Source organism: Lynx rufus, unplaced genomic scaffold, assembly GCF_022079265.1.
Source record: "Lynx rufus isolate CCGP_SWC_20201006 ecotype Redwood Valley unplaced genomic scaffold, mLynRuf1.p SCAF_2, whole genome shotgun sequence".
Lineage (NCBI taxonomy): Eukaryota > Metazoa > Chordata > Mammalia > Carnivora > Felidae > Lynx > Lynx rufus.
This window is the reverse complement of record NW_025814834.1, coordinates 8673552-8960986: the sequence shown is the minus strand read 5'-3', so window position 1 is coordinate 8960986 and position 287435 is coordinate 8673552. Positions and strand designations below refer to the sequence as shown.

The 287435-nt window shown below is 47.3% G+C and overlaps 3 protein-coding genes and 1 long non-coding RNA gene across 12 annotated transcripts; 2 read left to right on the top strand and 2 right to left on the bottom strand.

Annotated features, from left to right (window-relative positions):
- Positions 1-44279: 44279 nt before the first annotated feature.
- LOC124516220 (uncharacterized) lies at positions 44280-50922 on the bottom strand. 6 transcript variants are annotated; one of them, XR_006963002.1, is made up of 5 exons: positions 48884-49658; positions 47599-47905; positions 46880-47292; positions 45534-45722; positions 44281-45225 (listed from the first exon to the last, which is right to left on the bottom strand). It is a non-coding gene; the product is annotated as an uncharacterized LOC124516220 (long non-coding RNA). The 6 variants fall into 6 exon arrangements; XR_006962999.1 differs by having other exon boundaries at positions 44280-45722; XR_006963000.1 differs by lacking the exons at positions 44281-45225; positions 45534-45722 and adding an exon at positions 50736-50922 and having other exon boundaries at positions 46578-47292; positions 48884-49444.
- Positions 50923-72906: 21984 nt separating this feature from the next.
- CAB39 (calcium binding protein 39) lies at positions 72907-160545 on the top strand. Of its 2 annotated transcripts, none has more exons than XM_047084608.1 (9): positions 72907-73034; positions 109869-110024; positions 135730-135894; positions 138034-138152; positions 143051-143219; positions 150319-150378; positions 153197-153262; positions 157208-157351; positions 157960-160545. In XM_047084608.1, the coding sequence occupies exons 2-9, from the start codon at positions 109911-109913 to the stop codon at positions 158146-158148; spliced, it is 1026 nt and encodes a 341-aa protein (XP_046940564.1). In that variant the 5' UTR covers positions 72907-73034; positions 109869-109910; the 3' UTR covers positions 158149-160545. The 2 variants fall into 2 exon arrangements, with proteins under 2 accessions (XP_046940564.1, XP_046940565.1); XM_047084609.1 differs by lacking the exon at positions 72907-73034 and adding an exon at positions 73746-73874.
- Positions 160546-188812: 28267 nt separating this feature from the next.
- On the top strand, positions 188813-202447 carry ITM2C (integral membrane protein 2C). Its single transcript, XM_047085157.1, has 6 exons — positions 188813-189016; positions 196636-196776; positions 198751-198939; positions 199925-200035; positions 200567-200717; positions 201225-202447. Exons 1-6 carry the CDS (start codon positions 188891-188893, stop codon positions 201314-201316), a joined length of 810 nt encoding a protein of 269 aa, XP_046941113.1. The 5' UTR covers positions 188813-188890; the 3' UTR covers positions 201317-202447.
- A 24153-nt stretch (positions 202448-226600) lies between these two features.
- GPR55 (G protein-coupled receptor 55) lies at positions 226601-242266 on the bottom strand. 3 transcript variants are annotated; one of them, XM_047085187.1, is made up of 3 exons: positions 242188-242266; positions 230362-230491; positions 226601-230200 (listed from the first exon to the last, which is right to left on the bottom strand). In XM_047085187.1, the coding sequence occupies exon 3, from the start codon at positions 230190-230192 to the stop codon at positions 229230-229232; it is 963 nt and encodes a 320-aa protein (XP_046941143.1). In that variant the 5' UTR covers positions 230193-230200; positions 230362-230491; positions 242188-242266; the 3' UTR covers positions 226601-229229. The 3 variants fall into 3 exon arrangements, with proteins under 3 accessions (XP_046941143.1, XP_046941145.1, XP_046941142.1); XM_047085189.1 differs by lacking the exon at positions 230362-230491 and having other exon boundaries at positions 242188-242261; XM_047085186.1 differs by lacking the exon at positions 242188-242266 and having other exon boundaries at positions 230362-230564.
- Between the last annotated feature and the right edge of the window lie 45169 nt (positions 242267-287435).

The following is a 287435-nucleotide window of genomic DNA, read 5'->3' as shown; positions in this document are numbered from 1 at the left end:
AATATGAGAGATTTGGTGGGACTGTGGCTCCAATTTGGTGGTCCATAGACCCCGCATCGAGAAACACACACCTCTTTGGTCTTCGGGCTATTCAAGCTGGGGATGGGTGGACATTCAATATAAACTATCTCAACTTCTGTTGGTCTTTAAATTCTTTGGAACTCCAACCAGGTTCAAAGAGTGAAGGTGGAGGTTATCTCAACCCCCATCTTCCCTCCTCCGTTGGAGGAACCATGTGCCCCCATTGGAGAGGGCTGACTATGGTGTGAACTACAGAGAACTGATTGCTTGTTTCAGTCCTGGCAATGTGGTGGCTGTATTAGCAGACAGATAAAAAGCAACGAGGATCCATATGCTATAGGAGATACATCAGATTCTTGGCTGAGGTAGAGGAAATCTCAGTAGAATCAACACAAAACACAAACTACATGCTAAGGAGATTGAAATATCTATGTTGGGAGTACTCAGCTCAGGGAAAGGGAGCATTCTCATTGGCTCCCCAAAACTCCTCTGCCCCAGACCCTCCCTCCATTCCAGTGGCAGGAATCCATTCCTCTGCCTTTCTAGTCACTGGTTCATGGATGGCCAGGACTAAGCCAGTTTGGACCAATGAGTTGCTAGAAGTTTTCCTACTGCTTCTGTGTAAAACCAGCCAGTCTTTCATTCCATGTGACTCTAAACAAGGGAGCATGTTACCCAGTTGCTGCTGGTAGCCATCTTACACCCCCCCACCCCCAGAGGAACCAACAACCCTAGGTGGAAGTTGGTGCTGAGGCATCAGAGCAGAAAGATGAAAAATACCCAGATGATGGATGACATCATTGGGCCACTGAATCAACCAACCCTGAAACCTGGGTCTTGCCGCTAGATTTTCCATTGTGAAAGTTAAAATGTCTTCTCAATTTGAGCCAAGGTATTTGTTAACTTGTAACAGAGAGTGCCCTAACTTTTAAAATCCTCAAAATGCAATATGTGAAGAAAAAAGGGTTATGAAATAAAAAGAGCTCTGTTTAAGAACCAGGTTTTGGCCCTGTGGTCAAGACATGAAGGATAGGAAAGAAAAAAGATGTCCTGCTCTCAGAAACAGCATCAGACCCACACATAGAAGACAAGGACAGAACATAAGAAGCAGGTTGAACTTTGAAGACTCTGGTGGAACTTGAAGGAAGTGTGTCATACGGGAGGCCTTTTCATGGCTTGTCACATTTCTGCCCCCACAGGGAGAGCCCAGATTATTCAAAGCCTGGAACATTCAGAAACAGAGGAAGATTTGAGGCTGGTGTAAAGCCTGGGCCAGCAGCTATGTTGGTCCTTACTGGACCACTGAAGTAACCATCTTGGTAGGCTTTGCCAAGAGCAGCTTCAGCTCAGGGTTCTGTATTTAGGGATGGGTCCAAGCTGAGACAAGGGCTTTATTATCTAGAGCAGGGGGCTCCCTGGGCCTGCAGATTTCAAGGTGGGAGGCAAGAGCAGGAGCAGTGGCCACTATAGCTACAGAATAAAGGGTCCAGGCTTCCTCTTATGAATGAGAATTGGAAGCCCAGAGTAGGAAGTAGCCTGGGGAATTTGGCTGGGGGCATTCATTTCCAGCTCCCCATGCCTCCTCTTTCCAGGAGAGGGACATCAGTCAGCATGATACTCCTTATCCTTCCCTGCACCCTCTTCCTTCCCCTGAGCGGTAAGTGGTAAGGAGGAAAAGCACTGGCTATAAAGTGTGGTCTCTTCCTGCCTGTCTCTCTGGAGCCAGCCTGGGAGCATAGAGAAGGCCTCTAGTCTGGTGTCCCAGGTGTAGGCATTGTGAGAGTAGGCCCTGCCCGGCTACAGTGAGGTCCCTAATCATGGAACCCAGTATGAGGAAACTCATTGCTGTGACATATCTAAGCCATGTCGTCCAACCTAGTTTTGATTCATAATAAACTGATGTTATGATCTCCAACTACCTGACTTCTTCTCTCTCAAGTGGCTTTGAACTGTAGCATATAGAAGGTATTATTGTAAGATCCCCTCAAATCCCCACAAAAAACAAGGAAGATACATAGCAATAGCCTCTGCTTGGAGATGTGCCTTGTATACATGAAACTGCCTCCCTGGACAGGTCAAACACTGACTCATCATTGTGTGCCAGAACACAGGGCTCATAGGGCAAATAGAAATCAAGAGGTTTTAAATAACCAATGTGGATTCTGCATGGGAAAAGGGAATCACAAGAAGCCTTGGGAACAGGGCTGAACACTGAAAATTTACAAAACTGGCAAGAGGGCAAATGTCACTTTCTGAAAAAGGAAGTCGTTCAAATAGGCAGATTTCCCCCAGGATCTGGGAAACTTATGTGCCACAATTGGCCTTCAAGTAGAAGCTATCCCCAGTTAAAATTAAGTTCTGCAATGGACCCTCGACACTGGTAACTTTCCTTCCCTCTATAGTTTGACCTGTCTGTTCCCCACACCTCAGATAAGAGGAAGTCTTTGCTAGAGTCTGTGGCTGTAAGGGACCTGGGATCAGGGAATTCTCACGTTGTTAGCTTGACTACAAATTAACTTCTGTGGGGTTTTTTTTCTTTTGTGGGTTGGAACCAGGCTTGTAATATTCTCCTTAGTTCTGGTAACCCTCTTGCCTCTTGGAATTAGGAAATGCGGGACACGTAAGAGACCACGGGTTGATGCACCTGGATTAGTAGCGCTAAGAACCACATTTCCCAAAGAGCACAGGCTGCTGTAGCCAGAGCGGCGAGAATCTGGACTGCACCCAGTCCTCTGCAGCTAAGTCTGAGCAGAACCAGGATATCAGCCAGAGGGACCTTTGGGGTTATAATTTCCTTGAGAGACTAACCTAAAAATGAGGGGAGATTTCATTCTGGTTCCTCAATTTTCCTATGGGACTTGACAATGGGAGGGGATGTCAGGAAAGATAGCAAAATAGGAAGTGCCAGAAATCTGTCTCTCCACTCAGACAACTGTCCTAGCAGAAACTGTCTGAAGTCACTACTTTGGAACTTTGCAGTCTATTTGAATGTTTGCAGCTTCCAGCAGAAAGCTTGACCAAGAAAGTGTGGCTAACTTTGGTCAATATCAGCCTGTAGCCTATATATTTAGCTTATATATTTCAGCCTACAGCAGCGGCCTATCCCTGAGCCCCAAGCCCAGTAGCAGGCAGCTGTGCTCACATTCCTAGGGTAGCTTGTTGCAGCCAGGGTGGCCGATAAGGAACTGGTCCTCCAAATATTAGGGTTCTGTGTTCTGATTGTTGATGACAGCTTCTCATTGCTGAGGTATCAGCACAGAAGCAGCCATTATTGCAGCCCCACTGGTTGGGGTGGCTTCCTGGGGACTTAAGGAGCTGCATCTGGTTTTTTGTTTGGGTTTTTTCTCCCTTACTTCCCTTTTGGAAGCCAGACATTTAAGATTCAGACATTCAAAAGCAACCATATACAGGGGAGTTTAGAAGGCCACTGCACATCTGCCCATGGACAGATGCAGGCTCAGAGAAGACCTGAAAAGACCTTAAGCTTTTTCTTCAGGCTGACCCACAGCTGAGAGTTATCCTTCAACAGTTAAAAAAAAAGTTAAGGAAGCAAAATCATCTAAAAGAAGTAAGTACTTAAACATAACTCTAAGGAAGTGAAAGACTTCCTGAAAACTATAAAACATTGCTGAAAGAAATTAATGAAGACTTAAATAAATGGAAAGAAATCCCATGTTCATGGATTGGGAGACTTAACATTTTATGATGTCAACACTACCCAAAGCAGTTTATAGATTTATCACAATTCTTATAAAAATCCCAAAAGCCTTTTTCATAGCTTTGAATAGCTAAAACAGTCTTGAAAAAGAATGAAGTTCAAAGCTAGCAATGCAAAGCTACAGTAATTGAAACAGTATGGCACTGGCATAAGTATAGACACATGGACAAGTAAAATAGACTAGAGAGACCAGAAATAAACCCTCATACATATGGTCAGTTGATTTTCAACAAGGGTGCCATGACCATTCAATAACAAAAAGATAGGGGCTCCTGGGCGGCTCAGTTGGTTGAGCATCTGACTTTGGCTCAGGTCGTGATCTCATGTTTGTGGGTTCGAGCCCTGCGTTGGGCTCTGAGCTGACAGCTCAGAGCCTGGAGCCTGCTTTGGATTCTGTGTCTCCCCCTGTCTCTCAACCCCTCCCCCATTAATGCTCTGTCTCTCTCTGTCTCTCAAAAAATAAAACATTAAAAAAAATTTGAAAAAAAATAATGAAAAGATAGCCTTTTCAACAAAAAATGCCAGGAAAACTGGATATCCACATGCACAAAATCCCCACATACAAAAATTAACTCAAAATAGATCAAAGGCCCAACATTAAAACTCTTAGAAGAAAAAATTGGGGAACGTCTTCCAAACACTGGGTTTGGCAATTATTTCATGGATGTGACACCAAAAGCATGGGCAAGAATAGAAAAAATAGATAAATTGGACTTCATCAAAATTAAGAACTTTTGTTCATGAAAGTAAATTATCAAGAAAGTGAAAATACAAACCCACAGCTAACATCATACTCAACAGTACAAAACTAAAAGTATTTCCTCTAAGATCAGGACCGAGACAAGGATGTCACTCTCACCACTTTTATCCAACATAGTACTGGAAGTCCTAGCCAAAGCAACAATACAAGAAAAATAAATAAAATGCATTCAAATTGGTACAGAAGTAAAACTGTCACTATTTGCAGAAGACATGCTATATATATATTAAACCCCATCAAAAACTATTAGCACTAATGAATTCAGTAAAGTTGCCGGATACAAAGTGAATATAGAGAAATCTGTTGTGTTTCTATATACTATAACAAACACAAGGAGAATATAAGAAAACAATCCCATTTAAAATTACATCAAAAAAGAATAAAATAACTAGGAATAAATTTAACCAAGGTGAAAGACCTATACTCTGAAAACTATAAAACACTGAAGAAAGAAATTGAAGATGATACAAATAAATGGAAATATATGCTATGATCATGGATTGGAAGAATTATTATTGTTAAAATGTCCATACTACTCAATGCAATCTACAGACACTTGTAATCCTTATCAAAATACCAACAACATTTTTCACATAACTAGAACAAATAATATTAAAATTTATATGGAACTGCAAAAGACCCCAAATAGCTAAAGCAATCTTGAAAAAGAAGAAAACTAGAAGAATCACACCGCCAGATTTCAAACTATCCTACAAAGCTAGAGTAACCAAAGCAGCATGGTACTGGCACAAAAAGAGACACATAGATCAGTGGAACAGAACAGAGACCTCAGAAACAAACCCACACATATATGATCAGTTAACCTATGGCAAAAGAGGCAAGAATATACAATGGGAAAAGGGAATCTCTTCAATAAATGGTGTTGGGAAAACTGGATAGCTACATGGAAAAGAATGAAACTGGACCACTTTCTTACACCATATACAAAAATAAACCCAAAATGAATTAACAACCTAAATGTAAGACCTAAAACCATAAAACTCCTAAAAAAGAACATAGGCAGTAAACTCTTGGACATCAGCCTTAGCAATATATTTTTTTGGATTTGTCGCCTCAGGTAGGGGCAACAAAAGCAAAAATAAACAATCAGGACTACATCAAACTAAAAAGCTTTAGCACAGTGAGGGAAACCATCAATAAAACGAAAAGGCAACCTGCTGAATGGGAGACGGTATTTGCAAATTATATATCCAATAAGAGGTTAATGTCCAAAATATATAAAGAGCTCATACAACTCAACACCAAAAAAAAAATCCAATTTAAAAATGGGCAGAGGACCTGAATAGACCTTTTCCCAAAGAAAACATATAGATGGTCAGTAGACACATGAAAAGATGCTCAAAATCACTAATCATCAAGGAAAAGCAAATCAAAATCACAACAAGATATCACCTCACACCTGTTAGAATGGTCAGCATCAAAAAGACAAGAAATAACAAGTGTTGGTAAGGTTGTGGAGAAAAAGGAGCCCTCTTGCACTGTTGGTGGGAATGCAAACTGGAGCAGCCACTCTAGAATATAGAGGTTCCTCAAAGAATTAAAAATAGAACTACCATATGAACCAGCAATTCCACTTCTGGGTATTTACATGAGAAAACAAAAGCATTAGTTCAAGAAGATATATGCACCATTATGTCACTGCGGCCTTATTTGCAACAGCCAAGATATGGAAGCAACCTAAGTGTCCACCAATAGATGAACGGATAAAGAAGATGTGGTGTATATACAATGGAATATATTCAATGGTATATTACTCAACCATAAAAAAGAAGGAAATCAAGGGGCACCTGGGTGGCTCAGTCCATTAAGCATCTGACTTTGGCTCAGGTCATGATCTCATGGTTCATGGGTTTAAGCCCCATGTCAGGCTGTATGCTGACAGCTCAGAGCCTGGAATCTGCTTCGGATTCTGTGTCTCCCTCTCTCTCTGCTCCTCTGCCACTCACTTTCTGTCTGTCCGTCTCTCTCTCAAAATAAATAGAAAAAATTATCACAAAAAAGAAGGAAATCTTGCCATTTGCAACAACATGGATGGACCTGGAGAGTATTACATTGATTAAAATAAGTCAGACAGAGAAAGACAAGTATAAGATGATTTCACTTACATGTGGAACCTAAGAAACAAAACAAATGAACAAGCAAAACAAAATATAAACAGACTCATAAATACAGAAAACAAACTGGTGGTTGCCAGAGGGGAGTGAGGGTGGGGACGAGCTAAACAGATGAAGGGAATTAAGAAACACAAACTTCCCATTATAGAATAAATAAGTCATGAAGATATAAAGTACAGCATAGAGAATATAGCCAATAACATTATAATAACTTTGTAAAGTGACAGATAGTAACTACTCTTACCATGGTGAGCATTTCATCATGTATAAAGATGTCAAATCGCTATGTTGCACTCCTGAAACTAATTTACTACTGTATGTCAAGTATACTTTAATTTAAAAAAGAATACTTTTAAAGAATAAAAAAGAAAAAAAGAAAATGAAGAGACGACCTGCAAAATGGAGGGAAAATACTTGCAAATCACATATCTGGTAAGGGATTAGTATTCAAAATATATAAAGAACTTCTAAAGCTTCACAACAACAACAAAGCACAAAGAACTCAAAACAGGCAAATGAGTAAACATTTCTCCAGAGAAGATATGCAAATGATCAACAAACACATGAAAAGATGCTCAACATCATTAATAATTATGCAAATGTAAACCAAAACCATAATGAGATGTCACTTCATACCTACTAGGATGGCTATACTAAAAAAATTTTTTAAAGAGCCACACACAGAAAATAACAAGTATTGGTGAGGATGTGGAGAAAATGGAACCCTCACTTGTTGATAGAAACGCAAAGTGGGATTTTAGAGGTAGAAGGAAGATGGTGGCGTAGGAGGACGCTGGGCTCACCGCGTCCTGCGGATCACTTAGATTCCACCCACACCTGCCTAAATAACCCAGAAAACCACCAGAAGACTAGCAGAACGGAGTCTCTGGAGCCAAGCGCAGACGAGAGGCCCACGGAAGAGGGTAGGAAGGGCGGCGAGGCGGTGCGCGCTCCACGGACTGGCGGGAGGGAGTCGGGGTGGAGGCGCGGCCTGCCGGCCAAGCAGAGCCCCCGAGTCTGGCTGGCAAAAGCGGAGGGGCCGGGCAGAGTTTGTTCCGACAGCAAGCGGGACTTGACATCTGGAAGGTTATAAGCTAACAGCTCTGGTCGGAGAACAGGAGGGCTGGAGGACAACGGGAGGGAGAGTGGTTGAGCCCCGGGACGACAGAGCGCAGCTTGGCAGGGAACAAAGGTGCTCTCCAGTGCCATCTCCCTCGCCCATCCCCCAGCCAAAATCCCAAAGGGAACCGGTTCCTGCCAGGGAGCTTGCCTGCACCACGGCAAACACCCAATGCTGGGCTTCTGCGGAGCCACACCTCTGGCAGTGGCGGGTCTGACTCCCTCCAGGTGCCACAGGGCCCCTCCCAGAGTGGATCTCCGAAGAAAAAGCGAGCTGAGCCTACCCCTCCCGCCCCCGTGCACCTTGCCGATCCACCCCAGCTAATACGCCAGATCCCCAGCACCACAAGCCTGGCAGTGTGCAAGTAGCCCAGATGGGCCATGCCACCCCACAGTGAATCCTGTCCCTAGGAGAGGGGAAGAGAAGGCACACACCAGTCTGACTGTGGCCCCAGCGGTGGGCTGGGGGCAGACATCAGGGCTGACTGCGGCCCGCACACCAACTCCAGTTATACACCACAGCACAGGGGAAGTGCCCTGCAGGTCTGCACCACTCCAGGGACTATCCAAAATGACGAAACGGAAGAATTCCCCTCAAAAGAATTTCCAGGAAATAACAAGAGCTAATGAACTGATCAAAAAGGATTTAAATGATATAACAGAAAGTGAATTTAGAATAATAATTATAAAATTAATCGCTGGGCTTGAAAACAGTATAGAGGACAGCAGAGAATCTCTTGCTACAGAGATCAAGGGACTAAGGAACAGCCAGGAGGAGCTAAAAAAATGCTATAAATGAGCTGCAAAATAAAATGGAGACAACCACGGCTTGGATTGAAGAGGCAGAGGAGAGAATAGGTGAACTAGAAGATAAAATTATGGAAAAAGAGGAAGCTGAGAAAAAGAGAGATAAAAAAATCCAGGAGTATGAGGGGAAAATTAGAGAACTAAATGATGCACTAAAGAGAAATAATCTACGCATAATTGGTATTCCAGAGGAGGAAGAGAGAGGGAAAGGTGCTGAAGGTGTACTTGAAGAAATCATAGCTGAGAACTTCCCTGATCTGGGGAAGGAAAAAGGCATTGAAATCCAAGAGGCACAGAGAACTCCCTTCAGACGTAACTTGAATCGATCTTCTGCACGACATATCATAGTGAAACTGGCAAAATACAAGGATAAAGAGAAAATTCTGAAAGCAGCTAAGGATAAACATGCTCTAACATATAAAGGGAGACCAATAAGACTCGTGATGGATCTCTCTACTGAAACTTGGCAGGCCAGAAAGGAATGGCAGGAAATCTTCAGTGTGATGAACAGAAAAAATATGCAGCCGAGAATCCTTTATCCAGCAAGTCCGTCATTTAGAATAGAAGGTGAGATAAAGGTCTTCCCAAACAAACAAAAACTGAAGGAATTCGTCACCACTAAACCAGCCCTACAAGAGATCCTAAGGGGGACCCTGTGAGACAAAGTACCAGAGACATCGCTACAAGCATGAAACCTACGGACATCACAATGACTCTAAACTCATATCTTTCTATAATAACACTGAACGTAAATGGACTCAATGCGCCAACCAAAAGACATAGGGTATCGGAATGGATAAAAAAACAAGACCCATCTATTTGCTGTCTATAAGAGACTCATTTTAGACCTGAGGACACTTTCAGATTGAAAGTGAGGGGATGGAGAACTATTTATCATGCCACTGGAAGTCAAAAGAAAGCTGGAGTAGCCATACTTATATCAGACAAACTAGACATTAAATTAAAGGCTGTAACAAGAGATGAAGAAGGGCATTATATAGTAATTACAGGGTCTATCCATCAGGAAGAGCTAACAATTATAAATGTCTATGTGCCGAATACGGGAGTCCCCAAATATATAAAACAATTACTCACAAACATAAGCAACCTTATTGATAAGAATGTGGTAATCGCAGGGGACTTTAACACTCTATTTACAGAAATGGATAGACCATCTAGACACACGGTCAATAAAGAAACAAGGGCCCTGAATGATACATTGGATCAGATGGACTTGACAGATATATTTAGAACTCTGCATCCCTAAGCAACAGAATATACTTTCTTCTCGAGTGCACACGGAACATTCTCCAAGATAGATCACATACTGGGTCACAAAACAGTCCTTCATAAGTATACAAGAATTGAGATCATACCATGCATACTTTCAGACCACAATGCTATGAAGCTTGAAATCAACCACAGGAAAAAGTCTGGAAAACCTCCAAAAGCATGGAGGTTAAACAACACCTTACTAAAGAATGAATGGGTCAACCAGGCAATTAGAAAAGAAATTAAAAAATATATGGACACAAACGAAAATGAAAATACAATAATCCAAACATTTTGGGATGCAGCACAGGCAGTCCTGAGAGGAAATGCATTGCAATCCAGGCCTATCTCAAGAAACAAGAAAAATCCCAAATAGAAAATCTAACAGATCACCTAAAGGAAATAGAAGCAGAACAGCAAAGACACCCTAAACCCAGCAGAAGAAGAGAAATAATAAAGATTAGAGCAGAAATAAACAATATAGAATCTAAAAAAACTGTAGAGCAGATCAATGAAACCAAGAGTTGGTTTTTTTTTAATTTTATTTTTTTTAATGTTTATTTATTTTTGAGACAGAGAGACAGAGCATGAATGGGGGAGGGTCAGAGAGAGAGGGAGACACAGAATCTGAAGCAGGCTCCAGGCTCTGAGCTGTCAGCACAGAGCCTGATGCGGGGCTCCAACTCATGGACCGTGAGATCATGACCTCAGCCGAAATCGGACGCTTAACTGACTGAGCCACCCAGGCGCCCCAAGAGTTGGTTTTTTGAAAAAAATAAACAAAATTGATAAACCTCTAGCTAGGCTTCTCAAAAAGAAAAGGGAGATGACCCAAATAGATAAAATTATGAATGAAAATGGAATTATTACAACCAATCCCTCCGAAATACAAGCAATTATCAGGGAATACTATGAAAAACTATATGCCAACAAACTGGACAACCTGGAAGAAATGGACAAATTCCTAAACACCCACACACTTCCAAAACTTGATCAGGAGGAAATAGAAAGCTTGAACAGACCCATAACCAGAGAAGAAATTGAATCAGTTATCAAAAATCTCCCAACAAATAAGAGTCCAGGACCAGATGACTTCCCAGGGGAGTTCTACCAGACGTTTAAAGCAGAGATAATACCTATCCTTCTCAAACTGTTCCAAAAAATAGAAAGGGAAGGAAAACTTCCAGACTCATTCTATGAAGCCAGTATTACTTTGATTCCTAAACCAGACAGAGACTCAGTAAAAAAAAAAAAAGAGAACTACAGGCCAATATCCCTGATGAATATGGATGCAAAAATTCTCAATAAGATACTAGCAAATCGAATTCAACAGCATATAAAAAGAATTATTCACCATGATCAAGTGGGATTCATTCCTGGGATTCAGGGCTGGTTCAACATTCGCAAATCAATCAACGTGATACATCACATTAATAAAACAAAAAAGATAAGAACCGTATGATCCTGTCAATCGATGCAGAAAAAGCATTTGACAAAATTCAGCATCCTTTCTTAATAAAAACCCTCGAGAAAGTCGGGATAGAAGGAACATACTTAAACATAATAAAAGCCACTTATTAAAAGCCCACAGCTAACATCATCCTCAATGGGGAAAAACTGAGAGCTTTTTCCCTGAGATCAGGAACACAACAGGGATGTCCACTCTCACCACTGTTGTTTAACATAGTGTTGGAAGTTCTACCATCAGCAATCAGACAACAAAAGGAAATCAAAGGCATCAAAATTGGCAAAGATGAAGTTAAGCTTTCACTTTTTGCAGGTGACATGATATTATACATGGAAAATCCGATAGACTCCACCAAAAGTCTGCTAAAACTGATACATGAATTCAGCAAAGTTGCAGCATACAAAATCAATATACAGAAATCAGTTGCATTCTTATACACTAATAATGAAGCAACAGAAAGACAAAGAAACTGATCCCATTCACAATTGCACCAAGAAGCATAAAATACCTAGGAATAAATCTGACCAAAGATGTAAAAGATCTGTATGCTGAAAACTATAGAAAGCTTATGAAGGAAATTGAAGAAGATATAAAGAAATGGAGAAACATTCCGTGCTCATGGGTTGGAAGAATAAATATTGTCAAAATGTCAATAGTACCCAAAGCTATCTACACATTCAATGCAATCCCAATCAAAATTGCACCAGCATTCTTCTTGAAGCTAGAATAAGCAATCCTAAAATTCATATGGAACCACAAAAGGCCCCGAATAGCCAAAGTAATTTTGAAGAAGACCAAAGCAGGAGGCATCACAATCCCAGACTTTAGCCTCTACTACAAAGCTGTCATCATCAAGACAGCATGGTATTGGCACAAAAACAGACACATAGACCAATGGAATAGAATAGAAACCCCAGAACTAGACCCACAAAAGTATGGCCAACTAATCTTTGACAAAGCAGGAAAGAATATCCAATGGAAAAAAGACAGCCTTTTTAACAAATGGTGCTGGGAGAACTGGACAGCAACATGCAGAAGGTTGAAACTAGACCACTTTCTCACACCATTCACAAAAATAAACTCAAAATGGATAAAGGACCTGAATGTGAGACAGGAAACCATCAAAACCCTAGAGGAGAAAACAGGAAAAGACCTCTCTGACCTCAGCCACAGCAATTTCTTACTTGACACATCCCCAAAGGCAAGGGAATTAAAAGCAAAAATGAACTATTGGGACCTCATGATGATAAAAAGCTACACAGCAAAGGAAACAATCAACAAAACTAAAAGGCAACCAATGGAATGGGAAAAGATATTTGCAAATGACATATCAGACAAAGGGCTCATATCCAAAATCTATGAAGAGCTCACCAAACTCCACACCCGAAAAACAAATAATCCAGTGAAGAAATGGGCAGAAAACATGAATCGACACTTCTCTAAAGAAGACCTCCGATGGCCAACAGGCACATGAAAAGATGCTCAACGTCGCTCCTCATCAGGGAAATACAAATCAAAACCACACTCAGATATCACCTCATGCCAGTTAGAGTGGCCAAAATAAACAAATCAGGAGACTATAGATGCTGGTGAGGATGTGGAGAAACGGGAACCCTCTTGCACTGTTGGTGGGAATGCAAACTGGTGCAGCCGCTCTGGAAAACAGTGTGGAGGTTCCTCAAAAAATTAAAAATAGACCTACCCTATGACCCAGCAATAGCACTGCTAGGAATTTACCCAAGGGATACAGGAGTGCTGATGCATAGGGGCACTTGTACCCCAATGTTTAGAGCAGCACTTTCAACAATAGCCAAATGATGGAAAGAGCCTAAATGTCCATCAACTGATGAATGGATAAAGAAATTGTGGTTTATATACACAATGGAATACTACGTGGCACTGAGAAAGAATGAAATATGGACTTTTGTAGCAATGTGGATGGAACTGGAGAGTGTTATGCTAAGTGAAATAAGCCATACAGAGAAAGACAGAAACCATGTTTTTACTCTTATGTGGATCCTGAGAAACTTAACAGGAACCCATGGGGGAGGGGAAGGAAAAAAAAAGAGAGAGAGAGAGAGAGGTTAGAGTGGGAGAGAGCCAAAGCATAAGAGACTCTTAAAAACTGAGAACAAACTGAGGGCTGATGGGGGGTGGGAGGGAAGGGAGGGTGGCTGATGGGTATTGAAGAGGGCACCTGTTGGGATGAGCACTGGGTGTTGTATGGAAACCAATTTGACAATAAATTTCATATATTAAAAAAAAAAAAGAAAGAAACGCAAAGTGGTACGGCCGTTGTGGAAAACATCTTAGTGGCTCAAAAAATTATACTAGAATAGTACGTGACCAAGCAGTTCCACTCCTGAAGCGAGGCCCCACAGAAGACTCAAGTGGTGGGGTGGGATATCGGAAGTTACAGATACTAGTTCTTTCTTTTGACCTAGTTGGTCCACCGTCTGTTGCCCTTGGCCACCTCCCCTCCCCCTAACCTCCCACCCCACAAGACCTCACAAATCAGGGACCTGATGTCAAGGGGTCGTTCAGGAACCCGCTCCAGACTTCGGGGGCAACTGTTCTTATCAGGAGGTACAGAGAAGAATGAAAGGGAAGAGAGTCTACACTGGGGGGGGGGGTTATTCTAATTTTGGGCAGGGGAAACTTAATTTTCAATTTGCATGCCACCTCTCCTCGGTATTCTTATGGTTCCCTTTTCCTCTCTCCGGAGTCTCTAGAAAGTCTACACTTCCCTCTGGTGGCAGAACCTTGCCATTGCACAGTCCCCTTAACTGTTGTACTTTTTACTCTGAATTCGCGATGTAGGCGATCAGGGAAAAATAGAACTCTCTTCTCAAGCCTCTAACCGAATAGCTCAAAATCAAGGTTAGAAGGTCCACGCTGTCTTTGTGGATAAGAGTGAAATATATAAGGAAATGGTGCATGAGATGGTTTTCCTGACCTCAACAAAAATCTTAGTTCAAATTGTGAGGGAGGCCCTGTGTCTTTGACTCTTTCCCACCCTTTTGTAAGCTGTCCATTTTTCTAGGTTTTTGGAATCTTCAGTGGGCTTAGAGATCCCTGGCCTCTGGATTTCCCACCTAGGTTGGAATGCTCTGAAATGAGCTGCCCTCGGAGGACTCACACAGTGAGCAAGGAGGTATCTGAAGTTTCAGGGCAGTGAGATGGTTTCCGGAAACCTATCTGGACAGCCTCCACCAAAGCACAGAGCCTGTTAGCTGCTCCCCCTGGCAAGCTCCCCCCGGCTTGCCCTACAGATTCTCTGAGTGCTTCCTGCAGGGAGAATCTCGATGGTTGCTTGAACAGAGAAGAAAGGGCGGAGTAGTAAGGTGAGCATAACCACACCGGACAGCTGTCTTCTGAGGGGAGACGCGAAGCCGGTTGTATGAAGTGGACACCATCACGGGTGGGGGGGCTTCATCCTTGCAGCGTCTCACGTATTTTCTAGCAAGACCTAATGCACAGCATCTGACCACTGCCCTAGAGATGATGTATGGTGGAGAAGTGGCTCCACATCAGAGGCGACGTAATGAGGGCCCTCCTTACCAGTGGGAGCTCTCTCTGTGAAACACGCAGCGAGTGGAGGAAGCAAACGCTTTGTATATTCATGAGGGGTCCCATGCAGAGGACAGGGCGGGTCTTCTCAGACTGACAGCCATGACTAAGACAGCATCGAAGCCCTGGACCCAGGAAATAATATTCATGTAGACCATCTGCCAGGGACAAGCAAGTATCTAGAGCAGGTGCAACAGCACCCGGAGCAACCTGTTTTCCCTGCCTTACGAAGAAGAAAGCAACCTCCCTAAACTGCAAACGAATTTCAGGCCACAAATCCTGAAAGTTAAACTCCCAAGTGACTAAGAAATCTTTAACCCACTTCTCCCCAGCACAAATATTAAGAATGCTTTATAAATCCTAAACGTTTTACTGGACAAATGCCATCACTTCTTCCAAATGTTTGTTATCGGTATTCTTTCCTTATGGCCTTTTGGAAGAGGGTTAACTTGAACCACAGTGTTCCATCGTCCTGTCCCCTGCTAAGTGCCACTGGGTCTCACCTTCCTTACCTGCATGGCTTGAGGCTTTTCCTAAACAGCTAACCTCAGAGGAATCCATGGAGGGGAGAATCGGTTGTACTTATGTTAGAATTGTCAACATATCAGAAACAACTTCATGCAAATATAAAATGAACATGTACCAATGGTTTTATTAAATTCATTAATTAATGAATAGATATGAAAACTAGTTCCGAGGAGATTTCAAAGAACTGAGATTTATGTCAGTCAAGTCGAAGGAATGCTGGAAAGAATTGACTAATATCTGTGACACTGGTTACTATCCTTCTGGGCGAGAAAGTATCTGAGGCCATCTTTTCTACTAGAGGGCAATCAACTCCACTGTCCCAGACGGAAGCCATTTGCATTACAATGGCCAAGACTCATTTACAAAACTTTCCGGCAAGAATCATTTATGTTATTATTGGCTCTCTGCCGGTTAACCTCTACTTCTTACAGTTATAAAATACCTGGGGGGATAAAAGTTGAATCAAAGGTGCATAACCAGCACTCCACTGAAAGAATAACCAGTGATGTCTTCATTTTTCTTGACAATGTAGGAAATAGAATGTGTACATTAACCGGGGCCTCTGGCTGTGAGCATTTCCCTCCTCCTTTGTTCATACAAATGCCAAAGCTTGTTTATATAAATTCTGAGCTAAGCCCATAGGTGGCTTTTTCCCCTGTACCATTGTCTTTGTCTCAGGGATGTTTATGCCAGCTGTGGGACCATGTGAAGTCCCACTGGGCAAGGCTGGCATCCCAGAGGGCTCAGTGTGCATCCCAGATGCAGAAGAGTGTCTGCCTGGCCTTTGTAGAGACACATTAGGGTCGGCCTGGAGCAAACATGTTCTATAAAGGACTAGATAGTAAATATTTCAGATTTCACAGGACCGGAAGCTCTCTGCAGAAACTACTCAGTCACTGTAGGACAAAAGCAGTTACAGACAACACAAAATGAATCATGTGGCTGTGTTTCGATAAAACTTTCAAAGTAGGCAGTGGGCTGGATTTGGTACATGGGCCATAGTTTGTCAATCCCTGGTGTGTTAGACTCCTCAGACTGCCGTAACAAAATACCATCAACTAGGTGGCTTAGACAACAGATATTTATTTTCTCACAGTCTCGGAAGCTGGAAGTCCATGATCAAGGTGCCAGCAAATTTGGTTCTGGTGAGAGCTCTTTTCCTGGCATTACAGATGGCCACCTTCTCACTGTGTCCTTACATGGCCTTTTGTGTGTACAGGTGTGGAGATAAAGAGAGAGGGAGATCTCTAGTATCTCTTCCTATTCTTAAAAGGCCACCAGCCCTATCAAATTTAGGCCCCCCTTTATGACTTCATTTAACCTTTATTGCCTCCTTTGCACCCTGTCTCCAAACACAGTCATATTGGGGGCTAGGGCTTCAATGTCCTACCAATGTCCTTCAATTCAGTCCATAACCCTGGTACAGAGTATACAAGAACCTTCATTCATTCATTCATTCAACAAATATTCGCTGTGTTCACAACTGAGCCATCTCTAGACAGATCCAATCCCTGCCCTCGTCAAACTCTGGTGTGGCAGAGGAGGCACAGTTTAAACAAGGAATTGTAATAAAGTGCAGGAGTTATCAGTCCAAAACAAACAAAGTCCAATGAGAAGATGACATTTAAGGTGAAACATAAATGTTTATGAAGATGCTGAGTTTGAGGTGTTGGTGATATATCCAAGTAGAGATGTCATTTGGGAAGGTAGATATACTGGGTTGAGAACTCAGAAAGCAGGTCTGGGCTACAGACATTTGACAGTCATTGAAGCCATGGCAGTGGTTGAGAGCTCCTAGGAGAGCAGGGGTGGGACCAAAAATTTGTATTTCTACCAAGTTCCCAAAGAAGAAGATGCATCTGGAATATGGTTTGATTTTAGAAAAAGATCTTTCAATTATAAACTGAATGTAACCAGGAAAGATAGCTCTTTGTACCTTCCAGAGGAACTAGAACATCTAAGAAAATCCAAGATCTGACACTTTGGTAATGGAGTCAAGAAATAAACCTAGACCAAAAAAATCACCACCACCACCATCATTATCATCATCATCATGGTGGATCCAACGTCCATTTCTCTAACATTAGTCATCTTGGGCCACCTAATGGAGGACAACAAATACCTTCCATATTGCTGGGTATTTCTTGACTTTCATGTAAGTAACTTAATTTTTTGTTAAGGTTTATTTCTGAGAGACAGAGAGAGATAGAGCATGAGTGGGAGAGGAGCAGAGAGAGAGGGAGACATAGAGTCTAAAGCAGGCTCCAGGCTCTGAGCTGTCAGCACAGACCCCAACACAGGGCTCGAACTCACGGACCGCAAGATCATGACCTGAGCCGAAGTTGGACGCTCAGCCAACTGAGCCACCCAGGCGCCCTTCTTGTAAGTAATTTTTAAAGAAGCAACCTCAATAGGCACTGATCAACGAAATACAAGTTGTTATAGCACAAAAGATATAAAGGTAGATGTCCTCCATCCATTGAGCAGGGCTTAGTCCTTGAGTTAATTTCTTTTTTTTTTATTGTTTATTTTTGAGAGAGAGAGAGAGCACGGGGGGAGGAGGAGAGAGAGAGGGAGACAGAGGATCCAAAGCAGGCCCTGCGCTGACAGCAGAGAGCCCAATGTGGGGTTCAAACTCACGAACTGTGAGATCATGACCTGAGCTGAAGTTGGATGCTTAACCAACTAAGCCACCCAAGGGCCGCAGCCCTTGAGTTAATTTCATCACCACGAAGGTGACTGTGGCTTTTGTCATTGTTGCTTCAGCCCAGAAAACTATTTGGTTCCAACTGACCTTAGAAGAGACAGATCTCAAAATTTAGTGGAAAGGTTACCAGCAAGGACTTTGGAGTCAGCCAGCCCTGGATTTGATTTCTAGAATTGTCATTTACTTTCAGTGACCTAGGACACATTCTTTTCTATGTTTGTTTCCTTATATTAAAATACGAATAAGTCTAGGGTTTTTCTAAGAATTAAATTAAAAAAAAAAAACCATGGAAAGAGCAGAATTCTTGGCCTGTGGTAAGTACTCAATAAATAGTAACTATTTTTTGTCACTATTTTTATTTTAATTGTTGTTTGGAGTAGAAATGAAAAGTTGAAGAATGTTTAATCAGCTCACAAAGTTGTCAGAGGGTTTTAATAACTTGCTATAACGTGATAAAACAGAAATTCTGCTAACCTTAGAGAAGAGGCTTAAGAGTCATGTAGGAAGTTGAATGACCTTACTATTGTTGTATAATGAAAACTCGTCACAAGAAAGGAACACACTTATAAATCCCTTCACACCGCAGCCCCGGTGAACAATGAACAAAATGGGAAAATGCAAAGGCAGCTAGCAAAGAATGCTAAAGAGAGGTAGAGAACCATGCAACAAGGAAAGAAAAGAATCATTCCCAAATTTATAAATAATGGGCAACAGGTCATTTTGCAGAGAGACTTGGAGCAAAACACTCTTCATCACAGTTGAAAAACAGTTTGATTTCATTTTGAGCCTCAAACCGAGTCTCAAGCACTCCTGCCAACGAGTGACAGAGTCTCCAGTATCAGGAAGCAGCTACACAGGGCAGAACAGGGCAGGACAGTATCTGCATAGGACCCACGAAGAGAATTCGCTAAACCGGGACACAACCAAAGGGAAATCCTGGTGGGACCAGAGAAATGACCATTTCACAGCCCTGCTCAGGTGAGTTTTCACTCAAGACGAGGAATCAAAAGTTCATCTTTGGGGGTGCTTGGTGTGGGGGCGCCTGGGTGTCTCAGTTGGTTAAGCATCCAACTCTTAATTTTGGCCAAGGTCATGATCTCGTGGTCGTGAGATCAAGCACCAAGTTGGGCTCCATGCTGAGAGGGGAGACTGCTTGGGATTCTCTCTCTCCCTCTCTCTCTGCCCCTCCCCAGAGACACCATCAGACAGTGCAGTCAAGGCTGTAGAACCAGTTCAGTGTGATTCCCCAGGGACAGCTTTTACGAGTGTCTCTCCCCATTTAGACTGTTTCTTCATGTAAGAAAAGACTTTCACAGTGAAGAAGAAAATGCCCTCATTGAAGTCATCTTTGCCTTCTGAGATGGGTCAGGTTGTTGAGGACGGGGGAGGAGGAGCGAGAGCAGTCCTGCTGACAAATTTAACCCCACCCATTATAAAAAAAGAACTGCAGAGTTTCTCTTGCTGCAACACAATGCTCGAAGATGCTGGAAAGTGCCAAATAGAGAGATGTCCTTTGTGGTGAAGGGACACATCAGTGAATTTGGGGCTACAGAAAGATGGTCTCCAAGCTTAAGTTTGGTGGAACCAAAAAGAGATGGCTTGGAGGCAAACACTTAGTTTCTACAGAAGCAGCTGATAGAGAGGAAAATGAAGGAATATGGCATTGACCCTGCAAGCTGGAGCCCTGGGCAGAGAGACAAATAGGAAGATGCTCCCAGGGTTGGGACCTGACAGACCTCGCCCTCCACTGCCTTAAACCCTCAGTAAAAGTTTGGTATGAGCAGCATCATGGAAGGTTTTCAGCAAGGCAGTTAGGGAGACATACAGAATGCCTAGGGAAGAAAAAGAGCAGAGACAAAGAACTAAAAGACAACAGGAAAAGTATAAACCTTCTGGGAACATCGAGAGGCTTACCTTTAATGGAATAATGGCTCACGCTAATGATAATTCATTTATTCTTTCACTCAAGCATTATTTACTGAGCACGGCTCTTGTGCCAAGTATCGCGCAGCTGGCTTGAACCGGTTCATGAGAGCCCGTCCTGCTTCTGTCTTTCCAGCTCTTCATTCACTGACGTCATGTCGGGAGCTTGAAAGTGGCCATGTGAGGAATGTTGACACACAGGAATCAGCAAATGCTACAAATCAGGGTTTTGTTGTTTTGGGGTGTTTGGAATTTTTTTCTGGAGAGTTGGTCTGCCTGTATACCATTGGCCAGCCACTATGTTTTGGAATACAGCAGCAAACTAAACAGTCAAGGTCATAACCCTTGCAGAGCACATGTTCTAGGAGGAGGAGATCAAAGAATTAATTGATTGGTTGATCGACTAGTCGATCGATTAACAAGCTATTTTCAGCAGGTGAGCAAGGCTCTGAGGAAAATAAGACAGGGTGATTTGATAGGCTGTGGGGGTTGGGAAGGCTTCCTTAAGGAGGCAATACTTGAGTCTCTTATGGTTTGCCTCCCTCCCTCTCGAGGCTCTTAAAAACTGAGAATAAACTGAGGGTTGATGGAGGGGGGTGGGAGGGAGGGGAAAGTGGGTGATGGGCATTGAGGAGCGCACCTGTTGGGATGAGCACTGTGTGTTGTATAGAAACCAATTTGACAATAAATTTCATCTTTTTAAAAAAAGGAGGCAATACATGAGCCGTGACGTAAATTTGCATGTGCAAAATCATCCCAACAGAGCGGAGTCATCTGTAGAGGGAGGTACTCTGATCTATACTTTTTGTTTCTTTTTGACATGTTGTTATAGTGTTTACAACGGGGCTGTCATTTGTAATATTCTATTACGTTGCCTATAAAGTTACCACCAATAATTCGATAATTATGTCCTTGGCTAAGTCACACCTCCTACTTGCGCGGTGAAGCCCATTCCTTCTTACTCAATCCAGCAATTCTACCCTCCACCTATAGTATCATCAGGTCTTTTACTTGAGAGGTCTCTTCCAGCAGCATGAAAACATAACTGTTTCTCCCCTTCTAAAAATGCCTTTTTTCTGTCCCATCACCCCTCCAACTGCTGCTCCATTTCTCGTCATGCCTTTACAGCAAAATGCTCCAAAGAAAGGTTTCTATTCACTCTAAGTCCTGTCCTCCCTTCTCTCTTGAGCCAGTGCAGGAAGGCTCCCACCTCACCACTCACCAGCACTGCACTTTTCAAGGTCAGGAGCAAACTGTGTTGCTGATTTTTTTTTTTTTTTTGAAAGAGACAGAGAGTGAGTGAGAGAGAGGGCATGAGTTGGGGAGGGGCTGAGAGAGAGACTGAGAATCTCAAGCAGACTCCATGCTGTCAGCACAGAGTTCCATGCAGCACTCGATCCCATAACCCTGGGATCATGACCTGAGCCAAAATCAAGAGTCAGACATTCAACCTACTGAGCCACGCAGGCTCCCCATGTTGCTGAATTTTTACTCTAACTCAAACTCCTGGCACTGTTGAACAAAATCAGTCCCTGGCCATAGCCTACATGAGTTTTGTGCCTGACTTCTAGGAATTGACCCTTTCCTGGATTTTCTCCTACCTCACCAGGTGCTTTTCCCCAGTCTCTTGCTGGTTCCTCCCCATAAATGAGAACATGCCCCAGGGTTCAATCCCTGGACTTCATCCTTTTCCTAATTATGCTCATTTCTCCAAGATCTTACCTGGCCTCACAGCTTCAGATACCATCTCAGAGCTGAGGATTCTCAAAGCCTATCACCTAGCAGGCTCTCCCAGCTGAGCCTTTTTGAATGTGTGCTGCCTAGTTAACATCTCTGCCTGGAGCTAGAACGGTCCTGTAAGGTGGGAGTCTTTACCACCCCTTTGTTGAAAACACTCCAAGGGCTCCTACCTTGCTCAGAGTAAAAGTCGAAGTCATAGAAATGGTCTATAGGACCCCCTCCCTGGACTTCTGTGACCTGCTCTGGATTGATTCTAAGATCCGCTTACAGTGCAAGAGGTTTTTGGGGGGAGTAGGAGACCCATGGCCCCGGTGCTAGTTCAGGTTCCCCCAGAAGCAGGTGAAAGAAACCAGCTACGTCACCCCAATAGACCTCTTTAACATAAAATTTATTTTAAGCCGAAGACAATTAAGAAGTTGCAACCACAAAAAGCTTTTCCCACCCTCCCCTTTTTGGCCTAAAGGCCAGGTATGAATTCTGCTTATACTGGAGGTAGACTTATCCGCACTAGAGGAATCTGCAAACAAACCTTTCCCCATCCGTGACCTCCATATATTTCCCTTCCCACAGAAAGTCCCCTTGGGAGCCTAAAACTGCTTTCCTTTGTCTAGTTATTTCTCTGCAGATTTTTGTTCTTTGTTGAAGATGCTAATAAAGCAGGTTCTAGACACAGCTTTGGGTTATTTTGTATAGAGGTTTTCCCCACATGGTGTGCGCTACACAAGTTAATCAACTGTTTTCCTCTTGTCAATCTCTTTGTTAAAGAGCCCCAACCAAACAACCTAACATAGGGAGAGGTGAGGGTTTGACTCCCCCACACAGGACAAGGGCAAGGACCTGGGGACAGGTGATTTACTTATGACACGGACTAAGACACAAATGTGATGGAGAGAGTGAGGTGGAGGAGGGAGAGACTCCAGCAAGTGGCCTGGTCCGGAGGGAGAGGACATCTGGGGCTCCTTCCTGCAGGGAACTCTGAGAAATTGTCACCCATGATTCAGCACTGGCCCCAGAGAGCTGGTGGGGGTGTTCCTGGGGACAGTAACTGCTGGGAACTCCCAAGTCCTCTGCCTACAGACCAGCCAGAGTGCAGAGACATCTGTCCAGCAGCGAAGGGAGAGGCCAGGCATGTGGGGAAGAAGCTGTAAGAAGCTGGAAACTTCCACAGCCTCTGCTGGGGAAAGCAAGGTTGCGTTGCAGGTCTGCTCTGAGCCCTCACCCGCCTCTGATGGCTGGAGGCTACTGATATTGCCAAAACATCTGAAAACTTGACTTAAAGAATATTCATAGCAATTTCCTTTAGAATTGGAATATTCCTCTTGCCTCATGGTTTTCTGTCCTTATGCTTCTGTCTCCTACATCGTTGACTCTGTGTCCACCACTTTCTTCCCTTCATTCTCCTTCTCGGCTGTCTCATTACTGTATCCTACCTGACCCTTGCTTCCCTGAATGGAAGACCCTGGGACCTCTTCTTCTGCCTCCTCCAAGTCTTCCTTCAAGCCAGATCTCCACGCAGCTCCTCATGGGAGCTTCCTCCTGCAGCTTTCTTAGAGTGTACACCATTTCCTGCACTTTGTCTCAGTTAATTTTTTATTTGAAATCCTGTTGTGATGTCTTGATAGTAGGTTGAGACATACCGTAACCCTGTCCCAATGGTATCTTGGAGTCCTCGTATAATTGTCATAGGTTTGCTCAGTTATGCCCCCATGATGGGTGCTTCCCCTGCTGTATTCTCTGCTGTATCCCCACTGCCTGATAAATAGTGCCTGGGTAACGGTGATAACTACCATCCTTGATCCCTCCAAGTGGGAAAAACTGGACATTGAAAGCAATTTTCTGTCTCCCAAGAAATGAGATCTGAACATACTTTTGAACCAGGCTGATCCTTTAGTCTGGGAAAACCAATCTCTATGGTCCTTGCAGTAATTTTGGCTTCCGTGACCTTCTCCCTCCGGTGTTGTATCTATGGTTATGTTATTTTACAGAGTAAAAGAGAGACTTTGAAGATGTAATTAAGGCTACTAATTAGCTGCCCTTAAAATAGGGAGGTTATCTTGCATTATCCAGGAGGACCCAACACAATCACGCAAGCCCTTAAAGTCAGAAGAGGAAGGCAGAGAGAAGCAGGAAAACCTGCTACACCATTGTTGGCTTTGAAGATGGAGGGATGAGGTACAAGTCCAGAAATGGCAGGTGGGCTCTGGAAGCTGAGAAGCACCTCCAGCTGACAGCCAATGGGAACGTGAGACCCTCAGTCCTGCAAGCACAAGGATCTGCGTTCTGCCTACACACTGAATGAGCTTAGAGCGGATTCTTTACAGAGCCTCCCAATATGAATGCAGCTAGGTGAGGGGGCACCTGTGTGGCTCAGTCCGTTGAGCATCCAACTCTTGATTTTGGCTCAGGACATAATCCCAGGGTCATGGGATCAAGCCCAGTGACAGACTCCATGCTGAGCGTGGAGCCTGCTTAAGATTCTCTCTCTCTCTCTCTCTCTCTCTCTCTCTCCCTCTGCTGCTTTCCCCACTTGCACTCTCTCTCTCTCTCTTTCCCTAAAATAAAAATTTTTTAAAGAATGCAGCTAGCTGACACTTTAATTTTGGTCTTGTGAGACCCTAAACTGAGCCCAGCTAGGACTTCTGACCAAAAGATTATACAGTAACTTGGGGTTGGTAAAAACTGCTAAATGTGTGGTAATTTGTTACAGCAGCAATGGGAGACTAACACAGTGCCTCTAATTAGACAGTTATAAGGATAAGATATTTGTGAAACTGTGGCTCTGTGGATGTGATGGTGAAAAATGTCGCTGAAAGTGTGGCAGGAGCCTTGTCTCTGTGACATGGTGCTTCTAGAGAGGCCTTTTTTTTGCTGACTATAGACTGGATACACCCTGTGCCAAGCACTATTTGGTCAATAGGAGAAGCGTCTCCTACTCACTCTTAAAGGCTTGACACCTCCCCTTGGTGTCACACCTGCTTCACACCTGCTTCACACCTCCCCTTGGTGAAGGGAGAGCTCTTCCTTAAAATACAATATTGAGGCCACAGAGGGAAGAGAATAGAATTTAAACTTTCCATCAGTTCTTCGTGCTGCCAAGGCCAGGGACCTGATATATTGGGGTTCTCCAGAGAAACAGAGCCAATAGAATCAAGAAAGACAGAGAGAGAGGGAGAGATTTTAAGGCATTCCTATGCAACTATGGAGGCTGGGAAGTCCAAACTCTGCAAGGTGCATTGGCAGTCTGAAGACCCAGAGAAGAGCCATGCTGCCATTCAAGTTCAAAGCCTGTCTGTCAGAAGAAGGCCTTTCTTGCTTCGGGTTAAGTCAGTCTCAAGTTCTATTCAGGCCTTCACATGACTGGATGAGGCCCACCTATGTTGCAGAGGGCAGTCTCCTTTCCTCAAAGTCTACCAACTTAACTGTTAATCTCATCCAAATATATCCTCACAGAAACATCCAGAATCATGTTTGACCAAACATCTAGGCACCCTGGCCCAGCCAAATTGACACGTAAGATTAATCATCACACCAGGGTAGACTAGTTGACTAGTTGGTTTGTTTAGGAATGTGCATATTTTCTAAAACAAATAAGCACATTTAAAACATGAATTACAATACTGCATATAATTACAGGGATAAATAGAGAGAGAAGTTAAAAGTATTATAAGCTTATGGAATGCTAAATAAACACTAGAGTCTGAATATTTAATACTACTGGAAGAGAGGAAAGTGATCCAGGGACTTTCAATTTACTAGCAACATTTAATTTTTTTTAACTGAGTGTCATTATATTTTTCTTCATACATTTTCATACAGCTGAGTTATTACATAATTATGTTTTTAAAATAAATATGTAAATTATTCAGGACATTTCTTTAAAAGAATAATGGAGAAATCAGACTTACTGTATCTAAAAACATTATAAAGCATCAGTAATTAAAACAGTTTGACATCAGTACAGAAGTGGACTGATCTCTGAAACAGAACAGAAAGTCCAGAAGGAGCCCCCAAATGCCTAAGGAATAGAGATTATGGTGAGGGTGCATGTCAAATTAGGTGAAATAGATGATTTGATGAATGGTCTCAGGGTGAGTAGCTACCTTTTGTCCTTACCCCTAAAATAAATTTAAGACAGATTTTTGTTTTGTTTTGTTTTTTCTTTTTTTTATGTTTTTGTTTTTTTAACTTTATTTTTTTATTTTTTAAAATTTACACCCAAATTAGTTAGTATATAGTGAAGCAACGATTTCAGTAGATTCCTTAATGTCCCTTACCCATTTAGCCCATCCCCCCTCCCACAACCCCTCCAGTAACCCTCAGTTTGTTCTCCGTATTTATGAGTCTCTTTTGTTTTGTCTCCCTCCCTGTTTTTATGTTATTTTTGTTTCCCTTCCCTTATGTTCATCTGTTTTGTCTCTTAAAGTCTTCATATGAGTGAAGTCATATGATTTTTGTCTTTCTCTAATTTCGCTTAGCATAATACCCTCCAGTTCCATCCACATAGTTGCCAATGGCAAGATTTCATTCTTTTTGATTGCCGAGTAATACTCCATTGTATATATATATATACCACATCTTCCTTATCCATTCATCCATCGATGGACATGTGGGCTCTTTCCACACTTTGGCTATTGTTGATAGTGCTGCTATAAACATGGGGGTGCATGTGTCCCTTCAAAACAGCACACCTGTATCCCGTGGATAAATGCCTAGTAGTGCAATTGCTGGGTCAAAGGGTAGTTCCATTTTAGTTTTTTGAGAAACCTCCGTACTGTTTTCCAGAGTGGCTGCACCAGCTTGCATTCCCACCAACAATGCAAAAGAGATCCTCTTTCTCCGCATCCTCACCAACATCTGTTGTTGCCTGAGTTGTTAATGTTAGCCATTCCGACAGGTGTAAGGTGGTATCTCATTGTGGTTAAGACAGATTTTTTTAATAAAAAAATTAGACCATAAAATAAGGAAACATGAATGAATCTGGTTATGCCCTTGGCATGAAAAAAGCCTTTGTTATGGGGAGCCAGCTGTTATCTGGCTGGCTCAGTCAGAAGAGCATGTGACGTTGATCTCAGGGTTGTGAGTTCAAGCCCCACGCTAGGTGTAGAGGTTACTTAAAAATATAATCAGAAAGAAAGAAAGGAGAAAGAAAGGAATGCCTCTGTAGTATAGTGTATCCAGACACCATAAACAGAAAATTTTTTTTAATTTTTGTGTAAATAAACAAATGTGAATTTCTGCATGGGAATAGACCAACCAGGAGAAAGTACTTATGGATATATGGCTACTTTCCTTAAATCCCCTGAGGTCACAATAGTCAACAACATAAAAATAGACCCAATAGAGAAAAAAATGGGTACAGGAAATGAACAGTTGATAGGAAAAAAGAAAAACAACCACTTAAGCATTAAAAAATGTACTTTATTTTAGCCACTCTGACCGGCATGAGGTGGTATCTCAATGTAGCTTTGATTTGTGTTTCCCAGATGATGAGTGACATTGAGCATCATTTCATGTGTCTGTTGGCCACTTAACAGAAGACCATGGAGGAGGGGAAGGGGGAAAAAGTTACAAACAGAGAGGGAGGGAGGCAAAGCATAAAAGACTCTTAAATACAGAGAACAAACTGAGGGTTGGTGGGGGTTGGGGGAGAGGGGAAGTGGGTGATGGGCATGGAGGAGGGCACTTGTTGGGATGAGCACTGGTGTTGTATGGAAGCCAATCTGACAATAAATTATATTTGAAAAATAAAACATAAAATGAAAAAATAAGAGCTGTACTTTATTAATAACTAAAGAAATGCAGGGCGCCTGGGTGGCTCAGTCAGTTGAGCGTCTGACTTTGGCTCAGGTCATCATCTCACAGCTCGTGGGTTCAAGCCCTGCATGGGGATCTGTGCCGATAGCTCAGGGCCTGGAGCCTGCTTCGAGTTCTGTGTCTCCCTCTCTCTCTACCCCTCCCCTGCTCATGCTCCATTTCTCTCTCTCTTTCTCTCTCTGTCAAAAATAAATAAACATTTAAAAAAATTAATAATTAAAGAAATACAAATGAAAACAACTAGATACCATTTTTATTAAATCAGATGTGCAAAATTTAAGTATTTTTTGGGTGAGACTATGGGGAGGAAGACAGTGGGAAACGTAAACGAGACAAGCTCTTTGTAGAGTAATTTTGCAATAGCTGCCAAAAATGTCAGGGCAGACCTTTTGATTCAGTTCCAATTCTTGGGGTGTACTCCCCAGAGTCTACTCAGAGGTGGTATAGAAGTATTGCTGCATCACTGATTGGAACAGCCAAAATATGCAAAGAGCTAAGGATCCATCAAGAGGGCAGTAGGTAATGCCATGCACCAGAGTAAAGACTGGGGTGGATCTCTGTGTGTCGATATAGAAATTGCCCTAAGATAGATTATTAAGTCATGAAAGCAAAGTATATGGAATTTTATTGCATAATCAAATTTGTGGCTTTTTAAAGAATCTACATTCACTCAGGTATACATAACCACTTATGAAAGAACATGTTTTTCTTGTGTGCCCTTTTGCAGTTCTCATTTTTAACCACATGAATGTAACACTTTTGTTTTTAAAAAACTCATTTTTCAATGAGAAAAAGTTACTGACATGGATCAATATTTTTAAGTGAAAAAAGCCAGGTTATAAAGAGCATGTATATTTATAATCACATTTTTCTCTATACATCTGTAATTATTCCCATATAGATCTATTTGCGTGTGTAAAAAACATCTGGAAGAATTTGGCCAAAATGTTAATTAGGAAAATGCCCAGAGGTAATGATTTTCCTTGAATTTTCTATGATTCTGCAGGAGGATTTCTCAATCTTAGCTCCAGTGACACTGGTTCCATCTGGGGCCAGATTATTCTTTATTGTAGGGGCCGTCCAGTGTCTTTTAGGATGTTTGGCAACATCATTGGCCTCTACCCACTAGAAGCCAGTAACATCCCCCAATTGTGACAAATAAGGTATCTCTAGACATTGCCCAATATCTCCTGGGGAGCAAAATCATGACCCCTACACCCAACCACTAACTTGACAGTAAACATGATTTGTGTAATCAAAAAGTTAAATATGTATAGATTAGGTAGAAATATATATGCCATAGGTAGATCATAGATAAATCATGATAGAGATAGATGATATATAGATAGATGTGAGAAAAACCATGGGATATACACAAAACACACAGTGTAGGCTCACTTGAGTGGTTCAGTCAGTTAAGCTTCCGACTCTTGGTTTTGGCTCAGGTCATGACCTCACGATTCATGGGTTCAAGCCTCACATCAGGCTCTGGGCTGGCAGCGTGGAGCCTGCTTGGAATTCTCTCTCTCTGCCCCTTCCCTGCTCGTGTGCTCTCTCTCTCTCAATAAATACATAAACATCAAAAGAAACCTCACATACCGTGTAACCATTGGGAGGCAGATCAGTTATGAAGCTAATACCAACTTATAGCAGCTAAAGAGGCCACTCCACTGAGATTTTCTTCTGACCTTTTTCTAGGTTCCTCTAAGAGGGGTATAACATGAGTAACTGTTCCCCAAACTCACCAGAAGGTATTCACTTGAATGAGTGAGTGTCCACAACACTATCCTTTGGAGGTTTCACCTATATTCACAATGATGCAACCAGGATAAAAATATTTTTGATACTTCTCTTTGGAATTTATCTTCAAAATATAGATAACATATACCTTTTAATAATTTCAGAGAGACTCAATATTTTTTAAGTGAAGCTTCTTATAAGAACTAGACAAATTTAATTTGGGATTTAAGAGTGATGAATAAGTTATATAATGGAATTAAGTAATTTTGTGCAAAAGTAAGCTGTGAGAAGTTTTAAGTAGATATTTATTGTTGTTTCCCCCAAAAGATATGTTGAAGTCTTAATCCCTAGTGTCTCAGAACGCAACCTTATTTGGAAATAGAGTCATTGCAGAGTCATTAAAATGAGGTCATACTCTAGTAGAGTGGGCCCATACTCTAGTAGAGTAGAAGAAGCCAATGACTGGCATCTTCGTAAAGGAAAGGGACATCTTCTGGACACAGACACACACACAGAGAAAACAGTGTGGAAACACACAGGATACAGACAGCCATGTCTCTGGAGTGATGCATCTCCAAGCCAAGGAACACCAAGGATCATGGGCAAATACCGGAAGCTAGAAGACCCAGGGGAAGATTCCCCCTTAGAGATGTCAGAGAGAACAGCACCCTGCCACCATCTTGATTTTGGACATCTTGTTTCTAGAATAGTCAGACAATACATTTCTGCTGTTTGAAGCCACCTGGTCTGGGGTACTTTGTTACAACTGCCCCTGGAACTAATCTAGTTGTCCACTCAGCATCCATTCCTCTCTCCCTAACAACACCCAGATTTTCCTTTCTGCCACTAACCACATACCACATAGGAAGGGACCTACTCCAATGCCAAGTCAAAACTCTGGTCAGCTTAGCTGATCAGCATCTTCCATTCCCTCACCTGTGAGTCACTGGGTTAAGGGGTGGCTGTATATCTTAAATTGGGCCAGAGTGACTTTCAGGACTCTCCCTTAAAATGGTGGGACAGAGGGATCTCCGGAGAAGGATGTGAGCCACCAGATGTGAACAAAAACCATGCAACGTGGACCACATCTGGTAACAGCCACCTTCCTTGGCAACCAACAGGGTGAGCAACAGAACAGAGAAATGCAAACACCCTAGTTCCTTGGAGATATCTCTAAAGCCCTGGATCAGTCTGCCCTGAAACACACCAATCTTAATACTAAAGGCTTTATAGTTTAAGACTTGAATTTTGCATTCCTCTCAACCCAACACTTCCTAGATGTCAAGCTGGCTTCACAAGGCATATCCACCACTTCCAGTCAGTGCCAGAGGCTTTTAAAGGGCCTCTTGGAGAGCTAGACATGAAGGATACAGGGATGGAACCACACCTGCAGAGTCTGAAGGCTGGAGGCTGTGGCTTGAACTCACCCTGTGAGTTGTAGGAAGCCAGCAGCTGGAGGAAGAGAGGTGGAAATGCCTGCACTGAAGAGCCTGATGGACAAAGACGGATGTGCCTCTCCCAAAGGCCAGAAGAGGGCTTGCTGAAGGGAGCCCAAATAGGTCTTCTTGAGGGAGGCTCTGCCCAAAAGAACTGCATGGAAGTATAGCAGGGGAATGAATTCGAAAGCAGAAGGGAATCTTGTGCTAGTAATCACTTGGCCAGCAAGAGGAGACATCAACCACTTCAAGGGAACTGTGGGTGCAAGACATCCAGAAATGGTAGAATCCCCCCCCCCGAGCCTCCCCAAAATGCTCCCTGAGAAAATAATGTAGTGCCGGGGCATCTGCTCCATGCATGCAGAGAACCCCATGACAAAACTACAATGGAACAGGTCAAGCAAAGCCTTTCCTGTCCCTTCCTCTCTCCCCCTAACACTACAGCCCTGCAGAAACTGAAAAGAGCAGGTGGTAAAAGAGGAAAATGAGTGATTAGGAAAGAAACGCAATCAGATCACTTTCCTGTTGGTCCCCAGACTAAGTCCGGCTCCAGCTAATGTCTGGGAGAGGATTAGAGTGCAATATCAAATATTAGAGCAGATGAGACTTTTTTGATTATTAAAAAATAGTCTTGTGACTAAAGGGCCTGGAAAAAATATGGGCCCTCCCCAGATTGTAAGCAGTTTTAGCAGACATGGTCATACCCATATGCCATGGCATTAACCCTAGGCAGGAAGGCTGTGTATTGCCAATTCCTGCGACTCTGGCTGAGGGTTTTAATCTGGCTGGGGAGGGCGCCCAACTCTCAAGAAAGGCAGACCAGAAGCACTGCAGAGCTCAAGGGCCAGGTAGCAGTCCTCAACCAATGAGGACCAGGAGGTTGCAGGGTAAGGGCACAGCTTCCTGCCCTTCCCTCCCCACCTGCCCCCAGTTGGGATAGCTCTGTGCTCTCTGGCCTGAAAACTTCCTCTTCATTGGCCGGTTCACTCTCCTATCTCACTTCTACACTCCACCTACCCGTGGGTCCTGGGATTGCCTCCATATAACTACTTGCTCTCAAATTCGTGTCTCAGGGTCTGCTTCTGGGGACACCCAACTGAGACCCCAGGAAAAGATAAGATGATTTCAAAAATCAAGTTGGAGTTGGCATTAGGAGAAAAAAAGAATGGTTTCTTGCTGCTTTTCCAGTCAACACATCAACCACACTGGTAATTCAGGTTTTACTCATAATGAAGTTTCCTGATTAGAACCTGGGGACAGGAGGTAGTGGGGTTTTCCATTTTCTTCTGCATACTCATCACATCTTGAAACTGAATCTGCATAGAGTCAGATGCTAATCACACAACTCTTCTGACTTCTTCCTGCCTAGTGAATTTTCCACTTCCCCCCATGGTGCCCTCAAAGTGAGATGAATTGTTCATGGGGGCAGAGCTTGCATGATGCACAGTTCATAAAGTTGGGGTCGGTGGCTAGTCTATGTCAGGGTAGCTAGCTCCCAACAGCCCTACTTACTTTGTTCGTCCATTTTCTCTTTAAAGCATAATTTACATGCAGTGAAATTTTCATCTATAGCTTTGACACTTCTGTTTTGCTTTTTATTTATTGTTTTAATGTTTTTATTTATTTTCGAGACAGAGAGAGACAGAGCATGAGCAGGGGAGGTGCAGAGAGAGAAGGAGACACAGAATCCGAAGCAGGCTCCAGGCTCCGAGCTGTCAGCACACAGCCCGACGCGGGGCTCAAACTCACGGACTGTGAGATCATGACCTGAGCTGAAGTCAGACACTTAACCAACTGAGCCACCCAGGTGCCCCACTTCTTTTTTGCTTTTTAAATAAATTTTATTGTGAAGTGTAATCCATAGATTAAAAGAGCATAAAACATACGCATACAGCTGGATGAGCTGCCACAAAGTAGACAAACTTTTAACAAGTTCGTATAACTACCACCAAAATCAAGATCTTCCATCACACTCACTGTTTTAACTTTCAAGCGCAGGACTACAATTTATCTCAAAGTAATTATTGTGTGTGTGGTAGGGGTCAAGATTCGTTTGTTCCGTATGAATTTTTAACTGACCCGTATCATTTATTGAAAAACACAGGATTTCCTTACCGACTTACCATGGAGCAAGTAAGTCCAGGTACTACATACATGAGGGCAGTTTCTTAACTGTCTTTGTTATTGCCTCAGTGTATTTGTCCATTCTCACACCACCACCACACTATCGGAATGACTGTAGCTTTCATAGTAAGTCTCAAAATCAGGTAGTATGAACCCTCCAGCTTGGTGTGTATTCAGAATTGCTTTGGCTATTCTAAATCATTTGAATTTCCGTATAAATTTCAGAATCACAAAGTAAGCAGCTAGGATTTTTACTGGGATTGCTCTGAATTTGTAAGCGAATTTAAGAACTGACAAAGGTTCTGTTAAGGTCTTAACAGCACTTAATCTTCCGATCCATAAACAAGGTAGAGATCTTTACTTATTTTGTCCTTCTTTAAATTCTCAGTAAAGTTCAGAGAGTATTTGCAGCAAAATATTGGACATTTTTCATTAGATTTTTTCCTGGCTACTTGATATTTTCCTTATTTTCTTAGGGCCAGGACGAAAGTAAGGCAAGAGAAGAAAATGAAAGGGAATACCTCCTTAAATCTTGCACCCCAGATGCTACCCTAGCCTCCCCCTCATCCTAGCCTTGGCTATTCTATGTGATATTTCTTTAAAATTTTTATTTCTACTAATTTGTTTCCAATACGTAAGAATTCAGTTGATTCTTGTATACAGACTTTGTATCCAGCAACTTTTGTAGCCCTGACTCTTAGATCCCAGAGAGGAGTGTGGGCCATCCATGGCATGATTCCTGCCTATCAAAGCTCAGTGACATGAAGATTGAGAAGGAGCTGCCCCGTAGACAAAAAAAAGAAAAAAAGGAATGGAGTCTCTATGTTTTCAGAGATCTGTAGGCTGTCCCCCCAAAGTTCTTGATTGTATCCCTCCACTTATGAGTCACTTACCAGGCTCCCAGGGCATCATGGGAAACTGGGAATCCAGAAAGTGGAACCAGAAATCAGAGCCAGATAAATAGCTGTGGAAGGGCAAGTGCCAGGAGGAGCCTAGCTTCCGTAAGTCCGTGGAAGCCAGGAGTCCATCTTCCTATCTACCCATTTTCCTATTTACCGCCGCTTTATCTTTATATTCTCATGTTTTGTACCCATTGCAAAGGGGATATGAGGTGATTCACAGAACTGCCTACTATTTGGCAAGATGTGAAGAAATGGAAGGGAAAACGGGGACATGGACATAAAATGAAATCAGGCAGAGGCAAGCAAAACTATAGGCAAAAAAAAGAAAAAAAAGAAAGAAAAATAGGTCAGAGCCAGGGAGAGTCAAAGACAATGCCAGGGCCAGGGCCAGACAGAGATTTTAGAGCAGACACAAGGATCTGCCTTACAACTCAGGGAGTCCGACTTCATTTTGACCATCATCTTCTCTTGCTGGATGACTGCGTTAGCCTCATATCTGTTCTCCCAGTTTCCAACTCTTCCCCCTCCCCAGAGCCTACTGTCCAAATAGTAACACAGAGTGATCTTTTGAAAACACAAGCCAGCCCAGAACAGGAGAAAATATCTGCAAAGCATGTATGCAATAAGAGTCTAGTATCCAGAATACTTAAACAACTCTTACAACTCACCTCTCAAAAAGACAAATAACCCAGTTTTAAACTTGGCAAAGAATTTGAATAGATTTTCCTCCAAAGATGATATACAAATGCCCAATAAGCACGTGAAAACTTGCTCCACATCATTAGCCATCAGGGAAATGCACAGAAAAGCCATAATGGAATACCACTTCACATCCCCTAGGATGGCTATAATCGAAACAAACAAACAAGCAAACAAACAAACAGAAAATAACAAATATATGTGTGGATGTAGAGAAGTTGGAACCCTCATACTTTCAGTGAGAACTTAAAATGGTGTGAGTGCTTTGGGAAACTATTTGACAGTTCCTCAAAAAGTTGGCATGGAGGGGCGCCTGCGTGGCTCAATCAGTTAAGCAGCCAACTCCGGCTCAGGTCATGATCCTGTGGTCCGTGAGTTCGAGCCCTGCATTGGGCTCTGTGCTGACAGCTTGGAGTCTAGAGCCTGCTTTAGACTCTATGTCTCCCTCTCTCTCTGCTCCTCCCCTGCTCATGCTCTGTCTCTGTCTCTGTCTCTCTCTCTCTCTCTCAAAAATAATAATAATAACAATAAGTTAGCATGGAGTTATCACATAGCCCAGCAATCTTTTTCATGGGTATGCACTCAAGAGCATTGGAATACTATAAATCAGTTAAAGTGAAAAGCTACTGCTATATGAAATAACATGGATGAGTCTCACTAATGTACTGTTGTGTCGAAGAAACCAGGACAAATAAGCACAAATTGTACAATTCCATTTATACAACAGTCAAAACCAGGCAAAACTAATCTTTCAGCCCATATCAGAAGTATGGGAAGACACTGGAAGCCCTTGGGCCTTGGGGATGACAAGAATCAGGGCCTCACTCAACACTTGGGCTCTGGGGCTTTCTTTGCCCTTGACTGAGTTTCTATTTAGAAGTCAACTTCAGTCTCTCCAAATATCTGTCTCTGCAGGGCAGAAACCATAGCCCCTGCCCCCCTCTGAACACATGTATCCCCAATCTCTTACATGAAACAAGACCTCTCCTCCCTTACTCCCCATCCAAAAAATTCTAGGGAAGGCTTCTAATTAGCCAGAGATTCTATTTACTGACCCTGCCGAGGCTGGTAAACAATAACCTAGGCAGATCCTACTGGAACCCAATTTCTGGAGTTGGGCATTGGAAAGAGGTCTCTCTCAAAGGGATGCGCTGTTTCCAAAAGACACAATGGGTGCCAGACGGACAATTTCATAAATGTCCTTGTCATTCAGGGGAACATCTCTGTACTTGCTATCTGGGACATAATAATAAACCCAATCACATCTTCAAAAAAAAATATCTGTGTCATTCAGGCTTCACCTTTCCTGGAATTCACTCAACTGATGATTTCTGTACTTTCCAGACCGATAGTTTATGCCTCTGACCTCTCCTGAGTCAGTCTTCACACTCAAAAGATGTCCCAGATGGGTCTCGTGACCGCACCCAAATGAACGGCCATTTCTTTTTTTTCAACGTTTTATTTTTATTTTTTTTATTTTTGGGACAGAGAGAGACAGAGCATGAACGGGCGAGGGGCAGAGAGAGAGGGAGACACAGAATCGGAAACAGGCTCCAGGCTCTGAGCCATCAGCCCAGAGCCTGACGCGGGGCTCGAACTCACGGACCGCGAGATCGTGACCTGGCTGAAGTCAGACGCTTAACCGACTGCGCCACCCAGGCGCCCCTGAACGGCCATTTCTTATTACTGGCACTGACTCCTCTCGGTGCCCGGTGACATTTTCCACCTTCAAGAAATCGACAAACTGAACAACAACGCTTGCTTTGTCAGTTTGGCAATGCCTACTAAATTTTAGGTGTTTACACCTTTGACCCAGCATTTCTGCTTCCTATGCTCATAGAAACATCTTCATGACTCTAGAAACACATATACGCAGTGTTGTTTATATAGAGGAAAAACTGCATTAGAAAGGGTTGAATTTCAAGTACCTGTCAGTAAGAAACTTATGAAATAGATGATTTTTCATAGACACAGTTGTAGACAAACTCTATAATTGTTAAATTAGAGAGATCCTAACACCGAAAGACGTTTAAGATGTGTTAAGTCAAAAAGCAAGTTGGAACACAATATCTATGGTACAGTGTTAGAAAGGATGGTGATAATAATAATACTATCTATGTTAGTAGGTGCAGAGGAAAAAAAATCTTAGCAACATACACCAAAGTATTAACAATAGTTTTCTGGCATTAGGGGAGGAGGAAAGGGAGGCACAAATTTATGAGGGATTTCTCATGTTTTAAAGTATATATTTCTATAATATTTGAATTTTTAAAAGAAATTGTAGTTCGGGGTGCCTGGGTGGCTCAGTCAGTATAGCGTCTGACTCTTGGTTTTGGCCAGTTCCTGGGTTCGAGCCCGGGTCGGGTTCTGTGCTGCCCATACAGAGCCTACTTGGGATTACCTCTCTCCTTCTCTCTCTCTCTCTCTCTCTCTCTGTCTGCCTCTCCCCTGCTCGCACCCTCTCTCTCTCAAAATAAATAAATAACCTTAAAAAAGAAAAAAGAAAAGGAAGATTTGAGCTTCAAATGAAATAAATAAATCAATGAAATGTATTTCTCTAAGAACAAAGACATAAAATAATGATTTGCTTTTTTGAGTGTCTTGAAAGCTAGGGACAGCGTGACAGATGTTGTTTGACTGCCTTTCAGACAGATGTCTTGCGTTCACAAGGTTGTTTAAGAATTCAGACTTATCTCCTTGCTCACTGACCCATAACACAACAGACTAAATGTTTGACATGGGAAAATTCTCTGGGACAAAAGAGCTTATTCAGGCAGACCTAACAGCCATGAGCTATCTCATAATCAGCAAAGAGGCAGACCTCGCCGGGCCTGGGCTAGGGGTGGGCAGAAGCTGGGCAGGGGCCGCTGTGGGCTGGGAAGGTGAGTAGCCCTGTTCTCCCAACACCGGCTCGGGTGGCCTTGGCTTTGCTGAAAACAAGCAGCGGGGGCCTGCTGGGGAGCGGCTGGGCCGGTCTGAGTGTTGGGGAGCCTGCGTGGGAGGCCTCAGAAGAGAGTCAGGAAGCTGTCGCAGGGAGGAAGGAAGCCATGCACTTCAGAGGCTTCGAGGCTGGAGCAAGCAAAGAGAAAATGCACGGGGCGAGGGTGGGTGGTTGGGGAATTGCACGCCGCCGAAAAGAAGGCCTATTTTAGGAAGAACAGCATAGAACCTGCATCTTGAACTTCACTGGCTGAGGCAGATTATCTCTGAATCAGATGGTAATCATAATAAATCCCTGATTTACGAGCTGCCTTCCACTTTTCCAGGTATGTCCCCACCTAATCCTTGGGGATTATTCGATCATCCCAGCCTTCAAGGAACGGAGGCGGGGCCACGACCCTCCTCTGGACAAAGAAACAGAGGATCCCATTCATGATGCACAGCTCCGTCATCCCCCAGTGGGCGGTGCTCCCACCCAAGACCCATCTCGGCACACAGTGGCCGTGGGCCTGTTTCTGTCTGAGTCCATTCAGACTCCAGGGGACATTCTACCGCATATTTTATTGTTATTTTAGGGTATTTGTTTGTGTGACAGCCTCTCTTCGGGGGAGGAGCTGGGAAAGAGCTATTTCCATGTCTCTGTTATATGCAGGCATATCCGCTGCCCCCTTCCTTCTTCAAGGCAACTGGGTGGGCAGGGCACTGGTTTCGTTCCATTGAAGTTCATCAGAAATCTGCTCGTGCATTTCATCAGGAAAGCTGAGTTCTTCCCAGAAGAAAATTGCTAACTTCATCACACGCAAAAAAGTTCTGTCCCCTTGCAGTTTGGGGACAATTTTTCTTTTACAGACCATTGGCATGAAGATCGCCAAATGTGTTCATAGAGGAGGGTCGGAGATTGATTCCTCCACGCCCCAAGTCTGTCCAAGAGACCCTACTGCCAAAAGGTGACCCTTTTCAAAACTGTCTGCCATGCCGGGCACTGAACTCCTTGCTGCTGGGCACATCAAGATGGCAGGCTCTGGGTAAATATGGTTGCCTCCCCCGGGGGCCTCTCCAAGGGCAAGTGGGTGGAAGGGAGTTTGAACATGGGATGGGAAGAACCTCCTTTCCTTTGCAAAGGTGAACCCCTCAGTTTGTGCAGCCTACTTTATGAAAGTTTGGGGAGACAGATGGGGCCCATCCCACGGAAGTGACAAAGAATGGTCCCTTGACCATTCTGCCAGCAGTCACTCTACTCACCCCACTCACCCCCTTTGCTGATGCCCAGAACCCCACCCTCAACTCCAGCTCCAAAGATATTCCTCCCTCCTTCGTTATGCAAAGCAATGTGCTTAGGACTTCCTACCACCAACCTGGACCCCACAGGGTTTTTTGACTTGTAAGTGTGCTCTACCAGATAAAGGGGCACCTTCTCCACATCTGTCCTCTCTTCGGGTCCCTCCCCACTTTTGAGGAAGGAGGTGGGTGAGCAGGTGGACACCTGCTCACCCACCTCCTTCTCTAAGGTGCTGTTTTCTCAGGGTAGGGTCTTGAGGTTTGGGATTTGCAGGACGAAAGGGCTCTTTGAAACGAATGAAGCCACCAGACCCTGCACTCAATGGTTGTCCCCTTCCGTCTTCTGTAACGTGCTGAGAATTCAGCTCAGCAGAGGCTGAGGGACAGATGCCAACTGCAAACAGAGAACGGGGCTGATGCCAGCAAGGCTTCAGAATGCCTCCCAATGACCCACCTCTTCGCCCCCACGTCTGGACATGTCACAGACGCAACCCCACACGGATCCTGCTACAGAAGTGAAGAGGGGGAAATGAAATAAATCGAGCATAATTGGACTGTGAGGGAGGAGAGTCACAGAAGTGGTGGGTTTCTGGAATTGGCTAACGTCTCTGCCATGAACCAGAAAGGGGGCTGAAGACAGAGTTGAATGGTGGGATAATTAAACTCAGCTTTAAATTCATACCCTTGGATCTACAGCTTTGAAATAGAATTTGCCGCTCTATAAGTTAGATGTTTTAATCAATGTCTTTATTCGGCGCCTAATACAACTCAGGAACTGCTGGGGGAGGATAAAACAGGAGAAACTGGAGAACGAAAAATGTCACGCATGCTACCTGTGTGTTCTTCACGGCACCAGGGCACCCACGTGAAGAGCACCCAGGTGGGGAGTAAAGAATGTCAAGGCGGTGACCCCTGAGCAGAGCGATCCTGGGTCACACTGATAGCCAGCAAACGATAGACATTTCCGGTTTAAAAGAAAATAAACAAAAGTAAACCAGAGATGTAAATATTGAGTAGGAGTTAGCTTGCGATGCATAGGTGTTCCGGGCAGAGGGAGCAGGTACAAAGCTATGGGAGTTCCGAGAAAGCAAGGGCCAGGGGCTTCAGGTGGAGACCTCAATGGGCCTGGACCCAAAAGTCCAAGAGGTAGGCAGGTGGGAAAAAGAGGGACCCTGTCACAGAGAGCCTGGTTTGCTGAGGAACTGGGGTTTTATCTAGAAGGTTATTGAGTGTCATTAAGGGGAACTCTGGCGTGGGGTTTGGTCTTTGGAGAATGGCCCGGAAAGGGAGGGTCTGGAGGGGAGCCAGACATTGAGAGGCTAATGTAATAATAGGCAGGAGAAGACAGGGCCTCGGGGAGGAGAGGAGGGAAGATTTGAGAGAGTCTGAGAGGGTTGGACGAGACAGTCAGAGTCAGTGGGGTACATGTGGGAGAGGAGTCAGAGAGGGGGTAGAAAGATCAGAACCTGGGTAGGTGACAGGGCCGCATCTCGGAACAGGGAGCAGGTTCTGAGGCACAGACAGTCATCCAAATGATGCCCTGGCTTCTGTGGGTGGGGTTGGGGTGGGCTTTCCTCATCTGCGTTCTGGAACACACCCCAAAGTGCCTCAGAACCGCAGTTGGGCCCTCGGAGTCACGCAAGGACACCCAGATCCCGCTCCGGGGCAGTGAAGGCATCTCCCCGAGTTGCAAGGGACCTTGACCCTGCTATTCCCCCCAGTGGAAATGGCCAGGCCAAGGTGAAAGGACATCTTAATCCGCTGTGGAGGGGCCCACACGGTGCTGTCCCAAGCAGTGCGGGCAGCATGTGTAAGGCATGGGGCTGTCCTGCCATCCCCCAGGCTCTCAGCTCCGGAGGGCCGCGCTCCAGAGGGCTGGGTCCACCAGGGGCCCAGCCCCGCCCGTGGGGGCAAAGAAGGGGTGGCTCGTACTCACACCTCTGCCTTTCAGTTTGCTGGGAGCCAACTTCTGTAGGATTAACAGCTACCATTTCCCAGGCCCGGAGCCAATGCTTTTGCACATCTGGTTTACGCCCATAGCGACCGGGGCTACGATTACGAATCCCTAGTCACTACTGGCGGTTGTCGTTTCCACCGCGACTCCTCAGGCCATCCCGTGCCCCTCCCACCATCCTTGCCCCGCCGTCCTTCTGTCTGTGGCCCATACAGCCCTCAGGGCCGAGTGCAGTGTCACTTGCTCTGCACCCCAGACCACCGCGACAGTCTCACTCCGGAGCCCACGTTCTGAGTCTTAAAAATAAAAAAAGATTTAAAAAAAGACTTCTTTGGGCACATGGGCCTTTTTGCTTCTCCTCAGGGCTGGAAACAGGGCTCTGCCTCGTTCACCTCTCTCTCTCACGGCGCCCTGCACACGTCAGGTTCTTCGTGGGCACCTGGAAGGACCTACTGCATGAAGGGAAGAAACTAGTCCTTTGGCTGAGTAGGGGGTCCCCAAAAGGGAGCTGTGGTAGCCTCTGCTCCCCAAACTGGGGCAGGTGACCCCTCAGTGGCTATCGTGTCCCAACCGCAGGTCTCTGCCACAGCCCCAAAGGGACCGGATGGCACATGCTGGTCATCCCTCCTCTGGCCACCAGCCCCCTCCTGGGTGGAGATGCCACCATAGCCTCAGGCCCCCTGCAGCAGCAATGCACTCTTCCAGAAGAAAGTTCCTCGTCCTCCTGTCTCTGACCCCATCCTGACCTGAACACCTACCCACAGAGAGGGCCTCACGTGCCTCCTCCTAGGCCCCCGGTGACCCCAACAGCCTTGCCGTGGAGCAGACAGCACCTGGGCTGAGCAGGCCTTACCCAGCCGTCTCAGGTAGGCCCCGGGGACCCTCTTCCACAGCCCCGGTGACCACGGCCCCTGGGATAGATAGTCCCTGCCTTGGGAAACTGCCTGGCCCTCCGCTCCCACTGACAATGGCTCTACCCTGCCCAGTGTATCCCCAGCATCTTTAGCCAGGCCTCCGCTGCCTCCCACCTGCTCCTGCTCCCTACCCTCAACCAGGAAGACACCAGCGCTCCCTCCCTGACCCCTCCCGCTCCCCCGTGAGGCCTGCCGGCCCAGCTGTCCCTGCGAAGCGCCTGCGGCCACGTCAAGAACTTGGCCTGTTGCGCCAGCCCTAGCCCAGGCCCCGGGGCCTCTCCTCCCACCATTTCTGCTGTAAGCAGCCAAGAGCGTCCCTTGGAGTCACGAAGCCCGTGTTGCCCGCTTCCCAGGGGCGACAGAAAGCACCTTCTCAGAACGCAGTGGCCCTGAAATTCTAGAACCACAGAGTCATCCAGGAAATGAGAAGCAGGGTGCTGGGCGTCTGATAGTGAAGATAAGGGTTTGGAGGGGTTGCAGGTTATGGGGAGGGGAGGGTCGGAAAGGATGACAGTTATGCTACTTCTTCTAAAGAAGAGCCCAGAAGCCAGCCTGCAGGGCAGGATAAGTGCGGTCGGGAGGGGGGAGCCTTGCCAAGAGAGCCCCCCCAGGACATACAGGAATACCCCCTCCCTCGAGGCTCTCCTCCATCAGCTCGTGCCCAGCCCAGCCCCTCCCTGCAGCCGGCAGCTTGAGAGGCCCCGGATGTGCAAGCCCTTGGCCTTTGCCCTGCTGTGGCTTTCGGGCACCTGGAGCTGGGGCCTTGCCACTTCCTCAGACTCGGGCAAGGAGGTGTGGCCCTATGCAGCCTTGTCATGCACTTTGGCTTCCCACCAAGGCCATCCAGTCCTCCTGCCTCTTGCCCTGGGCCCATGGACATCACTGCCCTCTTCCCATGCCAAACACCTTCCTGTAGGCCGCCTGGGGTCTGGTGACTGGGGAGGGCCCACGAGCAGGCAAGGGTCATGCTCCTGGGCACACGCACCCGAGACCCAAACCGCTAACAGAGAGGCACATCCGACGTGGGGGGCACACCACCCCCACCAGACTGGGCCACACCCACTCTTGGGGGAGACGGCTAGGTCACCGGCAGCCGCCCTCCGGAAGGAGTGGAGAAGAGACTGCCCTGTTTCACCTGCACCGAGGTTCCGACCCACAGTGTCCCAGGCTGTGAAGTCCAAAGCCAAGCTTACACGGCAGACGGTCAAAGCCCCAGATGGCCCCTCCTCAGGTCTCTTTTAGCACAAAGGGAATCAGCCCCACACTGTCACAGAGCACAGGCGGTTCACCACCGGGTACTCACTTCAGACTGTCCCCAGGCTGTCCCTGTACCCCTAGGAAGGGGCCGGAATTATCCAGGGAACTATCCAAGGGAATTCCTTCCCCCTTTGCTGCCATGGACTGGCCAGGGTGTTTCGCAACCAGCCACCGATGACAACGAGCGGGTGGCAGGGGCCACCTCTGCCTTCCCCATGACCCTGGCTGAGATGAGCACAGGGTGGCCTTGAAGGGGGATTCACACAGAGAGGATGGCCTCAGCTCCCCGATGGAGGTCGTTGGCGGGGGAGGCGGGAGCGAGCAGGAGAGGTTACCAGCCACACGCTCAGCAGCTCGGATCTGTGTCACATGGGTTGGCAGAGTTTCTGTCCTCTCCCCCCACACACTTCCTTCCTAATTCTCTGCCCAGTGCAAGGGGTTCGGGGGAACATTTCCAACCAACTACAGCCTGAGAAAGCACACGGCTTTTCAGAAAGCTGATGTGAGTTGCTGGTGAAGAGAACCAGCACTGGAGTGCTGAGTGCTGACCCCTCCTAGCTGAGGGGTCAATTTACTTGAGCTCTCTGAGCCTCAGTTTCCCGAGCTGTCAAATGGTGATAATATCAGTGACCATCTTGCAGTGCTGCTCAGAGGACTGAATGAGAAACTCTGTATCATGCACTTAACACGGGGCTTGGCAGCTGCCAGGACCTCAATTATTTTTTTTTTTAATTTTTTTTTCAACGTTTATTTATTTTTGGGACAGAGAGAGACAGAGCATGAACGGGGGAGGGGCAGAGAGAGAGGGAGACACAGAATCGGAAACAGGCTCCAGGCTCTGAGCCATCAGCCCAGAGCCTGACGCGGGGCTCGAACTCCCGGACCGCGAGATCGTGACCTGGCTGAAGTCGGACGCTTAACCGACTGCGCCACCCAGGCGCCCCGCCAGGACCTCAATTAACGTGAGCCACTGCTGTTGTCCCGGCTAAGAGTGGCAGCTAAAGAGTCGTGGGCTCCCCACACCCTCCTCATGGAGAACCTGGCTCTCTGCGCAGACCTGCAGGTCAGCACATCAGCAATAACTGCTTTGAGGGTCACTGTCCCCAAAGCTGTCTTATTTCTCCTCCCTCCGTTGGCCTCAGCGTTGAAACTGCCCCATAGAGCGTCAGGCAGCGTCTCAGATCGCAGGACTCTGCACACAGCTGCTGGGAGCAGGGCGCCTGGGTGGCTCAGTGGGTTGAGCGACTGGCTTCGGCTCAGGTCATGATCTCACGGTTCATGGATTCAAGCCCCATGTCGGGATCTATGCTGGCAGCGTGAAGCCTGGAAACTGCTTTGGATTTTGTGTCTCCCTCGCTCTCAGCCCCTCCCCTGCTCACGCTCTGTCTCTGTCTCTGTCTTTCAAAACTAAAAAAATAAATATTAAAAAAATTAAAAAAATTATTTTAAAAAAGTAAATATTAAAAAAAACCTGTAGAGCAGGTTGGGGTGTGAGGGGCTAGCACGGGCCTGTTTCGAGGTGTGTTTGGGAGTGGGGCAGAGGGACGACCGGCCTGATTGCCCACAGAACTCCAGATAAGGAGGGGCCCTTGTTGGGTCAGCAACCCGGGCTCCCCCACCCCAGCCCCATGAGGCCCAGCACCCCAACACGTAGGCCTCCTCAGGCCCCCGCATCAACATTTCCTGGCCTTAGTTTCTGCATCTGCAAAGTAGGTACTATCTCTTCAGATCGTGGTTAAGATCAAATGAGACAACACGTACAAACCCCTCCAAACTGTGTCAGGTATGGCTGCTGTATCTGTGTGCTAGGGCCACCATAGCAAAGGACCACGGACGTGGTGGGTGGCCTAAACTACAGAGATTTATGTCTCATGATTCTGAGGCTGGGAGTCCGAGATCAGGATGTCAGCACGGATGGTTTCTTCTAAGGCTTCTCTCCTGGGCTCGTGGTTGGGCATCTTCCTGTTGTGTCTTCACATCGTCTTCCTTCTCTGCATTCTGGGTCCCTAATCAGTTCTTCTTACGAGGACACCAGTCATATTGGATCCGGGCCCACACTACTGACCTCCTTTTAACTTAACTACCTCTCCAAAGACCCCTATCAAAATACGGTTCACATTCGGAGGTCCTGGGGTTAGGACTTCAACATGCAAACTGGGGGGGACACAAGTCAGCCCAGAACAGCTGGTGCTTAGGACACATAGCTATTAATTCCAGTCAGCAAATGCTTTCTCTATGCCAGAAATGCTTCCAGGCTTTTAGAAAGGCATTAAAGAACAAAGCAGACCCAGACCCTTATCTGTGTGGGGCTTCGTCCTGGGGGTGGGGAGAAAGGCGTAGACATCACACAGCCAACACAACGAAAGTAAACCGTATGGTGTCCTGGAAGGTGATCAATTCTATGAAATTTAAAAAAAAGAGAGAGCAAGGTGAGAGGACTCCGGAAATAAGGGTTGAAATTTTGAACAGTCAAGGTAGGCCTTGTTCAGGCAACATTTGACAAAACCTTCAGTGAGGATTTGATCTGTTATTCCTAGGAAATCATAGCAGATTCATTGGGCTGTGAACCCCCTCATCTCTGCTCGCCAGCCCCCCACACCCACAGCTCTAGTATCAGAGAAGAAAAGGTGCCCCTGCGACAAAAGATCTGACTTTGGCCCTTGACTCTGTTCCTTGTTAGCTGTGCGATACAAGGCAAGTCACTCACCTTCTCTACACCTGCGATCCCATACCTTCGGGCCATCACCTCCGTGCGGTGGGGTCAGGGAAGAGGCCCAACCATCCATGGGCCAGGCTGCTCTGGGGCTGGGGTAGGTGCTGAGATTTCAGAAGGAGCTACCAGACTTTGCATAGGAAGAGCTGTGTCTCAGTGAGGACTGTGTTCAGCTGCAGAGAACTGAAAACCAGAGAGTAACAAGGCCTTAAACAAAGAAGAGATTTTTTTTTCCAGCACACTTTAGCACCTGACTTCTCTCCTCATGGGTGAAAGATGGCTGCTGTGCCTCTAGGCATCCAATCTGTCTTCTAGGAAGGCAAAAAGGGATAGGGTGAAGTCAGCAGTCAGAGGCCAAGGGCTGACAAACATGCCAGATGAGTCATTTCTTTTTTTAATATCTCCCCGCCGACTTCCTTCTTATTCCATTGGGCAGAACTGGGTCAACGTGGCCACCACTAGCTACAAAGGATCCAAGGAAGCATTTTACCTGGGCACATGGCTACCCCCCAACCCCAGTCAGGGTCCCGCTGGTAGGAAGAAGGGGAAACTAGACATTGGGTAGATGTCTGGCACACTGCTCTCAGCAGAGCTTGGTACGGTGAGGATGGGTGATGCACCAGACCCCTGCCGAGGCCAGGACTGGAGCCAACAGGCTGGCCCGGGACCACCCCCACCAGCAGCAGTGGCCCCAGAACTGGCAGGAGAGTCCAGAGTTGGGAGGGCAGAGCCTGGGGCCGCGGGTCTAGAGAGCCTGCCTGGCATGAGCAGGCCAGGGGTAGGTAGATTTTTTTCCCTTCTCCAACAATGTGCCCTCTCCTCCCATTTACACAGGGGGCCCCTGTGGGCCAGCGTCCACGGCTCCCATCCTACAGACTGGCGTCCTCTTATCGCTCACACGTACTCGTCACGGGGGCTCCCTGATGCTGTGAGCATGGGACTAATGGGTGAGGGGTGGAGATCACCCCGGATCGCTGCTTCTCAAAGGTCTTCCCTCTCCATTCTGCCCAAGAAGGAATGCGAAGCTGGGAGACGGGGTCTGTGTGCTAGTTTTATTGTTATTCCTTGGGAATCGGGGCCAGCTTGCACTTGCTGAGGCCTTTCGCGGACAGGCCATTCTATGTTCCACCGATTCCCAAGGCTGGGACGTACAAGCAAGGCGTTGCGCTGGAAAGGGGATGAAGGCAGTTATGTAGGGAGAGGAACCCCAAAGTCATATATCAATGGATGCTGCTGCTGGGCATGTGGGCCGCCTAGCAGGGTGCAGGGAAGGTTCTTGCTGCCGTTAGCTTATGCTGAGCCATTTATGAAAGGGCACGGGGAGCTCACCCTCACCACACCTTCTCAGGAAGCGCTCCGGAGCCCCCCTGCTCATGCTCATTGTGCTCCATTCCCCAGAAGGTTCCAGCACACCCGCAGTTCGAGAAACGTCCTGACCAGGCTTGCATTCGCAACTGTCTCAGAGACTGTGAAAGCCGGGGCTGGTGGCCCGGGAGGGAAGACCCCAGAGTGGAGAGAGATGAGAAGATGGGGCACCAGACAGGACATTCCGGGGACAGGGACTGTGTTAGTGGGCTAAGGCCACCATGACAGGCATCACAGACTGGGAGGCTGGAACAACTGCAATTTGTGTCGCCGCCGTCCTGGAGGTTTACAAGTTCAAGATCGTGTCTGCAGGGTTGGTTGCTTCAGAAGCCTCTCTCCTTGGCTTGTAGCTGGCCATCTTCTCCCGTGTCCCTAGATGATCTTCTGTCTGCGGGTGTCCAAGGACTCCTGTCATAATGGATTAGGGCCCACCCTCCTTTTAACAGAATTACCTCTTTAAAAATCCTGTCTCCAAATACACTCACATTGTGAGGTGCTCTAACACGAAACTGGGGGGGGGGGGGACACAGCTCAGCCCATAAGAAAAACCATCCGATGTGAGTGGGGTGGACACTGTGTGGGAGAGAGTAGGGGACACTGAGGAGGCTGCCCAGCTCCCCGGCCCCCGCTAGTGCCGCCACCTGGGTCCTCCCCGCTCCACCCACAACTCCCAAGGTGCCACTTTGCTCCTTACCTCTCACACCAGCCCCGGCGCCTTCTAAGGCAAGATTAGCTTTTCAAACAACCTCCAAGGCTTAATGTCAGCACCCGCTCTTTGCTTGCGGTGACTGATGGAGGGACCTTCAGGCAAGGTCAGCAAGGAGGCTGGCACGGGGTGCAGTGGGTGAAGATAGGGCTTTCTGCTTGCTCCTGCCCCAATACCCCAGGAAGGTGCCTGCCCAGGCCTCCGTCCCAGTTGGGTTTGCCCCGTGGCGGTCACAGCTTGCTGGCCCGGGGAATGTTCTGACCTGCCTCTGGCCACGCTGCCAGAGCCCACGGATCTGGAAGGGGAATGAGGAAGCAGAAGAGGAAGCAGTGTCAGGAAGGAGAGGGAGGGGAAGGGCAGGGGCTCCCCCTTCCCTCATGCCTGGCCCCTGCGGGACTGGGGAGCCCATACGAGAGACGGTATCTCTGCTGGGAGCCATACCCCCTGCCCAGCTTAGCCCTGGGTGACCTGCTCTGCCTCTGGTGACCCGGGCAAAGCACACTGTTCCTGCACACACTCGTGCTTTCTGAAATTTGAGGAGGCCAGGGGGGTAAGGGGGGGTGGGTCCTCCACAGCCCAGGCCCAGCTGGTCGGGCTAATTTTAGGTTTTTCCCCAGCCTGACAGAGGCCCACTAATCTCCGTCCGCCTAGAGAATGCACATTGATCAGATGCTGCCTTCACTCATGGTGTCCCGCACACCCAGCCTGCAAGAAAGCACCTTCCTCTATCTAATTTCGATCCCTCTTTTACCTGCCCCGACTCCACCCCTCCAAAGAACGTTGCCTTGACCACCACCTCCCAAAGAGTGCTCTCCTCTCCCAGTGCCTGGGGTAACTGCAGATTTGAAGGCACAGTGGAGCCCTGTGTTCGCAGCACTGGCACGTACCGGGCCCCAAACAAGCACTAGGTAGTGTGGGTGGAATGAATGAATGAATGAATGACCACCTTATTACACAGTGGCATCGTGTGCTATGTAGAGGTTAGGTCTAAAGTGAGAGAATAAGTTGTGAAGAGCTCAAAGTTTAAATCACCCTTGAAACTCCAACAGGAAGGCATAAATCTCTCGGTAAGTCCAATGGGACCATATTGCCTCCACAAGACCTGTCTCCTCAGACAAGCCCCCCCCCCACTCCCCATAAAACCTAAGGATAGGGACCTAGTACTCCCCCGACTCCCCCACGGACCCCAAGATGTCTTCCCAAGGCTTTGGGGCTGACAGGTGCTTTACAGGGATTCTCAGGGTTTATGCGACATGTCCCCCAAAGAACTCACGTCTAGGAATCTTAAAAATAAGAGGCTCTCCATTCTCTTTCATGTTCCTCCAGGGGCTGCTCCTCCGTTGCCATGGCAGCCAGGGCAGGGTCTGGTAGCTCCTCAGAAGGTCCAACCGGCCGAGGATGAAGCCAGTGAGAGGCACAGAGGTGGCCCCAGGGCAGACAGCAGAAAATGGAAACCTGTCGTGAACAGCCACTATGCCCAAGTTTTAAAGAGCCCCGAGGTATAGGGGAAACACTGCACCTTGAGGCACAAGAAGGGAAGTCCTCGGCTAGAGCCCAAAACTGCCAGCCACGAGAGGACAGCTGTTCCTCTTACCTTACCCAGATAGTATTTTCCCCACCTTTTTACTCGACAATTTCCAAACATAGAGAACAACGGAAAGAACATACATACAACCACTTGTGAAGCCTCCATCCAGATGCAACAACTGCTGACCTTTTGCCCTCGTCTCCATCCACCCACCTGTATTTGAAACGTCCGATGACATGTTGTAGACATGGTGACCCAGCAGCCCTCATTGCCTTACGTGGCATCTCCGAAGAATTGTCCGTTCTCCTGCAGAATCGCAAAACCAAGTGTAATGGGTATTTGAATCACAACAACAACAACAGCAGCTTGTAACTAATGCTTTTTCTAAGTCAACAAGCTTGGCATGGCTAGGAAAATAAGGGAGGGTCAGTGATTGCGGAGTAAAATCATGCCAACCCAAGCCTGGGTTTGTCCTCAAAAACTTCTCAATCGGGTGCTCATCACAGAAGAACAAGCGAGCTTTTCAGCTCTGCCGGACGTCTACCCAGGAAGCCTCTAGGTATATAGTTAACAACAAGCCTGAAAGTCACGTATTTTACACTTCCCGGAATAATGTTTCATGAAACTGGGGCTATTCAACAAATGTATGCTGATCACATAGCAGGTGCTTAATAAGTCCAAGTGCAAATCGCCTTGGGGAAGTGTCAAATCTTTGGAGCCCACCATCTGGGTCTGCAGGAGGCTGGCCCAGCCTCAGCCAGCCCCAACTGGGCCTCGGAAGAATGGCCTCTACGTACTCAAAGAGGGTCCTTTTGGTCCCATTGGACACCAGCTCTAGTGGCTCTAAGACCTCCTTAGCCATCCCCAATCCTTTCTTTTCTTCGTATCTCCTCCCTAATTTATTTGTGGCCAGTATCTACTTTCTCACCATGGGTTAGTCTTACTTCCCCAACCGGAGTCTAACACCTTCCCCTCTTCCCGCTGCAGCTCAGAGCTCTTTAGCCAGGGTTCCTTATGGACTCCAGGCGGGCAAAGACCAGAATCACCGCAGAGTCCCTGACTCCTGGCATGCCACGTACTATGCTTAACCCCTTCCAAACTCAATCTCATTTAATCCTCACAAAACCCTATGGCCGAGTCCTAGCATGATCCCCGGTTTACAGATGAGGAAACTGAGGCTCAGAGAGATGAACAGAAGTCACACAACCAGTAAGGAGCAGAGGCAGAATCTGAACCGGCCACTCAGGAGCCAAGTCCCAGATTTTTAGCCACTAGGTGCCCGAGATGGGACGTAGGGCAAAGGGGACTGCGTGGGTTCCCATGCCGATGGGTGTGGCTTGGGGTGAGGGAGCAGCCGGTTGAGGCTCAGGTGGACAGAGCCGCTTTGTCACCGTCGCCATGGTTCTCTGTTCCGAGCGTGAGTCGTGCATCCTACAGAAAGAGTCCCACAGAGTAAGGGACTCAGTTTCCTCTGCTAGCTTTCCCTCTATAAATACTCAGGACACACGGTCAGTTGTGAGAAGTGCAACTTGCTTCTCCCTTATCATCGCCCCTCCACCCCACCGAGCAAATGTCCCAGGGGAGGGCCTCAACCCACCCATTTGTGTCCCCTGTACAACTTCAGGGATCACAGTCAGGTTGTGTCCTGAGATCCTGGCATCGTCTCCAGCAGGAAGGGCTTCTCCACAGCAGAGGACCGCAGGTAGAGACCCCACATTCTTCCACAATCTGTAGGACAGCTGTGTGGGTCACAAGGGAGGCCAGAAAAGGAGCAGAGCTGGTGGCACCTGAGAGGAGAGAATAAGAGGCTGCCCCAACAGACTCCTTCATTGTTTGACTCATTCGTTACTCAGAAAATGCGAAGAAGGAAACAAAGAGATCTCAGCCCTTTTCCTCAGACAGCCAAACCAAATCTCTTTTTTTTGTTTTTTTTTCTTTTGAGCAAGAACTTTGTATTTGTACACGAGGAATGGATGCGTAGCAAAGTATGCCATTAGCTTAAAAAACATTAATAAGAACTTGAACTTCCACCTTGGTCTGTGCTCCATCTGCCTGGGGACCCTTTAAGATTTCTTGTGGAAGTTAAATCAAGAAAAACATCTAGGTGCCATTCAGCTTCTATAGAGGAAAAAAATCGCCTTGCAAGTCAAGCTATTGCCTTGAAAAAGAGGTTCTAAATTACTTGATCTCTCCCTGCCCTCCCTCCAACTTAGCTTTTAACAAAACGTGCTCTCCCCATCCTGTGTAGAAACCCCCTCCAGCCCAGGAAAAAGCAGAACAAAGCCTGAGCAAAGCAGGTGGGGGTGGGAGGGAGGGTACAAAGCAACCTCATGTATGTCCCAGTCAGTGGGAGGTGTATAGGGTCTAACAAGAGCCAGGTGATAGTAGAGGGGAACCCTTCTCCGCCACCAGCCCTACCCCACCCCTGCTCACTACTCCCTGGTCAAGTCTCTGGGGAGACGATACTCATAGCTGCCTGGGATGCGGCCACATCTATGTCACCCTGAGGGTTAGGAGAACCTCAGCTCCGGTTTCAGCTCTGAAAGCCACGCTTGGATCCTGGGCTGCACGTGGGCTGGACTTCGAAGGAACTACAGTGTAGACGGGGAGCTTCTCAGCGGGGGACAATGCAACAGGGGAGTTCGGGTGCGAGCAGACGCCTAACGGAACCAAGTGCAAGCTCCAGGCTGACCACACAGGGGCCCGTGGCCCTGGCAGGAGCGAGGTACGACGAGCCAGAGGTGCACAGATGGTCTCTGAGGACGCAGCAGCTGGTGTTCAAGGTCATCGCCCCTGACCCTGCAGAGCTGGCCTGGGGATGGGTGGGCATCTTTGCATAAGGGCCAAGAGGCTCCCAGAACAAAAGCAGCCCAGATCTTGGCCCCGGGGCTCTCGGGCTTCAGCGTCACATGAGCACCTCTGATGAGCTGAGGCTGTCCCAAATGAAGATCTGTGCGGGAAGGCGCTCAGAGGGAAAGTCACCGTGAGGACGGTGGGGACAGGTCTCAGGGCCCAGGTTCAACACAAGGGCTTTCAACAACCCGGCTTCCCCCCTGGAGTGGCTTTCAGAGACAGTGGCTGAGTATGAGGCTGTAAACTGAACATTCAGGAAGCTGAGGGTGGGGCTCTTCTGCCGTCTGAGCTCAAAGCGGAGTAAGGGCATCATCCCAGGCGAGAACAAGGAGGCCTTCTTCCACGCAGCGCCTTTTCCCAGCAGCAACTCCCCATGGAAGGGGCAGGAGCGGCGGCAGCCAAAGTGAGCGGTCGGACTGACGTCTCCATCCGCTTTCCCCTGACACTGGGGATCCTGTGCCGTCTGGAGTGCGTGTATCCAGGTCCTGGCCCCCTCTGTCCCTCTGCCGACCAAGATCCCGAGCCCCTCTCCCGTCACAGACCGGAATCCCAAAGTGCCACAGTTCTGCGGTCCAGTGTGGGTGCCCGCAGAGGGGCCTGGCTGTCCAGCTGCTGGGAGAGGGGGCCACATCCCCCCTTCTGGTCCTGCACTGAGGCCCCACACGAGAGTGAGCACCTGTGTGTCACCCTGCGGTGCCCACCCCCGAAGAGGGACACCTGTGGCTTCAGGCCCTTCATTCACCCGATCAGTACCCGCCAGCCTGGGCCCGTGACCCACAGCCACTGCAGCACACCCACATCCAGAAGCCTGCCCCCCCTGCGGGCAGGTGAGCCAAGCACACACCGGGCTGTTCTTCCCTTCCATCCTTTGCTTGCGATCCCCTCTCTGCTCTTCCTACCCAGATTTGCCTGGCTGATGCTCAGAGATGTAGCTTAAGCACATCTGGACTGGCTCCAGAGAGCCGTCTCTGAATCCCTAGTGTGGGTTCAACTTCCGCACTTGCTACGACCTTGCTTCTAGTATGTCATTCGTTCCTCTAAGGGATACTTAAGTACCTACTACGCACCTGCCCCAGGTCCCGGGGATGCGGCGGTGAACAAAAGAACCGAAAGCTACCTTCTAGTGTGTGTGAGGGAGACAAAACAATAAGTAAGGAAGTAAGCTACGTGGCATGTCAGAGTTGAAGTTCTATAAAGATAAACAAAGTAGCAAAGGGGATGAGGCCGGAGAGATCAGTTAGGGGCGCGTCTCTCTCACCGTGTGCTCCCAGAGGAAAGGCATTTGGTTGTGTTTCCCTTCTGCCTTGCCAGGCACCCTACTGAGTGGTCCTCTCTCCCAGCGTTGCCATACGCGTGGCCATTTGCCCCTTGAGACCCCAGAGATCCCTGGGTGTCTGAACCTGTGCCTCTCCCTCCCCAGACGACCCAACGAGTCTCCCAGGAGCAAGGGCCCAAGAAAGTCAAAGCAAGGCTTCTCCCCGGATCCCAGGACCACCCGAGGAAACTCTGCCAATTCAGGCCTTCTTGAAACCAACTCTGAGGATTGGGCCAATGTCATTGCTGTGAGCCCTCAAAGAAGAGGAGTTCAGGCAAAGAATCAATCCAAATTCTGACAGCCCTGCCCAGATAACTTCAGAGGAAACATAATCCACTCAGAGACCCTGGCTCTGGTCATGGGGAAAAGAAGCCAACTTTAGTGCTGTTTTCTAGAAGTTTCTTTTTCATGGTTTATTTTTTTTTAATCAGTTAGGCTAGAAATGGGTATCATTTCCTTCCAGGCCACAGCTCACATAGGCAGCTTGTGTTTCAGGAGATCCCTCTCCAGTTTTCCCATGGATTGTCCCTGGCCCAACGTGACCTAATCATCTTCTCCTGGGGATGTGGAAGTGAGTCCCGAGTTCCAGAGGTGCTGCGGCTTTTCGGAAGCTAGCTCGTGGGCAGTGCAGCTGGGAGGTGACATGTGTCAGTGCCGCACGTGAGGCAAAGCTCCACAAGCCGTCAAGGGGACCGTGGCACAAGTGTGTAGAGAGGTGGGGGCTGTGAGAGAACGACAGACACAGAGAGATGGAGAGGTGGAGAGAGACAGAGAGAGGGAGAGAGAGACAGAGACAGACTGGGTCTGGTATGTGCTGGGATACGTGCAGTGGTAAAGGCACACCCAGAAGGGGGGCACGTGGCTCTGCCTCAGGACGCCAGACAGGTAAAGCTTCCTGGCAGAGAGGTGACGCCCGAGGTGAGCACTGAAGGTGAGTAAGAATAAGGCAGGGACGGAAGCGGAAAAGGGAGTTTCAGGCTGTGTGTATCAAAATGCAGAGGCATGAGGCATCACGCCATGGGCTGGGAAGCCCAGAGGGTCTGGAATGACTAGGCAGGGAGTAAGACAAAAGAAAGAGCAGGAACTGAGACCCGAGGGCACATATGTCATCCCGAGGAACTTGGCTTTGGTGGCCAGCCATGCGGCCATGTTCATGGGGCAGCTAGAGATATAATCTACAGGTGATAGAATAATTTTTTAAACCTTAGAAGCAGTATCAGGGCTGAAGGTATATATCAAAGCACTGACACCATAGAGGTCATAGAAATTCTAACGTGGATGAGAAAGGAGGCAGGGTGTGAAAGAAAAGAGGACCACACTGAGCACAGGACCCTGAGGAGTCAAGACTCAGGTCTCAAGACCCTGAGCCTCCATCAGGGAGTCTCAGAAGCACTGGTTAGTGAGTAGAAGGACTGCCAAACAAGACAGAGGCTATCTTGGAAGCCAAGGAAGCGGGAAGCCCCAAGAATGAGATCATGGTCACCATGTCGAATCAACAAAGCAGTCCAGAGAGAGAGGGAATGAAATGTGTCCAGTGGGCTTGATAATCTGGAACTCATTGGAGAGCTCTGTGAACAGTCATAGAGGCAGAGTGGATGGGGAGTGACTGAGTGGTGAGGGACTTCTACCCAGTGGAGATGGCTGTTCTATTAAGCTCAGGGCAAAAGGAGAGGAAAGAGGAAGTACAAGGTCAAAGGAAGGTGCTTGTGGGGAGTGGGCGGGGGCTTGGGCCTGTTTCCAGGTGGAGGGTAAGTGGGGAGAGGTTGAAGACATCAGAGGGCAATAAGAGTGGATGGGGTAAATTCTGGAGGCACCAGAGGAAACGGGATCGAGTGTGTTGGTAGAAGGGCTGGACTTGACCAGAGACAAGGGAGGGTGGGGGGGCCTGTGTGACACACAGGGGAAACACATAGTTCATAGCAGGGTGAACACTGGAGAGAAACATTAATAAGAACTGGCCTGAAGAACCTGACCCTTTCCACAAGGAGTCCAAAATAACTGCCCAATTCCAAATCAATGGCTCCCTCTTACCATCACCCCAGGAATGAGGAAGGATCAGGGTTGGGCTCAGAATATGAGCAGTTTGTAACAGACATTTCAGGCATGGAATAGTTCTAGGTGACGACCAGATATTTTGGGCGTGGATAGTTCTAGGCCCAAGCTTTGGAGATGGTATGGTGCTGAAACGGAGCAGAGGTAAGAGTCATTGGAATTGAGGAGATCAAAGAAATCTGAGGCTAGGCTCCTGAATAGGCGTACCGGGTAGGAATGATATTCAGCTGCAAGCAATAGAAAATGACTACAGAGGGGCGCCTGGGTGGCGCAGTCGGTTAAGCGTCCGACTTCAGCCAGGTCACGATCTCGCGGTCCAGGAGTTCGAGCCCCGCGTCAGGCTCTGGGCTGATGGCTCAGAGCCTGGAGCCTGTTTCCGATTCTGTGTCTCCCTCTCTCTCTGCTCCTCTCCCATTCATGCTCTGTCTCTCTCTGTCCCAAAAATAAATAAAAACGTTGAAAAAAATTAAAAAAAAGAAAATGACTACAGAGGCTTACGTGAACACAGGATATACATAACAGGAAGTCCAGAAATGGACAGTTGTTAATGATGACAGGGTGATCTCGGTCATTTATTTCCTCATGGTTCAAAGGTGGCTGCCCCTGCCCCAGCCTTCACATGTGCAGTCAAGAAGAGAAGAAAGAGAAAAGGTGGTACCAGTCATAACAATGATAGGTGTTCCCTGTTATTAGGAAAGCAAAAGCATTTCCAGAAGACATTGCTTCACTGCCCCCGCCCCCCCCCACCCGGAGATCCCTGCCTAGCTCTCCTTGAGAAAACAGTCACATGGTCTTCCCTGGCTACAAGAGAACTGGGCCAACTGGGAATGAGACTGCCACGATAGATTTAAATCCTGGGGGCTGGGCACACGGCTGCATGGAACTAAATTCAAGGAAGAAGCAGGGACTGGATATTGGTTAGGCAAGGGTGAGCTCCGTTGCAACGGGCCTTGTCCTGCTCCAGAGGGGTAGGACTCAGGCCAGTGAGGGGCAGGATCAGAAGGAGAGTAACAGGAAGGTAGTCAGAGGCCAGAGCTTCAGGGTCCTTGGACTCCATGCCCAAGTTTACTTTGTGCTCGAGGGGGGGCTCTCAGCAGGTGCACTCAGGGAGGTGGACGAGCCAGCCTCGGTAGATGTAGTGGGGTGGGGGGGGGTGGGAACGATCATGGCACCCGTTTGGGTGCCAAACTGCCCTGTCCCCCGTACTCTCTTTAGGCCTCTGGGCCCCCCAGAGATGGGCAACCCAGGATGCGTGTTATACTGCTCTGTGCGCGAGCAAAGTCAAGACCCTGTGGCATACCATGGGAGGGGGCTCGGGTCAGGTCAGTCCTCCGCAGGCTTCAGTGTCCCATCCCTCCAGCCCCTTCTGCATGCCTTGTGGTCCTCACCATGGTCCTCTCATTGGATGCTGGGCTTCTTGCCCAGCTACCCTGAGGCTCCTGTAACAGTATTCAGGTTCCATGCCCCAGCAATGCTGAGTAAGAGCTTCCCAGGACTCCTGCCTCCACCCCGTCCCTGGGGCCCTCGGGTCCCACTAGAAGAATAGACACAGCAACAGAGGGAAAGACCATGGGCGAGACACTGGCCGTGAGGGGCCAAGGAGGGTGGGAGGGCAAAGCTGACCCCGTTTCCAGCCTGGGTGACCCGTCCTGCAGGCCATGGCAGTCCAGGGGAGTTGGGAAGCGTTGGCATCCCAGTGTGTGGCCTGGACACGAGGCTTTGTCTCAGATCAGCCTGACAGCGAGTAGATGAGCCCCTCTTACTGAGCTCCTCCTGCCCCTCTGCCCTGTATCCATTTCACCAAATGTGTCCTGCACCCTCTAGCCACAGGGCCTTTGTACAAGCTGTCTGTCAGTCTTCCTGGAACACTCCTCCCCACACTGTTTTCCAAGTTAACTCCCACTCTTCCTTTTGACCCTGCTTAAATATCTCTTCCTAAGAATGTCTCTCCTGACCCTTTGATCAGTTCTTTCTCTGTTTTCCCTCATAGGAACATGTGATTCTATATTGGTTAAGGGAATTACCATCAGCTACTGAGTCAAATCTGAGGTCTCAGTGAGCAAGCACAACAGAGGTTTATTTCTCCTAACCATAAAGTTCCATGTGGGGCGGGTAGCCCTCCTTGATCCTGTAGCTATGCCGTTTGGAACACCCAGTGCCCCAGGTCATCAAGCAGAGCAAAGAGAGTTGAAACTGACATCCCAGCTCTCAAAGTCTTTCCACGGAGGCCCCACACAGCACATCTATTGAAGGTTCTTGACCAGCATTAATCACATGGCCCCAACCTAAACTGTAAAGGGGCTGGGAAAAGGAGGGGAAAACAGAATATTTGGGGAACACTGTCTCTGTGCAGCTTTTTCTAAGAAGCATTTTTTTAATGTTTATTTATTTTTGAGAGAGAGAGAGAGAGAGAGAGAGAGAGACGGAGCATGAGTGGGGGAGGGGCAGAGAGAGAGGAAAACACAATCCAAAGCAGGATCCAGGCTCTGAGCTGTCTGCACAGAGCCCGACGCGGGGCTCGAACCCACAAACCATGAAATCATGAACTGAGCCAAAGTCAGATGCTTAACGGAATGAACTACCCAGGTGCTCCTTCCTGAGAAATTTTTATTTATTATTTTTATTTTTTTTAATGCTTATTTATTTGACAGAGAGAAAGAGAGCAAGCACGTAGGGGAGGGGCAGAGAGAGAGAGGGAGAGAGAGAATCCCAAGCAAGCGCTGCACTTCAAGCCCAACACGGGGCTCGAACTCACGAACTGTGAGATCATGACCCGAGCCGACTTCAAGAGTCGGACGCTTACCTGACTGAGCCATCCCCCCAAATTCCTGAGAATCTTTTGTTGCCGTTGTCATTTCACATCTGGCTGCAAGCTTCTGAGATGCCATCGGTGGCCCTTGCTAGGCTATGAACCCCACGAAGGCAGGAACTGTGTGTGTTGATTGCCGTTCGTCTTCAGAGCACCTGTACAGAGTAGCTGTTCACTAAATACGAATGAACAAATGGGCGAATAAAGCCAGACAAGCAGACGACGTGCGCCGCAGATGGGCGTTCGCATCTGGAGACACCGAGCCTCGGCTCGCAGGGGTGAAGTTGAGGTAGGGAGCGGAGCAGCGGCTCATTGAGACAGAGAGGAGCAGGGAGATCTGATAAGCGGAGGCGTGAGTGGATTATCCCGGCAGCTTCCAGCTCCCTAAATCCGATTTGGTTAATCTCCTTGCTGTGCTGTGGCCCCTGGCTGCCTGGGAGCTGGGGAAGTTTGCGTGGCCTTTGCCGACACCCACTCCTTCCCCTCCGACGCAATGCCACCAAAAATAATGTAGCCACGGCCGCGGAATGGTCTCTATAATTAGGCGCCGTGCAGAGGGGAAGCGGTCACCGAAAGTCAGTTGTTTCAGCTCAGTTAGCTGTCAGGCCAACTTAAAGGGGAGACTCTGTTTTCCAGGACAGGTGGCTTAGACCCTGGTCCCTGACTACTGGCAGGCAGGGGTGGTGGGGGGAGGAAACTGCTCAGGGAAACAAAGCCTGCAAACCTCTGGAGAGGCAGTGAACCCTAGAACAATCTGAACTCAGCTCTGCCTCTTGTTAGCTCTGTGGTTCTGGCCACCTTACCCATCGTCTCCGAAAAAATCTTTGTCATCAGTTTGAACATGTACTCCCCCCCCTCCCCCCGCCCCGCACTTTAACACCTCTGAAATTCAGATGCAATTTGCAATCAGTGACAGGTTACCCTATAGATGATTGTGGGTTGTTGTTGTTGTGTTTTTTTTTTAACGTTACATAAAGTAATGGTGAGTCTAACGCCAAGGTGTGCTGGATTTAATGAAATATGGTATTTCCGTTTTATTTTTGGATCAACAAGCACATGGGCAAAGCCTGTGGCACGGGACCTGAACATACTAGACACTCAAGAAAAATTTGCTATTTTAACCCTATTACTTCAACATATGTAAAACGTCTTCGGGGGCACCTGCGTAGCTCAGTCGGTTAACTCTTTATTTTGGCTCAGGTCGTGATCTTGCGGTTCATGAGATCAAGTCCCACATCGGGTTCTGTGCTGACAGTGCAGAACCTGCTTGGGATTCTCTCTCTCCCTCTCTCTGCCCTTCCCTCACTCTATCTCTCTCTCTCTCTCAAAATAAATTAACTTAAAAAAAAAAAAAAGTCTTCCAAGTCTCTGTGAATTGTTTGACTCCTAGCCTCAGGCTCTGTATGAGCCTTAGGAGGTATCCTTGCAAGACTTGGGTGATGTGCCCTGACTTTGCAGGTGAGACTAGAGTAAAGGCTGGAAGATTGAGGGAGGGGAAGGGCAGAGAGAATTTAGCAAGAGGAAATACTAAAGGTGAAATATTAATCAATCACCTCGTTGAAACCCTACAATGGCAATTTAAATGTAAAAGATGCTGGTTCCAAGCCCGGGAATGGCAAAGAATGAAGCCTGGTGACTGACTCAGCCAGGGGCAAAGAACATCTAGAACAATACTCCTCAGCCTCAGAGAGCCAGTCCTGAAAGAATCAAGAAACCATGAACTTTGATTATTGTAAAGTTGGCAGCTGAAAACATACGACCTTTTCTTTTCTTTTTTCCTTTTAATGGGAAAGCTAGAGCCCATTGCTTGGTACAAAGCTCCTGACTGATTCTCAAAGAAATGAAAAAACACTATTAGGTTTATGGAAATAGATCTGGAAAGAATGCCTGAATTTACCTCAGCTTAGAATCCAGCCGGTTCCCCCACTTACTGCCACCCCACCCCCCTCCACAAGTGATTTGTTCAATTTGGGTTGTATCAATTTTATTTTTTTAATGTTTATTTATTTTTGCCAGAGAGTGAGAGAGAGGGCGCACGTGGGTTAGGGGCAGAGAGGGAGACACAGAATCCGAAGCAGGCTCCAGGTTCTGAACTGTCAGCACAGAGCCCGACGCGGGGCTTGAACCCACGAACGTGAGATCGTGACCTGAGCCGAAGTCCCGACGCTCAACCGAGCCACTCAGGTGCCCCTGTATCAATTTTGTTAAAATTTTGTTAGTGTGTGAATAGCTGGGTATTTGTACTTGAGTTTAACGTTTGAACGTTTCATTTGGTTTTTGAAATGCTTTTTACAAAAAGATTTCATTTCTTAATGGGGTGGGGTAATATTTAGAGTTAAAATCAAGGTCTGATCTGTATGGATCTGGAGAAGTTCTCTGCAGGATGCAAAGCGTTTACGGTTTTGCAGGTCTCAGTTACAAGAATCAGGGGAGGACGTTAGACTATCGAGATAAATAAGCTTACCAAGAAATTCGTGTAAGTAGTGACTCAGGATACTCATTATTTGGAGGAAAGGGAATTATTAATGAATCACTCTAGGGGTAGAACTGCCAATTGTTACGTTACCTCTGTGGCTGAACAGAGCCCAGTGAAAATGCTCGGTTTTGTACCTAATTCACCATACGGTTATGTAAGTGGGGCCAATTCTGCTCAAGGAAAGTATAAAGTTGTATGAGAGGATGATACTCAGAGAAGACAGATCACACAAAAACGCAGAACTGAGTTTCTGATCATAAGATAGCTTGGCAAGTAACAACATGTTTGTAAATATTTTCTATGAGGTAACATGTGCTTTAATTGAATCAAGATGCCTTTTCTTTGGAGATAATTTGTGTTAAAACAGTCAGTCATGGAACTTACGTTTGAAATGCTGAGATGGAAAATGGGCTGTTTTAATGTAATTTTAATAGAAAACATTCCATGTTAGGGTTAATCTCCTTGGTAACTTTGATGGGCACACGCAATGATTATTGGTGAACTCAATGGGATTTTACGTATTTAGCTGTATCTCATCTACCCACAACCTGGCCTGTCTTCTGGGGTGGTTTGTGGTGAAACCACCATAAAATAGGCCTGGCCATCTGAACCCTTGGGATCGACCCAAGCTTACAAACAGACAACAGACACTTTTTAAAAACATTTTTTAACGTTTATTTATTTTTTGAGCGAGAGACAGAGTGTGAGCGGGGGAGGGGCAGAGAGAGAGGGAGACACAGAATCCGAAGCAGGCTCCAGGCTCTGAGCGGTCAGTACAGAGCCCGACGCGGGGTTCGAACTCATGAACCGCAAGATCATGACCTGAGCCAAAGTCTGCTGCTTAACCGACTGAACCACCCAGACGCCCCGACAATAGACACTTTTAATGAACATGTTACATTGTTGACACTTTATATATTTTGAAAGTAATTGTTTATCTCCTTTAATTTGAAACTTGCTTACTGCTTAGTCAGTAGCTCTCCCTCAGCTCGTTCCTGTAACGGCTGGAAATGTACTGGCGGGATCCTGGGGGTGGCTGGGAAAGCGCGCAGAGAATTTGGAATTGCTCGGGCTGGAGGCGCCGGGGTGTGCAGAAGCCGCGTGGGGACTGTGACTATATACATGGATCCTCAGCATGGAAGAAATCAAGCTCCAGTTTGATCAATTCGATCTGGGCCATCTCCAGTGCATTTTACGCACCTTATATACTGTTACGTCCTGTTCCTCAGCCGCTGTGGCGATCCAAATAACATCTCCTGCATGATCTTAAAATAGCTGAAGAGATTCCGCTCCCTCTTGGGGGTCCTGCTGGCAGGCGGGGGCCGGACGCCAAGTCTGTGAGCTGCGTCCTCACTGCACCAACCCGGGCACGTGCCATGGTGTACTGTCATCCAGACTGTGCCTGAATGGGGAAGAGCCTGTCTTCTGCACCGTTCTAGGTCTGAACAATCCTTTCTGGAAGAAGTGAGCCTAACCCACAGTGGCTGGCAGCTTCCCCGAGCTCTCTCCCTGAGAAGGCTGAACTCCAGCCAAGGCTTCTGCTTGAGTGTGGGCCTGGATGGCCCTGATCCCTGATGCTTCTTCTCCTTCCAGAAGGTAAGCCAGGGCTCACACTGGGAGAGGCCACTGATCGCCCTTCCATGGGAGGTCGGGTACGCCTCCACTGGGGCTTGCCTCACCTGACACACTCAACTCATTGTTTTTGGTAGGGGATGGACGAGGCAGAAGACGGCAGGTTGATGGAGAGCTACATCTCCTTGCATTCCTGACCAGCCCAGCGTGAACTGGCTGGGGAAGGGGCAGTGGTTTCTTACGGAAGTATTATAGGCCACCTCCTGCTGTACCTTGCTCACATTTCCACACATTCATGCTTACTCTCACACATGCTCATTCACCTGTATGTGCTTCACACTCACACGTCCTCACCACCGAATGGGCAAGCCACCCAAGGGAACCACGCATGGCACATTCCTCAGCTTAATAGAGGCTCCTTTGCATCTATCCCCTGTTAGCCCCCAAGGATAATATCATTCGTCAGGCATTAAGACCCATCCCTCTAACCCTAAAACCCAGGGCAGAAAGGATCTGGCTACCTCTGGAATTGCAGGTAACTATAATCTTTGTGGTGACGGATGGCAGGGTGTCCAAGAGACTTCTGAACTCTGGTCCACACCAATACGGGCAGACAGCACAGATGAGTCCTTGCGACTGGAGGCCCCACTGCTCCTGGCCCCATCTAACCATGAACCCCTGGCCAGTGCCCTCTCCCCCACATATATATTCAAAATACTTGAGGTCACCACAACCAGGTTTCTTCAGTCAAACAGCAAACCCAGGAATAATAAAAATTCTCTGTTTACTATAGGTATCCAAAAACTCACTTTTCCATTACCACCTTGTCAACGGACCTTCTCAAAATAAAAGGTAAATTATTTGGACCCCAAAGTGAGCCAAAATTCCTCAGGAAACCATGGGCCTGCTCTCCTCTGTCCTCAAGACTGCCCCAACTCAGGGGTGCCTGGGTGGCTCAGTCGGTTAAGCATCCGACTTTGGCTCAGGTCATGACCTCATGGTTTATGGGTTCGAGCCCCCGCGTGGGGCTCTGTGCTGACAGCTCAGAGCCTGGAACATGCTTGGGATTCTGTATCTCCCTCTCTCTCTGCCCCTCCCCTGCTTGTGCTCTGTCTTTCTCTCTCTCCTTCTCTCTCTCTCTCTCTCTCTCAAAAATAAATAACCATTAAAAAAATTAAAAAAGACGGTCCTAACTCAGCCCACCCACGTCTGCCTGACTTAGAAGCTTCCCAACCATGTATTTGGGCCACCATGTTGCTAGAGAACTTTTGCTCTCAAGCCTGTTTTTCGAAGACTCTAGTTCTACGTGCCGCCAATTTGTGTCCTGGGGCTTTACGGCTTGGAGAGATGAACTCAGTGGAAACTGGCATTGGTGGGCCTTGAAGGCTGACCACTGTGGCTTGAAACAACTCTAAGAGGCAGGCAAACTTAGCCCCGGCCACTTGGAGTGGGCACTTGACTTTCAGTGATGGGCATTTTCAAACAGCTAGCCTGGGCCATCACTCAACGAAAACCTTGTGGTACCATCCCAAACAACAGGAACCAGCTGAGGGCACCCTAACTTGAAAAGATCCTAACTTGTGGAAAAAAAGGTGTGGCTAAGCACTCTTAGAACATGATCAGGCACCAGCAACAGAGTGTTGCCTGCAGCAGCCCCTGGACAAGGTCCTGCAGTACAGAATTCCAAGGTGCAGGGGATATGGGAAGTTTCCTCTGCCATTGCTACCCTTCCAGCATGTTCCTTGGGGAACAGAGCACAAGTATGTGTTGCTGCCAGGACCCCAACCCAGAAGGACCCAGATGTCAGGTCTTTCTTCTGGCAGAATATACTCAGGTCAAGGTGAGGCCCAGAAAGCCCCTAGAGCCTCCTCTATCCATCTCAGATGCCCCAGGCCCCAAAAACCTGAACCCCCATCATGTCTTAGGCTCTTGAATCGCTGGTGTTATGGGTGACATCATCAAGATAATGAGCACGATCTCCAGGACCAGAGCCCCATTTCCAGCCATCATAGCCCTGCTCATCAAGGTTGAGTTCCAGTCCACGGGGCCTCAGTTGGCACCTCAATTCTGGAGGCATCGGTCAAAGCCTAATATGTGCCAATCCATTCCTCTGTCCCTCACTTTTGGTAAAAGAATAAGTGAGCCAGACCCCAGAGAGGTCCTACCATTGTTCTATGCAGGCCTGATTTTCAGCCAGATTCCATTCTGCTCAGTGTGTGTTTGTGTGGTTCTAGTCATTAAATAGCTTTAATATGACCACTGGCTACATGTCATATGGTCAAGCATGACCCATTCTCTTACCCTGCCTCTGGTGAGTTTTCTGGCTCTGCCTGTCTCTATATAATACAGAACACACTCTGCCCAGTGAGTATAGATTCTCTAGCACTGTGAGATGCCTCCTGAGCACAGAGAATATGCAAGGGCCCCGAGAATTCTCAGGGGCTCCCTGGATATCACTGGCCCCGGGACCTCACTCCAGACATGCTCCCTTCACTGAGGGGAGTCCGATATCTGACACGTCAAAGAAAAAACTACCACACATGTCTAGAGCCTTCAGGCTACTAGAGAGATGATTCCAGAACGGTGGTTTCTAACCCTTCTCTGCGACATGCCCCTGCTGAAATTGGGAAGGCCACTTTCTGATTCCTGTAAAGTTGCAGAGGTGGCGAATCCTGTCGCATGCTGCCTTCAAACACCCCTGACTATGCACATTCTACCCAGGGAAGTGGAGCCTTCCCCGCCTGCCCCCATCCCCCAACAAGAAGAGGAATGGGAGGGGTTGGGGCTTGGTAAAGGCTTGCATTTTATTAACTTTTTTGGCCGGTCTTATCCCCTGGACTTTCCCTCTTTGGGGCTTCCGCTCCCCCCAGCTTATAGAGCTGCCCCCTGGCATTTGTGTGTTTCAGGGTCACCCCTGACCTTCATACTGGCCACCATGACAGCTTCCCAGACTCGAGTGGCTCTGCGCTCTGTCCGGCACCTGTCTGGACTGCGACTTCAGCTGCCTCAATGTCATTTCCTCTTTCCTTTAAAGGTGTAACTGGGTGTGTCTGCCCCTGGCTCAGCTCAGAAGCATGTCAAGCTGATTTCTTTCTGTCTCCCTTCTACAACTCCACCAGGACCCAAAGTATCTAGGGCCACGCGTCCTTCTCTCAGCTTACTCACATCTTGAACTGTTGAAAGCGTGGTTGTCAACAGGGTTAAGTCACAGTGGGGCTGAGTAGAGTCTCGGGGGTAGTCGCAGTAGTTGCTTCAGTGGGACAGTCAGGGGTGAGGCGCAGGCTGGCACCAAAGGGAGGTCTTCCCGGGGCTGCAACAGAGAGAAGTCACCTGATAATTAAGAAGATGTTTTTTATTCTGGCCATTGCAGTAAAAAGCACATTAACGAGGAACATCTCAAAGAAAAGGAAGGAGGCCTGGAATTTTATAGAGACAGGTAAACGAGGGGTCATCTTGGAATGTTATGGGAATCACAAGGAAGGATGGAGATGAGACCCCTTTTGGAAATTCTGAGGGGAGCGTGGCCCTTTGTGGTCAGCTGGTTCGCCATTTCCAAAACACAAAAGGTTGGGGGGTGGGGTGGGGGCGGGGATCTCTTAACCATCGTGGCTGAGGGCACACCGGGCTCAGATAAAGTTCAACCTTGTCAGAACCACCTTTTGATCAAGATGAAAGTCATTTGGCACTGAATAACTCAGTAATCATACACCTCCCAAGCGGGATGAAGCAAGGCCTAAGAAAGAGTTCCTCCGAGACTCCTGCCGGGGTTGTTCCTGTAAAATCGGTGAGCCGTCTCTTGAGAGGTGGGGCAAATTGGGTCAATGGCTTTAGAGTCCTAGAGATCAGACATCTTCAAAGAGGGATGCCCCAAATAGAGAAATAATACTATAGTAGTCCTATTAGAGTTAGGAGCCAGGAGTTAAATCTTGAGAATTAACCAGCTCAGTGGACTCCGGGGGTCAACAGAAGAAAATCTAGCAATATCCCTTCTTGAGTTTCTCAAAGCTAAGATGTCCATAGTCTTCAAAAGCACATGGGACCCAAGCGTTTTGTCAGACTTCCCTCGCGGCTCGGCAGCAGCTTGTCAAGGGACAATTCCAGCCCACGCATGGTCTGCTGCGGTGTGCTGGACCCCTTGAGGTTGATGCCAAGTTATGGGGCTTTAGCTCACGGGCCTTCTTCAGATTCTGGAGGAAAGGCCAGCTACAAGGCAACCTAACGTGCCTCGAGGACATTCGCCCTACAATGCAGCTGATTGCAAGTACTTTCGGGGAAGCGTCAGGGAAAACAAATAACAAGAAACTATCTGCGATGACAAAATAAAATGTCTGTAGTTAACCTATTACTGACAATTTTCAAAAGTGTACTATCCCTTGGGAGTCCATAACAAGAACGGTACAACAGACAAGGACATTGGCTGTCGATGTGGCACGCAAACCAAAATAATAAACTCAATCCAGACAAACTTGTAGACAAAATATATCAATGAACATAATGCCTTACTGTATTCTCCAAAAGGAGCAGATGTTGTATGTAATTCATAAAAATGGAAGAACATCATCTTCACAGAGAAAATAAATCTGCAGATATAACACTGAATAATCCTGACATAATATTCCATGAATTTACTCAACATACAGAGAGAATACACTAAGAACATATAAAGAATGTCAAGTAGAGATACTCTGGAAATCTGGAATAAGTTCTAAACATTGGCCTGCGAATATAACGCCACAGTTAAGTGATGTGAGTTCCTGTTGGAAACCACCACCAGAAGAGATGCTAGATTCAAATTAAGCAAGTTGTAAGCAAATCACCATTTGGAGAAATATCTGAAATTCTAACTGACCACATCGACCTTGGTCGTCTACTATTAGCTACAGCAGCACCAAAAATGTCAGGGCCAGCAAGGCCATTGGTAAAGCTCTGGGAATCCCCCGCACAACATACGGTTCTAGAAACCTGACCATACCGATTTAACCCAGGACAGGCTAAGCAGCATCTCTTCCTATACAACTCATCAAGAACAAGCATCAAGTAAACCCAACTCTCCCTAGCATTTCTCTTCTTTTTTTTTTTTTATTTTTTTTAACGTTTATTTATTTATTTTTGAGACAGAGAGAGACGGAGCATGAATGGGGGAGGGTTAGAGAGAGGGAGACACAGAATCTGAAACAGGCTACAGGCTCTGAGCCGTCAGCACAGAGCCCGACGCGGGGCTCCAACTCACGGACCGTGAGATCGTGACCTGAGCCGAAGTTGGCCGCTTAACCGACTGAGCCACCCCGGCGCCCTAGCATTTCTCTTCTTAAGAACAAATGGAAGAACAAATCATTTGTGGTTTTTCCCTTGGGAAAGCTCAAGAGACCGTTTTAGGTGCAAAAGGTATCACTTAGATTCAACTTGGGCAAGGCAAAATATTAAACGTCGTCAGGAGATTTGAACACCTGAATAAGGTAGGATCATGCATTCCTAAGAAATAAGACGGTGGTGATCATTTTGCAACATACACATGTATCTAATCGCATTGTGCCCCTTAAACTTATGTGTATGTCAATAATATCTTAATAAAGCTGAGGAAAAATCGCAGTGAAAAAAATTCTCTTCTAACCCTCTAAGCTCTTGCTAAGTGAAATTAGTCAGAGAAAGACAAATATCATATGACTTCACTCATATGAGGACTTGAAGATACAAAACAGATGAACATAAGGGAAGGGAAGCAAAACTAATATAAAAACAGGGAGGGGGACAAAACAGAAGAGACTCTTAAATATAGAGAACAAACAGAGGGTTGCTGGAGGGGTTGTAGGAGGGGGGATGGGCTAAATGGATAAGGGGCATTAAGGAAGGAATCTACCCCTGAAATCATTGTTGCACCATATGCTAACTAACCTGGATGTAAATTTTTTAAAAAGCATAAAAAAAGAAAACTCTAAGCTCTGTATACTGAGCTATTCATATGCACTACCCCAAATTCACTGTGCTTTCCTGCTTTCATGGTATTCGCATGATTTTCCTGGAACATTCACCCCCATCTTCAACTGCCTAGATCTTATTTATGCTTCAGGTCTCAGCCTACTGTAATTGCCAGTTTTCTTGTGTGTCTCTCCTGGACTATAAGCTCATTGAGAGCAGAGACCGTGGATGGTTCAGTGTTTCATTCCCATTGCTTATGCTCAGTAATTATATGCTTCCAAAAAGCCTTTGTTGAATAACTAAGGTTTCATTGAGATTTAGAGCAGGTTTGCTGGGTATGAGGGTGTGGAGAGGGTGGGTGGATGGGAGGAGCAGTTACCCAGGAAAGTCACAGAGTTCAAGTCTCAAAGGGAGAGTCTGGCCACTGCAGAGACTATGGTAGGGCCAATCAAGCAGTTGTTGAAGTGGAAGGGAAGTGAAGGTCACTGGGGCGGACCATACGAGGAGACTATGATCCAACATATTTAGATGAGTGGCACTTATGTTGCCCAGGAGAAGAAGTCAGGCATGGGGTGGGGTGGAGAGGAAGCTGTGAGTCAGGCTCCAAAGTCCTTTCACAGATGATATGATGAAGGCTAGGGAGGTGCCTTCATCTGATGGCCCAGCTTCAACAGAGGAGAGGAAGAGAAATGAAAGTGACAAGACATTTACACAGGACCGTCACTGACTGATTTTCCTTGAACATGATGACCCTGCCTTATGATCCTGAGATCTGTAGACACTGCACAGGAAGGTGGGGGTGGGGAGGGGGAGGGGAGGGGGTGCTGTGAACGGGGTTTCAAGATGAAGACATAGAAGAATTTCCCAGAAAGAGGTTGTGCCTACAAAGAAATATATTCATAGAAAGGGCTTTCCAGAAGGCTCTATGGAAGGATTGAGAAGGTGTCTCCCAGCTAAATTCAAGCAGTCAAATGACATGACTCCTTCCACTTGGGCTTCGGAATTTGTTACAAACCCCTGCTCCAGAAATATCTGCCATCTTGCCACTGCAGTGGGTTTACTCCAGTTAAGAGATTAATCCGGAACCCTGCTCTGACCCTTGAAACAAAGGAATCAAACCCCTTCATATGGGATTATCCACCCCCCTACGTTCTTTTATTCTGTGGGAAGTTGGGTCTTGAGTTGGTTTTGCAGAATGTGAGGACACCAAAGGCCTTCCTTTGGGACTCCAGTTAAAAATGCAAACAAACAAACAAACAAAAATGCTATGGGGGTAAAGTCCTCATGCAACAAAGTTTCAAAATTAGATAAAACTTGAGACTGCTGGACACCTCCCTCCCACTGTTACCAGGGCAAAGCAAAGAGAGAGCTCCCGGAACCAGCCACTCCCCAGGTCCAGGGCTTGCTCTGGACTGCTTGTCAGCTTACTTCTCTGTGAGCAGAGACAGTCCCTAGACAGCTATGGCCTTTCTAAGGGCTTCTTAATTGTCTTTGGTTAGGGTGGACTTTGCTTTTAACATACTGTCATTGTACTTCTATTTCATACCTCTTTGTTTAGATTTTTCATATATATTCACTAGCAAGATTAGTATAGTTTTCGTGTGTGTGTGTGTGTGTGTGTGTGTGTGTGTGTTGCATTAACGGAGGTTTGGGTATCAAGACGATGAACAAGAGTAAAAATAATCGGCATCTTCACCCACTCTACCCCCAGCTTGTTTGAAATGTAGGCTCATGGTCCCCACCCTAGACCAATGGAATCAGTGTGCATTTTGCCAAGATCTCCTGAGAATGCGCGTGGACGTTACCGTTTGAGAAGCTGCCCCAGGCCTTTTGCATGTACTCAAAATTGTCCCTCACGCGATCTCAGTGCAAGCAATCTGGCTTTTCAACCAGTACCTCCTTCTTTCCGGTTCACTCCCCTTACTGTGCTGATTCCAACAATCCTTTCATCCATCATTCCATTGATCTGACCACTTTTACAGGGTCCCTCCCCTACCACTGCCCCTGCCACCCCCACCCCAGTTTTCTCACTCCCCTCTTATCTGGTTTGGATTCAACGGCTGGCCATTGTCACTATTACTTCTTTGCATATATCCTCTCCTTTCTTTCCCTTTCTCTCTCCATGGAGTTAGCTGACGAAAACAGAAAAGAACCCCGGTTGAATCCTACTCCCCACCTTCCTGTGCCTGCACCTTCCCAGCACAACGTGCCTGGTGAAACACACAGAATAACCCTGCCGTCTGATCCTTGTTTACACCTTCTCCTCTTCCCTCCAGTTTCCAACACCTCCTCCCTCTCCACACTCCAAGCTGATGACCTTGCTTCCTGTTTCCCTGAGAAAAGAGAAGCTCTTAGAAGGACAAGTCCACATGTTCTGGCCCTTTGTCCAACTGGCTCCCTGCCCCTGGGCCCACACTCTGCCTGCCCTCTGTTACTGCCAGTGAACACCTGTCTCGCTGGGATCCAAGGCCAGAACTTCTCTTCTTGCTCGCTCAAGAAAGCTCTCCAGAAAATGCCCCCGGTCCCACATACTTGCATTACCAAGTTTTCCCTCACTACCAAATCATTCCCATCAGCACGCAAACAGGTTAAATGAATTATGCAAAATGCAATAAAACAACAACAAAATCTGCTTCGATCCTATATTCCCTTCCAACTATCACCCTAATTCTCTGCTCATCCTCGGGGGAAAAACTTCATGGAAAAGTTGCCTATACGCGTGATCCCTTTCTACAGTCCCATTCTTTCCAGAGATCTTCCTAGATCTCATTCTTCCTAGAAACCACTCCAGTCAGACTTTCCCACCCATCTCTGCTTCAAGAGCGCTTACCAAGGCCACTAGTTACCTCTGTGGTGCTGATGCCCATGTCCAAATCACCAACACTAACCTTACTTGAACCATTAGCTGCTATGGCGGCATCAGTCCATCCTCTATCCTTGGGCTTCTAGCACATGATGCTTTCCTCAGTCTCCCATGGCACCCTTGCTCCTTTCTTCAGAATCCTTTGCTGGTTCCTTGTTATCTCCCCGACTGACCTCTCAGCGTTGGGGGCCTCAGGCTCATCCCTGACCTTACGCTTCATTAACACTTCCCAAATGTTCTCATTGAGTCCTCAGATTTTACCTATTCTGAGGACTCCCAAAATTCTATTTCCAGCCTGGACCTCTCCCCCAAGCCCCAGACTTCTATATCCGGTTCCAACTTGGGTGTCTAACAGGCAGCTCAAAGTTAACATGCCCCCAAATGGATTCCCAAGTTCCTCCCTTCCCGTCTGCTTTTATTTAAGTCTTCCTCACTTTACCAATTGCATCTTCCAGTTGCTTGAGAAAAGAAAAACTTTAGGAATCAGCAAAAATCTGTCAGTGCTCCCTTCTAAATGTGTCTAGAACTTGACTACTTCTTTATTTTTTCAGTGCTACCACCCTGGACTGAGCCTGCCTTCTCTCTCTCTCTTAATATTTATTAATTTTGAGAGAGAGAGAGAGAGAGAGAGAGAGAGAAGGTCCCAAGCAGGCTCTGTGCTGTCAGCACAGAGACCGGACGCAGGGCTCCAACCCACAAACCGTGAGATCATGACCTGAGCCAAAATCAAGAGTCGGATGCTTAACCGACCCAGCCACCCAGGTGCCCCCTGTCTTCTTTTGACTAGATTATTTCAAAAGCCTTCTAACCAGTCTCTTGAAGTGCGCAAAATGAAATAAAACTTAAAAAAAAAAAATCTGCTTTGGCCCTATCAACTATCGCCCCAGTTCAGTCTCTTGGCTGAAACCCTCGGGCCCTTTAGGCTAGTCTCTACAGCCGTCTGAAATGTCAGATCATGACTTTCTCTGCGGAAAACCCTTCAAATAGTTTCACATCTCTAGTAGAGTAAAAACCGAAGTCCTCACTGTGTTCTATTTGGCCCCCATTCTCTCCTTCTCTCTCCCCTCTCCCCTCCCTCAGTGCGTTTGCCTTGCTGGACTCCCTGTTGTCCCACCTCAGGGCCTTCATCCTTGCTGTTCCCTCTGCCTTTCCATAACACGAAGCCCACAGCATGCCCTTTCTTCAAGCAGCTTCTCCTTGCAGGAGTGCTGTAACAATATCTTCCGTTCTCTCCCCTCCTTAGCTTCTCCATAGCACTGGAAACATCCAATGACATATATGTGCTGGTTTATTTGTTTATTGGATGTCTCAGGAGCAGGGACTGTTTCGTTCACTGGCCACCACCGAGAATAGCGAATAACAAAGCTTTTAGCAGAAACAAGGCTTTGTGAAGAGTTGAGGAAGTGGTCGTAGAAAGCGGACGTAGGATTCCTCCGGGAAGAGAGCCGAGACCGACAAGAAGGGCTGAGCACCAACATTTAAAGTGGCAGGGGAAAGACCTCCGGTCCTCCGCTGCTGCTGTTTGTTCTCGGCGTCCCCCTCTGCTTCGGCCTAGGGGCCGACTCCGGTGGCTCGAGTCCGCCCGGCCGCCCGGGGGCGCCCGAGGCTGGAGGGGGCGTTGCGGCACCGCCCGACGTCGCGCCCTCGGCGGCTGCGCAGTGCGTACGTCAAAGCCGGGCTCGGGCCGGGAGCGGGGAGCGGCGCGGCCTGGGAGAGACTGAGCTTCCAGAAGCCGGCTAAAAGGCGAAGGCGAAGGCGGCGCCGGGCCCCGCAGCAGCAGCCGCAGCCGCAGCCCGAGCGAGCGAGCGCAGCAGTGCGGCGGCCGCCGCGGGAGCCCCTGGGCCGCCGTCCGCCCGCTCAGCCGCCGCCGCCGCTGCCGCGGGAGCCCGTCGCCGGGAGCAGGAGCAGGCGGAAGACAACGGAGGGGCCGAGCGCCCGTGCCGCCCCGCGGGGACCGAGCGAGCAGCCCGAGGCGGCGGCGGCCGAGGACGGGGACGGCGACGACGCGGAGGCGGAGAGGGAGCCGCCCGGCGCAGCCCCGTGAGTGACCCCCGGCCCGGCCCTGCTCGCGGCGCGGACGCCCGCCCGGCTTCCGCCTGCCCCGGCCCGTCACCGGCCCCGGGCTGCCTCCATTTTCTCGGGTGGCGGAGGCGGCGGGCCCGGCTCGGCCCGCCCTCCCGGCTGGGCTGGGCTGGGCTCGGCCCGGCCCGGCCCGGGCCCCTCGCGGAGCCTTCCCTCCCTTGCTCTCGCCGTCGCCGGCGCGGCGCCCAGAGGCCTGCGGCCGGAGCTCTGGGAGCCCGGTGCTCTCCTGCCACCCCTCCGCGGTTCTCTGGCAGGGATGGCGGGTGGGGGCGGCCGCGGCCGGAGCCGGGAGGGCAGGGAGGTGCGGGCCGGGCCAGCTGTCACTCCCACCGCGCACGGGCTCCTGGCCCCTGGTAAACTTCCTGTTATGGGGCGGCAGGCAGCATCTTTGTGATCTTCATTTCGGGAAAATGCCTAACTGACTTCTGGTTAGGAATTGTGCGGCCAGAGCCTTCCCGAGTTCGGTTGAACCAGGCTGAGCGCTGCACTGCGTGCAGGTGCCGTAGTCGGTCCGCGCCGGAGGGATTCAAAGGTGAACAGGGGCCCACGGTCCCCTCCCCCGAGGAGCTCACTTTCTGGTGTGGGAGATAAGACCAGTACACAAATAACCTCGGTACCAGGAAGGAGGTGATAAGTCCTGTGAAAGAACTACAAAGTGTTAGGAAGGCACCCAGGGATGACCGAACCGATCGATCACTTCCGCCTAGCAGAAATCTGGAAGGCTTCCTGGGCGAGGTGGTGCTAAGCGGAGTCTTGAAGGCTTATGGGGTTTAGGAGAGGACGGCTGGGCAAGAGACGGTACGTGGAGGGGCAGCAAACTAGAGGACAAAGATAAAAAGGCATAGTCTAGAAGTAGTGGATAATTCAGTTGCCTATGACCATGTTGGGGAGTTAAGGATAGGCTAAAGAGGTATTTGGGGGCCAGATCCGTGAATACTGTAGACGAGCTGTTTGAACGGCATTCTAAGGTAAACCTGGAGTTCATTTCTCAGTGACTCATGAGCCCGGACATGTAAGCTAGGAGATACTAAAGGCGTTCTTGTGAAAGAAAGAGGAGGCCCAGTAAAGAGTTGACATTCTGTGCCTTGAATATAACGCAGTTTGAGATCGATTTTGACAGCTACAAATAAATTCATGTTCAAGCTAAGAGCAGTACCTTTTGCAAAAAGCTTCACTAGATATCAGGTGCTTAAGAGGTATTGGAAAGATGTGTATAAAATAAGGTTGTCTGCACCTAGGCATTTCTGTAGGCAGTTCACTAAGATGCATCAAAACTTCTTCCACTGTGTATTATGAGGTGGCTACGCTTTGGAATTACTGAGCTGATCATGACGTCTTTGAAGTGGCATTTGTGTAAAGCAATCTAAATTGATATTTAAAAAAAAATCAGATTGTTACTAATATTCTGGGATGGCAAGTTGGACATAGAACCTATTTAGAAAAAGGTAAACATTCCTTTATTAGTTTTTAGTTATGAAAATGTAGGAGAGTGAGACGTGAAAATCTAGTGTGATTGTGTACATTTTTTCCCCAAATTACTGGCAAATAGCTGTATTTGAAGTCTGGAATAGGATCTGTTGAAGAAGCTTAGGACCCGTGTTGGTTTTGTAAACACTTACTTGTTGTTTGCTTATAGGACAATTGAATGTCAACTTTTTCAGTTAAAAAAACTTGTAAAATGCAGTTAAGTACTAGAAAATTTTTAAAAATTATCTTCTGTAACCTTAACCACTTAGATTTGGTTACTGTTAACATTTTTGCATATTTTTTCAGTCTTTTTGTGCTTGTTTTTTCTTTGTGATGAAATAAAAACTGCATATATATATATAGAGAGAGAGATTTTATTAAAATTTTTTGTCATTAAATATCTTTATGTAAAAATATTTTTACCCAAGTAAGGGAAGTCTTAAATGTATTATTATTATTTTTTTTTCTGACAAGTTGCACTATTTATCTCAGATCAAATGCAGTAGTCATGCTTAATAACTGCTACTGTGGGCAGAACTTTTTCTAAAGGCGTTTTGTTTGGAGTATATTTATTAACTTCTTTGTAGGATTTGGATCCTATTGTTGAATAAAGAAAGATTTTATTATTTGGGGTGTGTGTTGTCGTCAGATATGGAAGAGATCACACATCTCTGCTGTATGAGTGTATGGATTTTTTTTAAAGGCACTATAAAAAGATTATTTTCTTAGCTGGTATAATATCTCCCTTACACAGTGATACACTCCCCATCCCAGCACCGCCTCCCCCCCCCCCCAAATAGTCTTTATGCTGGGTCTGTCCATATAAGTTAACTACTTTTTGATCATGATATCACAGAGACTTAGTCTGTATATATTTAGTTCTTCTGTTGGTGTTCTTCAGTAAAGTACAGAATTTGGTGAAATAATTTGCTGCTATAACAAAAGGGACTTTTTTCTTTTTTTTAATTTCAAGACCCTTCAAGTTAGTTCCTTTGCGTTTCAGACTGCAGGTTCTCGTTTAAAACAGTTTTTTTTTTCCCTTTTGCTTTACATTCTAAAATGTATTAATGAGGTCTCTGCTTCTGTTTCATATAAAGTGAGATGTTCGAGTTGGGTTTTATAAATTTTCATAAAGTTAATATAAAAATAGTTAAGAAAGTCTAATGTAAATATGGGGTTTTGTTTTATAACTTGGTTTTATTTGAATCTTTATTTTTATATTCCAAATGTATATACCACAAAGCACCCTTTATTACTTTTGAATATTTACTAAAGTTTTTTTCTTTTGATCAACTTTGGTAGGTTGCAGATTTCTGTAATTACTGCCACGCTTACCAAAGAGTCTTTTTTCCAGGAGGGATTGATTTCTGATCATTCCCGGTTTTGCCATCTGCCGTAAAAATACAGACAAATCCAAATCCACACCCAGCACACAGAATATAAAATCCAGTATAGGGTAAAATTTCACTTCAGGAAGTGTCTTCTGGTTACTTTTCTGGTGGTATTTCTGTTTTAAAAATCCATTTTCTTTTTTTCCATGGCTCCTTTTGATTTGGAATTTCATGGATGTTGTCTGGTGTTACAGAAATAGGAATGTGTTAGGTGGATTAGTATGGATCATAGCAAAATGGTAAAACTTTGTTGTGTTACCAGATTGTGGGAAAGAGCAAATCTCTGAACCTCCAGGTTAGGTTGCTTGTGACTTGTTTTATTATTACTGAGGTGTGAAGATCTTGTATTTGTGTGAATGCAGATCAAGCCGAGTAGCCTAAAAACGGCATAAAGATTTAGTCATCAGTCTATAGTTTGGTTGTTACTGGAGAGAAGCCTGGTGTTGGGGCTGTCCTTAATTAAAGGAGGAACTGAGCTGTATGAGCGCTCTTCCTTTGTGTGTCTCACCCTTCGATGCTATCTGACTGGACCCTCGTCACTGCCTTTATCAGTCCAGAGTATGGCGGCAGAGCAAAGTGAGACAAGCGTTTCCACCGCCAGCGTTTGTGGAGTAGACCCGTCCGGCGGTAAGCGTGAAATGTTTGTTCTGCTTCTGTTTCTCAGGCCTTCCAAGGATGGGGAGCAGAGTTACTATAGAATGGGTGACAGATGCTAGACTGATAGTGATAAAATGAAGCTTAACAGGTGGTTGCCATTAGCATTTTGTTTTGGGATTTGTGTGTGTGTGTGCGCGTGTGTATGCGTCCTTCTCTACCTTCCTGAGCTTCCTGGCTCCACTGTGCTTTTAACATCTCTCTTGAGATAGAAGGGGTGAGGGGATGGAGGAGTTGTGCCTTATTAGCATCTGTGATGTTAAGCTGGCAGAGGAAGGAAGAATGGCATGCGGAGAATTGCAAGAGGTCAGTCAGGTGTAAAGTGGCCCCAGAGGAGGGAGGTAGACGCTCTGGCCATTTAATTGGCGGCGTCCGGCACGTACCTCTTCGCATGATTCTTAATACACTGTGTCTAACTTCACACTTTGATACTGAAAGTATAGTGTTGTATATTTGGGTTTGCTTGTTTGTATGTATATATGCATTTCCATGTGCGGTAGTTACAAAGACTGAGAAAATCTAGTTAACCAATGTTTAGTGGCAGTCTCATTTTTTTTTTAGAATTGTTCCCTGTGAACATTACTCAGAAGATCAATTGTTGATGACTAAGGAAGTATGATCATGTTAAAACATCACATTACTTTGACTATTTTGATGAAATGTTTGAGAAACAAAATATACATTTTGTTGCTTGATCTTAATTAAGTTGCTACTTTATAACTTTGTCTAATAGCTTGGTCTTCTAGTACCGTTAACGTGTTACTCATGGTTCTCTCCCTCCACAGTGGGTTCCGTATCAGCTGTATCTGGGCACGAGGAAGAAATAGCATGAGCACATTTCTTGTTACATGCCTATAGTTAAAGCCCACTCTGGGATTTATGGAATTCTGAGAGGCAGTATTACTAGTGGTTAAAAGCACTGACAAACTCCCTGCAACCAGACTCCCTGGGTTGTTGAACCCTCGCCCATCCTGCGGGCTCTGTAACTTTAGGCAAGTTCCTTGACTTCTCTGTAGCTTAGATTTCTTGGACAGGTGTAATATAGCCCATACGTGAGAAAACCATAGGGGAATTAAATTAGGTACCGCATCTCAAGTGCTCAGAACAGGGCCTGGCGAATAAAAAGCACTGGACACAATAAGTTTTGTGATGATGCTGATGCCAAACTTGTTGCAGGGGGAAGAAACCTGAGCATTTTAGAGACCCTGCGGTCAGAATAGTTCTTTCTGCAGACGGGAACACAGGCCCACTATAACTAGAGTCGTGTGTGGCTGACTTTGAGCAGTAACCCGTGGGGCTTTCTGCAAAGTGGAGTCACTTGCTCAGGGTCCTGTGACTTACTAGACACAGGGCTGATCCTGGAGCCTGGCTCTGTTCATTCTTTATCCAGTTTGCTTGAAAGAAACTAAGTTCTATACTTTATGCAGCACTGTCTTCTTTAAACCTTTTCACTAACATTTACAAAGATTGTATTCACGTATTACATGCTCTTTGGCGAATAATCCCTTTGTAAAGGTGTGTGTTCATGTTTAAAATTGTGATGCAGCTGGCAAGTCTTTAGGGGGTGGTTGTATGAAGTTAAAAGTTGGAATAGACAAAGAATCAAGGGAGATGGACAAGATAGATCGGGGGAGAAAATTACCATTTGCGTACCATTGAGTGTTGCACAAACCTCTGAGGTAGGTAGTGTTGTCCCCTAGCATCATTACAGATGGGAAGTGAAAGTTGAGGGCCTTGTCCAAGGTCGCACAGGCACTGCACAGTTGAGCTAGCATTCAAACCTAGATTTGCCTCACTTCAAAATGTGTGCTCCTTGGAATGCGGTATGACTCTCCGTTTTATTTTCTTCTACAGAGTCTTAGTTTTTTTGCTGACCATTCTTGATTTAGTACTTTAGAATTAAGTTTGTAAATATAGCCTAATGAGGCTTTTAATAGGTTTCCAGACAGTAGCCACCTGTTATAATACAAAATGAGATGGTTTGTTCTACATGCTCTGGTTGTATGGAGTTGTGAGTTGATTAGTGGTTTATAGTTTTAGTTAGGCCAGTAGGTGGTGTTTATTTTTCATGGTAGCCTTGTAGAGAGATGGGAGGCCCTTGTTACAGCGGGCAACACAGAAGCCTGGGCATTGGAAGGCCTGGGCTGGGTCCTGACTCAGTGTCTAATCAGTTCACTCTGGGCAAGCTATTCCACCTCTCGGCCTTTCCAGTCATGCCATTGTTACGCTGAGAGGATCAGACTGAGAACCCTTGTCTCTTTTGCTCTTTTTTTTTTTTTTTTCCCCTCTTCATTTTAGTGAGAGGGTGGTAGGGAGAGGGGCAGAGGGACAGGGACAGGGAGAGAGAGAGACAGGGAGAGAATGAGAATGTTAAGCAGGCTCCACACTGAGCGTGGAGCTTGATCCCGCGAAATCAGGAGATGGATACTCAACCGACTGAGACACCCAGGTGCCCCTCTTTGGCCCTTATTTTCAGTGATCCTGTGTGTAAACTTTCTGACTTGCCTTTTTTTCCTGTACCAGGTACCTCTCCTTTTGCCTTTGGTCTTGAAGTCAGTTTCTTTATGAGGGCTTTATGGCATGTACCCACGCTTTAACATTTTTCTCTTCTGGTTGGTCAGGTGCCTAGTGTTATTTCACAGTACGGTAGTTCTCTGCTTCAGGTAATGTAACATCACAATATGTTTTTAAATTTTCTACTTTTGTACTTACAAATAAATGGCTAAGAACTAATGTTATCTGGTGGTAAAATACAAGCTTAGTAAGTCTAACTAATGATTAACAAATTCTCAAGTGCTTCACATCAGATTTTATAGTCAACTTTTTTTTTTTTTTTTTTTTTTTTTTTTTTTTTGGGACAGAGAGAGACAGAACATGAACGGGGGAGGGGCAGAGAGAGAGGGAGACACAGAATCGGAAACAGGCTCCAGGCTCCGAGCCATCAGCCCAGAGCCTGACGCGGGGCTCGAACTCACGGACCGCGAGATCGTGACCTGGCTGAAGTCGGACGCTTAACCGACGGAGCCACCCAGGCGCCCCTATAGTCAACTTTTAAATATATATGCTGTGGAGTTCTAGGAGCTCTTTGCTTTGGGAAAAAGAAAAATATTAATCAGAGACGATGGAGGTGGAAAAGAAAGGACCAAAATGTAGAATCAAATTTGAAGATGTGAAGAACAGGCTTAAGATAGTATTCTTTGGCTATAATCGATACTAAAGATAATATTCTTTGGCTATAATTGATACTAATCCTCTAAGAAAGGTGGTGTGCCGGTTTAGATCGAGGGATTACTTCCAGCCCAGGGTTCTATCATTGGCAGGAGATGGCAGACATATTTGCCACCCCTGAGCATTCATAACTCCTGAACATCTGTTATGAACTAATTTGTTCCACAAGAAGTTTCTGTAGCCCATTATGCTGGGTCCTGTTCTGTATACCAGTCTCAAAGTGTTCCTAGTCTAGGTAAACAACTCTTCCCCTCTTTGCCGGCATGTTATCATCAGCCAGTTCGTTCACTTCTAGATTCTCTAAGTCGTGAGACAGAAACTCAGGTCACTGTCAAGACTTTTGCAGATCTGGACTGTCTCTTCACAGTGTGGTTTTATTCTCTATTCGGTGTTCGTGTGTGAGTTTTAAGTTTTTCCTATGTATGTAAGTTTTGTACAATAGATTGTAATTTATTTGAATTGCAGATTTTTAAAATCTCTTTTCATATCTCTTCTCTTCCTTCTTCCCCCACCCTGTGTTTTCATAGTGTAACACATTATTTGGTAATGTTTATTAAGTGATACAGCCGTGTGATATTCTGATAAAACTGTTCAGAGATGAAAGATTAACCAAAACACAATTTTCTGTGTATTTTATTTATCTCTGCTATGTTTGTGCTTATTTTTGAAGGTTTACGTACTGTAACAACTGAACTTTCTTAGAGATCGATCTCCCTTTTCCAGATCAGCTCACTTAAAACAGCGTTTCCCAAATTCTGTTTTGTAGAACACTAGTCTTATGAGAGAGTAGTAGTTGGGAGAAGTTTCAGAATGAAGTTTAAGTTTGGGAAAACACTAGGTTAAAAACAGTTAATCGGATTTTAATTTTTGGTAGTAATTGTGTTACTGTTTTTCTGCAGAGCTTGTCACAGTTTTTAGTAATGTGCATTGTGGCTGTCCACAAAGGAAATATAATGTGCAGTATTTCCCAATTTGCCAAATTGTTTACAAGACCCCCCCCCCCCAACCTCCTAGGAAATACTCCCCTCAAAGTCTTGAAGGAGGGTTCTTTTGGAACACAATTTGAGAAAGCTTCTTATATACATACTTTTTACATATCCATACATAGTATGGAATTCAAAGCATTTACTTTTTGATTGGGATGATTACTTATATGAGGTTTGGAATCCAACTAAGATTGGAATAATTTGATTTTCAGTTTTGTTAAGTAAAAGAATAAACACTCTAGATAAGTTTTTTTTTTTTTAAACCTCAACCCATGTGAGAAATTACATTTTCAATCAGTGACCCAGTACCATACATGAATACACTGTCAAAACTGAGAAGGAAGTTTCATGAAACAATACTTAGGCCTTCCTGTGTATGATGTGTTCAAATATTTTTCATTCTGCTTTATTTTTTAATGTATGCTATGAGCTACTAAAATAATGCACCATGTAATTTGAGAAACACTGTGAAATTACATGAGTTTATAAATGCCTCAGATGCTATTGTGAGAAGGCAGTGGAGAGACTTAAAAAACTAAAGCTCGGCATAGAGATAAGAAGAGGGGCTCTAGCCTTGGAATTCCTGGATTTAGATTCTGGTTGTGTTTTCTTGGGCGGGGTGTTTAATCCCCATGCTGCTTCAGCTTTCTCATCTGTAAAGTAGCAAGAATAGAACCTATGCATTAAGTAGTTGTGAAGATTCAGGGAGAAATGCTCTGCATCATGTGTTTGATGTGCTCCGAGTGCCCAGTCCATTTAGCTTTTCTGATAACTGAAGCTCTGAGACTCTGCTACAACATACACGTTCTCACAGATATTTTAAGCCTTTGAACGTGTTAAAGCGGACTCTATGTGAACATCGACTCTTTTGATCTGTAGCTAGATGTATCATTCATTGTGATATCAACCTTCTGGAATAGTTTTAAAGTAGTCAAAAGGACCCACTTAGAGTTGTTTTGTCTCATAGTTGCAAATGGACTCATAATTGCTGAACTTTATGCTATATTACTGTTATTTTTTAAACCATTCTTTTTAAACAATATCTTAAAGGTAGAATACGTTCTCTTTATAACAGGTCATTAAATACAAATATGAACATACCCACATCAATGATTAATTTAGCATTCATATAATTTTGGTCACTAACGGAAGAACAAGGCAAGGCAAAAGTTGCCTTTTCTTGTTTTATGCCAGTTTTTAAAATTCTCCATCCTTAATATTTTACATTGCTATTGGGAGTTTAATTTTGTGTCCTGACCTAAGAAAAGGGGCATTTATAGGAGATTAACAATGGTGGGTGCCAGATCTGGTTTGTAGACTGTTCACTGTTCTGAACATAGCTGGCTGCCTCCTACATTTATGTAACCTGCTGAGACATCTGCATTGTCTGTCCCTGTTTCTTTTATTGCCTATTTGTCCTGAGTAGGGAAATGTCCTGGAGTTGCTGAAATGAGAGGTTCTGATTGGCGTCGTTGAGGTGTACCACCAGTTCAGTGTTAGGCAGCATAAAGATTATCTACTTGTGTAAGCAAAAACGAAGTAAAAAGAATAAATAATTGCTAACATAACACACCTATGTTACCTGCTGGTATCACGTTGACCTCTCTGTTAACCTAATTTAATCCCATAATAACCCTGTTTTCATCCCCATATTTTCAGGTGAGTAAATGGAGAAAAAAGAAGCTAGATAATTGACCTGAAGTCCTACATCTAGGTTTGAAACCCTGGTCCCAGAGTGTGCCCTTGTAACCCACCACTGTGTTGCCTCCACCACAAGGTACTGGAATGTAGAATTATCCTGGAACACAGGAAATTTCTGTAACAGAAACATGAGGTCAAGTCTTCTGGTCAGGATGTGTGAGATCCTAGGACGCTGAGAGAATGTTCACATCACTGATTGGCTGTCAGTTGTCTTTTTTTTTTTTTTTTAATGTTTTATTTATTGAGAGAGAGAAAGAGAGAGGCAGAGGCAGAGAGAATCCCAAGCTGGCTCCAGGCTGTCAGCACAGAGCCTGACACAGGGCTCAATGACCTGAGCCGAAGTCAAGAGTCGGATGCTTAAGTGACTGAACCACGCAGGTGCCCCTGCCTGTCAGTGACCTTTGAGGACTTGTGAAGACAGGGAGATTAGAGAGAGGAAGATTAGAGACACTAATGTACTGTTTTTCCAAAAAAGGGAAAGGTGGAATCCACAAATCATAGAGACCGAAATTGATGTTGATTGCTGACATATTCCAGAAGGGAGTGAGTCATTAGCAAAGTGTTGATTTCTAGAAGCTACAAAACAGAGTTTATTAACTATTTCCTTTTGTAATAGAATTCTAAGTGTCTTGGATAAGGATGTAGGCAGGATACAGATGTCTGTAAAGATAGTTTCATTCATATTTGAGATTATCTGAAAAATGTACAAGTGTATAAGTTGGAATATTTTCTAGGATTTGAAGTCATTTTGATGTTTTTCCAAGATCATTTTACTTATGTTCGTTGCATTAGAATATAAGCTGTATATTATGCTCTTCTGAAGTACTGTAGAGCACATTAGGCACAAATTCAGTGGCCCACATCCTCTGTGCCTTGCCTTCTCAAGTAGACACAAAGGAGCTAGAACTGGTAACAGCTTCCTGGGATGTACACACAGCAAAGTAAATACTTTCTAGCTTTATATTGTTAAGATTATTCATCCCTGTTCTTTACAGTTGCTCATAACCCATTTGTTTACTCAAGAGCTAGTCTTGCCCTTATTCCTGAACACTAACTACATGGTGTGTGATTAGAAGCTGCCTCCTTGGGAAGAGGGCTGGACAATAGAGCATTCCTCCTCCACACAAGGTAAAACCTTATGGGGGATGGTGGTGAGGGTGAGGCATGTTAGTTTTTCCTTGTTTATGTTATTTTACACTTAAATATAGTAAAAGGAAGACAGAGAGATGAGGGTGCTTAGCATAGGATGTTGTATACAGACGCTCTGTGGGTGTGTGAAAAGGGCAAAACTATCTTCTACAGAGGCTTTCGTTGTCGAAAGGAGGAAGAAATAAGAAAGAGGAGAAACAAGACAGAGGAGTGCCTCCAGAAAGAATTGACCAGAGAAACACTGGCTCTCAATGAGTGTGTCATGTGTGACTTTGAAAGATCTAATGATGAAAGTGGAACTGGTTGCTTTTCAGAACTGTCTTAGGAAGTAGAGCACTTGAATAGGTTATTAATCATGGAAGGTATTAGATACAGGTTAAAAGGCCATGGCCTCCGGACCAAAAAAGGGAGTGGAGCTCTGGACCTGGATGATACAGAAAGTGTAAGTTCTCTTTAAAATTTTAAAGAGATTTTTCAATAAATGATCTCATTTATTCTAGATCCTAGAAGAATAATAGCAAAAGATAAAAAAGTCATGTTTCAAAACTGGCAAAAACTCTTACAAACCTGATAGAATATAAGAATGGCAACTTGATAAGACATTGCAAAGGAAGGATACTATGTTTCAATTTCACCTAGGGAAGTAGTCATGAAAATCCTAAGTAAAACACCAGCAAATTATTAAATAGGCAGTTCTCTTCCTTTAAGAAGATAGGTAACAAGTAACGCTTGCTATTTACTGCGCGCCAGGCATTTTTCTAATTATTTCAGTCCTCCCAACAGCCCTGACAAAGAGGTGGTTATTAGTGTTATTAGCCTCATTTTACAGATGAAGGAATTTAGACCAAGAGGTAAAATAATCTGCCCGAGGATAAATGGGTAGTAAGTCACACAGCCTGGGGTTTCAAACCCTCAGGGTACGTTGGGGTCCAGCACCAGTGTATATGGCACCCTTGTGCTGTGTCATCTCAGTATGCGCCAAGATACCAGTGCTAATTTACCAGTTCTTGATTATGAGCTCTTCAAAAGCTGGTAGGAGATTAAAGAGTATCTGTCTTAAACCAACAGCAAACAACCTGCCAATGGGAAAACTGTGGTAGAATCCCCCTTGAAATAAGAAGGTGACATAGGCATGTCCAGTAACACTTCTGATGCTCAGTATCAACCGGACCGATGCTAGAAAACATCGAGTAGAATGTATAACTGTTAGGAAAAACCGGCAGAAAATAGCAGTACATGCAGATGTTACAGTCTTAAACCTAGGAAAACCAGAATCAACTGAAAAACTAAGTTTGGTAAGGTAGCTGTATACCACATAAAGATATTTAAAATTGGTAGCATTTGTTTTTCTTTCCTGCAGTATCCAGTTGTAAAAATATTAGGGGGCTCCTGGGTGGCTCAGTCGATTAAGCATCCGACTCTTGATCTTGGCTCAGGTCATGATCTCATGGTTGTGGGATTGAGCCCAGTATCGGGCTCCACACTGGGCATGGATTGCTTAGGATTTGCTTAGGATTCTCTCTCCTTCTGCCCCTCCCCTGCTTGTGTATATTATATATTAGGAGAAAAATCTCATACAACAAACAATGAAATGCCTAAGATGGGCAGGATCTCTATGAAGAAAACTACAAACTTAATTGAGTGGAAAGAAGATGTAAGAATGGAGAGTTACCATGTTTTTGAATGTGAAGACTGAATGGATGTTAGGAAGCAAGAAAATTGCCCTAGTTAGCTTACTGTTGGCCAGAGAGTAAAGTCATATCTTTAAAAAGTTAACTTAGGGAGCTTAGTGAAAGGTGTATATGTACCTACTAGGTGAGTGAGACCACACATCAGTGGGGAAAGAGGAAGGATTATTTAGCAGATTTTTTGATAATTGGTTATTCTTTGGGAAAATCAATTTGGAAAATTGATGGAAGAATGAGTTTAAAAACATAAATTAGAAGAACATTTATGTGAATATTTATAGACCTTTGGATGAGGAAGTAGGCTTATTTCCATTGCTATCAAGTGATCAAAAGGCAAACAAACAAACAAACAAAAAAACACCAAGATAAATGTGTGAAAAAAAGTTTGCATGATCATAGACAAAGGGTTAATATTTAGCTCAGTATAGCAAAAGCTTGTTCAAACTGGCAACTGCTGTTTACTAGTAAATGCTACCTTGGATGTTTAATCATGTTAAAATTTTAAGTCATGCTATCATTTTATAATCAGGGAAATGTTTTGCCCAAGAGGTATATACCTCTCTTCTAAATGGCAGAACTGGGGTTCCAACTTGGGTCTGGTAAGAGCTTATCCTCTTAACCCTTGAAGCATGCTGTTTTTCAAACATGTCAAAGACTCAAACACTGGATAAACAAACAGCCAATTCAGGTAGTGGCTAAATAAAAGAAATACAAATAAACAATGAGGGGGATGTTAATTGAGATTTTTTTTTTTTTAAGTGGTAATGCTTATGTTAGTAGGGATGCATTGAGAGGGAGAGTAAGGCAATTTCATATGCTGCCCATTTGGCTTTTCTGTGAAATATTTTGGTCCAGCATATATCCAGATTCTTAAGATATTCCTTTCATGTAAGCCAGAAGATAAAATAACACGTATTTGGTTTTCATCCTCACGGCAAGTGATCTCCAGCATCTCGAAACAGACAAAAAAATCCAGGTATTTTGTTGGTTGTGGTGATGGCTGCACAACTCTGAACTATTGAAACTATTGAATTGTATACTTCAAGCGAATTGTGTGGTATGTAAATTATTGTCAGTAAAGCTGTTATTTTAAATTAGCTATTGGATGAAAGAAGAAAATGGAGTTTGCTTCTCTGAATCATTGAATTGTTAAAGATATTCAAAATTAGATTCTTCCAATTGATGTTGCACTGATTTATTGGAATGCCCTATCTGATGCAGCACCATAAACCTAAAGAAGGTGAAATTAGTGCTGAGGATATCCTCCTAGTGGTCAAAGTAGAGACAGCTGGAAGCCTAGTGAAGTCATCTCTTAGCAGGGAGCTCAGAAGGTTTATGGTTTCAGGTTTATCAAAGTCATTCCTAAGATCATGTGCTTGGATGTTAGGAGACACATTACACCTAACCTTTATTTAAAACTCATGTGTGTGCACAAACGCACCTCTCGCTGTTGATTTTCCTTTAGTATCCTACCTTGTGAAGATGATGTGAAGATGGCCCTTGTTCTGTAGGGGCAAACATGAACTGTATTTCTTGTAATTTTCCAATACAAGGGTACATAAGCCAGGGTAAAATAGCTCAGAGGTTTGAGCAGGGGTATGGAGATGGGGAGCTGGGCTCTTGCGGAAATTAGATCAGTTAGATCAGCCTGTTCTGATCCCTTCAGCAATGACAGCATGGTGGGGTGAATCAGACTAATATTTCAGCTTATAAGGGAACTGGCAACTTGTTGACCACCTGGCCTGGAGCAAAGAGTATTTGGTGGGAAGTGAAGAGTTACAGTTACTCTGTGACATGGGCATATTCCTTCATCAACCTAGTGAATTTTGATGTTTACTGATTTGAAATACCAAATATTGCCAAGGGAGACATATTTTTATCACCACTAATAAATTATTGATGTGCAGGTGACTCTGCTAAGCCCTGCTGTAAGTGGAGGGTGCTTTCCTTAATCGGGGGAAATGAAATAGAAAAGTTGGGTGGTCATAAGGGAGGCACGGTAGCCACAATTTAGTATTGGTGACCAAATGTCCTGTTCGCCAGGGAAAGTCCAGGTTTATGCCTCTGGTCCCCACATAATTATTCATTGCATCCCCCTTCATTCCCCAAATTGTCCTGGTTTGGATGATAAATTATGTCATCTAACATAGCAGTTGCAAAAGTAGTTGTTTCTTGACCCTCCCCCCCCACCCCCATTTTTGGTGCTTAGAGTACAAGGCTGTCCATCAGATCCTTAAATAGCTTGATTTCGAAGCACTAGTTCTGGAGCATAGCAGCTACGTGGTCCCTCTGGAACCCAGAGGACTTTTCACTGGATTGGCTTGGCTTCTCTTTGAATGAGAGCTGTGATGTTCTAACTCTAAAATGTTCTGCTTTGCCTCAGGTCAGACACTGAGACACTCGAAATGTAAACACCTTGTTTTCACCCAGATTCCCTCATCTGCTCTCCCTCCAGTTCTCAGGAACTGCTAAATAAGAAGAGAAGGTGTGGAGTCCTAGTTTTTAAATGGTAGTTCTTGGGTGCCATATAACAGTTTAGGGAGATGATATGCCACTATTCATACATTTTAATTTATGTAATTTTTTAGTCTTTATACTTGTCCGTATTTCTTCCAAGTTTTAGAGCATCAGTACCTGAAGGGAAAGATCAGGAGTTTTGCAAGATCATCCTGACAGTTCAGTTTAGGATGGCTGGGGAAAAAAAATTGCATTTCATTTACATTTGCTTGTATAATCTTGAGCTTTATTCTCAATTTGTGATAATAAACAGACCTACTTTCACATTTTTGTTCATGTTTCTTCCACTGTCATTTAATGACACATTTCAGATACTCAGCTCTGAATGGAAGTGTGTAGGGTACATACAGGAGTAAAAGTGCCATTCTCAGTCTTCACTAGGTGGGTTCCGGTCCAGTTAAGAGGAGAAATGTCTGAGCCCTCCCTCTGTTAGAGCTGCCTTTTTGGGGCACAGGACTGGAGCAGCGATACCCAGAAGGTAGCCCCTGTGCTACTTGGAACTCTCTTGTTCCTTCCAACAAGGCAGGGATTCAGTGGAAGCTTATTTCAGGAGGAGTGTGGGAAAAGGCACACAGGGTAATGCACCCGGGCCTTCGGCAGTCGGAACCAGGAACGCAGACTTTATTATGACTCTCCATTTGCTGCTGCGTTTCTCTGCTCTGCTTGCTCACCACATCCTCTGCGCAGACCAGCCTTCTCCACCTGACAGCCTGGCCACCTGCACTTCGGAAAAGTCCCTTCACGGAGCTTCAGCCCTGCAGTTGAGACTTTCACTAAGGAGAGGTCTACCTGCCCCTCTACGTTACTTTGCTAGGGCCAGGGGGAGTATGGTTCTTACAGCACTTGGAGCACCTCCCCTTGGAGCCGTGTTAGTGGTGGGGGCGGAGGGGGGGAGCAGTTGCCAGAAGGAGATGGGGGGGGCATCTTCAGAGTGACCCTGTGACCTTCCCAGCCGTGAGGATTGTTAGGGTTCTTATCCTCCTGTCTGCTTTGTTCAGGTGACCAAGAATAAGTTCAGATGAACTGCTTGGTTATTTGTCTGCCCCGAGGCCACATACCCCTTCCTGTTCTCATTTTGTCCTCACATTTTAGTCTGAAAAGCCGGCTCCTTTGTAGCTCCTCTGCCCTTAGATATCCTCAGGGCCCAGAGGAGTCTATAAAGGACTGGATCACAGAATCCCAAAGGAATTCCAGCCCTGACTAAAAGCTACTGCACTGATACTCAGCAGTCCCAGAAATACACAAGGAGGGACTGGAATGTTTGCTCCCCAAGGGTGGAATGTTCAGCTTTGTTAATCTGCTTTAGTCTAAAACACCAGTATTTGACTAGGTGGCGTTTTGGTTTCTCTCCTCATTTGCAGTTTGTTTACATTTTTACCTTGTGCCCTTTGCCTGTCCCCTCCCCGCAAGTTGTAATCTTACTGCTTTTACTAATTTGTGAGAAGAGCGTGGAATAGAGTATAAAAGTTTGAAAGTACAGCTCACCCATTTAAATTTATGAGTGGTATTTTATACACTAGTTGAATAGAATACATTTTGTATAAGTGGTTTTAAAAAGTATTTTTCTAGAAAGGCAGCCATTTAGACCTTAACGTCTGCGATGCCTCACACATAATAGAGACTTGAAAAATATGTCGAATAAACTTGGAAATATTTTTATTCATCCTTACTTACCAGAAAGGAGAATGACAGGGCCTAAATAGGCGTTGCACACCGGAGAAGGTGCTGTTTGAGAGATGAGCTTGTTCCGACCACCTCTCGAATTACAGGGACGCCTGGGCCACTGTTATCACAGATAGGAACTATTTGACTCTGAAGAAAAATGATACAAGTACCTTATTTTAACGTACCCCGTACCTGTTGATTGCCTTGATACACTTTACCTGTTTGACTTAATTTAGTCATCTCTCCCAGACAGGATGTCCCCTTAGCAGCATTACCTATTTTCACTTGAACAAGAAAATCGACACACTAGATCTTGCAGTATTTACCCAATTTATCCTGTTGGTAAGGTTAAAAGCCACACCCTCGTGCTAAAATTAGCTGTTCTTTCATGTTCCTTGCCTTCTAATTTAGGGAAATGGAAAAAGTTAGGGGTGTGTTTTCTTCTCTTTTCTTTCCCCTCGTGTCCCTTCCCCCTCCTCCACCATCACCCCAAAGATTTACATAAGGAGCAAAGGAAAAATAAAGAAAGGCAAATAGAATGATTCTTGGGGCAGGGTAAATACACAAATAAATGCATGTCTTTTACACTAGATACTTAGGCACCGGACCTGTGGCTCTTAAGTTTTAGTGGCCAGAACAAAGAAGAAAACAAGACCAATTGCAAAACCGTTCCTGAGATAAAAAACAAGCCAGCTGCTTAGGACAAGCGTAATCTTTCCAGGAATGGAGACCCTGTGGATCCTTTATTAGCAGGCTCTGAGTCCATACTACATTTCTCTCAATTCTCTACAGTGTCTGTAAAACCCAAGTTCAAGTTTAAGGTATCTTAGTATAAAAACATAAGGAATAATATTAGGCCAGAGTACAGTTCAATTAAATCATTATTTTTCTGATGCTCTGGAGCTTTGGGAGCAGCCCTCTATAATCGTTCATACCACTGAACTTTTTATTAAAATTGGGTACCAGAGAAGTCCAAGGTTGTAACTTTCTAGTAACCACTCTGCCTTAACAGTTGGCTAAGCTGGCCAGAAGTAACCAGTATCAGCCTTTGAAAATTAAAGAGCTTACGGGCACCTGGGTGGCTCAGTCGGTTAAGCTTCCGACTTTGGCTCAGGTCATGATCTCCTGGTTCACGAGTTCAAGCCCTGCGTTGGGCTCTGTGCTGACAGCTCAGAGCCTGGAGTCCACTTCAGATTCTGTGCCACCCCCCACTCTCTGCCCCTCTCGCACCATGTCGCTCTCTCTCAAAAATAAATAAACGTTAAAACATTTTTTTAAGTAAAAGTGAAAAAAAGAAAAAGAGCTTAACCAGGACTTGATTTCAAATCTAGTTATATAAATTGACTTGGAGGCTAGGTCAGTGTTTTCCTCAGAAAATAGTTCTGTGTTCAACGTGCAGACATGTTTATTATAAAGTAGTAGTTTAAAAATTTTTGTTAAATTTCTGACACTGAAGTTCAGTATAAAAAGCCGATAGGAATGAGGTGTTTGGGCTGGAGAAGAGATGGCCCCTCACCTGCCTTCCTTGGACCTTAGAGTTAGGTTTAGAAGCCACTGTCCGACTCATGACTAATGTCATTTTAGTCTGGAAAAATTAAAAAGCCTGCATCGTCAAGCACCCACCGGAACAGGCTCACCCTGTGCAACCTCCTACTCCCAGGAACACCTGTGGAAAGCCCAGTTTTCATTAACATTAACTTCCTGTTTGAACCACTAAAATTTTGGCAGATTGGCGATGTGGTTAGCGATAATCCAAGCATTTGGGAGATAAAGTTAAAAACCAGGAATGTTAGGGTATCTGGTGGGTCAGTTGGTTAAACATCCAACTCTTGATTTCGGCTCAGATCATGATCTCATGGTTCGTGGGATCGAGCCCCATGTCAGGCACTGTGCTACAAGTGAGGAGCCTGCTTGGGATATTCTCTCTCTCTCTCTGTCCCCCTCTCCTGCCCCTCCTCCCGCCTCCACCCTCTCTCCCTCTGCCCCTCTTGCATGCACGGGAATCTCTCTCAAATAAACACTAAAAACAAACAAACAAACAAAAAACCCAAGAAAGTAGCTTTTGAAGCCTGCACAGAAAGGATAATCTCCGTATGAGTTTTTTTGCAGATTGTATAGCACTTAAACGAATACTTTAGTCCCCACATTCACTTGAGTTAGTAGATTCTTCTGCTGAAATAGTAAAGGAAACATGGAATCCCATATTCAGAACTTTTGTAGAAGAAAATATGTTTTCAGTGTTAAGTAATTGCATCCATCATAGCTCTTCCTGGATGCTTGGGATCTCTACCTAAAACTTAACTTTTTGTACTCCCTTGGATATAAGATGTTTTTGTTGTGTGTTTTAGATACAGCTTTCAGATTAAAAAGCAGTTTTCCATTGTGACTGTATTGTGATGTCAACACTCACCTGGAAAGCACCACTCCATCAAGTGTGGAATGTTCTTTGGGCAATAAAAGAAGGCATGTGATTACTCTGTAAACAGCACTTGGGTTTACAGTGAGTTTTTTACCTTCTGCCTTCCTCTTCACTTGATACTTTATTTCCTGCCAGAGCTTGATGAAATTACAAAATAATTTTTGTTTTCTTACCATAATTCAAATTGCTGCATAAAGCCTTCCAGTATATTGTAATACATTTTCTGACTCTTACCCAGTTTTATCCTGTCTACAGAACACAGCTCAAGAAACATCCCCTCAGTTGAAGTCTGAGGTCTTCAGCACAGGGTGCTGTGTCTGTCCTCTGAACTTGCTGCTCATGTCACGTATCTGGGTTTTTCATACAGGGTCTGACGGTGTATGTTAGTCCTCCATAGGTTTCGGTCATCCCACGTGGGTGTGCCGTGGCTCCCCCCGTGGTAAACGGAGTCCTGGAACAACAACTACTGAATGTGCACCACAGGAGGAGGCATGGCTACATCTTTTGGTCCATGAGCTGAGTCTGGGCTCTAGGATCAGGAGCTTTTTCCCAAGAGTTTTTCTATTGCATCGTGCCAGTCAGTTGACAAATGACCTCCAGTTACTTCCTCTGAAATGAATTGTTTTTTAGCTTCATTATCTCACCTAGAATTTTTCTCCCAACCCAGGATCAGACATCTGCGTGCCACTTAGTATGTTGATGTGGAGGGCTGGAAGGGATCTGCTGACTGGTTCGGAGAGATCCTCCTTGAGTATAAAATGTTCTACACCATCCTCTGAAGGGCCATGGAACTATATATTCTGTGGCTCCAAATACTTGTGCTGGAAAAAGCCTGTTTACACTAAATACCACTATACGGTGGTTTAAAAAGGAAATAAACCTTCAAATCCCCAACTGTGGTGCTTCGGCTCAGGCTGGTTTTGTGGCATGTTTGTGCTTTCGTGGGCATTTGGCCAGAACAAAAATAGCAGTGCTGGACCCTGAAGGAAAGTGATTTTCCAGGTTTATATCTGATCCTTTAGATAGAAGTTCGAAGGGTGTACATTTTCAAAAGGAAATTGTTTTTTTCGAAATATAGGAAATTGTTTTCTCAAAAGAGAAAAATGAACATTTCACCCCTCTCAGGTATACCTTTTTAGAACCACAGCATTTTTTTACCTTGTTTTAAAATCTCTCTTTTCTTTGACACAAAAATAATTTTCTAAAAGGCTTTTTTCTTCATATTTGAACTTTGTTTCATATTCTCCCACTTGTTTACAGTTCCAGTTTGAATTATACATTCTTTTTAAGGAATTGCCGGCTTTTTAAAAGAGCAGGATTGGCTGTTTGCTTTTCTCGTTTACTAAAATATGGGTGAAGCCATGATGTTTGCCCATGATCAGATGGACTATGTTTCCACAACCCTGCAGCAAAGGGAGTAGTAAATTTAACTAGAAGAAAAATGGATTTGTGATTTCATGCTTGAGGACGAGTGGTGTCACATTTTAAAATGTGAACATTGATTAACCTTCTCTATTATTGAAATACAGTGCTAGGTTGTAAAGAAATAGTTGTGCAGTTCACATTTTTCCGGAACGAATTCTCAAACTGTAACAATGTAACTCCTCATTCCTTAAGACTATCTGTAAATGAGGGGTGCCTGGGTGGCTCAGTTGGTTAAGCGGCTGACTCTTGGTTTAGGCTCAGGTACATGATCTCCTGGTTCTTGAGATCTAGCCCTGCGTCTGGCTCTGTGCTGAGTGCGGAGCCTGCTTAGGATTCTCTGTCTCTCTCTCTCTCTCTGCTCCTCCCCGACTAGCACACCTTCTCTCTCTCTCTCTCTCTCTCTCTCAATAAGTAAATAAACGTTAAAAAAAAACAAAGCAGCCTAACATTAAAAAAAGAGACTATCTGTATATGAATCAATGTAGATAAAATTAAAGATAACAGATCATATTGATAAAAGGCCTTTAACATATTCATGGAATCGGTCATGTATTACAGATGTTTCTAGATAAGGCTTTGTAATATGTAATTGTAATTTCAAGTCTTAAACCAAGTCATGAAATCTTTTTGCCATGTTATGATAATTTGAGAAGTTCAACATTGTAAATAAGTTAGCTGTCATTAGTAAAAGAGCGACCCTAATTGATTAGAAGTCTGTTTTACAGACTGCAGGTTCCATCCTGTCACTTGTTTGTGAAATCAGCTCAGAGGGCTCTGAGTAGCATTTTAAAGGGAGGAAGGGAGCAAGGGACTAGGATGGAATGAAATAGAAGAGAGAATATCATTGCAATCTTAGTTCTTAAGGATAAGTACTGTTCGGTCATACTATGTGTGTGATACTTTTTTAATGTATGAATATATGTGTGTTACAAGGTCAGAGAAATCTGTAAGCCATCACCACTAGTGGTAATACAGTTAGGTGGCCTGGTGGTTGTTTAAACTTATAATGCAGTTTGGTGGCCTGCTTTAATTGGAAAGCTTCAGTATACGTACTTTTAATAAGTAAAGAAAGACCTGTGTGACTTACTGGTCAGGTTTGTAGTTGACAGGAATCTGGTAGGGAGAAGTAATAAGATGGGGAACATGTGCAGAAGACCTAGGTCAATTAAATTGCTTAACAGAAAACAGCCATGTATGTTACTATCAAAGCTCTTCATGGAGCCCAAGATTATGTTTATGAAATACATGGATGGGTGATCTTAGCCGGTCAGAGCACATATGGAATACAGGGTTCAGTTTGAAACACTACATTTTTTGTGGGTGAAATTTTGTTTCAAATTTTTATTTAAATTCTAGTTAACATATAGTGCAATACTGATTTCAGGTATAGAATTTAGTGATTCATCACTTCCATATAACACCCAGTGCTCATCAGAACAAGTGCCCTCCTTAGTACGCATCACCCATTTAGCCCATCCCCCTCCCACCTCCTTCCATCCACTCTCAGTTCTCTATCATTAAGAGTCTCTTATGGTTTGCTTCCCTGTCTCTCTTTTTTTTTTTTCTCCTTCCCATATGTTCCTCTGATTTGTGAAACACTGCACTGTTAAGGACAGTGACAGGCTGGAATGCTGGAGAATACCTGAGGGGGTCCTCTGAGTCACCTCCCCCACAGTTCTCTGTAACAAAACCAAATCCGGATAAATTTTATAGGAATTTGATTGCCACCTGTGCTTAATGTAGTGCAGATTGGACGTGGATCTATGGCTTTTGCACACATACAGCGCACAGGCTAGTGTGGTGATGGTAATTTACATAGCAACATGCCTGATTAGGCTGCTCAAAAAGCTTTGAGTTTCTTCTACAGGAATCTCTCACTTTCCTTTTACTCTAGTCCTGGATGCGTCAGTCCTTAGGACATGAGGATACATGTCTACTACAAAATATTCCTACCTGATGCTCACTGAAATTGCTACCGCGGTTTGATGGCATATTGTCAATTTCCTTCTAATCCTGGTATTTGCCTCGGGCTTGCTTAGACTGGGATAAAGTGTAGGAAAAGGAAGTTTGTCACATCATGTTGGAATCCATGTCTAAAAGGCATGTCTATAGATTCATCTTAAAATATTCTCAAGTCATACATCTATAATTTTGAAAAATACCAACTTTCGTGTTTATTTAACATTGTACTTAACATGCGTTTTAGTATAGTTATGTATAAAGAATGCATTCTGTGCTCCCTCCCTCCCAACTAACTTAATTAGTTGGTGATTAACTGGAGAAAGGTCATGAATTCGTGTTATAGTAGATTTCTTGACCTTTTCCCCACTGCTAAGCAGTGCTAATGTAAAAGTTAACATGCTTTGTCAAACTGGATAATGTGTAGTGAGGTTTGTTAGATTAGATTCTCATAGAACATTATTTCAGAAAAGGATATTCATTGTTTAAATGTAAATAATGTCTGATACCTGTAAATATGGAATCTTACATTCGTATTCAGCATGCAGTTATAAGTCTGGTAGAAGCTCTGGAATTCATTAAGAGAAAGGTTGTCGATAAAGCTGTAAGAAAATGATTTGTGCATTAAATTTAAAAAGTTAAAATGACAACGTAGGATAACATATTTGCAAAAAAATAACAGCCAAAGAGATAATATTCATAATTATACAATATCCTACAAATCAGTAGGAAAAAGACATATTCCATACCCAGTAGACTGACAGGCAGTAGAGATGTACAGTTTTACTAAGAAAGTGCATGTGGACAGTAGGCATGCAAATGTGTTCATTGTTATCAGTTATCAGCAATTCAAATAAAAAGAATTGCACTGATGAGAGGGGAAGGGAGAGGAGGAGGTCAAGAAAATAGCATTTTCTTTTTTTTTTTTTTAATTTTTTTTTTTAACGTTTATTTATTTTTGAGACAGAGAGAGACAAAGCATGAACAGGGGAGGGTCAGAGAGAGGGAGACACAGAATCTGAAACAGGCTCCAGGCTCTGAGCTGTCAGCACAGAGCCTGACGTGGGGCTCGAACTCACGGACCGCGAGATCATGACCTGAGCCGAAGTCGGCCGCTTAACCGACTGAGCCACCCAGGCGCCCCATATGAGACATTGCTTTCTAAGGTGGGTAGGTCAGGGATCATTTCTTCAGAGTTGATAAAGATGAAGAACTGACACTTAATGCTCAGTGTCAGTCCCGAGTCCAGTACGTCTGGCTAGGAGAGGGAAGACCAGGAGTTTCTTTACCGTCACTCGTTTTACGTGACTTCCAGGGACAACTGGCCCCGGTACCTTAATACAAAGTAAAGCTGGGCAGATCTGAACACAATGTGTGGGGGGACATACAGGCGCCCAATAGAAATAAGACCTAAAGGCTGTGACATGAGTATTTCTGCTGAAATAGTTACAAAGCAGCCTGTCCTTTGGAGAAATGCAACAGTGACACCCTGCTGACTCAGTAAAGAGTTGTGTTGATCCAACAATTTCAGCTTTGAAATGTGTGTTTACTTTCGTGATGAATTTAAAAGACATTGTTAAAGGTGTATTTTGCATGGAATTATTTATATAAAATATTAAGTTTTGCGAAGCTGTGTTCATGCAGAAAATTGAAACAAAAAGACATGGACCTTAATTTTTAAAACTCAACTTTATTTGTAATATTACTAAGCTGAATTGAATTTGATATTCATTTAGTCACAAGTAGAAGAAAAACATTTTTTTTCACTGTTTATTTTTGAGAGAGAGGGGGAGAGAGCATGAACAGGGGAGGGGCAGAGAGAGAGAGAGAGGGAGACAGAGAGGGAGATGCAGGACTTGAGCTCAGGAGCTGTGAGATCATGACCTGAGCTGAAATCAAGAGTTGACGCTCAACCAACTGAGCAACCCAGGCGCCTCTAGAAAAAAAAACATTAAAAAAAAAATTTTTTTTTTTGTTTAAGTTTATTTTGAGAGAGAGAGAGGAAAGCAGGGAGGGTCAGAGAGAGAGGAAAAAAGAGAGGAGAGAGAGAAAGAGAAGAGAGAGAATCCCAAACAGGCTCTACACTGTCAGCGCAGAGCCTGACATGGGGCTTCAGCCCACGAACCGTGAGACCATGACCTAAGTGGAAACCAAGAGTCAGATGCTTGACTGACTGAGCCCCCACCCCCACCCCCCCAGGCATCCAAAGAAGAAAACCATTTTTAAGAGTACTCCCATTCATGGCATCTTGCTTTAGTCCTGAGCAAACCACGTTTCTTTTAATCAACAAAAGACATTTGAAAACTGCTACTGGGGCCAATATTCAACTGGGGCAAAGAACAAATATGTATTCAAAGAGCAAACTTTTTTCTGCAGAAGTGAAGTTACTAGTGTGTGTGCTGAAGGAAGTCCCAGAGCTCTGATCCATGATACATTCTTAACTCCTAAGAGTTAATTTAGCTGTGTTCAGTTAAAATACTTCCCACTCTTTTAAGTGAATCCTGGAACTGTTTGAGTGATGTTCCTATATGCCCCGCCTTTGTTTCAGAAAGGATTTAGCTTGAAATATTCTATTGTACTTAGTTGTCTTACTTTAATTATCTTATTTTAGTCTTGAAAGTCCATGTTGACTGTATGCTACTCTGGAATTACCACAGTACAACTTACCACAAGTAGTATGATTCTTTCAAGAAGTGTTTGAAATTTACCATGAGGTTCCTCTTTGCAAAATTAACACAGAGCTCTGTTGGTTTGTTTTTGTTTTTGTTTTTTTTTAAATAAGATCTCATACTTCAAAGCAAGTTCTTATAAAATTACTTTTCTAAAAATCAGCTACTTAAAGCAGAGCCCTCTCCTATAAGTATGTGTCTCTTGCTTTGTTACTCAAATATAGGATGAATTTTACCATTAGAGAATATTTCACAAGCATTCATAATTTGACATTTCCATGTTTAGTATAAAAGAAATTCTCAAGGATTAACAGCCTGTTTTAGAAGAACACAAAAGTGAAATTATTTCTAAACATCACTTTTACTAAGCCCATTTCATTAAGTACTCATTGTATAATTAGAACAAAGGATGAGTGGATGGAGAAGCACGTGGTCACTCAGACGTATGCATGTGTTTGGGATACTAGTTCAAATTGGAGAGGAGTATACAGTTTTCATAGCCTGGCTCTCTATGCAGTGCATTTCTGATATTTAATAGAAAAGGAACTTGGGTTTTCAGTAATGAGTAGTAAAAATCTTGTCCAAACCAAGTGAAACAGAGATATGGACCAGTTTTCATTTTGTGTGTTTTTTAGGGCTAGGGGACATTCAGGGGTATTCTTTTCACATTTATTTAACTCTGTAATCTTAGAGATTGCCTTTTGCCTATTTGATCAGAATTTTAAAAATCAATATTTTGTAAAAAGTGACTTGGTGAACATTTATTTCTAGATACTTATTAATTTATTACCGTTATGTTGTACATTTTTGTAATACTTCATCTGTGTGTAAGATGAAAGGACAGATAGGGGTGCCTAGGTGGCTCAGTCAGTTAAGCGTCCGACTGGTTCAGGTTGTGATCTCATGGTTCATGAGTTCAAGCCCCGAGTGCTGATAGCTCAGAGTCTGGAGCCTGCTTCGGATTCTATGTCTACCTCTCTCACTGCCACTCCCCTGCTCATGCTCGCTCTCACTCTCTCTCTCTCTCTCTCTCTCAAATAAACATTAACAAAAATTTTTTAAAGATGAAAGGACAGGTAAATACAAAGAGAATTTGGAATCAAGACGCTTGCCTTGTATCCTGACTGACACACTCATTATAGGATCTCAGGGATAGCCTTTTCTGTGACTCAAAAGATGTATAAAAGTATTTACCATAGGATTCAAGAAGGTGGGAAGAGATAAAGTGTTTGTAGTAAGAATACAAAAACACTGATTCGAAGGAATAGATGCACCCCTGTTTATTGCAGTGTTGTTTACAATAGCCAAATTATGGAAGCAGCACAAGTTTCCATTGATAGATGAATGGATAAAGATGTGGTATATACGTACAATGGAATATTATTCAGCCATAAAAAAGAATGAAATCTTGCCACTTGCAACAATATGGATGGAGCTAGAGAGTATAATGCTAAAGCAAAATGCTTAAGCCAGTCAGAGAAAGACAAATACCATATGATTTTACCCGTATGTGGAATTTAAGAAACAAAACAATTGAACAAAGGGGAAAGGAGAGAAAAACGAAAAACCAGACCCTTAACTATACAAACTGGTGGTTACCAGAGAGGAGGTTGGTGGGGGGATGGGGGTAATTAGGCGAAGGAGATTAAGAGTACACTTGATGAGCAGTGAGTAATACGTGAAGTTGTTGAATTGCTATCTTGTACACCTAATATAACACTGCATGTTAACTACACTTGAGTTAAGGAAAAAAATGTTTTGGAGAGCCTGGCTGGCTCAGTTCGGCTCAGGTCATAATCTTGCAGTTCGTGAGTTCGAGCCCCATATCAGGCTCTGTGCTGATTAGCTCAGAGCCTGGAGCTGCTTCTGATTCTGTGTCTCCCTCTCTCTCTGCCCCTCCCCTACTGGCCCTCTGTCTCTGTCTCCCAAAAATAAATAAACATGAAAAAAAAAGTGTCTGTAGACATTGGATTAGAGAATATACATCACAGTATAATGCACAAGTGATCAGTGCTGTTAAGTTCATTCTAGTTTAATGTTAAAGAAGCAATCCATGCAAAAAAAGTTGTGTGAATCAAAACAAGATAGTTCTACAGTTGTATCACCATCTTGGGAGCCCAGCAGTATTCCATGTTGGTTAATTATACCTTAATCCGTCACACTTTAATCAGAATTTTGTCATGTTTATATGGTAAATTAGAGTTGCTCAGTAAGTAGGGGTCCAGCTTTGTGCATAGCAACAGGTAAATTATAGGGACTTTCCTAGGATTTCCTGCTCACTTAACCTCCCAAACTATTTAGGTGGTGGCCCCTAACCCCTTTCAGGCTGGGTTTCAAATTAAAACTTTTTAGTTAACTCCTGGTTGTTTATGTATCAGTCATTTCTGTGGCCTTATTTGTTTTTGTCTTGAGAAGTGTTATTTTGGTTCTCTGTCAATAAATTTATCTGGAGTCTTGTACAAAGCATGTAACATGATGGGTAATACTCAGTTGGCCACCACAGGGCTTCCTGACTCTTTGGGGGTGATACATATATAAATAACAACAGCACAGCATCATCTGGATTTTAAAAGCTTAGAGTGTGAGAAGGGTGGGGACCTCCACTGTGGGATCTTCCTGGAGCGACTGGCATTTATCTGTGGTAGGGGGAGGGGCCAGGTTTTGGGCAAGTAGAGAAGTAACTGTGCTCCCAAGGAGGGGCTGCCCATGGTGGTATTGCTGTAGTTTTCCAAGGATTATTTCAAGGAAGGACACTGCATGTCAGCTTTTGAAGTCATTGCCCATGTACTTACTCTCTGTGAATGTTCTTCCTCCTCCTAGCTGCCTTCAACAGGAAAGTTTACTTATTGAACTGCAGGGGACAAAATGAACACGTGTAGATGGGAACAGTGCAGTAAGAGAGCTCTGAGGCTCTGTAAAGGAGAATGTGTTGTTTTTAAGTCAGAAACATGGACTAAGGTGGTCATCTGCAGTTAACATATACGTTTTGGATGTTTTGGCAAATAAGAGGGGAAAAGCAAAGCACAGTAGACAGGTAGTTCTTCAGAATAGGAAATTTTCCTTATTACTCATCTTTTTAAAATTATGAAAATGTTCAAGCATATACAAATAGGCTGTAGTATAATGAATCTCCTGTTTCAACAGTGATTAATACTTCGCTAGCCTTGTTTTCTCTATCTGCCCCCCCCACACCACCACCACCTTACTCTTGGCGAATATTTTAAAGGAAATCTCAAATCACTCAAACTTTGGTATGTGTGTCTAACCGAGGATATTTTTTCCTATCTACTCTTGTCTGCTGTACACAAACAAGATGAGCCTGGGACATGGTTAGACTGTCTACTATAGTCCAGTATGATACCTGACAGAATTAACAGTGATTCCTTAATTATGTCCAGTGTATAATTTTTCTGATTGCCAATATATCATTTTTTTTTTAATTTTTTTTTCAACGTTTATTTATTTTTGGGACAGAGAGAGACAGAGCATGAATGGGGGAGGGGCAGAGAGAGAGGGAGACACAGAATCGGAAACAGGCTCCAGGCTCTGAGCCATCAGCCCAGAGCCCGACGCGGGGCTCGAACTCACAGACCGCGAGATCGTGACCTGGCTGAAGTCGGACGCTTAACTGACTGAGCCACCCAGGCGCCCCAATATATCATTTTTAAAAGTTGGTTTATTTGAATCAGGGTCCAGAGAAGGTCCATATATTTGACGATGTCTTGTGAGTGTCTCACTAATATTCTCTGCTTCTCACCTCACCCTGCCTTATGCTCTTTAATCTGTTGGAGAAAACCAGTTATTTGACTTGTCCCTTGTTCTGGGCTTGACTTACTGCTTCCTAGTGATGTTGTTTAACTTGTTCCTTTAGGCTGGTGGCTCTAGAAACTTGGTTAGATTCAGATTTTTTGTTTCTAGTAGGGGAAAGGAAATCAAATTTTTATAGATGGAACTTTGTATTTCCTATTGCATTATGTCATGAGACAGATTGATGTCTGGTTGTCCTATTTTTAGCAATAGATGAGTGTTTTCCAAGTTGTCAGCTCCAGTGTATCCATTATGAAGTTCTCCCTCACCCTTCCGCTTGTGATTTTAATGGCCATTGATGTTTGTTGCCTAGATCCATTATTTCATAAGGATTACAAAATGGTAATTTTCAGTTTTTCTTCCTACGTTTAGTACGTTTATGTGAATCTTCTATAAAGAACTTTTCCTTGCCACCTATTTGGTTACCCTCAAATACAGGCTATATAGAAGATAAATGCGCTGTTCCCTTCATTTACCAGTTTTGAGGGTATTGTGGTGTTGTTCTCACAGGCTCTAAGGTGACTACTAAATTTTCTTTTTTAGTACCATAATTTTCATAGATTTTAATGCTTTACTTCTATTAATTATATATACTTATAGTACTATTAAACATATACGCAAAGGTTCAATTTGTGTGCCAATTCATTGTAGTCATTTTCCCTTTTTATGCCCCAATTGTATCATCTTTGGCCTGTGGAAGCCTACTCAGATTGGCTCCTGTGTCTTTTTCTGTATGAACCCATTCATTCATCTTTGCTTTCTGAAGTAACTAACATGTCCCAGGCTCCTCTTGTGTATTTCCTGCTCCTTCATGGAGACCTGATTCCTCTATGAGAAATGATCTTGTATTAAGTTTTTTTTTTTTTAATTTTAGAGAGCATAAGTGAGGGAAAAGGGGCGGGGCGGGGGGAGAGAGAGAGAGAGAGAGAGAGAGAGAGAGAGAGAGAGAATCTTAAGCAGGCTCTATTCTCACTGCAGAGCCCAATGTGGGGCTCGATCCCACAACCCCAGGATCATGACCTGAGCTGAAATCAAGAGTTTCTGGGTATACAGCAATGAATGAGTGAAACCAGTGAAGTCCTTATTTTCATAGGACTTATTTTAACAGAAAGGAGCAGATAAACATATGTCAGTTTATGGTGATAAGTACTGGAAGAGCAATGAAGCAAGATAAGGAGATGAGAGTAGGGGAGAGGTGCTATTTTGGAAACAGTGCTCTGGGAAGGCCCTATTCATACGGTGTCATTTGAGTAGAAGTGTGGGTAAAATGAGGGAGAGAGCCACAGGGATTTGAGCTGAAAGCTCTCCTTAGACAGTGTGGGGAATGTACATAGGCCTGGCCCAGGAATTCAAGCCAGGGAGTGTAGCTAACGTCTGGGGTGTAAGAGACAAGAATAGAAAGGCGTGGATCACAATGAACCTTATATGCCTTGGTCAGGAGTTTGGATTTTATTCTGAGTGAAATGGGAAGTCATCGGGGGAAGTATTGAACAGAGAAGCGACAGTGCTTTATAAACTGTGAGTGCATGAGAGGTCATACAAATAATTTAAATACTATTACAACTACAACCCTCTGGTTTACCATCTAGGCTATAAAAGAGTATCAGTTTGACTCCTGAATAGTACCCAGTTTTGAACACTGTTGGCCCCTGCAAGGTATATTAATTGCAAAACACACTCCAAAGTCTTGTATCTCTTGGACACTTAATTTTGGTTTTGATATAGTTAATGATGATCTATGTATGTATTTGGTGGCTTTGGTAATTAACCAAAGGTCCAAATGCTTCTTAAAGCTATTCATGGTTTATTTTAATGGAGGTAAGTTATTGCATCTTATTTACAGCTAAGAAGGGCCTGTAGCCTTTTCATCCAAAAGCAGAATCAAAACTTGGAAGATGCAGGTTTAAAAAGACGAATAAGATCACTCATTTTATATTGCTGTCCAATCTGTGTAGATACCTTTTTTTTTTTTTACCCATTTTTCATTCTAGAAATGGTCACAAATCAGATTTTATTTATTTTTAAATTTCTTTTTAAATGTTTGTTTATTTTGGAGGGGGGGGGGTGTAGACACAATCCAAAGCAGGCTCCAGGCTCTGAGCTGTCAGCACAGAGCCTGATGCAGGGTTCAAACTCATGAACTGCGAGATCATGACCCGAGCCCAAGTCAGACACTTAATCAACTAAGCCACCCAGGCACCCCACAAATCAGATGTTAGGAGAAACAAAAAACCCCGCATAACTATCCTTTATTACTATTTATTCAAATTTTACCATATGCAGATGCTATGCTAATAAGCATGTTCAAACATATAATTTAATTCTTGTGCTAAGTTGTAAGGTAAGCTATTTTTCTCATTTTAGAGATGTGGAAAAGGGTCTCAGAAAAGTCTAAGCTAAGGCATGAGGCAGTCAGGATCTGAACCCAGGTTATCTTTAAAGCTGTGTAATTATGCAAGCTGGTGCAGCCACTTTAGAAAACAGTGTGGAGTTTCCTCAAAAAATTAGAACCAACTACCCTTCGACCCAGCAATAGCACTAATAGGAATTTATCCAAGGGATACAGGAGTGCTGGTTCATAGGGGCACGTGTACCCCAATGTTTATAGCAGCACTTTCAACAATAGCCAAAGTACGGAAAGAGCCTAAATATCCATCAGCTGATAAATGGATAAAGAAGATGTGGTTTATATATACAAGGGAATACTACTTGGCAGTGAGAAAGAATGAAATCATGCCATTTGCAGCAACATGGATGGAACTGGAAGGTACTATGCTGAGTGAAATAAGTCAGAGAAGGACGGATATCGTATGTTCTCAATTCATATGTGGATCTTGAGAAACTTAACAGAAGACCATGGGGGAAAGGAAGGGGGAAAAAAAGTTACAACAGAGAGGGAGGGAGGCAAACCGTAAGAGACTCTTGAATACAGAGAACAAACTGAGGGTGAATGTAGGGGTGGGGGAGAGGGGAAAATGAGTGATGGGCATTGAGGAGGGCACTTGTTGTTGGGATGAGCACTGGGCATTGTAGGTAAGCAGTGAACCACGGGAATCTACCCCAAAACCAAGAGCACACTTTACACACTATATGTTAACCAATTTGACAATAAGTTATGTTAAAAAATTAAAAAAAAAATAAAGCTGTGTAATTAACCACTGTGCTTTATATACTTGCCCCACACTACTATATGGATAGTCTGGCATGTTTTAGATATTGAGTATTAATTTGAAGTAAGTAACACTAACTGTAGAAGCAGGAGGTGAGGTCTCAGAGCCAGCTGTCTAAAAATGGGTTAAGTGTGCAGTACATTCCACACTTCTCACGACTGCTTGATTTACCTTAGCAGCCATGTGTGCAAGTCTTATTGTATGTGGGACTATTTGTCAATTTTCAGTTTTTGCATTTGACCACCAAGTTTATGAGTCAGATCTAACAGTATGTTAGTATAGAATCCCATTAACTCAGCTGTCTAGGAATGTGTTGTCATTCAGCAGCTTCTCATTATTGTCTCTAAACACAAACACCCACATCCATACACACCAGAATGCTGTCTTCTGTAGAGCAGGTGTCCTTGATGCCTTTAGCTTGTGGCGTATTGTGAGTGCATAGTTGGTATTTAAATGAATGGATGTCCTAATCAGTGGCTTATGGACCATTTGACTCCTTTTCGGTATTTGTCAGTACACAGGTGAATAGAGTTAGCTACAGTTAGGAGGGTGTCCACACAAGCCAAAACAGATTGCCTAAGAAGGGCAGTGCCCAGCAATGCTAACTCTAATTATGTTAGACTTTTGTTTTCTAGGTGTTCTGTATGTTCTCCAGCACTTTCTTGGGGGTGGAACATTGTACTTTTCAGAGCATTCACATAACAGAACAGTGATGTGCAGTTTTTGTTCTTTGTAAGAAATTGAGTGACCGTTTCTAGTATCATCTGGTCTCTGTTTGAAGAAGAGAGTAGACTCCCAGTACGAACGACCACAGACATGGAGCAAGTAATAAAAAGGAGAATGTACGACAGACTGTTAATACCTGTTGTCTCTATAGGCTTTGCAGGTGATTTTCACTGTCTGCCTTGTGTAGTGCTTCAGTGTTTGCATTTTGCTAATGAATAATGTAACCATTTCTTAAAAACTAGAAGTTTGACTCTCTGTGGCTGACATAGATGCAGAAGTAGATAGAAAGACTTTCATTATTCTGATCCCTAGCCGAACCCCACACCCCCAAGAATATATAGAATCTAGCTGAAGGCTATGCTTATGTGAACAACAGCACAGAAATTGTTTTTGGTTTTGTTTTTTTGTTGTTGTTGTTATTTGTGTGTGTGTGCGTGAGAGAGAGAGAGAGAGAGAGTGATTTGTGGTCCCAATCATTGTGTGAACGAGATGTCCCAAAACATCCCCTAAAAGTGATATATTGGCCCCATTGACAACCACTGCCCTATGTGGAGAATAGTGAAGATCTACATTTGGTGTCTGTAGGATAGAGATTTAGAAAGTAGAATTGACCGAAACTGTGAATTGATCACATATGGAAGAGTTAACAAGTGGAAAGAGTGGTATGATGACTGGGTTTTGTGATTGGGTGAACCATGGATTCATTCACTGTGAAGGGGAACTTACAAACAGGACTTGGGGTGAGGTTTGAGTTGCCTGGAGGACATTTATAGAGAATAGTAGTTGGAAATGTAGTCCATTTGGTTGGAGCAGGAAATGGGTTTCAGGTTATTGAAACCGTGGGTAGGTGAGATCAATCAGAGAATACAGAGTAAGAACACAGCTGAGGGTGGAACCCTGAAGGACATCAACATTGGAGTAGAGATGAGTCACTGAATTAAATGCAGAAAGAAAGAGCATTCAGAGAGAAAGGAAAACAACAACTAAGGGAGAGCAGTGCATAGAAGCTAAGGGGTATGCAGTGCTACATGTTCACATAGATTCCTTTCGTGCAGCTTTAACACTAAAGCAATTCCATAAATGTTAATTTTAATATGAAACTAGTATGTTTAATTATTTCCCACCCTACCCTTCCCCCAATCCCTCAAAATTTCAAGCTAAATTTCCCCTCCAAGTCTTCTTTATCTTTGGGATTCAAGCATATACCGCTGCTTGTTTACCATCAGGAGCAAGCTTATCTCCACTTTGAGATTTGTAGGTATGGGTTTCCACAGCCCTCTTTAGAATCCTAACAGTGGTCGGTTTTCTCCCAATCGCAATAATAATTTTGACTCAGTCCAAAGAATCCTGCTGAGGTGTATTATGAGCCAAAAACATACATACACATATATATGTATTTTTTTTTGAGGGACAGAGTAAATTTGTATTTGAAAGCTAAATGAATTTTTCAATTGTAATATATATTTTTGTCTGTCTCTTTCATGATCTCCAGTTTTGTCCAAAACATAGTTTAGGCAGTTTTAAAACAGTATTAAGAAATACTTTGAACATACACAAAAGCTGAGTAACAATGAAAATCCATATATCCACCATCTAGATTTAAAAATTAAGGTTCTTACCATATTTGCAAATGTGGCACTCGGGCTTAGTAGCAGTTGGCATCTTCTGGGAACAGAAGGGACCTCAGTGTGGCTGGACCTCTATGATAAAGGTCGGGATGCTGGGCCATGAGTTGGAGATGGGCAAAGCCTAGGAGGGCCATGGTAGGAATTTGTATTTTATTATAAGGGCGGTGAAGAGTTATCGAAGGGCCTTCGCCAGTGAGCTCTTGTTACTGGTCCCTAAAACTCCCTCAGATATTTGTAATGAAATACTGCTGATGATAAAGGAGGAAGAAGGAAAACAGGAAAGATAGGTAGATTGTTACGGTGAAAGGTGTCTCTTAACCATGTTAATGCTTGTTTAACCACTGCTGCTTCCAGCCTGGTTATGTCCATACTCTTGGGATTGTCAGTTCCAAAACTCAGACATATGCCTGTGTGTTTCACATCCTTCAAGGATCTTGCTGAGGAGTGTCCACTTCTTGTTTTTAGTACAGGAAATACTAACTGTATTTCCTCAAAGCACAGTCTTACTAGTGTATATGTTCTGCAAAATCTTGGCTGCATAGTATACTAATTAAAAAAGGAATGATTGTGTCATGCTTCCTTTTTCCCTCACAGAAGCACTTTATGTGTGTTATCTTCACCAGCTGTACTCTTTCTGCTATGATGAGTATTTGGTTTATGGTAGAACCTTTTAAAACCCCCTTTGCCCTGGAAAGTCACTTCTTCCACCATTGAGCCCAAGCTGAAAATATCTCTGTTGCATAGCACCATAACACTTCCTGCAAAATACCATTAAACTCTTCCCACCCTCCACCCAACATTGACTTGTAGCATCGTTGCTATTATTTGCAGAGTACAAATAGGAAAGATTGCATTTTCAGAGGATTTACTGTGATTCTGAGTCCACTGTGTTCATGGAAAAGCATCTGCATTACTCCCTACCCCCTCAAACAACAAAAGGTTAAAGAGAAAATAATGGAAAAGAGTGACCACGATTTATGTACCATCTAGCCAGGTAATCAGATAATGTAACAGCCACTTGGGATAACTCACCTATAAAATCCAAACTTCTTATCATAGAAAAGATATTTAGAAACGAATGTATTCATCTTTGGTTTTTGAAAACCTGTGTTTGAGGACATATCTCTTTTGTTAATGGAGATGTGGTTTTAATGCGATCAAAGAAGGATTTACAGTCTGGTAGGAAGTGAGCTATATAGGTGATATTTGGGTGTAAAGATTGGTCAGGACAGATCATATCAAAACATGTCAAGAATTAACATACATGTTCATGATTTAATTGTAGGCTTAACATTGACCTTCATTTGCATGCTGTTTCCCCTTATATGTTTATTTGTAAACAGGTCACTGTATCTCAAACCCTGGAGAAAAAAACATTTAAATACTTTATTCAAATAAAGTCTTAGGCAAAGCTCAAAAGAAGTGTTAATGATGCTGTGCAGTGGAGATATTTTATGTTCACATGTGGGAAAAAAAGTTATCTTTTGGTATCTCCATGAGGTCGTTTAATGTCTGTGAATATAGCTTCTTTCCATTTAGTAAAAGAAATTGTAAGTTCTGACTGGTTCCCGAGTTACTTTCCATTGTTTGTCTTGTTAACTTTGTTTTTTCATGGTGACTTCTAGTGGATGTCCTCCTTTTACGTGATATAATATTGTGGTTTATGTGGTTGGAATGTTGTTTTCTGCTGCCCATAAAAAATTAAGAACTTCCAGAAGTTCATTACCCCAAGGGTTTTATCCAGTGAGTTCCTTCACCGGAGATAGTCCTATCCAGGCAGAAAGAGTACATGATGAAACTGTCACATAAGGGACTTGAGGATCCGCTGGGAGATTTGCCCAAGGCTCTGTCCAAGATTCTCCAACTCAGAGACCCTGACTGACTGAAGAGAAGGTGGTGGGTGCCCCTGGGGTGCTTAGGAGGAAACAGCATGAACACAGGCCAGGGCATATCTGGAGAGACCTAGATAGTGAGCCTGTTGCTAGTGCTGTTTGGCTAAGCTCCTTACCTAGCTTTTTGCCTCAGTTTCCTCAACCGTAAGAGATACCTGTTAATTAGAGGGGCCGTGTGGTGATTAAGGACACTTTGGATTGAGATAGACCTGAGCTGGTTTTACTGCTTGGTACCTTGAGCCAGTTTCTTGACCTCATTAAAGTTCACCTGTAAATGGGAGTAATAATGTCCCTCGGGGAATTGTTTGAAAAGATCCCATAAGATGATGAATTAAAGTGCTTAGCGTGGGGCCTGGCAGTACGAGTTGCCCTGCTCACCAGCACCAGCATGTTCCTCCTCAAATGGGTGGTTAGGGGAGCAGGTGATAAAAAAGGTGTTTCGAGAGGTACGAAACATTCTGTAATTCTAAGATCTCTCTGCATTATCATTTTCTGTGTATATTTGTAGGTTTCCTTGTTCCTACTCACTTTGCAAGTCTTGTCATAAAATGACTCTCTCAGACAGTGGGTTTCTTCCCAGATTAGGGTTTAGAAAGTATGTCTTCTGTTGACCTCACTTCTTCTCACTTGTGCCTTGTGCTGTGCCCCCAGGTGAAGCAGGCAGAGCGCAGCGAGGCATCTGTCGCTGCCGCCATGCCGTTCCCATTTGGGAAGTCTCACAAATCCCCAGCAGACATTGTGAAGAACCTGAAGGAGAGCATGGCTGTTCTGGAAAAGCAAGACATTTCTGACAAAAAAGCAGAAAAGGTATGCATTTGGTTTTATGTTATATTTTCAATCTTTTGATTATGAAGTGATTTTAAAAGATCAGTAAATCCCAATTTGGGTTTATTTGGGGTTTTAAAATAGAGTCCTCAAATGGCATTTGCTGCTGCCTAAACACCACATACTTTCTTCCATACTGCCATCCAACAGATTGCTTTCTCCCTTTTCTCTCAGTTTTTCATTTCAGGTTCTCAAATTTACTTAATTTGGTGGGAAGGGGTGTTCATTGTTGAAGTGGTTTATCTGATCAGTGTTTCCACCTGTGGTCTTCTTGGAGCAGCATCTCTCCCAGTTTCCTTTCTGTGTTCCTTGTATCCATGACAAGTGTCTCCCTCTGTCCAGTCACCATAGTCCAAAACCTGGCTTTTATCCTGATCTGTCTCCTTCCCCCCTTTTTTTTTTATGTTTATTTATTTTTGAGAGAGAGAGAGAGACAGAGCATGAGCCGGGGATGGGCAGAGAGAGAGGGAGACACAGAATCTGAAGCAGGATCCAGGCTCTGAGCTGTCAGCACAGAGTCCGATGTGGTACTTGAACTCACAGACCATGAGATCGTGACCTGAGCCGAAGTCAGATAAACCAACTGAGTCACCCAGGCACCCCTTCTCCTCCTTTAAAATGTCATCTTCGTGAAATACTGTGAATCCTACTTCCTAAGGGATTAGGAATTGATCCTGACTGCCATTCCCACTTGATGAAGATCCTCATGACCTCTCTTATGGACCTTAGCAGTAGCCTCCTTAATGCTCTTTCTAAAATATCTCCCCTGCTTTAAACCTTCAGTGCAGACTCCTCGCATAGCACACAAGACCCTTCATGACCTGGTCTCTGCTTTTCTAGGCCATTTTCAACCCTTCTCCCCACTATTCTGTGAGCTCTAGCAATCTCAGCTTGCCTCTGTCCACTAGAGCAACTAAAGCAAATGATCAGCTATACCATTTTTAATGCCTTTGTCTTGTCCACCCCCTTGGATTTTCACCCCAGCCCCCATTCATCTTTCAGAACCACCGCATACCTCTCTTTTTCCTAGATGGCTTCCCAGAATACTCCCTTTGCTTCCTCATGCTTGCCCCCTAAAACAGATCTCTACCTTTTGGTCACCTCCTTTGGAAATGCCAGCACTGCCTCCATCTTTGAACATGATTTTATTTGTGTTGTATTTTTTCTCTCTTATTAGAACATGAGCTCTTTGACTCCAGTGTTATTTCTGGCCCACCTATGCCCTCCACAGTACCTGTATACCATGGGCTAGATACCTGCTGTCTCTTGAATGAGTATTTGACTGGAATGACCTCTTCCACCCTATTGTTTATTTTAGGAGGTTGTTTCCTCTCTTGGGTTGAATAGTAGACTGCTTAACTACTGCCATCTTTTTAAGATGTGGTTTACCTGTGTTCCTATAAAAAAACGAAGTTCACACCCATGGGATTAAGATTTGTTACAGGCTATTGAGTTAATCTATCTTTCTGTCATTGGAAGCAATCTAGGAGTACCTGGGTGGCTCAGTCAGTTAAGCATCTGACTTGGGCTCAAGTCATGATCTCATGGTTCATGAGTTTGAGCCCTGCATCGGGCTCTGTGCTGTCAGTGCAGAGCCTGCTTCAGATCCTCTGTCTCCCTCTGTCTCTCTCAACCCTTGCCCCCACCCCCAAATAAATATTTAAAACCAAAGAAGCAATCTAAAATTAGTAAATTTTTTTTATAATTCAACTTTAGATCTTTCATGGAAATTCTAGACAGTTTCTTGCATTCCCATTGTAAGATAATAGATAAATGTTTATGATATGATAAAACTTTTTAAAAAATTCGGGTGTAACAGATGATAGCTAGATTTTCATGTTTGTGTTTGCATTCACTCTGATGTCATATGTTCTTGGTTGAAGTTATAAAGTCTGGCCTTATACAGATGTATGGGTGGAAAAAGGAGGTGTGTTTTAATAGCCTTTCAGATAATTCTGAATATTTTTTGATAGCCACACCAAAATTCAACAATTGATAGTTCCTTGGGGCACCTGGGTGGCCTAGTTGGTTAAGCTTACGATTCTTGGTTTCATCTCAGATCATGATCTCACGGTTTCATGAGTTCAGGCCCCACCTCAGGCTCTGAACTGGCAGCACAGAGCCTGCTTGGGATTCTCTCTCTCCCTCTGTCTCTTCCCCTCCCCCACACATGCTGTCTCTGTCTCTCTCAAAATAAATAAACAAAAATCTTTAATAAAAAAGGAAAAAAACCCAATTGCTAGCTCCTTGATTGTAATAGAATCTGAAAGTATATAAATAAACTTTTCATACTCTGCATTTTGAAAAGATTTTTTTTTTTTTGAGAGAGGGCGCAAGTGAGCAAGGGGCAGAGAGAGAGAGGGAGAATTCCAGGAGAGAAAGAGAGAGGGGGGAGTGGGAGACAGAAGCAGGGCTCACCCTAAGCGGGGTTTGAGCTCACCGGAAGCAGGGCTCATGCTCACCCACTGTGGGACTCGAACTCAGGAACCGTGGGATCATGACCTAAGCCGAAGTCAGGTGTTTGACTGAGCCACCCAGGCACCCTGAAAAGATCTTTTACCCATGCATGATTTTGTAACATGCATTGATCATTTAGAAAGTGTTGGATCACTGATGTATACACATCTTCCAAATATTGACACATTATACAATTTCAGAAATTCACATTTTTAAGTATTACCACTAATCCCATCAGAAAAGTCTGGAAGTACTGGAAAGTGGTCAGACTTATGCATGTTGTATTCAGATTTCAGAATTCAAATTGGGCAGCAGATACTATAGGGTGTTTTCCTTAAAGTGACAAGCTCTCACTTCATTCATTTTTGAGAAAATGTCTGCCAAATATCTAAGCCTGAATGATTTGTCAGTTTTTCTTTCACGTTAAAATGATGTTCCATTAAAAAAGTGGCTTATTCAGCTTGTAGCTCTGTCATACAATTACTTTTCCTTAAGACAACCCATTTACTTTATTTTTTTTTTTCCAACGTTTTTTATTTATTTTTGGGACAGAGAGAGACAGAGCATGAACGGGGGAGGGTCAGAGAGAGAGGGAGACACAGAATCTGAACAGGCTCCAGGCTCTGAGCTGTCAGCACAGAGCCCGACGCAGGGCTCGAACTCACGGATCGCGAGATCGTGACCTGGCTGAAGTCGGCCTCTTAACCGACTGCGCCACCCAGGCGCCCCATGACCCATTTACTTTAATAAGGGGCAGAAGGTGTTTTACGTATACTCCCTGTATTTATCACACCAAATGTTAAAAAGACGTGTACTCAAATATCAAAATTTAATAAAATGAATATTTTTTCTGCTTTCCCATGACATTCTTAAGCAAAATTTTAAACTGAGTACATGGTGATGAAGATGGCAATGATGGCCAGTACAGTTTGTTGTCCCCGCCTTGACTCAGACTAGAGGGTCAGCACTGTCAGTGCAAATGGCAATTCAGCAGAAAAAGGCAAATGTGTTTGTATTGATTGAAAACAGTTCTGACCTCCTGGGCCTCTTGAAAGGGTCTCAAGGGTCCACAGGAGTCCATGCTTTGACATCTGTGGTAGTCGACTGAAGGTGTGTGGGTATGTGGAGGGTGGCAGCAGGTAGGGGGAGTGTCCTAACTTAGATGGGCTATATGAGGAGGTGGCACTGGAGGTGAGTCCTGTAAGTTATAGAAAGCATGCTTAGTCTCCATTAGAATCCATATTATCTACTTGACTAAACCAGCGGTTGTCAACCAGGGGCAGTTTGCCTTCTGTGGGACATTTGGCAATGTCTAAAGACATTGTTGGTTTTAATCTGTGTTGGAGCACAGGCTGCTACTGGCATCTAGTTAGGAAAGGCCAGAGATGCTGCTAAACGTGGGACAGCCTCCCACAACAAGGAGTTACCTGGCCCCAAATATCCATAACACCAAGGCTGAGAGCTATTTCTTTAAACCTTAGCAAGAATAGACCTCCTGCTATTAGGATAAACAAAGCAAAGGAAAATAGTTGAATTTATGAAAAATAAATTTCATTTCAGTGGAAAGGGACAGCTCTGAAAGGCAACTTGTGGAAATTACTTTTTCTGAAATAGATTAAGAAGAGGGAGGAGAACCCTGCAATTTCCCAATTCACCTTGTTATCAACATTCAAAAGGTAGTAGCAACTGATGCAAATGGCAAAAAAGGGAACAGAGACCTGAAAATAAATGGAAAGGTGAAAATCTAACCACTAAATTAAAAACCGTGAAAAACAACTTTGACCTCATACTTAAGACTGAAAGCTTGAAGGTAGTCCCATAAAACCAGAGTGCTTGCTATGACTTATTTAGCCTTGTTCTGGAAATCCAGCCAGTGCATAAAGAAATGGTTTGGAAAAAGGAAGGAAGGAAGGAAGGAAGACGGAAGGAAGGAAGAAATGGTTTAGAAATAAAAAATACAGCTATTGCAAATAAACAGGGAGAATTACATTATTGACATACTCATATATCTGTACAAAACACAAGCAAATCAACGTAAAAATGAGTTTATTTACAAGGCAGCTAAATCCATAGAAAATTCATAGCCTCCCTAAATACCAATCAAAACTATCTAGAAATTGTAGTTTTTTTAAGCAAGTGTTTCATTTACAATAACAACAACAACAACAAATAAGATGTTTGAGAATACTTTCATCAGGAAGGATGCAGAACCTGTTTGAAGAAAACTATAAAACCTTGTTCAGAGGCACCAAAGAATACCTGGTCCACTCTATCAGATGGAATATAGTTAAGATGTCATTTCTTTTCAAATTAATGTTGAAGCTTAAAGTGATTTCATTCAAATCAGAGCAGGATCTTTTTGTAAGTTGACAAATAATTATTCTGAAGCTTTAGAAGAATAAATAAATGAGACACAAAGTTGTAGCCGGATTGAAGGAATATAAATTCTACTTTGGAAGCAAAACACCCACTTCACACATCGATTCACAGTCTTTCCAAGCATGGTTAATGAAATTTGGTCCTTCTGTCCTTGTTGTTCAGGCCAAAAGTCTTGTGTTATCCATGACTCCTTTCACACTTCCCAAATCCAATTCATGAGCAAATCCATTCACTTTGGTTGGGGGGATTTAAAAGCCAGACTCTAACCATGTCTCCCATTTTGCTACACGCTCTGGTGTGGTCTACCCTTGTCTCTGCTCTGAAATACCATAGTGTCCTTTGAACTGGTCTCTCTTGCCTCCCTACGGCCATATTGGTTCCTTCAAAACATGACTCAAATGGGACACCTGGGTGGCTCAGTTGGTCAAGTGTCCAACTCTTGATTTTGACTCAGGTCATGATCCCAGGGTTGTGGGATTGAACCTTGCATCGGGCTCTGCACTGAGCATGGAGCCTGCTTAAGATTCTTTCTCTCTCTGCTCCCTTTCCCGTGGTTGCTCACTCTCTCTCTCTGTCTCTCTCTCTCTCTCTCACTAAAAGATAAAAACAAAATTAAAAAAAAAAAATACCATGAGTCAAACAATATTTCCCTTAGAGTAAAAGTCAGAGTCCTTACAAGGACCTGAACTAAGTTCTACAGACCAAATCTTTGCTTAGGCCTGTTTTTGTAAGGCTCGTGAGCTAAGAATGATTTTTACTGGGACGCCTGGGTGGCTCAGTCGGTTGGGTGTCCAGCTTCAGCTCGGGTCATGATCTCACGGTTCATGAGTTCGAGCCCTGCATTGGGCTCTGTGCCAACAGCTGGGAACCTGGAGCTTGCTTCAGATTCTGTGGTCTCCCTCTCTCTCTGCCCCTCCTCCATTCATAGTCTGTCTCTCTTTCTCAAAAATAAACAAACATTAAAAAAAAAATGGTCTTTACATTTTTAAAGGGTTGGTTTAAAGAGCAAATAAGAATATGCAACAGAGACCTTATGTGGCCTGCGAAGCTTAAAATATTTACTATCTGCCCTTCAGCAAAAAAATAAACAATGACCCTTGCCCTGGACAGTCAGACCCAGGGCTTCAATGGGCCTTTCTCCAAGTGCTCCCCCCACATCGACTTCCTTTCCTGATATACTTCAGTCATGCTTTTGCCTTTAGGCCTTTGCATTTGGCTGTTGCTTTTGCCTAGAATGTTCTTCCCCCAGCTCTCTGCTTGGCTTTACTCCCTTATCACCTTCAAATCTTCGCTCAAATGTCACTTTTCACCTAACCCCCTGTTTAAAATGCAGCTCTCCTCCCTGGCTTTCCTGTTCCCCTTGATCTTATTCTATTTTCCTTTGTAGCACTTAACATTTTTAATATACTAATGATGTTTGTTTACTTTTTCTTCCTCCTGTTAGAATATAAACCTTCCAAAGACAGCTCAATAACTATTTGGATTTATTGAAAATGGAATACAAAGCAGAGTTAACTTGAAATACTGTCACCTTATGACTCTTCTGAACTCTTAATTCCTTAAAACAGGTATTACTGAGAGTGTGTAACAATTTGTATTTTGAGTTTGTGACCAATAAGAGGGTATAATAGCCAGGTATCTTACAGATTTTATGATGGTGGCCAAGGATCACATTCCCTTTAAAGCTACCACACACAGAAGTAGTGAGATAAATGACCCTTCTTGGGAGATCTACCCTGTTGGGCCTAGTATCTTCCACATAGGTTTATGTTCATTAATTAGTTCAGGATACTCAGAGGACATTTTTAATGATTGGATGAATAATTATACCTAGTACATGATTAGTGGATCACTCTAAGCTTCTAGGCAGGGTTCTAGTGATCTGTTGTAAGATACTGTCCTCAACTCTAAACTGTTTGACATTTATTGTTATTGATTTATATGAAGAGAATTAAAGGGATTATTAGCAGAGTCTGTGAATTACAAATATTGTAGAAGGATAGTAAACTCTATAGGTAACTGAATCAGGCACCAGAGGGTTAGCTGTTAGGGTTGGTAGGGTAAGGCTTGAAGGAAGGGCATGATCCTAACTGATAAAATGCAGTACAGATCAAAGTATAGCTTTGTACTAGAATCTTAAAAAACAACAACAACAATACAACAGACTAGATTCCAAAGGAGAAAATAAAATATTTGATTAAGCCAAAAAAAAAGGCAGAAAAAGAGGAAAAGATTAAAGAACAGATGGGACAAATGGAAAACAAACAGTAAGTTGATAGACTCAGATGTACCATATCAATAATCACATTAAATATAAATGGGCTGAATAACCTAGTTAAAAGGCAGAGATTGTCAGATTGAATGAAAAAGCCCTAACTTTATGTGCCTATGTGAAATGAACTTTAAAGATAATGACACATTTAGATTACAAAGATGGAAAAAGATATACCATGCTAATACTTGTGAAAAGAAAGCTGGAGTGCCTCTATTAATATCAGACACAAGTAGATTTTAGAGCAATGAATATCACCAGGGATAAAATCATTTCATGATAAAATAGAGTTCAACTAATCCAAGGGACATAACAATCCTAAATATTTATGCACATGGTAACAGAGCCTTAAAGCAAAATAAAACAAAGCAAAAACTGATAAAACTGCAAGATGAAACTGTCAAATCCACAATTATAATTGGAGATTTTAGTGCCCCAATCTCAGTAATTGATAGAACAAAGCAGAAAATCAGCAAGGATCTTCTAGTAGACCATAATGATACTGTCAACCAATTTGACCTAATTGATATTTATAGAACACTGTATCCAACAACAGCAGAACACTCCTACACCCTTTTGACATATGACACATTTTTAGTAAATGTAGACTATATTTTGGGCCTTAAAAGAAGGTCCAATACTTTAAAAAGATAAATTTATATAACATATGTTCTGTGACTATAATAGAATTAAATTAGACATCGATAACAGAGCCTGGGAAAAATTCCAAAATATTTGGAAACTAAACATCATACTTATGAATAATGCGTGGATCAGAGAAATTAGAAAATTATTTGAGTGAAATAAAAATAACACAACATCTGAATCAGTGTGATGTTGCTAAAGCATTACTTGGGGAAATTTTATAGCACTAAGTGCAAATACTAGAAGAGAAGAAAAGTCTTAGTGTTTACCTTAAGAAACTAGAAAAAAAAAAAAAGCAAATTAAACATCAAGAAATAAAGATCAAAGCAGAAATCTGTCAAATAAAAATCAGGAAAACCAAACCAAAACAAAACAATCAGAACCAAAACTGGTTCTTTGAGATGAATAAAATTTATAAACTCTAGCTAGGACTGATGAGGAGAAAAGACAAATGACCAGTATGTGGAACAAAAGAGTTGACATCACTACAGATTCTACAGATATTAAAAGGGTAATAAAAGGATATTGTGAGTTGAGCATCGTTATACCAATAAATTTGACAACTAGATGAAATGGGCAAATTTTTTGAAAGACACAGCGTCCTGAAACTCACTCAAGAAAAAATTGCGTAACTTTAGTAGCCGTATATCCATTAAAATAATTCAAAATTTAGTTAACAGTTTTCTCACAAAGAAAAATCTAGGCACAGATGGTTTCACTAACGATCTCTACCAAACATTTAAAGAGGAAATGACACAATTTCTGCCCAAACTTTTTTAGAAATGTTAAGAAGAAATAGTTCTTAACTCATTCTGTGAGGCCAGGATTATCCTGATACCAAAGACATTACAAGAAAACTATAGACTAATATCCCTTATGAACATAGATGCATAAATTATAAACTAAATTTTAGCAAATTGAATCTAATAGTAGGACAATGCATCATGACCAGGTGATGTATTATTTCCAGAACCCATGGCTGGTTTAACATTCAAAAACCAATCAGTGTAATTCATTGTATTGACAAACTCATGTCAGTACATGAAAAGAAAGAAAAAGAAGAAGAGGGAAAAACAAAAAAACCAGCCTCTGATCCTGATAAAACTCTCAGCGAATTAGGAATAGAAATTCCACAGTCTACAAAGGGCATCCACAAAAACCCTCCAGCTAGCACTACATATAATGGTGAAAGGCTGAATCATGTATGTCTAAGATCAAAAATAAGAAAGGAGTAAAAAAAGAAAACAGGATGTCTGTTTAGTTTCTGTTAAATAAAAGTACCACTTCTGTTTAACTTTGTGCTTGGAGTTTTTAGCCTATAATTCAGGTAAGAAAAAAATAAAAAGCATGGAAAGGAAGAAGTAAAACTGTCTTTATGTATGGATGACACAACCTAGAAAAGCTGAAGGAATTTACAAAAATGCTAGTAGAACTAATACGTAAGTTCAGCAAGGTTACAGGTTACAAAATCAAAATGAAAAAAAATCATTTGGAGTAGTATCAAAAATATGAAACACTAGGGATAATCTTACAAATCAAATGAAAGATCTGTGCATTTGAAAACTACAATATATTGCTAAGAGTTGAAAGACCTAAATAAGTGAGAGATATATACCTTGTTCATGGGTTGGAAGCCTCAGTATTGTTAAAATGTCAGTTCTTCCCAAATTGATTTATAGATTCATTGCAATCCTAACAGGCTTTTTATAGAAATTGGCAGACTGATTCTAAAATTTGTGTGGAAAGCAAAGGACTTCGAATAATCAAAACAAGTTGGAACAAAAACAAAGTTGGAAGGTTCACACCATCTAATACCAATAATTCTAAAGGTACAATAATCAAAATAGTGTAGCATCAACATAGACAAATGGGACAGGGAAGCAGAACAGGATCTAGAAATAAATCTACACATATATGGAAAGTTTTTGACAAAGGAGCACATGCAATTCAATGGAGAAAGGGTTGTTGTTTCACCAATTGGTACTGAAACAATTTGATAGCCACATATGCAAAAAAATGTTGAACCCATAACCTATGCCATATACAAAAATTAACTCAAGATGGATCACACAACTAAATGTAAAACCTAAAACCATAAAGCTTCTAAAAGAAAACAAAATCTTTGTGACCTTGAGCTAGGCACAGCATTCTTAGATATGACACCAAAAGCATACTCTATTAAAAGGAAAAATAAATTGAAATTCACCAACATGAAAACTTTTTGCTCTTCAAAGGACACTGTTAAAAGACTGAAAAGACAAGCCACAGAATGTTGGAAGATCTTTGCAAAGCATATATCTGATGAAAGATTGCATCCAGAATATGTAAAGAACTCTGAAAACTTAACAATATGGAAACAAACAATCCAGTAAAAACCAGGCAAGAAATCTGAATATACACTTCATCAAAGAAAATATACAGATTTCAGATAAGCGCTTGAAAAGATGTTTATCATTAGGGAATCGCAAAGTAAAACCATGAGAAGATGCCACTACACACCTATTAAAATGGCAAAACTTGAAAACTTGGGCTATAGCAAATGTAGATTATTATGTAGAACATCTGGAAGTGGTGAGAATGTAAGATGATAAACCACTTCTGAAAGCAGTTTGACGGTTTCTTAAAAAGCTAAACTTACATCTAGCCATCCCATTCGTAGGTATTTACGGAAGAGAACAAGAAATCTACGTCCACACAAAGACTTGTGTATAACTGTTCATAGCGACGTTATCTGTAATAGTCTAAAATAGGAAACAGCCTAGGTGTGTAAATAAACCAGTTGTGGTGCTTCCGTACAATGGAATACTACTCAGCAACAAAAAAGAAGGAACTGTTGCTGTACACAACAACATGAACAAATCTGAAAATAATGAGGTCGAGTGAAAGAAACCAGACTATAAAGAGTACATAATGTATGCTTCTATTTATACAATACTCTATGTATAGCCATAATGACAGAAAGCAGATCAGTGGTTGCTTTGGGATTGGCAGGGATGTGGAGGGTTAGAGTGAGGTTGGCAAAGTATGGGACTACAGAGGAATCTTAGTGGTGATGGATATGTTTACTGTCTTGATGGTTTCATGGGTGTATACGTAAGTCCAAACTTCCCAAATTGTACACTTTAAATCTTTGTGGTTTGTTGTATGTCAGTTATAAGTCAGTAAAGAGTAAGAAAAGACTATCCATGGACCAACTGAGATAGAGTTGGCTTACAAACCACATATGTTTGCCCTGAGAATAGATCATGTCATAGAATACCCAGAAAGCCTGTTGAAAGCCTAGGTGGCAATAATAGAAATACACTGTTTAAATTCAAAGTGATCATCTGCTCTGAGTAGACAAATCCTTACTTGAAAATGCAGAGAAACTAAAATGTGTTGAGAGAGGAGTGACCAGCTGACACAGAAATTGAGAACTCTGCCATGAGGAATAATCGAATGAACTGGAGATGTGAAGTAGAGAAAGAATAAAATGTGGGCCCTAGGCTCTTAGTAAAATGTTTTTAAGGGAATATCTCGTATGAGGAAAGGGAAGGTTCTAGATGGTCGCAGGAGATAGAACAAAGACCTGTAAGTGGAAGTAAAACAGGGAGTCCAATTTCATCTTGCTGTGAGGAAAAATAATAGGTGGAAATTGTCTTCCTTATGAGATAGCAGATTTCTGTCTCCTAAGGAATGGGAAAGGGTATGTATTTGGTGTGGGCTAAGAGCCCACTTAGTTCTTGTAAAAGGAATACAGGCTTTCATGGTTGACACATCCTCACGTGCATACAGCACTGTATTTTGCAACGTGCCTTCGTAGAGAATAGGCATCCATCTTATTTCGAGGTAGAGCAGTTTCCTGTTGTTATTCTCATGATCCACATGAAGAAAGCTATTGTTTCTAATATAACCCATTGTATTGGAGTCAGAGATGGAATTCACTCCCAGTTCTGCCAAACCCATTGTGAAACTATGCCTGTTTCTGATTTACTCATTACATCCAAGTGCATTTTCTCATTCATTTCTTGTGATCTTGTGGACAAAATGATAAATACAACATTTGAGTGCTTATTCCCCTATTTGTAACGTGTTGGTATTTTTACTTGTTTTATATTGTACACAGTTGCCATATTATGAATTGTGTATAATACAAATAGATTAATCCCTTAGGACCCGTGTCACACCTTTTTAAAAGAATTTAAAAACTACTCTCCTTATACCTTTAGGAAAAAAAATGGTTTATCTTACCATCCTTATTTTTAGGTAACTAGGGCATGGGGGTGGAGTGGGATGGAGTGGAATTTTTTCTTTCATTGCTAACAGCCACATAAATCTGTGTATGTAATGACTATTTACATACTCTTTGCCCACGGCATGCTATATAAAGAAGGTATGACTGCCTTGTTCAGCTTATACTTGGGTCCCTTCATCGCTGTGAATGCGTGTGTTCACAGTGTTGAATAGCTATATTCACTCATTTCATGAGAGGAATAAGTTTGCTCCATGTTGGCATATTTAAGAGGGGCAGAGGGAGTAGCCTTTCCTAGCATGGCCATTTAATAGTGACTCATGGTTACTAAACTTGTTTAGAGTAATCTTTGACACCATAAGGTTATTAATAGGTTATTCTTAGCCCATGATCTTTCCGCTTAGAAGACTCAGACATTTTCTTTAGTAGAGAGGTGCACGTGTGTGTGTTTATAGGAGTTTTTTTTTTTAATTAACACAAGAATTACTGTGAAAATAGAATTGCTTTTATCAATGGCATCAACATGTTTCAGTTTACTTTTAGATTTTATCTCATCCTTTATCTTAATTTACTTTGCTTTAAGAACTTACTTTTTTTCAATGAGGTCATTTAATCCCTTTTTGAGAATGAATTGATATTTAAGGTATTAAGTATAGATTGCTACGTGTTTAGAAGACTCTGGTTTGCTAAATGATTTTTTTTTTTTTTGCTAAAATGGGTATAAAGAAATGCAAAAATATAAAAATATAAGACAAAATAATAAATTATTTAAGCCTCCCTCCCCAGTCCCCCAAAAATCTGGGCTCTTTTGAGACCTTTCTCAATAAAAACTAGTCTCATGTAAATTATAATAAACTCGATTATATAAACTAATGGTGAACAGAAGCATGGAAAATTCTGCTTAATAGATCATTTCAAAATTGTTTCTAAAAAAGAATGCTTTATAAACAATGATTCCCATCTGAATTATGTTTCCTTATGCCAAGTTTCATGTGCACAGTGGTTGGAAGGACAGTCTCTGGCAAAAGATGACTTCATTACCTCCATTTTCATCTTCTGCAAAAGATGATTCCCAACTTGATTGAATTTTAGACATTTTAGTGCCCTCATATATGTGGGCAGATAGATGGGCACATGGATCAAATTTTATCCCCATTCTTAAGGAGTTTATAATCTACTAGATGAAATAGGTATATAAATATTATAGTATACAGAGGCTTTGGAGGTAGGAATGAAGTTCTGTGGGAACCAAGGGGATAAAGCAGTTATGGCCTCTGTCAGGGAGAGGTACATGTAGAAAGTTAGGTTTGAAGTGGTATTTGAACTGGATTTTAGGGCGTTGCCAGGCAAAGTGTGAGAGGGAATGGAATGTCCAGAGCATGGTGACAAGTTCAGGGTGACCGGATGGGGTGACTGGATAGAGGATTGTGGTGGGAAGTGAGGCTACAGATGTAGGTTGTGGTGGATTGAAAAAGGCCTTTTGTACAACCTAAAGATATACCGAGGGAGCTGGAGAAATCTTTGTTGTCGTTGTTTTGCTCTGTTTTAAATTTATTTTTAAATAATTATTAATTTACGGAAGTTGCAAAAACGTATACGGGGTGATGCCATGTGCCTTTCCTCCAGTGTCCCCCAGTGGTAACATGGCACATGACTGTGTCCAATATCAGGACCAGGAAATTGACATTGGTGGGGTCCACAGGCCTAGTTCACATCTCACCAGTTTTGTCTGTGTAGCTATGTGGTTATTTTGTAACCACCACCACAATCGAGGCACGGAACTGTTCCATCACCGCAGTGCCCCCCCCTTGCTACCCCTTTATAGCCACACCCATCTCCTCTCCCCCTTTCCCTAACCCTTGCTGGCAGCCACAAATCTGTGATCTTGTTATTTCGAGAATATTTTATAAATAGAATCATGCAGTGTATAACCTTTTGAGACTGGCTTTTTTCCATTCAGCTTAATTCCCACGAGATCAACGCAGGTAGTTTTGAGTAGCGATAATTCCTCCGGATTGTTGAGTTTCAGTCCATTCTGTGGATATACCCCAATGTGTTTAGTCATTCACCCATTGAGGGACATCTAGACTGTTTCCAGTCTTTGGCTGTTACAGATAAAGCTGTGAACATTTTTGTACGGGTTTTGTGTGAACATAGGTTTTCATTCCTCTGGGATAAATGCCCAAGAGTACAAGAGTCATAAGGTAACCGTTACGTTTGGTTTTGCAAGAATCCGCCAAACTCTTTCCCAGAGTTGCCATACCACTTCCCATTCCCACCAGCTGCGTTTCAGTCAGAGATGGGGCGAGATGGGAAGTGTGTTGGAGAAGATGGACGTAATGGCAGAAGATGCACTTCGTGAGAGTACTCCGGTGAGAGGGAACATGAAAGGATAAGGAGGATTGAGATAGGAGACTAGATTTCTGAGGGAGAATTGAGAGGATGTGATGCTTGTCTGTAGCCAACTCTAGGGTCGTGTACCCTTCGGCCTGTTTTCTACCCACCAGATATTTTCCAGAGCATGAGTCAATAACTGCAGCCCAGGATGGCCCCTTACCTGGTTTAATAAATAAAGTAGTATTATTAAACACATGCCCATCCATTGACACGTCTGTGGCTGCTTTCCTGCTGCAGTGGCGGAGTTGAGTAGTTTGACAGAGACTATATGACCCACAAAAAGTTTGCTACCTGCTTATCTAGAGGAACTTGATCCTTCTAATGAGACAGATTATAGCAGGGAGTTTTAGTGTGGTTAGAAGTGGAGGCAGGTGAAAATGAGTGTTTTGTGTGTGCGTTTGCGTTTAAGCCTGACGTTCCAAGGGTGTGTGCTCGAGATCGAGAAGCAGGCCCTGGTGTCAGGCGCTCCTCCCTTTGTACATTTTTTTAGTTTTCCTTTATCCTCATTTGTATATTGGGATTCTACATAAGATTTTTATTTTGAAAAAATGATTATGGACAGAGTAGAGAACAGAATATCAGTGGCCCCAAAAGGATTTAAAAGCCACTTATTTGGAGGATTGCTGATGTCTCTTTCATCACTTAAGGTGCTCTGATTGCATACTGCAGCATCACTCAAACTTGACAGTTCATTTCATGATTCATTTTCGCTGAGAGAATTGGTCCTCCTGACTGACTGGTTTAAGAAATGCTGCCTTGGGGTGCCTGGCTGGCTCAGTCAGTGGAACATGCGACTCTTGGTCTCAGGGCTGTAAGTTTGAGGTCCACATTGGGCGTAAAGTTTACTTAAAAATAAAATCTTTAGAAAGAAAGAGAGAGAGAGAGAGAGAGAACGGAAGAGAGGACGAAAGAGAGAAAGAAAGAAAAGGAAAGGAAAGAAAAAGAAATGTTGCCTTTATATTCCTGGCTCACAACCTTAGTCATCAGATTCTTTCTCCTTACTTTAGCATCTATCTGCCACAGTCCTGTTCATTTGAAATCATTTGGGGGGGGCAAGAGGAGGCTGACATCGGCACCTTCTGTTTTCTCTTTTCTGAAGCACTCTGTGGGTAACATGGGGGTGCACGTGTCTGAGAGAGCTGTGCTCCTTTCGTTATGTCTAATAGTTGTGATTGATTTCTATACGTGTATCTTTATCTTTAGGAGCTTTATCCTCCTAATTCCACTACTACATGAAATAACTAGTGTTGACATGGTGGGATATCCTTCTAGATTCTCATTCTTGTTCTAGTGTCCTCCCTCTCACTCTGTCTCTGGGGCAAATAAGTAAATGAATGTGGGATCATACTGTTCTGTAACCCGGTTTATGTTTTCATTTTAATGTTAACATCTTTGCATGTCAGTAGAGATCTACTTATTTTTAAAGCTTGGTCTTCTGTTTTATGGGTACATTATAATTTAACCAGGTCAGTGGGATAACTTTTCTAATTCTTTGCTATTGTAAATCACACTGCTTATACTTACATCTTTGCATAATTCTCTATTTCCCTTGGATAGGTTCCTAGAGGTGTAATGTGGGATTCATAGAGATTGCACCTTTTAAAACTTTCTGCTACATTTTGCCAAATTGCCATCTAGTGTGTTGTTTCATTTTATTTTTCACCCCCCCCCCCAGTGTATCTTTTAGAAGTCTTTGCCTCTGGTAGGAGGGAAAACATATTGGACCATTTTAACTTAATTATTGTTATGAAGTAAAATATCTTTTTTTAAAGGGTTTTTTACCTTTTAATTTTGCAGTCAGGCATATCTGTACTTTAAACATACTACTTTAGCTGTGTTTATTTTTCAGTGTGCTTTGTATCTTAACATTAGGCTTACCTAGTAACAGTATTAAAAACTGGGGGTAAGAGAGTGGGCAGACCCAGTCTTACACCCCACCAGATACAACCCTGTGCCTGCACCTATGAGTAGCTACCTTGTCACCTCGCATTCCTACTGTGAGGCCACTTTGAGATCTACTGAGTATTTGGGCCTGGGTCCAGACGAGGAGGGTGAAAAGGGACATGAGCACTTTAGGGACATGGTCTGCAAGCACTCATGAGTGAGTGAGTCTCTCCTCTTCTAAAATGGTATTTTTGTATCACTACTTTGTGCCTAGTGGTTGCCCCTGATGACAGTAAAATAGTACAGTGATGGGTGCTGTGGGAACGTTGGGCTAAGGCAAGAGATTTCACACGAAACCTTCTGAGTTGTTGGTGGTCTTGAGATAGGCCATTTTCACCAGTGTTTGGCTTACTAATTATTTTGCCACTTCACTGTATTTTTTTAATGGGAAACCAGGTGGTGCAGAGGCTCCCAGCCTTAGTTCTCATTGGAGAGGTTATCATATGGACACTACACTTAAAAATTTGAAGTAGTTCCTGTGTCCTCACGCTGGGAGGGAAAGAGGTATGGATCTGATATCGTTACTAGTGAAGTGAGCGTGGGAGGTGAACTTCGGAGTATTGGTGGTTACTGCTTTAGGTTGATCCTGTAACTTACATTGTTAAATTTTAAAATATTTCTTGAAGATACTAATTGGAGACGAAGCTGTTACCAGTAAGCTGTAGGTGGAAGTCGGCGAGGCTTCTGGCATAGGATTAATATGCCTCGCCTCTGGCAGTTAGCAGCAAGGCTTCTCACCTTGGAGCCTCGATTCCAAGAAGCTTTACCAAGCCCCGGACTCTTGTCCCCGTGACTCTGCTCTATGGGGTATCCCCAAATTCCCACTATGTGTGGCTCAAAAGCCTCGAGAAAACAACTAAGAACTTACAGTTCTGTGCTTCTCACCCAGACAGGGCAGCAGCACGATTAGTGAGGCATGATCCACATCATTTTCCAGTCACATGACTGGCTGGTCATGAGGGGTGCTAATTGTTCCGCATGGTTTTCTTCATGACCGTGTATTTGTAAAACAATTGGCTGCTGTTAGTAGTCTGTGCCCATGAAACTTAACGTGATGCTCAGTGGACACCCGAGGGTAGCATCTGTGTCCCACAACACCGTGTTCGACTAACTAAAAGGCTTGGTTTAGTCAGTTAACAAAATCATGAAGTCAGGCCACGTGTAAGTCACCATCTCAGACATTGGAGAGGGGAGGGGATAAAAAAGTGTAAGCAAGCCTTTTCTATAGCCCAAGGGTAAGTTAGGGAAATGCGAGGTAGAGAGGAGAAGATCTAAGGCTACAAGGCCAGGGGCCGAAACAGCGTAGCAACGGCTGTGGCATCAGAGGACGAGAGTGGGGGAAGTGAGGGAAGGCTTTGTGAATGTGGGGGTTCCGAGGGTGGAGAGGAGTAGTGTGAGCATTCAGGGTCACTTGAGGAGACACAAAGATATCAGGGCAGGAAGGTGAAGAGAGGAGAGGGCAGTAGAGAATAGGGAGAACCTTTATTTGGAATCTCAGGTCTGAAGGTATGGAATCTACACCTTCCACAAGGCCACACAACTGGCAAAATGGCACATGGGGGGACTTGAGGAAAGACCAGACTCCATGTTTAGGAGCCTTTTCTCCAGCACACATATATTGAGCCATCAGCCTTGAAACTAAGGAGAGATGCCTCTCCTGTGAAGAAAAAGCAAAATAAGAGAGTAGATGAACTTTTTATTCTTACAAAATGATTGCAAAGAGAGTACCTTTCACCCAGCCTCCCTAAATGTTAACATTTTACATAACCACAGTCTAATGATCAGAATCCGGAAACTGACATTTATAGGATCCTATTAACTAATCCATGGATCTTTTTCAAATTCCATCAGTTGTCCTACTCATGTCCTTTTTCTGGACCAGGATGCAGTTCAGGATGTCACTTTGCATTTAGTTGTGACGTCTCCTTGCTCTCCTTTAATCTGGAACAGTGTCTCAGTCTTCTGTTGACTTCTGTGACCTTGACACTTCTGAAAAGTACTGGCCAGTTATTTTGTAGACTGTCTCTGGGTTTGGCCGATGTTTCCTTATGATTCAATGCAGGTGAGGCCTTTTTGGCAAGAAAAATCACAGAATGCTGTACCCTTTGCAGCGCCTCCTCAGGAGGCTGTGAGCTCAATGGTCTCGTTGCCATTTACTTTGATCTCATGTATGATGGTGTCTGCATGTGAAAGTACTATTTTTCCTTTTGTCATTAATAAGTCTCTCGGGGGGATGGGGCATCTTTTTTCAAGGCCCCAAGTGATTATGTTGTGTGTCCAGAGTTGAGATGGAGCATGGCAGAAATACATCAAGATGGATGGAGGAAGTCAGGGATGTTTTCATTATGAAGTCTTATCTCAGCATGGAAGGTGTGAGGCTAGATGTTCAGATAGGGAGCAGAGAGAAAGACTGAAGTCTCTTGAGGAAAGTAGAGCAGTTTTGAAACATCTGCTGCTAGGAGTTACTGGTTAGAAATAATCCAGTTTGTAGAAATGTTTCTGACTGGATTGAAGGCAATTGAACAGCATGAACTTTGGCAAACCAAGTGTCTGCAGGTTCCGGCACTTCCTCTACGGTGCTCAGAACCCTGGTTGCTGAAATAGAGAAAGTTCCAGTGAAGAACATCCAACGTTTAGGGGGGCAAGAGACCTGGAGCTGTGGGCACGGGCAGCACTAAAACATGCAGTCTTAGCAGGATAGGCCACGTGGTCATTAAGGAGCCCAGTGGCTTAGGTGACATGATGATCTCAGCAGTTTGAAAGGGTATAGGGCTTGGAGAAACGCAGGTGTGAGTAGCTTACTCATGAGGTGTGAAGGGACAGACCAGGAGGTGCAGGTAAGGAGGATGTGGTCAGAGAGGCAGAGAACATGTTGACTTAATGCAAGCAGGTCAGAGATGGGGGGGCTAGGCGGAGTCACCAGTGTGAATGCTGATGAAGAGAACCAAGCCAAATCTACACAAGAACAGACGAGGGTATCTGTTCTCTCTTGTATCTTCATTCAGTAAACACCCGCCACATCACCTTTTCAGGTGAAATACTTAAGGTTTTCTGATCATGTTTTAGTAAAATTTGGACAGGTTTCTTCTTCTTCTTCTTTTTTTTTAAGTTGTAGTTTAATCACCTTATAATTATCCATGTCATATGGAACAGACATCACAGAAACAGTTGAAATATGCATAAAATTAAAAGTCCTTAATTGAAATATGCACCTAATCTCTCATTTATCAGGACTGCTAGTAAATAACAAGGTTGATGAGGTTTAGTTTTTTCATATCATGCTGCTGATTATCCTCTGTAGATGCTAACTAACCATGGATTTCCTCATTATGAAGTCTTATCTCAATATGGCAGGAGTGAAGCTAGATGTTCAGATACAGAGAGAGCGCGATATGCCCAGGTTTGGAAGTCTCCTGTCCCCAGTGCCACTCTCTGTTTCTGATGAGTTCAAGTTAGCCTTTTATTGTTAAACTCATTCCAGTCTTTAGCTTTTCATTTGGCATTGTTTGTGGCACTGTTGATTTTCAAGGTGTGATTAGTTACTACTTACATATGTAAACTACTTACATATGTAATACTAGTATTTGTTAGAAGTTTTAGAAATTTAGAGGGGATATCTTCTGGGGAGGAGTGAAAAAAGTGAACAGAAGCAGAGATAAGATAAATCAGGAGCACCTGGGTAGCTCAGTCGGTTGGGTGTCCGACATCGGCTCAGGTCGTGTTTCAACCTCACGGTTTATGGATTTAAGCCCCACATTTGGCTCACTGCGTCAGCACAGAGCCCACTTTAGATCCTTTGTCTCCATCTCTCTGCCCCTCCTCACACTCTCTCTCCCTCTCTCAAATACACATAAACATTAAAAAAAATTTTTTTTAAAGAAGATAAATCAGCACCAGTGTAGTAAGCACTTTGATCTATTTATCTAATTCCCTTTATTTTTTTGCTCCTTTAAAAAAAATAAAATGTGAATTGTAAAATATACAGATCTGAAATAGAGCAAGTGAAAAGTGAAAATATTCTCCTTGAGGTGCTCAGTTGGGTAAGCATCCAACTCTTGATCTCAGCTCAGGTTGTGATCTCACAGTTTGTGAGATCGAGCCCCGAGTCAGTCTCTACGCTGACAGCACAGAGCCTGCTTGGGATTCTCTCTCCCTCTCTCTGCCCCACCCCTGCTCTCAAACGTGTGCGCACTCTCTCCCTCGATCTCTCTCTCTCTCTCTCTCTATCAAAATAAATAAACTTTAAATATATATATATATATATATATATGTATATATATATATATATATTCTTCTTACCTGTTGCCATAGGCAGACTATACTCAGTTTGGGGTGTCTTCTTCCAGATTGTTCTCTGTGACAACACAGGGATTTATGTTCATTGCTCACTGATGTAGCTCTGTCAGGTAGATTACCTTTCTTGTATGCACTACGTCTTAGGAATTCGTTGGCTTCATGGTGTGATAACATCATATTTCCCCATGTTCGGTTTTCATTTGGATTTTTTTTACATCCCGATGATCATGATGCAGATGTTGAGCCATTCATCGACCGTGTATAGCACACTTGCAAGCACTGGGCTCCTGACAGAGCAGAAGAAAACACGTTAATTAGAAATCACAAGGAAAAGCAGAATTACATGCAACCGTGAGAAAAGAAGTACGTGGTGGTGGTGAATGTATGATGGAATTTACCTAGAAAGATCACCTCTGAGGAAGTGAGCATTGAGTTGAGCCCTGAAGGAAGAATGTGAGGTGGCCGGGAGGTGGGGGCAGGGCATGGGCCCGGCAGACCACATGCGCAGGGATCCTGAAAGAATTCCGGTGTGACCAGAGTATTGACGTAGAGATAGTGGGGGAGAAATCGTAGCCCAGGGTAAGGTAAGACGGGGTCAGACCATGCAGGGTTTTACAGGCCACGTTAAGAAATTTTCTCCATCCCGAGACCAATAGGTAATTGGAGCATTTGAAGCAAAGGTAATGACAATCTTATTTGTGCTAAGAAAGGATCGTTCTAGGGGCGCCCTGGTGGCTCAATCAGTTAAACATCTGACTCTTGATCTCAGTTGAGGTCATGATCTCACGGTCTGTGAGTTCAAGCCCTGCGTTGAGCTCTGCGCTGACAACACGGAGCCTGTTTAAAATTGTCTCTCCCTCTCTCCCTCTGTCCCTACCCAACTCATGCTCTCTCTCTCTCTCAAATTAAATAAATAAACTTTAAAAAAAAAAAAAAGGATCATTCTAGTTGTGATACGGAGAATGGATTATAGGGAATTCAAGAAAATTAGTCAGTAAACTATAGTCCAGGCAAGAATTATGGGAACTCTGACGTGGGTGGTGGTGGTACGGGGATAAATGGATGGATTGGGGAGACACGGTGTTGAATTAGGTATTGGGATGGGGTGAGAAAGAGGAAAGGGTTGAAGATGGCTTCTGAGTTTCTGACATTCACAAGAGCAGCGGGAGTGGTATCATCCCCTGAAATAGAGAACAAGAGAAAAATGTATCAGGCATTAGGGCAAGATCAGGAGTTCTGTTTTTGGTAGCATTGGGTTTGCGGTACCTCAAGACATTCAAGTGGAGACATTTCAAGTAGGCTGCGGAATGTACTAGTAAGAGAACTGGATTAGAGATAGGAATCTGTGAGGCATCTGCATTTAGGTGTTAATTAAAGCTGTGGGTGTAGATGACATCACTGGGGGAGAGATGATAGAATGAGAAGAAGAGGCCTTGTACCCTGCCTTGAGGAATTCCCAATATTTAAATGGCCTCTTCGAGAGGGACGAGCCAAGAAGGAGCAACCAGGGAGACAAGCAGGAAAAATTAGGGTGGTAGTGAGTCACAGAGGACAGGGGAGGAGCAGTTTTAAAAGAAGGGTGTAATCAACACCTTTAAATGCTACCAAGAGCTGACATGTACTAAAGACTGAGAATCGTGTTTCCTGGCAGGCAGGTCATTGGTGACTGGCTGAAAGCTGTAATGTACTCAGTGGAAAAGCCACATGGGATTGGGCTGGAAGTGACTAGGAAGGAGATGTGGACTGTAGCACTCACAGGTAGATGCTTTTTAGAGGCTTAATTATGGGTGGGCAGTAGCCGGGAAGGTTCTGTGTGGTTGGTCAAAGGAGAGCTTATTTGATTTTGTTAATGATTTTGGTCATATTTAAAACCTGATTGGGGGGGGCGCCTGGGTGGCGCAGTCGGTTAAGCGTCCGACTTCAGCCAGGTCACGATCTCGCGGTCCGGGAGTTCGAGCCCCGCGTCAGGCTCTGGGCTGATGGCTCAGAGCCTGGAGCCTGTTTCTGATTCTGTGTCTCCCTCTCTCTCTGCCCCTCCCCCATTCATGCTCTGTCTCTCTCTGTCCCAAAAATAAATAAACGTTGAAAAAAAAATTAAAAAAATAAAATAAAATAAAACCTGATTGGGGGAAAAACAAGTGAGAGGGAGTTGACTAGAGAAGGAGGTGAGAAAACAGACATGTTGAGTTCCTGAGAAAGCCAGAGAGTGAGTGGAATCCAGAAGGATCAGCATAAGCAGATGAGTACAGTGGTTAGCAGATGTGGGAATGCCATTGGTGCCCCCCCGGCCCCCCGCATCCCGCCACCACCCATAATACAGGTGACAGTGTTGTCTTCTGAGAGGGAAGAAGAGTGGGTCTAGGTTGTCTTTCATCTCAGAAATACTGTAAGTTGCTTTCTGTTTCCTTGCTTCTCTCCTCCCTATTCTTTTAAGTAGCATTATTGAGGTAACTCACACAGTTCCGTGGTTTTTAGTTTATTCACAGTGTGCAACCATAACCACAGTCGATTTTAGGACATTTCATCGCCTCAGAAAGAAACTTCATACCTTTTAACTATCACCCTCCTCCTTCTTATTTGTCTTTTGCTGTCGGAAGACAGCACAGAGTATGGTCTGGATTCAGATCTAAACTCGTGACTTCAAAGAAGAGCATTTGTAAGCTGAGGCATATGAAAGGTTACCAAGAGCCTCACAACGGTAAGCTGGCCAGAGGAGCACAGGGGGCTGAGGCCTACTACTTAGGGTCACTGGTACAAAACCCACAGATAATACACTCCAAAAGCCTGCTGAATGTCAGGTTCCTCCCTGTCAAAGAAAATCATCTGAAGAATAAAGATGAATAAAATGAAATTACAGAGGTAACACATGTACTTAGTTTGTAAGAGAACATTGACTACTGATAAATGATTTTACCTACTGGCCCCCAAAAAGTACATTTTGGGATGCTTAACATTGATGTATTGGATGATGAACTGCGATCAGAAATCTAAGGCGTTAACAGAACAGGGTAGTGACAACAGACTGGAAAAGTTAGAGATTCTGTTTATCATTGGTACTGAATAAGGTTTTGTATGGGATTAATAGGATGATTTTAAACATTTAGAAAAGAAAGTAGTAGTCCTTAGAAATCAACATAGGCCTAATAAAAAGATCACACCAAATTAACTTTATCTCGTTTTCTTATGTTCAGGAAATGTGGAAGAAGTAGTATCCAGTTGACCCTTGAACAACACGAGGATAAGGCCACTGCCTTCCCCCCCCACACAGTCAAAAATCCATATACAACTTTGGACTCCCCCAGAACTTAACTACTAATAGCCTGCTGTTGACCAGAAGCCTTACCAATAAAATAAACAGTTAACACGTTTTGTATGTTATATATGTTTGATGCTGTATTCTTAAAGTAAGCTAGAGAAAAGAAAATGTTACTAAGAAAATCATAAGAGAGAATACATTTATAGTACTGTCCTATAAAAGATGCGTGTGAGTGGACTAGCATAGTTCAAACCCTTTTGTGGTTCATGGGTCAAATGTTTTCGTATTTTATCAAAGTATTTAACAGAAAGTCGTTTGCATATGATTTGGAAATAAGTTTATATGTAAGTCACTGAGGACCATGCCCAAAGATTATTAGTAGATTGTTACTGAAAAGAGTATGATGATTCAAAGGCATAACGGTGGGTTCCATTCAGTTATTTCCTTTTCAGTGTTGTGGTTAATGATGGAGGCCATGGGAGGTGGCCGTGTCAGATCCGCGGATGATTGCAAATATGAGAGTGATAGCTGATATGTTGGATGTCCTTCAGAGTCTAGAGCTACCTCCACAGAGTTGAATGATGGGCTGTTAATGAGGCCAAATTAAAGCCTTCATTGCAGTGTCATTCAGAGACCTGGCTTCAAATGAATTCTCTGACTTAGTTGCAGAAATTCTTGATGGTAGCCTCAGGGTACATTAACATTTGTGACATTTACAGAGAGGTTGTGGTCTAGTGTTATCTGCATCATTCCATTCTAGATGGGATTGGGACATTAGCCCCCCCCCCCCCCCCTTTCTTAAAGAACAGTTACAGAAGCTGACAGGGCGTTTTCTAGAGAAGACCAGAGATGGGCAGGCTGCCTGGAAAGAGCTCCATGGCTGTTCCCTGACTTTGGGTGTGTTCCTCCCATGCACCTGCTTATCAGTACTCCACTACAGAAGCTAATCTCTCTCCTCTCTGGTACCCTGCCCTGCAGTTTCCCAGCTGTCTCCTCGACTTGTGGAGACGGCTGGTTCTGCCTGCCTTCCCCCCTGTGATGTGGCCTGGAAACCCTCTCCAGGCAATAAGCTGGGGCAGGTGTGAGCCTCACTTCATTCGTTTCCCTCCTCTCAAGCATCACTGCCCTGTGCTGTCCGAAGTTCAGGGTTTAAAATTTATTGTTTCGTATAATTTCTATTTTTTCATCTTGCTCATGGAGGAAGGTAAATTGGCCGCTTGTTCCTCCGTCTTGGCCAGAAGTGGAAGCTCTTTAGTGATTTTTTATTTATTCCTAACATTTTAGCTCTACGTTCAAAGCCCCCTTCTGTGTCATTCCCTTATTTCCCCCATGCCTTTTCTTGGACAGACCCTGTGCTCTTCCCGCTCCCTCATCCGCATCTCATGCCTCTCCTTTGTCCTCAGTCTCCTTTTCCCTCATTCTTGCTTGTCCGTGTTCCCCGTTGTCTGGTCAGCTCAGGTGCCTCTTCCGTGTTGTTTCCCTGCCAGGTGGGGCAGATTAAACTTTCCCTCCCTGTTCTGTTCCTGCTACAGTACCACTGTCGGCAGTATTCAAGGGTGCATGTTGTAACCTGCCGGCCCCTCCTCGAACACATGTGTCGGGGCCCACGTGTACACATGTCCACAGTGCTCAGCTCCCAGGTCAGGCACAGGGCTTGCACACTTTTGTGTCTTTTACGTAGCTTTCTGGGCAGATAATGTAGAGAGAAGGTGTTTAACAAGTGTAGGTATGTTTCATATATATATATATATATATATATATATATATTTTTTTTTAATGAGTTGTTTCTCTCCTCTCCCCCCAAATCTAGGCTACAGAAGAAGTTTCCAAAAATCTGGTTGCCATGAAAGAAATTCTGTATGGCACGAATGAGAAAGAGCCACAAACAGAGGCGGTGGCGCAGCTCGCTCAAGAACTCTACAACAGCGGGCTCCTGAGCACCCTGGTAGCAGATTTACAGCTCATTGACTTTGAGGTCAGAAATCAGTTTCTTATTTTTCAAAAACAGTACCTTATTCACGGTCCTTTTCCTTGTGTTCTGTCCTTTGAAACATCCTAAGATTCCTGTCGAGCTCTTGGCCCAGGGGTTACTGACCTGTAAGCGAGCCCAGGCTGCCCACCTAATTAGCAGAGCTGGGCAGGAGCTCAGGGGCGCCCCAGGCTTGGGCCAGGTCTCTCTTCTCCTGTTCCACCACGTCGTGTACGAAGCTTCTTAGGTATTCATTGTGCCCTTTTGTTTACATCATATTTAATAAACACCTGGTGTTTCACCTAATTCACTGGCCTTTCGTTCTCAGAGTATAAATCTAAAGACTGTGGAATGTTAGAATTTTAGAGGTAGAAGAGATTTTAGAAGACATCCAGTTATATATTTGTGTTTTTTGTTTTTTTTAACCTGTTGAGAACTCATTACAGCAGAGATCATGCGTTTTGTTTGCTTGGCACTACTTTTAAATGTTTAAATTAGGATAATGGTTAAATAGCAGGAGATTTTATGCACAGTTTTGAATTTCTGGCTTCCCTTGAAAATTTTAGCTCTGGCAACATTGAGCCTGTGGGCCCACCCGGCCCCTCAGCTGGAACAGAGCAGCCACTACCCCATGACATGCCTGGGTGTGCTGCACACAGCAGCTTGCTGTTCAGTCTCAAGGCCTGCTGGGCCCATATGCATCTCCTGCCTGGCCCTGGGAGGCACTTGCTATTACTGCCCAAGCTTATGTAGCTGAATCGTGCCATTTAGCTAGTGAATTTAACGGTGAGAAGAATGGTCCTTGACAGCAGTCTGAAAAGTAGTCCGCGAAGTATATACGGTAATGAAGGGCTGTGGCATGGTTAGCAGGTTCCTCTGAGTCTTTGTCACGGGTGGGCTTTGTTTTAAGCCCCAGTGTTTATCATCCTGAGTGGTCGATCAGATGTCTGTGCAGGTGCCTGAAAAACCAGGGGAAAGAATGGCAGATACATAGCCAGATTCAGTTTTGAAGAGTCATGAGAGAGTGTGGTTCGTAGGTTGCTTGAATAATATTGGTAATAAAGGACAATAGAAAGTATTGCTATCCTGTAGAACACATAAAAATGATATTTCCATTTAGGGAGCCGATTTCATGTATTTTTAATAGTGTATCAAATTCCACCAACAACAGTTTTTGTTTCCTGCAAAGTGGGGAACGCACTGGAACATCCAGTTCCTTCTCCTTTGTCCACACATCTCATTCCCCAACGTGGTCACTGAATTTAATGTTCACTTGGGACTTTAGTGACTTAAATTTACCAAGAAGTGTGTGCCCTTGAGATGGGTTCTTAGAGACTGCCGTTGCCGCTCCTGATCTAGCACAGGCCCCAGGATGATCTCTGGCACTGGAAAGCTAGCATTTCACTCAGTGCCCTGCAGGCTCGTCAGCCTCGTAACAAGTGGCCCTTCTGAAACCTCTCCTGGGGTTCAGTTCTCCGTTTGTTAATTTCTTGTGCAGTTTCTGATTATAAGGTTCACTGTATAGCAGTCACGTCCTTCTATTGCGTTTTGTAAAGCACAGTTACATAATTCTGGTCTCTGAACTGCTACATCATGTGGTACTTAGAACCTTCATGATTAATCTATAGAAAATCTCTCCTGAACAGACCTAACTAAATAGGGGGTATGTCTACTTGCCATGAAAGCTCACCTTCTTACAGAATTCTTTCATTTTTATTATACTCGCAGCGTGCAGCTTCTCCTCATCCATCAGTATAAGAGGAAATTATGTGTATTGTTTACAACACGAGCATTTTATTTGAGGCTGTTTGTTCCCTATGGGTGGGAATCAGATCCCTGAACATTGTAAGCATATAGCAAGGTTTTATTTTTCATATCTGAGTCTGCATGATTTTAAGGGTTAGAAATTATATGTAGTAACATTTCACTTTGAATACATTGCTCATGGTAAATATAGTATAGTATTAAGACTTAGAATTTGAAATTATAAATAAAGAAAATTTAGTATCTATGAGCACTTTAAAGTCAGCTATTCAGTCATAATTATATAAATATGCAATGCCTTAATTTGAGTTTATTTGGGAGGGTGGCTGGGCTTTTTGGTGGTTAGTCGGGTAAATATTTTAATGATTGTATTCCTAATAGGGCAAAAAAGACGTGGCTCAAATTTTCAACAATATTCTCAGAAGACAAATTGGTACAAGAACTCCTACTGTTGAATACATCTGCACTCAACAGAATATTTTGTTCATGTTATTGAAAGGGTATGTACAATATAACAAAATTTATATTCTCAGTTGAAAAATAAAAAGGAAAGATGGTCTTAGGCAAAAACACAATGGTGAATGTGGGAAAGTATTTTCTCTGTAGTTCAGTCATTTCATTTTCCCATAGATCTTGAACACATTTCCCTCTTTTTTTTTTTTCTTGTTTATTTAGAGAGAGAGAGGAAAAAAAAAATGAGCGGGGGAGGGGCAAAGAGAGGGAGAGAGAGAATCCCAAGCAGGCCCCACACTGTCAGCACAGAGCCTGACATAGGGCTTGAACCCATGAACTGTTGAGATCATGACCTGAGCCTATATCAAGAACTGGACGCTCAACCGACTGAGCCACCCAGGTGCCCTGAACACACTTCCCTCTTAAAATTCAGCCAGTGAGTTCAATTGAATTTGAAAATACCTATGGGAGTTTAAAGGTGGATGAATCGTGAGCCCTTAAAGTCTCAGATCCTATGCAACTGAAGAAAAAAGTCTTCTGTGGTCTTCTTTCTGTTCTCTAGATTTTAGAAGTTTATTTATATGAAATATCAGTTAAATCATGTGCTTAAAGACATCTTTGGCAGACATGCACACTGTGAGGCTGTGAAAGCTGCCTAGTAAATGGAGCTTGGATGCTACATAGGTTGACTCTGTTCAGTCAACAAAGGACACGCTTATGAAGTAGTGCTCTTTGCTTTGTACTTGTTTGTGTCCACTCACCAACCGACTTGGTTAGTAATTGACAGTGCATTTAACTACTGGGCTAGTAAGCAGGTATTTGTGGTAGTCTGTCAGTATGAAAAAAACAAACAAACAAAAACCAGAAAAGCCTAAAAACCGAAACCTCAAAAGAAAACCAATCCTCTTCTCCCTCATCAGTGAGCCTCCCCGATTGGCAAGGTCACCTTATTGCTTCACACAGGAGTTGTTCGCCAGCTCTGGGTCTGGTGTGTATCTGTTTGTCCCAGCGTCGGTGCTGTTCTATTAACTTGGCGGACAGGCATTTTACTGGCATGACTGTTGGCGTGAATCAGCTTGCTCTCCTACCGCTCGCATTGTAGCTTGCCTCCCTCTGATTCACATCTCTGTGGTTTAACACTTCCCCCAAGTTCAAACTTGTTTAGACAAAGCATGAGTCAGTGCATGTGTTTGATGCCAGCATTCTATTTCCTTCATTCTGTTTCTAAATCTCTATGTTGGTTGCTTCTTCAGATGTTGCCATACAGAACTTTTGGCATCTCATTTTTTGTTGTTACCAATCCAGAGTTGTGTGTGTAAGCATGTAGTGAGTAGTTTGAAATTTTGGTGTTCTTAGAGCACCTTCCAGATGCCTTTGTGTATTTTTAAACTGAGTATTTCCTTTTCCGTAGAAAGCAGTGGTGGTTAAAAATCATAAATTAGTTTGCCTGTGTTTTCGCTTAAGAGTAGCCAAAAGAACGATATAAAAGTTGTTAAAGTAAGAATTTTAGGGTACAGTTTATCTTTAAATTATCTTTTTCTTAAAAGTTGACAGCTCTCACGTGAGTGGCTGCAGCAGAAACGTCCTCCAGGGAGGTGAGGAGAAGCCCGGGTGGTGCAGCTGGTGCTGGTGCCCGTGCCCGCCAGCGCCTGTCTCCCCGTCCCGTGTAGCCCTTAGAGTGGAAACTGTGCAGAGAACTGGAGGGAATAAAATAGCCATTTCCTACCCGTCACCCAGTGTGGACGGTTATTGACATTCTGTCGTTCTTACTTCACATGCTTTGCCTCCTTTTTTCCCTCCTCACACATAAGATTCCTTCAGCGTGCATCCCCAGTACATAGTGCACCCCAGGATTTTTTTTTCCCCTACCATACTCGCCGTACTATTTACAGACCTAACATTGTCTTGTACCCAATGTTCAGATGTCCCTGATTTTCACACACAAAAGTGTCACTTTTCAGTTAGTTTGTTTAAATCCAGTTCCACGCGAGGTGCACAAACTGAATTTGGTTAATATGACTCTTACATTTTTTTTTTTTTTTAATGCCATTTACTTGTTGAAGCAACGGGGTCATGTTTTGTAGAAAAATCACATATTTTGAATTTTACATCTCTGTGGTTTCACTTAACATGTTCCTTTGTCCTCTTTTCTCTTAAATTGGTGATCAGGTCGTTATGAACTCCAGTTGTGGGGTTTTTAAAAATATACTTGGTGTGTTTCAATCCATCACAGTCACGATGTCCAAATTTTTATATCCAAATTGCGTCATCTTGGGCCATCGGGAAGCTCCTTCAAATTGGCTCTTGTGTCCTTTTGGCAGGACCCCATCAGTCTTTGATAGCTTCCTTGCTTTCTGGCACAAGACGTCCCGTGCTGATTTTGTACAGATTCCCGCCTCAGACCTGGAAACAGCCATTTCTTCAAGGAGCCTTGTGAGCTACCTTTTAAGGTTTTTGTACTTCACTTAACGAGTCTAGACTCCTCTCCTGCAGTGTGACCACTGCGTAGGCCGTAAGTGCTTTGACGTTAGCCATCCGGTGGAGTCACTGTGCGTTTCAACATAGGCTTGTCGCTAGTGTTAGGCTGCATCTGGAGGCAGCAGTTTTTTCCCCCGGTGACTTAAATGTGAATGTGCTCTCCACTCTAGTGCTAACAGGTTGTACGGCATAACTGTTTGCCTTGTACTCGATAGTTGATGGCTTAGTCATTTAAGACAAGCTTGAAAAACCACTCAAAACCTGCCCAGCTTGTTGTACCAAACTGTCTTACTCTTGTCTTTCTGGTCTCCTGCTTGTTAAATTCAGATCAGCGAAGGTGAATTGTTTGACCAGCCACTTTGTGGGCAGACGCTGTAGTCACCCAAGCGCCAGTCAGCCTGCTAGAAGCTGTGCCCTAAGTGATCCAGAGGAGTCCTTTCTTGAGGCTCTGTGATGACCCTGTGTGTAACAGAAGGATAACACTGCAGATAACGATTAGGACTGTGGGATAACGGGGTGCGGTGTGGGTTTAGTCAATAAGGCAAGGGTTGGTGGAAGAGGTGAGACTAAGGATTGAAGTTCCAGAGGGTTTAGAATTCTAATAGGAAAAAGGGGAGCGGGTCCAGGGACAGGAATGAACATGGTGATTGGCAGCAATAGGGAGATAATTGGAGTGCTTGATGGCAGAATGGGCGGTGACCTTTTACTGAAGGAGCGGATCTCATGAGCCTGGACGTTTAAGCCCGGAAGTTTGTCTTTATTTGATGGGCAGGAGAAATCATTTTGAACTCCTCAACTGGAAATGCTGTTGATCTACTTGTGTGCTGGGTAAATTCGTTAAGACAGAGCTTAAGCAAAGATGCTGGTTCGGGAGCACTTACCTTTCTCTAGGTGTGGGTTAATGCAGCAGTGGGAATGGATGAAAGGGAAATGAAACTAAAATGTTTCAAAGAAGTCTTACAGAGGACCAGTGGTGGCTCTAAAGATAGAAGCGTTGAGAAGAGACGGAGGCGGGAGGTTTGAACTGTTCTGTCCAGTGCAGTTCTTCCAAGCTGCAGGCGGTCATTTCATTTTGCGTTAACTTAACACGTAAAATTCAGTCCCTCGGTCAAACTAGCCAGATTTGGAGTGCTCAGTAGCCACGTGTGGCTAGTAGTAACTGCAGCTCTAGGACGCTTCCGTTAGCGGACGAGGAGGTTCTGCAAGACCTGTCTTAGACCCGGTTTCTGAAACCACATCATGGTGCCAGAAAACAGAAATGAGGAAGCAGGGGAGGGCGGCTGTTCTGTGGAGGGAGAAGAGATTCGAATTTTGAGATGTAGTGCTACGGTAGACCTTTCACTGAAAGTGTCCAGCGGCAACAGAAAATGCCTGACCTAGGGTCCAGGAGCAGACCTGAGCAGGGATTTAGGAGTCACCGGGGGCGGGGGGGGGCATGCCCCACCACCAGCAGGCTGGCGGCACCAGAGGGATGCCCTCGGCCAGGCAAGAAAGAGGAACAGTCCGAGGGGTGGAAAGGAGAACTGAGAGAGCTTTTTCTTTCCTTTTCCAAAGACAGAGATGCAAAGGTCAGCACCATTGGGACACTAAGTAGTGGAATTTATGTCATGAGAGAAGTCTGTTTTGGCCAGGAGGAGGTCCTTGCTAGTTGGATGTGGGGAAGTGCAACGAGCGCAGGAGGGTAGAGGGGACGCCGCGTGGGGAGGACACGTGGCCAGCACGTGCAGCCCGAGAGGCAGTGGGAGGGTTGGGGGCGGTGGGGCTGAGAGGAAAACGGGGCTCCTTCCTGACAGAGGGGAGACGCAGCCATGGGTGCCGAACAGATGCCAGGGCGTCCCCAGTACCCACTGCGAAGTCCCACAGGACCTCCTCGACAAGCGCTCTGTGACCGCAGGGTCAGGCCTTCGGCTTCGTAGGCTTGGCATTGCCAAGAGCCTTGGAGGCGCTGTTTTGACTATTGACTTGAAACAACGAAGTAAAAATGCTGCTTATTTGATAGACCTACGTAGATACTCTGAGTTTGGGAAACGATTTTGTTTGTTTCCTGTTGTGTTTTTTTAATTCAGCTTTTGGGTTTTCTGAAGTCTTGATGGCACCCCACGTAAAACGAATTCGTTTGGGGGTGTGACCCCGAATACTTCTCCTCAAGTCTTTTAGCTTCAATAAGGAATGTTTATTTATGTGATCACTCCCATGCCTTTTATTTTTCTTTGGGTTGAAGCAGTTGTTGCCAGCTAGGTGTGTGTGTGTGTGCGTGTGTGCACGCACGTGCGTGCACACACCCTCTGGAGTAAACCCACTTGAGCTCACCACACCCTGCTGTGACAGAGATGCCTTTTGTAACCCACTCTGGTCACTTAATTAAGACACATCTCAACTTCCTGTTCTAAAAATGTGAACGGTTTAGTGATAGGGGTTTTGAAACAGCAATCATGGTTGGTTTGTTGTTTTTTTTTTCGTTTTGCAGGTATGAATCTCCAGAAATAGCTCTAAATTGTGGGATAATGTTAAGAGAATGCATCAGACATGAGCCACTTGCAAAAATCATTTTGTGGTCAGAACAATTCTATGACTTCTTCAGATATGTCGAAATGTCAACGTTTGACATAGCTTCAGATGCATTTGCCACATTCAAGGTAACATAAAAACTGTAGAATTCTAAATATACTTGTGAGATTAACCAGTTTGCTGTTCTTTCCTAAACGTCTAACCTCTGAGTCTATACCCGTCTGCCCTCTAGCGGCAAGAGAGAAGATCTGCTTTCCGTGTGTGTGTGTGACTTAGGTGTGTGCAGTAGAGTCACAGCTTCGACAGGGTGGGAGGGTTAGATTGCAAACTCTGTCGAAAAGTACGGTCAGTATGGTCACAAGTACACTTTTCTGTGAACGTACTCATCAGCCGTGGTATGTTGATACACAGTGTGTGGGACAAACGAGTTTTTCTCCTGTGTTGGAACGTACTGTCGCAGTTGCTTTGGTTAAACACCAAGCCGTTGTCTTCTGTTCAGGGCCATGCTAATTTGGAGTATGCGTGTCTTGAAATATTAGAAGCACAATCAGGGCAGAATTTTCCACACTGTGGACAGGCCCTGGGGAACAACGGACTTAGCTCTCCGTCCCATGTTCATGCCAAAGCTTATTTATTGAACGCTCGGGGCAAGAGGAGCAGAATTGCCTGCCCTGTTCACGTTTTTATGTGGCCTCCCTTCCCAGTACGCCCTATCGCCCTGTTCTATATTTGTATAAATTAAACGCACCTAGGATTCCATAGAACTGTACAACATGCAGATTTTTATTTTGAATTGCAAGGTTCTGTGCTGTTTACGGTAAATAAAGCAGTAATATTTATTAGTGTTCCTTGCAATGAAAGTAAGCCTTTATATGTTACGTTCCCTTATATAAAATGTCTGACCTCATAGGTGACTATTTAGAACCTCTACTTTAATCAGGATTTAACATACTAACCTGCAGACCGCTATGCTCAGGAACCATGGACACTCTTATGGTGAGAAGTAGCCACTTCCTCGTGAGGGTCAGTTTTAGGAGGGTAAAGAGCCCTTGAGATAATGAGCCTTGGTCTCTAGGTAAAATATGTCCCTCACAGTGAATGAACACCCTTAAAACAGGATGAAAACCTGGGCACCTGGCCATTAGGGTTTCACCTGGAATGAGAATAAGGTAATAGCGTGAGAAGTACCCGAGGATTTATTTTCCTGAAACTATTAAAGAGGATGTCAGGAGCCTTAGGTAAGGTCTCAGATATTTATATGTCAATTCATAAAGCAGAATGAAATGAATTCGAGATTATAACATAAAGTGACAAATCTGATGTCTTTGTGTCACTGCATTTTGGGGCTAGGACTCATAATTAGGATATATTGGTGGAAGGGAATGCTCCATTGAAAAGCAGCAGGCCTGTTATGAAGGGAGGTGTGGTAATACCGCATGTTGGGAAGAGATCCTGTGTAGAAAGCAAGCCATGAGCCGCGAGCGGCCACTCTGGGAGAGGTGGGGGTGGGGTGGGAAGGAGAGGAGTGGGAGGGGGGGTGGGGGGGCACAGTCGTACCTCCCAGCCCAGCGGAGTGCTCGATGCCATGCTCCTGGCTCAGGTGGCACGGCTGGCTGACGGGAAGGGAGACGTGTTAACACTGTGCCAGAAATGTGATTCACAGAATCTGACAGTCTCGATTGGCCTTGCTGATAATTTCATTATCAGCCCTCAGTTAGGGCTGCTTCTTTGAATTCCATTCTCCCCAAGGAGAAAATGGTGGTGATGGAATCACTGTGGGTAAATCAACCCTGTCAGCTCATGTTAAGCCAGAGAGGAAAAGACTGGGCAGAGCCAGGCAGGTAGTGTCTCCCTGAAGAAGGGAAGCTTTCAAAGATGGTTCAGGATTTGAAGGATGGACTCTGGAAGAGACCGTGTTTGTTGGGAAGCTGGCTTGGCTTCTGTATCTCAGCCGCTCCTGATTACGCAGAAAAGGCAGCGCTCTCTAAAGAGGCCCCTGAACAGAGAGCTGCCCAAGACAAAATCAAGCAGAGCCCAGACCAAGACGACATGTGAGAGAGAGGCACGGGACCTATCAGAACACACCTTCCCTCCCCATCCTTCCGAGAGGGAACCCGGTCAGGGCGGTGAGAGTCTGATAGCCTCACGCCAAAGGTGCTGAGGGGGAGGAAGAACTCTCCTGTCCCGGTTTGCTGGCATCCTTTTTGAGAGAATATTTGCATCACGGAAAAGGAGGGTAGATCCGGGGCTCGAGCTCTCCTTGAAGAATGTGACCAGACCTGTCTCCCCAGAAACTGCACTGTGCACAAAAAAATTTGAAGAAATGCAGCTCATCCATAGACTTGAATTTACAAATCTGTGGAACGGGTGCTGGGTCTCAAAAGGAAATTAAAACTACCCCCTCTAAATTAAAACTAACAAGATCCGTAGCTTGAATGAATGTGTACTAAGATAGTAACTCAGTGGCCAAATATTGTTCATGATTTCTTTTTTGAGGACTTAAGGAGACGGGAGGGGCATCAGAAGGCCAACGAATATATTTCCAATTTTTCCAGAGTAAAAGAAGGTAGATTCCCCAGAGAGGCTGGTGGAGCTTGGAGCTTGATGTTTTACCTGTGTAAGGTTCTAGGAAGTGTTTCTAAAGAGATGATATCTGAGCATTTTGGAAAGGAAACCGTGTACCCACAGCCAGCATGGATTCACGAAGAGTAAGTTCAGTCATATTAATCTCATAGTTGCCAGTAGATGAGGGTACTCAGAGTGTGGCTGCCTGGGTTCAGTTCCCGGCCCTGCTGCGGATTTAATCTCAAGCTCTTCATCTGTTAAAATGGAGGTAAGAATGCTAGTATGTCAGGGTAATATTGTGTCCCCACACAGTATGTGTGGAGCAAACAGTAGCTATTAGAATTACTCCTTTATAACTATGAGGATATACTGGATGTTGAATAATTGTACAGATCTGTTTCGATGGAATCAATGAAAAGACAGGAGCTAGGTAGAATTTCAGTGTAGTGATTTACATCTAACTAAAGGTCATGTGCATAAGGTGCTGCAAAATGGATTGCCATCACCCTGGAGAGAAATTTCTAGTGGATTTCCAGTGGGCTTTGTCTCAGTCCAGCTGAACATTTTTATTAATGACTTAGATAAAATGTGACAAGGCCTACAACTTCTCAAATGTATAGGTGAGAGCTACAAAGGGAAAGACAGCAGACCGTGGTAATCCTAAAATAAGGCTTCAGAATGATCCAGAGAGGCCAGAATGGAACAGAGCAAACTGAAGACTTCCACTTGAAGACCCAACTCTATAAATAAGGGATGTGGGAATAAGGCATAATAATATAGTCAATACTAAATATAATAGTTGCTAAGTATAACAATTACTAAAGTGCAGGCAATTTCATACCCTACTCAACCAACTCTCTGGGGGAGGTATTTTTACTGTCTCCTTTACAGAGAAAGAAACTGAAGCCTAGAAGTATTGGGTGAGGTCAGGCAAAAAATGGGAGGCCAGAATTTGAACCCAGGCAGTCCGCCTACAGAGCCCACTCTGAGTACACAGAATTCTGAATACGTGCAGTAAAATTAAACAGTATGATGCTGCTGCCCCAGAGCTACATGTGACCCCGTAGTGTGTGACCTAAGGAGCTGTTGACGGTCTGGCCCCACTGTGAGCCATTAAGGTAACAGCACATAAATGTGTTCCGTTCCAGGCGCTACACTGTAAGAGGCACATAGACAAATAGATGGCTTTCAGAAGACAGTAGATGGTGAGGGGGACTCAGATCCTGTCTTTCGAGGAGTGGTTAAAGGAACTTGGACGTATTTAGCCTGGAGAAGAGAAGACTCGGTAGGGACTTGCCGTGAGAGCACTTCATGTATGTGGAGTGGGGTCCTATAGAAAGTGGGTTGAACCTATTTCTGTCGGCTCTGACGGTTTCTGGAAATAACCTGGGGACAGGTTTGACTCTAGCACAGGGAGAACTTTCTGTTAAGAGCTCCAAAAGTGAACCACACACATTTGGTAGAGTTGAGTCTCTCGTCCTGGTACATGGTCAAGCATCAAGGAAGAAATTGGGCCAAACAACTTGCCAGGGCTCTGTGAAATCGAGCCCCGGGGTCAGCAGCATTTCTTCAGGGATCCCAGGGCTGTCCTTGCAACATGCTGTGTGAGTCCCAGACCCACTTTTAGGAATCTTTCTAAATTCAGTGTACCCTAAAGGTTGGTGCTCAATCTGCTGGGCTCAGGAGATGACCCCTGTCTGCCAGTGCTACCAGGGCCTTGGATGTACTGGAATTTAGGGAGGTGGGAAATCAGATCCTGCTTCCCCTCCCCACTGCTAGCCGACCCAGCAGTTCGTGGTCTGGGACCATGTGGCACGCTGGAAATTTTGCAGCTCACTGACCACTGACTGCATGACCTTTCCCCCTCATCTTCTCTTCTGTCGGTTTCTGTCCCCGACCCTGGGGGAGCCCTCCAAAGCATGTGGCTCCAGCTCCTAGGGTGAGATTCCTTCTCATCGCTCAGTAGGTAGAGGCTCTGCCCAAGTCCCCACCTCCTCTCTTCCCAGCTTGGAATCAGCCTTTTTCTCTGTGCTGGCTCTCGGCAGTTCTCCTCTCCTACCAGTGTTTCACTCTCCTCTCCAGGCCCTGGTGTGGCCCTCTTAACAAGGGGCTTTCGTCCTGCTGTGCATTGGGGTCCGTCTCCTATGTTAGCCGTCTCAGAGCGCCCCTTCAGTCTCTCCTGCTCCAAGGCCATTGAGATTTGGTTCCTACATTGGCAGTGGTTTCCTGAGTTTCCTGGTCTCTTTAAACCAGATGATAATGAAGAAAATCTTTCCTAGTTGGGGAAACGTTGGAGGTCCCCTTTTCGTGTGTGGCCCAGCTGCGAGGCTCTTGTTCCTACTTGAGATCTATCCTTCAGAGTAGTTTTCTTACTCAAAACTTCAGTAAAAATGTATTGCACAACGTGTCTAGGAATTTTGCTTTCTAGAGCAATATCTTCTACCTTCCTGTTCCTGAAATTCAACTGTAGTTGAGAGCCATTGTCTCTAAGATCCCCTCCTTTGCATTCTCTTCTGTCAGATTATGGCAGAGCAGTGAACACCAAGTTCTTTTCTCTGTACTTCCTTCTAGTGGTCTCCAGAATGATTTAGCCACAAAAAAAGTAGAAATGACACATAGTCTTATATGGATCCTGACACACTAATCCCTTAATCCGTTTATTCATTTGTTCATTCGGCTCATTCCACGAGTCTGCCTACCCTGTGTCAGGCACTGTTCTTTAGGTGCTGGGGTTCAACAGTGAGCCAGACAAACCCCTGCCCTTGAGGTTCCTACACCGGGGGGACCACCATAAGCAGATTGCAGTAGCTATAGAAGGAGGAGGTGCCTTTAACAAGCATGCCTCATATATTGCCCTCAAGTTCTCATGTACCTGTCTCCCTAATAGCTGACCCTGTGGGCCACTACACTAATATAAATTCTCCTCTCCCCGCCCCCGTCTCCTCCCCCATACTGGGAAGCTTCATGGCATTTCTCTTCCAGCTTCTTGAGGATGCTCAAACTCCCGGTTTTCTAATTTTGTCTATTGAATCCCCAAGGGGGATTTGGAAAAAATTGCCCAAGAAAGGCATACGATGCGTACCCTATCCAGCAGTTTGAACACCTGTAAATCTTTGGGGTGGAGTTAGAAACCTTCTTAAAAGCATGCTTTAAGGATTGCTTGATGTGATGTTTTCCCAAACCTGTTTCCTGATTTTGTTGGTTCATTCATTTATGTATTAAATATCACACTCTTCTATGTGCTGGGTACTGCATTGATGCTGGGGATTCAAAGATTCGTAAAAATAGACATGAACGTGGTATTTATAAAACTTACAGTCTAGCATGGGAGATGGCAGTCATGTAATCTCACAGACGTAAAGACAACTTTGTCCATGCTGGTGACCAGTCTGGAAGCTATGGCAGTGATGTGGGGGCGAGATCCGAAGGTGGTCAGTAGGTCAGCAGGCCAAGGGGAAAGCCTGTGTGAGGAAGGCCTTTTGGGAAGGGCAGTAACAAAGTACATGACAGAAGAGCTCCCTGTAGGGTCTCTCGAGACCTGCCAGCTCCCCACAAGGGAACCAGAGCTATAGCATTTTCCACGTGCATTTGGCCATGGGACGTTTCCTCGAACGTTTCTCAGGACCGATCTTACGCTTGGACATACCTCAGGAAACAATGGTTCGTTGTGACCTGGGCCACTCAAACATAAACAGCTAAGAGAACAAGGAAAGTTGGTTCGGAGAAAGGGGATTATTGGCACTAACCTCTCCAGTAGGCCGCTCTAAAGGAATTTTATTCCATAATTCACCAAATATTGACCATTTATGCTGTCCTGAGTTCCCATTCTCTTTCCCACGTGGTGAGAACCAGGCTAGTCATTGCTAACTTTTAGGTCCTTAAAGGCAGGGGCCACATCTTTTTGTCTTTGGAGCCCCAGCACCTAGAACTTTACCTGGCACATGGTATATGTTTTCTGAATGAATGATCCTGGAGTTGTTTTCTGGGAAAGCCACGTGGTGAGGAACGCAGCTGGGCTCCAGGTCACTCTGATGTTTGATCCCACACTTTGGCAGCCTTGTGCTTACTTAGGAGCTAATGTTTATACCACAGTGGGGCTTTTTAAAAACAGTCTGTCTCCGGCAGCTCTTTCTGCCCACGGGTCCTGTCCCTGAGCCTTAATAAAATCACCTTTTTGCATCCAAAAAAAAAAAAGACTTCATTAGATATGAAACTAAATATAACAGAAGTTAGGAGGAAGAAAATGGAACCTCCAGTACTTTTTCTAATGAAAGAAATTCCCTCTTTCTCCTCCAGAAGCAGTATTCTCTTTGATACTTTACCACAGTCATTTACTTTTCTTTCACTTTATTGCCATGTTCCCTTTCTTTGAATTTGTATTTCTCTTGCCTTATGTGTTTGTTCTTAAATTTTTCCTTCTAAGAGCTGTAGACCCGCGACCAGTCATCACCATCACAATCACAGTTGCCAGTTATTAGTGATTTTATTTGCTCTTCCGTAGAATCCACATTTTCAGTACAACTCATGTGCAACTGTTTTTAAGTATAGTGAGTTTTAACAACAGTTTTTATCAGGTAAAATGGCGTGGCATGTTGTAGGATTCTCTTTCTAAAAGAACTTAAATGCAGAATCGCTGTAAAATAGTGTATTTTCTTTCTCTAGGATTTACTTACAAGACATAAATTGCTCAGTGCAGAATTTTTGGAACAGCATTATGATAAAGTAAGTATATGAAATTCTACTTTAAAACTGTAAGTTTTGTACCAGAAATGAAAGATTGAAATTAGATTGTATGCCGGATACTTATTTTGCATATGTAATGGTTATAGACGGTGCTGTAATCATTTCTCTACTGAACTAAGGTATTGACTGTTACTTGGTCAGAAGCAGAATTTTTATCTTTTGATTGACACGCTACCCTTCTTTTCTTGCTTTAGGGGAGGAAGTAAAAGCCCTTTGCTGCCAAAGGACAGTATACATTTTTTTTTAATATGAAATTTATTGTCAAATTGGTTTCCATACAACACCCAGTGCTCATCCCAACAGGTGCCCTCCTCAATGCCGATCACCCACCCTCCCCGCACCTCCCACCCCCCCCATCGACCCTCAGTTAATACATTTAAGATAAAAAGAAAATTATTATCAAACTTTAAGTTTCCCTTCCTTTCCATCGGCTGCCCACACTGCTGCCACCTCCGGGAGAGAGAGGGGGGCGGCAGCTGTGAGGGCGAGCAGAGCACTTGCCTCGGGAAGCCCTGCTCCTGCCGCTGGCTCCTCGGGGCCATGGCCGAGGCCATTACCCCGGGGATTCAGAAGTCCGTCCTCTTTGTAAAGTGAGGACACTGGGCTAGCCCAGCAGTTAGAGTTGGTGTCCGACATCCTGAGCGACATAAACAATTTTGAGTGCCCTTGACCCGCACAGCAGCCTTCAGGTCCCAGGGTCAGGTGCTCACCCCCACCTCGCACCAGCTCTGCCCCCGCCGTGCCCACGGGCGCATCCTTAGGCCGGACTGGCCTGACTTACACGCCGCCCACAGCCCGACGATGGGTGTTCTTGGAGAAGTCAGGATAATAACAGTCCGCTTGAAATTCCCGTCTGACCCGCGAGATTTGGCGTGGGCTTTCATTCTTCACTAGTCGTTCGAATTTTTGAAATCTTAGGCACTGCTGATACTTCATTGTTCACTTTACTCTTCAACTAAATTTCAATTGTAAGCTTCTCAGAGGCAGAATCTACGCTTTCGAACTGCGTGTTCGTCTCTCCCTCCCACTCGGTAGCATGCAGTGCTGAGTGCATCCCGGTCCCTCAGAGACAGTCTCAGGAGGGGCTTAAACGTTGCCGGTCAGGTTTTTTGATTTTCCACCGGGATGTGGTGTGTGTCTTTGTGCGTTGGTTTCAAACGGCAGCACAGTCACCTCACGGGTGCCTTTCTGCAGCAATTAGAAGTGTGGGCTTCGGGCGCCAGCCCCACCTTGTGCTGCCAGACCTTGGGCGGCTGCCTTCGTTCACCCTCTGCCTTCAGGACCTTCAGCCCTAAAAGAAGGCTCGTGATCGCACCTAAGCGCTGTGGCTGGTTGTTGTGAGGATTAAGTAAGCATGTGTGTTGAGTGCCTGAGGGCACTGCCGGAACTCGGTGAGCGTCAGTAAACGTCAGCGGGATTGTTTGTGCTACGACATGGCCTCAAAGATTGGAAAGAATCTGACATACCAGTATCTTAGTTTAAAGCCTACCAAAGCTACAAACCAACTTCCAAGACATTTAACTTCAGGCAGTGACGTCAGTTTGCTAGTAATTAATATTACTACAATTATTAACCTTCAGCCAGGTTATCAATAGATGACACTGGTCCACAAAATTTCAGGAATATGTGAGGCAACTAACAGAAATGTGTAGATAATGCAGTCAGATCTGAGGGAGGGAGAAGGAAAGTGAGGAGGCAGGTAATTTAAATTAAACCGGGAGGATCGCTTTTACACAGAATTACAAAATCACACGATCTAAAATCCGGTACACTTCGGCCCTGAGCTTTCTAATAACCGAAAGCACTCAGGGGCACAAAATCAACCGAAAGATGACAACATCTGTTAAACAAAACACATTCTCGCAGGGGCATTCTCAGGGGGATCTGATCACGGTGGCCTGTAGCGGCTGCAGCCCTCGAGGTGAGGTGACAGAAGTGCAGTTCCCTGAGAGCAGCTCCTCGAGGAGTCCCCTGCTCTGCATCACAGCTGAGTGGCTGAGCAGGACCCCTCATGAAGCATAGGCCCCGTTTTAGCAACTGTGGCCTTGGACCCTGTGTCCCTCCTGTCCGTTTCCTACCTCCTGCTTTGATCGGCTGCCACGCCTCACCACGCCAGTGACACCGTGCTTGTTAGTGAGCAGCGCTGTGTAAATCTGGTGGACATGTGTCACTTCCTAAGTATGTCACGTTGTGCATTCTCCAGCCTTCCCTCATGCTGTGTCCTTCCCATTTTATCTCCTCCCCTTTTCTAAATGAAATCCCTGCTATTATTCAAGATTGAGCCCAAGTCCCACCTTTTCTAAGACACCTACCTATTTGAGAGTGTTGAATTTCTCCTCTTGTCTGGTTTTAATTATTTTCTCCTCTTGCCTGATGCATTGAAAGAATAGGTGACTTTCTCTTTGTCTATATGCTTTGGACTCACTGAACTATAAAAAAAAATAGGAAATTTTCTAACCTAAAACCAAGAAATGAGAGCAGACTCCACCTTGCGCAGACAGCTGGAGGGTAGGAGTTCTGTTTTATGCATGTGGAGTTTGGATGACAGAGGAGGACCAGGTTCGAGCTCTGTGGGCCTGGCCAGCACTGGGCAGGACTCGGTCCCAGGAGCCCCCCTCCTGGAGGTAATCCTCGGGGCGGGGGCCTGAGGGTCTCTGAGCGCCACTGAGGAAGGCTGTGTGAGACAGATGGGCAGTGGTTGGCCTTCGTGGTGTTAGAAGTTTGTGCTCAAGCTTTTTAAGGTCCGCTACCAGTCTTTAAGAAAATAATCCCTGATACATGTTTTCTTGTCTTTTAGTTCTTCAGTGAATATGAGAAGTTACTTCATTCAGAAAACTATGTGACAAAAAGACAGTCACTCAAGGTATGGCTGATTATTTTATGTATTTTACTTCTCTTCACCCTGCACGTGAAATCTGTGTTTGGGGAATGGGAGATATGCTGGTGTGGGTCTTAGACCTTTGAGAGGAAAATACATTTGTCCTTGGTCAGGATTTTTGTGGAAACGAAGTTCAGCTGTGGTCGGCCCGGGGCACCTGCCCACCTGCTTGTAAGTGGAGAAATCAACATAGAATATGCAGAATTTTGAAGAGGTCTCTACCTCTTAGCAATGCAGTATTTTAGATTTGGAAGCCTGTTTTTGAAACTTAGAATCACACCAACTAGATGAAGTCTTGGTAGCTGTTGTGCTTCCGGGATGACGCAGGCTGTTGCATGAGGAGGGGGCGGGGCAGCCGTGAGCAGTGAAACCTTCAACCGCAGGCAGGTTTGGCCGCTTTGTATCAGACCAGGACATGCATACTTCCATTTGAAATTTAAATTCAAGGGGCGCCTGGGTGGCCTAGTAAGTGCCGGCTCTTGATTTCAGTTCAGGTGAGACTGAGCCCTGTGTTGGCCTGGTCCATGCGCTGACAGCACGGAGCCTGCTTGGGCAAATTCTCTCTCTCCCTTTCTCTCTGTTCATGCACACACGTTCTCTCTCTCTCTCTCTCTCTCTCTCTCTCTCTCTCTAAATATATAAACTTAAAAAAAAAAAAAAGAGTTAAAACTTAGGAATAGGGATTGGCAAACTAGAGCTCATGAGCCAAATCCAGCCCAATGCCTGTTTTTATAAATAAAGGTTTATTGGCACATAGATACATTCATTTACTTCTATATTATATAAGACTACTTTAGAGTATAACAGCAGATTTGAATGGTGGCCGCAGAGACTCTATGGGCCTGCCAAGTCTGAATGGACTCTGGTCCATTACGGAAAGTTTGCTGACCTCTGCTCTAGAAAATTCGCATTGCAGTTAACAAAAGCATACCCCTCACTCTGTCAGTAAGTGGCGCTGACAGGAACTGTGGGTACAGCTCACAAAGGATTGGGGGTGGAAGGAGGAATCCTAACTCCACCTATACTTTTTGCTGGGTCCACTTCAGATTCTGTTCTGCTCCGAGTTGTTCCTCTCAGAGGTGTCCAAATTCATTTTGATCAGGACTCCATTCCTGCTTGCCCTCCTGCCAGAGGGAGGTCACTCTTCAAGACCTCACCTTTCTCTGGGGATTGACTAAAGGACCTCAGGAGCCTCTTTTATACTTTGTATCCTTTGACTAGAACACTCTCTACCATCCAAATGTCCAAAAGAATCCTTTCCATCTGGCCAGATGCTTCCTTCTTTTCTCTTAAGACTAACTCCTACAGTTGGGGACCAGTAATAGCCACAGCTTGGAAATATATCACGGCCGAAATGGCCCTTCAGGCTGGGGTGCCTTCTGCTCATTGCCGCCGTTGGGGCCTCGCCACCCAGCCCATCCTGTCCTCTCTCCAGGTGCGCTGGCTGGGCGATGGCCGCCGGTAAGGCCAGTCCTTTCATCCTCAGGGGTGGGTGTGGAAATGCTGGCAGCTGTTTCAGGAATTTTTCTTCCCTGTACATCAGTGTACTATAATGTCATGTATACTTGTAATATTTATAATATGATGTAGGCTCCCTTGTGAGTCTCAACACAGTGAAGTGATCTCTTCATATCTGAGGGCCAGGATGCCCTGTCTCCCCAGCAGTCACACAGGCATGAGCAGCTGGATGGAGCCAGTGTCTTCCAAGGCCAAGGAGGCCAGGCAGGACTACCTAGGATAGTAGCTTCCAGGGCCAATACGTCTCACGAGACGGGGAGGAAGGTAGTGTGTCCGCAAATCAAATTCTGAATCTTGGGGTTGCTTCGATAAGGAGAAGGGCATTCAAGACCTTCTGGCCACTTTGCAATTGCCAACCTGAAAAGGACGGTTAAGACCGCTGTGTGCGAGCCCTCGGTCACGGACATGGGGCCGGTCCCCGGCTCCCGCGGCTCTGTGACACCTCAGGACGCATGCAGCAATTGTGAGAACCAGTGGTACTTTAAACATGGATTTTTACTTGTGCTCTTTTTTTCCAGCTACACAGGCATTAAGTATTCCTATATTTATTTTACCAGCAAATGTGTATTCCCTGTGCAAGACCTCCAACTTTTTTGTTTAGGTCTCAAGAAATTTAAAGAACTACCAGTTATCCTCCTCCAGATAACCAAGTGAGCCATGCTTGGTATTTCTTTGGTTTCTGTGATAGAAAATGAACACCAGGAAAGCTGTACCCCTTCACATGCTTAATAGTAACTTTTGAGTCTGCGTAAGAGTAAATACTTGTTGCTTCTTACCTTGAAAGTTGTATATTTTAGGTTTGTGGGTTTTTTCTTAAAGTTTATTTTGAGAGAGTGCATGTGTGCTCACGCACGCTGGGGAAGAGCAGAGAGATGGGGGCGAGAGAGAATCTCAAGCCGGCTCTGAGCTGTCAGTGCAGAGCCAGACTCAGGGCTCGACGCAGGGCTCGAACTGATGAACCGCGAGATCACGTCCTGAGCTGAAATCAAGAGTCGGACACTCAGCCGACTGAGCCACCAGGTGCCCTGATGGTTGTGCATTTTGTGATTCAGATTGATGTGAAACCTGAGCTTGAGCTTTTGAATTCTTTCTAGAATTTCATTATAAATCCTAAGTACAATAGGTTTGTTCTCCTGCACATCAGGTTATTTTTTATTTAATATTACATATTACTTATCTAGAGATAGTTGTCTGGAAATTTTCAACTATCTAGGACACAGTCAAGAATCCAGAAAGGAATTAACCAGAGCAATTAATCCAGGGCAGAATAACTCTACTCATGCATTTTCCTTCCCTTAGAGCTCAGTCCATGTCTCTATGTGGACTCCAGTCCCACGTGCCTTGCACATATTCGTGCTTTTATTTCCCACTACACATGTATCTCATGAGGTATAGGTACTGTCATCCACTCCCACTGTGGATGATGAAACTGGGGCACCAGGAAATTAATGTGCTCAAGGTTGCATAGCTTACAGGCAGTGGGGAGCCAGGATTCAAGCCCAGGTGGGCTGATGCAGGGACCCAGCTTCTGCCTCTGCCCCTGCCCCTGCCCCTGCCCCAGCCCCAGCCCCAAGGACTGCAACTCTACTCCTCCTCCACGGCGGGCACGCTAGACCTCACCTAGAAGCTGACTCACTGACATGAGGAGGTGACCACTGGCTTCAGACGAAGAGAGCTAGAGCGAGCAGGGACGGTTGGAAAATCAAGGACCGATGTGGTATAATGACTCTAGAACTCAGTAAGCCCTGGAGACACAGACATTTTTTTAGCTTAATGTCATTAGTGATGATGAATCATTAAGAAAAAACTAGAGTATCTTCAGGATAGTTTGCTAAAGAAAGAACGAACAGAGAAATACTCATAAACTTTCCTGAATCAGGTATGATAAAAGCATAACTTTGGCGAGTTCAAGGGTAAGTGTGTGGAAAACTTTGGCCCTGAAACACTCTTTCCTGGGAAATCCAAGTAAATAAAATAATTTTGATTAATTACACTAAGATTTGTAGTTAAGTCAAACAAGAATTATCAATAACCTATCTTCTAACCATTTTCTTTGATAGTTTTTTGTTTCCGTTTTTGTTTTTTAATGAGACAACAGGAATGCTTATGTGAAAAGTAGGCTGTGACAGTTGCAGATTCTGGGCCAAATGTGCGCTGGCACATGTCAAGACCAGGGAGCAGTGTTGGACTCCCCATAGGTTAAGCCCCCAGAAGAACCGTGTACGTGTCGGGTGGCAAGTGGTGGGCTCTCGGTAGCTTGTAGGTCGTAATTCGGTTCCACTCATCGGTCTTTTGAGTGCCTATGTTCTGGGCTTAACAGTGATGATTATAAAGTGAATTCTTTTTTTTAACTTTGGATTTACTTGAAATCTTGATGATAATGTAAGAGTAATTGTTTAAATGTCTTCTCAGCTTCTCGGTGAACTACTGTTAGACAGACACAACTTCACAATTATGACAAAATACATCAGTAAACCAGAGAACCTCAAGTTGATGATGAATCTCCTCCGAGACAAGAGTCGTAACATCCAGTTTGAGGCCTTCCACGTGTTTAAGGTACAGCATGGGAGCCACAGACAGGATTTCCTTCTCCGGTTGTTCATCTCACTGCATTTACCACTAGCTGGAGTTTTACTAGCTTCGTGTTGGTCATCTGAGCTCCTATTTGTGTAGCACAACATTTGACAAAAACAGACCCAGAAAGGTCTACCATCTGGACTGGGGGACAAGGGGAGAGGCCTTCATTTCTGATGTAGACTATTACTGATCACAAAGTAAAGCATTTTTTAGTGCATTTTTTAATGCTTTTCATGGAGGTTGTAGTACTTGGAATCCATTCTGACTTTCCTTGCCCAGAAATAATTTCTGCCCATTTTATTCTAAAATCAGTCTATATTTTAATACCAAGCTGCAGAATTTCAGAGCATGAATGAATCTGTCAGTCCTTTTTGTGCCGAAACATGTAATTCTCCACCTCACCCCCCCCCACCCCCCACCGCCCCCACTTGTGAAATGCAGTCTTCCAAAACAAAATCCTCTGAACCATGACTTGACCGCAGGCCCCGGGGAAGCATCGGGCGTGTGCCACGCGTGCCCTGCTGGCCGTGGGTGGACGTTTGGGTCTCATCCCTTCCTGCGACTGATGCTGCTTTCTCTCCGTGCAGGTGTTCGTAGCCAATCCTAACAAGACGCAGCCCATCCTAGACATCCTCCTCAAGAACCAGACCAAACTCATAGAGTTCCTCAGCAAGTTTCAGAATGACAGGACCGAGGACGAACAATTTAACGATGAGAAGACCTATTTAGTTAAACAGATCAGGGATTTGAAGAGACCAGCTCAGCAAGAAGCCTAATTTCCAATCAACACCTAAAATAGTGAATCCAGATTCAGCGTTTGCTGTTAGCTATTCAGCATCAGGCACTCTTCTCGGTTCATGAGGAACATTACTGCTAACCTGCTGTTAAGTGAACGGTTTTTCATTTTACCTTTTTTGTTTTTTTTTTTTAGTCCAAGTTGGAGAACGTAGCTGCTGCTTTCTTGCCCACTAGAGCACACGTGGACTTTTTCTTGATCTGTGTGTCGCTTCAGAATTCGAGGACTCTGTTTGCTGTGGGAGTTCTGAATGTGGCTGGCTAGGCTCCTGCAGGCAGATGTGTAGATGACGGTGTGGTTTAGGGAAGAAGGGGGTTGGTGTTTTCAGATTCAACATGCGTGCTTGCTTTGATCTCTGTGAAAGATCTGAGCGTGGGTTCGCGGTGAGGTTGTACGCCTTCGCTGAAGGAAGATCGAGCAGAGCTGTATTTGAGATCAGAGGGGAGCTGTATCGAAGGTAGGAGCTTTTGGGGTGGATAAAGTTGGCGTGCGAATGAATCGATAGCAACTTTTCAAAGGCGTGAAGCTTCATAAGGTCATGAGGAAAATGTATATATGCTTTTCACAGCTTTCTAGAATTTTTTGACATTTGATTTTCTTGAGACTTGTAAACCTGGATATGTTGAAGGGTATTTGTTAATTTTACTTTTTGGAAGGTATTTTAAACCAGTAGAGCTAACAGTGACACCTTGCGTTTCATTTCGACAATGCTTACAGGTTTCTTTTGTATATAATTCTTAGAATGCTCCTTTCTTTTAAATGATTTAATTTGTACAGCAGAGGAATGTTACTGTATTAGTATGTAACTATTACCTAATATTGAGTTTTTGCAAAAAAAAAAAAAAATGAATGCTCATATGTAATTGAAAGACTTCCGATCACATGAAAATGCTGATTTAACTTTTAAGTATCACAGCATTAAAAGACAAAATGGAAACCGATCCTTTGTATTCAGCTATCTACTGGGGTGCCGTTCGGTAGGCCTGGCACTCAGCCAGCCACGCTTCCCTGCGCAGTATCGGCCTTATTCATTTCAATGAGTCATGAGCTCGCCAGACATGAATGATGCTGATTATGCTAAGTTCATGCTGATTCTTCGTGGGGGGGGGGGGGGAACCTCTGTAGAGCACCTTTTCTTTCTTAGAGTAAGTAATCCAGTACAATAGTTGTGAAACTGAATAATTAAAACTTTGGCTTCTCTTAGGAAAAGAAGAGCCCCTAGTCATAGGTGTCCTATGGGGAAACTTATTTTTTTTTTAATGTCCTGTTCCTTAATGCTGCAAATTATCAGTATTTATAAAGTAACTGATTTTGCACCACTTTTTGTTACTGTGACCACGGCAGAACGTCTCCTAGAACATATCTATGTCAAGTTCTTAGAATGGTATCTGTTCATCTTAGTGATACAAAGATCACAACTAACAACTTAACAAATCAGAGTTTGCCAGTTTGAATTCAGCATGGCTGTAGCTGATTAAGAAATTTATATAATTACTCTTTGCTAGCCTCTCTTACTAATTGAATTATTTATCAGCCAGCAACATGAGACTCCCAATTGATGTTTTAAGCATCGGCAGGTTTTCAGACCTCCTGGGAATACCGGCGAGGAAAATAGCTCCAGAAGATATAAATGTGTTTTATCCTATCTCAGTCAAAAGGCAGTCTGCATTATAATTGCTTTTCCTGAGGCTGTCTTTTCCAAAATCTGTGTAAAGTAAGTCACGTCTTTCTACTGGGAGTCGGGAAAGCGATCCAAACTCCTGGAAAGGAAAAATACCCAAGATACTTAGGAAGGGAACGGGGGACTCGACCGTGAGGAAATGTTCTGGGTCTCGCGGTCCAGTGCTTGGTGTCTGGATTTGGTGCGAAAACATCAGTTACACCAAGTGGAAGAAAAGTTTCCCCGCCAAACTGGCTCTTAGAACTTGAAACAACAAAACAGCTTCCACTTGGACGGTGGCACCTGCACTTGTGTGTGGGAGACAGCGAGGGTGCAGCACGTCACAGAGAGCAGCGATGTGCCACCATTGCGTTGGGAGCCGGGGATAGTTAAGGCTCGTTTTGTTTTTCTTTTCTAACAAAAATGTGAAAACATTCAAAGGTGAAAAGTTACGATCATTTAATATATTCACATCACCAAAACTATTATACTGGAAGTGGTTTCTTTTTGTGTTACAAAGGTTTAATTTTACATGAGTCAGGTACAGTTACTCAATGTGATTTTTAACCCTTTAAAAAAAAAAAAAAAGGTGGAGATGTATACAGTTGTTAACAGTGCCCTGAAAGCATTTCCTTTCTCCTGAGGAAACGTAAATTTCTTATCAGAATATCTGGCTGGCCCTGTAATTTAAATTAAAAATAAAATTTTGGAGAAACAGCGCTGTCCGTTTTTATGGTGTCTTCCAGAGAGTTGCATTTGTGTCTCCGTGAACAGCCCCGTCAGGAGACACCCCGGCCCACATTTTGTCACAAACTAACGGGAAACAGCTAACACACATGCCTTTCTAAGTCTTTTTTCCTATTCAGGGTTTGATTTTTGGTGTCTGGTGCGACTTTCCCTTAAAAGTTACGCGACTTTTGGAGTGTTATGCGACCTGGCTCCCAGCTCCCTCGCCCTGCCTTTCACGTGCAGTATATTACTCCTTGTTTGATCGCTTTTTTAGACCCTAGCGTTTGGGGAGCGGACCCTTCGCCCATGGCTCTGTGACCCTTTATTATTAACGTTCGAGGGTAAAACTACATTTGGCAGGAGGATTAGAAGTTACAAGGGTGAGATCACAGTGAGGGCAAGAGAGCCCTCTGTCCCCGGGCCGCCTGTGCTGTGGGGTGCACAGCCCTGTCCTCGCTTTTTAATTTAACCCTTGTCTGTAAATGGGATCGCCACTCTCTGGGGCCGTGGCCTGGGACGTGTCCTTGCCACAACCCCGCATCCGAACACATCTTATTCGTTGCCTATTTCTTCCAGGTAGTTCGGTCCCTCGTCTCCAGAGATGACACGGCCCCGTGAGGTCACACCTTGTGACTTGGCCCTTTCTCTGATCAGACAGGAAGTGGCCACGCTGAGGGCTGGACTTGTGCGTTAGCTCACATTCTACTTCCCACCGGTCACCTGTCGGTGTCACTTCCCCGCACCAAGAAGAAGCGAGTCTCGGGCTGCTCGGGGGTCAACGTGTAGCCCTTACCCTGCCCTTCTTATTTATATATATTATTTGTAAGGGCCAAAGAAGATCATGACTCTCCAAGCTCTGTGAGGGCTCAGTGCCCGGTGGCTTTTTCTGCCATTCCAAGGTCATGAATGAGTGATCCCCTGAGAATTTGCCAGAAATGCCCCCAGACACACTGCCCTTCAGCTACCGCTCGGTTTACAAGGGACGTTCTTCCTCCCTGGCCCTTTGCGGCCTTCCCGCCACTTTCAGAGCCTCGTGCCATCTCTCCGGCCGTTTTGTTTCTAGAAGGTGTGAGGGACGAGGCCAGACGCCCCACATACTACAATCTCAAAGGCCTGTGCGCTGGGTCCCAGGAACTAACCCCACAGGAAAGCCTCCCTCAGGAGCCGTCTCAACCTCTCTCCACGCTGACGGTCAGCGCCCGCCCGCCTGACCGCTTGTGGTCAGCCTGCGATCCTCCGCGGGGTCTAGAACCCAAGACACGGTCAGTAGGGACAAAGGCCTTCACAGCCTGTCGTGGAGACTCGTCCCTGCCCCGGTTCACGCCGACCGAAGAGGTAGTGATCTTCACACAAAGCTGTGTCCCCTCACGACTGGCGTCACGCCTCTGCGCGGCGTTTGTTCACAGTGACCGCCGCGGCCCCACTGGTGTCTGGTTGCCCGTGTGATGGTCCGGTGGGAGCCGACGACCTCAGGCCCCAAGGGCTAGTGCTGGGCTCGTCCCCGGGGACCTGGGGCTCCCGGTACAGGGACGGCCAGGTTTCTAGGTAGGAGGTCGTGTCCTCTATAACTTGTGCAGTATTTTTTTCTAGGTAGCCCTTCCGGAAGACAGCCACTAGAGATTTAGGGGGAAGATTTCAACTTTTCAGCATTCTCTACCAGATGAACTTTAGCTCCTCAGGACTCCTGTTGCTCGGTAACAAATTTTTATCACCTACGTACTTGGTGATCTGTGGAAATGACACGGTCCTGTTCTGTTCTTCAGCACCTGGGTCTTCGGTTCGGTGGAGATGAAGCAGGGGCAGGGGACAAGGCTGTAGGGGGAGCCTCGGGGCCAGCCCAGGGGAAGCTTCCAGACGAGGCCGTGCCCCAGCCGGTTTCCTCTCCTTCCTCCCTGGTGAGCTGCCCCACACACCCCCTTCCACGCTTGAGAGAGATTGACATCTCCCCACCTGACGGTGTCACCTGTGTGGAGAAGGGATGAGGGTCCCCTCGTCCCGGCCCCACTCCTAACCCAAATAGTACCTTCTCGTGCTCCGTTGACTCTGTGAGGGGTCCTCTCCCCAGCCCTCGGGCAGCCCCGCCGTGGACCTCTCCCCGTGGGGAATGAGGCGGGTGGGGTAGGGTCGAGTGCCAACCCCAACACATGAACACACAGAGGACCGAGCGGTGCCCCGAGCCTCCCCGTAGCACCCGCTTCTGCCCTCTAGAAGCTACTTACCGTGGGCCAGGGCACCAGAAGGGTGGCAGTTAAGAGTCCCTGGAAGCAGCCCTCACCCCAGCGTCCTCAGCCGTCAGCTGGGATGGGCGGGGGGAGGGGGGGGGCTTCCCAGCAGGGCTGAGCCCCAAAACCACAATGTTAGTGGTGTAATGACATACCCTGTATCCCATCTTTTCCCTCCCCTGGCTCCCGTCCCACTCTGTACAGGGGCTGGCGGGGATCAAGTTCCGAATAAATGACCAGCGTTCGAACCCTTGTCCCAGGCTCTGCTGCTGGGGAAACCCAGACTAAGGCACACTCTGTTCCTTTTGCTAACCCTGAGGCATGAGCAGCCACGCCTGTGGTCAGCCGCTTCATGGGTGGGGCCCCTCTTAGAAGAGCAGGACGTGGATCAACCAAGCTGTGCCGCCCGCCCTTCAGGTCACACACTTCCCGTCCCTCTCGCCTCCATATTCAGGAGGGGCTGTGGCCACAGCATGTGTGGCAAAGCCGGACACCAGGTACCTGTGGCCCAAGACAGGCCGCAGACCTGGGCCTCCCGTCGGTGCCCCGGGGCCCCCCAAGCCCCGTCAGCCGACGCCCCTGCCCCCAGACACTTCTCTTTCCAAAGCAGCTGGACAGGCCCTGCCACTGCTCCGAAATTGTTCTTCCTAGTCACGAAAAACACTAGCACAACTGGAAAGAAGACTCCCGGTTCCCTCATGCTCTACCTCCTTCCAGAAAAGACTTTTTTGAAAAGTGTAGTACGCATAACCCTACGAAATGGCTGCGCCATTGGGAACTGGGGCCAGAGTTGGCAGACGTCCGGGTCTAGACTAGAACTGGCCAAGGGGTCAGGGGTCCTGCCTTGGCCCCCAGCCAGAGGGGCTCCCTGCCTTGCTGGGCCTCCTCAGCTGTCCCTCAAGCACTCAACTTTCATTTCTCTAAGTATCCATTGGGTGACAGTAGAGTTCTTTGTTTCCAGCTACAGCCGAGGCTGGGGACGGGGCATTCCTAGAGCGTACCAGACTCGGAGACCCGGAGACCTGGAGACCCCGAGACCCCGTGGCATTGAGAGCCCACCTGTCCCAGCTTCCCACGTGCCGTCTTGAGCAAAAAAGAGAGGGCAGTCAAGAGAAGTAAACAGAGACGGATAGATGCGTGATACACACGTAATGTCTGATATGGACAGTAAAGTGTGAAGGGCAGAATTTAGGTGGTGGGTGTATGGCTGTTTTGTTTTGAAGCAGCTTTATTGTCTGAAAGAATTTTGGAGTTGCAGAAAAACAGGCAAAGGTGGTACAGGGAGTTTCCAGATCCACCCTGCACCTGGTTTCTCCCATTATTAACATCGTAAATTAGCATGGTGTATTTGTCATAATTAATGGATGAATATTGATGTCCTATTATTAATATGTGAAAGTGTCATTAATACTTAAAGCGCATCCATTACTCAGATGTCCGTAGTTTTCCCTTTCCCTGTGCCGGATCCCATCCAGGACCCCACGATGACACTTATTAGCCATCATGTGTTGGTAGGCTCCTCTTGGCTGGGCAGTGTCTCAGACTCTGCGTGTTTTCCATGACAGGCATTTGGTAGAATCCCCCACAGGTGGGATCTGTCTGATTATTTCTCTCCTGATTAGGAGACGACCCAGAGAGAGCGCTGCCCTCCACAGCTTATCAAGGGTGTGCGCAGCCCCGTGACTCAATCCCTTGATGTTGACCTTGATCACCTGGTGGAGACGGCATGGTCTGGTTTCTCTGCAGTAAAGCTGCTCGTTCGCTTTCCCTCTTTCGAGTCTGTCCCCAGGAAACAGTTGCTATGTCTGCCCACACTCGGAGTGGGGATTAGGCTCCACTTCCTTGAGAGCAAGTATCTACGTCGATTATTTGGAATTTTTCTGCATGAGGCATCTGTCTCTTCTCCCCATCAGATCATTTTCCCCTGTAAAATTCCCTTGTGGTATCTTCTGAACACTTGAAATGTTTTGTAATACGATGGTGGCAACAAAATAAATGATCCAAAAAAATTGCCCCAGGGAGGGGGATATACGCCCAGCAGATACCGCTGAACCCCAGGGCCACGTGGCTTTGAGGGATGTGAGGGGACCCAGCAGCACCCACAACCCGTCCTCCGGAGTTCACTCTCCAGCCGCAGCCACCCACAGCCCATGGGTGTCCAACAGCAGTCCCGGATGAGGCGGGCCCAACCCGGAACTCACGTCAGCCCACCTGCCAGGGCACCGCACCCCCCCACCCCCTCCAGCCCTGGTTCCTTAAGTCAACAATCATCCTGGACGTCCTGCCTCATCGGCTACCCCCTCTTCCCATCCAGTCGACAGCAAATCCTGCTTGGCTCCGCCTTGAGATGTGTTGGTCTGGGACTTGCAAATCAGTCGTCCTTACGATAATTATAACAAGCATTCTCAAATCAGGAAACCTCTCTTCCCTTCTTAGGAAACAGACTTAGAAATTCGATTGCGTGATGATGCAATACGGAAGAAGTATTGATGCGGCACCTGGGTGGCTCAGTCAGTTGGGCATCGGACTTTGGCTCAGGTCACGATCTCCTGATTCATGAGTTCGAGCTGTCAGCCTGTCAGCGCAGAGCCTGCTTCTAGATCCTCTGTCCCCCTCTCTGCCCCTCCCTTGCTTGTGCTCTCCCAAAAACAAATTATTTTTTTTTTTAAAAGAATGAGTATTGATTTAATTTCTGTTTTGTGGTAACTGGCAGGTAAATATTTGCTGACCTCCATGTGCTAAATCCTCCGAAACCACCCATGTCAACAGAGCCCCACTCTTTCAAGGTTCTCTGTTAACCGCCTACAGCCCTCATTAATATTGACTGAGTGACTACCAAGTGTCTACAAGGGCTCAGTCCTCACGACACTCCGATAAGTGGGTCCTCTGGGATCCTGACTTGACAGATGAGGAAACAGGCACAGAGAGGTGAAGCAACTTGGCCAAGGCCACACAGCAGCAGAGCCAGGAGTGGACCCGGCAGGCAGTACCTCTTCTTTAGTCCGACATTCCACACGCTCTTCCAGCTGCCTGCCTTCCTCCAAAAATCATCAGTAAGCAGATAATTGAGGCCCAGTTGTCACCAGCTACAGCCCAACACCTAACCTTTACTGCTCACCTGCTTATACCCATCAGCCTCTCTCCCACATGTTTGCCTTGAGCCCTTCTTTCCAGTTTATCTCTTAACTCAGGCAAAGGACCAGATGGGCACAGCATCCCCTGATGGAAACCCACACTACCTTCAAGCAAGCCATAACCGCCCGGACGGACCAAGAGCTCAAGCGGCCCAGACGGCCCAGACCAGTTTGAGCTCAAGCCCTGACTTCCACCTGCACAGATGGACCGTGGAATGGCCCACGAGTGACCCAGTTACCTGTACCTCATGACAATACTGAAGTCCCCACCTGAAGACAAACACGAGTCTCACATCACACTGTGTGAATAGGCACGTTTCCTCACGGTGCATGCGCGGCCCTACGCCCTCCGCAAACGATGACGCCCTCCCCTTTCTAAATATTCATCCTAACCCTAAATAAAGGAAACCCACTCACCCCTGCCGGGGAGTCAGAGCTTCAGAAGTTATTCCCTGTGATCTCTTTATCTCCTTTGCAAGACAACTCACCTAGTGTACTTTCTACCTGTGACCCCCCCCCCAGGAGCAAAATGAACGGTAGCAAAGGGGGGGGTCTCAGAATCCCTCCCACTCTGATCGCCTGTTTAACAGCAAAGCAGCTATTCGTCTGGCACTCTCCTCGTACGTTAGACTGGAGTGTTTTACCGTCATAGGCTCCTGGAGCCCTGGGACGCTCCCAGCCCTGAGGTGCTCCCACCTCCGTGATTCTCCCAGCCCCGAGGTGCTCCCACCTCCCTGGTTCTCCCAGCCCCGAGGTGCTCCCACCTCCGAGGTGCTGCCCGGTCTCAGTGATGTGCTTGCTGCTTACCTAGGGGTTTTGATAAAAAGCTAGTTCTGGTCCGGAGGGTCTGGGACGGGGCCTGAGATTCTGCTCTTCTAACCAGCCCTCAGGTGCTGCGGCCCAGGGGCCACACCTGGAGAAGCAAGAGAGGGCAGGTGACATCAACCGCTGGTTATCCGGCTTCCATGCAAAGGAATAAGGAGCAGCCCCCAGGCACAGGCTGGGGGTTGAGGGGGTTGAGGTAGATGGGCCTCTCCAGGATGAGGACGGGCCCCGGGTGCAGGGCAGGGCTGTGATGCCACCCGCGATGGCCGTGGTCACCAGAGAGACCAGGGGGGCTGGGTGTGGTGCGGACCAGCCTGGGGGCCAGAGAACTGAGCCAGGCCTGGACCCACACCCGGAAGTGCGGCCACCCAAGAAAGGGTGTGGGTCTGAGCTGGACCCCCACAGTTGGTTGTCCATCCTTCTCCTGCATATCACACCTTCTGTTTCTGTTTCTGGGTCTGTCCCTGTCCCCCTAGACCATGAGCTTCCCCCGATGATTGGGGAGATCAGGGGTCGGGCATCACTCAAGCTCATCTGAGAGCTACATCCCAACAGGGGACCACACTGCACGCCTCTAGGGGCACCATCACCTTCCTATCATATCCAAGTTTGTCTATTCAACCTGACAGCTTTCCAGCAGATGGCAGGGGAGCGTCTTGGGGACAAATGCCCACAAGCCACCATCAGGGCTGCCGCTCAGTGATGGAACAAAATAACATGAACCCAAGCTGGGCTGGTGGCTTAGGCTCTTAGGGGCCAGGAGCTCAGACTTGCTGAAGGCAGGGAGGCGACTGTCCACCCCAGGCTGGGAACCTGAGCGTTCCTGGGTCTTCAAGCCCAGGAAGCAACCGGAAGACTGGCCCAAGTTCATGTTGAGGAGGGGCGGGCACCCACCCTCCCACTGGACCTTCCAAGAGGGCCTCTGCCCCGTGGCCTGCCACTGCTCAGGAGGCATGTGAGGAGGACATTCCCGAGCTGTCACTGGGGTGGTGGCTCTGAGTCTGGCTGGGGGAAGCATCACCAGCTAACATGGTGGCAGTGATCTCTGTGTCCCATCCGAGATGCAGGCAGACGGGGCATAAGGCAGGAGCACGTGTTCCTCCAGGCTTGGTGGGGCTCCTGGGGGCCTGGTTCATCCTCATTCCACAGCAGCCTGTCTGGGGGCAGTGCAGAGGGGATGCCAAGAATTGAGGCCCTCGGGAGGTGCTTCCGGAAGAGCAAGCTGCTGGCTGAGGGTGGCGTCCCAGGAGGGGTGGGGACATCCGATAGCTTCACGGTGTTCCTCTCCAGCTCGTGGTGATGCTGGGTCCAGGCTGGCAGGCACAGGGGAGCCTTGATGAGCTAGTTCCTAAGAGGACTGAGGCTCTCGTGGGTGTGCTGAGGGGAGCTTCCAAGGGGAGGTGCTGCGAGGTCTGGATAAGAGCAGTCCTGCCATGGATGGAGAAACTTTGCAAGGGTAAGAGGAAATCGGGCAGAGCTTAGAAAATGGAGAGGGTTCCTAAGACAGACGGGAGTCTGGAAGAGCCCCAAACACAAGAACAGTTCACTCGGCCCAGAAACCCCCTCCACTGAGTTTGGTCAAGAAAACAGCAGTAGGGGTAGGGGATGATGAGTAGAAAGAAAGCGTATAATCCCAGCCACTCGGGCGGCGACTGGTTCCGGGGGCTCTTCCAGAGTCTAAACAAAGATCTTTCACCCTTCATAAAAAATTAACTCGAAATGGGTATAGACCTGAGTGTAAAAAGCAAAATTATGAAACTCCCAGAGGATAACAGAGGAGACATGACCTTGGACGTGGCGATGACCTTTTCTTTACAACCAAATGGATAACCCACGAAAGAAATGACTGATAGGCAGGACTTCGTTGAAATTTTCTGGGACACCTGGGTGGCTCAGTCGGTTGAGTGCCCAACTCTTGATTTCGGCTCAGGTCATGATCCCAGGGTCGTGGGGTGGTCGAGCCCGCGTTGGGCTCCAAGCTGAGTGTGGAACCTACTTCAGATTCTCTCTCTTCTTCCCTCTGCCCTGCTCTCTGGCTTAAGAGCTCTCTCTTTCTAAGAAAGAAAGAAAAGAAAAGAAAAGAAAAGAAAAGAAAGAAAGAAAGAAAGAAAGAAAGAAAGAAAGAAAGAAAGAAAAAAAAGAAAAACTAAAAATTTCTGCTCTGCAAGTGACATTATCAAGACAACGAAAAGATAAGCCACCGACTAGGAGAAATATTTGCAAAAGACACATCTGACAAAGTGCTATTATCCAAAATATACAAAGAGTTCTTAAAACTCAACAATAAGAAAGCAAACAACCTGATTTAAAAATGGCCATTATTAACAGACACCTCACCAAAGAAAATATTCCAATGGCAAAGAAGCATATGAAAAGATGCCATACATCAGAGATCATCAGAGAAATACAAATTGAAATAGCAAGGCAACACCACCACATACCTACTAAAATGGCCAGGATCTTCAGGGAAGTGAAAAAAACCTTATGGATACGTGTCATTGTACATGTGCCAAGACTCACAGAATGTACAACACCGGGGAGGAAGCCTAGCGTAGACCATAAGGCTGGGTCTTAAGACCATGGGTGATAAGGACACGCCAATGCAGGTTTATCAACTGTAGCAATGCCCCACTCTGGTGGAGGATGTTGATGACGGGGGAGGCTGTGCATGAGTGGAGGCAGATGGGATATGGGAAGTCTCTGTGCCTTCCTCTCGATTTTACCGTGACTCCAAGATGTTTCTTTAAAAAAGATAGTCTTTTTGGGGGCACCTGGGTGGCTCAGTCAGCTAAGCGTCTGACTTCAGCTCAGATCATGATCTCACAGTCCGTGAGTTCGAGCCCCGCGTCGGGCTCTGTGCTGACAGCTCAGAGCCTGGAGCCTGCTTCGGATTCTGTGTCTCCCTCTCTCTCCTCCCTTCCTCTACTCACATGCTCTCTCTCTCAAAAATAAACATTAAAATATTTTTTTAAAAAAAGATAGTCTTTTGAAAAACCTGGGTACCATTAATAAAGAGCTGGAAACCACCGACTCTTCTCGGACTTAAAATAGAGGCTTTCAGAAAAGGACGTGTCAAAGGGAAGTCTGAAGATTCAGAACAGGTGGAGCGGGCAGCCGGCATCGTAAGAAACCTTCAGTCTTCAGAAGATGTGTCAGAACACATCGCTGTCACATACCTGCAGCCAGAACAATCTTCAAAATACATCAGAAGGAAAAAAAAGGACAGCTTGGGACGACGGTAAAGACGCTTTGGATGAAAACGATGACCTTCAGGGATGCACGAAGTTGATTTCACAAGAAGCCAAAGAAGGGAATAGGAGGGTCAGTGAACAGATGAAACAAAGTGGAATGTTAGAAAACTCGGAAGTGGGGCGCCTGGGTGGCTCCGTCGGTTAAGCGGCCGACTTCAGCCAGGTCACGATCTCGCGGTCCGTGAGTTCGAGCCCCGCGTCGGGCTCTGTGCCGACAGCTCAGAGCCTGGAGCCTGTTTCAGATTCTGTGTCTCCCTCTCTCTGACCCTCCCCCATTCATGCTCTGTCTCTCTCTGTCTCAAAAATAAATAAACGTTAAAAAAAAATTTTAAAAAAAGAAAACTCGGAAGAAAATCAGATGACGCCTCTAGGTGACCGCTCACCAAGGAGGAGCGCCTGGGTGGTGGTCTCGGGGGAAGATGGCCTGGATGGTGGGGCTGGGGACCCGGCGTAAGGAGCACAGGAGCAAACAGACGCTTCCTAGACAAATCGAAGCACTTTTGAAGAAACTGGTTGACGCCACTGAGTTAAAAGCGTTATTTCAAAACACTTGAAAGGAAATCAGATGCACACTAAATCAGCCGAGGAAGACGAAGTATAACCCCGCAGATGTAGAGTCTTCAAACTGCGAAAGCTTCGCCGAGGTCAGGAAAACACAGAAAGGGCGAGGCAATAACGCCAGCAGAAATTTTGAGTCCTTCCTGAGTTACAGCGAGACAAACAAACGAATGCTCAGCAAATAGCCAAGCTGGAAGGAATCTGCCCTTTAACGGGAGAGGAGAATCTTTCCAAAGCAGATGGCAGGACCGGCCGCGCTGGACAACTGCGGAACAGGAGCCAAAATTCCATCGGGAAAATTCAAAAGGATCGTGGGCCGTTACCGAAGCCGGTTTATTTCCCACGAGAGAAAAAACACTCTCGGTGATGGGCGGAGAGCACTGGCGGCTGGGAAAAAAACGCTTGGAACGTTGAGAACATTCCTACATCCAGATGTAAGTCACTGGGGAAGAATGTATGTATTTGGAAGAGTATTCTTACATCCCCGATGTTCCACGGGGACATTTGGCAGAGGCCAGGAGGACCCCTGGAGAGGGTGGCCGATAAAAGGCAGGATGCCCAGGTGAACTGACCAGTGTCTCAGCCTGGTGGTCAGCAGCATCAGGGGTGAGGCATGTTGATAATACGTAGCTCTGACATGACGCGGTAAGAATGACGCTTCACCTCTGGTCCTCTCCCCCAACCCCCTAACCCCCATCTAATCGTAACAAGCACATCAGACAAATCCCCCAGTGGGACCTTCTACAAAATACCTCAACACTGTCAAGGTCATCAAAAACAAGGAAAGTCAGGGGCGCCTGGGTGGCTCAGTCGGTTGAGCGTCCGACTTTGGCTCAGGTCATGATCTCGCGGTTCATGAGTTCAAGCCCCGTGTCGGGCTCTGGGCTGACGGCTCAGAGCCTGGAGCCTGCTTCGGATTCTGTGTCTCCCTCTCTCTCTGCCCCTCCCCCGCTCGTGCTCTGTCTCTCTCTGTCTCAAAAATAAATAAAAACATTTAAAAAAATTATTTTTAAATAATAAAAGACAAGGAAAGTCTGAGAAACTATCACAGCCAAGGGGAGCCTAAGGAAATGTAATTACTATCATGTGGGATCCTGGGTAAGATCCTGGAACAGAAAAGTCACATTAGCTAAAAACTAAGGAAATCTGAATAAAGCATGAACTGTAGTTAATAATAGTATATCCATATGGATTCCTGATGTGAATAAAACATCTACATGTAAGATGTTAATTGTGAGGGAAATTGGATGTGAGGCATCTGGGAACTGTCTGTCCTTTATATGTAATTTTTCTGTAAATCTAAAACTGTTCTAATAAATGAAGTTAATTTTTTTTTAATGTTTGTTTATTTTGAGAGAGCGGGGGAAGGGCAGACAGAGAAGAGAGAGAGAGAATCCCAAGCCAGCTCCACACTCAGCGAGGAGCTCAGCGCGGGGCTCAAACCCACAAAACGTGAGATCATGACCTGAGCTGGGATCAAGAGTCAGATGTTTAACCGACAGAGCCACCCAGAGCCCCTCAAGTTAAGTTTTTAAAAAGTTACTGGGGAGGGGCGCCTGGGTGGCCCAGTCAGTTAAGCGTCCGACTTCGGCTCAGGTCGTGATCTCACAATTCGTGGGTTCGAGCCCCACATGGGGCTCTGTGCTGACAGCTCGGAGCCTGGAGCCTGCTTCGGATTCTGTGTCTCCCTCTCTCTGCCCCTCCCCCGCTCATGCTTACTCTCTCTCTCTCTCTCTCTCTCTCTCTCCCCCTCAAAAATAAATAAAAACTTAAAAATCATAAAATAAAATAAAAAGTTACTGAGGATACAGGAGATTCAAATACTACCAACCAACCTGCCGTAATCGACATTTGTAGAACTTAAAACCCCAAACTGCACAAAATACACAGTTTTTTCAAGTGCACGTGGAACGTGTGTCAAGATCAACTGTACACAGGATCACCAAGTGAGGCTCAACAAATCTGAAAGAAAAAGTATTTAAATTATTTGGGGTCCGTTCTCTGACCGCAGTGGAAATAAATTAGAAATCAGTTACATAAAGACAGCTCTCAAATCCCCCAAATATCTAGGAATTAAAAAACACTTTTCACAATAATCCTGTGTCAAAAAAGAAGAAAGAAAGAAAGAAAGAAAGAAAGAAAGAAAGAAGAAAGAAAGAGGGAAATGAGAAAGTATTTTAATATAAATGAAAATAAAAACCTAATATATCAAAAGTCATCCTGGCCTCCGGCTTCTTTATCCAGGTGACTTGACCTCGTCCCATGACTTTAAATTCTGTCTGTAAACTGCCGAATCCCACATTTTTAGCTCCGGCCCAACCTGCTTGCAGAGTTCACAAATCAAGCTGCTGTTTGGTATCTCCTGGATGCATTATGAGCATCTAAAACCCCAGATGCCTAAGAAAATTCCAGATTCCCCTTCCATTTCCCCATCATGCATCCTACTCCTTAGCCCTCCAACCCAGGAATCATCCTTAGGAATTCTCTTTCCTTCCCACCTCCCCATGGATCCAATCCCTCCCCACATTCTTCTGACTCTACTTCCAGCCCATCTTGAATCCACCCACTTCTCTCCGTATCCAGAAGACAAAGCCTCCCTTTTCAGGAACCCTGTCAACCCCCCACTGTGTATCTCTAGTGCCTGGCACAAAGCAGGTCCTCAATTTATAAAACTTGGCCCGGGGGGGGGGGGGTGGCGAAGGGAGGGGGTAACTCTTTCCCAGTCAGGGGACGTGGAAAGCTCAGTTGGAAACTGGAAGGTCGGTGAGCGCCCAGCAGGGCAGAAGGGTGGGTGACGACAGGGCAGAGCTGAGGGGCTATCTCAGCAGATTCTGGAAAAAACCTGATGACGTCTCCTTGACTCACCAGCGCATCTCTCTGTTGTCTTGTTTGCCCCCAAGTTCACGCGTCCCTTCCTTAGCTTTGATTCACTGCCATCCCCTGGCCGGTAGGTGACCCCACTCAGTGTTGGCTGAATGAGTGAGTTTCTACAAGCTGCCTGGTCCCCACCCTCTGAGCATCCACGTTCTACCTTCTTCCCGCTAACACGTTCCCTCCTCACCCCAGGGCCAGCAGGATCCGTCAGGTCTCCCCTTCCTTCGGCTTCACCGCATTCCCACCTCATGGTTCCCCACTTGTAGGTGCTCCTAAACCTTCTAAGCTCGTGTTTACAAACATTTCTTAGAGTAAGCCCTTCATTTCAACCACCATCAAGCTTCATTTCAACCAAACCATTAGGTTTCGTTCTAAAGAGAACATTCATCTACATGGATTAGTCCCCTAGAGCTGCCCTAACAAGTACCGTAGCCTGTCTGGCTTACACCGTAGGAAATTACTTTCTCGAAATTCTGGAGGCTGGACGTCCAAGATCAAGTTGTTGTCAGTGTTGGTTCCAACTGAGGCCTCTCCCCTTGGCTCGTAGGGGCCTCCCCCTCGCTGTCTTCACGTGGTCTTCCCTCTGTGTGTGCCTGTGTCCTGATCTCCCCTTCTTCTAAGGACTCCGGTCGTATCGGATGAGGACCCACCCCCAAGCCCGCATTAACTTAATTACCTCCTCAAACATGCTGTTTCCAAATGCCATCGCGTTCTGAGGTAGTGGGGTCAGGACTTCAACTTGGGAAGAGGGGGGGGACCCAGTTTAGCCCAGGACGCTATGTGTCATCGATTCCTAGACTTGCTCTTTCGTATCGACAACAATAATTACAGCCTAAAAAGATGTCATTAAGCCAGCCCGAAAGACAGCTCAAAGCCAAAAGAGAAATGCCTCCCACACCCAGGCCAAAGCCCCGACAGCCACATTCCGGTAACAAGAGTCACTTTCTGGGCCTGCAGACCCCACTTCCCCACGTGATGAATAGGAACTGTGCTCTTTCTTGTGGGTGAAACACAACAGCATTGTAAACTATGGCTATGAAGGAATGCACAAGGCAGTAAGAACGTATATATTCCACTTTTCTCCTAACTGAATTTCCACTTCTGTAAAGAAAAGACGGGCTCCGGACTGGACAAGAGCGAGTCGTATCTAGCTCGCCCGTCTCCACGCGTGGACCTCTCGTTCCCCTGTCCCTCCATGGGACACCTCGTCACCTGCCCTGGCCGCTAGCCAGTGCTGGCCACGCCCACCGCCTCTGTTCCTGCTTTCTTTTCTTCAAATTATTTATTTCTCTTGGAAATAATCACATTGACTTACTTGATTATCTGTGTCTCCTTTCACTAGAATACACTGTGCAGGGGAACAGTGGGGCCCTTGTCTGTCTCGGTTCACGTTTGTATCGCGGCGGCCTGGCCCCTAAGATCCGTCGCATCAGCCGATTCGGAGTGAATACATAAATAGCTGCTACATTTTCAAGTGGCGGTTTGGCTTTAGGGTGACTTTTTCATATTCATCTTCCGAGGTGTATTTTGCTGAATCCAAAATGTTGAAAATCGTTTGCCTTCCTTCACGGGGAGGTGACTCGACAGTCTAGCCGGGAAGGTGATGCCTGCGTGGCATTGAAAGGCAGCAGAAGCGCCACACTGGTAACGGCCACCAGGGGGCGCCACCGAATCGCCGTGGCAGGCAGCGGAGGCGGCAGCTCGGGACCGCGGGGCGGGTTGCGGGTGGAACTGGGAGTTCCAGTTGTCCGCGGCGCCGGGGCGCTCACGCCCTCCAGGTATCCCAGGGGCAGCAGGAGGGGCCCGGCCTGCTACGGGGTCCCCAGGAAAAGAGTCGGCCCCGAAAGCATTCCCTTCACGAGAACAACTGCGAATATACAATACCTGGGTAAAGATGAGCCACAAGGGGCGCCTAGGTGGCTCAGTCAGTGGGGCGTCCGACTCTGGATCAGGTCATGATCTCACCGTTGGCGAGTTTGAGCCCCGCGTTGGGCTCTATGCTGACTGCTCAGGTCCTGGAGCTCGTTTTGGATTCGGTGTTCGCCTCTCCCCCACTCACACTCTGTCTCTTTCTATCAAAAAGTGAATAAAAAATTTTTAAAAAGTCACAAAATTTTACTGGGGGCCCTAAAGCTTAAAATAAATGGAGAGACAAACCAAACTCCTGGATAGGAATACGCATTCTCCCCCAAATTAAAGCAGCCCCCAACAAAAATCCCAGTAGGGTTTTGCAGACAACTAAGGAAATTCATTCTAAAATTTGTCTTGAGAAGCCAATACATTACAACTGTCAAGAACTTTTTTTTTTAAGTAGTGAGTAATGTTTTCGATGTTCTATATATAACAATGCTAGAAGGAAATATTGGTGAATATATAAGTTTAAAGAGGAGAGAGTCTTTCTAAGTGCACAGGCAAGGAAGAAGTCCTAATGGAAAATGTGATGAATTTACATATCAAAACAGTCCATGAATGCGATAAAAAGGCAGATGTCAAAATGGGAAAAATACCAGTGACTTCTGGTGGACGGAGCTAATAATCTTAATATGCAAAGGAGTCTTCTCTGTGTTTTTATGAGATAAACACGGGCCTGGAAAAACGGGGAAAGGACACAGGCAGGGCCTCACGGAATAGGATCTGGAGCCCCCTGGCTAGGGCCTTGCGGTTTATTCTGGGAAGTCCCAGAAGAGGCGGGCAGGGTCTGATCTGCGTTTTAAGGTGCGCCCTCTGGCGGCTGTAGGGAGAACAGACTTTGAGGGGGCGGGGCAGACCCCGGTCAGGTCAAGGTGAGAAACCAGGGACATGGTCCACGTGAGAAGATGATGTGGACCAAGGTGGGAGAAGGGGTCCGATTGGATAGACTTTGGGGCAGAGCTCAGGGAACCTGCTGAGAGCTTCAGTGCGAGGTGTGAGGCAAAAAGGCAACAAGGATGACTTCAAGATTTGACCTCGGGGCGCCTGGGTGGCTCGGTGGGTTAAGCGTCCAACTTCGGCTCATGTCATGATCCCCGGGGCTGAGCCCCACATGGGGCTCCGTGCTGACAGCTCAGAGCCTGGAGCCTGCTTCAGATTCTGGGTCTCCCTCTCTCTCTGCCCCTCCACCACTCACGCTCTGTCTCTCTTTCTCTCAAAAATAAGTTAAACATGAAAACAAAATTAAAAATAAAAAAGGTTTGACCCCGGCTGCTAGAACGGAGCTGTCCTCGCTGAAGTACGGAAGGCTGGGGAGGAGCAGGTATGGAGGAGAAAGTGTTTTGGCGGCGGGAGTGTGAAGGGTCACCTCCCCGCGTTTCTGGAGGGCAGGTTGTCAATATGTGTCAAAATATTTTGCAAGACACGGGCCATTTTAAACCAGCGGACCCGCCTGCAGCCAGGAATCCAGAGAGCACTCTGCATACGGGTATCTTCGTGGCGGCTCTGCTTGAAGGGCAAACGTGGAAAAACAAACATTCTTAGATCCATAAAACATGGCTCATCAAAGCACAGAATTCTATACACCCATTTAAATATCATCTGTGTCTGGTCACGTGGAAAGGTGTTCAGAACATTTTGTTCAGTGAAAAAAAAAGCAAATTAGAGAACTGTATGATTCCATGTTTTACAAAATAAATTCCGCGAGTGTTCGTATGCGTGTAGAACAAACCTGGAAGAAAATACACCAACTGCACGGTGATGGCGAGACCAGCAGTCATCCTAGGGAAGGGTGACTATGAACAAGGCTGCTGTTACATGTCGAACCGCGCCCCCTAGAATTCATATGTTGAAGTCCTAAGCCTCACAGGACCTTAGAATTTGACCTTATTTGAAAATAGAGGCAATGCCAAGGTAATTAGTTAAGATGAGGTCATTAGGTTGGGCCTTAATCCAATATAAAAGATGTCCTTGCAAAAAGGGGAAATTTGGAAGCACACACACACACACACACACACAGAACACCTTGTGAAGAAGAAGACAGACATCAGGGTGGTGCTCTACGTACCAAGGAGCAGCAGAGATGACCAGGAAACCAGCAGAAGCCAGGGCAGAGGCCTGGGGCAGACTTCCCCTCACAGCCTCAGAAGGAACCATCTGTGGCAACAGTGTGACCTTAACTCCTAGCCTCCCAAACTGAGAAACCCTACATTTCCGTTGTTTGAGCTACTCAGTTTGTGGGGCTTTCTTCATTAAGGCAGCCCCAGCTAACTAATACAGCTGACTTTCTCTACTGTCTGAAGTTTCTGCAATGTGCATGTACTGAATTTATGCTCAGAAAAAGAAAGCATCTCCCTTTTAACTAAATTTTCATTGAAAATTAAGTCTCTGATGTCATGTGATAAAACAGGTAGAAACAATTTGCCTCGAAATCTATTTCTTTTTTTTTAACGTTTATTTATTTATTTTTGAGAGACAGAGATAGAGAGCGAGCAGGGGAGGGGCAGAGAGGGAGACACAGGATCCGAAGCAGGCTTCAGGCTCTGAGCTGTCAGGACAGAGCCCGACGCGGGGCTCGAACTCACAGACCATGAGATCATGACCTGAGCCAAAGTTGGACGCTTAACGGACTGAGCCACCCAGGCGCCCCAAGCCTAATATTATGATTTAGTCATTAATACCTATGAAATGGGATTACCTATTTCCCCGAATCTGAACATCAGGAAAAGAAAGTTCATCTTCAGTTGCAATGAAAAGAAAAGAAAAGAAAAGAAAAGGAAGGGAAGGGAAGGAAAAGAAAAGAAAAGAAAAGAAAGGGAAGGGAAGGGAAGGGAAGGGAAGGGAAGGGAAGGGAAGGAAAGGAAAGGAAAGGAAAAGAAAGGAAAAGAAAGGAAAGGAGGAGAAAGAAAAGAATACACATGAAGAAAAGAGAAGGAAATTAATTTTTTAAGGCAGAAATAATTAGAAAACAGGGGAAAAAACAGAACTGATAGACCCAAGAGGTAATTCTTTTTAAAAAGTACATAATTAGCAAATATCTGGCACTTTAAATTATGTTAATGGAAAAATTGACAAATTATTATTATATCAAAGTATACGTTTTTACTTATCAAATTAAAGGGTACGTCTTATGTGACTTCCCTAAACGTTGGTAAGGGCAAGATGTAGCCATTTCTCTCCAGTATGGCTGATGATGAATTGAAAGCACATTTCCAGAGAGAAACCGGGCGACGTTTATAAAAAGCCCATGAGATGGGGCCAAAGATCTACATACACAGATGTTCGCGAATACGGCGGAATTGTTCATCGTGCCAGATGTATTTGTTTTCTATTGCTGCGGGAACCTTATCGTAAATTTCACGGCCACACAATTCCCCATCTCGGAGTTCTATTGGTCAACAGTGTAGGCAGGCTCTGCCGTTTGCTCTGCTCCTGGGCTCACAAGGTCAAAAGCAAGGTGCCGGCCAGCTGGAGCTCCAAATCTGGAGGGTCTGGCAGGGGAGGGGGGAAGGCACTACCCGGGTTCATTCAGGTTGTTGGCAGAACTCAGTTCCGTGAGGTGCCTGGACTGAGGTCCCTGTCTTCTTGTCCTCAGCTGGGAGTCTCTCTCTGCACCCGAGGGGCACCTGCATTCTTGTCACGTTGCCCCTGCCCCATCTCCAATCGGCGACATCACCCCCGTCTTTCCATGCTTCAAGTCTGTCGGAATTCTTCTGCCTCGCCTGTCTCACTGGAGCCAGAGAAAGTTCCCGATTCTAAGGGCTCCTTTGATTTGATGAGAGTGGGACCACGCACATCATCCAGGATGTGCTCCCTACCTTCAGGTTCCTACCTGAGTTATTTCTGTGAAGTTCTTTTCACAATGTGAGGTGACAAATTCACAGGTTCTGGGCAAGGTGGGCGAGGTGGGGTGGGGGATTCTGCCCACCTCTGAGAAAATGCTGACTTTTTTTTATAATAACTTCTTTTTTCTTTAAGTTTATTTATTTATTTGGAGAGAGAGAGAGAGAGAGAGAGAGTCCCAAGCAGGCTCTGCACTGTCAGCACAGAGCCCAATACAGGACTCAAACTCACAAACCCTGAGATTGTGACCTGAGCTGAAACCGAGAGTCCGTTGCTTAACTGACTGAGCCACCCAGGCGCCCCTGAAATTATTTTAAAGAGAAAAAAAGCAAGATATTAATCAGGGTTTCCCAACCTTGGCCCTATTGGTATTTTAGATTGGATAATTAATTCTTTGTTGTGGGGAGTAAAAAATATTGGGTGAAAAGTAGCAAAGTATTCACAGTGGTTATTGTGGGTTTTGTCGTAATAGTTGTTTTATTCTCTTATGCTTTTCTACACTTTTCAAGTTTGAATGGCCATTACTTTTAAGCACTATTTTCCAGAGCAATTTCTCCTCAGATAGGTTTTCCAACATGAAATCTGTGTCTTTCTTCTCGGGAGAAGTTCTACTTGACGACACTTCAATGCCCTCCTCCTGTACTGTTGCATTTTTTGTATATTCATATATTTTTGCATATTCATAGCTAAAATTCTATTTTTCTTGTTTATTTTGTCAGATTTCTGTGTCAGGATATATCATCTGTGCCTAAAATAAACAGAAGCATCCATAGAAGTAGCCGTTCCTTCATTATGAAAGAACTATCTAGTTAAGGGGTCTGCCTGTTCAGACCATTTTTTGAGATCATTTCTTTGAGAACTTTCTTCAGTACTTCCTTGGTTACAGGGCATTATGATATTCTAATTCTTCTTTAGTTCATGTTGGCCATTTGCACTTTCCCATAAACTCATCTAATTCAAAATATGTATATTGATCAGATATGATTGTATATAAAATAATTTATAACATCCACCTTATCTATAATTATATCTTTCTCACTGAATTAATATTTTCTCTCTTATTTATTACTAAGATGGTCTATAGATTTGTCTCTTTCCACTGATTTTTCCAGAAGAACTCTCTCTTCATATAGTCATCAGGTATAGCAATTATGGAAAACAGTATGGAAATTCCTAGAAAATAAAAAACAGACCTATCATATGACTGAACAATTCCACTACTGGGTATATACCCAAAGGGAATGAAATCAATGTCTCAAAAAAGATACCTGCACCTCTGTGTTCCGTGCAACATTATTCACAATAGCCAAGACTTGGAAACAACCCAAGGGTCCGTCGACGGATGCATGGATAAGGAAAACTATATATATAATGGAATACTGTTCAGCCATAAAAAAGAAGAAAACCCTGACACCTGGGACAACATGGATGAACCTGGAGGACATCATGCTAAGTGAAATAAACCAGAGGGAGAAAGACTGTACGATCTCATTTACATGTAGAGTCTGACATAGTCAAACTCATAGAACCAAAGAGTAGAATGGTGTTTACCACAGGCTGGTGGGGGGGGGGGCTGGTCAAAAGGTACAGATTTTTAGTTCTAAGGTGACTAAGTCCTAGGGATCTAAAGTACAGCGTGGAGACTAGTTAATCGTACTGTGCCGTATACTTTAAATTCGCCAATGGAGGAGACCTCAAATGGTCTCATCACACAGACACGAAATAGCAACGATGTAAGGTGGTGGATGATGTGTTAAGTAACTTAATTATAGTGATCACTTCACAATGTATACCTACATCAAACCATCACACTGTACCCCTGAAGTACATACACAATTTTCGTTAGTCAATTTTACCTCCATAAAGCGGGGGGGGGGGGGGGGAGATAGTTCAGAAAAAAGAAAAACAATATATATACTTACCAGTTCTTCCATTTTTCCATTTTTTCATAAATTCATTTCCTTTCTTCTCTTCGGATTTGTTTTGCTGTTCCCTCCCTCGGTTCTTGGTGTCCATACTTAAGTCATTCACTTCATCTTCATTCCTCGTATTATTAATTTGTTGAGGTTTGGTTTACTTTTTTTTTAGTAATCTCTACACCCAACGCACGCTCCTCTGACTAGTTCTGGAAATAACCAGAACGTTTCCCGTTTGACATCCGCCTCTCTGTTTCATACATGGTATTTTCATATATGTAAATATATCAAAATTTCCATCACGATTTCTTGCCTCGTGTAGTTAGAAAATTCTCCACACCAGTATCTTCTTCTTCTAAATTTCAGCACACCATTTGTTAGGTTGAAACTGTAGTCATTTCTTCTTTCTTTTAAAGTTCTTGGCGATTGCAATGACCAATTTGAGAATAGTATTTCTACGTGTCTGCAAAAGGCTGTTAGGATTTTAATTGGATTTGCTTTGATTTGGAGGGGAATCAACATTTTCGTCATCTTCCCATCCAGGAATACCGTTCGGTTCGCCTCTCCGTTCTACTTAGGCTTTCTGCCTTCAGGAAAACGTTGTGCCTTTCTCTACACAGGTCATCAAGTTTATTCCTAGGAATGTGACGTTTGTGGTTTCGCTCTCTTGAAGGGAATGTCTCACCCATCACAGCGCCGAAGGCCTGTGCCAAAGCTGCTAGGTTGATGTGACGATTTGCAGGAAGCCTTTTTAGTGGGGTCACTGCGGGAGAGTCCCCTGTCCCTGCGCTCCCAAGACCTGGAGAGAGTGAGAAGCCCCTGGAGTTAGCAAGGGGTGGGGGTGGAGATTCAGTCCCAAGGGCTGTATGGCCGCAGCCCAGTCACCATCCCACCTCTCTTCCAAAGTGACACTTTCCACCAAAATACTTCCACGGCACCGATCCAGCTTTGCGGGTCACACCGACGGCCCTGGGTGTGGCACGAGGATAAAAGAAAGGGCTGGCGGGAGATTCCAAGTGGATAACCGAGAGCTTTGTATCCCGCCCCTCGGCCAGGGTGGCTCTGGTGGAACGCGCTCGCTGCCGTGAAAGTCTCGCCTTCCGGTCTGTGGCCTGACCACGACACACTAAAAAGGAAACCCGGCCCCCAGTATGTACCCAACAGCAACGGGTGGACCGTTCCCGAAGGACGCTGTAAGAATGTGCACAGAAGCTCTGTTGGTAAGAGCCCCACACCGGAGACAACGCAAGGGTCTACCAGCAGGAGAGCGGATGAGCACATGGGGGTGCGCTCAAGGCTGAGCCAGCCCCCAGCACCCTCCCCGCGGGCCACCCTCACGGTCGTGACCTTAAAGATGCCAGAGGGTGGGGCGCCTGGGGGGCTCAGTCCGTTAAGCATCTGACTTCAGGTCGGGTCATGATCTCGCGGTCCGGGGGTTCGGGCCTCGTGTCAGGCTCCGCGCCGACAGTTTGGAGCCTGGAGCCTGCTTGGGATTCTGTGTCTCCCTCTCTCTCTGTCCCTCCCGCACTCGTGCTCGGTCTCTCCATCTCTCAAAAATGAATAAACATTAAAAAAAATTTTTTTTCTTAAGATGCTGGGTAGAAAAGAGCACATACTGTGAGATTCGTGTGTAGGTAAATTTTTTTTTCAATAGACCAAGCTCCTCACTGGGCGGGAAATAATGGTTACTCTTGGGTCCGGAGTGGGGACAAAAGGGAATGTTCATGTTCTGTTTCTGTCGCTGCTGGTTACATGCGTGCGAATATTTCTGTTTTGGTTTGGTTTGTGAATATTCCTTGAGCTGCACACTTATAATCTAAGAACATTTCTGTATATATATTATACTTCCATAAAATGTATTCCTCTCCCCCTCCCCCCCCAAAAAAAACCTGTCTAAATCAGCAGTTCTCAAATTTTTTGGACTCAAGACCCCTTTAAACTCTTAAAAACATCAAGGAGCCTAAAGATCTTTTGTTTATGTGGGATATACATTTAATGGTACTTAACATATTGAAAATTAAAACTGAGACATATATGGGATATTTATCAAGTCATATAAAAGTAACAGCACAAACCTATTACATGTTAATATATATAACATTTTGATTTTTAAAAACTGTGTTTTCCAAAGCAAAAAAAAAAAAAAAAAATCGGACGAGCAGTGGAGCCTTTTACTTTTTTGCAAATATCTTTAATATCTAGCTTCAGAGGAGAGAGCTAGATATTGAGAGAGCTACTTGCTTCTGCTTCCAATCTGTTATGATACCGCATGTCATGTAACCTCTCAATTACCCCCACTGTACTCTCATGAGAGAATGAGGTTGAAAAAGGCAAATAACATTTTAGTGTTATTAGAAAAATAGCTTTGGCCTCCACATCCTCACAAAGAGTTGTGGACATGCCCAGGTGCCCCCAAAACACACTTTGAGAACCAGTGATCTAAATAGATTAAAATTTGGGGAGGGGGGTGTCCAGGCTCCTACAACTTTAAGCCAAACTTACGGGCACCTCACTGCTCCCTTATGAGAATTTTCTGGTGGTGAATCAACTCCCAAGAATGTTTCACCTGTTCTTCCTTCACAAATGGCACGTGATCACCAGGCCAGCTTTATTGTATTCTCTCTGCAGTGTGCTGAAAGACCCAGGCAAAGGCCTTGGTCTAGAGTTCTCTCTTCTGGCCTGCTGAGGTCCCGAACTTCCATACTGACCTCTCCACTCAAGATGTCACCACCTTGATGATTTAGATGGCATGGGTAAATTCCTTCCAAGACACAATTTACTAAAACTGACTAAGAAGAAATAGAAAATCTGAATAGCCCCATGTTTCTTAAAGAAAATGAATTCATAATCAAATGCCCACCCATCATAAAGATGCTGGATCCCCATGCCTTTATTGGTGAATTACATCAAACATTTTAAAGAAGAAATAACATCAGTCTCAAACTTTCTCAGAAAACAAAACAAAACAACAAAAAAAACGGAGGCTGGGAAATTCCCTAACTTATTTTATGACGTCAGCATAACCCTGATACCAAGAACCGGCATTACAGAAAAGAGAGACTGAGAGCCCTCGTGAACATAGATGAAAACAAAACAAACAAAAAACTTAATGAAATATCAACCAATTGACTCCAGTAATATATAAAAAGATCAATACAAGTGAGGTTTATTCCAGGAATGCAAGACTTTTTTGATATTCAAGAATCAATTAGTAAATTCATAATAAGAGACAAAACCCATATGGTGAAGATAATATATTTGACCGAACGTAATACCCATTCATGATTAAAACTCTCCGCAAACTAGGAAAAAAAGAGAATTTGCTCAGTCTTATTAAGGATGTTACAGGTTGAATTGTGTCCTCCAAAAAGATATGTTGAAATTCTAACACCCTGTACATGTGACTATATTTGGATATAGGGACTTTTCAGATATAACAAAGTTAAGATGAGGTCATTATTGTGGGCTCTAATCCAATATGACTAGTGTGATTATAAAAAGAGGAAAATGCCATGTGAAAACAGAGACACAGGCAGAAGCGAGCCATGTGATGATGGAGGCAAAGATTGGGGTGATGTGTCTGTGAGTCAATAATGCCAAGGTTGCCAACAAATGCCAGAAGCTAGAAGAGGCAAGGAAGGATTCTCCCCTACAAGAGGAAGAGGGAGCATAACCCTACTGAAACCATGATTTTGAACTTTAGAGCTTCCAGAAACTTGAAACAATAAATTTCTGGTTTTAAGCCACCCAAGTTGTGATGTCAGCCTGTATGTCAGCCCTAGGAAACTAATACAAAGGACATCTATGCAAAACCTATAACTAAATTACATTCCTGGTGAAATAATGAACATTTTCCCTCCTAAGATAGAAACGAGGTGAAGATGTCTACTCTCACCATTTTTTTTTTATTTTTTTCAACGTTTATTTATTTTTGGGACAGAGAGAGACAGAGCATGAACGGGCGAGGGGCAGAGAGAGAGGGAGACACAGAATCGGAAACAGGCTCCAGGCTCTGAGCCATCAGCCCAGAGCCTGACGCGGGGCTCGAACTCACGGACCGCGAGATCGTGACCTGGCTGAAGTCGGACGCTCAGCCGACTGCGCCACCCAGGCGCCCCTACTCTCACCATTTTTATTCAACATTGTACTCGAGTCCTGACCAATATGGCTAGGGGAGAAAAGGCACAAAGATTGAGAAAAAGAGTAAAACTGTCTTTGTTCTCAGATGGCATGAGTATATTGTAGAAAACCCGAGGAATCTATAAAAATACCGTGACAAAGAAATATATTAAATTTGCAAAATATAAGATTAATTTTCCAAAATCAATTGTATGCCTATATACTACCAGTAAAGAATTGGAAAATAACATAAATGATAAGTGCAATAACATCAAAAACAGAAAACACTTAGGAATAACTCCATCAAAAAATATGCAAAACCTCTGCACTGAAACCTACAAAATATTGGTGAGAGGAATTAAAGAGCTAAGAAAAAAGGAGATCTACCACGTTCATGGGCTTAAATTCAATATTGTTAAGACCTCAGTTTTCCCCAAATTGCTCTCTAGATTCAACTCAAACCCAATTTATATTTAACAGGTTTTGTTTTGTAGAAATTGATAAGCCAATTCTAAGGTTGTATGGATCTAGAAGGGCCAGAATTACCTTGAAAAAGAATAAAAAGATTTACACCTGATTTAAGACTTAATAGAAATCTACAGTTAAGATAATGTGAAGTAGCATAAGGATAGAAAAAAAAATCGAGGAACGTAACAGAACAGAGTGCAGAAATAAGCCAATATATAAAGTGTCAATTGATTTTGAAAAAAGTGCCAAGGCAATCCAATAGAAAAAGGAGTTTCTTAAATGAACGATCCTGAAACATCTAGACAACTGTATAGAAAACAAAACAAAACAAAACCTCTACTCCTATACACAAAAAAAACAACTAAAAATAGATCATAGACTTATATGTAAAGCCTAAATCTACAAAGTTCCTAGAAGAAAACATACTCAAATATCTTCACAATTTCAGGGTGGCCAAAGAGTTTTTAGACAAAACCCGGAAAGTGCTAACCATAAAATTAAAAACTGATACATTGAACTGTATCAAAACTAGAAACTTCTGCTCGCCGTAAGACAAAGTTAAGAAAACGAAAAGACCAGCCACAATCCGAGAGGAAATATTCACAATAAATATATATGACAAAGGACTTGTCTTCAGAATATACAATGAACTCCTACGAATCAATCATAAAAAAAAATAATCCAACTTCTAAAATGACTGAAAGACTTCAGCAGACAGTTCACAAAAGAAGTTACACAAAGGATCAATACCATAAGATAACATACTCAACATCATTAGTCATCAGGGAAAGGCAAATTAAAATCACAATAAGATATAACTTGTTATATCAACTAAAAGTGCTAAAATTAGACTGGCTGACAGCACCAAATGTTGGTGAAATTGTGGAGCCACTGGAACTCTCATACATTGCTGGTGGAAGTGTAAAGTGATACAATCCCATTCCTAGGCAGTAGGATACCAAGGTGGGGGCAGGGCCGTGTGACTGGTCTGGCCCAGGTCAGGCTGCAAGGGGGTGCAATATCTGTGGAGAATTTAAAAACAATAATAAGATGAAACCAACTAAACTTGGCTCACTTTATATTATTTCTAAACAATGTCATGTGATAAAATATGCCTGTCTGCTGGAGTGGACCATTCCCACCTCACCCTTTGTGATGTTCTTTATTCAAGACAAATGACAATAAATGTCAACCAAAAGTGCCGTGTACACAAATGTTCACAGCACCTTTATTCATTATAGCCAATGATGGAAAGCAACCCAAATATCCATAACCAGGAGTTTGGATAGACGACTGCAGTATGCTAACAAAATGGAATATTACTCAGCAATAAAAAAAAGAACAAAGTATGGGTAAATTTCATGAACATTGTGAGAATTTGGCAGGTGGAATGTGATTAGGTCCTTGGTTGCAAAGTTGCATCTTAGGGCTTTCTGTGTTCTGCCACAGGGATTAATATAATGCTTGATACACAGGGGCACTTAGGAAACCCTTTCTTTTTTTATTTTATTATTATTATTATTTTAATTTTTAGAAAGAGAGTGTGAATTGGGGAGAGGGGCAGAGGGAAAGAGAGAGAGAGAGAGAGAGAGAGAGAGAGAATGAGAATCTCAAACAGGTTCCATGCTCAGCACGGAACCCGATCCCACAATCCTGGCATCGTGACCTGAGCCAAAATCAAGAGTTGGTTGTTCAACCTACTGAGCCAACCAGGCTCCCTGAAAAACACTTTCTGAATGGAGGAATGTATGTTGGGGATGCTGAGTGGGAATCTAATCAAGGGTTGGGACTTAACTCTTCAAACACCAAGATTCATCTAGGAGTTCTTAGAGTTGGTTAACAAAGAGTCCATAGCCCGTTCCTCTCTGGCTCTTGTCCAAACCAAATTTGTCTCCAAATTATCTTCTTCCACCTTCCCTTTCCCTCTCCCAGTTCCCCAGGACAGTGGCCTTAGCATCAGGTCAACCTTCCTTCTTAACGTGTTTGTCCTCAAGTCTGATAAATTCATCCAAGACCTGAACCAGGATGGTGGAGTCTGGGATGTGGGTACCCAGGGCTCAACACAGCCACTCAAGACCTGACAGGTAGGACAGGTCAGTGGAGGGCTTCAGACTGTCCTCAGCAAGCTTTCAGACTCCTCTAACTTCCCCTATCACCCCAACTGCAGAGCCAAAAGCCAGTGTTCAGCCCAAGGCTGTGTGTGTGTGTGTGTGTGTGTGTGTGTGTGTGTGTGTGTTGCTGGGTGTTGTCTCCAGTCCAGTCTGGACCAGGAACAGTAAGGAAAGATCCAGGGTTGGGGGGACAAGAGATGCTCCAGTAACACAAGCCCCTGGTCTTACACAATACCAGTGAGGCTTTGCAGGGGCAGTCTTGTCTGGGACCCAAGCCTCCAGACACCCGCCCCGCCCATCCTCCCACCACACTAGATCCTTCTGGATAGGGGAGAAATGGGCAACAGGGCTTGGCACTCACTAACCGACGCTGCAGGCTGCCCTTCTTTCTCTACTCCCAGCATCCTTAGCACACATCCCCAGAGCCCCTCAGGAAGGTTCTACAGGAATGAAAAATGAAGGAAAAAGGATGATGGAGAATGAAAAGAGACGTGGATGGATGCAGGATGCAGGCAGGCAGTTGGGCACCTGGACTTGAAGCCTCCTCCTGGGTCAGGACAGGTGGGGAGCAGTGGGGACAGGTGCAGTAGGGGCAGTCAGTGTTTCCAAAGAGGAGGGTATGAAAGGGAGCAGGAGAGACGGGGCATTTGTGTAGAAGGCGCATTTGCTGGGCAAACATTCTTTTAACAAAGGCTGTGTTACGGGGATGCTGGTCTCGGAGAGGAAGCTAGAAGGAAAAAGTCTGCGAAAGGGGCTTAGTCCATGGGTGATTGGATGGATGGATGAATGGAGTGAGTGAGTGAGTGAGTGAGTGAATGAGCGAGTGTGTGAGTAAACCTCAGCCCTCCCTCGATCGGAGCAGAGCGCCCGGCAGGGGTCACTGCGCGCCCCAGGGGCTGGAAAGGGGGCGCAGGCGCGGCCAGTGCCAAGACCCTCCTGTGGGGGGCGGGGCGGGGCGGGGCGGGGCGGACTGGGGGCGGGGCTAGGGGGAGGGACGCGAACACCGTCCAAACTTCCGGTGCCTGCAGAGCGCGGAGAGGCGGCTGCACAGATAGAGGCTGCACGGGCAGAGGCTGCAGGGCGGACGCGCGGCCGGGCGCAGCCATGGTGAAGATCAGCTTCCAGCCCGCCGTGGCCGGCATCAAGGGCGACAAGGCCGACAAGGCTTCGGCCTCGGCGTCGGCCGCGGCTCGGGCCCCGGCCGCTGAAATCCTGCTGACGCCGGCTCGGGTAAGAGGGGCCGGGGGTCGAGGCGCGCCCCGCCGGCCCCGGGAACTGCTCTAGGCGCATCGGGGTCCGGGAGCCGTGATCGGAATGGAGTGAGGGTCCGCAACGGGCCATTCATCCCAGAGTGGGGAGGGGGCTTGGGTCCTCTCTTAAAACGGCAACCGAAAGCAAAAGTCCGAAGAGTGGGAGGGGTCCGAGTCACAGGTCCCCAAGGAGGGAAACGCTCGAGGTCTCTTCCAAAAGTGGAGGGGCTAGGCGGCTGGCCCCAAGACAGGGGAAGGGGCTGGTAGAAATAAGTTGGAGGAATGTTGGTGGGGGGTATGCGTCTGGTTCTAATCAAGGAGGAGGGGCCGAGAGAGTCGAGTCCCCCGGTGGGGGATGGGAGAGGGGTTGGACTGGGTTTCCCCAAACTGGGGGTGGGTCATGATTGGTAGGGAATGGCGGGGCGGGGGGGGGGGAGTCTGGTGCCAACGAAGGAGGAGGGGCCATTGATTTCGTCCCTAATGGGGGGTGCTGTGGGGGGCGGGGAATGTACTGCTGGTCTGCACCTAAATTGGTGGACAAGAAAGTGAAGAAATGGAAATAAGCCAGAACCGGCCCGGCTGCACGTTTGGGATTCGAGGTTCGAAATTATGAGGCCAGGCGCCCTGATCTCCCCACCCCATGCCGTCTGGGTCTCCCTGCTCCCGGCTTCCTTCCTCTCCCGGCTCTCGTTCTGGGCGGCTCTCTCCATCCCGCCGGGAGGCTCCCCCACTGCCCCGGTGCCCTCCCGCATCCTGGAGGTTCTTTGTGGGGGCGGGCCTCGGTGCAGCCCGCCCCCTCCGGCGTCCTCCCCCTCCTCCCCCTTCCCTCCTGCCTGGGGGAGAGAAGGCATTTCCGCCAGTGGAAAACTGTCTGAGCTGCGTGGAGTCTGACCCGGAGAGGGCAGGACGCGTGGCGGGCAGGGAGGCGAGGGGAGGGAGAGCTGGTCCGGCCAGGCTGTATTGTGCCCCGGCAAAGGTGTCCACGTAACCGTCGGTAACCGTCGGCTGCGGCGGTCTTCGGGCGCGCCAAGCAGTCCCGTCGAGACTGGACTTGCGACGTCTTTGTCCACCCCCCTTCTCTTCCCCCTGCTGGCTTCTGAGTCTTCCTCGGGGCAAGATCCCTCCCCAAGTTTTGTGGCTCAGACTCAACCCTGCCTGGAGTATTCCGGGGGCTGCGGGGCAGGGGGGGAAACCTGGGCCCTGCTGGAGGGCACGCTGGAGAGGGGCCTCAGGTGGGTGTCACAGCCCCAGCAGAGACCCTGAGTGTGAAATGCACCGAGCAGCCTCAGGCCAGCTCCCCTGCCCTGGTGTGGTTACTGCATCATCCAGGACCACCTGGGCTGGGTTGGGGGGTTGCTCTGCACCCCCAACCAGAGCAACTCGGTCTTTATCCGATGTTTAGATGGGAGGGGACATTCCGTATTTGAAGACCATGGTCTGCAGCTTTAAAAGTTTGCAAGGGTCTCTTCAAGCTTCTTTCCTCCCTTCACCAAGGAGCCCGCCTCCTCCCCTCCTCCCAGCCCTGGGAGGGAGTGGGGATGGGACCTGGCTGGCCCCTCTCTTCTCCCAGGGCCTGCTGCCCAGCTCAGGCCTGGAATTCAGGACCCTGCTTCTGAGAGCTACAGGCTTCAAGCGGAAGGGGAAACCAGCCAGACAGTAGGAGGATGTAGTTCAGACTCTGAGAAGGTCCACCAAATTTCACCGGAGTGGCACATTCTCCAGCAGCCTCCTGATGGTGCCGGCTAGATGGCAGATGCCAGCATCCTCTTGGCAGTAACTGACAACCAGCTTCTGGCTCTGACATCGGGCATCGTCTTTTCCCCCTCACCCAGTGTGAAGTGGAAATCTCAACACCTTCCCGGTGCTGTTTGGAATGGCCTTGGGCCTGATGAGCCAGCCTCCTCTCCCAAACCTTGTTAGCTGGGCGGGTCCCCTAGCTGTCTTCATTGGCAAGGAGGAGCACTGGGGGCCCAGGAGGAGGATTAACCCCCCCCCCCCCACCACCACCACTAGGACAGAAGTGCATAGCAGTAAACTATCGAAGCTTTCCGAGGCCCTGTTGGATGTTGCCTGTTGGCTCTGACAGTTGCCTGATGGAACTGGAGCGGGGAAGAGAGTTCACGACTCTGAGCCCGATGTGCCCTCACCTGGCCAAGGGGCACACTTCTCATGTCCAATAACCAGGGGGCGTAGATCAAGTCCCCTCTCCTGCCTCCGGCAGCGAGCGCAGCAGGCACCCAGCATTCATAGTGCCACCATTATTAGGGTACCATTTATTAGAAGGAGAAGGTGGGTGGGACAGACAGGCAGACTGGGAGGCCCGGCCATCTGCTTTGTCAAGACAGAGCGTTTGAGGTTTGCCCCGTGCTGATGAGGATGCGGAGGAAAGCTTTGCAGAAGGTTTCCTCTGGCTGAGGGTGACCCGAGAACCCTCCTTGGCCCCTGAACTGGACTCCAAAACCAGATTTAAAGCCCCAGAAGGACCGCTTGATGAACAGATGAGTTTGCGAACGCCCTCAGCAGTGAGCTCCCCCGTGGCCGTTAGAGCAAAATGTCCACCTGTGTACGGGCCGACAGGGCCAGGGTGAGACCTCAGCAGCACCCCCACAGCGGGGCTCCCCCTGCTTCTGAGCAAAAACTGAAATACAACGAGGATTCTGTCCCCAGACCTGCTGCTGGAAGGAAGTGCCTCAGTGGGCCGGGAAGGGATGGGGGTGGGGGCCCAGCTGGGCCTCCAGCTGCCCACCCTCCCCTTGGCGCTCGCCTCTGAGATAATGAGAAGCCTGCGCTGATGGGCGACTGGCCGGAAGCCAGCTTGGAAAGTGGGTTGGCCTAGAAGCACCCCCTCTTAGCACCCTCTGGCCAGCCCTGCACCTCTCAGCCTGGCTCCCCTCTCCCGTCCATCTGCTTGTGCTTGAGTGCACACGTACACACACACACACACACACACACACACACACACAGCCAGGTGTGGGCGTGTACACACGGGACTGGGCTGGGGGACTGCAAATGGGGGGGGCTGCAGGAGGAGAGAGACATGTTCAATACCATCATCTTCTCAGCCCCGGGTAATTTTCTCCTTGGCCTTGCCTTTGATTAATGGCTCCTGTGTCGCCCCCTCCCCCAGCTGCATACCTGGGGATCAGATTTCACTTTCCGAGTCCTGGCCTCGGGCCCTTGGCAGGCGGGAGCTGGGTCTCCCGGAGGGGTTGGGGGAGGGTCCCCTGCCAGCCTGGAGGGCGGTACTGGTGGGCGTGGAGTCTTCCTGCCCCAGTGCCCCAGTACCCGCTGGCCCTGCCCGCTGAGCTGAAAAAAAGGACCTTTGTGGACAGGTGGTCCTGTTCCTGGTCCTATCTCGTGGAGGGGTGGGGGCTTTGGTCCCCTTCGTGGTCTGTCCTGGGCCTTCCCAGAGGGGCTTTGGCTTTGGGGCACACAGCACAGTGGTTTTTCTCTTCCCTCTCTAGTTCCCTCTCTTTTCTACTTGCTTTTCTGGGCCGGTCCTTGCATGTTTCAAGGCTGTCAGTACCGCCAGGGAGGATGAGTTCCTCTTAGAAGAAAAAAAATGTTTATGGTAAGATCACGGAAGCACAGCCTGGCTATCCCCCAACACACACACTCTCCAAGTTCTCTCTCCCCCAGGAGAGCTCTGTCAGCAGCCAGCTTTGCTTCTCATCCTTCGGAGCCTTTGTTCTCTAGAGTCTCATCTTGACCATCAGGACCGGAATAGATGAGAGAATGGGCCCAGCCTGGCCAAGCAAAGCAGAGGGTGGTGCAGGGGTCCACGCTGCGCTTACTCACCCGGCGTGTGTCCAAGCCGCTGAGCCACACGATAGGAATGGGGTTCCACTGAGAGCGAGTCCATGAGTCCCCGTGGGCATTTGTACATAAAACATAGCTCTCTGTGCTCCTGTGGACAGTGGGCATTTGCCCACTCCCCTCACCTTCACTAGGTCTCTCTCTCTCTCTCTGTCTCTGTGTCTCTCTGTCTCTCTCTCTCTCTCTCTCACACACACACACACACACACACACACACACACACACACGTTGGTGCCCTTGAACCTGTGGTCTGCAGCCTAGGAAAGAAAGATGCTGAAGAAGAATGATACCAAGGAGGCCGGTCAGGAACCCCTCCCTCTCCAGCTGTCAGCCTGGGCTACAGCAAGTGCATTTCTGACTCCCCTGCCAGCCTCCTCCCAGCAGCCTGCGACTGTAGTTTAATCTGCTTGCAGTTAATTTGGGCATTGTTACTGAGAGGCTCTAGCTGGGGGGATCTCCAGGAGCCGTGGGAGTCCGCTGAGTTAATGCTCCAGTTGGCTGGGTTCCCCTTGACCGCCGTGGCCCTGGCTTTGCTAAATCATTTAATGAGCGCCATTGCGGGCCTCGGTGCCGTGGGCAGAGGAGGCCCGGGCCCCTCCGGGTCCCCGCACGGCTGGCTCACGTGCCCCACACGAGTGCACAGCAAAGCACTTTGCTCAGAAAGCCCAGTTGCCTTGGAGACAGTCTGCAATGTTTTTCCACTTTCCAAGTGAAAGCCCCCCCAAATGTCTGACTGTTCCATGCGGGGGTGGGGGGTTGGGGGGGGGCAGCATTTTCCTGAGTCTCCAGCCTAAGCGAAGCAGCTCAGGGGTCTCGAGAAGCAGGCTTCTCCACAGTCCTTCCGGGTGAGCTGGACAGCCAGGAGTCCCCAGGTTCTCCGTTGTGGAGCTCAGGGCCCAGCAAGCAATGCCGGGCTTGATGTCTGAAGTGCCTTTTGTCTCCAAGCAGGGACATCCATGGCTTCCAGTCTGCTTCCTGGCAGGCTCTGGTCCTGCTTTCCCTTCCTGCCTGCTGCTCTGCCCTGAATGTTCTGAGGTTTGGGCCCTGCAGGCGGGAGGGGTGTGGGCTTAGGGAGGGGAGCAGGGCAGCTGAGCCTCAGGCACGCACTAGGGGGCGTCAGTAAAGGTGGGATAGGGAGCTCTGTGTTAGCCCCAGACACGTGAGGGGTAAGTCCCCACACACCTAGGACAGCCGGGGATCCTCAACCTTCACGGTGACCCCCACAGAGTAGGGACGGAGAGTGGTATCCAGGGGGCCCGCTGGAGGCTGCGTTCTTCTCGGCCCTAGAGCCGCAGCCGTGCCCCAGGCACTGACCCAGCCAGAAGCAGAAAGGCTGGAAAGGCTGCTCTAAAACCATCGGCCTCCTTGTCTGTGAACTTCGTTGTGGAGCGGGCCCTCAGGCTCTCGCTTGTGGCCCTTTGGCTTTGTTTTGTTTTGTTCTTTTTAAAAGCAGTTCTCACAAGCTGGCTTCTCTGGTTTTCTGACCGCATGGCCAGGGTGCAGTCTCTACAGCTGGCCCTGGCATTGGCCCTGAAAAGGAAAGTCTCAGCTGATAAAGGTCTGCTATTTTTATCTAGCACTTCATCCTTGACAAAGGGCTCTCGGGTTCCTGGTCTCCTTCAATCCCTGCCTCTTCACACTTCCTGAGAGATGCTCCTCTCGCGGGGGATCCCGGCCCCCGCTGAGGCCTCTCTCAACTTGGGGCCACCACTCACCCCACTGTCTGTGAACGTCCAGCCCCAGGGGCAGGACCCGCAACTGGCACAGCAGCCTGACCTGTCTCCTGGGTCCGCCACCGGTGGAGGAACAGAGACGCCACCATCCTCCTCCACAGAGACCCCAGGTGGCGTGTGCCTTGTGGCACTTGGGCTGTCAGGCTGCCCCGTCCTGCGCTGCTCCTGGGAGCCCGCTGAAAGTCAAAACCATTATAATCCCCTGGCTCCTGTCGGACCTTGGTTAGGGGGCCCGAGCGTGTGGAGGAGATGCCAGCCAAGTGGGTGGTCTCATGAATTTAACTCTCTGGTCTGGATCACAGGACCCCTGCGGCAGGGCCGGGCTGGGGAGGGTCCCCAGGCCTGCAGAGGGGCTCAGCTAGTGAGTTTGGCACAATGGGTCTGACCTCCCACCCGCGCCAGGCGACCTCCCCGGAGGGCAGACTGCGGCGTTGGGGAACAAGATGGGCCGGGGCACCTGTCCGTCCTGTGTCTGTCCCATGGTGCAGAGGCGGGGGACCAGCTGGTCTGGTGATGGGTGTGCCCAGTGAGGGGGAGGGTCCTCGTGGTATTTTTGTCCTTTTCCTGGGCTTTTGAGGGTGTGCGGGAGAGCCCCAAGCGGGAGGCATTTGCCCCATCTGATGGTTACCCCTCCACTCCCTGAGGCCTGGGCCCCAAGCCCCGTATGCTGTAAGCCAGGGGGCCTCAGGGATTGGGGCCTGGGCATCACAACAGGCCCCGTGCCCCACCCCCACCAGGCCAGGCCCCCTGTGCTGGGCTAAGAGATAAGGGCTTCTCCAGGGTAACTTGGACCTGAACTGTGTCCCCAGCCCCCCAGCGTAGAGGGAGACGGGAAACCTGGCACAAAAGGGGCTAAGCAGACAGTTTGTGGCTTACGTGGAGACTGGAACTCCTTCCCTTCACCCACCCTGCCTCAGCTCCTGGAGGGTGGGGAGTCCTTGGGCCTGGACTCTGACCTCACCGTGACTGTGTCTGGACGTCATGGAGGAGGGTGTGAAGGGTGGACAGTGGAGGCCGAGACAGGCCTGGGCTTTTGCAACATCTCCCAGGGTGGGTGAGGGCCCGGGTTAGGGCAGGGGTGCGAAGGAGGACGTGCACAAACAAGAGAGATGGCCAAGGCTCATTAAGAGCCTGAATCCTTAGACTCTCAGTCCAGTGCTCTGGGTAGAGCGGTGTCACCGAGATCTACGCACACACCTTCGTCCACCAGCCCAGACCCGTGTGCCCGGAAGTTCAGTCAGTTGAACTTGCTGCTTCTTGGCAGACCTGTGGCTACTGTTCTGAGCCCAAGTCTGGCTTCCCCAGAGCAGGTTTTGTCCAGGAGCCTCCAGACTTCAGCCTTCAGGCTTCACTCCTGACAGCCTATTTAACACTGCCAGCCGGTGCCTGTGTGGGGCCGTAGCTGAGCTGTGCCCAGCATGGATCGCAGGCTTAGGGCCGCTGGGTCCAAGGGAGACCAGCACCATGCCCAGACCCCATGCGCCTCCTGGAGCCTCTGTTTCCATCAGCCGGTGACTACTCCCTGCCATGGCCTTCTGGGGGGAGCCCAGCAGGCACCTTCCGCTGCCCCAATTCCAGCCCTCCCTGTGCACCCCAGCTTTCGGGTGGATCCAAAGCCTTCTCTGGCTCCCAGCCTGCCCAGTGCACCCCATTTCCTATAGGTTCCCAGGTCTGGTGCAGTTATTAAGGCCACATCTGTGCTTCCCCCATTCTGTGTTTAAGAGTATATATCGTGGTCACAGCCGGCATAGTAAAGGGTACTAATGGCATGGATAATCCAAACGTGCCCGCTTAATCCCAGTGGGTCGTTATGTATGGCTTTGATGCGGGTCTCAGTTTCTCTTTACCTGGGAGGAAGCTGGGAGGACCCTGGGGGGGCATCCCTTCCAGATGATGCTCGTGTGTCCTCGGCCCCGTTCTCCCCTCCCCTTTTTCTCAAGGCTCGCTCCCGGCCGGCAGGGTGAGATCTCACTTCGGAGAAGGGGGTGGGAGGGTCCCCAGAGGTACGGGACCACCACCTGTCTGGCTGACCCAGCACTGCTGTCCACAGGAGGAACGCCCCCCCCACCACCGCTACAAGAAGGGGGGCTCTGTGGGCGGCGTGTGCTACCTGTCGATGGGCATGGTCGTCTTGCTCATGGGCCTCGTGTTCGCCTCCGTCTACATCTACAGATACTTCTTCCTCGCACAGGTGAGGCCAGGCGGGAGGGAGGCACAGGGCTCGGGGAAAGGTAGTGTTTAGAGAGGAGCTGGCAGGACAGTGAGCATGGGCAGGTGACAGCCAGGTCCTTAGGGCTTGTGAGGAGGGGGGACAGCAGGTGACCTGCCCCCAGGTGGGAGTGAATGCCCAGCCAAGCACCAAAGACCCGCATCCTCCCTCCATGGGGCCTTCTTGGGCTCATGCCAGCCTCTTGCCTGGTCCCGGAGACAGAACTGGAGCCCCGCCCTCTGACCCCTATGGACCCTGGTAGAGTGTCCTTAGCCACGTCTTCAGACACCCCTGAGGCCACCCAGGAGCTCTCCCAGGAACACAGTTAGTGGCGGGCGAGCTGGGACTGGAATCCATCGCCCCTTCCCACAGTGTTACCCTGGAGTGTTACCACCAGAAACTCAGATCCAGCAGAAATCAGAACTCTGTGGTCCCTCTAGAGCTGGACCCTGTGCCCGAGGGTCATGCCTTGGATGTTTGCTTGGATCACAAAACAAGGAAGGCAGAGAGCCGGATAGTGGACGGATGCACCCCCACCTCCCGCAAGGGGTGGCCTCCGCCTGTGACAGCACCCCCGTTATCTACTCACACAGCCAAGTGAGGGCATGAAGCTGGGCGGGAGGCCTGGTCATGGTCACGGTGACCTTGCGATCAGCCCAGATCTGGGGAGGGAGACAGTTGCCACCAAGGGAGTTAAATTAAAGCTCAAAAGAATAACCGTAAATGTACCGAACAGGGAATTTCAGAGTGACAAAGAAGCTGAGAATTGCCAGTCATTTATGACCCAAGTGACCTCCCAGCCTCAAGCATTGGCTTTTCACTTTGTTACTTAGTTTTTCCATGATGGAAATTACTGAAGAGTTTTTATATTCCATGTGACTTTCCCCTAGAAACCTCAGCTCCCACATACCTGCCGACTTCCCCTTTTTTTGCCTCCCCTCCCCCCCACCGCCTCCCCATCTTCCCCCTCCACGGCCAGCTCCCCGCGTGTTCCCAGTTCTCCCTTTCCCATGGGAGCCCTCTCCTGGGCCCTTTCCTGTGGCCCTTAGGAGCCTGCCTGGCTCCTGGTCCCCTCTGTCCCCAGCCCCAACTTGTGCCCTCCTGGGGCTTCTCACCCCATCCCAACTGCTGGGGACTAGGGGAACCTCAGAGCGGCCTCTGAGACTGTGCCCTGGACAGTATGATTCATGTGCGATGATTCATGCTCTGGGAGAACTTACACTGCAACAGAAAGGGGAATTCTGCCCGTGACAGGCCAGGAGTCTGTACACAGATCTGGAGGAGCCCTGGAGAAGTGCACATGGGCACATCACTGGGCCTCAGTCAGGTCACACAGCCCCCCTGCCCTTGTTGATGGAGTCGTTAGGCCTGCTCTGCAGATAGAGGCGCAGTGTGGCTCGTGGGGCCTGGTGTCCAGGGAAGGTGGTGGAACTTGAGTGAGGTTGGACACGGGGTTGGCCGTAGTGATGCCTCCAGAATCTTCACGCAGCCGATTTTCTCTGAGCGACTCTCCTCCCTCCTGGGCACCCAGCCTGTTCAGTCCCGGGCTCCTGTGTTTGCCGCTAAGGGCCCCCCCATCCACTCCAGGCTCGTGCTTGGGGGTCTGTCCCTCTGTGGAGGGCACGTGGTGGCCGGGTCCTACCCCTGCCGATCCATCCCATTTCAGTCACAGGCTCATGGACCCAGAGGCCAGAAAAAGCCTGACGGATCGCCTCGTTTCACGGATGGGGAGACTGGAGGCCAGAGAGGTTGTTCACCTGGGACCTGGCAGATCCCGCTCAACCCTCCCTGACTCCCCGTGTTCCTCAGTTTCTCCACCTGTGAAATGGGTCTCATTAGTCCCACACTTCGTGCTTGCCCAGGCCTTGGGGGTCGTGGCGCAGTGGGGTGGGCGGGGTGGCCGTGCCGGAGGCGCCGTGTGACCGGTCTGCCTGTCTCTTCCTCCACCTTGCCCAGCTGGCCCGGGACAACTTCTTCCACTGTGGCGTTCTCTACGAGGACTCCCTGTCCTCCCAGGTCCGCACTCGGATGGAGCTGGAGGAGGACGTGAAGATCTACCTCGAAGAGAACTATGAACGCATCAATGTGCCCGTGCCCCAGTTCGGCGGCGGGGACCCTGCAGACATCATTCATGACTTCCAGCGGGTGAGGCCGGCCAGGGCCGGGGCAGGAGTGGTGGAAGGGTGTCCTAGAGACCCAGAACCCCCTTCCACCAAGGGTCGTGAGAAAGGAGAATACGAGTGCCCGTAGTACCTCCGTCTGTGACGGCAACTATGTCTGGCGGACGTCTACGGGTCCGCTTTATCAGGATTTTAAAGACCTCGCTTCTGTTGCGTAGGGGTAGCGTTTCTCACTGAACGTGAACTAGTGCGGACACTGGCTGTCATGGCGAGGCCGATGTTCCTTTCAGTTGGGTATCTTGCGGTGACTTTTTTTTGAGGTAGAGCACGCCAGTCAAGCTCATTAAGCGTACAGCTTAGTGGGTTTTCTCCGAGGCCTGCATGTAGTGCCACCCGGATCGAGATCTGGACCTCGGCCAGCATTCCGGAAGGTTCCCTGGTGCCCTCCCCTCGCCCCAGCCAGTACCCCCTCCCCAGAGGTAACCATCCTTCGCGCTTCTGTTGCCAGTGACCGTTTTGAGGCCCGTGAAACACAGGCTCTCCAGCCATCTGTCCCCCCGTACTTGCCTCCCAGAGCTTCCTAGGGATTGTCCGGTACGATCCCTTCACTCCGTATCCTGGACAGTCTTACAGCTGAAACCCCCAGAGAGCCAGGGACCCAGAGAGCCATCTCCTGCTGAGGGTCCTGGCTGTCTGCAGGGATGCCGGGACCTCAGAGGTCTGATGGAATGCATGATTGGAACATTACTGGCTTCCCCACACCTCAGCTCTGTGATCCCATGAGAAGAACCCTTGTAACAACCGAGGCCCTGGACAGTTGGTGTTTTTCACGTAGTAAGTGGAAGTCCCCGCAAACACAGGCTAGGAGACGAGCAGGAGCCCAGGAGCACATGCCCGGGTGTTCGGGAATCGGAGGTGCAGCGCACCGGTGTGGTAGGGCTGGTGCCTCCCAGCCCACCCAGGCCAGGCCCTCGGCTGCAGGGACTGACGGGGCCCCTCCTCCTGCCCAGGGGCTCACCGCCTACCATGACATCTCCCTGGACAAGTGCTATGTTATCGAGCTCAACACCACCATCGTGCTGCCCCCTCGCAACTTCTGGGAGCTCCTCATGAATGTGAAGGTGAGCAGGGGCCCCGCTCCCTCGTAGAGGCCAGGCCCGGGGCAAGGGAGCCTCCTGCTGTGGGGGTCAGGGGGCTCGGGGGTGTTGCTGTCAGCGGGGCCCAGCACCCCGGATCGGTTCCCGCCTTCTCCATCTTCCTTCTCCCACGCCCAGAGTCCACACGTCTCCTTTTCTTCTCCCCACCACGCTTCCGCTCCCTCTCCAGCTTTGTAGCCTCCTGGGCCGTGCCCCGCTTCAGCAGTGCAGGGAACAGGTGGGGTCGCCCCCCTCCCCGAGTAGCACTCCCCGTGGGAGACCAGACCCCCCACACGTGCGGCACGGCGGGCACCAGTGCTCGGCACAAACGGAAGGTGCCTGGAGACGTCAGAAGGGCGAGGCCCGGGGCCTCTGGATGGGGGAGGCGGACGCGTGCGGACGGGACCCTGCCGGAGTGAGCAGCGTGGAGACGTGGGGAGCGGACAGTGGGCCAGGGGACCCCGAGGGAGGAGAGCCCCGGGTACTGAGCCGACGCCGCGGCTTCTCCCTTCGCAGAGAGGGACCTACCTCCCGCAGACGTACATCATCCAGGAGGAGATGGTGGTCACGGAGCACGTCAGCGACAAGGAGGCCCTGGGCTCCTTCATCTACCACCTGTGCAGCGGGAAGGACACCTACCGGCTGCGGCGCCGGGCTACCCGGAGGCGTGAGTGGCCAGCTCCTCCCGTCTGGGCCCCTGCCCTGAGCTCTAAACCATCATCCGGCCGTGCCGGGCCCCGTGGCTGGAGAGCAGCCCTCCCAGAGCTCAGACGGTAGCAGCAGTAGTAACAGCTAATGGTGACTGAGCACGTCCTATGGGCCAGGCCCTGGTTTACCCTCTTTATGTCCTTCTGAGACGGTGTGAGTTATCCCCACCGTCATTATTCTCGCCGTCCCTTTGAAAGATGAGGAAACGGAGGCACAGAGAGGTTCAGTAACACCCCTGAGGCCGCACAGCAGGGAAGATGGCAGAGCTGGGCTCTCACCCCTTCAGTACACTGCCTCTCAGTGGGTCTGGGTGTCACTTCCGGGGCTGCCTCTTCCTCCCACCTCCCTGCCCCGGGATCCCGAGGTCCCGTGGTCCCGCTCAGGTTCCCAGTCTGATTGCCTTTGCAGCCCAGCCGGCAGTGGGCCGGGACACAGTCCTCACTGAGATTTCTCTGTTCCCTCTCAGGGATCAACAAGCGAGGGGCCAAGAACTGCAATGCCATCCGCCACTTCGAGAACACCTTCGTGGTGGAGACCCTCATCTGCGGGGTGGTGTGAGGGCCTCCCCTTCCAGGCCCCGCCCTTGCCCTCTTCCTTCTTTCCCTTCTGGCCACTCCGGCCCTCCTCCTTCCCCTCGCTTAGCTTGTACTTTGGACCTTTCCATAGATGTGACGTGTCTCCTGGTTCCTTTCCAGCCCTGCCCGCCTCCCTGTACCAGAGCCGTGACCTCTTGAGGCCCCACCTCTTCCGAGCTCCCAGGTCTGGGGGACAGGAGGGCGCCACAGGGTGGTTTCTGGGACCACCATCCTGAAGTCAGGTCCGCTGGGGCCAGCCCACAGCTGCACTGGCAGCCCAGGGGGAGGGCTAGACGGAGGGACCGGGCATGCGGGGGTCCTGGGCAAGGGGACAGGGTGGGGTGTGGTATGGGGTTCAGAGATATCTGCACAGTTGGGAAAGTCCCAAAAGGCTTGTTCCTTGGACAGCACATTTCCTCCTGCGTCCAGATTCCCAGACCTGGGCTGAGGGTAGGGTCATGTGCCCAGGGATGGACCCCCCTCCCCCCCCCCCCCAGAGCACAAGGGAAGACGGTGTCCTGGGGCTCTCCCCCCAGGACTCCTGTCAGTGCCTTCAGCCCACCAATGGGAGCCTGGAGCGAGGGGTGGGGATGAGTCCGTCAAGCACAATCGTTCTCCGAGTGGAACCAAAGAAGGGAGGAGCCAGGGCCCCCCTGCCCTGGCCCCCCAGGAGCACAAGTGAGGTCCTGCAGCCATGGCCACAGGAAGGGGACAGAGCGAGGTGGGCGGCCTTGCGGGGCTGAGCGCTGAGCAGAGACGAGGGGGTGGGCTCGTTGCTTTCTCCAAGCTTGGAGCTGTTTGAGAAGATAATGTGGGGGGAAGGGAGAGCCACCTGGTACTTGTGCACCCTGCCTCCCCCTCGTTCTGAAATTCCGTCCCCCGGCTTTGGAGGAATGCAGCCTTTTTTCCCTTTTCCTTCTCACTTTTGCATGTTTTTACTGATCATTCAATATGCTAACCGTTCTCAGCCCTGAGCCTTGAAAAGGAGGCTTTGACGCCTCCAGCCAGACTTAGGTGCTCTCTGGAGATGAAAGTCTTAAATGCTTTGTATATTTTCTCAATTAGATCCCTTTTCAGAAGTGTCTGTAGAACAATAAAAATGTTTGACTTCTGACGTTGACTTGGGAGCAGTGGGTAGGGGAGGGCGCCGGGCAGGTGCACCCCATCCCGCAGGCTGGCCAGGGGTGCCTGGATGTGGAGGGCGGGGAGGCCAGCAGAGGTTCAGCCAAGGAGCATCCGTGTCCCCTCAGTCCCCTTCAGTCCTCACACCAGGCCGAGCCGGGTCGATTCACATTTTACAGGAAGAGTAGACCTGGAGTAGACTTGGAGACCGGAAGTAACTTGCCCAAGGTCATGGCTGCTTTTAAGTGCCTATAAACCATCGTGCTTAGTTCTGCACGGAAGATGACATCATTATTGCTTGTCCTTAAGCACAAGGACGATGTAGTGTTCTTCGCAGTTTTGGGGCAATTAGTAACCACCTCGGTGGGTCCGAGCTGAGGTTGGCATGAGTCACAGGGTCTCATTCTACAGAGGAGGTGGTGGGAGAGCTTCCCGGAACTTTGGCGGGGTGGACCCAGCGGGACCGGGGTGAGGGTGGGTGCCTACATCCTTGCCACTGGTCCGGCTCAATAAACCTGTGAGGGACATAAATGACTCAAGTTTGCAGACACACCTTGTTCTCAAAGGCAATCTTGGGAAGACGTCAATCTGCATGCAATGCAATCACAATTAAAATGCTGACAGGATTTATTGTTTAACTTGACAAGGTTCTTTTGGGAAAGTAAACATGGGGAATAGTCTGGAAGTCCTTATAAGGGGAAAGAACAGCCTCCAGGTATTAAACATCATAAACTACTATAATTAAAGAGTTCCACGTAGCAAAGGAAAAGGTCAACGGGACTCAATGGAGGGTCTGGAAATGGTCTTAAATATGAGGATATTTAATGGGGCACATGTGGGGTTTTTTTTTAAGTGCAGTTATTTGTTTTGAGAGAGTGCGTGTGCACAAGGGGAGAGGCAGAGAGAGGGAGAGAATCCCAAGCAGGCTCCACACCGTCAGCACAGAGCCTGATGCAGGGCTTGAACTCACAAACTGTGATATGACATCACGACCCGAGCCAAAATCAAGAGTCAGATGCTTAACCGACCATGCCACCCAGGCACCCCTGTTGTTGTTGTTGTTGTTGTTTTAATGTTTATTTATTTTGAGAGGGAGAGGGGGAGAAAAAGAATCCCAGGCAGGCTCTCCAGTGTCTGCACAGAGCCCAATGTGGCCTCGAACTCACGAACCATGAAGTCATGACCTGAGCTGAAATCAAGAGTTGGACGCTTAGCCAACTGAGCCACCCAGGTGCCCCCTGGGGTTTTTGTTGTTGTTGTTTTTTGGGTTTTTTTTAATGGAACAACTGGCTAGCCATTTTGACAAAACTTAACCTGGATCCTACTTTCCAGTAATAATATTAAGTCTGCATAAACCAAGGTTTTTAAGTATGAAATGAAGCCATAAAAGTACTTAAATGATTTAGAAGAATCTTAGAGGAGGGAAGACCTAAGTATGATACCCACCAATTACAACTTGGACTATGAAAAACTAGAATTTATGGACAGCAAAATATACCACAAAGTCAAAAGGTTTTTAACGGGCACTGGGGGAGATGTTTTTGAAACCTAGGCTATTTTCCTGATAGGCAACATTTTTATAAATCATGAAAAATGAACAACCCAGGGGCGCCTGGGTGGCGCAGTCGGTTGAGCGTCCGACTTCAGCCAGGTCACGATCTCGCGGTCCGTGAGTTCGAGCCCCGCGTCAGGCTCTGGGCTGATGGCTCGGAGCCTGGAGCCTGTTTCTGATTCTGTGTCTCCCTCTCTCTCTGCCCCTCCCCCGTTCATGCTCTGTCTCTCTCTGTCCCAAAAATAAATAAACGTTGAAAAAAAAAATTAAAAAAAAAAAAAAATGAACAACCCAATAGATAAATAGGCGCAGAATATGAACAGGCAGTTCACAGTAAGGGAAATACAAATGGATCATTGCTTAAGCATGAAAAGATGTTTAATTGCACATACATAGAAAATACAAATCAAAATTAAGAAGATGCATTTTTGCACGTCAGGTGAAGCTTTTTTTTTTTTTTTTTTTTTTGGTTAAATATGTTACACTGCGAAGCATTCACTACATACAAAATGCTGTATATAAATCACTAGTATGTAGGGGCACCCAGGTGGCTCAGTTGGTTAAGCGTCCGACTTTGGCTCAGGTCATGATCTTGCAGTTCCGTGAGTTCAAGCCAGGCCTCGGGCTCCGTGTTGACAGCTTGGAGCCTGGAGCCTGCTTCTGATTCTGTGTCTCCCTCTCTCTCTGCCCCTACCCCACTTGTGTGCTCTCTCTCTCTCTCTCTCTCAAAAATAAACATTCAAAAAAGTTTAAGTCACTGGTATGGAAGTTATAAAGCATCATGACCAATGTGTTTCTGGAAACCCACCAGCCAACTAATGAAACAAAAGATGCCAATAGCACTGGTTTTCTTGCATTCACCTCTCCATTTGCTGCTGCCTAACAAACCACCGCAGAACTTCATGGCCTGGTTCCGAGGGATGGCCGGGTTTGACCAGCTCTCACTGGCTGTTCACTCCTGCTTTGCATGCAGCTGAGAGCTTGGCTGGACTCCGCATCCAAGGTGCCACTCCCATCCTGGCCTGGCTCAGCATGGCCTCCAAGCAATAGCCTGGCCTTTCTTACAGTTTGGCAACTGAGCTCCCAGAGAGAGGGAGCCAGGGACTTCAGTCCTCATAAGGCGTGCAATCCAAAGTTCCAGAATATTAGTTCATTGCATTGTGGTCAAAGCAAGTTACAAAACCAGCCCTGACTTAAGTGGAGGGGAAGTGGACCACCTCCAGATGTGAGGAGAAGCATTCATGCTCAGGGACGCAGGGAATGTTGGCTCCCGTGTTCGGGAACCCCCACAGCATCCCAGCTTCTACCCTCCACATCCCTCACCTCCATATCCTGTGAGGGACATTAAAGGCACCTCTATTCTCTGGGGTGCCTGGGTGGCTCAGTCGGTTAAGCAACAGACTCTTGGTTTTGGCTCAAGTTCTTGAGATCTTGAGATCTCACAGTTCTTTTTTTTTTTTTTTTTTTCCAACGTTTATTTATTTTTGGGACAGAGAGAGACAGAGCATGAACGGGGGAGGGGCAGAGAGAGAGGGAGACACAGAATCGGAAACAGGCTCCAGGCTCCGAGCCATCAGCCCAGAGCCCGACGCGGGGCTCAAACTCACGGACCGCGAGATCGTGACCTGGCTGAAGTCGGACGCTTAACCGACTGCGCCACCCAGGTGCCCCGAGATCTCACAGTTCTTAAGATCAAGCCCCGTGTCAGGCTCTGCACTGACAGCATAGAGCCTGCTTGAGATTCTCTCTCTCTCTCGAAATAAATAAACTTAAAACAAAAAAAGACACATCCATTCTTAGAGCTAAAGACCACCATGAAAATGTGTCAATTTCCCATGTATTAGCCAATCTCTTTATAGTAATTACCCAAAACAGGTGAATTAATAACTCCTGAGATTCTCTGCTTTGCTTTACAATTCTACCACATACCTATGAACTCCTAGTGTAGTTTTCCTTGGATTTGAGTATTATAAAAGTAATAATGAAATACATGTCTTATTCTCTGACTTGTGTCCTCCCAAACCTTTTATTTCTAAGATTCATCCATGTTAATGCCTCTAATATTATTTAATTCACTTATACTGCTGTATATCATTCTATTATGTGAATATGCGATGCAATTGCCTACCTATTCTAACAATGAGTATTTGGGTTCTTTCCAATTTTTCGCCATTACAACAATGCTCTTACCAACATTTCATTTACAAGGCATCTGATGTAGCTGCGCGAGGATTTCTCTGTTATATACACCTGAAAGTGGAATTACTGGGTCGCAAGTGTGCAAGTATTCAAATCACAAGATTCTGCCATATTGTGTTTTGTAAAGAATTGAACCAATTTACATTCCCACCTGTGGTGCATAGGCGTTTTCCTTCTTCCACATCCTTGCCAACACTTAATATTAACAACCCTTGGGATCTTTTTTTTTTTTCTTTTTGCCAATGGATTGAGAGAAAAATGGTAGTTCATGATGGTTTTCATTTTCCCTTCCCTGATTACTAGGAAAGTGAGACGAGCTTCATATGTGTATTGGATCCTCAAATTTCCTTTTCTAGAAAATGGCCGTTTGTGTTCTTTGGCCTATTTTTCTATTGGATGTTTTGTTTTCTTCTTATTGACTTGTAGGAGTTCTTTTATATTTACATGTTTTATATAATCGTTATGTATAATGTCATTAGTGTATGAGAAATCTCTTACCCAAGTTTATGACTTGTCTCCTCACTTTCTTTGTTGTTTCTTTGATGAACAGAAATGACTGGTTTTAATGTCAAATCTATCCATCTTTTTCTTTATGATTATGACTTTTTGCCTCTTGTTTCAGAAATCCTTCCTATCCCAACATTGAAGAGATACTGTCTTATATTTTCTTCTAATCCTCAAGGATTATTTTATAATGCTTTTAATATTTTGTATATTATATTTAAACATTCCCTGGAAGTTATTCCTTGGTATGGTGTGAGGTAGGGATAACCAATTGTTCTGTTTTTGTTTCTGTTTTGGTTCTTTCTTTCCCCACTGAGCTGCAGTGTGTGCCTACAACGATCAAGTTTCCATCTGTGTAAGGTCTATTGCTGGGCTTTCTGTTCTGTCCTAGTAGGTCTATCCTTTGGACCATAACCACACTTTTAAAAAGTCCAGATATCTGGTAATGCAGGTCTCCTACCTTGATTTTTCTGCAGCAGGCCATGCCCATTCTCTGTCCTCTGTTTTCATACACATTTTGGTTTCATGTGGTTGTATGAAATGTTGAGGTTTTAATGGACTTGTATTGAGTCTACATATCCACTTGAGGAGAATTGAGATCGCTCTGATACCGAGTGTCCTGAGCCATGAACACAGCATTTAAAAAATTATTCTGGATCTTCACTGTCTTCCTACTGAAAGATTGGCTTATACTTATCTCAGAAGCCTTGCAAATCTTTCATCAGATTGATTCCTGAGTCTCTTCTATTTGTTGTTATAGTAATTATACCTCTTTGTTGCTAATGTATAGAAATGTAATTTCTTTTTGAGTATTGATCCAGTGAACTTGCCAAGCTGTCTTCCTTATTTATTCTAAGACATTATCTGAGGATTCTTTTGTGTTCTCTACATAGGCCACTGTACTGATTATGAATAGATTTTGTTTCTTCCATTCAAATAATTAAAACATTTCTTTTCCTTATCCCACCTCATAGAGTAGGAGCTCTGGTATCATGGTGATAGTCATAATTTTTGTTTTGTTCTTGATTTTTAAAGGGAATTCACCTTGAGTATAGTTTTAGTGATAGATATTGAGAGAATACTCTTTTGAAGTTAGTTGGAGAAGTTGTTCTCAATTCTTTGTTTACATTTTTAAGCGGGATATATGTTGAATTCTTTTATCAGATTTTTTTCTGTACTTAACCAATATGATCACATATTTTTCCTTTTTTAATTTGTTAATGTGGTGTATATGTCTACGCTATTGGATTCTGTTTGTTAATATTTTATTTAGGAATTTTAAATATATGTTTATTAGTAAAGCTGACCTGTAATTTTCTTTCTCATGCTCTCCTTGTCAGGCTCTAGTGTTAATGGTTCACTGGTCTCATAGAATGAGTTAGGGAGATTGGTTTTGTGGTTTTGTTTTGTTTCAGTGAAACCCAGTTTTCTCAAGTATGCACAAGCCCTGTTGTATCAATAATGGCAGTAAAATGGGTTTGACAAGAATCAAATTTTAACATTCCAGAAATTTCACTGCTAGGAATTTACCATATAGATATACTCAAACAAGTATACAAAAATATGTGTACAGGATATTTATTGCTGTAATAGCAAGAAACCAAAAACAAAAGTCCCTCGATTGGGGACTTACTTTTTTAAAAAAGTATAGATGAGGTAGATCTATTTGTTCTGATGTGTAAAGTTCTCCAAGATCTATAATTAGGGGAAAACAGATGGTAGAGAGACAATATATATCCCATTAGTGAATTTTCTAAAAGATGGCTCTATGGATGTGCATATACTATTTCTGGAAGGATGCTCAAAGCCAACTAACACCAGTTACCTCTGGATAGCAGGAATGGCAGGGAAGTGTAGGACTTTATATCCTTCCTTGTCTAAAGATGTATTCTTTTTATAATTCAAACGTGTGTGTGTGTGTGTGTGCACATGCCTCGCAGCGGGTATGGGGGAGGGCCTGCTGGTTGAGGAGATGCCCTCACTGTCAGCTAACTGCGCACAGTTTCACCCATCTCCCCTCTGGATCTTGAGGTCTGTCACCCCTCCCTCCTAGAAAGCAATTTCTGTATCAGGCCCAGGTTTGGCCTGAAGACTAGAGTAGTTGGAAATGTTAAGTTGACACATATAGGAAGCTCTGTAACCTCGTGCAAGTGTTACTATGGAAACCAGAGCCTGGGCGGTCTCCATGGAAACCCTTCTCAGCCTTCTGCCTGAAGGAGTTACCACCCACTGGTGTTGAAGTCTTACTTAGCAGGGACCTCAGAGCTTCAATAAATGCTTAGGGAGAAAATGGCGCACGAGTCCCTGCCCACCCCAGGGATGTCTGGTGGGCTGTGGGCACCACTAGCTGTGGGGAGTGCCCTTGTGGGGAAGCAGAGTGTATATGGGGCAGATACCTGCGGTAGTGGTTGCAGTGTCCCCAGAGTGGACGTGGGGTCCGCGTCTGGAGGCCCAGGGCGTCTGGACTCCTCTGCTGGCCCCTGGTGAGGCTGACACCATCTTGGTGCTAAGTCATTCTGAAGGCCTTTTCCAGCTTTAAAAACACGGTTTCTGGAGCCCCTGGATGGCTCAGACGGTTAGGCCCCCAACTTTGGCTGAGGTCATGATCTCACAGTTGGTGAGTTCGAGCCCCGTGTTGGTTTCTGTGCTGACAGCTCAGAGCCTGGAGCCTGCTTCCGATTCTGTGTCTCCTTCTCTCTCTGCCCCTCCCCAACTCGCTTTCTGTCTGTCTCTCTGTCAAAAATAAACATAGAAGAAGAAGAAGAAGAAGAAGAAGAAGAAGAAGAAGGGTTGCATGCGGCCTGGCACTGTGGGGCTCAGAGGAGACCAAAAAATGGCCAGTCAGCCTTCCCGGGATTCATCTGAGCTTTGGACAACAGTGAAGAGGAATGGCAGGGTGTGGAAAAATCCAGCAGGGAAGAGAAGTGCACGCTCCTGGGCCAGAGGACACAGCCTAGTGCGATAGAGCTGCTGGCCCTCCTGGGACCAGGTTCCTCCAGGGGTCTTGGGGGCTGGAAGGGAAGCTTGAAGTCCAGGGCTTGGGGGCACCGGGGACGGCCAGTGCTCTCCCAGGACGGTGGGTCCAGAGCATCGGTGATGCCCAGATGCTGCTGCCCACCACGGGCGTCTCATCCTCTCCATGTGCCACATGAGCTGGATGAAGGTCTGGGTGCCAGCCTCCCACCCGTGAGACAGAGAGCTTGTCACTGGAAGCTAACAAGTCCTGGCTGGGCCATTCCTGCAGGAGGACTGAAAAGAAATAGAAGAAGGACAGCCGTGAGGTGATAAGGGGGTGGGGGGTCACCGGGGGGGGGGGGCTCTGTGACTTTGACCAGCGTGGTCCTCCAACACCTGCTGAGCCGGCGCCCACCATGTTCAAGTGTGTGGCCTGGGACTTTCAGTGATTTATGTTGCTCATTTCTTGCATTATCTCTGAGGTGAGTGTGAATTCCACAGCTGAAAACTCAGGCGTGCAGAAAGGTACTTTTATTTTCCCATAATAATCTGTTTTGTATAACAATCTAGTTTTCAAGTCCCCGTTTATCCTGGTGGTGGAAAAATGTAATTTTGGTCATTTGCAGGGTAAACTCAGCCATTACGTCGCTTTCAAGCTCCATCGATTAAAGGCTCACCCTTTTAGTAACTATCAATTCCGTTCCCCCCTCCCCCAGGGCCCAGCGCCAGAACCATGTTCCTGTATTTGAGGTCTTCCCTCCAACAGAGCGCTGATGGAGACAGCCGCTGCCTCTTTTTATAACTGCTAGAGATGTGCGGGATGGGGGACAGTGGCCAGCACATCACCCGGCATCCGTGGGCAGAGGTGGTGGCATCTTCTCCGTGGTTCCACGGCCAACCTTCAACCGCGGTCACCGCGTCACCTCCCAATTACTGAAGCAGTCTCTCCAGCCGCCCAGTGATTCTCTAAGCCACCCAGCATCCTGTCGATAAATTCCCATCTGGCTCAATGAGCTAGAATTCTAGAATTCTTCCTGCTGCTTGTGCACCAGGGTTGCTGAGCAAGAGAGGCTTGTGGGATACCGTCAGAAAACAACTGAGTTCTTTCTTCCCCGCTTCCTTTCCAAACCTGCTCAGTGAAGTTGGTTCTCCCCCGACCCCCGCACCTGGGGTGTTTTTGGAGGTCAGTCCGAGATAAGAAAAATGCCTTGGGGTCACGTTCACGACAAAAATCCGATTTCGGGAATTACGGTGTCTAGTTAGGAAAAATAACCCAGATTCCGAAGTTCATCTGAAGCCGGAGCTGCTCCCCTCCACCATCTGAACGCTGCACCCCGTGGGAAGCCTGCAGCGAGCAAAGGAGAGCTTAGCCAGCTTCTCCTCGCCCCTGCCTGGTGCTCCCGCGCCCCCTCTCCCTCCCAGGCGGCTCCCGGGTGGGCTGGGGGCCGAGCCCTCGTATCGGGCACCTGTGGGAGTCTCTGGCGTCCACCCCACCCTCACCTCTGCACCTCGATGCACGTGAACGTGCTGCCAGCTCAGGGCTCCTTGGGCTGGAGCTAATTCAGACCCGCTGCTGGAACATTCCCACATCCTTTGATGCCACCAGCTCCCACAGGGTGGGCCTTTCCTGGCACAGCCACCCCTCCTTGCTCTGTGCTCCGGCCACAGCCCGTCACCCAGGCTTCGAGAGCCTGTCGCACGCTGTGTCCTCAGGGTCCTCCCCTCCCAACATACCAAGCTCTCCAGCAGTCTTAGGAAGCCCTTCTCCCCAGGCAAAAGGCAGAGGCATGGCTTTGTGGGACTCTCATCATCATTCTCTCCTTAGAAATGTTCTGCCCAGGGGCACCTGGGTGGCTCAGTTGGCTAAGCGTCCAGCTTCAGTTCAGGTCATGATCTCGCTTTTCGTGAGTTCAAGCCCCTCGACAGGCTCTCTGCTGTCAGGGAGGAGCTGGCTTTGGATCCTCCGGCTTGGCTTCCTCGTTCTCTGCCCCTCCCCCGCTCACGCTCTCTCTCCCGGCCTCTCAAAATCGAATAAACATTAAAAAGAAAGAAAGAAAGAAAAGAAAAAGATAAATGTTCTGCCCAGTTAGCAAGCCAGAGTCGGGGGTGGGCGCAAGTTGCAGGACCGGTTTGGAGCCTCCTCCTTTGCCAGTCCTTTGTTTCGGGGCGTGTGCCCAGTGGGCACCATCCCTCCCTCTTCTCAGAGCCCCAAGGGGTGCCGATGGGTCTCCCTGGGAGCTACCCTCAGGTGATTGGAGGCAGGAGGACCCAGACCCCCCTCAATGACCTCACTTTGCCTCTCTGACTTCTTTTTCTCTCAGCTTGTGGGATCTTTATCTACACTCGGATGACAGGTGGGGGAGAGGGAAGAGGAGAGAAAAAAACCTCATTGGGTTTACTTACTGCTCAGGCCTTGCAGGCTCGCCTGTGGGCATCCCAGGCAGCTGGTTCTCTAGCTGAGGAAGGTGCTAGAACAATGGGTCTAACTTGAGGCCAGCTCTTTGCACCCCCTGGCTGGGCTGGGAGTTCAGGGAGCATGTGAGGAGGAATGTTCCGGTGCTCCGGGCTCCTGGGAACGGAGGGCACCAAGCTGCATCCGGGACACAAAAGGAAGTCTGCACAGCCTCACTTCAGGGAGGATGGTCAGAGCTCCGGATGCCGCCGTGCGTGTCCGTGGTGGCAACGCAGCCCGGGGGGATGGCCGCAAGAGAGGGGACCCCGGGCTCCCAGACCTGGGTTTGGAGACCACTGCCGCTATTTATTGGCCGTGTGATTGCTCTGGTTATCTGTTGGCTGCGTAATAAACACTGCAAAACCTGTGGCCGAAAATAGCAAGCATTTGCTCAAGGTTTTGCAGTCTGGGCAGGGTTCAGTGGGGACGGCTTGGTTTTGCCCTGTCATCAGCTGAGTTGTCTTTATGGAGGCAGGAGGACCTACCGCTAGGAGAGCCTCACATCAGTTCAGAGTTCAGCCGGGCTGGCCAGCCGGGAGCCTCAATTTTCTTCCAGATGGGCCTCTCCGCTTGACTGCTCGGGGTTCCCCACGTCGCTGGGGCTGGGTTCCAAGAGGGAGGAAGCAGCAGCGGCCAGGCCTTCTAACTGCCTGGGCTGGAGGCCCCGGCACACCACTTCTGGTATGTTCTATTGGTCAAAGCAGTTCTGGGCCCAACCCAGATCAGAAAGGGGTGACGTGAAGCCCCTCCCCACCGGTTCCCACTACCCGGGGGGTGATTTATTGTAAAACTATAGCTAACCTCCTGGGGGCTTCCAGAGTCTTCCCTTGGTGGTAAAATTAGCTCTGTAGGGAAAGGGTGAAGCGGGAGAAGAGAAAGAAGTAGTCAAACCTGGCTTTGAAGAGAAGACACCAGCCCCTACCTCCCCCTCTGCCTGGGCAGCTGTGCGAAGGCAGACGCTTGTTAGGCCACAGGCCCCGCCACAGGCCCGGGGTTCCAGGGTGCAGGGCCCCAGGCTGTGGGCTTTCTGTGGGAAGCAGGGGACGCGGTGACCCAACCCCGGGGGATCCTCAGGCCTCTGTGGATTGAGGGCTTTGGAAGCAGTGGGTGGCAAGGTGACAGAAACTAGGAAATTGCAGTTTGGGAAGGGGGCAGCCCTAACCAGTCTGGGGAGCAAAAGTCCCTTCTTCCCAATTCACGAGAGGTAGAGAAACCTGATTCTCGGAGCCTTCAGAAATGTCCAGTCCGTAGCGGGGGCAGGGCGGGCCTGGGCCGTGGCGGCTGGGGGACTTGTCGTGCGGGGTTTCAGGAGTGCCCCCTTCTCTCAGGCATCGAAGGGCATCCTAGCCCCTGACCACCCAGGTGCACCCTCCTTCCAGGCCTGCGATGTGGATGGAGTCCCAGCGCCCACCCAGGTCGTTTCTGCCGCTTGTGAATCCCCCCGCAGCAGAGCTGGCCCCAGAGACCCCCCAGCAGGGCCCGAGCTCCCCATTCTGGCCTGCTGTTACCCAGGAGACCGCTGTCACCGAGGATCCCCCGGCCAGGCTTTGCTGAGCAGAGACTGTGCCTCCGAGACCAGGAAAGTTTCCAGCGGGATGTTCTCCGACCCTGTCTTTGTGCTGTGGCCTGCTGTTGCTGCTGGCAATAAAACTTGCATTTACCAGAACTGGGGCAAACACGAGGCGGAAAGAACAGTATTTCGGTGACTTGTACCGAGTCCCAGGGCTTCAACGGCCACCCTCGGGCGGCTTGGAGCCCAGGGAACTAGATGCTCGCTTAGGAGTGCCGTCTTCCACCAGTTTTGTGGGGCAGCCACGTGGCCCAGCCCTCCTCGGGGGAGGCGAGCGCACCCCGGGGTGAAAACTCCCCGCGCTGGCTGTGCTCCCATCCTTGGGAGGCTGGAGCCGTGAGGAAACCCACTCCTATCTCTGCACAGAGGGGGGCGTCACAGTTTTCCTAGTTAAGAGAAGTTTCTTTGCACATCATCTAGCTGGCCCTGGCCACAGACTGAGGTGGAACCAAGAAGGAAATGAGTGAGGAGGCAATGTCAGTCCTTCATTCCACGAATGGTTTGGAGTCCTACTGTGTGCTGGGCCCTGTCCAGGGAATGGGGACAGACGAGCAGGACACCGGCCCTGCCCTCCAGGAGCTCCCAGACCTGACAGCCAGACTCCGGGCGGGGGGCACACCCGGTACCTCGACTGAGATACAGACACGGGCCCCTGAGCTCACCTGGGAGCCCGCAGCGGGGCGGGTCCTGGGCGTGGAGGGGTGAACAAGAAACGGGCCTGGCCCTCCCAGAGCTCACATCTAGTGGCACAGAACAAACGGGACGTGATGGGACACTGTGCCGTGTTGCGAGGGGCAAGCCCAGGATACCGTGGGGGAGCTGTGTGTTGGGTTCATGTTAAATCTCATCCTGCGCCATCAAGGCTCAATGTCTCACCGTGTTATGACTCCCCCGTGCCACTCTTGTCACCTCTCTCTTTGACCTGGGCCACCTTCCCAGCAGACCACAGAAGCCCTGACCATCCCGCACAGGCAGATGGTGACCGCACCCCGCCACCAGCCGCCAAGGGCCACTCTCTCCTCACCCGACCTTGAGGCCAAGGGGTGGGACCCCCAGCTTCTTGAGCAACATGACCTCCTGGCTCCCACCCTGGAGAAAGGCTGGGGTCTGAGCATGATACAGTGAGATGAGCAAACGCACGGTGAGAACAACTCCCCCCGTCCTCCCTTCGGCGGTGGGCCAGGCCTGGGCAGATCCCAGTTCCTTCCAGATCTGCCACCCATCTGCTTTCCAACCCTCCACATCCTTTGGCAAGATTTTGAACCTAGCCGTTTATCTTTGGATTCCCACCGCCACACCCAAGTGCTCTGTTTTAGAATTTCTCTACTACAGGCAAGAAAGCGTTCAGGAGTTTATGCCTTCTTTCAGCTTCATTTCACATTTGCCGAGCGGCATTTTAAGACCACTCTGGATTCCACAGGGAGGAGCTCACTCTGCCTTTTCTTTCAGGGGCGGGCTAAGGACTTGGTCCTCACTAGAGACAGAGGACCTTCCCTCAACCCGATGACTACTCCAGCCCCGGTTACCTCTTTGTGCAAACGGCGGTCAGCTTCAGTGAGAGGCGGAGCTGAGCTGGTCTGGAGAAGGACAGAGGATGCTCTAATTGTATCCCAGCCCGCCCTCTCAAGTTCCTCTGTATCAGACGCCTCTGTGTGCCACTTTGGGCCCCTGTCACTTGTCTTTGGGCCATTGGCCACCAGCCCCAGCCACTACGGAGACCACCCCCCGTGTGTGGACTCGGACCCGTTTCACCCACGCACCACGCAGCAGCCTCTCGTCCCGGAGGTGCCCCTCTCGCCTTTGGGGTTTCCCTGGACATTGGGGAATGAGACACTGCGTCCCCCCAAGCTCAGCCAGGAAGTCCAGACTATTAACATGCTAGGAGTGAACCTGCGACGGAGCCGGTGGACACATTCTTCTCCTTTTCTCTTCTGAAGGACCGTGCCGAGAAACAGTCCCTTGCACAGCCTCTCAGAGGACGGCCCCCCACGACCGAGCGACCGGTTTGTGGCCAAGCTCCATAACACACTCTGGAACTGGCCTGTACTTCTTCCCAGCAGATACTCCTCTCCCTCCCTCCTGCTCCCGGGGGTCACCCCCGCCCCAACAAAGGGGTGTCGCTGGACCCTTTGCTTCCTGCTCTGCTTTCCAAGGAACCCAAACCGAGTCATCCTCATTTCCTTTCCAGGGTCCCTCTTCCAGCCCACAGGATGCTCTTGGTGCCACAGTCGGTGCCCCACCTGCCGCCTCCAAGATGGGCGCGTGCCCTAGGCTGGCTGCCACACCCCATCCCGCTGGTCACAGAAATTGGCTCAGGACCTGGTATTGACACTGGGACACTAGGGGCCTCCTACACCAATAAGGTCACTGCCTTCCTTCTTCTCTGCCAGCGATGGACTCCTCCTCTCTCAGTCAAGACCAGCTGGACGCCAGCTCCCGGGAAGTCTTTCCTCATCCTCTGTGCCTGAAGAGACCCCAGCTGCTTCCTTCAGTGACATCCAGAGTCTCTACCGCCACGGCCTCTCCAGCCCCCGGGCTACCGTCATCGGGCACTGCCTCGCTCTTTTACCCGCTTGTTTGAATCCGTTGCCGTTATGTAGGCGCTTATGTGTGTGACTGTTTCTGTCGGGCAGGCGGTTCTAGACAGCAACCCGTAGTGCATCGGTTGGCCAAGTGCAGCGGGCGGTGCTTCTGCTTAGAAAAAGGCCAGGCTGCTCAACATAAGGTGAACAAATCGTTCAGCTTTGCCCAAGGCTTTCCCAGCTTTTGCACTGGTTGTCCCATGTCCTGGGAAACCCACCGTCCTGGGCAAAGTGGCTCAGTCGCTCACCCTGTCCAATGGGCGGGAGAGTGAAAAGGTTGCTCATTCTAAAGTGAGGGGTGCGGAGGGTTCAGAGCCAGCCCAGAGCCATTCATTCGTTCATTCATTCGTTTACCATGATTTATCGAGTTCCTACTCCATGCCGGCACTCTGCTAAGTTTGGGGAGTCCAGGCATGAACGAGACTAAGCTTCTGCTCTCAAGAGCTTGCAGTTCCGAGTAGAGGTCAGGAAATGTTTTCTGCGAGGAGCCCTATTGGAAATATTTGTGGCTTTGCAGACCCTACGGCCTCTGTTGTAACTACTTGACTCTGCGGTTGTAGCTCGAGAGCAGACACAGAAGGTACAAACGGGAGCGACCGTGTTCCAGTGAGACAGCAGGGAGTGGCCCCAGGCTTAGGGGCAGGGACCGACACGTGGAGCCTCAGAACGCCTGTCTGGCGGCACCTCCAGAGGTGGCCTTGTCACGCCCTGCATGGCCCCGTGGCACCCCTGCCGCGGTTGACTGGACCAGCAGTGAGTGCCTGACCCACAAGCAGCCCATCTTCAGGATGCCAGCGATCAACGTAGGCGGACTGGCCAGCGAGGACAGTGGCCGTTAGGAGGGGCAGTGGTGGCAGGAGACAGAGCTGAAAGGCTAGAAGGGGAGATCAGCGTCAGCAAACTTTCTGGAAACTTCTAGTCCTTCTGAGCACTGAGCCATGTTCCAGGCCCCGTGAGGCCCACCCAGGGAGGTCTTGTGGTGGCTCTGGCCAGGGCTCTAGGTGGCCTTGCAGTGGAGCTAAGCATCCTGTTGGCTCTATTTCCATATACGTCCTGGCCATGAAGCAGCTGGCTTTCCCTCCCTCCCACCCTCCACCCTCCTTCCTTGCTCGACAACGCGATAAGTTTTAGTAAATTTATAAAATCGTGTAGTTAGCATCATCATCTGCTTTTCCTGAAGGAATCTGAGGGAGTTTCCTGCAACCAAAAGACCCTCACACACCTCAGCTCCATGTGAGAAGCCAGAATACGATGGGGACACATAGGAAGGGCCTAACTGGGGCTTGGGGGTCAGGGACGGCTTCCCGGAGAGATGTGTGTCTGAGACCAGAGGACAGTGAGAACCCCCCGGAGATGTGGGGCAGGTGAGTTTACTGTCGCCTCTTTGACCTTCAGGCGGCAGCTGCCAGGTGCTAAAATCCGGACCAGGTACCCAGACTGTAGACAGAACACTCCATCCAGTGCTGCTCACAGCACCCAGAGAACTCAGAGCAGCTTCCTGTTCCTACACATCCTCCTGTGGAGACCACCCTGGTCTCCGTGGACATGGCCCTTGGAGGTCATGTCAGGCCTCTGCCCCCTTGGCCCCAGGAAAGGGAAGAATCCGAGCCTCTCCCCCCAGGGGCCATCTATGACCACCGTCCTGCCTCCACCACCCCAGAATGTTTTCATCCCAGAAAAGACCCTCATTCAGTGTTTCCCAAGGGATGAAGGTGAGATTATCCAAAAGGACTTACTTGCAGCTCGGAGGCTTATGGGAAGGGTCTGTCCATATGACACCCCCTTGTCAGCCCCCATCGAAGAGGGAATCTTCTAGTCCCACTTGCACCCTGGAGGCCCTGATCCCCTCTCCCCACAGCCAGCCTTTCTCCTTCTGGAACAGGAAGCATCATTTCCCTAACAGGAGGGTTCTTGGTTGCCTGCAGGAGAAACCAGTTTGAGTTACCCCAAGTAACCAGGAGAAGCACCAGGTAAAGATGAGTTGTTGAGGGCACCCCAGCAGGGGAATGCAACCTCCTGGGGCCTCCCAGGGCTTCCCTCCAGGAGAGAGAGCTGATGTCGGTGTGATGCTGGGGTCCCCAGCCCCGGGCCCTCGGGTCACCCAGGTGTGGCAGGGAAGCAGACATGAGCCCAGACACTGCCTCTGGGGCAATGCCACCCCTCTCTCCTTCCATGTCCCGAGAGAAGAATCTGGACTGTCTCCACCTACACAGACCTGCGTTCCTCCAGGAACCATGGGCACACGCCATCTCTGCCCAAACCTAAGGCAACCTTGAATATGAGGCATCTTCCACCTGGCCACGAAGAAGACGCACACACAAAAGAAATCATCTTTCCAAATGAGAAGATTCAACTCGAACGTACAGACCATGAGGGTGAGCCTGCAATTGTTTAAATGTCTCTCACGGTAATAGTTCCCAGGCGCCCATTTTCAAACACCTATTTGAATTCCACAGCAGGTAAATAATACATTAATTTGGAAATGTTGCTTGTTTCTACTTTCACGTGTCACGGAACATTTTTATCTCAACTTTTCACCAGGGGCTTGGGTGTCTGTGTCCTCATCGTCCCCTGGGCCTCAGGGTAAGTCATCAGGGACTTCCAGAGTCCCTGTGACCTCCCCTCAAGTCTCAGTTACTCCAATTCAGCACTGTTCGAATCCCTGTGTGACACTATCACCGGAAACGTTCTCCCAAGCCACAGGTGGCCTTTCCCATCACGCTGAGTTGTTGCGTGAACTTTAAGAGAAACGTGGCCTTACTTGTAAGTGGTGATGGGAGACACCCCAGTTATTCCTGCATTGCCGTCACCTCTACCAGGACGGCCGAGGCTCCCTCACCCAGCTGGGGATGACGGGCTCGGGGGCAGGACTCCTGCTCTCTGTTATCTCCAGCAGGTGCTAGGGGACCCTGGCTCCAGGGGGAGCCAAGCCTCCAATTGCCCCCGAGTTCGAAGCGAGGTCTGGGGCAAGGGTGAGGCCTGCAGCTGTCGATCACCAGGCATTTACGGGCTCTGCTGTGCGCCCAGCCTGCGCCAGGCACACGGGAATGGAAAGATGTGAGCCCTCGCTGCGAGCGACGGTTAGGAGGGATCGTTTCTATTTAGAACTCCTTCTATTTAGAACTCCTAGCCCGGTGCAGGGCGCCTGGAGGGCAAATGAGGCAGAACAGGCAAGCAGAGAGTATGTCTGTTCTCCGCCAGGTGCTGATCGGGTCGAGGCTGGCACTCGGGCTTGTGCTAACCTCTGCTGGGGAGCAGGTGGGTCACCCCGTGATGGCACAGGGTCTGTGAAGAGCCCGAGAGGGTCTTGGAGTGGGGAGGGAGGGCACAGAGACCCAGAGTGCTGTCGCGGAAAGAGCACTCACCTGGGAATCAAAATATTGGTGCCATTCCTACCTCGGTTCCATATGTTTCCGCATCTGTAAAGCAGTTCCCTTCGTTTTGGGGTGTTTTTTTTTTTCAATTTTTTTAATGTTTATTTACTTTTGAGAGACAGAGCGTGAGCAGGGAAGGGGCAGAGAGAGAGGGAGAGAGACGCAGAATCCGAAGCAGGCTCCAGGCTCCGAGCTGTCAGCACAGAGCCCGACGAGGGGCTCGAACTCACCAACTGTGTGAGGTCATGACCTGAGCTGAAGTTGGACGCTTAACGGACTGAGCCACCCAGGCAGCCCTTGTTTTTAGTTTTTCAAGTAGGTTCCAACGTGGGGCTTGAACTCACGACCCAGAGACCAAGAGTCACATACTCCACTGACTGAGCCAGCCAGACGCCCTGGTAAAGCAGTTCCCTTTGAAGGCAGGTCCTGGCCACACCCATCAGTAGCCCCAGGGCCTCAGTTTTATGGGCTCACCCTCCCTTTCCTCTTCAAACGGAAGAGCTTGTGATTTCACCCGCCGGGACCTGGCTGCCCCCACAACAGTCCTGGAAGTCTCGGGGGAAACTGCGCCCTTCTCCAGCTTAGCCACGAGTCTGTGGGTCTGACCCCACCTGGGAAATGTTCCCACCTCCTTTCTCCCATAAAGGGCAACTGACCCAAGGCGACTGAGTGGGGGGGGGGGGGCTTTGTGGAAAGCCAGGGGTAATGGAGACGGATTATGATGCACGGAAATTTAACACGCACCCGAGCCCCGTCCTCTGCCGAGGTGCCTCGCTTGTTTGGTGCGAGCCCCCCCCTTCCAGGTTTGCTGGTTCCAGATGCTCCTCGTGGGGCGGAGTGTGGGGTGGGGGGTGGGGGTGGATATTTCTAAAAGTGTCTCCCTTTTGCTCTCTTGATTCTTTGTTTGAATGACAGTTTCTCCCGGTTCCAATGTAAATATCCCAAGACGGAAAACCATATGGCCGAGCACTCATACCAGGAGTAATGACTCCTAAGAGCAGATGATGAAGAGCAGAGAGAGGACACGGCCTGGGTGGGGTGGGGAGAAGTGAGCGGGGGAAGGGGGTACTGGAGGAGGGGGCAGAGGGTAGGGGAACAAGTCACAGTCGTGCCAAAGACCGGATCTGCTGGCGTGATAGGCCCTTGGAGATGCTTTACGGCATGACGATGATGTCCCCCAGGACCTTTACATAAGGTTAGGCGAGGTCATCCTCTGAGGGTGGAACTCATTACATCAACACATTGGAGGAACAGTACTGATAATAAACTATCACATATGATATGATGACGATGATGTTACTGGCACAATCCACTTTACTGAAATATGTTCACATTTCTTTTCTTCTAATTCATTGGACAGGGGGTGGCGGGGGTGAGGGGGTAGTTGCCTCAGTTTCCCCAAACGCAAGGGTCCTCCTTAGAGCAAAGAAGAGGTCAGCTTGGCTTCCTAACCCCAGGAGGAGAAGCAGGGTCCCCACGGCCCACGGCTACTGTTGCTCCCTGCTGTCACAAGGTGTCACTGTTGAAGCTTGCTTGCACAGAGGATGCTGCTGCCCCAAGGCTGGGATGCCCTTGTCCAGGTTCAGGTTTATGGCTCCTTGTAGCCCACTTTTCCACACGCAGGTGTCATTTCCCAAAGCACTGCCCCTGGGGCAGGGTGGCTGGGTGGGAAGGGACATCAAGCGCCAGCCACCTTCCACGCGGGCCTCAGCCCTCCAGCTTTGAAATGAGAACAGCATGTCAGCCTCCCGCCTTTACTCAAGGTCATTTACTTTGAGGGCCTCACTGTTTTTCTCTGCCGTTGCTCCTTGGACCACCCGTAGCACTCCTGCTCAGGCACGCCTGACCCTGCATCTCAGAGATCAGGGGTGGGGACATGGGTGTCTTTGCTTTCCAAACGCCCCAGAGAGCCTCCCCCTATATATCAACAGACCAGCGTCTCTAAGCCCCACTGCCCACAACCCCACGAGGAAAAGGGCACACTGGTGCGCACATTTGCATGACCAAGAGGGCGCACACACGATCCTTCCTCAAAGGAAGAGCATCTATTTCTAGATGCCCTTACGTCTGCTTAAACCAGAGGTTCGTAACCTGGAGGTCAGGCGTGAAATTCAGGGCAGTCATGAACTGGCTGGGGGAAAAAAACATTACACGCTTGTTTTCACGAATCGCTAATTGAAACTAGCATTTCCTTCCACGGTGTGGGCGGGCCTCGCACCAGAGGAGAGCAGACGGTCCCTGGGACCCGGCCGCCAGTAGAAGCCCCAGCTATTTTCGTATCACACCATAGTCGCTGCAGAAATTTCAAAGCATTGGTTCAGCTCAGCTCATCACTAATTCAAAAGTATGATGATTATTAACCATGGTCCCAGACCTTCTCATGCCAGGCCTGAGTAATGAAGCATGTACGTGGCTCTATCACAATTTTTAAATTTTGGTAACTGCATTTTAATATATCAGCTTTCCTTTGTAATCCTATGCATTTTACTGTATGCATTTAAAACCGCTGTCCTGGGGGCGCCTGGGTAACTCAGTCAGTTGAGCATCTGACTCTTGATTTTGGCTCGGCTTGTCATCCCAGAGTCACGGGATCGAGCCCCGCGTGGGGCTCGGTGCTGAGCATGGAGCTTGCTTACGATTCCCTCTCTCTCTCTTCCTCTGCCTCTCCCACCTCGCTCTCTCTCTAAAAAAATAAAAAAATAGAAAAAAAAAATAAGACTGCTATCCTGGGGAAAGCCCACAAGGGTCTCCAGACTGCAGGAGGAATCCATGCACAAAACTGATTTGAGACCCGTGACCTACCCAGAGAGCAATAGGCCACTACTTCGTCTTCTTTTTTGTTTGTTTTATTTTGTTTTATTATTTTCTTAAAATTTTTAATGTTTATCTACTATTGAGAGACAGAGACAGAATGCGAGTGGGTTAGGGGCAGAGAGAGAGGGAGACACAGAATCCAAAACAGGCTCCGGGCTCCCAGCCGTCAGCACAGAGCCCGACGCGGGGCTCGAACTCACGGACCGCGAGATCATGACCTGAGCCGAAGTCAGACGCTTAACCGACTGAGCCACCGGGCGCCCCCTTTTTTTGTTTGTTTTAAAAAGGAACTCACCACAATCCTAACTCAATTATTCTACGTGATTGCAAGTCTAATTCTGAATAAATATCCAACCCTCGCCGCGTGCCAGACATCTTCCATGTGTTGCTGCATCGTGGGCAGAGCTGAAGTAAGGACACTGCATGGGGTACCTTGGCCATGAGCACACATGGTCAGGGGTGGAGACAGGAGTCAGCCTTGACCTTCTGACCCAGCTCCCGAGCTTTCCCCATTTGCCTCCAAAGCCTCGGGAGCCCACCTTGAATGTAGCTCAGGACCATGGCCAACTCTGGCCACAGGAGGGAGGTAGTCTTGGGGAGTCCAGCATTCAGCCCACGGGAGTGGCCGTGGCCTGCTCTGGTCCCACAGTTACCAAGCAACCTTCAGTCCCCCAGGGTCACCCTGGCTTCCTGCCTAGAAGGCTTGGATAAGCCTCACTGAGACCCCAGTGTCACAGCCTTGAGGGGGAACAGAGCCCGGCCCGTGACAGCCACATATCCCATGGGTGATGCCCTCGGGCATCTCTTTCCCTGATGCTGCCCCAAGGCTGCCGGCTGCCAAGCCTCCCTTCCCTGTTTCCACATCCGCCCGTGCTGGGCACTGCACAACTTTCCATCATTTACTAGAGAGTTCCCAGATCACACTTGCCCTCTGCTATCCTTTTCGTCCTTTCCAGCTCCCTGAATCTCTCTGGTCTCCCCTCCTTCTCCTCCCAATGTATTTCGGGGCCTCCTGCCCCAGGACACGCTGCCAGGTTCCCCACGTGCCTCCCGGCTTTGCCTTCGTGCCCCGCTCCGCCCTGCGCCACACGCTGGATTCCCGTCAGTGAGAGCTGAGCCCCAGCTGCCGCTTTAAGGTCACGCCTGAGACTTAGGAAAACCTGCAGAAAAGCACAGCAGGGAGGCTTGTATCTGCCACTGGAGGTGGCCACACCCAGAGCCCAGAGCCCAGCCCACCTTGGGGAGGGAGACATCTCCCCACCCATCTGGTGCCGGTCCTCTAGTCCTCTAGTCCGTAAGGCCTCTCTGCCCTTCGGGGAAACCCCCACCCCTCCACGGCCAGAGCTGTGGTTGGCCCCGGACCTCACCCGCGACCGCTGGCTTACTGGACACAGTATGTGCTCCAAGTCAGAGCCATTCCGTCTTAAACGCACCATCCATGAGAATCAGCTTTGGACCCTTGGATCTCTGATTCTTTGGACCCTTGGGCCACCTGCATCTGGCCCCGTCAAGTCTGATTCCTGCGGATCTCTCCTCAGTTCTGTGCGCCACCCCCCCCCCCACCGGCAGTCCTCTGTGAGTCCTGGCTTAACCGAGAAGCACACACACACACACACACACACACAGCTGCACGCCCTCACCTGCACGGAGGTACCCCCCGAGCTGTCCTTAGAGACGAGAGCTCTCTCAGGGGGACACGCTCTGCAGAGACACTTGTGTGACTGTGGGCGCCCCCCGGAACCCCGTCCCAACAGCCTCCCCTCACAGGGAGTATCTTGGTTACACCTGCTCCACGATGGCCCCCAGAACGAAGGTGAACTCGGGGCCCCTCCACCGAGCAGAAGTGACCTCGGGCTTTGATGTGACAGCGCTTCGAATCTTCCCTCCCAGACTTCAAGGTGCAGAGGGCCACAAGGAGGTTGTAGCTCACGATCAAGGCTCCATGCTGTCCTTCCTGTAGTGGCTTTGTGAGGAGGACACGTTCTGCGGGCTCTTGGCTGGGGGGGGGGGGGGGCGGGCGGGCAGAGGAGGCTCAGGCCCGGATTGGGCAGAGCGGCATCTGCTCGGCCTTCGGCTTCAAGCTCGGGGCGTCCACCCTGCCCAGCCACCCACCCTCCCTTCAACGCCCGTTCACGGCTCTGTGTCCTGGGCTCCCTAGCGAAGCCGGCTGTGGGTGGACAAAAGCAGGAGGGGGCCGTGACGGTAGCTGCAGGGGGTGCTGCTTCCACAAAGCGCTGTTCTTACAGATCCTGAGCCCCCTGCCCCCTCGGCAGCGGGGTTCTCGCGGTGACCCCAGCTGCCTCCTTTCCTTGGCCCTGGGAGGTCGCTGTCCACGGCACCGGGATCAGCGGAGGGCGGTTCGGCGTGGGAATCTCCACCACCATTTCCACGCGGTTCCTGAGAGCCCATGCCGGTGTCTCCACCCCGAGACAGCTCCGCGATACCGGGCTCTCCTCGTGATCTCTTAACAAAATCCCTTTTACCTCTACCGGTCTCCACAGTCACCTGCCAGGCCTCAGCCCTTTCAAGCATCTTTGCAATTAGCGCCTACTTGTGGCAACTTGCCAATTAGGCGGGGATCTTTCGAGTGCAAATGTCATCAGGATCCCGTAGCAGCTAGGTAGCATAAATATCATGACTTTCAGCTTCACAGGGTCCCCGGAGAGAGAGTCAAGAAGACTGTGCAGCCCACGGACCAGCACTGTGCCTGCCAAATGCTCCACGGGGGCCGATATCCCCAAGGAAGGTCAGCCCTTGTCCCCCCAGGGGACGTGGCCCAGATATGAGGTAGCCGCTGGGTCAGCAGGAAATGGCTGTTGTATCGGTCTTCCTGGGCTGTCTTAACAACACACCATCGACTCTGACAACAGGAATTTATTTCTCACTGTTCTGGAGCCGGGAAGTCCAGGGTCGAGGTGCCAGCGGGGTTGATGTCCGCTGAGGGCTCTCTGCTTGGGTTGCAAATGGCTGCCTTCTTTCTCCCTGTGTCCTCACATGGCCTTTCCTCGGGGCATGCAGGTGGAGAGGGAGACAGCACTCTGGTGGCTCTTCACGTCAGGGCACCAATCCCACTATGAGGGCGCCAACCTCAGGAAGCCATCTAAAACTAAGTATCTCCCAGGGCACCCAGGTGGCTCAGTCAGTTGAGCATCCGACTTGGGCTCAGGTCATGATCTCACAGTTCATTAGTTCAAGCCCCACATCGGGCTCACTGCTGTCAGCACAGACCCTGCTTCGGATCCTCTGTCCCCCTCTTTCTCCCCGCCCCTCCCCCACTCACTCGCGCGCATGCTCTCTCTCTCTCAAAAACAAACATTTAAATAAATAAATAAAACTGAGTATCTCCCAAAGGCCCCATCCAAATACCATCATACTGGGGGTTAGGGCTTCAACATATGGATTTGCAGCGGGCGGTGGGGGGCACATATAGCAATTGTCAAGGAGCAAGGATGTCCCCAGCTAGCCCTCGGTACCCAGGCCAGAACTGGGCTGTAGTTGAGACTGTGGGGAATTTAGGAGAAAGAGGTGGCCCCGGGGCCAGCACCCAGGAGTTCACATTCTCCAGGAGCTCTGGATAGGTGAGCAGGGTCCACATGTGCGGAGCCATAAAGGAAAACTCAGATTTAACCCGGGAGAGTCAGACTCGCTCCGCAGGCAGTTAGTGAAGGGACGGGTCACAGCAAAGACCTCTGGAGTACTGGCCCTGGGTCTTCGGCCCCTTGGTGGTCAGCAGGTCTCCTCTGCTGGGCCTCACGATGTCTGTAAAAGGAGCCAGGGCCTTGGGAAGCAGCTCCAGTATCATGGTGGTGGTCGCACAAGATGGAGGGAGAGGGTGCAGCTGCTATCGCGGAGAACCAAGTCCCCGAGCAGATGCGGGGACCTGCACTGAGCCAGACTCTGCAGGGTCCGGCTCCTGGCCACTTGGGCAGGCCCCGGCCCCGCTCCTGTGTCTGCTCACACTCGGCGTCCGTGTGGCTGCTTCCGCCTGGGCCCTTCTTGGTCCCTCCGGCCAAGATTGTTGGGTCACCAGGCAAGGGGCCACCAGGGACCAGCTCTACACTGGAGCCGGTAAGTGCCCCCCAAGACCAGGTCACGCAGCATCCCAGGAATCGATTTATTTGGCAAATCCGATTAAACAAGTCATTTTCCACTTAATTGTGCTAGCTTCATACATGCACATATGACAAGTATGTCTCAGGTTTTTCCAGACTGGGAGGAAAAATAGGTCACATTTATGGCCAAATAACGTCCCCCAGCCTCCTTTGATGGCAGGAATTTCAGTGATTTCCACAACTAAGCTCAGCGTTCGCCAATTCGAATGGGCCCTCGAATGCCTCAGCACCTGAACCCTGACCCTGACCCTGACCTCTGTCCCTCCTGTGCCTGCTGGGCCTGACTGCTTGGCCTACAGTGTGGACCCTCCTGCAGAGCGGCCTGGTCTGAAGCGCTGGACCTGAGCCCACCCCTACAGACCCTGCTGAGTCCTCTGTGACTCGCAGACCAGGATGGGTCCCCATGGAGAGACAGAAGAGGCTCGTGGGCTCCTCCAGTGTGTTGGGATCAGTGGCGGGCGGGTGGGGGGGGTCTCCAAGGCTCACCCACAAGTCCACGGTTGCCATATCGACCTGAGCTCATAGGTCTAGCTTCCCCTCTCGCCTTCTCCATCACCCGGCTCGGGCAGGGTCATGCTGCCCCCAGGACAACATTTTATGTTTATGAACATCACAGGGGGTGATGGGTTGTCAGGGCCCTGCCATCAATTTTCTCCCAGGAAACCTGTCTGGCCCTATGTAAGTGGTAGATATAAGTGCCACATGTTGGACCCCCAGCTCCCAGTGCAAAGAGAGAAACTGAGGGAGAGGCGGTGACTGCACGTACCCATGGGCTCTGACCGCTCCCCGCCCCCCCCGCCCCGCCACCAACCCCCGGCACCAATGTCCTGCTGGATGTAACAGCCTGGCTTTCTTAGAGCCTCTGTCCAGGATGGCCGCGAAACGGTGCAGGGTGTAGGCACCTCAGGGCAGCTTGGACTGCAGAGCCCCTGCCCCAGGCTACCGGTTCCTGGATGCCCAGTGTGGGGGGGGGTGGGCGGGAGCCTTTGGTCCTGGTCACGATCATTCCTCCACAGCTATTTCCACCCTTTCGTTGACGCCGTGTTCTCACCCTTCCCTCCACCTGACTGCTGAGTTGGCCGGGGCGGAAGCAGGAGGCAGAGGGGCTCCTGCCCTTGGATGCTCTCAGCCAAGCTGGCGATTCTCAAGCAGGAAGCAGCTCTGCCCTCCACGCTTCCTCTCCACCACCCCCCGCCGCTACCCCACCCCTTCACAGAGCCCCGTGGCTTCGGGCCTCACCTCGGTAATCACCCAGCCTCCGCCCCCGCCTCCTGGCAGGGTTATCGAAATCGCCCTCTTCTTCGGCCACAAGCCACCTACCTTCCACCCACCCCTTGGCAGTGGAAGCCCCTTTCCCTCCAAGTAGAAAGTGGTTCTTTTCTTCCTGAAGACCTCCCCCTTTCTCACATTAGGTCTCATCCCTTACATCTCGTCCCACTCACTCCGTCTCGCAAAACCACCCCACAACCCATCCTTCTAGTCATTTTGCTCTCTGGAGCGGCGGCTGTGTCCTTGCAAGGCTCACAGCCGCCACCGCTCCTCCTCCTCGGGGCCACTGGAGAGAGAAGCCCGGTCCAAACCGGGAGGCAGTTGTTTGGTCCTCGAGTAGGAACTGCCAGGGGCTCCATGCCATCGAGATGATTCCTCCCATTCCTGGCTGGCTCATTTGCCCCCTCCCGGCCACTGGAGAGGAACAGTTCTGTGGATAGTGGCTCCGAGCCAGCCGTCCTGGCAGGATTCAGGTGGGCAAGACAAACACATGTTCCTTATTCTCCTCTGGCTGAACCAAATCAAGCCTGAATCCTTAGATCAGCCTCTTCTAGGCTACATCATGATGGCAACAGGGGGTCCTTGGCCTGTCACCTTCCTTCCCCAGGTGTATCCAATTCCCTTGTGGCTCTCAGGTGTCACCAGTGCCTTTCCACTCTGTCCCCAATTCTTCCACGAAGCGTCCATAGCTTCACCATGGCCTGGTTCACACCGGCTCCCCTCATCCTTCTGCAGCCTTGGGGAGGACACGGGAAGCTTCAGCTGGCTTCCCAGGCCCTTCTTTCCCATAGGAAACTTGGGGCTCTCTGTAGGTTCTTTCTCTGCCCCCCTCACCCCCACTTGCTATCATCTCTGTGAGGTTATTGGCCAACAAAGCCCCAGAAAGGATGGGGAAGTACAAATCTGCTCTACCCTGGGATCCCCAAACTAGAAAGGAGCTTGCTACATCCCTCCTGCTCCGTCTGTTCCCAGAGCATTTCCCACCATGACCAACCCTCTCGGGTCTCTCTCCTAACTCGTCTCTCTTCCTTTCCAGAACCTTCTAGTCTAACAGAAGGATGGGGAAGAGCTGGGAAACAGCCTTGCTCCGATGGTCTCCTCTTTCTCAATTCTTCTGCCTCATGTTTTTGAGCTTAGAAATAAAGAATTCACCCGTTTCTCGGGTCCTTCAGAGATTCCCAAATACTGGGTGATTCATGTCCAGTTGTCTGCATGCTGGGGAAAGCTCTTTGGAGCATAATGAGCAAAGACAGTGTTCAATGAGCACCACAAGGGAAAGCACACCAGCAAATGTGCCACATCGGTCCACCACATCAGAAACGTCGGAACGCGACATCTGCTACTGGGATTTGGGGCCGGGGGTTCCTTCTTCTGTGTAGGTCTTTCCTTCCTTAGATCCTGCTGGTCATGGTATCCTGGCGGACGAGCTGGACCCTGGAAGGCCGGTGGGCCATGATGTCCGTGCGGAATTCTTTGATGACAAAATAGTAGCAGAAGACATCTAGGCAGCAGTTGATGTTGGAGAAACACATGGACAATTGCAAGAACAAGCTGATGTTCTGCTTAGCTCTACACTCCACAATAAAGCCATTCCGTACCAGGAACTGCAAGAAGAAACCCAAATGGACCGGAAGAAAGGAGACCACGAAGACAGCCAGGCTGGCTGCAATTGTCCAGATGCAGGCCTTCTGCTGGACCCAGTCCTCGGTGAGGCCCCGACGGCGGACCAGGATGTGAATGCTCCTGGAGGAACAGAAACCCATGACACCCAGGGGAAGGAGGAAGCCGAACACCTCAAGGGGGAAGAAGACCTGGGGACTCCAGGTGCCATCGGACATGTTGTGGAAGCACGTGTACTTTTCCGCCTTCCCGTGGAAGCTGTAGATGGGAATACTCCCCGCCCACACGAGGACCCAGATGGTGCAACAGATCCCAAAGATCTTCCTGGGGGACCGGAGGTGGCTGACCAGGAACGGGTACCGGATGACCAAGAATCTATCCAGACTAATGAAGCAGATAGTGAAGACACTCCCGTACATGCTCACGAAGTAGAAGCACTCCACGAAGGTACAGACGGAAGGATGGGGAGCCCATACGTTGGACATCGCCATCTTGAACGGAAGGGACAGCACCAGCAGCAGGTCAAAGACTGCCAGGTTGATCATGTAGATGGAAGTGGCAGCATAATTTGGCCACCTCTTCTTCAGGAAGGTGCTAAAGCCTCGGATGGCCAGCACGTTGAGGAGGAGGCCCAGGAGGAAGGTGGGGATGTGGACCGTCAGCTGCACCGTCTTCATCAGCTCATCCACATCGCTGAAAGAGCAGCTCCGGCTTCTGTTTACTTGCTGACTCATGTTCTTTCCTACAACACCAACAGCAGATTAGACGAAGTTCCTCTCGCTCTCTACAAGTGATGGATCCAAGTGACTTTGTCCCACCGCCATTCGTGCCCATTAAGTAACAACTAGAAAATGCAAGAAAACATTGCCTCTAATCCAGCTGCCCAGGTATAACCACTATTACCTTTTGCTGTGTATCATTCCAGGCTCTCTCACGCTCGCACACACACGTGCACACGTGTGGGTCCCTTTTTTCTTTTACAAAAATGGAATTGTGTGTGAACATCTGTCCTTTTCTTCAGTCGGAACTCTTTCTGTTGAAAGTAGCAACAATCACCAGGATGCCTGGGTGGCTTAGTTGGATGAGTGTCCAACTTCAGCTCGGATCGTGATCTCACGGTTTGTGAGTTCAAGCCCCATATCAGGCTCTCTGCTACCAGTGCGGAGCCGGCTTTGGATCCTCTGCACCCCACCCCTCCCCCGGCCCCGCTCTCTGCACCTCCCCTGCTCACTCTCTCTCTTTCAAAAATCAAGAAACATTTAAAAAGAAGAAGAAGAAAATAGTAACAATGACATAAACCTGACCCAAACTGGCTTAAGCAAAGCGAGAATTTCACACAGCTGAGAACATGAGAACTAGGGCAGGGCTGACGAGCTACAGCTTGACCGGGAACTCAAATGCTGTTTCGGGGACCCAGACCCTCTTTGCATGCTGTCTGTCTGCTTCCCGCCACCCGCATCCCGGACGGCTGGACAGAGTTGACCCCACCCCTGCCCGAAGGGCTGGTCACAGACACGGTGACTAGTTGTTCATTGGTTCAGGGATAGACATTTGACCCACCCAGAGAGGACAAAAAGCAACAGTAACTCTTACCTGGGTTTCTAGGAAGGGAGTTGGGGCTCTCTCTCAGTGGGACTTGACGTTGGAAAGACATAAAGTCTAGAGGTGCTGCAGCCCCTTGTTACATCAAGGAGAAAACCAGGCAGAAAACGGAGAGACACGGAAGAGAGGACATTCCCAGAGGGGATGTGACGGCTTGAGTTCTCCACGGGGCAAAGAAAGGTTTTTACACAGGTGGACAATTAGAGCCGGTCTCAAGGACAAGAGGACCAGGCTGCAGTGTGGCTGCACGGGGAAGCTGGTTGCCAACAGACAGAAGATCCCAAGTCAGGGCTTCCGATCAGGCCAAAGATGAGGGTCCGAGGCAGGCCCTGGCCAGGTCTCACTTAAGAGCTGGCCAAATTGGGGGGAGGGGGGCGGGTGCATGCCCTTGTGGACTTCTGTGTCGTGGTAGGTGACTGCCTCGGTTCAGTGGGCTGTGTAGCTTATAAACAGCAGAAATCTGTATCTCACAGCTCTGGGGGCTGGAAGTCCGAGATCAGGGTGCCGGCACAGTTGGGTGAGGGCCCTCTTCCAGGGTGCAGACTGCCAACTCCTCTCTCTGTCCTCACGTGGTGGAAAGAGAACAAGAGGGCTCTTCGGGGTCTCTTTTCTAAGACCACTGATCCCACCCACGAGGGCTCCGCCCTCAGGATTTAGTCACCTCCCCCAAAGCCCCACCTCCTAACGCCACCACCTTGGGGGTTAGATTTCTGCATTTGAATTTGGGAAAGGGAGGTTGGGACACAAAGGTCCGTAACGGTGGTCCTGGAGCAGATCAAAGCCAGGGCATGTGCAGCCCAGTGGACAGAGAATTCAAATATGAGCCCGAGTCCACCCACCCTCCTTTCTCCCGCCCCCACCTCCCGAGCAGATGGGCGGGTGTGGCTGGTCTGAGGCGCTGGGCGTGCCCGGTCCGTGGAGCACACAAGGTCGCTGCATGTGGGAGGTCAGTCGCTCTGGGCCACAGACTACTCATTAGGACTCTCCTGCCCTCAGTGACTTCCTGGCAGCAGGGGCTGAGGTCCAAAATGTCGATGTGGCAGGGAGAAGGTGCCAACATAGTCTGTGACCAAGAACCCTGTACTAGCGACCAATGCAGCTATCAGCTGAGCTTGTGTTGTTCTACTAGGTCTTTTTAAGTATATGTATTTATTTTGAGAGAGAGAGAGAATGTGCGCGCACATGCACACGAGCCAGTCAGGGAGGAGCAGAGGGAGGGAGAGACAGAGAATCCCAAGCAGGATCCCCACTGTCAGCACAGAGCCCGACGCGGGGCTTGAACCCATGAATCGTGAGATCATGACCTGAGCCCAAGTCAAGACTCAGACACTTAACTGACTGAGCCACCCAGGCGACCCTAGTAGTTTCTTTTTTTTTTAATTGAAAAAGTATTCCATGCATTCCATAAGATATTCAGACAATACAAAAAAAGAAAGAAAAGAAAAGAAAAAGAAAGAAAGAAACAGAAGCCTCTATTGTACCCCAGGGCCTCAGTTGTCTTTTCCAGAGGCAACCACGGTTAACAGTTCTGTGCATACTTTTTCCAGAAATTTTCCAAAGATAGGCATACACACACACATAAACACACACACACACGCATACACACACATATACATACATACATATATACATATGATGCTTCTTTAAATTTGGAAAATATTACACCCACAGCTCCGACCTTTGCTTTGTCACTTTGCAATGTTTCTTGGAAATTGTTCCACGTTAACATCGATGAATTGACTTTTTCTTCTTAATATGCACTGTTTCTTGTTGTGAGGAGATACCACAACTCATTTAGCTAATAGCCTACTCACGAACATTTAGGTTTTCTAGGGGTTTTAGGGAACAAAAACTTCCACAACAAACATCTGTGTGACTTATTTCTTTGCTCCACAGATATGGGTAAGAGAATTCCCATTCTGCTATGGTCTCTTAGTATAATTCCCTTGTAAGCCTTTGGGAAGGAAAGATTTGGGTATTTTTGAGACCCTATATAGAATGCCATTCCCAGGGCACCTGGGTGGCTCAGTCAGTTAAGCATCTGACTCTTGATTGAGGCCCAGGTCATGATCTCACAGTTCATGAGTTCAAGCCCCATGTCAGACTCCACACTGACAGCAGGGAGCCTGCTTGGGATTCTCTCTCTTTCTCTCTCTCTCTGCCCCTACCCCAATCTCTTTCTGTCTCTCTCAAAATAAATAAACATTAAAAAATATGTAAAAGAATGCCATTCCCAAACCCTCTCTAACTGCTAGCAAAAAAGAATAGATTTTTGTATCATCCATGGAGAACTATGTGTTAAACATTTAACATACGTTGCTTGATTCGGTGGTTTCCTTATGTGTTAACTATGCTTAGGGGTTTATATCACAAAAGATGTAGGAAAATGTATTTCCTCACATTTAAAGCTTCGTGCTCCCGAGGTCTCTGCGAAGAGCGCCTCCTGGAGTTGTGCAGTGTGGAGCCCCCTGCGCACCTGCTCCCGCGGGAGGACACCCGTCAGAAACACAAGCTGGCAGGCTGCTTCCTCCCGGCTAAAAATGCCAAACTATCCCCAGGCCTATCTCAGAAAATAGCTAGAATAACTTAGAACCAGCAAGAGAAATTTCAAAAATTTCAAAAAAAATGATGACAAAGGCAAGCCAGAAAAAAAAAAAAACAAATCCCGGTCTCACCGGAAAGTGTTGCAACACCAAACAGGAAGACTCGATTGGCTCAGAGAAGTCACCTTCAATAGCAGAAGCAGCAGTAAGCCAAGAACCACAAGAATAAGAGCAAATATAGGTTTGTGTTTAAAGAAATTCAACGGGGCTGCAAAAAAGAGGAACTCAGGCGTCCGTTTTCTGGCTGGGTCATGCTCAGGCGTCCTCCATGGAAGAATCTACTGCATCACCAGTGGTTCAATGACTACAACTAAAGCGGCCAAGAAAAAAAAGTCAGTGATGCTCAAAGGTAAAACCCAACCCAGCCCCAGCATGTGGCTGAGTCAAACAAACCAAAGAAAAACAAAGGGAGAAAAATGGTCTGACGGAGGCTGGGGCTTGTCTGACTCGATGGCACCGGGTGTATGTGTGGGAAAGAGACACAATTCAGCTGTGTTCTCCGGGAGGACCATCCTAAAGGGCACATTTGAATTACTGACAGACTTCAAATGGCAACTTTTCAAATGGAAATCTTTGAAGTCAGAGAAAGCACTCTATGGACTGTCAAAAAGAAATTAGGTTGAAAAAAAAAAAAAAACTTCCAGTTAACGGCAGAGTAAGCAGAGCATCTGAAAAATTAATCCTCTGAATTCCCTCGGAAAGTTCAAGGAAACCATCTTTCTAAAAAAATCTTCTTTAAAAAAAAGATCAGGAACGTCTCTGGAAGAAGATAAAAAGGCTCCAGCCTGCAGCAAGAGATAAAGCAGTCATTTTTCTCGAAGATCAGCTGCCAACAACGGCCAGTCCACTTGTGCTAGGAGCCAGCAAGCTCCCCACACTTGACCTGTTGCCAGGGGCCCTCGATAGTTCCTGTTCCCGCCAACCCGGGGATCCGCACCAACCCCCCTGTCCACCTGTTGCATTGAGGTGGGGGGTGGGGGGGGTTGGGACGCTGAGAAGCAGACGCTGGGACAGGATTAGACATTTGAGAGATTTCTTGGGACAAATGTCGGTGTGGGATAAAGAGGAGAGGCAGGTCGGACACCTGTGGAAGGAGAGAGGGAAGGAAGCCTTCTGTGGGAGGAGAGTCAGCGCACGGTGAGGCTCTGAAAACCTGCTGGCCGGACCACCGGGGAGCCCCTAAGCTTGGGTGGCCTGGTGGAGGGGTCCCAGGTCAAGCGGGAGTCACCCGGGACTAGTGCCTCTGCCGGGCTCGGTGATTGGCCGGAAGCAACACAAGGACAGTGTGGCCCCAGGACCACCATCACTGTGGAGCTGAAGGGGCAGAGCTGGGCTGCAGGTCACCAGTGCTCCCATGGGGCAGCGGGGTCTCCTGAAGGGGGAGGCTGGAGTGGCCACCTGATAGCCACCCCCGAGGCTGTCGTAATGCTTCTATTTACGTCACAAGCTGGTTAGCGTGTGACGTGCAGTAGTGGGGACGTTCCCAATTCCCATTCCCATCAGGACCATCTATATGTGTTCTCTTTCTTCAGCAGGGATGGTGGGTCTGATCGCCTCACAAGAAGCATTTGAACGGGCCCTGGTTCCAGCCTCAGACCAGGAAGGAAATAGAATTGAATGGGAAGAGGTCACGGGTCAAGCAAATCAGATGTGTGAAGAGACCTGAAGGGTCCAAGATGACCTTTGTTAGTCACCGACAGGCAGCGGGGTGCCTGAGAGATGGGGCTGAATGGGACAACAAAGAAGATGAGAACTTGGATCAGAGAAGCCATGTTTTGTGCAAAATTTATGGAAAGAGAGCCCCTCCCAGATGTTCCGCTCACATCTTTAGATGACATTAATATCGAGGCCTACAAACATCTGTGAATAAACAAAGCAAATTCCTTGGAAACTTCTCTGAAAAAGTAATTCACGACAGAAGAGGTTTGAGGGAGAAAATGTGGACACGAGTCTTTCCTACCCATCTGGGTTGCTGTGACGGTGTGAAGAACACAGAAAACTACCCTCAGAAATGTGTGGCTTCCAGAAAGAAATGGACTCCGAGACGCAAAAATTTAGACCTCCGTGAGGTAATGACAATGAAGAATGAAAATATCAAGGTGGAAAGCTTAAGGCAGAGCATTAAAAGCAGGGAACCACAAAGAGACTTCAGTTATGATGATTATGGTTACAAATGTAAACTTAAAAGAAAAGTGCTGTAAAAGAGGTCACTTAAAAAAGACAAGAGGTAGGGGCATCTGGGTGGCTCCGTCGGTTAAGCATCCGACTCTTCATTTCAGCTCAGGTCATGATCTCGCTGTTTGTGAGTTCGAGCCCCACCTTGGGCACACAGACTGCTTGGGATTCTCTCTTTCTTTCTGTCCCTCCCTCAACATAAATAAATTAACTTAAAAAAAAATAGTAACAGGGCGCCTAGGTGGTGCAGTGGGTTAAGTGACCGACTTTGGCTCGGGTCACGATCTCGCGGTCCGTGAGTTCGAGCCCCGCGTCAGGCTCTGTGCTGACAGCTCGGAGCCTGGAACCTGCTTCGGATTCTGTGTCTCCCTCTCTCTCTGCCTGTCCCCAACTTGTGCTCTCTCTCTCTCTCTCTCAATAATAAATAAACATTAAAAAAAATTTTTTTAATTAAGGTAAAAAAAATAATAACAAATTTTTTTAAAAGACAAGCGGTAATCCCTTAGATCAATTGATGAAGAAGGAAGAATGCCCTTGGGGTGGTGGGGGCAGGGATGGTGGTAAGTAACAGGACACGGGCTAAGCAGATATTCCATAAAAGGAAATTAAAGTTATTGTTGCGGGGTTTTTTTCACTTTGATAATTACAGAGAATGTAAGAGGTTTTTTTTTAAACCTTGAAGTAACTAACCACGGACTATTAAAAACAGGATGCATATCTTCAAATCACCAAAGAAGATAGAAACAAACAAACAAATCAGACCATATAGCAAAGGAGTAAATAAATTGGAAAAAGAAACCGAGCAGAGAAATTACAATAAACATAAAAAAGTCATGCTTTCCGTATTAACTAACGTTTTTAGGTCAGCTATGAAATACAACTCTTTGTTGCTTATAAAGGACACACTTAATGACAGAGACATGTTCAAAGTAAAAGTCCTATGATGGTATAGCAGACAAATCTGAATAAAAAGAAAGTCAGTGGTAATATTCACATCAAGCATTATAGAGTTTAATAAAGCCACGCATCAGAACCAAGGTTATTTAACATTAACAAAAGAAAAATTATGAAGGCCAATAGAGTTATCTTATGCACTGAATAATAGTCTATAAAAGTACATGAAGTCTAATCGCTAGAATCTGAAGGGCCATTGGCAAAGACACGGTGTAGCATCAGACTCTAATGTACTATAAACTTGAACAGATCAAGTAAGCAAGATATAAGTTGGGATGTAGAGTTATATAAACAATAGAATGAATACAATTTGATTAATAGCTCTTGAATTTGGTTTGAAACAGAAATGTAATCTACTCTTTTCTCAAGTATCCAAAAAAAAAAAAACAATTGCCAAAATGAATTATCTGCCTACCAAGAACAAAATCTTCTATTAAAAAAAAAAGCAGAAATTATGTTGGCTATATTCTGACCACAATGTATAGAAACCTAGGAGATTTTCTTTCTGTTAAAAAAGGTTAACATCAAGAAATATACTAGGGAAGGAAAATACACAAGTAATGTCAGACAAATGATGTTCTTTCTTTATGAAGAGTATGAAAAACATATACATTATCAAGACCCTCAACAGACAAACAGGCAGAGGACACCAACGGTTCCCAGGGGAGGATTTACAAAGACATAAATTTTTGCTCATCATCTCAATAAAGAAGCTGGTAAGGGTTCTGTGAAACAGTCATTGACATGCTGGTGAGTATACACAGCTGCTTGACTTGATCATTCACAGTACAAGTCAAAGAAATGTTATTAATCTCTCATCCGGTGATTAGAAATTTACCTCAAGTCAATTACGAAAACGAAGGAAAAGTTGTGTACGGAAACGTGTTTACTTTAGCATTTTTTTCTGATGGCAAAAAACGCACAAACTTTTAAATAGAAACAGGAGCTTAATTTCAGGATGGTAAATCTACTCAATGGAAATTTTTTCTGTCTGATTATGTTATGTTTATGCTGACTATGCTAAGTAAAAAACCCACAAACTACAGAACTATACATTCAGAATGACTTCAACTATGATTTTAAAAGCCCACACACAGGGAAAAAAAACCTAGAAAAAACTTTCCATATGCCAAACATTGGTTGCGTTCTAACAGGTAGTGGGTGCAGAGTCAATCTTTTATCTCCTTCTCTTTTTCTCTCTGTATATATTTTTCTAAGTAATTAGCGGTGACACAAAAACAATTTTAATTTTTGTAAGGTGTAGTAAATGCTAGCTAGGAGAAAAGGAAGAAGAGGCTTTGACTTTCCCTTAAAAGAAGAAAAGTCTGGGTGTGTGTTTGAGGCACGGCAGGGGTGGGAGTGAGGCTCATACAAAATTTAAAGAAATGCTTTGAACTAACCAGTGCTCAGCTGATGAAGCGTAGATCTTGCCAGGTCAAAGATGAACATCTCAACACGCAACGTCTGAGAAACTTGGGAACAAAGCACGAAGTGACAGAGAGGATTGGAAGTCACAGGTGAGAGAGCAGATGCCACCTAAGAGAGGAGAAATGGCCACAGAAACCTGATGTGTGATTTAAAAAGGAAAAGTTTCGGGGCGCCTGGGTGGCTCAGTCAGTTGGGAGTCTGACTTCGGCTCGGGTCATGATCTCACAGTCCGTGGGTTTGAGCCCCTGCTGACAGCTCAGAGCCTAGAGCCCCTTTCGGATTCTGCGTCTCCCTCTCTCCCTCTCTCCCTGCCCCTCCCCTGCTCATGCTCTGTCTCTCTCTCTCTCCTTCAAAAATAAATAAACATTAAAAAAAAAAAAAAGTTTCATCTGTCCACAGGTCAGCCATTAGGAGTAAAGAGCGATACAAAAAAACATTCAAAATGCTGATCAGCAATGAGAGAGGGGCAAGGGAAGGGAAGATATTGAAATAAATCCTCCCAAAGTCTGGACAGCTGTTAATAGAAACAAATGTGGGAGTTCAAACTTAAATAGTTTCTAAATTCGATATTCAGGTTAAATTATCTTGTCTACCGTAAAGAAACACAAGGAAGAGAAAATTCACAATAGAAACTAAACATGAAAAAACTGCCATGTCTCTACGTAGACAGTAACCCCGTGGAGGTTTACAGAAATGTGACATTTATAATAAAATTATAATACTCCTTAGAAATGATAATACTCATATAAAAAGGAGCACTCATTTAAAAAAAAAAAAAAAAAGCCCAAACCCAATCCTCTTTTGCCAGTAAGAAACACAGAGAAAACAAAGAGGCACAGAGTAAAACGATGGGGTAATCTCTGGTTTATCAGGCACACAGAACTCTAGAAAAAAAGGGAGTATGACAAAGTCATTTTTTTTTTTTAGTAAAAATAGAGTAACACATAGACTTTCCAAAGGTAAAAGTTACAATAAATAATTAAAACATAAAACAATTTATGTTCCAACGTGCACAGCAAAGAAACACGTAACGGGAACGCACCAGAAATGCACAAAACAGTAGAAATGGAAATATAATTGTAGGTAGAGACCTTAATGCTCCCCTCTCGGAGTATCATCGATCAAGTGGACAGAGAACTTTTAAGCTCTGAATGGCCCAATTAAAAAGGCAGATCGGTGAGGACTGCATCATAAATCAGGGGAATAGACTTTTCTTGCAAGAAGACAAGGATCTTTTGCCACATTGATCCCAGGAATGGGCCCCGCCGAGTATGCCCCGGCGGTGCCACCCTTTCTGTTCTCAGACCACAGAGAAGACAGCACTATTTGCTGAGCACCATGATATTAATAATATATAATAGGTACTTCTATGCATTCTCTTAAGTAGTCTCTTAAATAACGTGTGAGTCAGAGATAAAATCAGAACTATGTCACTGAAATATTGGGAAAGAACCAATGTTTATACACAAAACACAGAGGCGGCCACAGCATAAGGGGAACCGGGGATTCCTAAGTATTCTTGCAAACACGAAAGCCAGCGAGGAATGATGGCAACCAGGCCTGCATTTAGAGAATCTAGAGGAGGAACACGGGGAGACAGAGGCCTTTGTGCTGTTTTGGTAACCTGTGCACTCTCGGCTGGGGCTGCACGTGGACAGGCAAGGAAGCCACAACCCAGGGGGATCGTGGAAAGGACTGGAGTTGCCCATGGTCTATAAAAGAATAGCCATTTTAGCACCCTCAACGCTCAAGGCACGCTCCCCTGTATGACTCTGCAGAATGGGCTCCAGGTGCCCTAGAAAGAGACCTGTCTCGTTACTGGAGCATCTGACAGCAGACAGAGTGGCCTTGCTCTGTACTGAGCTCTCCGTCACCAGGCGTATGTAAGGACAGGCAGGAGATCCATTTATCCAGAATGTTGTCAAGGGAATTCATGCTTAAGAAAGGTTTTGGGGGTTTTTGTTGTTGTTGTTGTTGTTGTTGTTTTTAACCCTGAACTGGAATCTTCTGTCAATATATTAATGTTTCCTAATGTTTAGTAAAGAGGAGAGAAAATTGTGTGTGAAGAGGGACTGGTCTAGGAGTCCAAAGGCTCCTAGCTGCTCTGGCTGTGTGGCCTCCGTCTGGGTTCTCTCATCCGAACGGCACCGCCTAGCTCTGCGAGCCAGGAGCCCGTGGCCTCACCTTGCCGGCTCTCTTACTAAAGCAGGCTGGCTCTGGGCTGTGATTCCTGAGGCCACCTAGGCCGGTGTCGCACTTGGGGCAGACCCGAGGCCTGGTATGCACAGCTGTGGCATCCAGACCGAGCTGTGTGGCTCAGACCAAGCCAGCCCTCCTCCCATCAACAGAAGAACTTTCCAGAAACACCAGCAACAGTGAGAATGGAACTTTGGAAGGTTTGCGGGCTGAGACGGTCCACCCTCCCCCCTTTTGCTGCCAAACTCCTCATCCTCACGGAGCACTGTGGTGTGAGCCACCTACAAGATGGGAGGGCCAGCCATGGCTGAGAAGAGTTGGTACAGCCCCTGAGAAATGTCATTTGAGGAGGAACACGCCTCTGGACCAGTGTCCTCCAGGTTCCTCGCCTGAAATTCCTGTCTCCTCTGGGAGTGCAGTGTTGAATCCCACAGGCAGAATATAAATATTTATTTGGATGCCATTATCTGCCACCAACACCATAGCATAGATAAACTCATCTGTCTACACCTGAGCTGGGCTTCTGGGGGACACGATGTGAAAAGGAACAGGACACAGGTGGGACAGAGCACATAGAATCTCCCTGACTCCAAAGTTTTGCCGAAGCTGCACCCCGAGCCTGGCGGGTTGGAGTGGGGTTCAGGGAGTCAGAGAGGGGTCGGTTCAGGGACTTGAGATGTGGCTGTTCCTGTGCTAAGTGCTCTCCGATGGGAACTCAGTCCATTCCTGGACCGTTGTTATAATGATGCCCATTTGACAGGTGAGGACAGTGAGGCTCACAGAAGCTAGAGTCTACCCGAGGTCAAACAGATGGTGGGGGGCCTCCCTGGCCCTCACGTTGAGCCTCTCCTTTATCTCCCCTCCCCCAACAGCATCACCAGTATCACCGGCAAGAGCCTTCGATATAGCCAGGAGCCCCCAGCTCCCCCTTCCTCACTTTTTGGGGTGCCTGATTCCACTTACCGCCTCCTATTTCCCCTCAGACTCTCGCCTCCCCTCTTAAAGACCTCATCCCTTCCTTCAAGTGTCCACCGTCCCGATTCACCTGTATCACCTGACGTGACTTCCCTGCTGTGGCCAAGTGGGGCCAATCATCCGTGTGCACCGTAGGGGTACATATAGGGACCAATCCAGTTATGATATATAACAGCAGGCACAGCTTCCCAGTTGCTGACTGCACGGCCAAGCTCTTCCATCACTCACTGCTCTTAAGAGCCCCAGGAAGAAAAAACCATTATTGTTTCCATTCTCCAGAGAGGTCCACTGAGGCCGGGAAGTTGCTCATGGCCCTGGCCTGCCTGGAGCACCTTGCCCAGGGGCTAGAGGGTGATTCCTGACAGCGTGTGGTCTTGGGCTCTTGGTGCTTTCCAGGGCCAGGTTCCGGGAGGCAGGCAGTAGGGCCGGCAGGAGGTAGTGACACGCAAGCCAAGCCCCCCTGGGGAAGGCTCCCGGGCTGCCTACGGTGAGGTTTCCCCACCCCAGCAAGATGCTACAACCCTGAGTCAAATCAGGAGGAAGTTGAGGGTTCGTAGGAAATGTCACCGATAGTCAAGAACAAACCAGCCCTCCGCCTGCTGCTGCTGTTGTCGTGGAGGCTGCTGGGGGCTGCGGCCACCCCTTCCAACTGGGACGCCGAGTCCGGGCAGGTGTGGACGGAGCCCAGACCACAAAGCACCAGCAGGCCTCAGGAAGTCACCCGCCATCCAGGAAAACGAGGTCAGTCCGTGGCCTCTGTGTCTCGATTTTTCTAAGTGGCCCGGGGGGCTGTTACCTGTTGGGGGTCCGGTGCAGCTGAGTGAGCCGTGAGATGTCACTTGTCGTCCCAGCTCCGTCACCAGCCTGCCCTGGAGAGAACCACTTCCCTCTCTGGGGTTCGGCTTCCTTATCAGTGAAATGAGGGGGTGGGACCAAGATGCTTTTCAAATGGCTCTAGCCCCAGCCTTGTCTGGCTGGGGGAGGGGGTGGTGAGGGGGGGCTCTTTCCCTTGGCTCTGGAGAGGGGCTGTGTGGGAGTCCCTCCCCACCAAGCGAACGACAATGGGGCACGAGAAACAGGTTTCTAGGGGGACGGTCTCACTCTTAGGCCCTCTGATGTTCACTCAGCTTCCGAAAAAAACAGGGAGAAGGGGGGGCAAGAACCATGGCACGCACAGAGGTGAGACACAACTGAAGAAAGGCTGGGGGTCACACAGGGACAGCCAGCGTCTGAAGAAGGCTCTCCCGACTTCCAGCCCTTCTGGGGTTCAGGATTCAGAACTGCCGTCCACACAAGGAGTACGATGGTGCACGCCTTCATGTTGAGGGGACTGGCGGGCCAGGAAGGCCCCAGCCCGGGGGACGCGTCAGCCCCTGTACATGCATCTTCAAGGGCCGGGCAGCAGGGCGGGTGTGGGCAGCCGTGCCGGGAAGCCAGGGCCTCCACCGCAACATGGTTCGGCCTTGGGCCACATAGTCCCCCAGGGCCCTTCAGGCAGAGATTTCCCCCACGCCTCCCACATGCAGGGCTGGGAGAGCTGAGACTCACTCATGGACCCTGGGTGGCTCTCAGCAGGGACCCCCTCAGAGATGGCAGCCGCTCAAGAGAGTCTGGGCCGAAACACCCTGACGGATTCAGCTTCGGTGCCGGGGAAGGACCGGGAGATCCCGTTAGAGACCAAAGCACGGGCTATTTTTACAGGCCGGGCACGCTGTGACTTTCGGGTGTCTACAGGAATAGAAACTCCCCATTCTGGGTAACTCATCCCAGCATAGGGCCATCTCTGTAGAAACAACAGCTGTGTGTGACCGTGGGGAGGTCGCCTGACCCTCCAGAGCATGGGGTCCCCATCCCTGGGAGAAGAGGTTCACAGAGCCAACCATGACATCCTTTTAGGTTGTCACTGTATGACTCTGATCCTGCCCGTGCCTGTGCCATGGGCAGAACGAAGTTCACTCCCTGACCCGGGCTGCAAGCTGGCCTGGGAGTGAAGACAGCAAGGCCCCCGTAGGCCCCTGGCCCGATGTAAGCCCCCATGAGTCGGCCAGGCCTGGGCGTCGTGGGAACAGCTTTGGAGGCTGGAAGCGTCCCGGGAAGGACAGGGAGGAGCCATGCAGGTGTCCAGGGCCTGCGGCGTCGGGAGCCCTGGGAAGGGGTCAGCACGCGGGGGCCCACAGCGGGGGACTCTCCACTCAGCCCCTCCTCAAAGGGAGCCTCGCCCCCTGGCTATCCTCTCTTTTATAATTACTATTTCTGTTTTATTGCTGTTGCTTTTGATTTAGAATTTTGAGTACGTGCACATGATCCAAATACATACGTAAACACATACGGTAAGATGTCTCTGCCCAACCACTGGGCCCCCAAATCCAGTGCCCACCCACCCTTCAGGGTACCCCTGATGACAGCTTCTTCCAGAGCTTCTATACCAACATATGTACATGTATGTTCTCATTTTCTCCCTCTTTTAACACAAAAAAACTGTGTATGACGTAAGCTGTGCTGCATACAAATCATCTCCCACCCTTACTTTTCTTTTTAATTTTTTAATGTGTGTTTATTTTTTTAATTTTTTTAATGTTTTATTTATTCTTGAGAGAGAGAGAGAGAGAGAGAGAGCAAGGGAGGGGCAGAGAGAGAGAGAGAGACCCAGAATCCGAAGCAGGCTTCAGGCTCCGAGCTGTCAGCACAGAGCATGACATGGGGCTCGAACTTACAAGTGGTAAGATCATGACCTGAGCCAAAGTCCGACGCTCAACTGACTGAGCCACCCAGGCACCCCAATGTGTGTTTATTTTTGAGAGAGAGAGAGAGAACGAGAGGGGTAGGGGCAGAGAGAGAGGGAAACACAGAATCTGAAGGAGGCTCCAGGCTCTGACCTGTCAGCACAGAGCCCGACGCGGGGCTCGTGGGGCTCGAGGGGCTTGAACTCACGAACCCTGAGATCACAACCCGAGCTGAAGTCATCATGAGCCAAAGTTGACGCTTAACTGACTGAGCCACCCAGGCGCCCCATCTCCCACCCTTTTTTTTTTAATTTTTTTTTTCAACATTTATTTATTTTTTTGGGACAGAGAGAGACAGAGCATGAACGGGGGAGGGGCAGAGAGAGAGAGGGAGACACAGAATCGGAAACAGGCTCCAGGCTCCGAGCCATCAGCCCAGAGCCCGACGCGGGGCTCGAACTCACGGACCGCGAGATCGTGACCTGGCTGAAGTCGGACGCTTAACCGACTGCGCCACCCAGGCGCCCCTCCCACCCTTTTTTGAAGAGCTTTGCTAATGACCTTCATCAGGAGCGTGATGGGGGACCCCACCCGAGGCAGGAGCCTGTTTGGGCCAGAGAGACTCTCCTCAGGGGTAGGCCAGGCAGGGACTTGCCCAAGGCCCCACCCATGACTCCCGTCCCTCCATCTAGGTCCTCTCCTCCCCCTGCCCCCGCCCCAGGCCTGGGGAATCACAAATATGAAGACTTTTTTCTCAGAAGATTCCTTAAACCTCCCAGAAGCAGCCACCCTGCCCACCCTCTCACCTTCCCGAACAAATCAGAAGCTTTGGGAGCCTGGTGTGGGGGCAGAGGTGGGAGGTCCTGCCTGCCCACCAGCTGGGAAGCCCAGAGTAGGGGGCTCAGACCTCCAACCTTACCAGTGTCCTGGGGTAGCATCTGAGCTCCAGAGTCACTTGCGTGTAGGGTGAGGAAAGAGCCACTCTGGGTTTGGCAAAGGGCGGTTCCTCAGCACCTAGGGACTCACCACACCCTCTCCTGATGCTGCTTAAATTTCCTCCTTCAGCAACTGAAGTTCTCCCTGTACTCATGGAGCGTCTCCTCCAGAGACGAAGACTTGCCCACTGGGGGCATCACAGGGTGTAAGAGCTGGGCCAGAGCCATCAGGATGCCCCCCAATCCCACCTGGGGGAGTTGCTCAGGGACCGGGGGGGGGGGGGACAAAGTAGGGACAGAAGATGCTAGAAGCACAGAGAATAGCCTAAGTGCAGACAAAAGGAGGAAGGAAATTGACATCTTGGGTGAGGTCAGGAGTCTCTGTGCAGCTGAAGCCTGGGGACATGGGGGGCTAGCTGGAGCCGAGACTGGGGGGGCTGGCCAGACAGGATAAAGGCAGGGGTGCTCAGAGGACCCGGGGAACAAATTCGGTGGACAGGAAACCATCCCATCAGAGAGAAAGCTCTGGCTTTATAGTATAGTGCCTTTCTTCCAACAGCCACCCAAATCCAGCTACGGTGCGATGGGCAGTTCGGGGACTGGACACAGGACAGACCCACTCGGGTGGCAGGGCCAGGGTGGGGTGAGGGCAACAGCAGTAACGGGAAAGGAGTCGGGAGGGGAAGGGGGTCGCCGTCATCTGAGGCAGCCTGGTTCCAGTGAGAGCCTCAGGCAGCCCCAGGTTCAAGTAGCCACAACCTCACGTAGTTACCACGTCAGCTTGGCTCCTGGCCTAACTTCTGGAAATTGCACTCATGCATTCATCTAGCCAACGAGGATCCGTTGATCACGACTCTGCACCGGGCACTGGTGATCAAAACAGACAGTAGCACCTCTCTCAAAAACTGTTTTCAGGAGCTGGCGTGACAAGAGGGGTGCGGGGCTTGAGGCTGCTGAGACCCACCCCCAGCCCCCACTGCCATTATGTCAGCCTCAGTGGTCTCCGGGAAAAAGAACAACATAAAAAACTGAAGGCGGTGGGCAGGGGGGTCCCAGAAATGAGGATGCCTCAGCAAAGAAGGGAGTGCAGGAGAAACTGATGACCAAAAGGCAGGAAGAGGGGGATGGGTCCAGCCCCCCTGTGCCCTCCCACCCTCTGATCCAAAATTTCAGGCTCTGCCACAGTTCTGTCCCCAGGCTCGTCCTATGCATTTAGCCTGTACGACTCCACTGGAGCAGAAATGAGGCCCTTTCCTGGGGTCTGAACCGAGTCTCCAAGGACCACCCCCACGCTGCCCCACCCCCCCAGTTGCTTGAAAAGACAGCTGGACCGTCATAGCCACCCATACAGACGGAAAATGTTCGGCCTCCTTGGAAGTGGGCACCTGGTGGCTGGCAGCTTCAAGGTCACAACTCACAATGTCGAGGCAGGGTGGAGTAAAACACACAAGGGGGCAGCAACCCTTTAGAACTCACCCCTTCCCCTCCCACACGCCCCCTCCGGTTCTCACTGGAAATGTAGCATTGAGGTTGCAGGCCTGAAGTTCTGGACAACTGGGTGTGGGCTTTCCTTCCGTTTCTGCCACGGCTCTCGTAATTCTTTCAGAGCTCCCTGCTCCCTGCCTCGTCCTGCCTGTAGCCATTTATGGCCCGAATTGGGGGGGGGGGTGCCAAGTCCCCCTGAGCAAAGGCTGTCTTCAAGCCAGAGGCCGAAATTCCACATCAGGCAGAGAGGGCCCTTCACTGGGAAGGTTGTAAAGACCGTGGGGTTCTGGAAAAGACGGACACCCAAAGCCTCCCCTCTGGTTGCACTCGGGGGAGGAGAGGTTCTGTGGTTTATACACGAGAGGCCGGCACTTCTAGGGAGCCTCGGAACATCTCAGGACTCGAAGTGGATGCCCCCAGGTTAACACAAGAGCTTCTAGTTCAGGCTCCCCAATGCCCTGTGGGGGTGCAGGACTTTCTAGGCCTTTCCTCTGCTCCCACCCAGCAATCGGGGCTCCCTGCCACCCCTGCCTGGGCCCTGGGGGCTTCTGGCCTATAGCCTCCCCCTGGCTTCTCTGTACCTGTCACCTGGCAGAAGCCACAGCTATTGGGCTGCACTTGTATGTTTCCTAGGGACACGTGGGGGGGAGGGGGGTTGGAAAGGGTGGATCCTTTTGAAATCGTTTTCTCTTCATGTTTCCTTTTTTTAAACATTTTTTAAAATTTTTTATTATTTATTTTTGAGAGAGAGAGAATTAAATGTCTGTCTTATTTTTTGTGACATGTTTGCTCCCCACACCACCCCTCCCGACCCCTCCCCATGGGCACACATTTTTATATTTGTTTTGCTGCATGGAAATTGTCGATTTGGGTGTTAATAGTACTTTCTTCTGTTCCCGTAAACTGTCTTGGGCACTTCGATAATGTGTGTATCTTCACTCCTCCACAGTTAGAGTAAGTATGGTATTCATTTCCTTCCTGGAAATCTCTGAATTAATTTTTTTTTTTTTTTTTTTTTTAGCCTAGGTTGGAGGATTAAAAACTTCTCCATTACCTAGTGCCCGGCAGGTCAGAGTTACGGGGGTCCCAGCACCCCCCCACCGCCCTGGGGTGAAGGAAACACTCTCACTCTCAGGCAAAAGCCCTTTGTCCCGAGTGCCTCTTGCCCCCCACATGGAGTCCTCCTTTCTGCTTACTTATTGTCATCAAATACCTGCCCGTCCCACCACCGCTATCACCCCAGCCCTGCAAGGAGACTTCATTAATGACAGAGACACAACCCTCCACCATTTATATCGGGAGTCCCAAGGGTCGGTGAGCGATGCACTTTATAAATCAACTCAGTACATTCTCCAAACCACCCATGAGGTGTAGACTATCACTAGCCTCATTTACAGGTGGGGAAACTGAGGTGCAGCAAGGCCGAGTCACGAGTCTACACGCGCCCCAAGAGCACAGAGCAGAGCTGGGGCTGGAAATGGCGGGCTTAGGGCTCCAGCAACCCTTCTTGGCCGAAGGTCAGCCCTTGTGCCAAGCTCCCCCCAGCTCCCCACATCCATGACACCTTTGCCTCCAGCTTCACAGAGAAAATCTGGCGAGTCAGGCATGAACCTCAGGCTCTTTGTCCTCAAACCAGTGCTGTCTGCACCCAACCAACAACCTCAAGGTGCTTCTGCAGCTTAGAGGAACTCACCCCCACCTGCAGCCCATCCCACCTGTCTCCTCAGGGGACTCTACTCCCTCAAGCTGTCACTGTGGTTTCTGAGAGGTGGCCGCAGGGCACAGAAAACGTCAGCAGATGTCACAAGAACAAAAATTCATCCTCTCCTTGTTGATTTTGAAGGTAGAAAATTCTCCATGAACTGGGTGGATCCTCATTCTAAGGTGACCAGAAGTCTTAATTTATGCATTAAATAATTTTAAAACCATGGAGAGTTCTGTGAAAGCACGTTAAACTCCATCACAGAAGCCATGTAATGTTACATGAAGAGAAAGCTATTATGGAAGGGGAAAGTTTTCAGGATTCGTTACAATAATTGGACCCACACGTCTTCTACGAGAAGAGGACGTGATGAATGAGTGTGAATGAACACGAGTATGATGAGGTCCCGAGGCCTCGCCTAAACCACTCCCTCAGAGTCCAACTTAAGAAGATGGTAAGACGAGGACAGTCTCCCCGGGCGGCCGAAGGTCTAGCATCTTCCAGCTGCCCGGATGTGTCTGCAGCCTGGCTCTCTACCTGAGTCCGGCCCTCCAGCCTGATCCGGGATTCTTCACTCCATTCCCAGACCCCACCTCTTTCTGGTTCCTTGACAAAAACACACCTATTTCCAGCCCAAGCGCTGCCTCTGAAGGCCTCCGTCAGGGCCTCGGTTTCCTCATCTCTGCAATGGGCACAGCTGTGCTGCAGGCAATTCTCTCTCAAGAATTCTCCGCCTCTGAGGTCACAAGGACAAATCCTAAAAGCAACACAGGCCGATGGACCTTAGATTCCAGAACGCTGGGGTCAGGTTCTCACCTGCTCCCTGGCAGCAACGAAGAAAAAGCAGCCCTACTATTACCCTACCCCCCGGCACGCCCCCTTCCCCTGCCCCTCCCCTTGCCTCTTCCCCCCTACCTGCTGCCCTCCAGCCCTGCCTCCTGCAGGCCCCCCGCTCTGAGCCCTTGGCCCGGCCCTCCTCCTCTGGCCCACCTTGCCTGGCCAAGCTCCTGCCTCTCACCAGCTGGCCCCCTCCTCACCTGGACGCCCACAAGGCCCACTGTCCCCACATGCTCCCTGGAGTCCCCTGCTGCCCCTGCTGCCCCTGCCCTGCCAGCCCCCCTTCCCCACCCTGCCTCCCCTTTTGCTGCCTGGCCTCCCTCTCTGCCCTTCACTCTTCCTCTGCCCTGGACGCCCCTTCTGGCCCTTGTCTGGCCTCCAGCCACCTGGGCAGACCGCTCAGCCGCCCCTACTCCCCTCCCACCCAGTCGCCTCCTCCCACCATCTCCCCAGCCTCGGGCCACCTGCCAACCGTCCCAGGGACCTGGCCCTCCTGCCAGTGGGCACCTGGACCTCTCGGGGCTCCGTGAGTGGGGCACCTGCTGGGCACAGGGAGCAGCACAGGCCTGGCAGGTGTGGGGCAGCCTCGAGGGCCCTCCGGCGCTCCAGGAAGCCCCCATCTCCAGAGTGAGCCCTCAGCCACGTGGGGGTCTGGCCCGGGTCACCGGGTAGGTGCCCCTCCTCGGGATCGGTCCGTAGGCCAAGGAAGAGGTGACAAGCAGCTTCGTGTCCACACTCGAGCCCCTCCAGGCTCTCAGAGTTACCACTGGGAGGGGGTGGCTGGGCTCAGTGGACTCGGGGGATCTTTCCCTGCAGGGCCGTTCCCCGCCCTGGGGCCAAGCGGGCTGGCCTCCCTCATTCAGAAGGGGCAACGGTGCCCTGTGCCTGGTACACACCCCGTTCTCCAAGCCAGCCTCCCCGGGAGACAGCGACCAGGGCTCCCTATGGCAGAGGGAGGCTGTGGCAGCGGGGGGAGGGGGGAGGCCTTGCTGCATGACATTAGGGCACGGGTGCTTACAGGGAGGAGTCAGGAAGGGATGTCTGGGTACTTCGGCCAAGGATTGCCAGGCCTTCCCTAGCCAAGCTTGGCGTCAGAAGTCCCTGGCTTTAGGGGCGCCTGGGTGGCGCAGTCGGTTAAGCGTCCGACTTCAGCCAGGTCACGATCTCGCGGTCCGTGAGTTCGAGCCCCGCGTCGGGCTCTGGGCTGATGGCTCAGAGCCTGGAGCCTGTTTCCGATTCTGTGTCTCCCTCTCTCTCTGTCCCTCCCCCGTTCATGCTCTGTCTCTCTCTGTCCCAAAAATAAATAAACGTTGAAAAAAAAATTAAAAAAAAAAAAAAAAGAAGTCCCTGGCTTTCGTTTCTGAGGTCATGTCTCCAGCCACCTTAAAGCCTCCCGCCATACCAGAGGGGACTCTGGTCACCCCGTCCTGCCCCCACCCCCTTGCCTGACCAGATTGCCACCTGGGGTCAGACGCTTTCCTCGCCCACCTGATAAACTCCCTTTCCCCGCTAACAGCTCATTTGCCTTCACGGGGCACGGGCCTCGGCACTTGAGCTGCCTGTCTGGGGGGACCCTTCACTGCCCTGGCTGTTTCTCCTCTGAACCTTTTTACCCAAAAGGCTGATTGATGGCCTTCCTCCTCAGATGACAGAACTTGGTGGCTTCTACCCCAGCCCTGGCTCCAGAATCACAAAACCTCAGTCTGCAAAAGGGGCAGGACCTCTCACACTTCTCTCACCAAAAGTAGTGCAACAATGTCAAAATCAACGCTTGGGTTCCGAACCCCTCTCTCAGCAGCAACCCCCTCCCCGCCCCAGCTCCATTGGCTTTTTCTGCCCCGGGACCTTGGGGAGGTAGGTGTGGAAACCAAACTGAGGTGACTGACAGCTGTTACCAGCCTGAATCTCCCACTGAAAGCCCCAACCCCAAGTTCCTGGTGCCAGGGAAGCTGGACACAGGCCAGAAGCAGCAGGAAAACCCAGACTTGACCAATCTGAGCGTGCTGAGCAAAATCCCCAGACGTGCCCCAACCCTTGGGCCCCACACAATGCACTCAGTGAGGATACTTCCTGGGCAAGAGGCAGCTTCCTCTCGGGAGACCCCGGTGCTACCTGGGATGGGGTTGGCGTGACCAACTATCCCGGGTGCCCGAGGCTGTGGGGACCCCTGGGATACTGGATCTCTAGGACAGCCCTTGACAAACACGGATGAGCTGGCCACCACGGGTCAGCGAGGAAGCTTTGGGGACCGGCCCTCTTTTCATTCTGTGAGTTTCTTGCCCTACCTCACCCCCAGGGAAGGACATTGTCTTGTTGGGGTTTTGACCCCGGGGTCTCTGCTTCTAGCTGATTGTGCCCAGCATGCCCTGACCCTCTTTGGCTTCCAGAATGCACACGGGCCCCTCCTTTACTCCACGCAGACAAGTGAGAACACAGCAGCCTTCACTGCAGTGTCTCCGGGGTCTGAGAGCACACACTTGGGGGTGGAGCAGGTACTTTTCCCCTTGCCCTCACAGAGGGCTGGCAGGCACCCCGGCCTCAACACCGCAGTGAAACACATTTCCAAGAAAAGTCTCCCCGCACCACAGCGAGACAAAGGGGCTGTGAGTCACCTGGGCTGCATTTAGCTGTCAGCATGTGGGAAGGTCTGGAACCTATCAGAGAAGGGGGGCTTCAGGTTACACGAGGCAGCCCTGTGGAAAGGAGGGTGTGTGGTCCCCGGGCCAGCGGCCTCCCCCAGCCCCAGCCGGGCCTCCTGTGTGGATGAGGGGCCCGGGCAGCAAAGGATGACGGGACTCCATGTGTCTGCTCACTATTTTCTCCGTCAGGAAGTCTTTCCTTCTTCATGGCTCTTAGGGAGCCTCAAACGGGCAGCATCCCACCTTGCCATCAAGGGGGCTTTGCCCAATTAGTTCAGTCCCTGAGTCCAGAATCACTGTGCTACGTGTGGTGGTCTTCCCTCAGATCTTCACGGGCTTACAGCCAGAATCATGCACGCCCACCCCTAGACACACACGCACAGGGGCACGTACCCCCCCACACACATATACACCCAGAGATACACCCAAACCTAGAAACGCACACAGATTCACCCAAACACACACGTACAGAGGCACAGGGACCACCCCCACCTCACACACACACCTCCAAGGACGCGCACGCACACACACACGCGCGCGCGCGCGCGCGCGTGTGCGCTCATTCTCTCACAGACACACTTGTATCCAAATACAGTAAGACCCTGGTTCACGAGCATCCTTCGTGCTGGAAACACGCTTGTGATCCAAAGCACCTGTACATCAAAGCGAATTTCCGCAGAAGAAATCATGGAAATGCAGATGATTCGTATGATTCGTTCCACACCCCAAAAATATTCATAGAAAAGTGATCGCAATGCCGTAATATAATACAAAATAATAAAGAAGATACAAAGAAAAATAAACAAATTAACCTGCACTTAGCTGTGAAAGCCTCTGTGGCTGGTTGTGAGGGAGACGAGAGGAGAGTTGCTGTGTAGGACGACTTTCGCTATCACTAATACAAGCACCGTTATCGGCTCGGTGGAATCTTTTTCTGCATGGGGGCCATCGTATCAACGGATGTTGAACTCTTGTCATGTATTTAATGTAACTGGCAATCAGGTAGCGGAGGAAAGGGTCTCTCTCTGCAGGCAGCCTGAGCTAGAATGAAGCAAAGTATTCCTAAGCTCACTCTTGTCTGGAAAAGCAAAGGACTGTCCGTAGGTGCTTTGAAGTGACAAAAAACACACTAGTCCCAGTTGTGGGCACCTTCCAACGTTCTGAAAATCACTGATTTCTGCCAAACACCACAGCCTGAGACAGAGCATCCTAGTATGGGAGATGATCACCCACAATCCCTCAGAGAGAGAGAGAGAGAACCGTTGGCTCGGTTGTGATCATGCGACATTTGCCACCCCATACTACTTGTATCACAAGACGTGGCTTGTTCATCAAGTTAAGATGTATTATAAATGTTTGCTCGTCTTGTGGAACACTCGCAGAACAAGTCATTCGCAATCCAATGCTTTACTGTACATGTATTTATCACATCGCACCAAATCACACTCACACACATCACACAAATGTGTAAGGAGACCTGAAGTCAGAAAAAGTACGCATGTGCATACACACACAGAGCTAGCACTCCCAGGGAAGCACACCCTGAACCCCCCTTAGATCCCATGCAGCTGTATCATTGCACAGCTGACTCGTGGCCACCTGTCCGTCCCCCATCGGCAGTCCCGGCCTCCCAAGCACCCCATGCCCAGGGCCCTTAGCGGAAGAAAAGGTGACAGATCGTTCAGCAGACCCCCAGAGAGGACAGAGCCAGGGGACTTGCAAATTTGGCCTGAGCCAGTGACACTGACATAGTCACTTTTCCACCGTGTGGCATAATCCAATTACTCATGGCAGGGCCAAGCAAGGAGAAGTCCCCAGACCTCCCTGCTACCTCAGGACGCAGTTGAAAAATTTGAAAATATTCCTTCAGCCTTCATTCCAAGAGTCATTTGGTTTTCAAAGCGTCCCAAACCCAATAAAAACAAACGACTGAAGAATGAATCCTATGGAGAATTTCATATGAGAAAAGAAAATCACAGTGCTTACAATAGTGAACATTTGGTTAATTATGGTGTACCTTGCATGAAATGAAATGTATTCGATTTGTAGCTTAATGGAATAATACATAAGCTATACCATAACTTGAAGGAAATACACTTGGATGGAATTTTTTACTATGATGACAACTATGCAAATAAACAAGCAGTTGACAATTTAATGGGAAACACACAGGAGAGAAAATGCAAGCGAGAAGGGGAAATAGTCTTTCCCTACACTTCTGTAAAATGGGCAAATAAACATTAAATCTAGTCACCCACAGAGAATAAAGTCACCATCCCAAGTGTTTAAAGATATCTTCTTCGTAGAAGCAGAATGAGTCCTATTTCTTGAGTTTGACACTGGGGGACACACTCCTGCCAATTTGCCATTTCAGAACGATCCAACTTTAAGGATGATGTTTCTGGTTCACTGATAAAGCATTAAAGCATTTATGCGTGGCACTGGAGATACACAGATGAATAAAACTTCGCTTTATACTCTAAGTCTTCTTGGAGGAGATGGTCCCTGAACTGAGGGTGAAGGACAGGTGGAAGGAAATGTGGATTCCAGTAGTGGTTAGGAGACTGGGGGACCAAAATGAACTAGGTGAGAGCAAGGAAGTTGTTTGTGGAGTCCACAATGACTCTGAGGTTTCTGACGCTGGGACTGGATGGGTCATGGGGGAATTCAAAAGGAGAGGCAGCATTGGGTTCCAGGATTAGACTGGGGAGAAAGTGGTTCCATTTTGGACCCAAGGATTTGGGGTATCCAAAGATGCCACCCACTCTCCATGGAGATGTAGAAGAAGGAGTCATCAGGGTGAGGACAGTGGAGAAAGCTTGCAGGGTTGTAGAAAAGAATTCAGAGTGTAAGAAAATAATCTAGGAGCTAACTCTGGGGAAGAGAACTAGTAAAAGGCGGACAGATTGGAACCCGGGAAGACAGAAAGGAGCTGGTCAGAGGTAGAAGGCAAGTCACAAAAGGCAAAGGAAGGTCAAGGCGAAGGGCTAGTCAATACATGAAGGAGCCTTGAAGTGAGGAGGGGCCAGTACTAAATCTCGGGAGGGGAAATCAAGAACATCTTACTGACAGCGATGCCTTTCGTGGTCCTACTCACTCAGAGCAGCAAGGAAAGCATCAAGAAGTAGGTTTCAGCTTATAGAAATCAATTGTCTATAAAAACTTTGAGTCCAGCATGATCCCTAAAGATAAATTGGTCAAAGCTTGTCATAACACAAAAATGAATTACCGGAATCTTCTTTAGCACCCAAGTTACCATAGGCTGATTAGGTGGTTTGCCTGGAGACTAAGTGGTAAGTAATATCTATGATGATTCTTCCTATATAACTCTTTGGTCTAAACTTGAGCCAGATCTCAGGTCTCCTCAGCTTATTAAGAAATTCTAAAACAGGGACGTCTGGGTGGCTCAGTTAAGTGTTCGACTTCAGCTCAGGTCATGATCTCACAGTTTGTGGGTTCGAGCCCCATGTCGGGCTCTGTGCTAACAGCTCGGAGCCTGGAGCCTTCTTCGGATTCTGTGTCTCCCCCTCTCTCTCTGCCCCTCCCCAGCTCGCACTCTGTCTCTCTCTAAAGTAAATAAACATTTTTAAAACCTTTAAATATAAAAAAATAAATAAATTGTAAAACACATGTTAACAAATTAAACACAAACTTAACAAATTTTCAGTTGGTTTCCTTGGATAAGATGGCCCAGATTCTAGGTTGATATATATTGAAAAATATGACATATATTGGAAACACTAAATAAAAACATAGTATGTAACAATTTGTAATTGTTTGTGTGTGGATTCTGGGTAAAACTGTAACCCATTGAAAAGTCTTGCCCTGGCTTGTTAAAAAAAAAAAAATCACGTGGCAAGAGTCCTCATCCAGGAGAATATGAATGCTAATCTCTCAAAATCTATAAACTACGCAGTGTAGCTGCTGATGAAATCACCAAATAAAACAGAGAATTTATCCAGGAGAGCAAGATGTCTGAATCCTTTAAAATTTGGTTAGTTGTTCTCATATTAGGAATGGGGGGGCTCAGGTAAAACCTCACATAAAAAGCTAGCCAGGCAAGGACTGTCCGAGCTTCCTCTCGAAGGGAAGCTGTCAGGCTGGGCTTCAGACGGGATCGGTTTTCTTTATAAAAGACCATGTAATGCTGTTCACTACTCCTAAAATACATAAGAAGTATGATCAGGGTTCTCCTTCTACGACCAGATGACCGAAAAATGGTTGAGCCAGCCCTGCATACCTTGGCCTTTGGCCCCGTTTCTCGAGGAAATGGTTTTAACAAATATTTCATATCGCATTGAAAAACATTTGCTCGTTCCTGAGGGCGGCTCATCTGAAGGGAAGAAAGGCTGGGGTACTTTAACTGGTTGGTGCTGGGGATACTGGAATCAGGAGGAGAGTAAGTGAAGATTCCAGGGACTCTTGACTTGATCCTCCCAGTTCCGGAAACTATGAAACTCTACAGAATCCCTAGCAGGAGGAGGCTTTGGGCCCTTGTACCCAGGCACCATCAAGGCACTGGGGCAGCCATAAGCTCTCCATGAAGTCTCATGGCCTTGTTTCTTTTTGCTCCTCTTGAGCCGTGAAGGACATCATTTTGGGTGAGAGGAAATAAGGCCTCAACGTCCAACCATTTGTTCATAAGAACTTTGATTCCAGCTGCCTTTCTTCCAGGTCTCCGTAAACAACTCCCAGTTAAAGCAGGAGAGCCTGGCCTTTCTTAAGAGCTCATTAAATGTTACCTCCAAATAGCCCTTGGGAAGGAAAGTCGGCTACGTGAGTCCCATCTCCCCACCTGGGCTAGGAAGCAGCGTGCACCTTGGAAGCTTATCCTGAGAGAACAAGCTTGCAAGATGGACAGCGATGGACCAGGGACCAATGAGCCCTTTTTAGTCCTGGGGCCCGGCTGAGCCTCTGAGAACCCAGCGCTTACACTGCCGCCGGCAGGAGGCTGGGGTGCTCTAGGCGACGGGAGTCCTTCCCCGTGGCTCCAAGGAGCTGGGTCATTGGTTTTCTTACAGGAGAGGACATTTCACAGTTCCTGTTGCACAGGAACTGGGAGGATCGAGTCAAAAGAGTACCTGGAATCTTCACTTACTCTCCTCCGGATTCCAGTATCCCTGTTGCACAGTTCAGGCTGTGTGGCCCAGCCGGGCAGACAGGAGAGTACAAACACGGATGCCCCCATTTCTGGCTGGTCTAGCCTGCTCTTGCTTCTGTCCTGGGTGGAAAACAGGAATAGCTCTGGCTGTACTGGGGCCTGCAGGGAAGGGAGTTGAGCACAGCGTGGAGGCCAGGAGACCCGGGAGGCTCAGAGAAGCCCCTGAAGACAGCCTTCACCTCCAGCTGGGATTCTCTCCCACAACCCCCAGGAGCCTACAGCCGGCCCAGGGAGGCTGCAGGAGCACAGTCCTGACACAGCAGGACACTGACGGCCGGTTACGACCACAAAGCTAAGCAGCTGCCCTCTGAGGGGCCAGGACCCTCAGTGAGCAGGGTGCTTTGCTCAGTGAAGGGTCCCAACCCAGCACTCAGCACCATACACCCCTCCCCCCGCTGCCGCAGCCTCCCTCTGCCATAGGGAGCCCTGGTCGCTGTCTCCCGGGGAGGCTGGCTTGGAGAACGGGGTGTGTACCAGGCACAGGGCACCGTTGCCCCTTCTGAATGAGGGAGGCCAGCCCGCTTGGCCCCAGGGCGGGGAACGGCCCTGCAGGGAAAGATCCCCCGAGTCCACTGAGCCCAGCCACCCCCTCCCAGTGGTAACTCTGAGAGCCTGGAGGGGCTCGAGTGTGGACACGAAGCTGCTTGTCACCTCTTCCTTGGCCTACGGACCGATCTCGAGGAGGGGCACCTACCCGGTGACCCGGGCCAGACCCCCACGTGGCTGAGGGCTCACTCTGGAGATGGGGGCTTCCTGGAGCGCCGGAGGGCCCTCGAGGCTGCCCCACACCTGCCAGGCCTGTGCTGCTCCCTGTGCCCAGCAGGTGCCCCACTCACGGAGCCCCGAGAGGTCCAGGTGCCCACTGGCAGGAGGGCCAGGTCCCTGGGACGGTTGGCAGGTGGCCCGAGGGCGGGGAGATGGTGGGAGGAGGCGACTGGGTGGGAGGGGAGTAGGGGCGGCTGAGCGGTCTGCCCAGGTGGCTGGAGGCCAGACAAGGGCCAGAAGGGGCGTCCAGGGCAGAGGAAGAGTGAAGGGCAGAGAGGGAGGCCAGGCAGCAAAAGGGGAGGCAGGGTGGGGAAGGGGGGCTGGCAGGGCAGGGGCAGCAGGGGCAGCAGGGGACTCCAGGGAGCATGTGGGGACAGTGGGCCTTGTGGGCGTCCAGGTGAGGAGGGGGCCAGCTGGTGAGAGGCAGGAGCTTGGCCAGGCAAGGTGGGCCAGAGGAGGAGGGCCGGGCCAAGGGCTCAGAGCGGGGGCCTGCAGGAGGCAGGGCTGGAGGGCAGCAGGTAGGGGGGAAGAGGCAAGGGGAGGGGCAGGGGAAGGGGGCGTGCCGGGGGGTAGGGTAATAGTAGGGCTGCTTTTTCTTCGTTGCTGCCAGGGAGCAGGTGAGAACCTGACCCCAGCGTTCTGGAATCTAAGGTCCATCGGCCTGTGTTGCTTTAGGATTTGTCCTTGTGACCTCAGAGGCGGAGAATTCTTGAGAGAGAATTGCCTGCAGCACAGCTGTGCCCATCGCAGAGATGAGGAAACCGAGGCCCTGACGGAGGCCTTCAGAGGCAGCGCTTGGGCTGGAAATAGGTGTGTTTGTCCCAGGGCAAAGCCTCTCTACAACCTAAGCCAGCCCAGGTTAGGCCCCATCCAGGGGCCTGGGGGGCACAGCATCCTGGCTGGTTCCCTCCAGGGACATTGCTGAGACCTGCCTAGCTGGTGCTCTGGCGTGGCCCCACCTTCCTGTGCACGTTCTCCCTCCCCCAGGAGTCCCTCCACGGGGGAATCAAGAGGCTCAGCCAGTCTCTGAGCTTGGGTGGACTCAGGAATTTTCTGGAATGGACAGGGGTCCCATGTTTGTCTCTGGGCATCCCCGGCCCAGGGAGCTGGGGGTCAAGACAACAGAGGTAATGATGGAGTCAAGAAGCAAGAGCCTGGAGAGCTGAGTCCTCCTCGGGCTCTGGGCTGGGACGTGGTGAGCCCGGCCTGGAGTGCCCCAGGCCAGCCCTGTTCTGCCTGCCTTCCTCCCCCAGGCCCAGTAGTAAGGACAAGTGAGAAGAGTCAGGCAAGAAACCTCTCCGCTAGGACACCTTCATCATTTGTCACTCACGTAGCAACATCCCTGGGCTACTGGGGTTCCAGGAAGGACCTGGAGAAGGCTGCCCAGGGGAGTGATGAAAGTTACCTAAGATTGGACACCGGACGGGGCAAACCTCATGTGGAAAGGGGTGAATCAACATCCCTCCCACATGTGACTTTATGGTTTTTCCTAGAACTTCTGTGAGCTTAACAGCCGGGACTAGGAAACCTTGTTTGGGGGTTGGGGGGGGGGGGCGGCTAGTGGACTCACCTCCCAAGAGCAGCTGACCCTCAAGTCCCTCCTCTAGATCCTTCATTGTCCCCTAGCAAATGCCCGAGGAATCCCGAACCCCATCGGGCCACCCCTGGGTCATGGCCACTCTGGCCCCACAGGGCACAGAGCTTCTGTCCAACAGTTGTCAAGGCCCCGAGGCCACTGTCGGTCTTCTGCCTACTCTTTGCTGACCTCCACGCCCCTCCTGGCCTCACTTGCCTCACGGTAATGGCTCCCTTGCAAACACCCCGAGATGCTGGCAGGTCGTTGAAAGGGAGCCCCGTGCCTGCCTCTTCTGTGCCCACAAAGGGAGCAGAGCCCCGGGGGGTTGGTTTGACCGAGCCCCAAGTGAGTGTGGGGATCCGAAAGCGAGGACGGTGGGGATGCTCCCCCTGCCCGGGTAGAGACCGGGGCAGCGTGTCAAGCCTCCCAGGGACCCCAGCGGCCCAGCCCGGCATGGGAGCACCTGTCTGCCCTCTGTGCGCCCAAAGGTGGGTGCAAAACCATGAGGTGCCTCATCCAGTCAGCTCTGGGGTTCTTCATCAGGGGCCATAGCTGAACCCTGAGCTTGTGAAGGGGCGGGAAGCCGCTGAGCATCCAAGCTGGGAGGAATGGGGACGGGTTAACACAGCCCGTGGGAGCTGATGGCCCAGGCCACCTCTGTGGATGTCACTCAGCATGGATCCAAGAAGTCTCAAGGACTGGAGTCTGACCGGCCCCGCACCCCCTACACAGCCTCACGCCCGCACTCATGCAATCCTGGGGAAAGAGGAGAAATCCTGACTTAACCAAGCCCGGGGTCCTCAGAACAGAAGTTAGATCCTGGAAAAACTGAAGGCGCCTGTGGTCCCATCCCACCTGAGTCTGGGGACTGGGACGTGTGCCGGCCTCATGAGCGTGACTCGAATCCCCGGGGAAACCCCCCAAGTTTAGAGATGAAGGGAAGAAAACTCGCGGAGGGGACTGGAGGGGACATGGTTCCAGTAACCACTGCGGTTAGTTCAGAGGGAAACATCCACAGCCCACAGCCGAGATGACTGTGCCACAGCACGAGGGCTCCTCCTCAGGGCGAGAGCGAGGACGCCGGCGTGAGTGGGAGCCCCGAGAATGACTCAGCACTGAATGATGTCAGCCAGGAGGCGCAGACTTTCTCGGGAGCGGGAAGAATATAACCGAATGCTCTGTCACAAATTTACATCGGGCTCGCTCATCACGACCCCTCAGGCACAGGCCACTGGCCCAGCGTCGCCACAGAGGGCCCCCCGGCCCATGCTCACGCCAGGAATCCTTCTAGAGGCCCTGCGGGCAACAGGTGCCGCACTAGGCCCCGCCGATGCAGTGCGGTGCTGAATTAAGGCTCCGTCCCAACCGCAGGCGCTGCCTGGTGCAGAAGGGAGATACCTGAACAGATAAGATGCCCCCATATCCTCCTCTGCCAAACGGGGCCTACGTTCTCACCACGCTGCGGGAGCCCGCACCGCTTCCTTCCTCCCCCCGCCTCCAAGGGAAGGACGGACGGTGCCTGCTGCCCCGGGCCCCGGGCTCTTCTCCGTGCTAGCCCATCCTGGTCACCAACAAAGCACAGAGAACACTGAGGAGCCGGAGGCTCAGGGCATCTGTGCAGAAACACGGTGGAGGGCGGGGGGTCAGGAAAGCCCCGCGTTAGGGGGAGGTGGGGTTGCGTGGCTGGGATTTGAGAGACACAGAGCGGGAGCGAGTGTCAGGGAGGTCAGGGAGGCAGCTGCCTGAGGACGCAGCAGGTTTCCAGGAGGCTGGGGGCGGGAGGGGGGGTTGGATATCTGAGTATGGATTGAGTGGTAGATGATATTAAAGTGACTTTCAACTTTGTTTCCTATGATGCTGGCACATGATGGTTGCATTAAAAAGGGTCTTTGGGGCGCCTGGGTGGCTCAGTCGGTTAAGCGTCTGACTTCAGCTCAGGTCATGATCTCATGGTTTGTGGGTTCGAGCCCCACAGCGGGCTCGGCTGCTGGCACCATGGAGCCTGCTTGAGATTCTCTGTCTCCCTCTCTCTCTGGCCCTCCTCCACGCATTCTCTCCTCCCTCCCTCTCTCTCAGTAAATAACCTTTAATAAACTAAAAAAGTGTCCTTCACAGGAGAGAGGCATCCTAAAGTACTGGGCTGAGATGTCACGAGGTCAGCGGGAGCGGGCAAAGAGAAGAAATCCATGGAAGAAGGTTGGTAGGAGTTGACTGTGGTGGCAGCTGGGCACAGGGTCCCGCGGAGGCAGGGTGAGGTCCTGCAGCAAACCACACCCGGGCCCGGCTGTAGCCCGGGCAGAGTTTCTGCTCTGGCAGAGACACAAGCAAACAGGACTGGCCCGTTAGACCCTCGGGGACGTCCTGGGCCAGTCAGCACCACGCCAGGTGGGAGCTCAGTGTGGTCCTTTCAGGACTCTACCAGGGTTGAGACATGCTTCCAAACTAAACCCCTCCGTCACATACGTGAATGAGCCCCACAAAGTAAATGAGAATCATCATAGGTTAGTGATGCTTAACCGTGGTTGACCTGATCTGCTTTCAACTTCCCCATGTTTGATTTTGGTAGACTCAACTTTCCAACAGCCCTATCACCCTTGTCCGCAACACAGACCCACGCCCTCCACCCCTTTCCAACACCCAATCCAGAGACAAATCTGCGTTTTGAACTACGGCCTGGAGCACCTGCGTGGCGTCCAACAGCTGGCAGTGCACCTGCCCCTCTTGGCCTGTACCACCGTGGTTTTGCCGGTCACGGGACTATTTCACGGAGGCGCGTCTTTACGGTTTTATGACCGTGAATGGAAAATGGCAAAGTGAAAGCATTGACGCCGGCAGTGGGGAACAACCACGCAGGGAGATGGAAATTGTGAGGTGTGCAGAAGCGGCCAACCTTGAACCTGAGTCGGCTGTACCTGGGACGTAAGCCAGCCAGCCATGCTCCAGTGTGAAGGAGAAGAGCACAGTCACAGAGCTCGTGCTGGACTTGACATCTCCAAGGCTTCTTTTTTCTTTCTTTCTTTCTTTTTTTTTTTCTTTTAGCTCATTGCACTGCTTACAATTTATTTGAAGAAGCCCATGGAAAGAGCAATCTGTACAGTTTTTTTTTTCCTGCTCTTCCTTTTCTGAACTCCATTTAAAAAGAGAAACCCCTTTTTTGTCAATTCTGAGGTTTCGCCTTTTTACCTCTTCTTTCCCACTTTTATTTCTTCTGCTCTTCTCATTCCTCTTCCTTGCTTTCCTCTTGTTTTTCTCCTTTCCCTCCCCCAGCGCAAACTCTCAAAACAAAAGTTGTACAGATAACAGCACCTTCCCTTCTTCATATGAATTGAAATTTTGTCTCATATCTAAATAGAGGCTTAATGACATTTGAAATAGGCTTTTCATTATTACTCATCCCATTCAAAAGAGATAGTGTGTATATTTCTTCGCATGTAATCAAAGGACTGAAAATGAAAATGAGATTTTTTTTTTTTTCGTATCAAATTGGCAGAGATTTGTTCAATGGCAGTCCTTAGTGGCGGCAGAACTGTAGGGAGGACATTCTCAGGTGACTTCTGAAGGCGATTTGGCAACATGTATCAAGAGCCTTAAAAATAGCCTACCTACTCTTTGACCCCAAGGAACACAAACATCTGTCAGTTCCATTTTGTACTAGATGTAGTTTGGAGTGGCCTGGAATCTAAGAAGGGAGAGTTGGAAAGAACGTTTCTCCCTTTTGTTGGGCCCTGAGAAGATTACACTGGGGACAGAGGGGGTTACTGGACTTCAGGTAGAGACCACATGGTCAAAGGTGAGTCCCCTAGGGGACTGTTAGGCTACAGAGAGGGGGAAGCCTGATGTAGGGTAGCTTGGGCACAGGGAGCCTGAAAACCTGGTGACCACCTTGAGAGTTCTTCACATTGGAATGCCCTCCTGTTACCCCCATACCTTCAGAAATGTATGGCTGAAGGGTGCAGCCTGGCTTTAGCTGTGAGATCTCAAAGTCAGCTGGATTCTAGCCATCCCTTGAGCTCTAGGTGAGATTGGCTCTTCTGGACCTCAAGCGTCTGGGGAAGGAAAGCCCTCCGTGGGATGTTCTGTTCCATGGACTACAGATGGCCAAAGCCCTCCCAGATTTTCTGCAAGTTCCCAGGGCGGGGGTGGCTGACACCTCCATGAACCCCTCTGGCCACCATGCTTGTTAGCCTCTCCCCAACGTTCCGCCAAGACTCCCCGCCCACAGGCAGTCATCAGTGTTCTGGGCATTTCTGAAGTTTGGGGGCTACAGAGAGATGGGGAGGATTCATGTCCCAGAAACACAAACTTTGGCTTCTCAGTCCAGCATTTTCCCAGCTAAAATGGCCACGGCCACTCTGTCCCTAGGGGACAGCCTCAGGCCGGCTTCCACATGGGCCCCAGCCTCTTTCTGGCAGGCTTCTCTCACCCCACTGCTTTCCTGACCCTCCTCTCTCTCTCTCTCTCTCTCTCTCCCTCCCTCCGTCTCGAGCCCCTGAGTTGTGACCCAGGGTCACGCTGACACCTCCACCCTCAGGTCCCACCTTCTGCCCTCACAGTTGTCAAGACGCTTCCCTGGCTAAGAGGACACTTGGTGCCAGTTGTTATGGTGATCTTTTCATCCTGTTTTAACTGAGCCTTGGGGAATCGGGGTGATGCCTGCGCCCACTCTTGGGCTCTCAAGGAGAATGGACACCCCAGAGAAGCTAGTTCTGAGGTGGCCAGAGGTGAGGAAGGAGAGACGCCAGCTGAAGTGACCAGCAGCAACCAGGAAGATTTTGTGGACCATGGGGCATTCCTCAGGGTTTCTGAGGTGGGCAGGATAACACCCTCCCCACAAAGATATCCGCATACCCATTCCCAGAACCTGTGAATGTGTTATGTTTCACGACAGGGGGAATCAAGGACACTGATGAAATTAAGGTTGCTAATCAGCGGGCCCTAAAAATAGGGAGAGCAGCCTGTATTATCCAGGTGGACCAAATATAACCACAAGAGTCCTTAAAAGTGGAAGAGAGGGAGAAGAGAAAGTCAGAGGGGTACAGTGTGAGAAGGACCCAACCCTTTGTTGCTGGCTTTGAAGATGGATGGAGGGGCCAAGAGCCAAGGACCACGAACAAAGCATTCTCTGGAAATTCTCAGGAAATTCAGAGCATTTCCTGGCCTCAAGAGCCAGGAAAATAGGTTCTCCCCTGGAGAAAGCTCCAGAAGGAATGCAGTTCTGCCAACCTCTTGATTTTCACCCAGTGTGACCTATGTCGGACTCCTAACCTACAGAGCTGTAAGAAAATAAATTTGTGGTGTTTTAAGCCACTGAATATGTGGTCATTTGTTACAGCAGCCAAAGAAAACTGATACAACTTCCCAGACGCTATCAGGGAAGAGAACCTGGTAAAAGTCTGTGTATTTTGGGTCCCTGGGACTGTAATGAGAGCATTGAAGGCAAGATGGATCACCCGGGACGCTGTAGAGGTAAGAAACGTCCAGGCCACATGCGCCCCGTGTAGACCTCATCAAAGACCATGAGGTGAGTAAGTTTGAATCTACACGTGACCAGGTCTCCCAGGTCTCCTGGAGCCACCTGCCCTGGGGGGATTCCCAAGGGAGGTCCTGCAGGCCTGGAGGCTCAGAGATCTGATGGGTGGGCCTCATGGAGCTCACGTTAGCCAAGCTCATTCTGAGAACCACAGCTCCAAGGCTGCAGGACCTTCTGATGAGAAGGCCTTGTTCCACTTGAGCCGAGATCCCCAGGAAGTGAAATCATAACCAGAAGGCGTCTGAGCAAGTTCTGTGATTTGACTATTTCCAACCATGGCTACACAGCCTGACACTCGCGTCCACAAGAGCCTCCCCTGGCATCAGATAGGCTACGCGTACCCATGGGCCTGGTCTCCCCCAGCCCACCCCCGACAGAGGGTAGACGGGGCTGCCAGTGGCCCATCCGTGACAGTTGTCCTTTTTCAGTGTTCTCACAATGACAGCCAAGCCCTTGTTCTGGCCCAGGAGCCATTCTGTCTCCTGAAGGAAACTTAGCTTAGGGCTCTCAGACGCCATTATCTGTTGATTTTAACCCCTAGCTTTCGGACAACAGTCTTATTTCCCTTCTTTCCACGTCATTGGCAGAAGCCTCCTAGTAGCTTCTGTGCACTGTCAACATCTCCCAATTTATTTGTTCTTGAGACAAAAAACAAAATCCTCGGAGAGAGGGGTGTGAGTGTGAACAGCCTGGGCACCCACATGGCCCCAGGTGTCCCCACCCAGGAAGCTTCCTTTGTCTCCATCCCAGCAGGCTGCAATTTCCAGCCTCGCCTCTCTTCAGTGGAAGCCCCCCAGTGTGGACAACCTAGCGCCTCATACCCAAGATGCTCCTGCTCTGTCAGTCCGGAAGCCTCTTTGGCTGGAGGACCAGCCCCTTCCTCTCCAATTTCCTCTCAAAATCTGTAAACCTCATATTCTCTGTGGTCTCTGGGGCTCTTTGCCATATTTGGTATTCTTTTCAACTGCCCAACAGAAAGCCAACCATGAGATTCTCCCCTGCCCCCTCACCTGTCACACTAAGTGGCTGTATGACCTTCGGGGTATTTAACTACTCTAAGCCTCATTCTTTAATTCCACAATGATTTATTGAGCACCTATTAAGTGCCAGGCAGTGACTCAGAAAAGGTGCCAGAGGGGCACCTGGGTGGCTCAGTCAGTTAAGCATCCGACTTCTGGCTTTGGCTCAGGTCATGATTTCACAGGACGTGAGTTAGAGCCCCGCATCGGGTTCTGTGCTGACAGTGCAGAGCCTGCTTGAGATTCTCTCTCTCTCTCTCTCTGTCTCTCTCTCTCTCTCTCTCTCTCCCCCTTTCTCTCTGCCCCTCCCCTACTCACACTGCCTCTGTTTCTCTCTAAATAAATAAATAAACTTAAAACAAGTATTTTTAAAGAAAGAAATTTTGCTAGAAATATAGCAGTAGGCAAACCCAACCAAATCATCCAACCAACAAAAATCCCAGCCCTCCAGGAGCTTACATTCCAAGGAGAGAAGACAGAGAATAACTAACTAACATATATACAAGGTCAGGAGGGTGGCAGGTGCCAAGGAGACAACTAAAGCAGAGAAGGGTGATGGGGGTTGAAATGTGAAATACAATAACCAGAAAAAGCTTACTGACAAGGTGAGCAAAGACCTGAGGAAGCCGGCTTCAGTTCCTTGGTTGCAACACGAGCATCAGAATGGCGTTTACCTCATCAATCGTGGTGAGGATCGATTAAGTTAATCCATGCACAACATTTAGGTTACTGCCCGGCCCACTGCAAATGCTTCACAAATATTAGATATTGTTATGATCCATTACTTTAATAAATGCTTTTTTTTTTTATAAATTTTTTTTTCAACGTTTATTTATTTTTGGGACAGAGAGAGACAGAGCATGAACGGGGGAGGGGCAGAGAAAGAGGGAGACACAGAATCGGAAACAGGCTCCAGGCTCCGAGCCATCAGCCCAGAGCCTGACGCGGGGCTCGAACTCACGGACCGCAAGATCGTGACCTGGCTGAAGTCGGACGCTTAACCGACTGCGCCACCCAGGCGCCCCAATAAATGCTTTTTTGAAGGCTTCAGTGTTTCTCAAGCATTCAATGTAGTCTGTGTTGGGAACTCAAAGATGGCGAGCGTGACACGCAAACCAAGGTAGTCTTTCAAAAATCATACACAGGGGCACCCGCGTGGCTCAGTCAGTTAAGTGTCCGACTCTTGATCAGCTCGGGTCTCAATCTCATGGTCGTGGAATTGAGCCCTGAGCCAGGCTCCACGTTAAGTATGGAGCCTGCTTGGGATTCTCTCTCTCTCTCTCTCTCTCTCTCTCTCTCTCTGCCCCTCCCCTGCTCAAGCTCCCTCTCCCATGCCCCCCTCTCTGTGTCTCAAAATAAATAAATAAATATATATTTTTTAATCGTAACACAAACATCACTAGTCAGCTACCGCACTCTGCCTGCCTGAGCCAGGAGTCCTTCTTAACATAGTCTTCCAGGACCAGTCGTCAGCAAATAATTGGAATTGGCAAGCAAAAAGAACCTAATACGCCAGTCCCTGATGCAGCTGCAGTTAGGGACAGATTCATCTTTTGAACTCCCTCCACTATCCTTCTCCATGTACTACGTGACAGTAATTTCCTCTGTCACCAAGAGCTGACATTCCATCTCAGTCATGCTTCCTGTGAAATGATAATCTCCATCTGCTTTGTGGGGCAAAGAAAAGAATAACTCGGAATCCGCTACTGACATCGTGTAAGACAATACAAACCAGCCTACGTGGCTAGTCGTCTAGCTGTTATGTGTTATTTCTTCAGGCATCACCCAGTAAAAAGATCTTAACCTCCTACTTGCTGCGTTTCCTTGATGTGACAACAGGTCTGAGTCATTGTTAGGGGCATGTATGACAGGGGATCCGATGTTCTTGGGAAGGAAAGCGGCTGTCACACAGACGCCTTGTTCTTCCCACATAATTGTGAAATTTCCACAATATAAACACAGGCTTCTTCTCACTGCACCCTCTCCTGAGCCTGTTTGAGACAGTCCCGGTGCCCAAATATAGCGACACATTAGTAGTATCACTACCTGGGGGCCTATGAAACATTAGCTCAATGGAAATCTTCTTGGAACTGTAAAGCAAGACCAAACACAATTCAAGTGTAGAGAATGATTACACTTCACCTTTTATGGACCAGATGTTCATAAAGAAGACACACAGGAAAAGAACACCAGGCTCGGTCAGCTGAACGTCCGACTTTGGCTCAGGTCATGATCTCACGGTTCATGAGTTCAAGCCCCGCGTCGGGCTCTGTGCCGACAGCTCAGAGCCTGGAGCCTGCTTCGGACTCTGTGTCTCCCTCTCTCTCTGTCCCTCCCCCGCTCGTGCTCTATCTCTCAAAAATAAAATAAACATTTTAAAAAGAAGAAGGCGAAGGAGACACACAGGAAAATGCAACCAGAAAAAATTATGCCTCAGCATTTACACCAAATGCTCTCTAATTTTCCTTAGGAGGGACGCCCGATGCCTAGGCCAGTGGGAAGTCTTGTCCTAGCATTCATCTGGAAGCCAGGTTTTATTATGAACTTTTAGTTTTTGTAAATATCAAACTTGCAAAAAAGTTGAAAGACACAAATACTTGGTTACCTGTCACCAATTTTATATATATACACATATATGTGTATACCCACACCTTTTTTTGCTGAACACTTTGGAAGTAAATTGCAGACACAAGCTCGCTTTCACCCTTAAATACTTGACTTGCTTCTACAAAAAGAAGGACCTTCTGTTATATAACCAAAATACCATCACCACACCCGATAATAGCAGGAACACAATAATATTATTTAATAGTCAGTCCTTATTCAAATTTCCCCAATCATCTCCTAAATGTCATTTATATCCTTTTTGGAAAAAAAATACCATGTGGCATCCAGTCAAGGTTCCCACACTGTTTAACGGGGTTTCACGTAGAGCTGTCCCTCCACCTCTTTTGGTCGTTCACAACGTTGACATTCTTTAAGCGTCTCGTGGACTATCCCTCAATCTCGGTTTACCCAGTGGCTTCCTCATGATATAATTCAGATTAACTATTTGGGGCAAGATGCTACCGAGGTGAGGTTGTGCCCTTTCCTAATAGATCACATCAGGAGGCACATAACGTTAGTCTGTCCCGTTATTTATGAAGCTCATTTTGCACGTCTAGTTAAGGCGAGGTCTGACAGAACTCTCCACTGTTACCAAAACGTAATCTGCCAAGAGATACTTTCATGCCACGTGAGCGTCCCGTACCCAACGGTGCTTTGCTCAATGGCTTTGGCAAAGGTTGATGATGTTGACTGAATCTGTCATTATGGGAGTCTTTGCAGAATGGTGATTACCCAATTCTATTATTCCTCCTTTATTTATTAGCTGGCTTTCCTCTGTGAAGACGCACTGAAACCTGGGAACCTGGGTCTCTAATCGCCATAAATCCCATTTAAAATGGCAGGAAATCGTCGGCTGGAAGTATGATCAGGCACCATGTCGGTACACGGTTTCCGGTTCCTTCTCCTCACGCTTCTTTCCCTCCAATAGATCCATTTATTGAGTACTTTGCTCCCAGCACTGTACAAAGCACTTTAGGTACACGAGATCATTTAATTAACTCCAACCCCCCGGGGGCTAGCTGGTGTTAGTCTCGTTTTGCAGATGAGGACACTGAAACACCGAGAGGCAGCTTGCCCAAGGTCATCCCGTAAGTGACAGACCTGAGATCTGGAACCCGGACACAACTGACCAAAAAGGCTGTGTTCCTGCCCGGCCACTTTCCTAAACCACTGTGTTATCCTCTTTTGTATATAGATACAACAATTCGGGTAGTAGCTGTCCTTGATTTTTTTTGCTGATTCCTAGAGAACTCCTCATCCTTTCCCCCTGAGTATTAGCCATGCATAGTAAAAAGGCCAAAGGACTAAAAATAGTGACTGTGGGATCATGGCTCATTTTTATGTTCCCCTTTATACTTGTCTGTATTTCCCAAGCTTTCTACAATGAACACGCATCGACAGTGTGGGCAAATTTCTAGTTGACAGATTCAGAAAAGCTCTTCTTCAGAGCCATCTGTCCCTGTTAGAGCCAGGCCCAGAGGATCAACACGTGGACACATGCCTGGGCTTATGTGCTGGTAAGTGGCCTTTTAGTGACATAGGTGATTCGTTCTACACTGAACCAACTGGGGGAAAGAACGCAGTTCAACCGACGGTCCATTTTCCCGGAGTCCGAATCACAGCCTGGCTTTGTGGAAGGCTGCAGATGGCTCTCAAGGACAGAGACTGAGCCTGGGGCCTCAAACTTTACAAGGTAACAGCGAGACAAGGAAACACACAAGAAACACTTTTTGAGAAAGCCAAGCTAAGAAATGCCCTGTCAGCAGAGCAAGAGAAGTGGCCACCTTCCCTAAGGCCAGATACACAAGAAGTTACTGAGGCTTCGACAAATTTCCAGAGGGGGAAGTCAGAATCACAGACCACAAAGTCCTTCCTCTGAGACAGTTTATAAGATTCTGGGCCTTTATAACTTTCTCATGCTTCTTACACTTGTTACTGCATGTCTGTTTCCCTATAGTCTTTGGCAGAAGGGGGGAAATGCCTTTAAAAAGGAAACAAAGAAGAATTAGTAGGAAGATGGAACTGCAGGGCAAAACTGTATAATTCGGAATAACAAAAAGCCACGGCAAGACAACTCTTACATGTGGAGCGCTGGGAGGCCAACTACTTCCAACCTCAAGAGAAAAAAACCGTGAACAGGCTGCAAGTCAACAGCTTTTCTTAGATGCATTGGAGAAATGAGGTCATAGGGTGAAGCACCAGCCTGAAATCCAGAGAGAGGGGGTTAGAGAAGACAGAGAGGCGAGACTCACCGGGAACAGAAGTCACCATGGGAGCCGGCAATCCGTAGGACCCCTCAAGCAGTCTGATGAATTGCTAGAGGCTGGGTGCAGACTAGCCTGAAGGTTACAAGCCCCTGGAATACTTTCTCGGGGTTTATTTACTTCCAGGAGCCCCACCAGGCTCTCACTGTGAAAGTAGGGAAAGTTCTCCAGGCGTCAAGCACGGGGAGGGAAAAGTAACCATTTTCAAACACACTCAGGGAGAATGTAACGGTTTTGAAAGAGCAGAGCATCTTGTTCTCCTTAACAAAGGCCTGAATCCAGGCGAACTGCTTTACCAGAGCCTTATCTGCCCTGGGAGAGGGGCAAGGAGACGATTCCAACGCCTCCAGGCTTTCAATCCGCTTTCTTTCGGGCTGTCTCCCCCTCCCTTTAGAGCCCTTAACACATTAATCACAGTTATTTCAGATTCCCTACCTGGTAATTCCAAAACCATTGTCATTCTGAGTCTGGTTCTGATGCTTGCTTAGCCGACTGAGCCACCCAGACGCCCCAGTCATAATCTACTTTTATTATACTGGAGCTTATTGATGTGGTAAATGTAGTGGGTTGAATAATGTCCCCTCCAAATTCATGCTCACCTGGAACTTCAGAATGGGACCTTATCTGGAAATAACATTTTTTGTAGATGTAATTAGCTGTACTAATATGAGGTCATACAGGGTTAGGGTGGACCCTAAGTCCAATGATTGATGTCCTCATAAGAAGAGAACACACAGGATACACACAGACACACGGAAAGAAAAATAATAAAGCTATCGTTGAACTGAACAGCACCATCAATCAATTGAATCTAATTAGCATTTACAGAATACTTCACCCAACAACAGCATAATATACATTCTCACCAAGCTCACATGGAACATTCACCAAGATAGACCACATTCTGAGCCATAAAGCAGATCTAAATGAGTTGAAAAGAATAGAAATCATGTAAGTTATGTTATCAGGCCACAGTGAAATTAAACTAGAAATCGATAACAAAAAGATAGCTGCAAAATCCCAAAATATTTGGAGATTAAACAACACATTTTTCTTTTTTTTAATTTTTTTTTAATTCGTTTTTGACAGAGAGAGAGAGAGACCAAGCACGAGCAGGGGAGGGACAGAGAGAGATGGAGACACAGAATACGAAGCGGGCTCCAGGCTCCGAGCTGTCAGCACAGAGCCCCACGTGGGGCTCGAACTCATCAATCGTGAGATCATGACCTGGGCCAAAGTCAGCAGCTTAACCGACTGAGCCACCCAGGTGCCCTTAAACAACGCATTTTTAAACGACATATGGACCAAAAAAAGTCTCCAGAACTTATTTTGAAAATACTGTAAATGAAAATGGAACTAAAACTTATCAAAATCTGTGGGATGCAGTAAATGCAGTGCTTAGAGGAAAATTTATAGCATTGAATACACATATTAGAAAAGAAGAAATATCTAAAATTAATTATATAAGCTTCTACCCGGATAAACTAGAAAAAGAAGAGTAATAGAAACCCAAAACCAGCAGAAGAAAAAAAATGGCAAAAATTGGAGCAGAATTCAATAAAATTGAAAATAGGAAATTAATAGAGAAAATCACCAAAACCAAAAACTGGTTCTTTGAAAAAAAAAAATCAATAAAATTGATAAGCCTCTAGCCAGACTTATCTTAAAATTGATAAGCCTCTGAATTACTAATACCAGAAAAGAAACAGGGGCAGTCAATGCTGAACCCACGAACATCAAAAGGATAATATAGGAATATGATGAACAACTCTATGCCCACAAATTTGATCCTTTAGATGAGATGACCCAATTCTTAAAAAGCACAATCTACCAAAACCCAAGTAAGGAGAAACAGATAATATGAATAAGTCTATTCAAAGAAATTGAATCAAAAGCCTTTCAAAAAAAGAAAGCCCAGATGATTTCACTGGTGAATTCTACCGAACATTTAAGGAAAAAAATGATCTAACTAACAGACAAAACTCTGCAAGAATTAGTGATGACTGGGAGGCATTTATTTTATAAACCAAAACAGTTATCAAGAGCTTTCCAATGGATACATCAGAAAGCAGACTGATAGTTGAGAGAATGTGTTAGCTAGATAACTTCTGAAAAAAACAACTTATCTTTTATAGTGTGACACATAACACAGATCTAAATGACAATATTAAGCAGAATAACAGATTAGATTGTATCACAATTTTAATCTTTATAAAATTGTTTGGTGTATTTGCATTTGTAACATTAAACTAAATAACCATTAAGATGGGCTGTCAAATTTTTAGTTATACAATTCAATTATACATTTAGACTATGAATCATTCAAGCAAAAAGCCTTGTTTGGGGATTCTTTATAGCTCAAAATTTTGCAAGATTGAAAAGTTCCAAAATCATACAAAACAATATCCATGACGTGTTTGATAAGGGATTAATATTCAGAGTATATACAAACCTCCTAAAACTCAAAAAAAAAAAAGAAAAATTAAACAACCTGATTCAAAACTGAGCAAACAACTTGAATAGACATTTCCCCAAGAAAGATATGGCCACTGAGCACATGGAAAGATGTTCCACATGACTAATCATCAAGGAAATGCAATCAAAACCACAGTGAGTCCAGGGGCACCTGGCTGGTTCAGTAAGTAGAGCCTGTGACTCTTGATCTTGGGGTTGGGAGTTCAAGCCACAGGTTGGCTGTAGAAATTACTTAAAAATAAAATCTTAAAAAAAAAAAAAACCCGCACTGAGTTCACAGAAGGCATACAGAGGGCTAACAGACCATGAAAAGATGCTCCACATCACTTATCATCAGGGAAATGCAAATCAAAAACACAATGAGAGGGGCGCCTGGGTGGCGCAGTCGGCTAAGCGTCCGACTTCAGCCAGGTCACGATCTCGCGGTCCGTGAGTTCGATCCCCGCGTCAGGCTCTGGACTGATGGCTCAGAGCCTGGAGCCTGTTTCCGATTCTGTGTCTCCCTCTCTCTCTGCCCCTCCCCCGTTCATGCTCTGTCTCTCTCTGTCCCCAAAATAAATAAACGTTGAAAAAAAAATTTAAAAAAAAAAAAAAAAAACACAATGAGATATCACCTCACGCCTGTCAGAATGGCTAAAATCAAAAACACAAGACACAAGTGTTGGTGACAATGTGGGAAAAAAGCTACCTTCGTGCCCTGCTGGTGGGAATGCAAACTGGTACAGCTACTGTGGAAAACAGTATGGAGGTTCCTCAAAAAATTACAAATAGAACTACCCTACAATCCAGCAATTGCGCCACTGGGTATTTACCCAAAGAATACAAAAATACTAATTCGAAAGGCTATATGCACCCCTATGTTTACTGCAGCATTGTTTACAATGGCTAAATTATGGAAGCAGTCCAAGTGCCCATCAATGGATGAATGGATAAAGAAGATGTGGAATATATAATATACATACAATGGAACGTTACTCAGCCACAATAAAGAATGAAATGATGCCATTTGCAACACTATGGATGGAGCTAGAGAGTAGAATGCTAAACGGAATAAGTCGGTGAGAGTGAGACAAATACCATAGGACTTCACTCATAGTGAAATGTAAGAAACAAAACAAGAGGCTCCTGGGTGGCTCAGTCGGTTAAGCATCTGCCTCTTGATATTGGCTCAGGTTATGGTCTCATGGTTGGTGGGATCCAGCCCCATGCTGTCAGCACGGAACCTGCTTGGGATTCTTTCTCTCCTTCTCTCTCTCTCTGCCCCCTGTTGCATGCTCTCTCTATATATTTATTAAATACATAAACATTTTTTAAAAAGAAACAAAACAAATGCGCAAAGGGAAAAAAAAGAGAGACAGAGAGACAAACCAAGAAACAGACTCTTAACTATAGAGAACAATCAGATGGTTAGCAGAGGGGAGGTGGGGGGGGGAGGAGTGAAGTAGGTGAGGGGAATTAAGAGCACATTTATCATGATGAGCACAGAATAATGTATAGAATTGTTGAATCACTATATTGTACACCTGAAGCTAATATACCACTGCATGTTAACTATACTAGAATTACAATTTTAGAACTTTTTAAAAAGAGAAAAAAACCACAGTGAGAAAAATTAGAATGGCTACTATAAATTAATTAGCAGAAAAAAAAACAAGCGTTGAAGAGGAGGTAGAGAAACGGGAACCCTCGTGTGCTACCGGTGGGAAGGAAAGTGGAACCACCCCTGTCGGAAACAGGATGGCAGTTCCTCCAAGAATCAAAAGTAGAATTTCCATATGACCCAGCAATCCCATTTCTGGAAGTGGAAAGACTTGAGGGGGGCCGGGGTGGCTCAGTCCCAGGTGAGCATCAGACTCTTGATCTCAGCTCAGGTCACAACTCCAGGGTCGTGGGTTTGAGCCCCACATCGGGCTCCACACTGAGCATGGGGTCTGCTTGGGATTCCCTCCCTGTCCCTAACCCCCACTCATGCTCTAAAAAAAGGAATAAAATGAAATAAATCTTTAATAAAACAAAAGGAAAGAATTGAAAGCAGAGACACAAGAGATATTTGCACACCCAAGTTTATAGCGGCATTATTCACAGTAGCCAAAAGGTAAAAGCAACCTGATTGTCCATCTATAGATGAATGCTTAAAAACATCATGCTAAGTGAAATAAGGCAGTCGCAAAAAGACAAACACGGCACGATTACAGTTATATGGAGTCCCTAGAGTAGTCAGATTCATAGGCACAGGATGTAGAATGGTGGTTGCCAGGGCCTGGGCTTGGAGGAAGGAATGGGAATCAATGTGTAATGAGCACAGAGCTTGCAAGGTGAGAGTGGTTCTGGACATGGACGGTAGTGATGGTTCACAACAACGAAAATGTATTTAATGCCATCGAACTATACCCTTCAAAATGGTTCCAAGGGTAAATTTTTATGTTATGTATATTCTACCACAATTTTTCAAATAAATAATAATAATAATTCGTGATAAATCGGGCAAGCGTGTGAATTATTGTCCAAACTGAGACACTTTGGATTGTGGAAGTCGACGCTTTTAACAACTAGACCTGGCCCCCAAAGGGAAACCTGACTGTCTTGGGTAGCCCAAGTGCCCCCCAAATATCCTGCTCTGACCTCAGCTGAAAAATACCCACTTATCTCAGTTGAAAGTGAGTGTCTTTCTTCATTAGAGTAACTAGGGATCTCACAACTAACCATGCCAAGAAATAATTATCCCTGTTTTATAACCTCACGCTTTTAAAATTTGGCCATGAAACTTTTATTTTTTATTTCTATTTTAGAGACAGAGAACTTGCGAGTGGGGCGAGAGGGGCCGAGAAAGACAGAATCCCAAGCAGGCTTTGCACTCAGGGCAGACCCCGACGCGGGGCTCGATCCCAATACTCTGGTATGATGACCTGAGTTGAAATCAAGAGTCAGATGCTTTCCCGACTGAGCTACCCAAGTGCCCCACGGCCATGAAACTTTTAAAATAAAATTGCCATAATAATTTTTAGATGTATTTCAGATTTATGGTTTTATCCTAGAAATCCCTTGTACTTTGTGACTCTGACTTTGGTTTTCAGGCTCCGCTGTCAGTATGTGCACGTGGGACACACCTTTCCTTCCTGCCTCTATCCTATCCTTCCTCTTCCCTTTTCCATCTCAATCGCATCAGTCCTTCGAGGTAGGTCCCCCCCAAAAGTCCAGCCTGTCCCGACCCACTAGGTAGAGTTCCTCCACTTTCACACTTCACTGGTCCTTTATTTGGCATGAGGATTACATAAGACCTCGATTACTGAATGAATGTTATTAACATCTGCTTGGCTGCCAACGCTGAAAAATAACCATAATTAAAATCATTAATCGCCATAAGGAAAATTACCTGGGGCCTCCTCTCTTTAAACCCTTTGGATTTTCAGGAGTTTGGGGGTGCTTGAGGCTGAGGCTTGGAGAAAGAATCTGATCTGGTTCTTGGCCACGGTGGGAACTGACATTCCTCTTAGTGTTTTTCATGTACAGGAAGTGGTAATTCTCACCCTCCCTGGTCTCAGAGCTCTGACTCATTGGGGTCCCCCAGCCCCCAGGGCCTGGCCTCCATGCCGCTAAGGCCCTAAACAGTAAGGTGCCTAGCTGAAAAATTCCCCTGGTGGGGAGGGGACGCTGGTCCTGAGAGGTGTTACTCTCCACACTCACGTGGTTTTGTCAGGATGCCTGGACCCCACAAGCCTGGGCCGGGTTACCTTGATCACACAGGTCATTGTAGGTTGAGAAACAGTCCGAGAGGTCGCCTGTCTCATTAAGCATTTCACAGCCCTCCCCCGAAGTTAATAATATCACCCCTGTGTTTCTGTACTCCCAGAGTACATTGTGAGTATGACTTTGTGCAGTAAAAATTTGGTTTATTTGAGGTTTCTTGCAAACGTCCAGCTACCGTCACGCTTAGTATGTACCTAGATTCCTCTCGTATGGCCGTGGATCCCCAGGGTCACCAGCCTAAAAGACAACAAGGACTAATCCCACAGGAAATGGAAGCCTCAGGTAGCCCCGCGAAACCAAAGGGCAGCATTATGAGAACATATAACGTGCATCTCCAGCTCGCGAGCCAAGTGTGCAGTTAGACCACTTCACACCCACTAGGATGGCTGTAATCCAAAGCACAGAAAATAAAAAGTGTTGGCAACGGTGCAGAGAAATGGGAACGCTTATACGTCGCTGGTGAGAATGTCAACTGGTGTGGCTGCCGTGGAAAACAGTTCGGTGGCTCCGCAGAGGGTTAAACATCTAGAGGCACCGTATGGCCCGGCAATTCCACTCGTCGGTACACACCCACACGAATAGAAAAAAGGTGCTCAAGTGGGTGTCAGATGTGTGTAAGAATGTTCATAGCAACACGAGCCGTAGCGGCCGGAAGGTGGAAACAGCCCGGCCGTTCATCAGCTGATAGACGGGTAAACGGGCTGGAGCACAGCCGTGCTATGGAAGGTGTAGTCATGGGAGGGAATGGAACACTGATACATTTGCAACACGGACGAACCCTGAAAACATTAAGGCAAGTGAAAGAAGCCAGACATAAAGGGCACGTCCGTATGATTCCCCTTATACGAAATGTCAAGAATAGGCAAATGCATAAAGGCAGAAAGCAGCTTACGATTGTCAGGGGCTGGGGCGGGGCGGGGGGGTGGGGAGAGAAAATAGGAAGCAACCTGCTTAACGGGTGTGAGGTTTCCTTTGGGGGTGATGAAAATGTGGTCACACAACTTTGTGAATGTACCGAAAGCCACGAAATAGACCCTTCAGAATAGTGTTGAGTTCTATGTAATGTGAATTTTATCTCAATTTTTTTTTTAAGTGTGTACTTTGACGGAGGCAAGAGTTTGTCGCAGGAACTGTTTCTCTCTTTGCAATATTTCTTAATCCTCCGGGGTCACCCGTCCTCTTCTCCAAAGCCACCCACATCCCAAGAGATGCCCGAGGACTGGAGGCGGGGACAGGAGAGGTCAGCCTGCTGTGTGACCTTCACCCCAATTTGTGCCTTTTGCTTTCCCGCCACTCGCAGAATCTGGAGGTCATCCAAGCCCCAGGAGGACCTAGATATTCCCAATGCCCTGGCGTCAGACATCACAGGGGCCTCCCTAACACCCAGCATCAATTGACAAAAGTCAGCACTGAACAGGTTCCATGTGAAGTCAGAACATTCTAAAACAGGAGGAAATGAAAGTGAGCCCCAGAGGTCTATTTAAGTGGGTAACAAAGTTCAGGGTAATGTGAAAAAGAGGAAATAGACCCTACTGTCTTTGTATAAGAAACCAGAGAAAATGAGAATACGTGTGTGTTATTTTCACGAAAAGAAACACAGGAAGTGTAAGAGAAACTAATGAAAAGAGTTAACTGTGTTGGTGGGAGGGAACAATGTAGAAGGTACAGAGAGGGTGGTGAGACTTCTCTTATACACCTTTCTCTATCGTTTTAACTTTGAACCATATAAATGTCTTATGTAGGCAAAAACTAAAATTAAAGTCTGCAAGGATGGGATAAGGCAAACCCTACCGCAGAGTGTGAACGGGAACAGAACAAAGTGATACTATGTCAGACTGATAACCGCACAGAGCAAGGACTGAAGTCGAGTACTCGGTACATCCCTAATGGGATCTGTTCTAAGAACAAAATCAACTGCAAAAAAAAAAAAAAAAAAAATCTTATGCTTTACTTAGTAGGCGTTCTGTTAGTAATGACATTGGTCTTGTAATTCTGAAACTCTTTTATGCATAATATCGTATCAAGAAAATACATATTTGACTGTAAGAGAAAAAAACACTAGTAATAAGTAAAAGAAGTTAAAGAAAAACCCTACAATGTCAAATTTGAGGTGGAAATATCAGTTTGAACTCATGATTGTTTTAAAAATGAATTTCCAGGTTCTGTTCCCTGACAGACACTGCTGTAGCAATGAACACATTATATATTCAATAGAGCCCTGCGCTCTTGTGATCTAGCTAGCTGTCATTCACCACGAATGGAGCCAGGACTCCTTGAAGAAACAGTTAGCTCTAGGTCTAGGGCTAAACATGTACAGCATGAGCCCAGAATATCCTGTAGTGCCAAAGATAAATGCGATCGTGTCAAAGGGATGACCTACGCGACTCCCCACTGCTCAGTGTGGGATTATATTAATGCCAAAATGGATAACGATAGTAGCAGGTTGTAACACATTTTTTTAGTAGCCTCCATGCCCAACGTCGGGCTCGAACTCACGACCCTGAGATTAAAAGTCACGTGTGTGCTCTACCGACTGAGCCAGCCAGCCGCCCCATAGAACACATTTTTAAAAATCCATGAATCCACTGTGATTTTTAAGGGGGGGGGGCAGTGTGTGGAGTAAATTCCAGCTACTAAATGTGGAAGGAATAAAAGAATGAAAAACCCCCACTTTTTAACCTCCGTTGTGGTACTTGCTTTGGGCAAGCCTCATCCGTGATTGCCAGGAACTATTGGGTGAACGGGATACTCCCTTGATGTCAGGACCGTGTGAGGATCCCATGAATTACTGATCAATCGCAAAGGAGAGAATGGAGAACGTCACTCAGCGTCACCACGAAGGCACCACCTGACATCACGTGATACAAGTGGCAATAACGACATCACCTAGGGAGTACTCTTGCCAAACACATTAAGCCTGAATCTAGCCATGAGTAAATAACCAGACGAATCCAGCAGGTGGGATGTCCTACAAACCCAAGTGGCCGGGACTCTTCAAAAAAGCCTATGTCACCAAAAAAACCAAACAAACAGCAATAGCAACAACCAAAAGGTGACAGACTGTTAGATCCCAAGAGACTAAAGAGACATAACCAAGTCTCATGGGCGAACCTCGACTGGATTCCGGAGAGCAGGAAAAACCTCCAGCTTTAAGAGACAGGTGGGGGACAATTGGAGAGATTTGAATACAGATGGTGTCCTGGATGCTATTATGGTTGTGAAAATAGCGTTGTGGTTTTGTGGCAGAACATCCTTGGTAGGAGATGCTGAGATATTTAGAAGCGAAGCATCGAGCTGTCAGCAACTAATTGTTCAGCAAAATAAAAGTAACACAGAAAGGGGGAGAGAAAGAGAAAGCAAACCTGACAAAACGTTAACAGTTGGAGAATCTAGGGGAAGGCGGAGGGGTATTTGATGTACCCCTTTTTTCAACTTTTCTGTGGGTTTCACGATGTCAGACTAAAATGTTGGGGTGGGGGCAACTGCACGGTGAGCAGAGCGTGCTAACAGGCCTGCTGCCAGGCCAAGGCCGGCTGCCACCCACGCGGGAAGCTCAGAACAGCTCCCTGAATTGCACTAGACTAACCTTCCTTTTTTTTTTTTTAATTTTTTTTAACGTTTATTTATTTTTGAGACAGAGAGAGACAGAGCACGAACGGGGGAGGATCAGAGAGAGAGGGAGACACAGAATCGGAAACAGGCTCCAGGCTCTGAGCCGTCAGCCCAGAGCCTGACGCGGGGCTTGAACTCACGAACCTCGAGATCATGACCTGAGCCGAAGTCGGACGCTTAACCGACTGAGCCACCCAGGTGCCCCTAGACTAACCCTCCTTTTAAGTCTTCCTGAAGGCAGCGGGAAGGGTGTACATTTCACTTTCCTCGAACCCCCTTCCCTCGCTCAGCATCTGGTAAAACTCCCACCATTTGCGGATGCTCTGAACGCAACGCCCTCTGGGAGAGTTTAGTGAATGGCAAACGCACCTGGCAAACACATACGGGGGGAGAGAGGAGTCTTCCAGAGTCCCGGGATGAGGACTCCAGGTTCCAGGACCTGTGAGGCTTCTGGCTGGTTGCAGCCCTGTGCTCAGATGGGGGGAGGGGGTCTACCTGCCAAGTCTCCCCCCCTTATCTTCTAGGACACCTGGGGCTATTCCTAAGTGGACCTCGGACTCTGCTGGGGAAGCCTTTCTATTTCTTTCCAGCACCACCCTGGCTCAAATATAGCATTTGTCCACTCACTCGCTCATTTATTCAACCATTTGACAAGTATTTCTTGAGCATCAGGCACTGTTTGGGGCAGGAGGGATGCCCTGAAGAACAGGTAGCCATGGTTTCTGTTCTCAAAGCAAATCGCAACCGTGAAAAGAGCCACGAAGGGGAGGAACGAGGTGCCAACAGAGCTGGTAAGGGGAAAAACTGCTGAGGTGACATTTCAGTGACAAGCAGGAAATACAATCTGGGGCTCTGGGGCTGGGATGGATTTGGGTGACGATAAGGAGGAGGGTGTGGAGGGACACTCCCAGGGTTCTGACCTGTATAACTGCCTAGATGATGATGGTGGCCTCAAAAGGACATCCTGGAAAAGGCCTGCAGTGAAGGGGAGTGACAGACATCCACGCAGGCCACTGCCCGGCAGAAAGGCACACAGAGGAGAAGCATGGGCTGCGCTGGGGACCTGTGAGTCACTACAGGGGCTATGTGTGGCCGGAGCAGGGCAAGGCGGCTCTGGCTGGCTGGAAGGATGCCTTCCCTTCCGCCCCTGACAGCAAGGGTGGCGGGGATGTGGAAGAGGGGAACCGCTTGGGGACATACGCGCAAACACCCTCTCTGTCACACACACACACACACACACACACACACACACACACACACTTCTGTTTCTCAGGATTTGCTATCCCGCACGTGTCTGATTAACTATGCAAAAGTCGGGCATCATTTTATTTGCCCAAATTCCGTTGAGGGAAAACTCAGTGTCAGCACTGGAGAATGGAGCCCCTCTCTGCCACACTCCTGCCCCATGGTTTCCCCAGAACAAGAAACTCGGGGCGAGCACGTCTCACACGCAACAAGCCCAGGGGACTGTCTCACTTCTGGGTGGACCTAGAGCAAAATGGGGCAAAATAGGGCACGTGTGGAAGAAGGAAGAGTCATAGGGGTGCAAACCCCCAGGGATGAGTAGAAAATGTGGGTTGGGATGTGCGTTCATTTCCTGGGGCTCCTGCAACAAATTAGCATAAACTTGTTGGCTGGAAACAACAGAAACTTGTTGTCTTGCCGCTCCGATGGCTGCAAATCCAAAATCAAGGTGTCAGCGGGGCCACACTCCCTCCGGAGGTTCTAGGGAAGATTCTGTTCCTGCGTCTCCCAGCTTCTGGTGGCTCTGGGCGTTTCCTGGCTTGTGACCACATCACTCCAATCTCTGTTTCCATGCTCACATGGCGTTCTCTTGTCTGCGTGTCTCTTCCCTGTGCGTCTCTTGTAAGGACACTTGTCATGGGATACGGGGCCCATCCAGATAATGATCCCATAGATCTCTTCATTTCAAGATCCTCAACTATGTCTACAACGACCCTTTTTCCAAATAAGGTCACATTCACAGGTCCCATGAATTACTACGTGGACGGATATTTTGGGGGCCACCATTCAACCCACTACAGGATGAGGCTCTCACAGAACATGGGGGTTAGGAGGCAGCGGTTAAGATCTCTCTCTTTCTAGCGTGGTACTAGCAGCTTGTGGGCAGGGCCACTCATACTACAACTGCACTGAGAAACCCATCACTCCCTTGGGCTCTCACCACTTCTCAAGAAGAAAACAGAAGGCATTCTGGGAAATGCTGATAGGCCCCAAAGCCCTTCCCAGCTATGCAAATGATACCTCCTCTTCTGGGCCTATTTCCAAGCCCCCCCCCCTTTGCTGGCCACCCCAGGACCTTGCTATCTCATCTTCCAGTGGACTCTGTGACTCTGGGCTTCGATCTTGTTGAACCCCTGGACAAGCATTTGCCAGCTGCCCCCTTTATGCCAGACCCAGGCTTCTGAGAAAACCCATTTGGCAATTAACCCTGCTAATGGCTGTGGCGTGCTAGCCTTGGACCCGTACTGTGAAGTCCCAGATTTCCTCGAGGGGGAGGGGAGGGTTAGCAAGAGGTTCAAAGGTCCGTACAAGACGCTAAAATTCCTTTAGCCAAAATCACTCTCGGAGACCACCTTTAAACCACCAAGAACCAGACCCTGAAGTTCTAAAGCAAAAATCTGTTCCCTTGCTCGGTTGGTAAGCTATTCCTTACCCTGGGGCAGATCTAGTTTGAAAACGGAGGTGGGAAGAGGGTAGAGGGATTTGTCTCTTTTATTTTTTCATTTCCAGATTTCACAGTTGGCTTTCCTAAATTATGGGCATGTTGGTGGCAATTCACTGTGTGTTATTCTTCTCATGGATGAGCCACGCTGACCCAAGCTCCCTGAGAGCAGAAGGAAACCACTTCATCTCCCCCTGGATCGGGCCAAAGAGCAGCCCATACAAGGCTGGACAGAGCAGGAGCCGGATAAAGTCACTGAGGCGACGCAGGGAGGAAGGAGGAGGATGTGAGCATCCTTTGGGTCTCACTAACCCAAGTGGCTCTCGGATATTTTCCCAAACGGAGACTGTTCCCATCAAGAGGAATTCTGGGGTGAGCTGTTAATAGATGGCTTTCTCACCTCAATCCCCAGGTTCAGTGCCTTTCCTCGGGGCCAAATACCCATCCAAAGCCACGACAAGGACAGACAAAGGCCCACCCAGCCAGCTCTGGAGTTATAGGCGGCAGCCATGAAAGAGAGCCACTGTGCCCGGTGCCTGAGACAGAGCTCAGCACATAGTGGAGGCCTAACGAATGTTGACTGTCTCAGAGATTCTCGGTCTGCCAATCTCAGCCAGGGCCCTGGGGCTCCCTGTATCAGTCAGCGTTCTCCAGAGAAACAGAACCAACAGGACGCATAGAAAGAGAGAGATTTGTTCTAAGGGATTAGCTCACATGATTCTGGAGGCTGGCAAATCCAAAATCTGCTGGGTGGGCTGGAGACCCAGGGAAGACCTGATGCTGCAGTTGGAGTCCGAAGGCATTCTGCTGGCGAATTCCCCCTCTCTTGAGGGAGGTCAGTCGTAAGGCCTTCAACTGATTGGATGAGGCCCACCCACATTATGGAGAACAGTCTGCTTTACTCGAGTCCACTGATTTAAATGTTAAGCCAATCTTTAAAATACATTCACAGAGGGGCACCTGGGTGGCTCAGTTGATTGAGCGTCCGACTTCGGCTCAGGTCATGATCTCACAGTTCGTGAGTTCGAGCCCCGCGTCGGGCTCTGTGCTGACAGCTCAGAGCCTGGAGCCTGCTTCGGATTCTGTGTCTCCCTCTCTCTGCCCCTTCCCTACTCGTGCTCTGTCTCTGTCTCTCAAAAATGAATAAATGTTAAAAAAAATAAAAAAATAAAATACATTCACAGAAACATCTAGAAGATTTGACCAAACATACGGGTGCTATGGCCCAGCCAAGTTGACACATAAAATTAATTAACCATCACACTCCCCAACACCTGTCCCACCAAGGCCTTCTGGGGATCGCTGAGGATTCTGGTTCTCCCTCTCATTCTCTCTGCCTCTCCCTTTCAGGCTGGGCTGACCCTGAAGCTCTCCCTTGCCCTGTTCTACCCAAAGAAGTCCAGGCACTTAAACTCCTCTTTCCTGGACCTTTCTTTTTCCAGCCAGGCAGTTCCCAATACTTTGGCAGCTCCCAGAATTCTATTCTCCTCGAGACCTCTAGATGGAATCAAGGGTTGTTGGCTGTGCAGGTGGCTCTCCCCGCCCCCTCTTCCTGCTCCTCCCTCCCCACTGCATCACTGCCAGCCCGGACCAGCAGGAAACAGGATTAGGATTAATTGGGATCAATTACCTTGCTTACTTTTCTTCTAGAGTTTAACACCACGTGAAACAATAGTATTGTTCTACCCGTTTGTTGTTTGTCTCTCTCCTACGAAAATATAAGCTCCCGGCGGGCGGAGATCTCATCCCCAGAGCCCAGCCCAGCAACGGGCACAAAGAGCGTCTCAGAGTATTTGTTGATTGAACGAAAAACATTTACTAAACTTTTTTGTTCAACATATGCTGTGCTTAAGTGTGGACTTAAGCTCCGCTAGTCAGCAATTTACGATCTCTGAGCATCTCCACACACGTGCCAAATAGCCTTCCTTTCTCTCTGCCTGGGAACTAGACCCTGCCTTCTCTGAGCCGTGGATTCGCCTCCCCGCCTCTCTCCTGGAGTCCGCCCCCAGTTGAGCGTCCCAGGGCAAGGACTGCGTCCCCAGAGGCATAGGAGCTGAGTCAGTGAGAGATGCGTGGGGTCAAGTTGGAGGAAAGGGAGCAGGGCACACAGGACGAGGCAGGTGGCGGCTAGCTCTGTTCGGCCCGCGGATCCGTCCACACAGTCAGTTCCGGGGCGAAAGAGGCGAGGGGTGTGCTTCGGCGGCAGAGCTCCGACTTTGCACCCAGCTCTTCCTGAAACCCCGCCTGGCCCTGCCCCTGGGGACGCCTCAGGGCCACCTGGATCCGAAACGCACCTGGATCAGAGGAAGCACATTGAGCTTTCCCCCTCCCGGGACTCTGCGAGCCCAGGCCGCCGGGACCGCGGCCCGGCAGCGCCACCTGGTGGGCGGAGTCGCTCCGCCCGCGCTGGGAGTCGCCGGTCAAGCCGGGGACCCGGTGTGGGAGGGCAGTTTCTACCACAGGTGACTTGGCCCTTGGGAATGCAGGAAACCCCGCGCGCCTCTAACTAATCCTTACCAAGGCAGGACTCCGATTGATTCCCCTTTTTATTTCAAAAGTAATGTATATTTAATATGAAACACACTAGTAAACAAACAAAATCCCACCCATAGGGTTGCCAGATTAAAAAAAAAAAAAAGAAAAGAAAAGGACATCCCGTTAAATTTGGATTTCGGATAAACAATGAATAATTGCGTGGGCCTTGCTTGTTCTAAAAATTTTCAATTTATCTGAAATGCAAATTTAGCTGGATGTCCTTTTTTTTATTTGCTAAACCTGGCACCTCTATATTCATAACCTAGTTACACTCTAGTCAACACATTGAAGTATATTTATACAGCTTTTTAAAATCCGTATATGTACATTTTTTTTACCCAAAAAAGCAGAAAGAGGCTCATAAGGTAGACTGTTTTGCAACCTCATTTTTCCACTTAACAATATCCCATGAACGTTTTTTTAATAGCATCAAAGTTTCTCTTATAGCCTAGTTTTCCGTGCTGGCATAATATAAGACTCTGACATCTGGACGTAATTATACTTCCCTGACCTTCTTCTTGTTTTCAAGGGCCCGACTGCCCTGGGCCTTCTCTGGTTTCCGGTACTCCACTACCAGGCTCGCTTTCCTCCACCCTTGCTGCAGGTACCAGCCGGAATTCTGCAACCCAAGAAAGCAACAAGTGGGCCTTTCCTCAGAGAACCACTGAGGCCCGGGCTCAGGAATTAGACTGTGGGGTCAAAACCCTCCCTGCCACTCCTCACTCAACAGCACCAAGGCCTTGGACATGGCCCGTAACCTCTTGGCAACAGCCTCCTTGATTGCAAAGTGGGGCTGGTGATCATGGTAGGGTTACTGGGAAGATTAGCTTTCCACTTCCTCACCAGATGGCAACCTCCACGTGGGCAAGAAACTTTCTTGCCCATCATGGCCACCATTATATTCTCATAGAATATACTTAATGCTTGCACATCGCAGGCATTCAGGAAATGTATGCTGACCGGGGTACCTGCATGGCTCAGTCAGTTGAATATCCAACTCTTGACCTCAGCTCAGATCATGATCTCAGGGTCGTGAGTTCAAGCCCTGCACTGGGCTCCACAATGGGCGTGAGGCCTACTTAAAATACACGTGCTCACACACACACACACACACACACACACACGTATATATATGTATATACCAAATGAGCAAATTTCAGATGCTTTTCCACAGGAGGAAAGAGTGTGACCGTCCACTTTGAGGGAGATAGTACAATGCTATTAGGATCTGTTATAAGATGAACTGAGGCCTTTTAAGATTTTTGAGTTTATTTGAGCCAAACTCAACTCAGATTGGGAAGCACCAAACTGGAACTGGTTGGGAGCACTTCGCTGGTCAGAGCCATGGGAAAGACAAATAGAGAAAGTGTAGAAGCAAAGAAAGGAAATTCTTTGAGTGTAGCTTAAAGCCTCGTTGGCTGTCTGTGATTGGTTTTTCTTAGCATTTTGATTTCTTAATCCCGAGGCATTTACAGGCTTAGATTTTGGTTTGCCTCCACAGGCCGCCACAGCATTAGAGACACATGAGTCTAATGGCTTCCTTGTTGAATTAATTTAACAGATCTGACCTGTGTTGTAGCTACAGGTTCCTGAACAGCCAGATTAGCCTGCGTGGCCTCCTCCCACAATAAGACAGCTGCCACACTTCCGGCTCAAGTAATTCAGTCATCAGGTTTGTGAGCTCCTTCTGCGGCAGAAAAGGTAAGTCTGTCTAGTATGTGGGTGGGCTTCAGGTTAGACAGACCG

What these genes read in the sequence shown, in the direction of transcription:
- CAB39 (XM_047084608.1), top strand. Translation starts at nt 109,911, where the DNA reads ATGCCGTTCCCATTTGGGAAGTCTCACAAATCCCCAGCAGACATTGTG. An exon ending in TACAGCTCATTGACTTTGAG is followed by an intron (nt 135,895 to 138,033) that starts GTCAGAAATCAG and finishes TATTCCTAATAG; the next exon opens with GGCAAAAAAGACGTGGCTCA. An exon ending in ATGCATTTGCCACATTCAAG is followed by an intron (nt 143,220 to 150,318) that starts GTAACATAAAAA and finishes TTCTTTCTCTAG; the next exon opens with GATTTACTTACAAGACATAA.
- GPR55 (XM_047085187.1), bottom strand. Translation starts at nt 230,192, where the DNA reads ATGAGTCAGCAAGTAAACAGAAGCCGGAGCTGCTCTTTCAGCGATGTG.
- ITM2C (XM_047085157.1), top strand. Translation starts at nt 188,891, where the DNA reads ATGGTGAAGATCAGCTTCCAGCCCGCCGTGGCCGGCATCAAGGGCGAC. An exon ending in GATACTTCTTCCTCGCACAG is followed by an intron (nt 196,777 to 198,750) that starts GTGAGGCCAGGC and finishes CACCTTGCCCAG; the next exon opens with CTGGCCCGGGACAACTTCTT. An exon ending in TCATTCATGACTTCCAGCGG is followed by an intron (nt 198,940 to 199,924) that starts GTGAGGCCGGCC and finishes CCTCCTGCCCAG; the next exon opens with GGGCTCACCGCCTACCATGA.